The sequence below is a fragment of the Scyliorhinus torazame genome, chromosome 9 (assembly GCF_047496885.1).
Source record: "Scyliorhinus torazame isolate Kashiwa2021f chromosome 9, sScyTor2.1, whole genome shotgun sequence".
Lineage (NCBI taxonomy): Eukaryota > Metazoa > Chordata > Chondrichthyes > Carcharhiniformes > Scyliorhinidae > Scyliorhinus > Scyliorhinus torazame.
This window is the reverse complement of record NC_092715.1, coordinates 139,352,680-139,641,037: the sequence shown is the minus strand read 5'-3', so window position 1 is coordinate 139,641,037 and position 288,358 is coordinate 139,352,680. Positions and strand designations below refer to the sequence as shown.

The following is a 288,358-nucleotide window of genomic DNA, read 5'->3' as shown; positions in this document are numbered from 1 at the left end:
TGGTTAGCACTACTACCTCATGCCGCCGAGGACCCAGGTTCGATCCCAGCCCCAGGTCACTGTCAATGTGTAGTTTGCACATTCTCCCTGTGTCTGCATGGGTTCCACCCCCACAAACCCAAAGATGTGCAGGGTAGGTAGATTGGCCACGCTATGTTGCCCCCTAATTGGAAAAAAAATGGGTATTCCAAATTTATTTTTTTTAAATGGTTAGAGGGATATTGGGAACAGGTAGGAGGTTGATTTAAGACCAGGTTTAGCTGGTTTAGCTCAGTGGGCTAGACAACTGGTTTGTGATGCAGAACAAGGCCAGCAGCACGGGTTCAATTCCCGTACCAGCTGAGAATTCTGGGTTTTTTTAAATTTAGATTATCCAAATCATTTTTTCCAATTAAGGGGCAATTTAGCATGGCCAATTAACCTATGCACATCTTTTGGGTTGTGGGGGCGAAACCCACGCAAACACGGGGAGAATGTACAAACTGCACACGGACAGTGACCCAGAGCCGGGATCGAACCTGGGACCTCGGCGCCGTGAGGCAGAGCGCAAACCACTGCGCCACCGTGCTGCCTTCTCAAGCTGAGAATTCTGAATCCTCCCTCTGTGTACCTGAACAGACGCCGTAGTGTGACGACTAGGGGTTTTTCACAGTAACTTCATTACAGTGTTAATGTAAGCCTACTTGTGACAATAAAAAGATTATTATTATTAGGTTAAAGTCCAACAGGCTTATTTGAAATCACCAGCTTTCAGAGCAATGCTCCTTCATCAACAAAGAACAAAGAACAAAGAAATGTACAGCACAGGAACAGGCCCTTCGGCCCTCCAAGCCCGTGCCGACCATGCTGCCCGACTAAACTACAATCTTCTACACTTCCTGGGTCCGTATCCCTCTATTCCCATCCTATTCATGTACTTGTCAAGATGCCCCTTAAATGTCACTACCGTTCCTGCTTCCACCACCTCCTCCGGTAGCGAGTTCCAGGCACCCACTACCCTCTGCGTAAAAAACTTGCCTCGTACATCTACTCTAAACCTTGCCCCTCTCACCTTAAACCTATGCCCCCTAGTACTTGACCCCTCTACCCTGGGGAAAAGCCTCTGACTATCCACTCTGTCTATGCCCCTCATAATTTTGTATACCTCTATCAGGTCTCCCCACAACCTCCTTCGTTCCAGTGAGAACAAACCGAGTTTATTCAACCGCTCCTCATAGCTAATGCCCTCCATACCAGGCAACATTCTGGTAAATCTCTTCTGCACCCTCTCTAAAGCCTCCACATCCTTCTGGTAGTGTGGCGACCAGAATTGAACACTATACTTCAAGTGTGGCCTAACTAAGGTTCTATACAGCTGCAACATGACTTGCCAATTCTTATACTCAATGCCCCGGCCAATGAAGGCAAGCATGCCGTATGCCTTCTTGACTACCTTCTCCACCTGTGTTGCCCCTTTCAATGACCTGTGGACCTGTACTCCTAGATCGCTTTGACTTTCAATACTCTTGAGGGTTCTACCATTCACTGTATATTCCCTACCTGCATTAGACCTTCCAAAATGCATTACCTCACATTTGTCCGGATTAAACTCCATCTGCCATCTCTCCGCCCAAGTCTCCAAACAATCTAAATCCTGCTGTATCCTCCGACAGTCCTCATCGCTATCCGCAATTCCACCAACCTTTGTGTCGTCTGCAAACTTACTAATCAGACCAGTTACATTTTCCTCCAAATCATTTATATATACTATAAAGAGCAAAGGTCCCAGCACTGATCCCTGTGGAACACCACTGGTCACAGCCCTCCAATGAGAAAAGCATCCTTCCATTGCTACTCTCTGCCTTCTATGGCCTAGCCAGTTCTGTATCCACCTTGCCAGCTCACCCCTGATCCCGTGTGACTTCACCTTTTGTACTAGTCTACCATGAGGGACCTTGTCAAAGACCTTACTGAAGTCCATATAGACAACATCCACTGCTCTACCTGCATCAATCATCTTCGTGACCTCCTCGAAAAACTCTATCAAGTTAGTGAGACACGACCTCCCCTTCACAAAACCGTGCTGCCTCTCACTAATACGTCCATTTGCTTCCAAATGGGAGTAGATCCTGTCTCGAAGAATTCTCTCCAGTAATTTCCCTACCACTGAAGTAAGGCTCACCGGCCTGTAGTTCCCGGGATTATCCTTGCTACCCTTCTTAAACAAAGGAACAACATTGGCTATTCTCCAGTCCTCCGGGACATCCCCTGAAGACAGCGAGGATCCAAAGATTTCTCTCAAGGCCCCAGCAATTTCCTCTCCAGCCTCCTTCAGTATTCTGGGGTAGATCCCATCAGGCCCTGGGGACTTATCTACCTAAATATTTTTTAAGACACCCAACACCTCGTCTTTTTGGATCACAATGTGACCCAGGCTATCTACACCCCCTTCTCCAGACTCAACATCTACCAATTCCTTCTCTTTGGTGAATACTGATGCAAAGTATTCATTTAGTACCTCGCCCATTTCCTCTGGCTCCACACATAGATTCCCTTGCCTATCCTTCAGTGGGCCAACCCTTTCCCTGACTACCCTCTTGCTTTTTATGTACGTGTAAAAAGCCTTGGGATTTTCCTTAACCCTATTTGCCAATGACTTTTCGTGACCCCTTCTAGCCCTCCTGACTCCTTGCTTAAGTTCCTTCCTACTTTCCTTATATTCCACGCAGGCTTCGTCTGTTCCCAGCCTTTTAGCCCTGACAAATGCCTCCTTTTTCTTTTTGACGAGGCCTACAATATCACTCGTCATCCAAGGTTCCTGAAAATTGCCGTATTTATCCTTCTTCCTCACAGGAACATGCCAGTCCTGTATTCCTTTCAACTGCCACTTGAAAGCCTCCCACATGTCAGATGTTGATTTGCCCTCAAACATCCGCCCCCAATCTATGTTCTTCAGTTCCCGCCTAATATTGTTATAATTAGCCTTCCCCCAATTTAGCACATTCATCCTAGGACCACTCTTATCCTTGTCCACCAGTACTTTAAAACTTACTGAATTGTGGTCACTGTTACCGAAATGCTCCCCTACTGAAACATCTACCACCTGGCCGGGCTTATTCCCCAATACCAGGTCCAGTACCGCCCCTTCCCTAGTTGGACTGTCTACATATTGTTTTAAGAAGCCCTCCTGGATGCTCCTTACAAACTCCGCCCCATCTAAGCCCCTGGCACTAAGTGTGTCCCAGTCAATATTGGGGAAGTTGAAGTCTCCCATCACCACAACCCTGTTGTTTTTACTCTTTTCCAAAATCTGTCTACCTACCTGCTCCTCTATCTCCCGCTGGCTGTTGGGAGGCCTGTAGTAAACCCCCAACATTGTGACTGCACCCTTCTTATTCCTGATCTCTACCCATGTAGCCTCACTGCCCTCTGAGGTGTCCTCTCACAGTACAGCTGTGATATTCTCCCGAACCAGTAGCGCAACTCCGCCTCCCCTTTTACATCCCCCTCTATCCCGCCTGAAACATCTAAATCCTGGAACGTTTAGCTGCCAATCCTGCCCTTCCCTCAACCAGGTCTCTGTAATGGCAACAACATCATAGTTCCAAGTACTAATCCAAGCTCTAAGTTCATCTGCCTTACCCGTAACACTTCTTGCATTAAAACATATGCACTTCAGTCCACCAGACCCGCTGTGTTCAGCAACTTCTCCCTGTCTGCTCTGCCTCAGAGCCACACTGTCCCTATTCCCTAGTTCTCCCTCAATGCTCTCACCTTCTGACCTATTGCTCTCGTGCCCACCCCCCTGCCATACTAGTTTAAACCCTCCCGTGTGACACTAGCAAACCTCGCGGCCAGGATATTTATGCCTCTCCGGTTTAGATGCAACCCGTCCTTCTTATACAGGTCACACCTGCCCCGGAAGAGCTCCCAGTGGTCTAGGTAATGGAAACCCTCCCTCCTACACCAGCTGTTTAGCCACGTGTTTAGCTGCTCTATCTTCCTATTTCTAGCCTCACTGGCACGTGGCACAGGGAGTAATCCCGAGATTATAACCCTCGAGGTCCTGTCTTTTAACTTTCTGCCTAGCTCCCTGAACTCCTGCTGCAGGACCTCATGCCCCTTCCTGCCTATGTCGTTAGTACCAATATGTACAACGACCTCTGCCTGTTTGCCCTCCCCCTTCAGGATGCCCTCTACCCGTTCGGAGACATCCTGGACCCTGGCACCAGGGAGGCAACATACCATCCTGGAGTCTCTTTCACGTCCACAGAAGCGCCTATCTGTGCCCCTGACTATAGAGTCCCCTATTACTATTACTCTTCTGCGCTTTGACCCTCCCTTCTGAACATCAGAGCCAGCCGTGGTGCCACTGCTCTGGCTGCTGCTGTTTTCCCCTGATAGGCTATCCCCCCCGACAGTATCCAAAGGGGTATATCTGTTCGAGAGGGGGACAACCACAGGGGATTCCTGCACTGACTGCCTGCCCTTTCTGGTGGTCACCCATTTCTCTGCCTGCACCTTGGGTGTGACCACATTTACATAACTGCGATCTATGATGCTTTCCGCCACCTGCATGCTCCTAAGTGCATCCAATTGCTGCTCCAACCCAACCATGCGGTCTGTGAGGAGCTCCAGTTGGGTGCACTTTCTGCAGATGAAGCCATCCGGGACGCTGGAAGCCTCCCGGACCTGCCACATCTCACAGTCAGAGCACAGCACCCCTCTAACTGACATTGCGTCAATTAATTAAAATTAAAATTAAAAACATTTTTTTTTTTTTTTGAATTTTTTTTTTAAATTTCAAAGTTACTGTTAACTATCTGTTTCCTAGCACTAGATTTCTAATAGAAATGCGAAAGCTAAATATAGTACTCTCCGATCTCTGGCTTAGATATCCCTCTAAATTATAATTAAGTAATTATGTTTAATTAGTTACCAATGCTCAATTTTTTTTAATTTAGTGTAGAATCCCAACCAGCCACTCAGGCCACAGCTTTTCTGTGATGTCACTTCAGTTTCCCCCCGACACACACAATTTGAAAAAGGTATAAAAGTAAAAATGAGTAAAAATCACTTACTTACCTTCTTAGTGTTAATAATAAAATATGGTACTTACCTCACACCAATGGGTTTTATTATTAGGTTAGAGGAGGAGGGTGGGTGGGAGACACTACACGTGTAGTGTCTCGGGTTTCCTCTCCACCAGAATTTATTGGTTGGGGGGGGGGGGGGGGGGGGCCTTCCCAGAAGTCCGCGGGTCGAACTTCCGGTTCCCGCCTTATATAAAAAAAATAAAACAGAAAAGAAGAACAGACACGGGACCAGGTAAGGGTTTTTTAAAATCACTACTCACCTCCCAGAAGGCCCCTGCGCACCGCTCCCACCGAAATTCAAAGGGCTGCTCCTGCAAAGGTAAGGGTTTTTAAAGTCACTACTCACCTCCCAGAAGGCCCATGCGCACCGCTCCCGTCGAAATTCAAAAAGATGAAGTCAAGGCAGGTTCACAAACACAGCATACATAGGCAGAGGCACAATTGCAAGATAATTGCAGATTGGAATGAGAAGAATGTTTGGAATGTGAGTATTTCCAGGTAATCACGTGTTGTTTACATTCTTCACTTTCCAATTTGCAATTATCTTTCAATTGCATCTCTGCCTATATATTCTCCGATTGTGAACCTGCCTCTGCTTTACCTGATGAAGGAGCAGTGCTCTGAAAGTTTGTGATTTCAAATAAACCTGTGGGACTTTAACCTGGTGTTGTGAGACTTCTTTTTAAAAAAATTTATAATACCCAATTATTTTTTCCAGTTAAGGGGCAATTTAGCATGGCCAATCCACCTAACCTGCACATCTTTGGGCTGTGGAGGTGAAACCCACGCAGACACTGGGGGCATGTGCAAACTCCACACGGACAGTGACCCAGGGCCGGTATTCAAATCCGGGTCCTCAGCGCCATAGTCCCAGTGCTAACCACTGTACCACGTGTCGCCCATGTTGTGAGACTTCTTACTGTGCCCATCCCAGTCCAGCGCCGGCATCTCCTCATCATGATTTGAGACGAGAAAGAAATCAGCCATGATCTGATAGAGCGGAGCAGCAGGCTCAAGGGGCTGAATAGTCTACTTCTGTTCCTAATTCTATGAAAGTGCATTTGGGTCAATAAGGACTGAATCAGACAAAGATAACATGATGCCCCCACTGCTGAAAAGCCTCATCTGTGAAGCCTCACTTGATGAGGTACCAGAAGGCTGTCGGTATCCTTAGAATTATACTTCTGCAGGAGTCACCACTTTCTGAAATAGGAGGAAGAAAAGGAAAGATCACTGAGGAAAGATTAGCACCAACTATTGATATCCAACTGATTTTACATTTGTCAAGGACTATCAGAACCCTTAGGCACAGGTTGATTGTATGGAGGACAAAAGTATCATATTTGCAATGGTCCAGTGACCATACTGATTGGAGGCTTTTTATTAAGGGTGAGACTGAAGCACAGAATTTCCACAGATTGCTTCCAGCAAATTTTGAAATGAATGTAAATGATTTGTTGTGGGTTGCTCAAATCTACCGGCTTATTTCACAATTCTAGTGAAACCATCTTCACTTCAGCTGGTTAACTACAGACAGTAAACTGTGTGACTCGTAAATTTGCTTCACCATTGGAAGAGACCAAAACAACCAAATGTTGCTCTTATGAAGGCCAATTCTGTAACGGCACCATTCACTGAAGTTATTATGTATTCACTGAAGAGGCTAACAATGAGAAAGTTGTAGAAAAAGTCATGACGGATATTGCATCAGTTTTTTTTCTTCTTTTTTAAATTTTAGAGTACCCAATTCATTTTTTCCAATTAAGGGGCAATTTAGCGTGGCCAATTGATCTACCCTGCACATTTTTGGGTTGTGGGGGCGAAACCCACACAAACACAGGGAGAATGGGCAAACTCCACCACAGACAGTGACCCAGAGCCGGGATCGAACCTGGGACCTCGGCGCCTTGAGGCAGCAATGCTAACCACTGTGCCACCGTGCTGCCCCCAATATTGTATTAGTTAAGATTGAAAGAAAGGAGATACCAACAAAATAGTTATCCAGGGGTAGTCAAAAAGTCTGGGGAGGAGATAGCAGAGGCGCTTATATCGATACATAAAAATTCAATTTAAGAAGGAATAATGCCAGGGACCTGGCAGACAGCAACTGTAGTTCCTATCTCCAGAAAGGGCTAACACAGGGAATAATAAACCAGTCAGCTTAATGACAGTGGTAGGAAAGATATTAGAAATTTTGATAAAAGGTGAAATAACTGAACATCGAGAAATGCAGAATATAATTTTAAAAACATATTCAGCATGGATTTCTAAAAGGAGGGTAATGCTTAACTAACTTTATTAAACAAAGTAACAACAAAGCCAATTGGACTTTCAAAGGGCCTTTGATAAGGTGTAAGGTGAAGAGACCCATGTTAATAGTCAGCAAGTTTGAGGCCAGTGTTCAGGTGGCAGAATGAATTGGAAGATGGCTACAAGACAGAAAACAAAGGATACGAGTTAGGTTTCTCAGACGGGCAGAAATACAAAGTGGTGTCCCATGGGGGAGCATTCTGGGACTACTATGGTTTACCTCATACATAAATGATTGAAAGACAAGGGGCGGGATTCTGCGACCCCCCGCCGGGTCAGAGAATCCCTGGGGGGGCGGCGTGCATCCCGCCCCGCCACTCCGCGCCGGCAGCCGTATTCTCCGGCGCCGATTTTCAGGTGGGGCGGGAATTACGCCGGGCCGGTCGGGGGCCGTCAGCAGCGGCCCCCCCGGCAATTCTCTGGGCTCCGATGGGCCGAGCGGCCGCCCGTTTTCACCCAGTCCCGCTGGCGTGAAATGGACATGGTCCTTCACAGTAGGACCTGGCTTGTAGGCCGGCTAGGTGAGTCCTCAGTGGGGCGGGGGTGATCCGGGCCTGGCCCGCGATTGGGATCCACCGATCTGCGGGCGGGCCTGTGCCATGGGGGCACTCTTTCCTTCCACGCCGGCCTCTGCAGAGCTTCACCATGGCCGGCACAGTGAGGATACCCCCTGCGCATGCGCAGGGAGCCGCCGGCCGGTCTGCGCATGTGCGGAACCACGCCGTCGGTTCTGCGCATGCGTCAACTCACGCCGGCCCGTCGGGATTCCACACCTTCTGGTCGGCCCGATGCCGGAGTGGTTCGCGCCGCTCTTGGCACTGGTGTCGGGCCATCCGGCCAGTTGCGGGAGAATCCCACCCATGAATTTGAGTATGATGATGAAATTTTCAGAGGCACGTTGGCACAGTGGTTAGCACTACGGCCTCACAGCTCTAGGGTCCCATGTTCAACTCCGGCCTCAGGTGACTGCCTGTGTGGAATTTGCACTTTCTCCCTGTGTCTGCGTGGGTTTCCTCCGGGTGCTCCGGTTTCCTCCCACAGTCCAAAGATGTGCAGGTTAGGTGGATTGGCCGTGATAAACTGCCCCTTAGGGTCCAAAGGGTTAGGTGGGGCTACTGGGTTACAGGGATAGGTGGAGGCATGGGCTTAAGTAGGGTGCTGTTTCCAAGGGCCAGTGCAGACCTGATGGGCTGAATGGCCTCCTTCTGCACTGGAAATTCTATGATTCAATGACTCCAATTTGAGGAGGATGGGGACGTTGTGTGGAGGGTTAGAGTAAATTAGATGAAGATATAGAATATAGAAAACCATTAAGAGGCTTGCAGACTGGGAAGATAAATGGCAAAAGAAATTCATGTGAAATCATTCATTTTGCATTTTCTTATTCCTTAATCAGTAAGAAACCAAATGGGGCAGAGAAACGAAGAGAAGCGGGAACACAGATAGATAAAACTTTAAAAGTAGCAAATATAAAGCTGATAAGGCCATATGAATGCAAACAAAGTACTGGGATTAATTTCTCGGAGAATAAAACACTGAAGCAGAGAAGTAATAATCTAGAACTTTAGTCATGCCGCAGAAGGGAATACTGTCGAAGGATATGAGGGCAGGGTGAGAAGAAGCAATGAGAGTTTGAAGAGGCTTGTATGGTGTATCAACACCAGAATAGGCCAGTTGAGCTAAATGGCCTGTTTCTGAGCTGTAGATTTTATGCAAACAAAATCACCCAAATCAGAAGCGAGCAGATGCAGTGTCTGCACTGGCTGAGTTGGCTGAGTCCAGCCAAAACAATGATTGGGGCACTACAGATCACCTGAGTGGTGTTAAGTTAGGGAGGGAAAAGTTCAGGCAGGGTTCCCACTCCTTACCACAAATCAATAACTCTGGATCTAAATCAGGTGGGTAAGGGAATCTTGTTAGCCAATGATGCTTCTCACAGTCAAATAGCCCAGGCTATCTAGACTCATAAATAACATTTGACCAATAATGTCGGGTGGATTTTCCCCCTTCCTCCAGAGCAATGTGCAGTTGGGAATGAATAACAAACTGTATGCAATAATAGAGAAAAGAAGAACTTGATTTACATATGGCTGTTCACAACCACATCACATACCAAAGTGCTTCGTAGCCAACATTTAAAGTTTAGTGACTGTTGTTATAGGCAAATGTGGCAATCAATTTTCAAACAGCAGTGTCCCACAAACAGTAAATGATATGTGATAATCTGATTTGCTGATGTTGAGAAGGAGAACTCTTCTATGTTTCTCAGAAGAGTGCTACATTGGCACTTTTCACAAGATAGCACTCTGTCAGTACTGCCAACGTCAGCCTAGATTATGTGCTCAACTACTTCAGTGGGACAGAACTGATGGCCTTCTAACTACAAAGTATGAGTACTTTACTGAGCATGTAAAGTGAAATTGGGGTAAAGTTTAAAAAAGTCTAAAATGTATAGATAGAATCCATATCGATATATAGTTTCTTGCATATAAATTTGGATCTTAAAGAGCTAAGCAGCAATATATATATGCAGCAAACAGAAGTATATTGACATAGTTTGTGATTATTTTTCACGAAATGCTTTATCTCGTATCAGTACAATATGTTATCAGTAATAATATTTATCTATCATAACTGGAATCCCATTGCTTTATGGTTTGAACTAAATTTTGAATGAACCATACACATGGAACAAAAATGAAAGCATTCACGCAGCCTTTTTTTAAATGCAAAAGCAACCCTTGGCAATTCTGGAAAACTGCCTAAATCTGTTTTACAGATTTGCCTATGCTGTTGCTGGACAAAATCTACCAGTGATACTTAAACACACTCTATAGTCAAATGTCAAAGGGGACTGAGGCACAACTCTATAAGTTATGTTTAGCAGAGTACCAAATGAGCCTAGTGACAGATCACAACATCTGCTTTAGAAGGCAGCTTTTTTTGTGTTTCTGGGCTAACCTGTCAAGATAACCGTTTCCCTATTTTCCTGAGCAAACACTGACTTCCTTGTCCAAACATCAGAACACTCTTTGCAAACTCCACTGAGTACAGTAATTATAAACCGAGTATTGTGCTCTGAGTCTGGAGAAAAAGAGGAGAAATTGCTTTACATCATTGAACATTACTGGCTGTTGTCATGTAATGCTGGAACTCTCAGGCAATTTGTGGGTAATGGCAGACAAATAGGGAAACACATCATACCTTATAAAGCTTACAGGAAAACAAACGGTGAAGCAAATCCTTGCAATGCATTATTCACATTTGACTATTGTGGTCTATTCTTACTGTTCCCTGTTCTTTTGGTCAAAACACTTTGTTGTCATGACATCTTTTCCCAATAGGAATGATAGGTAAATTTATATTGTTCTATTTCCAGCATGTGTGAAGTTTGCTCCTTAGCTTCCCAACTAAGCAATGTAACTGTGTTCTCAGGTCCATTTTTTTTTTCTAAATTTAGAGTACCCAATTTTTTTTCCCCAATTAAGGGACAATTTAGTGTGGCCAATTCACCTACCCTGCGCATCTTTTTGGGTAGTTGGGGTGAGACCCACGCAGACATGGGGAGAATGTTAGTTCCATTATTTGTCCCAAATTCTTAACAAGCAGAAGATGCAACAGAAACCTGGGGCTGGATTCTCCGGTCACTGACAGCAAAATCGCATTTGGCTAACGGCCGAAGAATCCGAGTTCCGGACCAAATCGGGGGCGGCGCCGCGTTCGCGATGCACCGCCCCTTCCAAAGCTGCATACTTGGAGAGTACGTCCCGCCACGTATCGACAGCCTCAGGACATTGCCTGAGGCCCGCCCCCGATGCTCCGCCCCCGACTGGCCGAGTTCCCGACGGCATGGGTCTCTCTTGGTCTCACCCATCGGGAACTCGGCGTGGTGGCTGCAGACTCAGTCCAGCGCCGCGACAGTCGGGGGAGGGCCGATCCGCGGGCAAGGGGGACATTATTCGGGGCTGGGGGCACTGTGAGGGGGTGGTCCGGGGCACGCGTGTCGGCCGAAGGGAGGCACTATTTCGCGGGCCGGGTCAGCGAATGGCCAGCACCATGCAGCACGGCGTGGCCGATGCAGACTGCGGACGCATGTACGGCCACGGGCCCCGGCAATTCTCCGGGGCATATCGGCAGCTAGATCCAAGTGCTCTACGCTGCCTTCCTGCTAGCCCCCAGTAAAATAGAGAATCAGTAGCCATTTTGCGCCATTTTTTCTGGTGTAAAATGCCACCGTTCCCCATGCCGGCATGGGGACATGGCCGCAGAATAGTAGAATCCAGCCCCTGTGTTGTCCTGATTAAGTGAGTGACAGGGAATAGGAAGAGTTGTAGGATCTCCATTAGTCTCCAGCATAATTCTGATTGGGGGCTGCCATGCTCCCAGTAAAACACAAGACCATAACCATAAGATCATAAGGTGCAAGAGCAGAAGTAGGCCATTCAGCCCATCAAGTCTTCTCTGCCATTCAATGAGAGCATGGCTGATCTGATATAATACTCAACTCCGCTTTCCCACCTTATCCCCATTACCCCTGATTCCCTGACTGATTAAAAATGTGTCCATCTCAGCCTGGAACATACTTTTTTTTAAATTTATAAATTTAGCGTACCCAATTCATTTTTCCAATTAAGGGTCAATTTAGCATGGCCAATCCACCTACCCTGCACATCTTTTGGGTTGTGAGGGCCAAACCCACACAAACATGGGGCGAATGTGCAAACTCCACACAGACAGTGACCCAGAGCCGGGATCAAACCTGGGACTTCAGCGCCGTGAGGCAGCAATGCTAACCACTGCGCCACCGTGCTGCCCTCAGCCTGGAACATACTTAACGATCCAGCCTCTACAGCTCTCTGCAGTAAAGAATTCAACAGATTCGCTACATTCTGAGAGAAGAAATTCTTCCTCATCTGTGTCTGAAATGGGTGACCACTTACTCTGAAATTCTACCTTCTGGTCCTAGACTCTCCCACAAGAGGAAACAGCCTCTCAGTATCTACCCTATCAGCGCCCTAAGATTCCGGTATGTCTCAATAAGGTCGCCTCTCATTCTTCTAAATTCGAATGGGTAGAGGCCCAAGCTACTCAGCCTCTCCTCATAAGAAAATCCTTCCATTCCTGGGATCAACCTAGTGAACCTTCTCTGGACTGCAGCCAATGCCAGTATATATTTTCTTAAATAAGGTGAACAAACTGTTCACAGTATTCCAGGTGTGGTCTAAACAATGCCTTGTATAGTTTTAACAGGACTTCCCTATTTTTATAATCCATTCTCTTTGAAATGAAGGCCAACATTTCATTTGCATCCCCAATTACCTGCTGAACTTGCATGGTAGCTTTTTGTGATTTATGAATGAGGGCCCCAAATCCCTCTGTGCCGCAGTTTTCTACAGTCTTTCTCCATTTATTCCTTCTACCAAAGTGCATAACTCCACATTTTCCTACATTATATTCCATCTTCCAAGTTTATGCCCACTCGCTTAACCTCTCTATATCCCTCTGTTGATTCTTTGTGTCATCTTCACCACTTGTCTTCCCATTCATTTGTGTCATCCAAAAACTTGGCAATAGTGCATTCACTTCCCTCGCCCAAGTCATTAATATATATTGAAAATAATTGTGGCCCCAACACGGATCCCTCTGGTACTCCACTAATTACAGGTTGCCATCCTGAAAATGCCCCTCTTATCCTAACTCTCTGTCTTCTATCAGTTAGCCAATCTTCTACCTATGCTAATATACTACCCCTAACACCATTGGCTCTTATCCTATTAAGTAGCCTTTTGTGTGGAACCTTATCAATGCTTTTTGGAAATCCAAGTATATTGCTTTTATTGGTCCCCTGCTCGTTGTCACCTCAAATAATTCTGAAATATTTGTCAGGCATGATTTCTCCTTCATGAAGCCATGTTGGCTCTGCTTGGTTATATTATGTATTTCTAAATGCTGCTATTGCATACTTTATAATGGCCTCTAACATTTTCCCAATGACAGAAGTTAAGCTAACTGGCCCATAGTTACTTACTTTTTGTCTCCCTCTTTTTCTGAATAAAGGTGTGACATTGGCAGTTTTCCAATCCTCTGGGAATTTTCCAGAATTTAAGGATCCTTGGAAGATTACTACCAGTGCATCCAATATCTCTGTAGCTGCTTTCTGGTAGCAAGTGGTTAGCGCTGTTGCTTCACAGCTCCAGGGCCCCAGGTTCGATTCCCACTTGGATCACTGTATGTGTGGAGACTGCACGTTCTCCCCGTGTCTGCATGGGTTTCCTCCGGGTGCTCCGGTTTCCTCCCACAAGTCCTGAAAGACGGGCTTGTTAGGTAATCTGGACATTCTGAATTCTCCCTCTGTGTACCCAGACAGGCACCATAGTGTGGCGACGAGGGGCTTTTCACAGTAACTTCATTGCAGTGTTAATGTAAGCCTACTTGTGATAATAAAGATTATTATTATAATATCCTGGGGTGCCACCCATTAGGTCCAGAGGACGTATTGCCCATTAGCCCAGTTAGTTTCCCAAGTACTTTTTCCCTCGTGATTGTTATTGTATTTATTTCCTCCCCCATTTCTGCCCATTGATTATTTGCTTTCGCAGCTAGGGGCTTTTACGTAGGGCACAGACTGCTGACACTGGAGACAACGGAGAAATGGGAACTACTGACAGGACAGGAAATGAGACACCTGCAAATAAAGCACTTCCTCCGCAAAGAGACAATAGGATAAACCCGGGGCCCCGGAGACTACATTATTAGAGGACCTGATAAATATAGACAGTACGAAGGGGGACTCTGTGGGAAAATATACGGACAGCTACTGGACAGAGCCTGAACACCACTGGACAAGACCAGATGGAAATGGGAGGACGAACTGGGGACAGAAATGGGGTGGAGACTCTGGAGGGAATCACTGAGCAGGGCCAACTCCACCTCCTCCTGCGCAAGGCTCAGCCTCATGCAGCTCAAAGTGGTGCACAGAGTACACCTGACCAGAACCCGAATGAGTAGATTTTTCCCGAAGGTGGAGGATAAATGTTAACGGTGCCAGAGGGGCCCGGCCAACCACACCCACATGTTCTGTGCTTGTCCCAAACTTGTTGGGTTCTGGACAGCCTTCTCCGAGGCAATGTCCAACCTTGTGAGGGTGAGGGTGAAGCCATGCCCAAATGTGCCACTCTTCGGGGTATCGGAACAGTCAGAGCTACACATGGGGAAGGGGGCCGATGCCCTAGCTTTCGCTTCCCTAGTCGCACGCCGAAGAATCCTGCTCGGCTTGCAATTGGCAGCACCACCCACAGCTGCAAACTGGCTTGCTGACCTTTTAGAATTTCTCCACCTGGAGAAGATTAAGTATGCCATCCGAGGGTCGGAGGAAGATCTTCCTAGATACATGGGGGCAGTTCGACGGCCTGTTTCAGAACCTGTCCGAGGCCAGCAACAATGAATAGATAGGGAAACGGGAAAGTTAGAAAGAAAAGGGAGAGGAAAAAGAAAAAGAAAGATGGGGGGGATTATTTGCTTTTGGAATGTTATTAGTGTCTTCCACAGTGGAGTGTTGTTTAACTCATCTGCCATTTCCTGGTTCCATTATTATTTCCCTAGTTTCATTCATTAAAGGGCCCATGTTCAATAAAATTCTAATGGGATTAGCAGGGTAGATTCAGAAAGAATGTTCTCGATGATGATAGAGTCCAGAACTAGGGGTCAAAGTTTGAGGATAATGGGTAAACCTTTTAGGACCGAGGTGAGGAGACATTTCTTCACCCAGAGAGTGGTGAATCTGTGGAATTCGCTACCACAGAAAGTATTGAGGCCAAAACATTGTGTAATTTCAAGAAGGAATTAGATATAGCTCTTGGGACTAAAGGGAACAAGGGATATGGGGGGAGGCAGGATCAGGGTATTGAACTTGATGATCAGCCATGATCATAATAAATGACGGAGCAGGCTCGAAGGGCCGAATGGCTTCGTCCTGCTTCTATTTTCTGTGTTTCTATTTATGTTTCACTTTAGCTTCTCTCTTCCTTTTTGTATGTTTACAGAAGCTTTTGCTGTCCATTTTTATATTATTTGGTAATTTACCCTCATAGTTTATCTTCTCCCTCTTTATTTATTTTTTCGCCATCTTTCGTTGGCTTTTAAAACTTTCCCAATCGTCTGCCTTACCACTAATCTTTGCCACATTATGGCCTGGATTCTTCATAACGGTGGCTAAGTGTTGACGCTGGTGAAAACACCAGATTGTTTCACGCCAGCGTCAACGGGCATCTTGGCCCAGCGATTCCGTAGCCCACAGGGGGCCAGCACAGCGCCGGACTGCTCAACGCAGCTCCGGCTGCCGATACGCCCGCCCCCCCCAGACCGCGCGCGCCCGCAGATCGGTGGCCCCTGATTGCGATCCTCACTGTCCTGGAAGCCCCCCCCCAGTGACGGATTCCCCTGCCCCTCACCAGGGCGGCCACCGCAGCCGCGACTCGGCCAGCTGCCAGCGCAGAATCGCCGCGGGGGCCTCTTTCAACGGCCCCTGGCCGGCACCGCGTCGACCACGCGTGACTGGCGGCAATTGTCCGGTCGCCGGAGGTTTATGACCCGGCATTGGACCGGCATCGCAGGACGTCTCGGCGTGAACGCCGATTCTGCGAGCCCGCGCCGGCTCGGAAAATCCCGGCCTATATGTTTTTTCTTTCAGTTTAATACTATCCTTCAGTTCCTTGGTTAACCATGATTGATTTAGATCTTTCCTCGAACCCTTCTTCCTCACTCGGATATATCTTTGTTGTGAGTCATGAACGATTTTCACCCCATGTCAGTGTGGGTCTCACACCAAAACCCAGAAAGATGCGCAGGGTTGGTGGAGTGGCCACACTAAATTGCCCCTTAATTGGAGAAAAATAATTGGGTACTCTAAATTTGTTTTTTAAATTATAAAATAAAATGGACGTTTTTCACAGCGATTTTCATGACGATTTTCATTCACCTTTTGGCTAAGATCAAACATCAGATCAAGCCCAAGATGAGATGCAATGCTTTTAGTTGTCAGCTTGTAACTTGTATGTCTCTTTTGTGGAGACCATGGACGGGATTCTCCGAGCCCGCGCGGGGTCGGAGAATCGGCGGGGAAGCGGGAAATTCCCGCCACGCCGCTCCGACGCCGGGACATGATTCTCCGGCGACCAGAGGATTGGCGGCAATCATGCCCGCACGGTGGCAGGCGCGGCGGTCGAGGGCCGCTGAAAGTGGCCCTCGCGGCGATTCTCCGCGGTCGACCAGCCGAACTCACGCCAAGTTTCGCCGAGTCCTGTCGGCGTGGTTCCCACCTGGTACCACTGAGCGGGAGATCGGACCTGCGGCCGCGGTGGAGGTCATGGTGGGAGGGCAGGGGGATCTGACTCCAATTCATGGGCCGGGATTTCGGAGAATCCCGGCCCATGAATTGGTTTCAATGTGAATTTGAATTGGTTTTTGGAAGAAGCAATGTGATGGATTAAGAGTTTGCCCTGTCCATCCCGCACATTGGCTTTGTAACTTTAAGGAAGGGATGAAAAATGTTGTTAAAAATGAGCGATTTTCATGAGAGCACGGTGGCGCAGTGAGCAGCATTGCTGCCTCACGGCGCCGAGGTCCCAGGTTCGATCCTGGCTCTGGGTCACTGTCCCTGTGGAGTTTGCACATTCTCCCCATGTTTGCGTGGGTTTCGCCCCCACAACCCAAAGATTTTGGGTTTTTTTAATTTAGAGTACCGAATTCATTTTTTCTCTAATTAAAGGGCAATTTAGTGTGTTCATTCCACCTACTTTGCACATCTTTGGGGGCGAAACCCACACAAACACGGGGAGACTGTGCAAACTCCACGCGGACGGTGACCCAGAGCTGGGATCGAACCTGGGACCTCGGCGCCGTGGGACTGCAGTGCTACCACTGCGCCACCGTGCTGCCTTCCACAACCCAAAGATGTGCAGGGTAGGTGGATTGGCCACGCTAAATTGCCCCATAATTGGAAAAAATGTATTGGGTACTCTAAATTTTTTTTTTTTTTAATAATGAACGATTTTCAGAAACATCTGCCATTGCTGATCAACCATCTTTGCTGCAAAACTCCTTTCCCAGTCCAACTCCAGCCAACTCTCCATTCATTCCTTTACAATTACCCTTATTTAAGTGCAGCAGAGTTGTTTCTGACCCAAGTTTCTCACTCTCAAATGGAATGCTAACTTCCGCCATGTTATGGTCACTGCTTCCTTGGGGATCTTTTACTCTGAGATAGAGGGCAGCATGGTGGCGCAGTGGGTTAGCCCTGCTGCCTCACGGCGCCGAGGTCCCAGGTTCGATCCCGGCTCTGGGTCACTGTCCGTGTGGAGTTTGCACATTCTCCCCGTGTTTGCGTGGGTTTCACCCCCACGACCCAAAGATGTGCAGGCTCGGTGGATTGGCCACGCTAAATTGGCCCTTAATTGGAAAAAAATGAATTGGGGAGACTAAATATTTTTTAAAAATACTCTGACATAGTTTCTTAAACCTGCCCCATTACACATTACCAGATCCAAGATAGCCAGATCCCTGGTTGGATTCCACAACATATTGTTCGAGAAAACTGTCCTGAATACAGTCCATGAATTCTTCCGCATGGTTACCTCTGTCAATTTGATTTAGCCAAACTACATGAACATTGGGTGGCACAGTAGCACAGTGGTTAGCACAGTTGTTTCACAGCTCCAGGGTCCCAGGTTCGATTCCCGGCTTGGCTCACTGTCTGTGCGGAGTCTGCACGTTCTCCCCGTGTCTGCGTGGGTTTCCTCTGGGTGCTCCAGTTTCCTCCCACAGTCCAAAGATGTGTAGGTTAGGTGAATTGGCCATGCTAAATTGCCCTTAGTGTCCAAAGAAGGTTAGATAGGGTGACTGGGATTGGGTGTAGTTGTGTGTTTGGGTGGGGTGCTCTTACCAAGAGTCGGTGCAGACTCGATGGACTGATTGGCCCCCTTCTGCACTGTAAATTATATGATTCTATGACATGTTAGTGGACAGGCTTCTGGGGCACAAGCTGGTGAGCAGCACACTGCTGATGATGCACATCAGGTGGAGGCAGGAACTCCCAGGTGAGACAGCAGTCAGAGGGCTGCTGGAACCCAGGACACAGCTGGGTCTCAGCCTGATGCTGAGCCTGTGGTACAGAGGTACCCAGAGCTGATGGAGATGATAGGGAGCAGCCGGGACATTCAGAGGGAGATGTCAGCGACACTCCAGCAGATTCATAGTAGCTTGGAGGAGTCCCAGAGGCTACAAACCCAGGAGATGGCACCGGCAATGAATGGCACCGAGGCCAACACTGAGAGGATGATGATCACAGTGGAGAGTCTGGTGCACGACGTCGGCACCATGAGTGAAGGTGTCCAAGGCGTTGTGCAGTCGGTGACGGCCATGGCCGAAGTCTCGGCAGAATGTCCGCCTCGCTGAGGGATGTGACACAATACCAGGCCGACCTTGATGAGGTTCTGCGAGACATGTCCCGCTCTCAGATGGGAATGGCTGAGGCGCTGACAATCTTGTCCCAGACATAGGTGGGCATTGCCGAGACACTACAAAGCATGTCCCAGTCACTGAGGAGCATCGCTGAGGGCGTCAATGCGATGGTGCAGACATAAGGGAACCTCCAGGGCTGGCAGAGCCAGGTGGTGCAGGGGTGGTGTTGCCTCCCGCAGTTTTCAGGCACAGTGTCCAGGCATCAAGGTGTGATTGGGATGCTGGACAATGACTCCCACATTCTACTGGGCACCCCCCACCCCCCCACCACAGGAATCCACGTGGATTGTGTGAAGTGCTCACTTAACCACGATTGCCAATTCCCGATTAGCAATGGCCTTCAGCCGCACAGCCAGAGGCCTCAGCAGTCGGTGGGGGTTATGGGTGGTTGGTGGGGCAGACAGGTTAGCTATCCAGCGGTTGGAATGACGGTGCCTCGAGAGGTTGCCCCCTCCCAGTTGCCCCCACTCAGACACCAATGGTGGCCGCCCCTGCGGAGGGTCCCCCACCCCCAGCCAAGGGTCCCCCACCCCACAAAAAGCACTGGGGTGGCAAGCTCAGCACCCCGAGCTCTTTGCCTGTGAGCAAAGATGGCTACTAACCACCTCGGCTCCCACGGAGGCCCTTCTGCCAGGTTCACGTTTTCCGAAAGGAGTACTAATAGGTGCCAGAGTGAGCACTTGCTGGGGAGGCCGCTGAATGACAGGAAGCCATTGGATAGGAGATGGCTACCATTAATTGTATGGGAATAGGGCTTATATAGTGATAATTAGTTTCTCACCATGGTACGGCGAGCGGGCGTTGCATCCAATCCGTTTGGTGCCTGGAGCAGTTCTCGTTTTTGGTGTCTCCCGCTATTCACAGGCCTCGTTCCGCTTGAGCAAGAGCGTAATGAGGCTTGATGTTCGCGCCCCCTTTTACTACAGCCCAAAAGGTGTTCACCATCCTGACCTACTTGAAATATCAATAACAGAAATTGCAAACACTTGAAACCTCTTTATATTGCGTAAATAAACATTGTGCAATTGACTACAGGGATCAGAGAGCCAGGGCTGTCAATCAAGCAATGTTTCCGCTGGGTTCAAGCGTTTCAGTACTTTAATAGTCTTCTGGGTTCTCAGAGTCTGCATAATTGACACTTTTACTGGGCTGCAGTAAAAATGAGATTTTTTGAGGAAGTGGAAAGTTAAAATATAAATTACTTTTTTTTAAATTTAAAGTACCCAATTATTCTTTTCCAATTAAGGGGCAATTTAGCATGGCCAATCTATTTTCGCTGCACAACTTTGGTTTGTGGGGATGAGACCCACGCAGACATGGAGAGGATGTTCAAACCCCACAAAGACAATGACCCGGTGCTGGGATCGAACCTGGATCCTCAGCGCCGTGAGGCAGCAGTGCTTATCACTGCGCCACAGTGCCACCCTGTAAGTTACTTTTTTTAAAGTTTGTTATTAAACATTCTACTGTCAAGCTATGCTTCATTGCTTCTGAACAATATATAGTGGGTAAATAGACATGCAACTGCCTAATTGGGCATGAGAGACATAGAATCATGGAATTTCATAGAACGAGGCCATTTGGTCCATCAAGTCTGCACCGGCCCTTGGAAAGAGCACCCTACTCAAGCCCACACCTCCACCCTATCCCCGTAAACCAGTAACCCCACTTAACCTTTTTGGACAGTAAGGGCAATTTAACATGGCCAATCCACCTAACCCGCACATCTTTGGACTGTGGGAGGAAACCAGAGCACCCGGCAGAAACCCACGCAGACACAGGGAGAACGTGCAGACTCCGCACAGACAGTCACCCAAGCCGGGAATCGAACCGGGGACCTTGGAGCTGTGAAGCAACTGTGCTATCCACTGTGCTATCGTGCTGCCCAAAGGGGTGGGGGCATACCATGGGCATGGTTGGAATGAGGGGCCATAGAGGTTGTTTGGGGACACATACCTTTGCATCGGTAGCATGGAACTTACCTTTCAAAAGGTAAGACAACTGTGAATCAGGATTCTTTGAAAATCTGGCTAAACTCCACTAAACTTACGGTGGCACAGTGGTTAGCACTGTTGCCTCATGGCGCAGAGGACTCGGTTTTGATCCCAGCCCCAGGTCACTATCCGTGTGGAGTTTGCACATTCTCCCCGTGTCTGTATGGGTCTCACCCCCCCAACCCAAAAAAAAAGATGTGCAGGCTAGGTGAATTGGCCACACTAAATTGCCCCCTAATTGGAAAAAAAGAATTGGGTACTCTAAATTTATTTAAAAACCTTGCAGTGTCATCCTAATCAGCGACAGTCCTGCCTATGATCGCCCTTAACTGGATCTTCTCAGTCCTTCGGCTCCTATAACTCAGTTTGGCTATGCGGTCAGTTTGCTGGCTGAATTGATACATACCAGCCTCCAAATACATGCATGGCGTTTTCACTAATAGTTTCTGGGACAGGCAAATGTTCTGGAACCCCAATTACTGTGTGGGAGTGTGGGAGGAGGGTGGAGGCCACATGGCGCACATGGGCCCCAAAGGCATGTGAGAAGTGGCATGTATACTCACCTTCCCAATGCTAATGATGTGTCGTCCCACTGAACTGGCGAGCTCCAGCAGTGGTGAACTTTGTGCGGTGATGTGATGGGAATGGGGAGTGCCACCATCAGGATCGCAGCCTCAGAACTTCAGGGTTACATTGTTTAGGTAGACAGCAGAATAAATAATTTGAAGGATTGCCTTCATCATTGGCATCGGGCTTGAGGGAGGAAAACAATAGAGCAGTTTGATAATATCACTGACCATCAATGTTACCATTCAACTTCCTCACATGCCAATCGTTCATTTGTGATTTGGGTGATGTACTTTGCATGAGAGCTCGTACAGTTTGTCAGGCAAATATTGAGAACAACTGAAAAAACATCATGGCATGTAAAAATAATTGTTATTTAGTTGTAGTGTACCAACACTGCAAGGGCGACACGGTAGCACAATGGTTAGCACGGTTGCTTTAATGCGCCTGGGACCCGGGTTTGATTCCCGGCTTGGGTCACTGTCTGTGCGGAGTCTGCGTGGGTTTCTTTCTGGTGCTCCGGTTTCCTCCTACAAAAGTCCTGAAAGATGTTCTTGTTAGGTGAATTGGAGATTCTGAATTCTCCCTCTGTGTACCCGAACAGGCGCTGGAGTCTGGCCACTAAGGCTTTTCACAGTAACTTCATTGCAGTGTTAATGTAAGCCTACTTGTGACACTAATAAAGATTATTATTATTCTAGAATTATTCTTTCCGATTGATAAAAGCTTCCTTCCTGAGCCATTTACTACCCTTAAGCAAACCATAAGCTGTGACAGAAAAAGAAAATTTATCTTAAGAACATAGAACATAGAACATTACAGCGCAGTACAGGCCCTTCGGCCCGCGATGTTGCGCCGACCTGTGAAACCACTCTAAAGCCCATCTACACTATTTCCTTATTGTCCATATGTCTATCCAATGACCATTTGAATGTCCTTAGTGTTGGCGAGTCCACTACTGTTGCAGGCAGGGCATTCCACGCCCTTACTACTCTCTGAGTAAAGAACCGACCTCTGACATCTGTCTTATATCTATCTCCCCTCAATTTAAAGGTATGTCCCCTCGTGCTAGACATCACCATCCGAGGAAAAAGGCTCTCACTGTCCACCCTATCCAATCCTCTGATCATCTTGTATGCCTCAATTTAAGTCACCTCTTAACCTTCTTCTCTCTAACGAAAACAGCCTCAAGTCCATCAGCCTTTCCTCATAAGATCTTCCCTCCGTACCAGGCAACATTCTGGTAAATCTCCTCTGCACTCTTTCCAATGCTTCCACATCCTTCCTATAATGCGGCGACCAGAATTGCACGCAATACTCCAAATGCGGCCGCACCAGAGTGTTGTATAGCTGCAACATGACCTCATGGCTCCTAAACTCAATCCCTCTACCAATAAAAGCTAACACACCGTACGCCTTCTTAACAACCCTCTCAACCTGGGTGGCAACTTTCAGGGATCTATGTACATGGACACCGAGATCTCGCTGCTCATCCACACTGCCAAGAATCTTACCATTAGCCCAGTACTCAGTCTTCCTGTTATTCCTTCCAAAATGAATCACCTCACACTTTTCTGCATTAAACTCCATTTGCCACCTCTCAGCCCAGCGCTGCAGCTTATCTATGTCCCTCTGTAACTTGTAACATCCTTCCGCACTGTCCACAACTCCACCGACTTTAGTGTCATCTACAAATTTACTCACCCATCCTTCTACGCCCTCCTCCAGGTCATTTATAAAAATGACAAACAGCAGTGGCCCCAAAACAGATCCTTGTGGTACACCACTAGTAACTGGACTCCAGTCTGAACATTTCCCATCAACCACCACCCTTTGTCTTCTTCCAGCTAGCCAATTTCTGATCCAAATCACCCTGAATCCCATGCCTCCGTATTTTCTGCAGTAGCCTACCATGGGGAACCTTATCAAACGCTTTACTGAAATCCATATACACCACACCAACTGCTTTACCCTCATCCACCTGTTTGGTCACCTTCTCAAAGAACTCTATTAGGTTTGTGAGGCACGACCTACCCTTCACAAAACCGTGTTGACTATCTCTAATCAAATTATTCCTTTCCAGATGATTATACATCCTATCTCTTATAAACCTTTCCAAGATTTTTCCCACAACAGAAGTAAGGCTCACTGGTCTATAGTTACCGGGGTTATCTCTACTTCCCTTCTTGAACAAGGGGACAACATTTGCTATCCTCCAGTCTTCTGGCACTATTCCTGTAGACAAAGATGACTTAAAGATCAAGGCCAAAGGCTCAGCAATCTCCTCCCTAGCTTCCCAGAGAATCCTAGGATAAATCCCATCCGGCCCAGCTCACACTGATAAAATTGGGCAAGATTTGGTGAAGCCATTTCTCTCTGGTCCTTAAATCCCACCACTTTGACCAAGCTTTTGGTCATCTGTCCTGACTATCCCCTCATGTGGCTCTGTGTCAAACGTTCTTTAATAACACTCTGGTTCCCTCCCAAAAGTCCCGAAAGACGTGCTATTAGGTAATTTGGACATTCTGAATTCTCCCTCTGTATACCCAAACAGGCGCCAGAGGGTGGTGACTAGGGGATTTTCACAGTAACTTCACTGCAGTGTTAATGTAAGCATACTTGTGACACTAATAAAGATTATTATTATTAAAAGTAAAATACTGCAGATACTCAAAATTGAAAATAAAAACAGAAAATGGAAAAAGCCGGAGAGATTATGTCATCAGCAATTTGCATTCAGAGCTCAGATTTATGCCTGCATCAATCTAGCCCTGTCAATACTTGATATAAAAATATTAAAGGTGGTAGCAAAGGCATAGGTCAATATGTGAAGTAGGTGAGTCATTAACGGAAAACCGCAAGGCTTTTTGTGTCACAGGATACAGTGTAAATTCAACTTTAAGCTGGTGCACTTAAACAAATTTTATCAGTTTCCAACCTCGATGGAAGATCTACCATGCAGAAACAAGCTGTTCTGTTTTGCACTAGGGTGAACAAGACATTGAACACGACAATTATCTCCTGAAGCCATCTCGAATACTACTTGCTGGCTGAAGATAATGACACATATTCATGGCGGTGTTGCAATCATTGGCATTCCACACTGCTTTCCTCTTATTAACAACAGGAAAATGCCTAACACCAAACAGTCTGCAAAATGAGAAAACTTGAACTCTCAATGATTCATCACATCTAAAACATTAGCCTAAAATGTTCTCTGGGACCTTGCCATTTCATGGAATTGCCAATTGGCCTCAAAGGAGGTGGACATGCTATTTGAACCGTCCAATGATGTAACTGGGGTAGCCTTAGGGGCCGAGCCAGGGAATAAGACTCCCCATATTCGGAATTCCTACATTCCCAGCTTTGTTGAAAGCCTGGGTAGGACACAAGGTGTGGTAGATAATTATGAAATTCGTTATTAGTGTCACAAGTAGGCTTACATTAACACTGCAATGAAGTTACTGTGAAAATCTCCTATTCGCCACACTCCGGCGCTCTTTGTGTACACCAAGGGAGAATTCAGAATGTCCAATTCACCTAACAGCACGTCTTTTGGGACTTTGTGGGAGGAAACTGGAGCACCCGAAGAAAACCCACGCAAACAAGGGTAGAACGTTAAGACTCCGCACAGACAGTGACCCAAGCCAGGACCAAAGTGGACCTGGATCTGCCAGAACGAGTTAAGGCAACTCCCATTGAAAATCAACCACCATTATGGCAAATAGGAAGAAAGAAGACAAGTCTTCAACTTAAGCTGATGACATAGATAATTTTTTACAGTCCTATTTGGGCAGCACGGTAGCACAGTGGTTAGCACTGTGGCTTCACAGCTCCAAGGTCCCAGGTTCGATTCACTGCTGGGTCACTGTCTGTGCGGTGTCTGCACGTTCTCCGCATGTCTGCGTGGGTTTTCTCTGGGTGCTCCTGTTTCCTCCCACATCCAAAGACGTGCAAGGTTTCATAGATTATCATAGAATTTACAGTGCAGAAGGAGGCCATTCAGCCCATCGAGTCTGCACCGGCTCTTGGAAAGAGCACCCTACCCAAGGTCAACATCTCCACCCTATCCCCATAACCCAGTAACCCCACCCAACACTAAGGGCAATTTTGGACACTAAGGGCAATTTATCATAGCTAATCCACCTAATCTGCACATCTTTGGACTGTGGGAGGAAACCGGAGCACCCGGAGGAAACCCACACACACACGGGGAGGATGTGCAGACTCCGCACAGACAGTGACCCAAGCCGGAATCGAACCTGGGACCCTGGAGCTGTGAAGCAATTGTGCTATCCACAATGCTACCGTGCTGCCCGACGGTTAGGTGGATTGGACATGTTAAATTGCCCTTAGTGTCCAAAAAGGTTAGGAGGGGTTATTGGGTTACGGGGATAGGGTGGAAGTGAGAGCTTAAGTGGTCGGTGCAGACGCGATGGGCCAAATGGCCTCCTTCTGCACTGTATGTTCTATTTGTGAAAACATTTGTCGTCAAATTCATGCTGGTGACATACTTATCTGTATGAAAATCCTGGGCGGAATTCTCCCCCCCACGCCGGGTGGGAGAATCGCCGGGGCGCCCCGACACCCGCACGTGATTCTCCCACCGCCCCCCCAAACCAGCAGGGCGAGAATCATGTCTGGCCGCTGGGAGAATCGCCGCTTGCCGTTTGCAAAAGGCGACCGGCGATTCTCTGGCCCGGATGGGCCGAGCGGTCGCCCCAACACGACAGGTTCCTGCCGGCGCCGTCCATACCTGCCCACCGATCGGCGGGCCGGCCTCGCTAAAGGAGGATCTCCTTTCCTCCGCTGCCCCGCAAGATCCATCCGCCATCTTCTTGCGGGGCGGCCTCGGGGAGGACGGCAACTACGCATGTGCGGGTGATGTAATTTACGCGGCGCCGCTTTTTACGCGGCGCCAAGGCCCAGCGCGCATAAATTACACGACGCCACTCCTAGCCACCCGGGGGCGGGAGAATAGGAGGCTGGGAGCGGGCTCCGACGCCGGAGTGAAACACTCCGGTCTTCACTCCGGCGTCGGCACTTAGACACCCATTGCGGGAATCGCGCCACAATGTCTATTCCATTAATAAGGGCATTACTCCTACAGTTTAATTGCTGAATTTGCAGAATGTGATTTCAGCTATTCTCGTGAAAGCTATCAAGACAGAACAGTGCTTGCTTGTTATATAATCATCATTCCAAACACAAGCAGATCAAAGCCAAGCTATTTTAGAGATTTTGCGTAATTTTTCAATCATCCTGAATTTGGGCTGGATTCTCCGCAACCCAACGATGAAATCACGTCCGGCGCCGGGGCGGATAATCCACTTTCGCGCATGGAATCGGGACCGGCCCCGGCTCCTCGATTCTCCGTCCCCCGAAAAGTGGTGTACATGGGACGTACGCCGCGCCGCGTATCCCCTACCTGCGGCCATTGCAGGAGGCCCACCCCGCCATTCTCCGTCCCCGACTGGCTAAAGTCCCGACGGCATATTTCTAATCTGGGGCGAAATTCTCCGGTATCGGCGCGATGTCCGCCGACTGGCGCCCAAAATGGCGCAAATCAGTCGGGCATCGCGCCGCCCCAAAAATGCGGAATGCTCCGCATCTTGGGGGGCCGAGCCCCAACCTTAAAGGGCTAGGCCCGCTCTGGATGAATTTCCGCCCCGCCAACTGGCGGAAAAGGGCTTTGTTGCCCCGCCAGCTGGCGTGGAAATGACATTTCCGGGTGGCGCATGCGCGGGAGCGGTAGCGGCCGCTGACGGCATTCCCGCACATGCGCAGTGGAGGGAGTCTCTTCTGCCTCTGCCATGGTGGAGACCGTGGCGAAGGCGGAAGGAAAAGAGTGCCCCCACGGCACAGGCCCGCCCGTGGATCGGTGGGCCCCGATCGCGGGCCAGGCCACCGTGGGGGCACCCCCCGGGGCCAGATCACCCCGCGCCCCCCCCCAGGACCCCGGAGCCCGCCCGCGCCGCCTTGTCCCGCCGGTAAGGTAGGTGGTTTAATCTACGCCGACGCGACATTTTAGCAGCGGGACTTCGGCCCATCCGGGCCGGAGAATCGCGGGGGGGGGGCCCGCCAACCGGCGCGGCGCGATTCCCACCCCCGCCGAATATCCGGTGCCGGAGAATTTGGCAACCGGCGGGGACGGGATTCACGCCAGCCCCTGCCGATTCTCCGACCCGGCGGGGGGTCGGAGAATCTCGCCCATGGTCCCAGCCGTTCGGGATACTCATGTGGTTGGGGCAGGCTGATCGGAGGGCAGGGGGGGCCTCATGCATGACCGAGCTATTTTTGGGCCGGAGGTCCAGGTCGGGCACACGGCCGACCTGGGGCACTATTTATGAGGTCCAGCTCCACAGTCTGAGTCCGCCATGGAGCATGGCGTGGCCGCTGGAGGTGGTCGCTCTGCGCATGCACGGCCTTTGACCTGGAAGTGCATGGGCCCACACCTGCAGCTAAAGCTGTGAGCTTCATGACGGGTCCCTGCTAGCCCCCGGCAGGGCTATGGATATGTGGCCCTTTCACGCCAGGTTTTCTGGCGTGAAAGGCCACAGTTTTTACGACAGCGGGGGACATAGTCCCTGAAACGGAGAATCCAGCCCCAGATATTTGAATTCCTTAGGACAGCAGTCTGGCTGTACAGCACAATATAAACAGGCAGTCATTAAATTTGGGTACTTTCCTCAATAGATTCAAGTTCACTGTTAATCCGTGGTTACTACAAACCAGGCAAAGGTGACTTGAATTGATCATTGCATTCTATTGCATGACTAAGTTTAAAATGAAGCATCCTGAAATCTACAGCGAAACCTTGGAAGAGAAAATCAAATTGTGTGAAATTCTAGATTGTGTGGGCTGAAATAAGGAATGGCATCTCTTTATGTGCATCCTGCTGTTTTTGTTAAAAGTTAAATGCTGGCCGACCCGATGCTATGTGTGGCTTTTGTATCTATGGAAATGAAAGAAGAATGCCCCATTTTGGCATTATCACTCTTTGCAACTTTTTAAGGTTCAAGGTTAAGAATGCAATGAATTAGATGAACATCCCTATGGTTCTCTTTCTGGGTAAGTGGTATACCTCAACACAAAAGAAAGGACCTTTTAGAAAAATGTAAGAAAAAGGCTGAGAATCATCACACAATAGCCACCTCCCAAATAGTAGCAAGCACCATTTCCCGTTTGGAATTTACATGGCCTCAAAGAGTTCACTAAAACTAAAGTGCGAATACTGTGAAAAACAAATTATTCAAACATAAGAATTGTGTCATTCACCCAGAAGAATGCATTGCCTCATTGCAAATGTGCGCAAGGACAAAAGCAGGGGCACAGCCTGGCTGAGCAGGAGGGGGAGGGGTGAAATAGGGCAAGGTATCCGAACCAAGACAAACATGCTTCCTCCCAAATCCTATACATGACATTAATTTCTTAGCCTGCTTTACCTCAGTCCTGTTCTTGTCCGAACCCATGTTGATTTAATATACCACACTGACTGATCGAGAAAGGGCACTTGTACATAGGGCGGCGGGAAGGAAAATACTGAGATGTTTGGCTTGCAAAAGGGAAAAATGCCTCTTATTGTTAGATTATAGTAACCTCCGAGTCACTCAGCACTTCAGTGTGGTTCAGATTTGTTTCTTTTTTATGTGAAACCTGAAATCAGATACATCACTGCCTGAGTGCTGCCAGCCGTGTTCCTTTAGAAGAATGAATCACACAGTTAAGAGACTTAATTCACAAAAGAATACTCGAGGTTTCATATTATTATTAGATATATAGTAGTTCATAGGAAATGATAGGTACAGATGAAATTTGTTATTTCTTTTCTTTCATAGCAGAGGGAAGCAGATGGAGATTTCCTTTGGGAATTGGAAGGATAAAAAGAGGAAAGATCTGAGGCTCCATATAACCACAACTGTACATCTCTTGTTTCCTGGAGTTTCTTGGCAAAGTCTTTCACTGTAGCAATAAGCTCCATATGGTAGTACTCAACACAAGAAAAACAATCAGTCCTATCAAATACATTACAAAATTCCACACACAATAAACTGGTGATGGCTGTAGTCCGGAAAATACTTTCACCATAGACTTTAAGTTCCTGAAGCAATAACCTGGCACAGTACTTACAATTATTTTAATTGTTCCCAGTGTTCTGTGAACTACGAACAGGGGGATAAAATTGGTCTCCACCAAGAGCAGAAATAGGCAGCCCTTTTGTACCATGCACAATTTTATTTTGCATTGAAGTCAATGGTAAAGGAAAAAAATAGAAACACTTGCATTTATATAACACCTTTTATGACCACAGGATATCCCAAGGCACTTTACATCCAATGGAATACTTTTGCAGTGTAGTCACTGTTGCAAAGTAGGAAATAATGCAGCCAGTTTGAACACAGCAAGCTCCTACACACAACAATATGCTAATTATTACAACACCCTGGGCAAGTGCGTTGTCAATTCTAGCCCCACTTGTCCCGGAGTCACAACACAAATTAATTAACCAGTAATTCTTATTAAAATGCCTCAAGTCTTTGGCCCTTTGCTGCCCAATAATTATAGTCACAAGATTTGTAAGTTTAAACAGAATTACTGTTTATTTATAACAAGAACTATAATAAACTGGACCATGGTGGGCCGGATCTTGAATAACGACGAGTCAGAATACAGGAGGGAGATAGAGAACCTAGTGGAGTGGTGCAGCGACTACAGTCTATCCCTCAATGCCAGCAAAACTAAAGAGCTGGTCATTGACTTCAGGAAGCAAAGTACTGTACTCACCCCTGTCAGCATCAACGGGGCCGAGGTGGAGATGGTTAGCAGCTTCAAATTCCAAGGGGTACACATCTCCAAAAATAATCAAAGGCTCCTCCTACCGGCTTACTCACTGTTCTAACTTCTTCCATTGGGCAGGAGATACAAAAGTCTGAAACTTTCGAAACGACCCCCTTATGGACTGACCTAATTAACACTACACCTCTGTATGCTTCACCCGATGCCTGTGTTTATGTAGTTACATTGTGTACTTTGTGTTGCCCTTTTATGCATTTATTTTATTTTATTTTATTTTCATGTACTTAATGAGCTGTTGAGCTGCTCGCAGAAAAATACTTTTCACTGTACCTCGGTACACGTGACAATAAATAAAATCCAATCCAATCCAACTATGCAGCCAATGCAACTGGTTAACTATTAACTAATTCCTAACTCCCCCACCCTAACTTTCTCCTCACCCTCTACACACACAAACACAACAGACAAACACAGACAAACACAGAGGGGTGGAAAGGGATAAAATAATAAGCAAAAGGAAAAATAGGCTTTGTTTCAAATTTTGGTTTTCAGCATATCTTCCTTCACAGCAAGCTTGCAAGTTAAAGTGTTTATCCGCAACCTGTAATGGTCTTCTCTGTAGATTCTTTCATCCAAGTTCTCTGCAAGTCCAGAAGTACAGCAATCACAGCATTTCTGGAGAGAGAGAGTAGCATGTTCTGGTCTTCGTTGCAGCCTGTACTGGTTTTCCTGAAAATAGATTCATTCAGGTACTCTATGGGTTCAGAAATACAGCACTCACAGGCTTTTTAGAGAGAAACACAGAGGAAAGAACAAAAGAACAAAGAACAAAGAAATGTACAGCACAGGAACAGGCCCTTCGGCCCTCCAAGCCCGTGCCGACCATACTGCCCGACTAAACTACAATCTTCTACACTTCCTGGGTCCGTATCCTTCTATTCCCATCCTATTCATATATTTGTCAAGATGCCCCTTAAATGTCCCTATCGTCCCTGCCTCCACTACCTCCTCCGGTAGTGAGTTCCAGGCACCCACTACCCTCTGCGTAAAAAACTTGCCTCGTACATCTACTCTAAACTTTGCCCCTCTCACCTTAAACCTATGCCCCCTAGTAATTGACCCCTCTACCCTGGGGAAAAGCCTCTGACTATCCACTCTGTCTATGCCCCTCATAATTTTGTATACCTCTATCAGGTCGCCCCTCAACCTCCTTCGTTCCAGTGAGAACAAACCGAGTTTATTCAATCGCTCCTCATAGCTTATGCCCTCCATACCAGGCAACATTCTGGTAAATCTCTTCTGCACCCTCTCTAAAGCCTCCACATCCTTCTGGTAGTGTGGCGACCAGAATTGAACACTATACTCCAAGTGTGGCCTAACTAAGGTTCTATACAGCTGCAACATGACTTGCCAATTCTTATACTCAATGCCCCGGCCAATGAAGGCAAGCATGCCGTATGCCTTCTTGACTACCTTCTCCACCTGTGTAGCCCCTTTCAGTGATCTGTGGACCTGTACTCCTAGATCTCTTTGACTTTCAATACTCTTGAGGGTTCTACCATTCACTGTATATTCCCTACCTGCATTAGCCCTTCCAAAATGCATTACCTCACATTTGTCCAGGTTAAACTCCATCTGCCATCTCTCCGCCCAAGTCTCCAGACAATCTAAATCTTGCTGTATCCTCAGACAGTCCTCATCGCTATCCGCAATTCCACCAACCTTTGTGTCGTCTGCAAACTTACTAATCAGACCAGTTACATTTTCCTCCAAATCATTTATATATACTACAAAGAGCAAAGGTCCCAGCACTGATCCCTGTGGAACACCACTGGTCACAGCCCTCCAATTAGAAAAGCATCCCTCCATTGCTACCCTCTGCCTTCTATGGCCTAGCCAGTTCTGTATCCACCTTGCCAGTTCACCCCTGATCCCGTGTGACTTCACCTTTTGTACCAGTCTACCATGAGGGACCTTGTCAAAGGCCTTACTGAAGTCCATATAGACAACATCTACTGCCCTACCTGCATCAATCATCTTAGTGACCTCCTCGAAAAACTCTATCAAGTTAGTGAGACACGACCTCCCCTTCACAAAACCGTGCTGCCTCTCACTAATACGTCCATTTGCTTCCAAATGGGAGTAGATCCTGTCTCGAAGAATTCTCTCCAGTAATTTCCCTACCACTGAAGTAAGGCTCACCGGCCTGTAGTTCCCGGGATTATCCCTGCCACCCTTCTTAAACAGAGGAACAACATTGGCTATTCTCCAGTCCTCCGGGACATCCCCTGAAGACAGCGAGGATCCAAAGATTTCTGTCAAGGCCTCAGCAATTTCCTCTCCAGCCTCCTTCAGTATTCTGGGGTAGATCCCATCCGGCCCTGGGGACTTATCTACCTTAATATTTTTTAAGACACCCAACACCTCGTCTTTTTGGATCACAATGTGACCCAGGCTATCTACACCCCCTTCTCCAGACTCAACATCTACCAATTCCTTCTCTTTGGTGAATACTGATGCAAAGTATTCATTTAGTACCTCGCCCATTTCCTCTGGCTCCACACATAGATTCCCTTGCCTATCCTTCAGTGGGCCAACCCTTTCCCTGGCTACCCTCTTACTTTTTATGTAAGTGTAAAAAGCCTTGGGATTTTCCTTAACCCTATTTGCCAATGCCTTTTCATGACCCCTTCTAGCCCTCCTGACTCCTTGCTTAAGTTCCTTCCTACTTTCCTTATATGCCACACAGGCTTCGTCTGTTCCCAGCCTTTTAGCCCTGACAAATGCCTCCTTTTTCTTTTTGACGAGGCCTACAATATCACTCGTCATCCAAGGAAAGAGAGCAGGACCTTCGCTCTAAGCTGCCATAAGCCAAACTGAAACACCTTGGGACTCTGAAAGTATTCCATCGGGATAGGATCCAATCACCACCTGTTACTGGGCAGAGTGTGGCCTTTTGGGCCAATTCATTCACCACCAGCCAATCAATCAAACCGAGTTCAAGCCCAACTTTTTTCCTAGTGCTCACCAGATTGGAGCCTCCTGTCAAACCAGCATAAATTAGTATTTTCTCTCCTGTACCTTCTGAATTCTGCTCATTGCCTTAAAGATACATGTCCATTAATCCTGCTTGACCTAAAGATCCATGTCCATTAATCATCCAGGAGTCAAAAATCATAACTGCAAATTAAAAGAAAGGGGAAATAAGTGAATAAACAGGAAGGGCCCTTACAATAATGACCAGGTAATTTGTTTTTGTGATGTTGCTTGAGGGAAAATGTTGGCCAGGATATTGGGGACATCTCTATTTGCTTTGAAATAGTACCATGGGATCGTCAATTGGATTAGGAAAGGTAAAAAAAGCAAGTTTCCTGCTGTAAGGTGGAATTCAGTGAATATATTCACATATGGTTGACGGTCTTGTTGTGCATTGAGTGGTGTCCCTGCCTCTGAGCATGAAGCTTTGGATTCAAGTTCCATCCTAGAACTTCATGGTCTAGGAAGGTGCATTCATAACATGTGTCAAACAGGTTGATCATCAACCTCTAAATCCTTCCAATGCATGCTAATAGCAGATAGTGGCAGGGTGGCACAGTGGTTAACACTGCTGCCTTGCAGCAACAGGGGCCAAGGTTCAATTCCAACCTCAGGTGACTGCCTGTGTGGAGGTTTGCGTGGGTTTACTCTGGGTGCTCAGGTTTCCTCCCACAGACCGAAGACGTGCAAGTTAGGTGGATTGGCCATGCAACATTGTCCCTTAGCGTCCAACGGTTAGGTGGGGTTACGAGGATACGGGGACAAGGTGGGGGAGTGGTCCTAGGTAGACTGCTCTATTGGAGGGTCGGTGCAGACTTGATGGGCTGAATGGTCTTCTTCTGCACTGTAGGAATTCTATGGTTCTATGATGCTATGATTCAATGAAAAGAGCAGGAGAGAATCCTGGTCATCCATGTGATGGTAATAGGCATGGTGGCACAGTGGTTAGCACTGCTTCCTCACGGTGCTGAGGACCCACGTTTAATCCCAGCCCCAGGTCACTGTCCGTGTGGAGTTTGCACATTCTCCCCGTGTCTGCGTCGGTCTCACCCCCATAACCCAAAGATGTGCAGGGTAGGTGGATTGGCCACGTTAAATTGCTCCTTAATTGGAAAAGAAATTAAGTGGGTACTTTAAATTTTTGTATAAATCCATGTGATGGAAAGCACGTTGGACCCTCTACCATCACTAAATAGCTCCAGGCTACAAATTGCATGTAAAAGTGCATGTTGCCACAGAGAATTAGACCCGCTGAGTGATCTGAACACACGATCACCTCTCACATATAAAAACTGGGCGATTGAGGAATGAGGCTGGGCTGTGATGCATTCATAGTTGAACCCAGCATGCATTGTCTATGTCCACATATGGTGGGTGAATTAATTATTGCATGTGTTCTTTGCTGACTGGCTAACTGTACCTTAGTTCTTTCGTGATTGGAAGGATAGAAAGACAAAAATCAGATAATTAATTAGATGGAGAAGGAAACAAATGAAGAAATTAATTTTACTGTGCTTTTAACACAAAGTAAATTCACCATGATGTGACATTAATATGATAATAATCACCTGGAACAGGACTCTGCAACCTACAGCTTTGGAGCCGCATGCTTCTTTTTAACATTCCATTTGTGGGGCGGAATTCTCCGAGCCTCCGCGCCGAAATCGCGATCAAGGCGGGGGCGTTGACGCCGAAATGCGGCGCGACGCCGCTTCCATGATTCTCCGGTCTCGGTAGGGGGCCATTGACAGAGGCCCCCGCGGCGATTCTCCTATGAAAACTGTCCGAGTTCCTGACGGTGTGGTTCTAATCACGTTTTGCCTGTCGGAAACGGCCAGTGGTGGCTGCGGAGTCAGTCCGCGCCTGCCCTGGTGGGGGGCGTGGGGATCTTTCACGGAGGGTGCCTCATGGACGTCCAGCTTAGCGATCGGGAGCCACCGATCCGCGGGTGCGTGCAATCCGGGGGTGGGGGGGGGGGCCTATATTTTCGGGGCCGGTCCGCGGTGTGAATCTGCCATGTCGCACGGGGCGCCCTCTGAAGGCCGCCACCGTGCGCATGCGCAGACTCCCGGCTGGAAGTGCAGGGGCCCCATGTCGGCAGCCAGCGGCTGTGAGGAGCACTCCGGGGCCCTGCTAGCCCCCTTCAGGTAGGACAATCACTCTGGACATTCTTCAGGAAAGCCCAGAATTAAATGCCCGCTTTTTGACGCTGGAGTGGGGACATAGCCCCATTATTGAAGGATCCCGCCCGTGGTTCCCATCCTCTTGAAGTTAGATCACATTAACATGAAAAAAGCCTAAAAAAAGATTAATTCAAGAGAAAAAGGAGTTGTGTTTTTATTGTGGGAATAAAATGGCAATTGTTATGCTGCACATTCTGGTTCCAAATGATTATTTTAACAAAAAAGATTGTCGTGCTGCAAATAAATCTGTTTGACTGGTATAGCTACACCATGGTTATAGACAATGCCTTCAAGAAACGGTTTTATGGTTTAGGAACATTATTGTTTCTAATATAACTGAAATGATAGCGCATTCTACCAAATATGCTATCAGAAGCTTTTTTATCACAAGAATCAATAACTGAAAAAATTGTCTCAACTCTACACATCTTAAATTGAAGTTTGTTTTAAAGGTGACGTTATTGGCAAAAGTATAATTTAAATAGTCATTCAGAGCCAGGTCGATTTTAATTTTATTTTCACTATTGATACATAAACAAAATGCATGTATTTTATTTATTATTTATATACATTTTTCATTCTAACACAGACACATGGCAATTTGGTCTGCATTTGTTTTTTTTAAATTTAGAGTACCCAATTATATTCTCTTGCAATTAAGGGGCAATTTAGCGTGGCCAATCCACCTAACCTGTACATCTTTGGGTTGTGGGGGTGAAACCCACGCAAACACAGGGAGAATGTGCAGACTCCACACGGACAGTGACCCAGGGCTGGGATTCGAAACCGGGTCCACAGCGCCATAGGCACCAGTTCTAACCACTGTGTCACGGCAGCCTCTTGCCTGTATTTGGTTTTGAGATTCCAAACATGTCTTCCTGGGTTGGCAGTAACAGCGGGTCTGGTCCATGAGATGGAGAATGATGACAACCTACCCTGTGATGAGCTCTGTGCTCCACAACGTTTCACAATGTCTGACTCCTGCCCAAGGTAGAATTACCCATCGCCACCTGGGTGATCCCTGCATGCGAGCTGGCCATTGCACCACACGGTCCCACTGAGCCCTTGGGGTGGCGGAGGTGGGGATGGGGTGCGGGCAGATGGTGGGGCGGTTAGGGAGGAGGTGGGCGAGGCAGTGAGCAGCGACTGACATGGAGGCCCTATCTCAGGCTCCCTCCAAAGGTCGCCCTCCTCAAGACCCTCCCCCAGCTCCCCCTATGCATCCAGCCCAGCCCAGCCCATCCCTCACACCCTTCTGACAGAGCACTGAGGCAGGTTGAAACTTTTGTGAACAAGTGTTTATTGTGAACAGGTGAACATGCTTCGACAGGCTTGTGTCCTAGCCCCTATCGCTTTCCTGTGTGCCGCACCTTTGCCAACTTAACTGGTGTCAACCTTTCTGGCCTTACGAGACCTAACGCTCTGCCTAGGCGGATCCCCAGCCAGTACATCAGGGGTGGAGACAGGCTGTTGCAATTCCCACCCTGTGACCTGGGTCCCCTTTGGCCACCAACCCCTGGGCCTGGACAGGCTCAACTGTCTATGGGGTGTCCCAGGTGGCGTGGTGCCACCCTGTTTTTCCTGCAGCCCATCAGATGCGCCGGGGTGGGGGGTTGTCCGAGGCACTGCAGTGTTCAGGCACCTCCCCTGCGGGGGTCACTGGTGTGGGCCCCATCACCTCATCCTCCTTCAGGGGTGTGGCCAGAGCATGCTCCGGGGGCTCTCTCTCGCCTCGCACTTCCATTCCTGGAAGCCCATCTCTCATCTCGACCAGGGTCTCAATGAGCACAGCCATGGAGCACACGGACTTGGCCACCTCCCACCGGGATTATGCCACGTCTCTCTGAGACTGGTTCAGGTCAGCCAGCACCCGGGCAATGCCATCAACAATCACAGCCATGACCCGTTGTGAAAGGGCCAAGCTCTTAAGGATAGCTGCAATGTCCACGTGACTCTGATACACAAGCTGCCTGTGATAGGGCAGCCCTGCCCTGTGCCTGCCACCGCCTGCACAGGCCTTGCACATCTAGACACATGGCCGATACCTTCGCCCTCAAAGCCTCCACTGTGGACGACACCCGTGCGGTGTTGGCCTGGGTGGCAGGCATGGTCGGCACCGGCTCCTGCTCCTGCAGGCAGTTGAACTCCTCCAATTGCACCTACAGGCGCTGGATGGTTGCTGACAACCCCTCATGCAGTCCCTGGCTCTGTGTCTGCATCTCCAGCATCAACAGGGCCACCCTTTCCAGAGGCCCGAGATCTATTGGACCGCAGCTTCTCCCTGGGGAGGGGCCGCCCTCCAACAGTCCGCCCTCTCGGGGGTTACTACCTCCACCTGATGTACTGCTGCCCATATGAGGTGCGCACCAGATACTACCACAGGAACCTCTACACTAACATGCCCAACCGAGGTGACTGTCTCTGGTATGGTGAAAAGTGCTGGAGACAGTGTGATGGAAGGTCAGTGCCAACCCCAGCCTGGTGCTCCATGGTATCGCAGGCTTACCTTTAGGGGCTCGTGTCGCTGTCCGTTGCCGCCTCCTCGCTGGACATGCCCTGGTGTTGCGTTTTCTTCTTTTACTCTTTTAGTCTTGGCTTGTCCATTTTACCCGCGAGGCTTTGCGAGTTTCTCTGTACCTAGTTGTAAGTGGCCATCCCAGGTGGCTACACTGGGGTTCTGGCTGGGGCGGTGGACACCAGAAGGGCCTGCCTCATCGCCAGGTGATCCTGCAATACACAAGATATGACTCTCAGGTTAGGGTGGTAGTGTGATGGAGGTGGGGGACTGTGGGTAAGGGAGGGTGCTGACGTTGGGGTGGGGTGGGAGAGGTGGTGGGTTTGGGTGGTGGGGTGGTGTGGGGGTGGGACATAGGGACAGTGCAACTCAGCGGGGGCTCACTTGATTCCCCGATGGCAACTTCCGTCTCGGCGACTGCCCTCTTCCCTGGCCCACTGACCAGGTCCATTGCCCACTGCTCCGTAAAGGTGAGGAGCCATAGGTCCGCCGGTCCCCCTCCTGTCCTCTCCCTCTACCTGCGCTTATGCGCCAACTTCTCTTGGGGTGGGGGGACAAAAATGCAGTCGCCCGCGGGCAGTATGGGTACTGGCATGTGGCACAGGTTGGGGTGCAAGCAGACTGTCGGCGGGTGTGTTCGGTCCCCTCTGGGTGGGAGGGGTGCGGGAGGGGTGGTTACCGGTGTGTGGGGTGGGGGTTGGTGCCAGGGGCATGGTGCTGGCTACTCATCTGGCCCTACACTCATCCCTGGAGCATCTCGACAACAAGGACTCCCACATCAGACTCCTATTTATTGACTACAGCTCTGCCTTCAACACCATAATCCCAGCCAAACTCATATTAAAGCTCCAAAAGCTAGGACTTGGCTCCTCACTCTGCAACTGGATCTTCGACTCTCTGACCCAAAGACCACAATCAGTAAGAATAAACAACACCTCCTCCACGATAGTCCTCAATACTGGGGCCCCATAAGGCTGCGGACTTAGCCCCCTACTATACTCTATATACATACACAACTGCATGGCAAAATTTGGTTCCAACTCCATTTGCACGTTTGCTGACGACACGACCATAGTAGGTCGGATCTTGAATAACGATGAGTCAGAATACAGGAGGGAGATAGTGAACCTAGTGGAGTGGTGCAGCGACAACAATCTCTCCCTCAATGACAGCAAAACTAAAGAGCTGGTCATTGACTTCAGAAAGCAAAGTACTGTGCACACCCCTGTCTGCATCAACGGGGCCGAAGTGGAGATGGTTAGCAGTTTCAAATTCCTAGGGGTACACATCCCCAAACCTCTGTCCTGGTCCACCCACCTCGACGCTACCACCAAGAAAGCACAACAGCGCCTATACTTCCTCAGGAAACTAAGGAAATTTGGCATGTCCACACTGACTCTTACCAACTTTTGCAGATGCACCATAGAAAGCATCCTATCAGGCTGCATCAGAGCCTGGTGTGGCAATTGTTCAGCCCAAGACCACAAGAAACTTCAGAGAGTCGTGAACACCACCCAGTCCATCACACGAACCTGCCTCCCATCCATTGACTCTGTCTGCACCTCCTGCTGCCTGGGGAAAGCGGGCAGCATAATCAAAGGCCCCTCCCACCCGGTTTACTCACTCTTCCAACTTCTCCATCGGGCAGGAGATACAAAAGTCTGAGAACTAACACGAACAGACTCAAAAACAGCTTCTTCCCGCTGTTACCAGACTCCTAAACGACCCTCATATGGACTGCCTGATTAGTACTACACTCCTGTATGCTTCACCCGATGCCGGTGTCTGTGTATTTACATTGTGTACCTTGTATTGCCCTATTATGTATTTTCTTTTCATTTTCTTTTCTTTTCAAATGCTAAATCATCTGTCTGAGCTGCTCGCAGAAAAATACTTTTCACTGTACCTCGGTACAGGTGACAATAAACAAATCCAATCCAACCACCCTGGCCGCCCTGAGGAATTCATGCAGCTTCTTTTGACACTGCTGGCCGTACCTGGTGTCCATGGCGCTCACGGGTTCTGCCCCTGTGCTCAGGCCCGGTGAATGGGCTGGATGGCAGCCTCCTTCCCACTCTGGGGAACAGGGTGCGCTGCTTTTCCTCCACGGTGTCCAGTAGGGCCTCGAGTTGCGCATCTTCAAACTGCGGTGCTGCTCTCCAGGCTGCCAACCTGTTGGCTGGAATGAGTGTGTGTGGGGAGTGGAGTGCTTATGTGCAGCTGCAGTAGTTAGCCTCTCAAGTGGCAATCCTGATCCCAGCAAATCGGACACTGTTTTTCATTGGAATTGGTCTAGTTGCGTGTGGTGCCGGGGCTAGTCCATTAATGGATCCTGAATTGCATGGGGCTGGCGCTAATTCCGTGGACGTAGAACACCTCCAATTCAGTCCCGGTGTCAACGCTTAGTCCCTGAAACAGAGGATCCGGCTCATTGTGTAGCTTGGCGAAAATCAGTCAGTTTTGATCCAAATCCAGGAGTGCTTTCACTGCTAACCCCAGTATACAGATTGAGGCATCACAGGGGATAATAATAGTGAATACATTTGACATCTCTGATACTCCAGAATCCCAGTGGGGTGCATGTGAGGATATCTCAAATCTATGTGCTACAGAGTTTCCATCTCTTCACAGACACTCCAGGAATCATTGGAGAACGATATGTTTATGAAATCTGTATGGAACATAACATGTCCTGTGCAACGTTTTAAATTGTTCCTCTCTCTTTTGACTGCAAACTATGATCATGTGAAGAGACATCTGAGCAGCTCCTTATGCTTCTTAAAGCTCCTTTGAGCACCTACTTTCCCTGCTACAGTGAGAGTTTTGGTACAGTGTTCCAAAGGATAATGGGCTGGATTTTCCACTTGGCGACGCTGGAAGCAAGAATCGCGATGGCACGAAGAATCTCGCGAAATGGAAAAAAATACGTTTTGGCCCGAGGCCGATTCCGAAGCCATGAGTCAGTCCCCTGCTGGCAGCGATATCGAAGTTTGCGCCCCATGGCGGCAGATACTTTCAAAGCCGTCATTTGTTTTTGTTTATAAATTTAAAATATCCAATTCATTTGTTTTCCAATTAAGGGGCAATTTAGCATGGACAATTCACCTACCCTGCACAACTTTTTGGGTTTGTGGGGGTGAGAACCACGCAGACATGGGGAGAATGTACAAACTCCACATGGACAGTCATTTGTATGGCTTTTAATATAATTAGCGGATTGGACACTTTATACATCACCCCCTGCAATGCTCCGCCCCTCTTAGACAGAGGTCTTACGGGAGAGAATTTCTGCAAGTGTTTACAAATGGGGCCTGAGCATGATGGCTGCGGAAGGGGAGCGGAAGGCTGGAAAAGATCTGTAAAAGCCTCAAAGATTGTTGGGCTTGCTGGGGGGGGTTGGCTGCCCGGACCTGGGGCAGTAGTGGAGAACAACTTGATGCCAGGTCCGTGAACTCAGGGTGTCCCCCTCGGGATTGGATAGTCTGGCTCAGACTGCAGTACGTGTTTTATTTTTTTTGTAAATTTAGAGTGCCAAGTTCTTTTTTTCCCAATTAAGGGGCAATTTAGCGTGGCCAATCCACCTACCCTGCACATCTTTTTGGGTTGTGGGGGTGAGACCCAGGCAGACACGGGGAGAATGCGCAAACTCCACAAGGGCAGTGACCATGGACGGGATCGAACCCGGGTCCTCGGCGCTGTGAGGCAGCAGTGCTAACCACTGCGTCGCCATGCCGCCCTCTCATTTTGTGTTTTAAATGATGCTACTGACAGGCACCTGGCTGCTCACACTGCTGAGTGCTGCCTGTGTTCTGTGAATGTTCAGAGAGCCTCTAGTCATCTGGGAGCCCACTCAGGCCACCCACTGGACACCCTCATACCCCAGCTGTTTCATCAAGAGGATGGGCGTGGCAAAGCTCAATCAGGACCTACCAGGTGTTGGCAATCCTCAGAAGCATTGCCCCAGTACAGAGGAAGCAGGGGATCAGCAACACTCACCCCAACCAGAGGACACCTGCACTGTGACCTCAAGATCGCCAGCTGTCTTCTGGTGAGGCTGGCAGTGCTAATGACATCTGTCACCACCTCCCAGGCACTGTTCAGGAGGGCAGGGTTGAGTCTACGGCGCACCCTAAGAAGAGGGTGTCCCTCCTCTCCTCACTGGAAACGAGCTGTGAATTCACCTCAGACTCCCGAATTTGCGGCAGGTCTTCTCTGAACCATTTTCGTGACTGAAATGAGTGTGTGGTAAGTGGAACAGATAAATACAGCTCTAGCTGTCATGACGGTAAATCTGGCCTCAACGGTTTCAGCATCCGCTGGGCTGCGAATTGATCTCATTCTCGCCAGCAGAGTGTTGGCCGCTTTGCATGTCCTGACTCATTTACCGAAAAACGGCGCAACTGAAACGTGAATTGCTTGCTTGTGAGTCCCGATGGGAACACTTACATCGGAATTCTCTATCGGCGGGATCCTCCGCTCCGTCAGTAGCGCTCCCACACCCATGGGTTTCCCAACCGTGTGAGGTGGTCACAATGGAAAATCCCATTGGCTGGCTGCCAGAATGGAGGATCCCGCTCCAGCGAGGGCACACCAGATAGGAAAACACAGCTTGCAGACCGGAAAATCCCACCTTTTCCCTCCCAAAACCGGAATTCTGGCAAATATCAAGATTGGTCTCATTTGGTTGACTTTGCACCAGTGAGATTGAAAACCTTGAAACTGATTCAGTCATTGTGCTGCAAACCAGGAGAAGTGTGAAGCAGACCAGGGTCACAGAGAAACAGGTGAGGATCACTGTGCAACAGACCACGGTTACTGTGAAGCAGACCAGGATAACCGTGAAGCAGACAAGGTTCATTGTGAAACAGACCAGGATCACAGTGAAGCAGACCAAAATCCTGGTGAAGCAGACTGGGATCATTGTGAAGGAGACTGTGATCACTGTGAAACAGACCAGGATCACTGTGAAACAGACCAGGATCACTGTGAAACAGACCAGGATCACTGTGGAACTAAGCAGGATCATTGTGAAGCAGAATTGAATCACTGTGATGCAGATTGGGATGACTATGAAACAGACGAGGATCACTGTGGAACAGACCAGGATCATTGTGAAGCAGAATGGGATCACTGTGAAACAGACCAGGATCATTGTGAAGCAGAATGGGATCAATGTGAAGCAGAATGGGATCACTGTGAAACAGACCAGGATCACTATGAAATAGACCAGGATCACTATGAAATAGACCAGGATCACTGTGAAGCAGACCAGGATCACTGTGAAACAGACCAGGATCACTGTGAAACAGACAAGGATCACTGTGGAACAGAGCAGGATCATTTGAAGCAGAATGGGATCACTGTGATGCAGATTCGGATCACTATGAAACAGACCAGGATCACTGTGAAACAGACCAGGATCACTGCGAAACAGACCAGGATCATTGTGAAGGAGACTGTGATCATGGTGAAACAGACCAGAATCACTGTGGAACTGAGCAGGATCATTGTGAAGCAGAATGGGATCACTGTGATGCAGATTGGGATCACTATGAAACAGACGAGGATCACTGTGAAACAGACCAGGATCGTTGTGAAGCAGAATGGGATCACTGTGAAACAGACCACGTGAAACAGGCCAGATTCACAGTGAAATAGATCATGATCCCTGTGAAGCAGACGGGGATCATTATGAAGGAGACTGTGATCACTGTGAAACAGACCAGGATCACTGTGAAACAGACCAGGATCATTGTGATACAGACCAGGATCACTGTGAAGCAGACCAAGATCACTGTGAAACAGACCAGGATCACTGTGAAACAGACCAGGATCATTGTGAAGGAGACTGTGATCACTGTGAAACAGACCAGGATCACTGTGAAACAGACCAGGATCATTGTGATACAGACCAGGATCACTGTGAAGCAGACCAAGATCACTGTGAAACAGACCAGGATCACTGTGAAACAGACCAGGATCACTGTGAAACAGACCAGGATCACTGTGAAATAGACCAGGATCACTGTGGAACTGAGCAGGTTCATTGTGAAGCAGAATGGGATCACTGTGATGCAGATTGGGATCACTATGAAACAGACGAGGATCACTGTGAAGCAGACCAGGATCGTTGTGAAACAGACGAGGATCACTGTGAAACAGACCAGGATCATTGTGAAGCAGAATGGGATCACTGTGAAGCAGACCACGTGAAACAGGCCAGGATCACAGTGAAATAGATCATGATCCCTATGAAGCAGACTGGGATCATTGTGAAGGAGACTGTGATCACTGTGAAACAGACCAGGATCACTGTGAAACAGACCAGGATCACTGTGGAACAGATCAGGATCACTGTGAAGCAGACCAGGATAACTGTAAAACAGACCAGGATCACTATGAAATAGACCAGGATCACTGTGAAGCAGACCAGGATCACTGTGAAACAGACCAGGATCACTGTGAAACAGACCAGGATCACTGTGAAACAGACCAGGATCACTGTGAAACAGACCAGGATCATTGTGAAGCAGAATGGGATCACTGTAATGCAGATTGGGATCACTATGAAACACACGAGGATCACTGTGAAACAGACCAGGATCGTTGTGAAGCAGAATGGGATCACTGTGAAACAGACCACGTGAAACAGGCCAGGATCACAGTGAAATAGATCATGATCCCTGTGAATCAGACTGGGATCATTGTGAAGGAGACTGTGATCACTGTGAAGTAGACTGCGATTAGTGTGAAACAGGCCAGGAACACTATCAAACAGACCAGGATCACTGTGGAACTGACCAGGATCATTGTGAAGCAGACCAGGATCACTGTGAAACAGACCAGGATCACTTTGAAACAGACCAGGATCACTGTGAAGCAGAATGGGATCACTGTGAAGCAGAATGGGATCACTATGAAACAGACCAGGATCACTGTGAAACAGACCAGGATCACTATGAAGCAGACCAGGATCATTGTGAAACAGACCAGGATCACTGAGCAGCAGAATGGGATCACTGTGAAGCAGACCAGGATCATTGTGAAGCAGACCAGGATCACAGTGAAACAGACCAGGATCGCTGTGAAACAGACCAGGATCATTGTGAAGCAGACCAGGATCATTGTGAAGCAGAATGGGATCACTGTGAAGCAGAATGGGATCACTGTGAAGCAGACCAGGATCACTGTGAAGCAGACCAGGATCACTGTGAAACAGACCAGGATCACTGTGAAGCAGACCAGGATCACTGTGAAGCAGACCAGGATCATTGTGAAGCAGACCAGGATCATTGTGAAACGGACCGGGATCATTGTGAAACAGACCAGGATCACTGTGAAGCAGAATGGGATCACTGTGAAACAGACCAGGATCATTGTGAAACAGACCAGGATCATTGTGAAACAGACCAGGATCACTGTGAAACAGACCAGGATCATTGTGAAGCAGACCAGGATCATTGTGAAGCAGACCAGGATCATTGTGAAACAGACCAGGATCACTGTGAAGCAGAATGGGATCGCTGTGAAACAGACCATGATCACTGTGAAACAGACCAGGATCACGGTGAAACAGACCAGGATCACTGTGAAGCAGAATGAGATCGCTGTGAAACAGACCAGGATCATTGTGAAACCGACCAGGATCACTGTGAAGCAGACCAGGATCATTGTGAAACAGACCAGGATCACTGTGAAGCAGAATGGGATCGCTGTGAAACAGACCAGGATCATTGTGAAACAGACCAGGATCACTGTGAAGCAGACCAAGATCATTGTGAAACAGACCAGGATCACTGTGAAGCAGAATGGGATCACTATGAAACAGACCAGGATCATTGTGAAACAGACCAGGATCACTGTGAAGCAGAATGGGATCACTGTGAAACAGACCAGGATCACTGTTAAGCAGACCAGGATCATTGTGAAACAGACTAGGATCACTGTGAAGCAGAATGGGATCACTATGAAACAGAACAGGATCACTGTGAAGCAGACCAGGATCATTGTGAAACAGACCAGGATCACTGTGAAGCAGAATGGGATCACTATGAAACAGACCAGGATCACTGTGAAACAGACCAGGATCACTGTGAAGCAGAATGGGATCGCTGTGAAACAGACCAGGATCATTGTGAAACAGACCAGGATCACTGTGAAGCAGAATGGGATCACTGTGAAACAGACCAGGATCACTGTTAAGCAGAATGGGATCACTATGAAACAGACCAGGATCATTGTGAAACAGACTAGGATCACTGTGAAGCAGAATGGGATCACTATGAAACAGACCAGGATCACTGTGAAACAGACCAGGATCACTGTGAAGCAGAATGGGATCGCTGTGAAACAGACCAGGATCATTGTGAAACAGACCAGGATCACTGTGAAGCAGACCAGGATCATTGTGAAACAGACCAGGATCACTGTGAAGCAGACCAGGATCATTGTGAAACAGACCAGGATCACTGTGAAGCAGAATGGGATCACAATGAAACAGACCAGGATCACTGTGAAACAGACCAGGATCATTGTGAAACAGACCAGGATCACTGTGAAGCAGACCAGGATCATTGTGAAACAGACCAGGATCACTGTGAAGCAGACCAGGATCATTGTGAAACAGACCAGGATCACTGTGAAGCAGAATGGGATCACTGTGAAACAGACCAGGATCATTGTGAAGGAGACTTTGGTCACTGTGAAACAGACCAGGATCATTGTGAAGCAGAATGGGATCACTGTGATGCAGAATGGGATCACTGTGAAACAGACCACGTGAAACAGGCCAGGATCACAGTGAAATAGATCATGATCCCTATGAAGCAGACTGGGATCATTGTGAAGGAGACTGTGATCACTGTGAAACAGACCAGGATCACTGTGAAACAGACCAGGATCACTGTGGAACAGATCAGGATCACTGTGAAGCAGAGCAGGATCACTGTGAAACAGATCGCGTGAAACAGGCCAGGATCACAGTGAAATAGATCATGATCCCTGTGAAGCAGACTGGGAACATTGTGAAGGAGACTGTGATCACTGTGAAGTAGACTGCGATTAGTGTGAAACAGGCCAGGAACACTGTCAAACAGACCAGGATCACTGTGGAACTGACCAGGATCATTGTGAAGCAGAACAGGATCACTGTGAAACAGACCAGGATCACTTTGAAACAGACCAGGATCACTGTGAAGCAGAATGGGATCACTGTGAAGCAGAATGGGATCACTATGAAACAGACCAGGATCACTGTGAAACAGACCAGGATCACTGTGAAACAGACCAGAATCACTATGAAACAGACCAGGATCATTGTGAAGCAGAATGGGATCACTGTGAAGCAGACCAGGATCATTGTGAAGCAGACCAGGATCACAGTGAAACAGACCAGGATCGCTGTGAAGCAGACCAGGATCGCTGTGAAGCAGACCAGGATCACTGTGAAGCAGACCAGGATCACTGTGAAACAGACCAGGATCACTGTGAAGCAGACCAAGATCATTGTGAAACAGACCAGGATCACTGTGAAGCAGAATGGGATCACTATGAAACAGACCAGGATCATTGTGAAACAGACCAGGATCACTGTGAAGCAGAATGGGATCACTGTGAAACAGACCAGGATCACTGTTAAGCAGACCAGGATCATTGTGAAACAGACTAGGATCACTGTGAAGCAGAATGGGATCACTATGAAACAGAACAGGATCACTGTGAAGCAGACCAGGATCATTGTGAAACAGACCAGGATCACTGTGAAGCAGAATGGGATCACTATGAAACAGACCAGGATCACTGTGAAACAGACCAGGATCACTGTGAAGCAGAATGGGATCGCTGTGAAACAGACCAGGATCATTGTGAAACAGACCAGGATCACTGTGAAGCAGAATGGGATCACTGTGAAACAGACCAGGATCACTGTTAAGCAGAATGGGATCACTATGAAACAGACCAGGATCATTGTGAAACAGACTAGGATCACTGTGAAGCAGAATGGGATCACTATGAAACAGACCAGGATCACTGTGAAACAGACCAGGATCACTGTGAAGCAGAATGGGATCGCTGTGAAGCAGAATGGGATCACAATGAAACAGACCAGGATCACTGTGAAACAGACCAGGATCATTGTGAAACAGACCAGGATCACTGTGAAGCAGACCAGGATCATTGTGAAACAGACCAGGATCACTGTGAAGCAGACCAGGATCATTGTGAAACAGACCAGGATCACTGTGAAGCAGAATGGGATCACTGTGAAACAGACCAGGATCATTGTGAAGGAGACTTTGGTCACTGTGAAACAGACCAGGATCATTGTGAAGCAGAATGGGATCACTGTGATGCAGAATGGGATCACTGTGAAACAGACCACGTGAAACAGGCCAGGATCACAGTGAAATAGATCATGATCCCTATGAAGCAGACTGGGATCATTGTGAAGGAGACTGTGATCACTGTGAAACAGACCAGGATCACTGTGAAACAGACCAGGATCACTGTGGAACAGATCAGGATCACTGTGAAGCAGAGCAGGATCACTGTGAAACAGATCGCGTGAAACAGGCCAGGATCACAGTGAAATAGATCATGATCCCTGTGAAGCAGACTGGGAACATTGTGAAGGAGACTGTGATCACTGTGAAGTAGACTGCGATTAGTGTGAAACAGGCCAGGAACACTGTCAAACAGACCAGGATCACTGTGGAACTGACCAGGATCATTGTGAAGCAGAACAGGATCACTGTGAAACAGACCAGGATCACTTTGAAACAGACCAGGATCACTGTGAAGCAGAATGGGATCACTGTGAAGCAGAATGGGATCACTATGAAACAGACCAGGATCACTGTGAAACAGACCAGGATCACTGTGAAACAGACCAGAATCACTATGAAACAGACCAGGATCATTGTGAAGCAGAATGGGATCACTGTGAAGCAGACCAGGATCATTGTGAAGCAGACCAGGATCACAGTGAAACAGACCAGGATCGCTGTGAAGCAGACCAGGATCGCTGTGAAGCAGACCAGGATCACTGTGAAGCAGACCAGGATCACTGTGAAGCAGACCAGGATCACTGTGAAACAGACCAGGATCACTGTGAAACAGACCAGGATCGTTGTGAAGCAGAATGGGATAACTGTGATAAAGACCACGTGAAACAGGCCAGGATCACAGTGAAATAGATCATGATCCCTATGAAGCAGACTGGGATCATTGTGAAGGAGACTGTAATCACTGTGAAATAGACCAATATCACTGTGAAACAGACCAGTATCACGGTGGAACAGATCAGGATCACTGTGAAGCAGACCAGGATCACTGTGAAGCAGACCAGGATCACTGTGAAGCAGACCTGATCACTGTGAAGCAGACCAGGATCAGTGTGAAACAGACCAGGATCACTGTGGAACTGAGCAGGATCATTGTGAAGCAGAATGGGATCACTGTGATGCAGATTGGGATCACTATGAAACAGACGAGGATCACTGTGGAACAGACCAGGATCATTGTGAAGCAGAATGGGATCACTGTGAAACAGACCACGTGAAACAGGCCAGGATCACAGTGAAATAGATCATGATCCCTGTGAAGCAGACTGTGATCACTGTGAAGTAGACTGCGATTAGTGTGAAACAGGCCAGGAACACTGTCAAACAGACCAGGATCACTGTGGAACTGACCAGGATCATTGTGAAGCAGACCAGGATCACTGTGAAACAGACCAGGATCACATTGAAACAGACCAGATCACTGTGAAGCAGAATGGGATCACTGTGAAGCAGAATGGGATCACTATGAAACAGACCAGGATCACTGTGAAACAGACCAGGATCACTGTGAAACAGACCAGGATCACTATGAAACAGACCAGGATCATTTTGAAGCAGAATGGGATCACTGTGAAGCAGACCAGGAACGTTGTGAAGCAGACCAGGATCATTGTGAAACAGACCAGGATCACTGTGAAGCAGAATGGGATCATTGTGAAGCAGACCAGGATCACTGTGCAGCAGAATGGGATCGCTGTGAAACAGACCAGGATCACAGTGAAGCAGACCAGGATCACTGTGAAGCAGACAAGGATCATTGTGAAGCAGACCAGGATTACTGTGAAGCAGACCAGGATCATTGTGAAACAGACCAGGATCATTGTGAAGCAGACCAGGATCTTTGTGAAGCAGAACGGGATCACTGTGAAGCAGAATGGGATCACTGTGAAGCAGACCAGGATCATTGTGAAGCAGACCAGGATCATTGTGAAGCAGAACAGGATCACTGTGAAACAGACCAGGATCACTGTGAAACAGACTGGGATCACTGTGAAACAGACCAGGATCATTGTGAAGCAGACCAGGATCACTGTGAAACAGACCAGGATCTTTGTGAAACAGACCAGTATCACTGTGAATCAGAATGGGATCGCTGTGAAGCAGACCAGGATCACTGTGAAGCAGACCAGGATCGCTGTGAAACAGACCAGGATCATTGTGAAACAGACCAGGATCACTGTAAAACAGACCAGGATCACTGTAAAACAGACCAGGATCATTGTGAAGCAGAACAGGATCATTGTGAAGCAGACCAGGATCATTGGGAAACAGACCAGGATCACTGTGAAACAGACCAGGATCATTGTGAAGCAGACCAGGATCATTGTGAAGCAGACCAGGATCATTGGGAAACAGACCAGGATCACTGTGAAACAGACCAGGATCATTGTGAAGCAGACCAGGATCATTGTGAAGCAGACCAGGATCATTGTGAAACAGACCAGGATCACTGTGAATCAGAATGGGATCGCTGTGAAGCAGACCAGGATCACTGTGAAGCAGACCAGGATCGCTGTGAAACAGACCAGGATCATTGTGAAACAGACCAGGATCACTGTGAAACAGACCAGGATCACTGTAAAACAGACCAGGATCACTGTTGAACAGACCAGGATCATTGTGAAGCAGAACAGGATCATTGTGAAGCAGACCAGGATCATTGGGAAACAGACCAGGATCACTGTGAAACAGACCAGGATCATTGTGAAGCAGACCAGGATCATTGTGAAGCAGACCAGGATCATTGTGAAACAGACCAGGATCACTGTGAATCAGAATGGGATCGCTGTGAAGCAGACCAGGATCACTGTGAAGCAGACCAGGATCATTGTGAAGCAGACCAGTATCATTGTGAAACAGACCAGGATCACGGTGAAACAGAATGGGATCGCTGTGAAGCAGACCAGGATCACTGTGAAGCAGACCAGGGTCATTGTGAAATGGACTAGGATCGTTGTGAAACAGACCAGGATCACTGTGAAGCAGAATGGGATCGCTGTGAAACAGACCAGGATCATTGTGAAACAGACCAGGATCACTGTGAAGCAGACCAGGATCATTGTGAAACAGACCCTGATCACTGTGAAGCAGACCAGGATCACTGTGAAGCAGAATGGGTTCGCTGTGAAACAGACCAGGATCATTGTGAAACAGGCCAGGATCACTGTGAAGCAGACCAGAATCATTGTGAAACAGACCAGGATCACTGTGAAGCAGAATGGGATCACTATGAAACAGACCAGGATCATTGTGAAACAGACCAGGATCACTGTGAAGCAGAATGGGATCGCTGTGAAACAGACCAGGATCACTGTGAAGCAGACCAGGATCATTGTGAAACAGACCAGGATCACTGTGAAGCACAATGGGATCACTATGAAACAGACCAGGATCATTGTGAAACAGACCAGAATCACTGTGAAGCAGAATGGGATAACTGTGAAACAGACCAGGATCACTGTGAAGCAGAACAGGATCACTGTGAAGCAGACCAGGATCACTGTGAAGCAGACCTGATCACTGTGAAACAGACCAGGATCATTGTGAAACAGACCAGGATCACTGTAAAACAGACCAGGATCACTGTTGAACAGACCAGGATCATTGTGAAGCAGACCAGGATCATTGTGAAACAGACCAGAATCACTGTGAAGCAGAATGGGATAACTGTGAAACAGACCAGGATCACTGTGAAGCAGAATGGGATCGCTGTGAAACAGACCAGGATCATTGTGAAGCAGACCAGGATCATTGTGAAGCAGACCAGTATCATTGTGAAACAGACCAGGATCACGGTGAAACAGAATGGGATCGCTGTGAAGCAGACCAGGATCACTGTGAAGCAGACCAGGGTCATTGTGAAATGGACCAGGATCACTGTGAAGCAGAATGGGATCGCTGTGAAACAGACCAGGATCATTGTGAAACAGACCAGGATCACTGTGAAGCAGACCAGGATCATTGTGAAACAGACCCTGATCACTGTGAAACAGACCAGGATCACTGTGAAGCAGAATGGGTTCGCTGTGAAACAGACCAGGATCATTGTGAAACAGGCCAGGATCACTGTGAAGCAGACCAGAATCATTGTGAAACAGACCAGGATCACTGTGAAGCAGAATGGGATCACTATGAAACAGACCAGGATCATTGTGAAACAGACCAGGATCACTGTGAAGCAGAATGGGATCGCTGTGAAACAGACCAGGATCACTGTGAAGCAGACCAGGATCATTGTGAAACAGACCAGGATCACTGTGAAGCACAATGGGATCACTATGAAACAGACCAGGATCATTGTGAAACAGACCAGAATCACTGTGAAGCAGAATGGGATAACTGTGAAACAGACCAGGATCACTGTGAAGCAGAACAGGATCACTGTGAAGCAGACCAGGATCACTGTGAAGCAGACCTGATCACTGTGAAACAGACCAGGATCATTGTGAAACAGACCAGGATCACTGTAAAACAGACCAGGATCACTGTTGAACAGACCAGGATCATTGTGAAGCAGACCAGGATCACTGTGAAGCAGAATGGGATCACTGTGAAACAGACCAGGATCTTTGGGAAATAGACCAGGATCACTGTGAAGCAGAATGGGATCACTGTGAAACAGACCAGGATCATTGTGATGCGGACCAGTATCATTGTGAAGCAGACCAGGATCACTGTGAAGCAGAATGGGATCATTGTGAAATAGACCAGGATCACTGTGAAGCAGAATGGGATCGCTGTGAAACAGACCAGGATCATTGTGAAGCAGACCAGGATCATTGTGAAGCAGACCCGGATCATTGTGAAACAGACCAGGATCACTGTGAAGCAGAATGGGATCGCTGTGAAACAGACCATGATCACTGTGAAACAGACCAGGATCACTGTGAAACAGACCAGGATCACGGTGAAACAGAATGGGATCGCTGTGAAGCAGACCAGGATCACTGTGAAGCAGACCAGGGTCATTGTGAAATGGACTAGGATCATTGTGAAACAGACCAGGATCACTGTGAAGCAGAATGGGATCGCTGTGAAACAGACCAGGATCATTGTGAAACAGACCAGGATCACTGTGAAGCAGACCAGGATCATTGTGAAACAGACCCTGATCACTGTGAAGCAGACCAGGATCATTGTGAAACAGACCAGGATCACTGTGAAGCAGAATGGGATCGCTGTGAAACAGACCAGGATCACTGTGAAGCAGAATGGGATAACTGTGAAACAGACCAGGATCACTGTGAAGCAGACCAGGATCACTGTGAAGCAGACCAGGATCACTGTGAAGCAGACCTGATCACTGTGAAGCAGACCAGGATCAGTGTGAAACAGACCAGGATCACTGTGGAACTGAGCAGGATCATTGTGAAGCAGAATGGGATCACTGTGATGCAGATTGGGATCACTATGAAACAGACGAGGATCACTGTGGAACAGACCAGGATCACTGTGAAGCAGAATGGGATCACTGTGAAGCAGACCACGTGAAACAGGCCAGGATCACAGTGAAATAGATCATGATCCCTATGAAGCAGACTGGGATCATTGTGAAGGAGACTCTGATCACTGTGAAACAGACCAGGATCACTGTGAAACAGACCAGGATCACTGTGGAACAGATCAGGATCACTGTGAAGCAGACCAGGATAACTGTGAAACAGACCAGGATCACTATGAAATAGACCAGGATCACTGTGAAGCAGACCAGGATCACTGTGAAACAGACCAGGATCACTGTGAAACAGACCAGGATCACTGTGAAACAGACCAGGATCACTGTGAAACAGACCAGGATCACTGTGGAACTGAGCAGGATCATTGTGAAGCAGAATGGGATCACTGTAATGCAGATTGGGATCACTATGAAACAGACGAGGATCACTGTGAAACAGACCAGGATCGTTGTGAAGCAGAATGGGATCACTGTGAAACAGACCACGTGAAACAGGCCAGGATCACAGTGAAATAGATCATGATCCCTGTGAATCAGACTGGGATCATTGTGAAGGAGACTGTGATCACTGTGAAGTAGACTGCGATTAGTGTGAAACAGGCCAGGAACACTATCAAACAGACCAGGATCACTGTGGAACTGACCAGGATCATTGTGAAGCAGACCAGGATCACTGTGAAACAGACCAGGATCACTTTGAAACAGACCAGGATCACTGTGAAGCAGAATGGGATCACTGTGAAGCAGAATGGGATCACTGTGAAGCAGAATGGGATCACTATGAAACAGACCAGGATCACTGTGAAACAGACCAGGATCACTATGAAGCAGACCAGGATCATTGTGAAACAGACCAGGATCACTGAGCAGCAGAATGGGATCACTGTGAAGCAGACCAGGATCATTGTGAAGCAGACCAGGATCACAGTGAAACAGACCAGGATCGCTGTGAAACAGACCAGGATCATTGTGAAGCAGACCAGGATCATTGTGAAGCAGAATGGGATCACTGTGAAGCAGAATGGGATCACTGTGAAGCAGACCAGGATCACTGTGAAGCAGACCAGGATCACTGTGAAACAGACCAGGATCACTGTGAAGCAGACCAGGATCACTGTGAAGCAGACCAGGATCATTGTGAAGCAGACCAGGATCATTGTGAAACGGACCGGGATCATTGTGAAACAGACCAGGATCACTGTGAAGCAGAATGGGATCACTGTGAAACAGACCAGGATCATTGTGAAACAGACCAGGATCATTGTGAAACAGACCAGGATCACTGTGAAACAGACCAGGATCATTGTGAAGCAGACCAGGATCATTGTGAAGCAGACCAGGATCATTGTGAAACAGACCAGGATCACTGTGAAGCAGAATGGGATCGCTGTGAAACAGACCATGATCACTGTGAAACAGACCAGGATCACGGTGAAACAGACCAGGATCACTGTGAAGCAGAATGAGATCGCTGTGAAACAGACCAGGATCATTGTGAAACCGACCAGGATCACTGTGAAGCAGACCAGGATCATTGTGAAACAGACCAGGATCACTGTGAAGCAGAATGGGATCGCTGTGAAACAGACCAGGATCATTGTGAAACAGACCAGGATCACTGTGAAGCAGACCAAGATCATTGTGAAACAGACCAGGATCACTGTGAAGCGGAATGGGATCACTATGAAACAGACCAGGATCATTGTGAAACAGACCAGGATCACTGTGAAGCAGAATGGGATCACTGTGAAACAGACCAGGATCACTGTTAAGCAGACCAGGATCATTGTGAAACAGACTAGGATCACTGTGAAGCAGAATGGGATCACTATGAAACAGAACAGGATCACTGTGAAGCAGACCAGGATCATTGTGAAACAGACCAGGATCACTGTGAAGCAGAATGGGATCACTATGAAACAGACCAGGATCACTGTGAAACAGACCAGGATCACTGTGAAGCAGAATGGGATCGCTGTGAAACAGACCAGGATCATTGTGAAACAGACCAGGATCACTGTGAAGCAGAATGGGATCACTGTGAAACAGACCAGGATCACTGTTAAGCAGAATGGGATCACTATGAAACAGACCAGGATCATTGTGAAACAGACTAGGATCACTGTGAAGCAGAATGGGATCACTATGAAACAGACCAGGATCACTGTGAAACAGACCAGGATCACTGTGAAGCAGAATGGGATCGCTGTGAAACAGACCAGGATCATTGTGAAACAGACCAGGATCACTGTGAAGCAGACCAGGATCATTGTGAAACAGACCAGGATCACTGTGATGCAGACCAGGATCATTGTGAAACAGACCAGGATCACTGTGAAGCAGAATGGGATCACAATGAAACAGACCAGGATCACTGTGAAACAGACCAGGGTCATTGTGAAACAGACCAGGATCACTGTGAAGCAGACCAGGATCATTGTGAAACAGACCAGGATCACTGTGAAGCAGACCAGGATCATTGTGAAACAGACCAGGATCACTGTGAAGCAGAATGGGATCACTGTGAAACAGACCAGGATCATTGTGAAGGAGACTTTGGTCACTGTGAAACAGACCAGGATCATTGTGAAGCAGAATGGGATCACTGTGATGCAGAATGGGATCACTGTGAAACAGACCACGTGAAACAGGCCAGGATCACAGTGAAATAGATCATGATCCCTATGAAGCAGACTGGGATCATTGTGAAGGAGACTGTGATCACTGTGAAACAGACCAGGATCACTGTGAAACAGACCAGGATCACTGTGGAACAGATCAGGATCACTGTGAAGCAGAGCAGGATCACTGTGAAACAGATCGCGTGAAACAGGCCAGGATCACAGTGAAATAGATCATGATCCCTGTGAAGCAGACTGGGAACATTGTGAAGGAGACTGTGATCACTGTGAAGTAGACTGCGATTAGTGTGAAACAGGCCAGGAACACTGTCAAACAGACCAGGATCACTGTGGAACTGACCAGGATCATTGTGAAGCAGAACAGGATCACTGTGAAACAGACCAGGATCACTTTGAAACAGACCAGGATCACTGTGAAGCAGAATGGGATCACTGTGAAGCAGAATGGGATCACTATGAAACAGACCAGGATCACTGTGAAACAGACCAGGATCACTGTGAAACAGACCAGAATCACTATGAAACAGACCAGGATCATTGTGAAGCAGAATGGGATCACTGTGAAGCAGACCAGGATCATTGTGAAGCAGACCAGGATCACAGTGAAACAGACCAGGATCGCTGTGAAGCAGACCAGGATCGCTGTGAAGCAGACCAGGATCACTGTGAAGCAGACCAGGATCACTGTGAAGCAGACCAGGATCACTGTGAAACAGACCAGGATCACTGTGAAACAGACCAGGATCGTTGTGAAGCAGAATGTGATAACTGTGATAAAGACCACGTGAAACAGGCCAGGATCACAGTGAAATAGATCATGATCCCTATGAAGCAGACTGGGATCATTGTGAAGGAGACTGTAATCACTGTGAAATAGACCAATATCACTGTGAAACAGACCAGTATCACGGTGGAACAGATCAGGATCACTGTGAAGCAGACCAGGATCACTGTGAAGCAGACCAGGATCACTGTGAAGCAGACCTGATCACTGTGAAGCAGACCAGGATCAGTGTGAAACAGACCAGGATCACTGTGGAACTGAGCAGGATCATTGTGAAGCAGAATGGGATCACTGTGATGCAGATTGGGATCACTATGAAACAGACGAGGATCACTGTGGAACAGACCAGGATCATTGTGAAGCAGAATGGGATCACTGTGAAACAGACCACGTGAAACAGGCCAGGATCACAGTGAAATAGATCATGATCCCTGTGAAGCAGACTGTGATCACTGTGAAGTAGACTGCGATTAGTGTGAAACAGGCCAGGAACACTGTCAAACAGACCAGGATCACTGTGGAACTGACCAGGATCATTGTGAAGCAGACCAGGATCACTGTGAAACAGACCAGGATCACGTTGAAACAGACCAGATCACTGTGAAGCAGAATGGGATCACTGTGAAGCAGAATGGGATCACTATGAAACAGACCAGGATCACAGTGAAACAGACCAGGATCACTGTGAAACAGACCAGGATCACTATGAAACAGACCAGGATCATTTTGAAGCAGAATGGGATCACTGTGAAGCAGACCAGGAACGTTGTGAAGCAGAATGGGATCATTGTGAAACAGACCAGGATCACTGTGAAGCAGAATGGGATCATTGTGAAGCAGACCAGGATCACTGTGCAGCAGAATGGGATCGCTGTGAAACAGACCAGGATCACAGTGAAGCAGACCAGGATCACTGTGAAGCAGACAAGGATCATTGTGAAGCAGACCAGGATTACTGTGAAGCAGACCAGGATCATTGTGAAGCAGACCAGGATCATTGTGAAGCAGACCAGGATCATTGTGAAGCAGAACGGGATCACTGTGAAGCAGAATGGGATCACTGTGAAGCAGACCAGGATCATTGTGAAGCAGACCAGGATCATTGTGAAGCAGAACAGGATCACTGTGAAACAGACCAGGATCACTGTGAAACAGACTGGGATCACTGTGAAACAGACCAGGATCATTGTGAAGCAGACCAGGATCACTGTGAAACAGACCAGGATCTTTGTGAAACAGACCAGTATCACTGTGAATCAGAATGGGATCGCTGTGAAGCAGACCAGGATCACTGTGAAGCAGACCAGGATCGCTGTGAAACAGACCAGGATCATTGTGAAACAGACCAGGATCACTGTAAAACAGACCAGGATCACTGTAAAACAGACCAGGATCATTGTGAAGCAGAACAGGATCATTGTGAAGCAGACCAGGATCATTGGGAAACAGACCAGGATCACTGTGAAACAGACCAGGATCATTGTGAAGCAGACCAGGATCATTGTGAAGCAGACCAGGATCATTGGGAAACAGACCAGGATCACTGTGAAACAGACCAGGATCATTGTGAAGCAGACCAGGATCATTGTGAAGCAGACCAGGATCATTGTGAAACAGACCAGGATCACTGTGAATCAGAATGGGATCGCTGTGAAGCAGACCAGGATCACTGTGAAGCAGACCAGGATCGCTGTGAAACAGACCAGGATCATTGTGAAACAGACCAGGATCACTGTAAAACAGACCAGGATCACTGTAAAACAGACCAGGATCACTGTTGAACAGACCAGGATCATTGTGAAGCAGAACAGGATCATTGTGAAGCAGAACAGGATCATTGGGAAACAGACCAGGATCACTGTGAAACAGACCAGGATCATTGTGAAGCAGACCAGGATCATTGTGAAGCAGACCAGGATCATTGTGAAACAGACCAGGATCACTGTGAATCAGAATGGGATCGCTGTGAAGCAGACCAGGATCACTGTGAAGCAGACCAGGATCATTGTGAAACAGACCAGGATCATTGTGAAACGGCCCGGGATCACTGTGAAGCAGAATGGGATCGCTGTGAAACAGACCAGGATCATTGTGAAGCAGACCAGGATCATTGTGAAGCAGACCAGTATCATTGTGAAACAGACCAGGATCACGGTGAAACAGAATGGGATCGCTGTGAAGCAGACCAGGATCACTGTGAAGCAGACCAGGGTCATTGTGAAATGGACTAGGATCGTTGTGAAACAGACCAGGATCACTGTGAAGCAGAATGGGATCGCTGTGAAACAGACCAGGATCATTGTGAAACAGACCAGGATCACTGTGAAGCAGACCAGGATCATTGTGAAACAGACCCTGATCACTGTGAAGCAGACCAGGATCACTGTGAAGCAGAATGGGTTCGCTGTGAAACAGACCAGGATCATTGTGAAACAGGCCAGGATCACTGTGAAGCAGACCAGAATCATTGTGAAACAGACCAGGATCACTGTGAAGCAGAATGGGATCACTATGAAACAGACCAGGATCATTGTGAAACAGACCAGGATCACTGTGAAGCAGAATGGGATCGCTGTGAAACAGACCAGGATCACTGTGAAGCAGACCAGGATCATTGTGAAACAGACCAGGATCACTGTGAAGCACAATGGGATCACTATGAAACAGACCAGGATCATTGTGAAACAGACCAGAATCACTGTGAAGCAGAATGGGATAACTGTGAAACAGACCAGGATCACTGTGAAGCAGAACAGGATCACTGTGAAGCAGACCAGGATCACTGTGAAGCAGACCTGATCACTGTGAAACAGACCAGGATCATTGTGAAACAGACCAGGATCACTGTAAAACAGACCAGGATCACTGTTGAACAGACCAGGATCATTGTGAAGCAGACCAGGATCATTGTGAAACAGACCAGAATCACTGTGAAGCAGAATGTGATAACTGTGAAACAGACCAGGATCACTGTGAAGCAGAATGGGATCGCTGTGAAACAGACCAGGATCATTGTGAAGCAGACCAGGATCATTGTGAAGCAGACCAGTATCATTGTGAAACAGACCAGGATCACGTTGAAACAGAATGGGATCGCTGTGAAGCAGACCAGGATCACTGTGAAGCAGACCAGGGTCATTGTGAAATGGACCAGGATCACTGTGAAGCAGAATGGGATCGCTGTGAAACAGACCAGGATCATTGTGAAACAGACCAGGATCACTGTGAAGCAGACCAGGATCATTGTGAAACAGACCCTGATCACTGTGAAACAGACCAGGATCACTGTGAAGCAGAATGGGTTCGCTGTGAAACAGACCAGGGTCATTGTGAAACAGGCCAGGATCACTGTGAAGCAGACCAGAATCATTGTGAAACAGACCAGGATCACTGTGAAGCAGAATGGGATCACTATGAAACAGACCAGGATCATTGTGAAACAGACCAGGATCACTGTGAAGCAGAATGGGATCGCTGTGAAACAGACCAGGATCACTGTGAAGCAGACCAGGATCATTGTGAAACAGACCAGGATCACTGTGAAGCACAATGGGATCACTATGAAACAGACCAGGATCATTGTGAAACAGACCAGAATCACTGTGAAGCAGAATGGGATAACTGTGAAACAGACCAGGATCACTGTGAAGCAGAACAGGATCACTGTGAAGCAGACCAGGATCACTGTGAAGCAGACCTGATCACTGTGAAACAGACCAGGATCATTGTGAAACAGACCAGGATCACTGTAAAACAGACCAGGATCACTGTTGAACAGACCAGGATCATTGTGAAGCAGACCAGGATCACTGTGAAGCAGAATGGGATCACTGTGAAACAGACCAGGATCTTTGGGAAACAGACCAGGATCACTGTGAAGCAGAATGGGATCACTGTGAAACAGACCAGGATCATTGTGATGCGGACCAGTATCATTGTGAAGCAGACCAGGATCACTGTGAAGCAGAATGGGATCATTGTGAAACAGACCAGGATCACTGTGAAGCAGAATGGGATCGCTGTGAAACAGACCAGGATCATTGTGAAGCAGACCAGGATCATTGTGAAGCAGACCCGGATCATTGTGAAACAGACCAGGATCACTGTGAAGCAGAATGGGATCGCTGTGAAACAGACCATGATCACTGTGAAACAGACCAGGATCACTGTGAAACAGACCAGGATCACGGTGAAACAGAATGGGATCGCTGTGAAGCAGACCAGGATCACTGTGAAGCAGACCAGGGTCATTGTGAAATGGACTAGGATCATTGTGAAACAGACCAGGATCACTGTGAAGCAGAATGGGATCGCTGTGAAACAGACCAGGATCATTGTGAAACAGACCAGGATCACTGTGAAGCAGACCAGGATCATTGTGAAACAGACCCTGATCACTGTGAAGCAGACCAGGATCATTGTGAAACAGACCAGGATCACTGTGAAGCAGAATGGGATCGCTGTGAAACAGACCAGGATCACTGTGAAGCAGAATGGGATAACTGTGAAACAGACCAGGATCACTGTGAAGCAGACCAGGATCACTGTGAAGCAGACCAGGATCACTGTGAAGCAGACCTGATCACTGTGAAGCAGACCAAGATCAGTGTTAAACAGACCAGGATCACTGTGGAACTGAGCAGGATCATTGTGAAGCAGAATGGGATCACTGTGATGCAGATTGGGATCACTATGAAACAGACGAGGATCACTGTGGAACAGACCAGGATCACTGTGAAGCAGAATGGGATCACTGTGAAACAGACCACGTGAAACAGGCCAGGATCACAGTGAAATAGATCATGATCCCTGTGAAGCAGACTGGGATCATTGTGAAGGAGACTGTGATCACTGTGAAGTAGACTGCGATTAGTGTGAAACAGGCCAGGAACACTGTCAAACAGACCAGGATCACTGTGGAACTGACCAGGATCATTGTGAAGCAGAACAGGATCACTGTGAAACAGACCAGGATCACGTTGAAACAGGCCAGGAACACTGTCAAACAGACCAGGATCACTGTGGAACTGACCAGGAACATTGTGAAGCAGACCAGGATCACGTTGAAACAGACCAGATCACTGTGAAGCAGAATGGGATCACTGTGAAGCAGAATGGGATCACTATGAAACAGACCAGGATCACTGTGAAACAGACCAGGATCACTGTGAAACAGACCAGGATCACTATGAAGCAGACCAGGATCACTATGAAACAGACCAGGATCATTGTGAAGCAGAATGGGATCACTGTGAAGCAGACCAGGATCGTTGTGAAGCAGACCAGGATCACAGTGAAACAGACCAGGATCACTGTGAAGCAGAATGGGATCATTGTGAAGCAGACCAGGATCACTGTGCAGCAGAATGGGATTGCTGTGAAACAGACCAGGATCACAGTGAAGCAGACCAGGATCACAGTGAAGCAGACCAGGATCACAGTGAAGCAGACCAGGATCACTGTGAAGCAGACCAGGATCACTGTGAAGCAGACCAGGATCACTGTGAAGCAGACCAGGATCACTGTGAAGCAGACCGGGATCATTGTGAAGCAGAACGGGATCACTGTGAAGCAGACCAGGATCATTGTGAAGCAGACCAGGATCATTGTGAAGCAGACCAGGATCATTGTGAAACAGAACAGGATCACTGTGAAACAGACTGGGATCACTGTGAAACAGACCAGGATCATTGTGCAGCAGACCAGGATCACTGTGAAACAGACCAGGATCTCTGTGAAACAGACCAGGAACATTGTTAAGCACAATGGGATCACTGTGAAGCAGACCAGGATCACTGTGAAGCAGACCAGGATCATTGTGAAACGGACCAGGATCATTGTGAAACAGACCAGGATCACTATGAAGCAGAATGGGATCGCTGTGAAACAGACCAGGATCATTGTGAAACAGACCAGGATCACTGTAAAACAGACCAGGATCACTGTTAAACAGACCAGGATCATTGTGAAACAGACCAGGATCACTGTGAATCAGAATGGGATCGCTGTGAAGCAGACCAGGATCACTGTGAAGCAGACCAGGATCATTGTGAAACGGCCCGGGATCATTGTGAAACAGACCTGGATCACTGTGAAGCAGAATGGGATCGCTGTGAAACAGACCAGGATCATTGTGAAGCAGACCAGGATTATTGTGAAGCAGACCAGGACCATTGTGAAACAGACCAGGATCACTGTGAAGCAGAATGGGATCGCTGTGAAACAGACCAGGATCACGGTGAAACAGAATGGGATCGCTGTGAAGCAGACCAGGATCACTGTGAAGCAGACCAGGGTCATTGTGAAACGGACCAGGATCATTGTCAAACAGACCAGGATCATTGTGAAACAGACTAGGATCACTGTGAAGCTGAATGGGATCGCTGTGAAACAGACCAGAATCACTGTGAAGCAGACCAGGATCATTGTGAAACAGACCCTGATCACTGTGAAGCAGACCAGGATCATTGTGAAACAGACCAGGATCACTGTGAAGCAGAATGGGTTCATTGTGAAACAGGCCAGGATCACTGTGAAGCAGACCAGAATCATTGTGAAACAGACCAGGATCACTGTGAAGCAGAATGGGATCACTGTGAAGCAGACCAGGATCATTGTGAAACAGACCAGGATCACTGTGAAGCAGAATGGGATCACTATGAAACAGACCAGGATCATTGTGAAACAGACCAGGATCACTGTGAAGCAGAATGGGATAACTGTGAAACAGACCAGGATCACTGTGAAGCAGACCAGGATCATTGTGAAACAGACCAGGATCACTGTGAAGCAGAATGGGATCACTATGAAACAGACCAGGATCACTGTGAAACAGACCAGGATCACTGTGAAGCAGAATGTGATCGCTGTGAAACAGACCAGGATCATTGTGAAACAGACCAGGATCACTGTGAAGCAGAATGGGATCACTGTGAAACAGACCAGGATCACTGTGAAGCAGAATGGGATCACTATGAAACAGACCAGGATCACTGTGAAGCAGAATGGGATCACTGTGAAACAGACCAGGATCACTGTGAAGCAGAATGGGATCACTGTGAAACAGACCAGGATCACTGTGAAGCAGAATGGGATCACTGTGAAACAGACCAGAATCACTGTGAAGCAGACCAGGATCATTGTGAAGCAGACCAGGATCATTGTGAAACAGACCAGGATCATTGTGAAACAGACCAGGATCACTGTGAAGCAGAATGGGATCACTGTGAAACAGACCAGGATCACTGTGAAGCAGAATGGGATCACTGTGAAACAGACCAGGATCACTGTGAAGCAGAATGGGATCACTGTGAAACAGACCAGGATCACTGTGAAGCAGACCAGGATCATTGTGAAACAGACTAGGATCACTGTGAAGCAGAATGGGATCACTATGAAACAGACCAGGATCACTGTGCAACAGACCAGGATCACTGTGGAGCAGAATGGGATCGCTGTGAAACAGACCAGGACCATTGTGAAACAGACCAGGACCATTGTGAAACAGACCAGGATCACTGTGAAGCAGACCAGGATCATTGTGAAACAGACCAGGATAACTGTGAAGCAGAATGGGATCACAATGAAACAGACCAGGATCACTGTGAAGCAGAATGGGATCACTGTGAAACAGACCAGGATCACTGTGAAACAGACCAGGATCACTGTGAAACAGACCAAGATCACTGTGAAACAGACCAGGACCATTGTGAAGCAGAATGGGATCACTGTGAAACAGACCAGGATCACTGTGAAACAGACCAGGATCACTGTGAAACAGACCAAGATCACTGTGAAACAGACCAGGTTCATTTTGAAAGAGACCAGGATCACTGTGAAGCAGACCAGGATCACTATGAAGCAGACCAGGATCACTGTGAAACAGACCAGGATCACTGTGAAGCAGACCAGGATCACTGTGAAACAGACCAGGATCATTGTGAAGCAGACCAGGATCATTGTGAAGCAGAACAGGATAACTGTGAAACAGACCAGGATCACTGTGAAGCAGAATGGGATCACTGTGAAACAGACCAGGATCACTGTGAAGCAGAATGGGATCACTGTGAAACAGACCAGGATCACTGTGAAGCAGACCAGGATCATTGTGAAACAGACTAGGATCACTGTGAAGCAGAATGGGATCACTATGAAACAGACCAGGATCACTGTGCAACAGACCAGGATCACTGTGGAGCAGAATGGGATCGCTGTGAAACAGACCAGGACCATTGTGAAACAGACCAGGACCATTGTGAAACAGACCAGGATCACTGTGAAGCAGACCAGGATCGTTGTGAAACAGACCAGGATCACTGTGAAGCAGAATGGGATCACAATGAAACAGACCAGGATCACTGTGAAGCAGAATGGGATCACTGTGAAACAGACCAGGATCACTGTGAAACAGACCAGGATCACTGTGAAACAGACCAAGATCACTGTGAAACAGACCAGGACCATTGTGAAGCAGAATGGGATCACTGTGAAACAGACCAGGATCACTGTGAAACAGACCAAGATCACTGTGAAACAGACCAGGTTCATTTTGAAAGAGACCAGGATCACTGTGAAGCAGACCAGGATCACTATGAAGCAGACCAGGATCACTGTGAAACAGACCAGGATCACTGTGAAGCAGACCAGGATCACTGTGAAACAGACCAGGATCATTGTGAAGCAGACCAGGATCATTGTGAAGCAGAACAGGATAACTGTGAAACAGACCAGGATCATTGTGAAACAGACCAGGATCACTGTGAAACAGACCAGGATCACTGTGAAGCAGACCAGGATCACTGTGAAACAGACCAGGATCACTGTGAATCAGAATGGGATCGCTGTGAAGCAGACCAGGAACATTGTGAAACGGCCCGGGATCATTGTGAAACAGACCAGGATCACTGTGAAGCAGAATGGGATCGCTGTGAAACAGACCAGGATCATTGTGAAGCAGACCAGGATCATTGTGAAACAGACCAGGATCACTGTGAAGCAGAATGGGATCGCTGTGAAACAGACCATGATCACTGGAAACAGACCAGGATCATTGTGAAACGGCCCGGGATCATTGTGAAACAGACCAGGATCATTGTGAAGCAGACCAGGGTCATTGTGAAACGGACTAGGATCATTGTGAAACAGACCAGGATCACGGTGAAACAGAATGGGATCGCTGTGAAGCAGACCAGGATCACTGTGAAGCAGACCAGGGTGATTGTGAAACGGACTAGGATCATTGTGAAACAGACCAGGATCATTGTGAAACAGACTAGGATCACTGTGAAGCAGAATGGGATCGCTGTGAAACAGACCAGGATCACTGTGAAGCAGACCAGGATCATTGTGAAACAGACCAGGATCACTGTGGAGCAGAATGGGTTCACTGTGAAACAGACCAGGATCATTGTGAAACAGGCCAGGATCACTGTGAAGCAGACCAGAATCATTGTGAAACAGACCAGGATCACTGTGAAGCAGAATGGGATCACTATGAAACAGACCAGGATCACTGTGAAGCAGACCAGGATCATTGTGAAACAGACCAGGATCACTGTGAAGCAGAATGGGATCACTATGAAACAGACCAGGATCACTGTGAAACAGACCAGGATCACTGTGAAGCAGAATGTGATCGCTGTGAAACAGACCAGGATCATTGTGAAACAGACCAGGATCACTGTGAAGCAGAATGGGATCACTGTGAAACAGACCAGGATCACTATGAAGCAGACCAGGATCATTGTGAAACAGACTAGGATCACTGTGAAGCAGAATGGGATCACTATGAAACAGACCAGGATCACTGTGAAACAGACCAGGATCACTGTGAAGCAGAATGGGATCGCTGTGAAACACACCAGGACCATTGTGAAACAGACCAGGACCATTGTGAAACAGACCAGGATCACTGTGAAGCAGACCAGGTTCATTGTGAAACAGACCAGGATCACTGTGAAGCAGAATGGGATCACAATGAAACAGACCAGGATCACTGTGAAACAGACCATGATCACTGTGAAGCAGAATGGGATCACTGTGAAACAGACCAGGATCACTGTGAAACAGACCAGGATCACTGTGAAACAGACCAAGATCACTGTGAAACAGACCAGGTTCATTTTGAAAGAGACCAGGATCACTGTGAAGCAGACCAGGATCACTATGAAGCAGACCAGGATCACTGTGAAACAGACCAGGATCACTGTGAAGCAGACCAGGATCACTGTGAAGCAGAATGGAATCACTGTGAAGCAGACCAGGATCATTGTGAAGCAGACCAGGATCATTGTGAAGCAGACCAGGATAACTGTGAAACAGACCAGGATCACTGTGAAACAGGCCAGGCTCACTGTGAAACAGACCAGGATCACTGTGAAACAGGCCAGGATCACTGTGAAACAGGCCAGGATCACTGTGAAACAGGCCAGGATCACTGTGAAACAGACCAGGATCACTGTGAAACAGACTAGCATCATTGTGAAGCAGACCAGGATCATTGTGAAGCAGACCAGGGTCATTGTGAACCAGACCAGGATCACTGTGAAACAGACCAGGATCACTGTGAAGCAGAATGGGATCATTGTGAAGCAGACCAGAATCATTGTGAAACAGGCCAGGATCACTGTGAAGCAGAATGGAATCACTGTGAAGCAGACCAGGATCATTGTGAAGCAGACCAGGATCATTGTGAAGCAGACCAGGATAACTGTGAAACAGACCAGGATCACTGTGAAACAGGCCAGGCTCACTGTGAAACAGACCAAGATCACTGTGAAACAGGCCAGGATCACTGTGAAACAGGCCAGGATCACTGTGAAACAGGCCAGGATCACTGTGAAACAGACCAGGATCACTGTGAAACAGACTAGCATCATTGTGAAGCAGACCAGGATCATTGTGAAGCAGACCAGGATCATTGTGAACCAGACCAGGATCACTGTGAAACAGACCAGGATCACTGTGAAGCAGAATGGGATCATTGTGAAGCAGACCAGAATCATTGTGAAACAGACCAGGATCACTGTGAAGCACACCAAGATCACTGTGAAACAGACCAGGATCATTGTGAAACAGACCAGGATAACTGTGAAACAGACCAGGATCACTGTGAAGCAGAATGGGATCACTGTGAAACAGACCAGGATCACTGTGAAGCAGAATGGGATCACTGTGAAACAGACCAGGATCACTGTGAAGCAGAATGGGATCACTGTGAAACAGACCAGGATCACTGTGAAGCAGACCAGGATCATTGTGAAACAGACTAGGATCACTGAGAAGCAGAATGGGATCGCTGTGAAACAGACCAGGACCATTGTGAAACAGACCAGGACCATTGTGAAACAGACCAGGATCACTGTGAAGCAGACCAGGATCATTGTGAAACAGACCAGGATCACTGTGAAGCAGAATGGGATCACAATGAAACAGACCAGGATCACTGTGAAGCAGAATGGGATCACTGTGAAACAGACCAGGATCACTGTGAAACAGACCAGGATCACTGTGAAACAGACCAAGATCACTGTGAAACAGACCAGGACCATTGTGAAGCAGAATGGGATCACTGTGAAACAGACCAGGATCACTGTGAAACAGACCAGGATCACTGTGAAACAGACCAAGATCTCTGTGAAACAGACCAGGTTCATTTTGAAAGAGACCAGGATCACTGTGAAGCAGACCAGGATCACTATGAAGCAGACTAGGATCACTGTGAAACAGACCAGGATCACTGTGAAGCAGACCAGGATCACTGTGAAACAGACCAGGATCATTGTGAAGCAGACCAGGATCATTGTGAAGCAGAACAGGATAACTGTGAAACAGACCAGGATCGTTGTGAAACAGACCAGGATCACTGTGAAGCAGACCAGGATCACTGTGAATCAGAATGGGATCGCTGTGAAGCAGACCAGGAACATTGTGAAACGGCCCGGGATCATTGTGAAACAGACCAGGATCACTGTGAAGCAGAATGGGATCGCTGTGAAACAGACCAGGATCATTGTGAAGCAGACCAGGATCATTGTGAAACAGACCAGGATCACTGTGAAGCAGAATGGGATCGCTGTGAAACAGACCATGATCACTGTGAAACAGACCAGGATCATTGTGAAACGGCCCGGGATCATTGTGAAACAGACCAGGATCATTGTGAAGCAGACCAGGGTCATTGTGAAACGGACTAGGATCATTGTGAAACAGACCAGGATCACGGTGAAACAGAATGGGATCGCTGTGAAGCAGACCAGGATCACTGTGAAGCAGACCAGGGTCATTGTGAAACGGACTAGGATCATTGTGAAACAGACCAGGATCATTGTGAAACAGACTAGGATCACTGTGAAGCAGAATGGGATCGCTGTGAAACAGACCAGGATCACTGTGAAGCAGACCAGGATCATTGTGAAACAGACCAGGATCACTGTGAAGCAGAATGGGTTCACTGTGAAACAGACCAGGATCATTGTGAAACAGTCCAGGATCACTGTGAAGCAGACCAGAATCATTGTGAAACAGACCAGGATCACTGTGAAGCAGAATGGGATCACTGTGAAGCAGACCAGGATCATTGTGAAACAGACCAGGATCACTGTGAAGCAGAATGGGATCACTATGAAACAGACCAGGATCATTGTGAAATAGACCAGGATCACTGTGAAGCAGAATGGGATAACTGTGAAACAGACCAGGATCACTGTGAAGCAGACCAGGATCATTGTGAAACAGACCAGGATCACTGTGAAGCAGAATGGGATCACTATGAAACAGACCAGGATCACTGTGAAACAGACCAGGATCACTGTGAAGCAGAATGTGATCGCTGTGAAACAGACCAGGATCATTGTGAAACAGACCGGGATCACTGTGAAGCAGAATGGGATCACTGTGAAACAGACCAGGATCACTATGAAGCAGACCAGGATCATTGTGAAACAGACTAGGATCACTGTGAAGCAGAATGGGATCACTATGAAACAGACCAGGATCACTGTGAAACAGACCAGGATCACTGTGAAGCAGAATGGGATCGCTGTGAAACACACCAGGACCATTGTGAAACAGACCAGGACCATTGTGAAACAGACCAGGATCACTGTGAAGCAGACCAGGATCATTGTGAAACAGACCAGGATCACTGTGAAGCAGAATGGGATCACAATGAAACAGACCAGGATCACTGTGAAACAGACCATGATCACTGTGAAGCAGAATGGGATCACTGTGAAACAGACCACGATCACTGTGAAACAGACCAGGATCACTGTGAAGCAGAATGGGATCACTGTGAAACAGACCAGAATCACTGTGAAGCAGACCAGGATCATTGTGAAGCAGACCAGGATCATTGTGAAACAGACCAGGATCATTGTGAAACAGACCAGGATCACTGTGAAGCAGAATGGGATCACTGTGAAACAGACCAGGATCACTGTGAAGCAGAATGGGATCACTGTGAAACAGACCAGGATCACTGTGAAGCAGAATGGGATCACTGTGAAACAGACCAGGATCACTGTGAAGCAGACCAGGATCATTGTGAAACAGACTAGGATCACTGTGAAGCAGAATGGGATCACTATGAAACAGACCAGGATCACTGTGCAACAGACCAGGATCACTGTGGAGCAGAATGGGATCGCTGTGAAACAGACCAGGACCATTGTGAAACAGACCAGGACCATTGTGAAACAGACCAGGATCACTGTGAAGCAGACCAGGATCATTGTGAAACAGACCAGGATAACTGTGAAGCAGAATGGGATCACAATGAAACAGACCAGGATCACTGTGAAGCAGAATGGGATCACTGTGAAACAGACCAGGATCACTGTGAAACAGACCAGGATCACTGTGAAACAGACCAAGATCACTGTGAAACAGACCAGGACCATTGTGAAGCAGAATGGGATCACTGTGAAACAGACCAGGATCACTGTGAAACAGACCAGGATCACTGTGAAACAGACCAAGATCACTGTGAAACAGACCAGGTTCATTTTGAAAGAGACCAGGATCACTGTGAAGCAGACCAGGATCACTATGAAGCAGACCAGGATCACTGTGAAACAGACCAGGATCACTGTGAAGCAGACCAGGATCACTGTGAAACAGACCAGGATCATTGTGAAGCAGACCAGGATCATTGTGAAGCAGAACAGGATAACTGTGAAACAGACCAGGATCACTGTGAAGCAGAATGGGATCACTGTGAAACAGACCAGGATCACTGTGAAGCAGACCAGGATCATTGTGAAACAGACTAGGATCACTGTGAAGCAGAATGGGATCACTATGAAACAGACCAGGATCACTGTGCAACAGACCAGGATCACTGTGGAGCAGAATGGGATCGCTGTGAAACAGACCAGGACCATTGTGAAACAGACCAGGACCATTGTGAAACAGACCAGGATCACTGTGAAGCAGACCAGGATCGTTGTGAAACAGACCAGGATCACTGTGAAGCAGAATGGGATCACAATGAAACAGACCAGGATCACTGTGAAGCAGAATGGGATCACTGTGAAACAGACCAGGATCACTGTGAAACAGACCAGGATCACTGTGAAACAGACCAAGATCACTGTGAAACAGACCAGGACCATTGTGAAGCAGAATGGGATCACTGTGAAACAGACCAGGATCACTGTGAAACAGACCAGGATCACTGTGAAACAGACCAAGATCACTGTGAAACAGACCAGGTTCATTTTGAAAGAGACCAGGATCACTGTGAAGCAGACCAGGATCACTATGAAGCAGACCAGGATCACTGTGAAACAGACCAGGATCACTGTGAAGCAGACCAGGATCACTGTGAAACAGACCAGGATCATTGTGAAGCAGACCAGGATCATTGTGAAGCAGAACAGGATAACTGTGAAACAGACCAGGATCATTGTGAAACAGACCAGGATCACTGTGAAACAGACCAGGATCACTGTGAAGCAGACCAGGATCACTGTGAAACAGACCAGGATCACTGTGAATCAGAATGGGATCGCTGTGAAGCAGACCAGGAACATTGTGAAACGGCCCGGGATCATTGTGAAACAGACCAGGATCACTGTGAAGCAGAATGGGATCGCTGTGAAACAGACCAGGATCATTGTGAAGCAGACCAGGATCATTGTGAAACAGACCAGGATCACTGTGAAGCAGAATGGGATCGCTGTGAAACAGACCATGATCACTGGAAACAGACCAGGATCATTGTGAAACGGCCCGGGATCATTGTGAAACAGACCAGGATCATTGTGAAGCAGACCAGGGTCATTGTGAAACGGACTAGGATCATTGTGAAACAGACCAGGATCACGGTGAAACAGAATGGGATCGCTGTGAAGCAGACCAGGATCACTGTGAAGCAGACCAGGGTGATTGTGAAACGGACTAGGATCATTGTGAAACAGACCAGGATCATTGTGAAACAGACTAGGATCACTGTGAAGCAGAATGGGATCGCTGTGAAACAGACCAGGATCACTGTGAAGCAGACCAGGATCATTGTGAAACAGACCAGGATCACTGTGGAGCAGAATGGGTTCACTGTGAAACAGACCAGGATCATTGTGAAACAGGCCAGGATCACTGTGAAGCAGACCAGAATCATTGTGAAACAGACCAGGATCACTGTGAAGCAGAATGGGATCACTATGAAACAGACCAGGATCACTGTGAAGCAGACCAGGATCATTGTGAAACAGACCAGGATCACTGTGAAGCAGAATGGGATCACTATGAAACAGACCAGGATCACTGTGAAACAGACCAGGATCACTGTGAAGCAGAATGTGATCGCTGTGAAACAGACCAGGATCATTGTGAAACAGACCAGGATCACTGTGAAGCAGAATGGGATCACTGTGAAACAGACCAGGATCACTATGAAGCAGACCAGGATCATTGTGAAACAGACTAGGATCACTGTGAAGCAGAATGGGATCACTATGAAACAGACCAGGATCACTGTGAAACAGACCAGGATCACTGTGAAGCAGAATGGGATCGCTGTGAAACACACCAGGACCATTGTGAAACAGACCAGGACCATTGTGAAACAGACCAGGATCACTGTGAAGCAGACCAGGTTCATTGTGAAACAGACCAGGATCACTGTGAAGCAGAATGGGATCACAATGAAACAGACCAGGATCACTGTGAAACAGACCATGATCACTGTGAAGCAGAATGGGATCACTGTGAAACAGACCAGGATCACTGTGAAACAGACCAGGATCACTGTGAAACAGACCAAGATCACTGTGAAACAGACCAGGTTCATTTTGAAAGAGACCAGGATCACTGTGAAGCAGACCAGGATCACTATGAAGCAGACCAGGATCACTGTGAAACAGACCAGGATCACTGTGAAGCAGACCAGGATCACTGTGAAGCAGAATGGAATCACTGTGAAGCAGACCAGGATCATTGTGAAGCAGACCAGGATCATTGTGAAGCAGACCAGGATAACTGTGAAACAGACCAGGATCACTGTGAAACAGGCCAGGCTCACTGTGAAACAGACCAGGATCACTGTGAAACAGGCCAGGATCACTGTGAAACAGGCCAGGATCACTGTGAAACAGGCCAGGATCACTGTGAAACAGACCAGGATCACTGTGAAACAGACTAGCATCATTGTGAAGCAGACCAGGATCATTGTGAAGCAGACCAGGGTCATTGTGAACCAGACCAGGATCACTGTGAAACAGACCAGGATCACTGTGAAGCAGAATGGGATCATTGTGAAGCAGACCAGAATCATTGTGAAACAGGCCAGGATCACTGTGAAGCAGAATGGAATCACTGTGAAGCAGACCAGGATCATTGTGAAGCAGACCAGGATCATTGTGAAGCAGACCAGGATAACTGTGAAACAGACCAGGATCACTGTGAAACAGGCCAGGCTCACTGTGAAACAGACCAGGATCACTGTGAAACAGGCCAGGATCACTGTGAAACAGGCCAGGATCACTGTGAAACAGGCCAGGATCACTGTGAAACAGACCAGGATCACTGTGAAACAGACTAGCATCATTGTGAAGCAGACCAGGATCATTGTGAAGCAGACCAGGATCATTGTGAACCAGACCAGGATCACTGTGAAACAGACCAGGATCACTGTGAAGCAGAATGGGATCATTGTGAAGCAGACCAGAATCATTGTGAAACAGACCAGGATCACTGTGAAGCACACCAAGATCACTGTGAAACAGACCAGGATCATTGTGAAACAGACCAGGATAACTGTGAAACAGACCAGGATCACTGTGAAGCAGAATGGGATCACTGTGAAACAGACCAGGATCACTGTGAAGCAGAATGGGATCACTGTGAAACAGACCAGGATCACTGTGAAGCAGAATGGGATCACTGTGAAACAGACCAGGATCACTGTGAAGCAGACCAGGATCATTGTGAAACAGACTAGGATCACTGAGAAGCAGAATGGGATCGCTGTGAAACAGACCAGGACCATTGTGAAACAGACCAGGACCATTGTGAAACAGACCAGGATCACTGTGAAGCAGACCAGGATCATTGTGAAACAGACCAGGATCACTGTGAAGCAGAATGGGATCACAATGAAACAGACCAGGATCACTGTGAAGCAGAATGGGATCACTGTGAAACAGACCAGGATCACTGTGAAACAGACCAGGATCACTGTGAAACAGACCAAGATCACTGTGAAACAGACCAGGACCATTGTGAAGCAGAATGGGATCACTGTGAAACAGACCAGGATCACTGTGAAACAGACCAGGATCACTGTGAAACAGACCAAGATCTCTGTGAAACAGACCAGGTTCATTTTGAAAGAGACCAGGATCACTGTGAAGCAGACCAGGATCACTATGAAGCAGACTAGGATCACTGTGAAACAGACCAGGATCACTGTGAAGCAGACCAGGATCACTGTGAAACAGACCAGGATCATTGTGAAGCAGACCAGGATCATTGTGAAGCAGAACAGGATAACTGTGAAACAGACCAGGATCGTTGTGAAACAGACCAGGATCACTGTGAAGCAGACCAGGATCACTGTGAATCAGAATGGGATCGCTGTGAAGCAGACCAGGAACATTGTGAAACGGCCCGGGATCATTGTGAAACAGACCAGGATCACTGTGAAGCAGAATGGGATCGCTGTGAAACAGACCAGGATCATTGTGAAGCAGACCAGGATCATTGTGAAACAGACCAGGATCACTGTGAAGCAGAATGGGATCGCTGTGAAACAGACCATGATCACTGTGAAACAGACCAGGATCATTGTGAAACGGCCCGGGATCATTGTGAAACAGACCAGGATCATTGTGAAGCAGACCAGGGTCATTGTGAAACGGACTAGGATCATTGTGAAACAGACCAGGATCACGGTGAAACAGAATGGGATCGCTGTGAAGCAGACCAGGATCACTGTGAAGCAGACCAGGGTCATTGTGAAACGGACTAGGATCATTGTGAAACAGACCAGGATCATTGTGAAACAGACTAGGATCACTGTGAAGCAGAATGGGATCGCTGTGAAACAGACCAGGATCACTGTGAAGCAGACCAGGATCATTGTGAAACAGACCAGGATCACTGTGAAGCAGAATGGGTTCACTGTGAAACAGACCAGGATCATTGTGAAACAGTCCAGGATCACTGTGAAGCAGACCAGAATCATTGTGAAACAGACCAGGATCACTGTGAAGCAGAATGGGATCACTGTGAAGCAGACCAGGATCATTGTGAAACAGACCAGGATCACTGTGAAGCAGAATGGGATCACTATGAAACAGACCAGGATCATTGTGAAACAGACCAGGATCACTGTGAAGCAGAATGGGATAACTGTGAAACAGACCAGGATCACTGTGAAGCAGACCAGGATCATTGTGAAACAGACCAGGATCACTGTGAAGCAGAATGGGATCACTATGAAACAGACCAGGATCACTGTGAAACAGACCAGGATCACTGTGAAGCAGAATGTGATCGCTGTGAAACAGACCAGGATCATTGTGAAACAGACCGGGATCACTGTGAAGCAGAATGGGATCACTGTGAAACAGACCAGGATCACTATGAAGCAGACCAGGATCATTGTGAAACAGACTAGGATCACTGTGAAGCAGAATGGGATCACTATGAAACAGACCAGGATCACTGTGAAACAGACCAGGATCACTGTGAAGCAGAATGGGATCGCTGTGAAACACACCAGGACCATTGTGAAACAGACCAGGACCATTGTGAAACAGACCAGGATCACTGTGAAGCAGACCAGGATCATTGTGAAACAGACCAGGATCACTGTGAAGCAGAATGGGATCACAATGAAACAGACCAGGATCACTGTGAAACAGACCATGATCACTGTGAAGCAGAATGGGATCACTGTGAAACAGACCACGATCACTGTGAAACAGACCAGGATCACTGTGAAACAGACCAAGATCACTGTGAAACAGACCAGGTTCATTTTCAAAGAGACCAGGATCACTGTGAAGCAGACCAGGATCACTATGAAGCAGACCAGGATCACTGTGAAACAGACCAGGATCACTGTGAAGCAGAATGGAATCACTGTGAAGCAGACCAGGATCATTGTGAAGCAGACCAGGATCATTGTGAAGCAGACCAGGATAACTGTGAAACAGACCAGGATCACTGTGAAACAGGCCAGGCTCACTGTGAAACAGACCAGGATCACTGTGAAACAGGCCAGGATCACTGTGAAACAGGCCAGGATCACTGTGAAACAGACCAGGATCACTGTGAAACAGACTAGCATCATTGTGAAGCAGACCAGGATCATTGTGAAGCAGACCAGGGTCATTGTGAACCAGACCAGGATCACTGTGAAACAGACCAGGATCACTGTGAAGCAGAATGGGATCATTGTGAAGCAGACCAGAATCATTGTGAAACAGGCCAGGATCACTGTGAAGCAGAATGGAATCACTGTGAAGCAGACCAGGATCATTGTGAAGCAGACCAGGATCATTGTGAAGCAGACCAGGATAACTGTGAAACAGACCAGGATCACTGTGAAACAGGCCAGGCTCACTGTGAAACAGACCAGGATCACTGTGAAACAGGCCAGGATCACTGTGAAACAGGCCAGGATCACTGTGAAACAGACCAGGATCACTGTGAAACAGACTAGCATCATTGTGAAGCAGACCAGGATCATTGTGAAGCAGACCAGGATCATTGTGAACCAGACCAGGATCACTGTGAAACAGACCAGGATCACTGTGAAGCAGAATGGGATCATTGTGAAGCAGACCAGAATCATTGTGAAGCACACCAAGATCACTGTGAAACAGACCAGGATCATTGTGAAACAGACCAGGATCACTGTGAAACAGACCAGGATCACTGTGAAGCAGACCAGGATCATTGTGAAACAGACCAGGATCACTGTGAAACAGACCAGGATCACTGTGAAGCAGAATGGGATCATTGTGAAGCAGACCAGGATCATTGTGAAGCAGACCAGGGTCATTGTGAACCAGACCAGGATCACTGTGAAACAGACCAGGATCACTGTGAAACAGACCAGGGTCACTGTGAAACAGACCAGGCTCACTGTGAAACAGACCAGGATCACTGTGAAACAGGCCAGGATCACTGTGAAACAGGCCAGGATCACTGTGAAACAGGCCAGGCTCACTGTGAAACAGACCAGGATCACTGTGAAACAGACTAGCATCATTGTGAAGCAGACCAGGATCATTGTGAAGCAGACCAGGATCATTGTGAACCAGACCAGGATCACTGTCAAACAGACCAGGATCACTGTGAAGCAGAATGGGATCATTGTGAAACAGACCAGGATCATTGTGAAGCAGACCAGGATCACTGTGAAACAGACCAGGGTCACTGTGAAACAGACCAGGATCACTGTGAAGCAGAATGGGATCACTATGAAACAGACCAAGATCATTGTGAAACAGACCTGGATCATTGTGAAGCAGAATGGTATCACTGTTGTTGCTTATGTTTGGTTGGCCCTTAATTTGACTCTCTTTAATCACGTTTGCTCAAGAGTTGCCAGGTGTCTTTCGACACCGCCACAAGGATCCGAACCGAATACTGATCAATGCCTCGATACACCAGTTAGTAAGTTCAAAAGCAATGCTCATTTATTTACACACAGTCAAATCTACTCATGCATAAACTCTACAAACTAAACTACCACTATTACTAAAGCCTATACTTAGCTTTGGGTGCCCACTCCGTCAGAGGAACAATGGCTGTTGCTCGGTTCTGAGGCTGCTGGGTTGAGCAGTTTGCAGGGTAGCAACTAGGAGTGTCTATCTCGTAGCGTGCGTTGACTTGGGACTTACTTGGTCTGATGCAGCTGCTAGGCAGGTCTCTCTCTTCGGTGAGAGCCAAAGCCAAAGGAGGAAGATTCTCCCTTGGGGAATATCTTTTATGCTAAAAAGGGCTTTGCGTGCTTTTGGGCGGGCCTTGAACTTGGCCTCAACTAATTGGGTCTTTCCCAATCATCTGTATCGATTTTCCTCCAATAGAGAGGTGGTTCCCTGATCGCTGGGCGTGTCCTGGTGATTGTTAGTCTGCTTTGTCTTAGCTTCTTCTGGTGCCAGGGAGTCTCTCCTAACATTGTGTATCTAAACGTTTCCCTTTTGTCCCATGAGATGACTCATTAGTATGTAGATTGCTTGGTTGTTTCTGTCCTGTCTGAGAGTTTAAGGTTCTAATCAACAGACAGAGGTTGCACCTGCTTGTTTCTTAGCATTGTCCAACTCTCCCTGCATTCTTTGCAATTGTCCGTTTTGTAATCGGGACGTGGCCATCCCAGATGGCTGCACTGTGAAACAGAATGGGATCACTGTGAAACAGACCAGGATCACTGTGAAGCAGACCAGGATCATTGTGAAGCAGACCAGGATCACTGTGAAACAGACCAGGATAATTGTGAAGCAGAATGGGATCACTATGAAACAGACCAGGATCACTGTGAAGCAGACCAGGATCATTGTGAAGCAGACCAGGATCATTGTGAAGCAGACCAGGATCACTGTGAAACAGACCAGGACAATTGTGAAGCAGAATGGGATCACTGTGAAGCAGACCAGGATCACTGTGAAGCAGACCAGGATCACTGTGAAGCAGACCAGGATCATTGTGAAGCAGACCAGGATCACTGTGAAGCAGACCAGGATCATTGTGAAGCAGACCAGGATCACTGTGAAACAGACCAGGATAATTGTGAAGCGGGCCAGGATCACTGTGGAACAGACGTTGTCTACATCAACTTTAGCAAGGCCTTTGACAAGGTACCGCATGGTAGGTTGTTGCAAAAGGTTAAATCTCACAGAATCCAGGGTGAGTTCGCCAATTGGATACAAAATTGTGTGGCAACCGAAGCTAAAGGTTGGTTGTGGAAGGTTGTTTTTCAAACTGGAGGCCTGTGACCAGCGGTGACCGCCTCAGGCATCGGTGCTGGGTCCACTGTTATTAGTTGTATATATTAATGACTTGGATGGGAATGTAGGAGGCATGATTAGTAAGTTTGCAGATGACACCAAGATTGGTGGCATAGTGGATAGTGAAGAAGGTTATATAAGATTGCAACAGGATCTTTAGAAATTGGGCCAGTGGGCTGATGAATGCAAAAGGAGTTTAATTTAGGTAAATGTGAGTGATGCATTTTGGTAGATCATATCAGGGCAGGACCTATTCAGTTAATGGTAGGGAGTTGAGGAGAGTTACAGAACAAAGAGATCTCGGCGTACAGGTTCATAGCTCCTTGAAGGTGGAGTCGCAGGTGGAGAGGGTGGTGAAGAAGGAATTAAGCATGCTAGATTTTATTGGTCAGAATAATGAATACAGGAGTTGGGACGTCTTGTTGAAGTTGTACAAGACATTGGTAAGACATCACATGGAATACTGTGTTCAGTCCTGGTCACCCCATTATAGGAAGGATATTGTTAATCTAGAAAGATTGCAGAAGAGACTTACCAGGATGCTACCAGGACTTGATGGTCTGAGTTATAAGGAGACACTTGATAGGCTGGGACCTTTTTCCCTGCAGCGTAGGAGGCTTAGGGGAGATCTCGTAAAGGTCTATAAAATAATGTTCAATCTGGTTCCGTTCAACCGGGACCTTGGATTCATGTCGCATTACATTCAACCCCCCCTCCCCACCCATCTGGCCTGGGCTAGTCCCTCTCTCCAGTTGCTCTGTCTGGACCTGTAAAGGCTTAATTACCTGCAAAGGCTCACATTCAAAGAATCGACTTGCATCTTTGACTTTGTCTATATATATGTTTCTGGAACCCACCTCTTCATTCACCTGAGGAAGGACCTGTGCTCCGAAAGCTAGTGATTCAAAACAGGCCTATTGGATTTTAACCTGGTATTGTAAGACTTCTTACTGTGCTCACCCCAGTCCAACGCCGGCATCTCCACATCATGACAAAGAAATATGTTAGTAATACGGACACCAGACGCTTTCTGCTTGTGCAGAACAACAATATAAGAGCAAAGACATTTTCACCATATGTTTTAGGCATAGGCTCAAGTTACATTTCCACAAATCTGTCAGATAACCCCTTGATAAATGTCAGGGATTCTTTCTCCCTTTCTGTAAAAGTGTCTGCCTACAGCAAGGAGAAATTGAAACATTCTTTATTGGCCTCTGGATGATCAAGCAACAAAATTGATTCCATTGCTAAAGCCTATGATTTTTCATCTGCTGATCTGATCGTTGAAGAAGCTTGGAAGCAATTAGTCTTCAGGTATACTTCTTGATACTGTCAGCCAGGGCTCAATGGTAACACTGAGTAATCTCTGAGTCAATGCATTGTGGGTTCAAGCAAAACAGATCAGTGCAAGTTGTTCAAAAAAAAACTGAATGTGTTACTGAACCAATTTATGTAAGAGGAATTAGAGCTCTACTTGCCAAAAAAAGACAACTAAGGAGTTAGGAGATAACATAACAAGTCGAAGAAAAAGCAGACAGAAATGCAACAAATAGCAGAGATCTTGGTGAATGTTAAAGATACAAAGGCCAGCAAAGAGCAACGAAGCTGTGAAGAAGAACTACAAAAAGGGGGTCTGGACAGAAACTTGCAAGCAAGGGGCAGCACGGTGGTGCAGTGGTTAACACTATTGCCTCATGGCGCGGAGGACCCGGGTTCGATCCCGGTCCTGGGTCATTGTCCGTGTGGAGTTTGCACTTTCTCCCCGTGTCTGCGTGGGTTTCACCCCCACAAACCAAAGATGTGCAGGATAGGAAGATTAGCCATGCTAAATTGCCCCTTAATTGAAAAAAAAGAATTGGGTACTCTAAATATATATTAAAAAGGAAACTCGCAAGCAATATCAAAATCAGCGCAAATATATTAGAGGGAGAAAAGGATGGTCATGATCAACATGAGCCCCTTGACAACAAACAGTGGTGATGTTGTCAGTGAAAATAAGACATGGCAGATGCGTTGAGTAATTACTTTGCATCAGTTTTTATAGTAGAGGAAAAGATGAACACACCAGACAGCCCAAGGAAGCTAATATTGAAGCAGGGACAGTGTCATACCCAGTAAAGATGACCTATCCATAACTTTAAACATGAACTGTATTCACTATAGAATTTTCTGGAAATGTCTTTTCTTTAAAAACAGTCACTAAAAGGCCACTAAGATGGCTGTCAAGGGTCTTTTGCAATTTCTGCTCAAACTCGTAACTATCTCAAGTCTCCAGAAAGCTCTTACTTAATGAGCTCCATGGAGTGGACATACCATAGGTGGAACTCACACTATTGTTTGGAAACTTACCCAAAACACAAAATCTATGAAAACCTTGATTCATTGTCTCCAAGTTCAAGACTTGATAGAGAAAGCTCTGTTGAAACCAATTTATCATAAGTAGGGATGAATGGTCAACATAATTTCCCCATTGCAGGGCAATGGATTCTAACTTTGAAACATTCTGGGTACCGCACAACCCGAAGATGTGCAGGGTAGGTGGATTGGCCACTTTAAATTGCCCCTTAATTGGTAAAAATAATTGCGTACTCTAAATCTATAAAAAATAAACAAACAAAAAAAACATTCTGGGTCGACAATAGAAGTATTTATCCTGTGGTCACCTAATCAAAACTGTCTTCAATTAACTGATATTACTTAGTCTGAGCACCAGGTTGAAACCAATCAGTCTGAAAACAACACTGCATCAAACAGCAACAGAAGCAATGGCAGTAACATCTATGTGTTAAGACTGGTGACTGCAGGTTTTGTCCCCACAACCCAAAGATATGCAGGGTAGGTGGATTTGCCATGCTAAATTGCCCCTCAATTGGAAAAAGTAAATTGAGTACTCTAAATTTATATTTAAAAAAAGACTGGTGATGCAACATTGCAAGGTCTCCAAGCCTGTTCCTTTTTAAGTCTACCACTTGCGAACAAGGACAGACGATTTCGGCCATGGGGCGGGATTCTCCCTCCCAGCAGCCAGCCAATGGGGTTTCCCATGGTGGGCACCTTCATACTGTCGGGAAATCTGCGGCCGTGAGTGCGCTGCCGGCGAAGCGGAGGATCCCGCCAATGGAGGATCCGGCCCATGGTCTTTTTCTTTTGAATTTAGAGTATCCAATTCTTTTGTTTTCCAATTAAGGGGCAATTTTAGTGTAGCCAATCCACCTAGCCTGCACATCTTTGGATTGTGGGGGTGAGACCCACGCAAACCCGGGGAGAATGTGCAAACTCCACACGGACAGTGACCCAGAGCCGGGATCGAACACGGGTTCTTAGCGCCGTGAGGCAGTATTGCTAAGCATTTTGCCACCGTGTTGCCCCGGCCAGCCCATGATCTTTTTTAACATAAGATAGGAACATAGGAATTAGGAGCAGAAGTCGGCAATTCAGCTCTTTGAGCCTGCTCTGCTATTCAATCAGATCATGGCCATATTTGTTGATGCATTGAAACACTTGCTTTAGTCACTCAATATGCTTTTCTTGTGTCGTTGACCAGATTATGATGTCATCAACATATACCCTAACACCTTCTATTCCTTCCGTCATTTGTTACATGATCCTGTGGAATATCTCAGATGCAGATATGATAACGAAAGGCATACAATTGAAACAAAATCTTCCAACGGGTGTGCTAAATGTGCAGAGTTGTGTGCTCGAGTTGTCAAGTTGCATTTGCCAAAATCCTTGCGTTGCATTTAACTTTGTGAATATGCTTACATTTGCCATCTCGCTGATGATCTCTCGTTTCAGAATGGGATAGTGTTCCCTCCTGATGTTTTTAATGAGATCTTTGGGATCAATACAGATGCATAGATCTTTCTTCACACAAACCATCGAACTGACCCAGTTTAGTGACTCGTGAGATTATCCCTTGGCTCTGAAGTCGCTCTAATTCTTGCTTCAACTTTCTCGTAAAGGAGCAGTAATTCTCCGAGGCGGAAGTACCACTGGCTTGGCATCCTTCCTTAATAGGATTTTATATTGCAATGGCAGTGTACCCATGCCTTTTTAAAACATCTGTATATTGATTCAAAATGCTCTGGATATCATCATCCAATATTGATTGAGACGAAGTTGCAGTATAAATTTCTTGTATTAGGTGTAACTCCTTACAGGCTTGTGCACCGAAGAGTGACGATTTGTCTGCCTTGACAATCTCAAATCTTAGAGTTTTTTCAATTGTCTTATTGGAGACTGTTAAGTGGCATGACCCTATTGAAGAAATTAAATTTCCGTTGTAGTCCTTCAGTCTGCAGGCTGCTGGAAGTATCTCAAGTGCATGTTGAAGCTTGTTGAGATCCAGCTTTGAGAGCAGGTTAGCTGGAGCACCAATATCCAATTTAAATTGAATTGGACAGTCATTAACTTTTACAACTGTGTTCCATTCATTATCAGAATTTACAGAATTAATTTGTTGAGGATTTTTTGTGACTTCATTGGATTCTTCACATTTCTCTATTATCCCAACAAAGAACGTGTTTTCCAGTGAGTAGGTATCTGTATCGGATGAAAAGTTCTCTTCTTCTTCTTTTTCTTTTGATTCCACATTGCGAACATTAATCTGTCTATGATTATGTTTGGCAGATTTAAATGCAAATGAAGATCTGCACTGAGCAGCAAAATGGTTTAATTTGCCACATTATTTTCCATTCGCAAGGCATTTTTTTTTCAAGTGGGAGGTTCCACACCTTGAACATGTCATGACATTGACGTTGTTACGCATGATGCTTCTTTGTGCATGCGCAGATCTGCTTTCGTCCGTCTTGCATTTTTTCACGATGTGCGTATGTGCAGGGTTTGAGTGCATGCGCATAACATGGCTGCCGTCCGAAATGTGCATCTTCTCAATTGCGACACCGCTTTTACACACTCAACCTTGTGGTGGATCTTCACACCTTTTTCATGGATATAATACTCTTGGTACTGATTCTTATATTGCTGATGTGCAAGGCATTTTTTGTTCGCTATTTCTAACGTTAAATCCTTTTGTCTCAGTAACCTATCTCTGAAGTGCTCATCATTGAAACCAAACACTATTTGGTCCTGAATTAACGAAGCATGCAGTGCTGACAAATTACAGGATTGTGCTAGAAGTCTTAAGTCATTTACAAAGCAGTTGAACGATTCCTCTGTTTTTTGCAATCTTTTATGAAAGATGAAACGTTCAAATGTCTCATTTGTATGGATCTTACTGTGGTCGTCAAATTTGTTTAGAATAACATCAAACCTAGCTTTGTCATGACCAGCAGAATATTGAAAAGAGTTATATATTTCTATCGCATGTTGACCAGCCATAGTTAAATGCAATGAAATTTTTCGAGCATCGTTTGCTTTAGTTAAATCTGTTGCTTCCAGATAAATTTGAAATTGCTGTTTAAGCAGCTTTCAGTTTGCATTCAAATTACCGGTTATCCTTGGGTGTCGAGGAGCTTGAGCGTGGTCCATCAAGGCATTTGTCTTCAAAGGTTTTGTTTGCTGTCATGCTTCTCGAGTTGAATAGCTGCTAAGGTTTTCTTCTTTTTCTGATCAGTCTATATTACTCTAGCTAGTTTACTGAAGCCAAATCCTGGTACCATGTTATATTACTTGTTTGTTAATATGCCGTTACTCTTTGCTTTACTTCCAGAATGATTTGAGGGTTAGATTTCAGGGAAACTACCAATCTTCAATTCAAAGCAAAATAGGTTGAATGAATAACAAATTAAATTTTAATGAGTTTGTTCGCTCTTGGACCTGTTGGGCCCGCTGTTAGGTAGGACCTTTAATGAGGCAGGGGGGGGGGGGGGGGGCTTTACCCCCGACGATGTCCCGGGCACTGATCTCCTTGATCCTGAAGCGGGACAAGGATCCCCTGACCGATTTCCTTGCTAAATGTAGATGCCAAGGTGCTGGCGAAGGTCTTAGCTACGAGGATTGAGGATTGTGTGCCGCAGATCATCCATGAAGACCAGACGGGGTTTGTGAAGGGAAGACAGTTGAACGCGAATGTGCGGAGGCTTTTGAATGTTATCATGATGCCGGCGAGGGAGGGGGAGGCGGAGATAGTGGTGGCGATGGATGCTGAGAAAGCCTTCGATAGGGTAGAGTGGGGGTACCTGTGGGAGGTGGTGAAGAGGTTCGGGTTTGGGGAGGGGTTTGTCAGGTGGGTTAAGCTGTTGTATGAGATCCCGATGGCGAGTGTGGCCACAAATAGGAGGAGGTCCGAGTACTTTCGGTTGCAGTGGTGTCCCCTGTCGTAGTTCAGCTAGGGGATACCACGAGCCCGGTGGTGGTGGCGGCCCTCAAAATTTGGGGGCAGTGGAGGCGGCATAGGGGGGAAGTTGGGGCCTCAGCATGGACCCCATTACGGGGGAACCACCGGTTCGCCCCAGGAAGAACAGGTGGAGGGTTTTCGGGGTGGCACAGGGCAGGCATACGAAAGTTGGGGGACCTGTTTGTGGACGGGAAGTTCGCGAGCTTGGGTGAGCTGGAGGAGAAGTACGGGCTCCCCCCCGGGGAACACCTTCAGGTACTTACAGGTAAGGGCGTTTGCCAGATGGCAGATGGTGGAATTCCCACGGCTACTGCCACACACAGTACAGGACAGGATGCTCTCGGGGGGGGTGGGTGGGAGTGGGGAAGATCTCGGAAACTTACCAGGTGATGCAGGATGAGGAGGAGGCCTCGATGGTGGAGTTGAAAGGTACGTGGGAGGAAAAGTTGGGAGAGGAGATCGAAGAGGGGACGTGGGCAGATGCCCTAGGTAAGGTGAATTCTTCCTCTTTGTGCGCGAGGCTCAGCCTCATACAGTTTAAGGTGCTGCACATGGCACACATGACCGGGACAAGGATGAGCTGGTTCTTTGGGGGTGAGGACAGGTGTGTTAGGTGCTCAGGGAGCCCAGCAAATCATATGTTCTGGGCATGCCCAGCGCTGGAGGAATTTTGGAAGGGCGTAGCGAGGACGGTGTCGAGGGTGGTAGGATCCAGGGTCAGACCGGGCTGGGGGCTCGCAATATTTGGGGTGGCAGAGGAGCCGGGAGTGCAGGAGGCGAAAGAGGCCGGAATTCTGGCCTTTGCGTCCCTGGTAGCCCGGCGAAGGCTTCTCCTTCAGTGGAAAGATGCGAGGCCCCCAAGCGTGGAATCCTGGATCAGCGATATGGCAGGGTTCATTAAATTGGAGAGGGTGAAATTCGCCTTGAGAGGGTCGGTACAAGGGTTCTTTAGGCAATGGCAACCGTTCTTAGACTTTCTGGCAGAACGATAGACATTGGTCAATGGCAGCAGCAGCTCGGGGGGGGGGTTTACTTTATTTTTGTTTATGTTATTTACACTGGAGGGTCTGAGGGGGTGTATACACCTGTTGTGTTAAGTCGGGGTGTTAATGCTAATTTATTATTTATGTACTGGGGGGGGGGTTTGAGGGGTTGCTTTTTTAGATTGTGTTTTGTACTTAACCCTGTTGGGTTCTTTTTTCTTTCTCATTTTGTTATTGATATTTTATGAAAACCTTTAATAAAAAAATTATTTAAATAGAGATTGTTCGCTCTTACAGAACTATCACTGGTGATAAAGTAAATCAGAATAAGTATTAACTGTATTTAACTATAAGTATTAACTAAGCTATATCTCTCTCTAACTGCTGACTAGTCACTCCTGGTCCGAAGGGACCCAAGATCCTTTGAGTTCACTTTTTTTACATGAATCTAGTGCTGCCATCTAGTGATTGTCTTATACTATAATGTAATTGTTAACTCTTTAAATACCAACACATATACGTATCACTTCATCCCTCTCACCCCACCTCTTATGGACAAAACCATCCCCTGGCCCAATGCCTGGCACGGACAAGCTGGTACATGGGCACCCTTGCACTGCCAGACTAGCATCCTGACGGTGCCCCTGCACCCTGGCAGTGCCACCTGAACACCCTGGGCACCATTACGAGGGTGCCTAGGTGGCACTGCCAAGGTGCCAGGCTGACAGTGCAAAGTGCCCGGGTGTCGGGGGAGTGTAAGTTTGCCAACCTGCCCCGTGTCCAACCACCCGGGGGCCTCAACTCCCCAGCGACCCCAAATATTGCGAGCCCCCAGCCCGGTCTGACCCTGGATCCTACCACCCTCGACACCGTCACGACTGGTTCACGACTTTGTGAACCAATACCAAACAACGCCCGGTTGAGGCCTCACTGGCAAGACCAATGAATCCTGGGCCCCAGGCGAATTTGGGGAGCATATATTTTAATGAGCCTAATGGATCATCTAAATATGCGTGCCTGGATCTCGCCCAGCGAGATCCAAATCACAACGTGCTGAGGGATTCCATTGAATCTCACCAGACATTCAATTATTATCGTGAATCTCGCTGAAGGCCTCCCGTGAGATCCAACGACTTCGGCTCGACGCCAAGTTGGACACGACAAGGCTGCTGAATCGCGCCCAACATCCTCACAATGTAGGTGGGAGGGGAATTTAGACCAATTTCCAATCCAGAGTACAATTCAGTTATTCCATCAGTGAGTGCAGATCGAAGGAAAATAGAGGAAAGATAAGAAAAAAGAACAGATTGCAATGTCTTGGCAATGTGTGTCAGCTTGAAACAATGGTCAGGGAAGGGGATGGAAGAAGAGGAAAGAGACCAAATTATAATTGGATAATGGCACAATTGGGCATGGCTGTGATATACCCACATCCTACCCAAAGCTGAAGCTACTTGGGTGAAGTGCTGCGGAATACTGATGCTGCTGCAAACCTACATGCGCCGCAGCGGCCTTTAGAAAATGAGGACAGAAAATGTTTTAAACCTATGAATTTTAAAGCTGGGTAATTGGAACTCTTTCAAATTACAAGTGGCAATAAAGTACAATATATTTTTTCTGATGCTTCAGGACTTTACAGAGGGCACATGTTTTAATTAACAGAGCCAAAAAGGTTAATGCTTTGAGTCACTCGCATCATTATAAAAACTGGAAAGTAACTGCCTTATCTACTGAATGTAGCCCTGCTGTGAAATTACATGCGATAGTGTTTTCAGAGAAAGGTGCAGACTGTTTACTCTGGTGATTAGCATTATCCCTACTTGGCTTACCTCCTGGCAGCTAGTTAAGAGGATCACTAGCTGAGCCTTAGTGCAATCAGTGAGTTGTAGCAGGGCAGCAGTTTGGTACCTGCAGCTCACCAGCAAGGACAGAGAGGTCAAGTACTGTTTTTTCTTGGTGGAAAAGGATGGCAACGCATGTTTGAAGGAGGTGAGGACTACCTGAGGGGAGAGAACTGTTAACAATATCAACTAACATAAGAATGGGCAGCATGGTGGCACAGTTGTTAGCATTGCTGCCTACGGCGCTGAGGACCTGGGTTCGAATCCCGGCCTTGGGTCACTGTCCGTGTGGAGTTTGTACATTCTCCCCATGTCTGTGTGAGTTCCACCCCCACAGCCCAAAGATGTGCATGTTAGGTGGATTGGCCATGCTAAATTGCCCCTTAATTGGAAAAAATAATTGGGTACTCTAAATTTATTTAAAAAACAAAACAAACTACATAAGAATCTGAAGGGAAGATGATGTGTCAACAGTTTGGGAACAAGAATCATAGAATCTCTACAGTTCAGAAGGAGGCCATTCGGCCCATCGAGTCTGCACCGATCACCTGAAAGAGCACCCTACCAGACCCATATCTCCATAACCCAGTAACCCCACCTTCCTTTTGGACACTAAGGGGTAATTTAGAATGGCCAATCCACCTAACCTGCATATCTTTGGACTGTGGGAGGAAACTCACGCTGACACAGGGAGAAATTGCAAACTCCACACAGACAGTCACCCAAGGCTGGAATTGAACCCGGGTCCCTGGCACTGTGAGGTAGCAGTGCCAATCACTGTGCCACCATGCCACCCATAAGAAGTTGTCCTCATTGACAGGATGAACACTGAGCGAATATAAGGTGGGAGACAAGCTAACGAAAGATATAAATTCCAGATTAGGGTAAGGAAGATGGTGGAAGGATGAGGAAAAAAGGAGAAGAACAGATTGCCAAGGTTGCAATATCCTGGTATTGTGGTTCAGCTTGTGATAGTGGCCAGGGAAGAGGATGGAATAAGAGGGAAGGGAACACATTTTGAGACAGATATCAGTAACAACAGCTTTGATCTTCATTCTGATGAACTGGATGAAGCTACGAATCATCCACGATTGGATATTGGACAAGCAATCACAACACAGAGTGCTGTCAAGGTTGAACTCTGGCCTTAATTTTTTTTTTTAAATTTCCAATAAAGAGGCAGTTTAGTGTGGCTGAGCCACATAGCTTGCACATCTTTGGGTTGTGGGGGGAGGCCCACACAGACATGGGGAGAATGTGCAAACCCCACATGGACAGTGACCAGGGGCTGGGATCGAACCCGAGTCCTCGGCGCCGTGAGGCAGCGTGCTAACCACTGTGCCACCGTGATGCCCTCTGGCCTTAATTTTAACCTGCACTTGGCAAGGGAAGGTTGGTGAGGGTTGTGAAAATTGGTGGATCATGCAACCTGATCTCAACTTGACTTTCTTCCCACACGTTTTAATCTTCAAGTGCGGAAATCTGGTCACCAATGAGGCAAGCGGAAGCCTGGTTAACAGCAGAGTCATGGACTGAAAACGTAATTGGCACCGCAACGTAAATTTAATAGTAACCGAGGGGAGGCCTGCACATGCCTGTGGCAGATGCTACTAATGCTACTGAGGGGCAGCATGTAAAGCATATAAATAATTAAGGGGAGAGGCCAAGGAAAGTTCCTTAAGCGAGTGTGGAAGTGACTGTGCAGGAGGGAAGTGAGAAATTAATGTTAGAGATATATTGCTAGATTTGAATAGTTGGAATGGTATCATGCAAGGACAATCCCACAAAACTTGCAAATTAGGAAAGGTGTTGGAGAAGAATAGTATGGTCATTGTGTTGAATGCCACGACGAAGTCGAAGAGGATGAGGAGACTTCATATGCCACTGTTGCAGTCATAGAGGGTGTAATTCATGACTTTAATTAGAGTTGTTTCCAGGCTGTGAACAAAGACAGGAGTTGGACTGGAGGATTTTGGACATCAGCCAACATGATTACCTGGAGGAAAGCTGTGTGGTCAGGAGTTGACTATGAAGGGGATTGAGCAAACGGAGGGGATTATTGCCATAGATGAGATGAGCATGGAGAGACCAAGAAGGAATTGGGAGTGAAATTGTACAGAAAGTGGAGATGAGGGCTAAAACTACACAGGCGGATATCAACACTACTCAATTATTTCCCCTCACACCAACCCGAAGCTAATAATTTGGAAGATAACAGGCTTCACCTCCTGGGTAAAGCTCCTATACAACGCTCCCATGGCGAGCGTACGGACCAACAACACCAACTCCCGATACTTCCAGCTGCACAGGGGCATCAGACAAGGATGCCCACTGTCCTCGCTGCTGTTCGCTCTCGAGATCGAGCCATTAGCAATTGCTTTCAGAGCAGCAAAAAGCTGGAGGGGGATCCGAAGGGGAGGCAGAGAGAACAGAGTCTCACTCTATGCAGATGACCTGCTCCTCCACATTTCGGATCCACAGAGCAGCATGGACGGAATCATCGCGCTCCTGAAAGAGTTTGGCGTCTTCTCGGGATACAAACTCAACATGAGCAAAAGCGAGATGTTCCCTGTACACCCACAAGTAGGTGGGGCAGCACTAACAGGACTGCCGTTTAAACAAGCCCGACACAAATTCCGCTACCTGGGGATCCAAATAGCCCCGACTGGAAAGGGATCCACAAATGGAACCTCCCCAGTCTGATGGAGGAAGTAAAAAAGGACCTGCAAAGATGGAACACACTCCCACAACCCCTCGCGGGGAGAGTCCAGATGATCAAAATGAACGTGCTGCCCAGGTACCTCTTCCTACTTAGATCCATTCCGATCTACATCCTCAAAGCCTTTTTCAAAGCACTAATCATGGCGTTCATATGCGGGGGGGGGGGGGGGGGGGGGGGAGGGGGGCGCACTCCCAACCCCACCCAAAATACACTCCAGCAGCACGGTGGTGATAGCCACCCTCCAGTCCTGGAACCAATTACAGCAGCAATTTGGCCTGACCAAAATGTTGGACAAAGCTCCCATCTGCAACAACCATAGGTTCACACCAGTGTTGACTGACGCCACTTTTAAAAAGTGGGGACAGGGGCAGCATGGTGGCACAGTGGTTAGTGCTGCTGCCTCACGGTGCCGAGGTCCCAGGTTCGATCCCGGCTCTGGGACACTGTCCGTGTGGAATTTGCACATTCTCCCTGTGTTTGCGTGGGTTTCGCCCCCACAACCCAAAGATGTGCAGGGTAGGTGGATTGGCCACGCTAAATTGCCCCTTAATTGGAAAAAGTGAATTGGTACTCTAAATTTATAAAAAAGAAGAAACAAAAGTGGGAACAGGGCGGAGGGACACTGACAGTTAGGGACCTGTATACGGACGGCAGGATCGCAACACTGGACGAACTGATGGAGAAATTCCAGCTAGCCAGGGGGAACAAGCTAAGGTACCTGCAACTCACAAACTTCCTACGAAAGGAGACAAGGACGTACCCACAACTGCCATGCCAGACATTACTGGAAGAGTTACTGGACGCAAGCATCCTAGATAAAGGGAACAGTAGCGACATTTATGAGCGAATGGTAAAAAGGGCCGACACCGCACTGGACGCATCAAGAAAGAAATGGGAGGAAGACCTGGGGATTGAAATAGGGTGAGGACTCTGGAGCGAAGCACTGCATAGGGTCAACTCCACCTCCATGTGCGCAAGGCTCAGCCTGACGCAACTAAAAGTGGTACATAGAGTCCACTTAACAAGAACCCGAATGAATAGGTTCTTCCCGGAGGTGGAGGATAGAACATATAGAACATAGAACATTACAGCGCAGTACAGGTCCTTCGGCCCTCGATGTTGCGCCGACCTGTGAAACCAATCTAAAGCCCATCTACACTATTTCCTTATCATCTATTTGTTTATCCAATGGCCATTTAAATGCCCTTAATGTTGGCAAGTCCACTACTGTTGCAGGCAGGGCATTCCATGCCCTTACTACTCTCTGAGTAAAGAACCTACCTCCGACATCTGTCCTATATCTATCTCCCCTCAATTTAAAGCTATGTCCCCTCGTTCTAGCCATCACCGTCCGAGGAAAAAGGCTCTCACTGTCCACCCTATCTAATCCTCTGATCATCTTGTATGCCTCAATTAAGTCACCTCTTAACCTTCTTCTCTCTAACGAAAACAGCCTTAAGTCCCTCAGCCTTTCCTCATAAGATCTTCCCTCCATATCAGGCAACATCCTGGTAAATCTCCTCTGCACTCTTTCCAATGCTTCTACATACTTCCTATAATGCGGCGACCAGAACTGCTAGATGTGAACAGTGCCAAGTAGGCGTGGCCAACTATGCCCACATGTTCTGGTCTTTCCCCAGACTTGCGGGGTACTTGACAGCCTTCTTTGAGGCAGTGTCCAAAATGGTGGGGAAGAGAGTGGACCCATGTCCGAAAATGGCGGTCTTTGGGGTATCAGACCAGCCAGATCTATTCGGAGGAGGGTGGACACCCTTGCCTTTGCCTCCCTGATCGCCCGGCATAGAATCCTGTTCGGCTGGCGGTCAGCAGCACCACCCAAAGCTGCAGACTGGCTGTCCGACCTCTCAGAATCTCTCCAAATGGAGAAAATCTAATTCGCCATCCGAGGGCCAGAGGACGGCTTCCACATAACGTGGGAGCCATTCACCCAATTGTTCCGGGACCTGTTTGTAGCCAATGAACAAGCAGAAGAATAGCCAGGTAGTCAAGAATCAGGGGAAAGTAGCCAAGGCATGAGAGGGAGGGATAGACCAGGGGGAAGGGGGATAGAACAGCTAAACCCAAGAGAAAAGAAAGGCGAACCACAGGAGAAGGGGAGGGGGGAAGAGGGGCAGAAGGGGGGTGGAGGGGAAGAGGGAATAGGGAAGAGACAGGGAACAATAGAGGGGAATCAGAGAGGGGTGGGGGGGGGGGAGGCAAGGGAATGATAGCCGGAAGGAGAGCACGGGAAACAACAACAAACTTGGCAAATACAGTAACAGAGAGCAAGGAAAAAACGGGCGAAGCGGAGGTGAACGCGCGACGAACATGGCAGCGAAAACCGTCCGGGAGAAGCAAGTAACAACACCAACACCAGATCCATTCTCGTGTTGCCCTCTCTGTATTGGACATAACTAATGTAATGTAATGTAATTGTTTCTCCGGCACAAATGTATATGTACCCCCCAGTTTCCCCCCCCCACAAACACTTATGTGTTAAAAATAATATTGCTAACTGTACGGAGTTGCTGTTGTTGAGCTAGTACACAATGTCCTACCATTTGTTTTTGTATTTTTTTCTTCTCTTCTATATATATATATTTTTTATTCTGTGTACATAACTGTAAATATACTTTGTTCAAAACCCAATAAAAACATAATAATTTGGAAGATCAAAATTCTTTGTTACGGTGAAGGTGGAATGTTCTCACCTTTTAATAGTTTTGTAACATTATGAATTCCCACCACTAGTATGCAGCCGAGCTGATTCTCTCTGGACAGGAGGAATCAGAGGTTCACAGTACCAGTACGAAAGAGCATGAATCAGAGAAGATTGCTTCCGCGAATAGAAGAGAAGAAGAGTGCTTGTTGGGAGAAGTTGAAACGCGATACAATGAATTAGCGGGTGAGGAGAGAATGCTTCTTTGTCACTGTGACTATTTAAAAATAATTAAATATTAGTCCTGGTAACAAAGGTCACCAAGGGATACCGACAATAGGCAACATTTTTCCACAAGGTCATCATGTTGAACACCACTTGGAAGAAGCATTGAGGGTATCAAGGGCATAGAATGTATATTGGGTTTGGGTTTCAGTGTTTATCACCAAGAATGTCTCAGTAGCACCAGTACTGACCAAGCTGGCCATGTTCTGAACAGCATAGCTACTAGACTGGGCTTGTGGCAGGTGGTGAAATAGCCAACATATAGGAAAACCTTTCTTGATCCCATCACCACCGATCTATCTGCAAAAGATGCATCCATTATTACAGTATTGATAGGAGTGACCACCACATAGCCCTTGTGAAGATGATGTCCTATCTTCACACTGAGGATACCCTCAAACATGTTGCATGTCACTACCACTGTGCTCAATCAGTAAATTCAGAACAAGTCTAGGAGCTCAAAATTGTGCACCCATGAGGTGCTGTGGGCCATTAGTAGTGGTAGAATTGTATTCCACCATAAACTGTAAGCTCATCACCCAGCATATCCTTCACTAGAACTATCAAGCCAGGAGACCATCCCTTAGTCAATGAAGAATATAAAAGAGCATGTCAGGTGCAATACTAGACATACCAAAAATAAGATGCAAACTACATGTTTGCCAGCCAGAGATAAGTGATCTCACAAACGGTGGATCAAATAAAAACTCTACAATCCTATTGCATCCATTTGTGATTGGTTATGGATGATTAAACACTGAATAGGAGCAGAGGGTTCCATAAAGATCCCCAAAGCTATTAATGGCAGAGCCCAACACATGAGTGCAAAAGACAAGACTGAGGTGTTTTCAACTATCTTCAGCCAGAAGTGCTGAATGGATGATCCATCTTGACATTTCTCCTCCTGACATTTCTGCCATCACAGATGCCAGTCTTCAGATAACTTAATTCACTCCACATAATATCAAAACATGCTACGGACCTTGAAAGCATCACAGTTGTAATGTTGAAGACATGTACTCCATAATGATAAGTGCCCCTAGTCAAACAGCTCCTATCCAACTACAGCACCAACATATACCCAACAACATGGAAAATTGCCCAGGTATGTCATGTCCACAAAAAGTAGGACAAATCCAATCTGACCAATTACCAATCAGTCTATACTCTCAACCATCAACAAAGTGATGGAGGGTGTTGTCAATACTGCTACCAAGTAGCACTCACCCTGCAATAATCAGCTCACCAATGCTCAGTTTGAATTCTCAAAGGTAATTAGGGATGGGCAATAATTGCTGGCCGAGCCAGCGACGTCCATATCCCGGAATATAATAAATAAAAATTGCATGAGGATCTTGGCATGGACAAAAGAGCTGAAGTCCAGTCCTGAGGTAAATGTGACATAAAGAAGCCCAAATATAATTGAAGTCAATAGTACACATTCCACTTGTCAGAGTCATACCTAGCACAAAGCAGGACACTATTGGTTATTGGAGGCCAATAACACAGTCCAAGCCATTTCTGCAAGATTTCCTCAGAGAAGTGGTGTAGGTCGAACCATCTTCAACTGCCTCATCAATTACCTTCCCTCAAAGTTTAGTTCCATTTGCAATCATCAGATAATGCAGTCCATGCCCACAAACAGCAAGAGCTGGACAATATTAAACCTTGGGCTGATAAGCGGCAAAAAACATTTGCACCATACATGTGCCACACAATGACCATCTCCAACAAGAGGGTTTACCCATCTTCCCTTGCTATCCAATGGAATTGCCATGACTGTATCCTCCACCATCAACAGCCTGAGGATTACCATTGACCATAAACTTAACTGGAGCAGCCATCTAAAGATTGTGGCTACAGCAACAGATCAAAAGCTGGGAATTCTGAGGTGAGTTACTTGCCTCTTGTCTCCCCAAAGCCTTTCATCCATCTACAAGGCACACACTAGAAGTGTGAAGGAACACTTCACACTTGCCTGGATAAAGGCATCTCCAACAACATTCAAGAAACACAACACCATCCAGGTTTTGCCACCCGATCCACCACCTTCAACATACACTTTTCCACCACCGGTGCAAAGAAGCTGCAGAGTATACTATCTAGAAGGTGAATTGCAGTAATTCACCAAGGTTTCTTCACCAGCACCTCCAAAACCCATGATCTCTGTAGAAGAACAAGTTGAGCAGGCACAAGGGAACACTGCATCTACAAGTTCCCCTCCAAGTCACACGCCACCCTGACTGTGGATTTAAGTTCACCACACGGACTGCAGCAGCTCAAAAAGATGGCTCACTACCTTCTCAAGGGTAATTAGGGATATGCAATATATCTTGGCCTTGCCAGTGATCACTGTCAATGTCCACATCCCATGAACTGATATTGAAAAATGACAAAACATCTCAAAAATGTTTGCTGTAATTGATGGAATGTTGAGCTTTGGTTCTTAGTGGTGCTTTATTCACTCGGTTTTAAATAAGGACATTCTTTTCCTGAGTTTGCTCTGCTCCTGTTCTGTGTTCACGTGATGGGGTACAGTTCTATCGGCACACAATGTAACTTGCACCTCGAATCATCAAGGCCTGTATTTGATCTGTTCTTTTTTAAAATTTCGAGTACCCAATTATTTATTTCCAATTAAGGAGCAATTTAGCACGGCCAATCCATCTAACCTGCACATCTTAGGGTTGTGGGTGTGAGACTCATGCAGACACGGGGAGAATTCGCAAACCTGGGATCGAACCTGGGTCCTCAGCGCCATGACACAGCAGTACTAACCACCGTGCCACCGCGCAATTTGATCTGACACAGGACAGAATATTTAGTGACTGAGCCATCAGTAAGGCACAGATTTTGAGTATATGTTTTATGATTTCCTCAAAGGATTTATGGAACATAACGGCTTTTTAAGACCCGAGAGTCCCATTTACATTGCAGCAATCTTAGTCCAGTAAAATATTTGCAAAATTGATATCTGTAAACCCTTAAGTGACTAAGCCTGACACTGGACTGTTTACATTGACAAATTTTGATGTCAGACAAATGTCAAGAGAATGGTAAATGCTTTCAGACATATTTTAACGTGCTGATTGTATGGATTTTTTCTACTCAAACATCTGGTATTCAAGTTACAGATTTCTGTTGTGGATAAAGTTATACTGACGTTTTCCAACAGGACCTGACCTCTGTAAAATTTAAAGAATTTTTTGCCTGACCTCTCCAGTTAAAATCCCACTTTCATTGGAAACTGCTTTCCTGATGATTTAGGGTCAAACTGCCTTGTGAGCTGAAGGACATTGCATACTTAAGTGTAATGTGAACAGGGCAGATTTCACAACCCCCACTTCTTACTCATGAAGCAGGTATTAGTTTCAAATCGCTTCAACACTGGAAGATAAAAGTTGTATTCATGAGTAGACTATGACTGCAAAGTCTGTTTAATGCTGTTACTTCAGAATGCTTGGTTTTATTATACTTATTTTCCTGGCTGAAGAGTATATTTTGGTTTGCTTATGTATCTCTAATATTTGTTAGTCGCCCTAATAACCTTTGTTTTTATTTATTAATTCATGTCAATACTTTTTGTCTCTCCTGAAGGCTTTGGCTAATTGCAGGGGTATAATTCCACAGACGTTTGCGCGCCTATGGGGACTTCATCCACGTTATCCTCATTCATGTGTGAATTTAGTCTAGACAGGAAGTACAGTTAACTTTGGAAAAAAGGCTGAGGCATCTTTGGAGAAAAGGCATTTACACCTTTTTCCAGAATTTCCACAGCCCTTTCATCATCCAAGTGCAAGATCCCTCTGGAGGGGTTCATCCCCTCTAACTGTCGGGGCACTTGAGGGGGAGGCAGGATGGTGGCACCAGCTAACTTCCAATTCTGTTCCACAGCACGCACTGAGTGAGTGATTGTTGCTTAGTGATAAGGAATAAGAAGCTTAAGGAATTTTCCTTCCCTAACCCCCAGGTCAAGAGGCCAAATAACAGCACTAATGTAATAGACATATTCGGCCAGAGTGGGGATAGAACCTGGGACCTTTCTGATTTGTGCAACACTGTCTAGCTCTCTGAGTCACTGAGAAAGCTCATAAGAAGCTTTATGTCCCTTAACTTCCAGTAGGATCCCCGACTTAGTCACTGGACCTCTGCACCCCATGCGTGGAACGACAATGTGGAAGTGCGGACGCACAGGCATGTGCGCTAGAAGCGCGCAGCGTTCAAACTCCCGGATGTTTTTTTTGATAGACTGAACTCATGCACCGCACTGGACCTGCTCAATGAAAAATCCAGGGACAGCGCTAACTTGGTCGACTTGCCCTGATGTTCGGTAAGATTTTACGCCTTTTTATTTGCCCTTTTATTTCTCAGTCCAGGATCATCGAGCAGAGGCAGGAGACATCAGGACCCATTTGTTTGGTAGGCTCATGTTTTATATTATTAGTGTTTAGCATTCAAAAATATGTTTAAAAGGCTAATAAAGTGAAAGGAAGATGTATTGTTTTTTTAAAACTTTGGTTTGTCATGAGGCTGTTAATTCCATTAAAAAGGTTCTTTACAGGGCAGCACGGTGGCACCGTAGGTAGCACTGCCGCCTCACGGCGCCGAGGTCCCAGGTTCGGTCCCGGCTCTGTCACTGTCTATGTGGAGTTTGCACATTCTCCCTGTGTTTACGTGGGTTTCGCCCCCAAAACCCAAAAGATGTGCAGGGTAGGTGGATTGGCCACATTAAATTACCCCTTAATTGGTAAAATGAATTGGGTACTCTAAATTTATAGGAAAAAAAGGTACTTTACTGTATAAAGTGAGCTTGGAATCACAGAAAGTGAAAGAAAGATTTTTTTGAACTTCGGTTTGTCATGAGGATGTTATTCCATTCAAGGAACTATGATGGCAGCACGGTGGCACAGTGGGTTAGTCCTGTTGCCTCACGGCGCCAAAGTCACAGATTCGATCCCAGCTCTGGGTCACTGTCCGTGTGGAGTTTGCACATTCTCCCCGTGTTAGTGTGGGTTTCGCCCCCACAACCCAAAGATGTGCAGGGTAGGTGGATTGGCCATGCTAAATTGCCCTTTAATTGGAAAAATGAATTGGATACACTAAATTCTTTTTTAAAAAGGAACTATAATGGATAAAATGGTTTTGGAGTGGATGAATAGCTAACGAGAATGAATGTCAATCTAAGATACTCCGCGTTACTGGCCACTGTGGGTCCTAGCTTGGCTGATGAGCTTGATCCTACAGCCGCATCTTCAATCACTCACTTGGCAGGAGTTCCCAAAAGGTGGGATCGGCCCTTGGATGCGAGGTCACAGCATTCCTTTCTCAGGCTCCTTTTCCAGGTCTCCTCTTGCTGTTGGGTGTCCTTGAAGATTTGGGTCCTTTCAATTAGAAGGTTCCTCCAAGTATGTCTCTTCTGAGCAAAGGTCTCCCAGGCATTGATGTCTAAGTTCCATTTCTTGAGGTAAGCCTTCAAGGTGTCTTTGAAGAACTTCCTTTGTCCTCCTCTTGTTTGGGATCCTTCCTTGAGCTGGGTGAAGAAGATTTGCTTTGGCAGCCGGGACTCTGACATCCTAAGCGTGTGGTAGCCCAGCGGATTTAGTTTCAGATGATCATGGCCTCGATACTGCTGCTATTGACCTCTTCAAGGACACCAATGGTAGCAAGCCTGCCCTCCCAGCTGATTCAGAGCTAAAGTACATTGGATTTTACAATGTATTTTGAGCTGTGTTGTTTAAGAGTCTCCCTGATGTAATGTTCATTCTTACAAGCTTCAGTGATTACTTCAAATGCTTTAACAAAGTTTAATGACTTAGTTGATGTACACAAGCCTCCTATGAGCTAATGTGAACTACCTCTCTGACAGGTATTGCAGTGAATCCAGTGCAGATTCAAAATCTGTAATCATGCTTCACCTCCACTGGGGAATCACACTTAAAATCCTTGAACTGCTTTTGAGGCTTTGACATAGGTGCAGGGATCTTGAGAGGCAGAGTCAGGCTACATATCCACCTGGTGAGGAAGTGTACAGACAAAAGACATCCCAAAATGATGTCAGAGGAGATGTGTGCCAGGATACTGTGCTTCAGCAGCTGCTGCTGTCGAACTTTGAGCTTGTAAAATTAACAACTGATTGGTCTGAACCCTCTCTCCCTCCTCATCTCACTCCCTCCTTCTCTCCCCTTCCCCTCCCCATTACAAATAGATAGAACCTTTGTGTTTAAGTGAGAAAATATATTTTATTGCAAGAAATTTGTAAAAGTTGAGGTTATTACACAAAATATAATTGTTCAGCTGATAAAGTTAACTGTTAAGTTAAACGTAAACTGGTTTCAAAGTTTGGTATTTAGAAAATAACTTTTGTTAATTAATAGAAACATAGAAAATAGAAGCAGGAGGAGGCCATCCGACCCTTCGAGCCTGGTCTGCCATTCATTATGATCATGGCTGATCATCCAACTCAATTGCTTAATGCCACCTTCCTCTCATACCGTTTGATCCTCTTTACCGCAAGTGCTATATCTAACTACATCTTGAAAACATATAATGTTTTGGCCTCAATTACTTCCAATAGTAACGAATTCCACAGGCTCAACACTCTCTGGGTGAAGAAATTTCTCCTCATCTCTTTCCTAAATGGTCTACCCCGTATCCTCAGATTGCGATCCCTGGTTCTGGACACATCCACCATTGGGAACATCCTTCCTGCATCTACCCTGTCCAGTCCTGTAAGAATTGTATAGGTTTCAATGAGATCCCTCCTCATTCTTCTGAACTCCAGCGAATACAATCCTAACCATCTCAACGTCTCCTCATACGTCAGTCCCGCCATCCCAGGAATCAGTCTAGTAAACCTTCACTGCACTCCCTCGGTAGCAAAAATATCCTTCCTCAGTTAAGGAGACCAAAACTGGATACAATGTGTGGCCTCACCAGGCCCTGTATAATTGCAGCAAGGCATCCCTGCTCCTGTACTCGAATCCTCTCGCAATGAAGGCCAGCGTGCCATTTGCCTTCATTACCTGCATGCTTACCTTCAGTGACTGGTGTACAAGGACACCCAGGTCTCATTGTACATTCCCCTCTCCTAATTTATGGCCATTCACATAATAGGCTGCCTTCTCGATTTTGCTACCAGAGTGAAAATTCTTGCCTTTATCTAAATTATACTGCATCTGCCATTCATTTACCCACTCACTCAACTTGTCCAAATCATACTGATGGATTTCTGTATCCCCCTCGCAGCTCATCCTGTCTCCCAACTTGGTGTCATCTGCAAACTTGGAGATATTACATTTTATTCCCTCATCTAAATCATTAATATATATTGTGAATAGTTGGGATCCTAACACTGATCCTTGTAGTACCCCAATAGTCACTGCCTGCCAATTTAAAAAGACCTGTTAATTCCTGATCTTTGTTCCCTGTCTGCCAACGTGTTTTCTATCCATCTCAAAACACCATCCCTAATCCCATGCGGTTTAATCTTACACACTAATCTCTTAGGCAGGAATCTGTTGAAAGTCTTCCGAAAATCTAAATAAATCACATCCACTGGCTCCCCCTCCAACTCTACTAGTTACGATGTGGAGATGCCGGCGTTGGACTGGGGTGAGCACAGTACGAAGTCTTACAACACAAGTTTAATGTCTAACAGGTTTGTTTCGATGTCACTAGCTTTCGGAGCGCTGATCCTTCCTCAGGTGAATGAAGAGGTATGTTCCAGAAACAAATATATAGACAAATTCAAAGCTGCCAGACAATGCTTGGAATGCGAGCATTAGCAGGTGATTAAATCTTTACAGATCCAGAGATGGGGTAACCCCAGGTTAAAGAGGTGTGAATTGTGTCAAGCCAGGGCAGTTGGTAGGATTTTGCAGGCCAGATGGTGGGGGATGAATGTAATGCGACATGAATCCCAGGTCCCGGTTGAGACCGCACTCATGTGTGCGGAACTTGGCTATAAGTTTCTACTCGGCGATTCTGCGTTGTCGCGCGTCCTGAAGGTTGCCTTGGAGAACGCTTACCCGTAGATCAGAGGCTGAATGCCCTTGATTGCTGAAGTGTTCCCCGACTGGAAGGGAACATTCCTGCCTGGTGATTGTCGCGCGATGTCCGTTCATTCGTTGTCGCAGCGTCTGCATGGTCTCGCCAATGTACCATGCTTCGGGACATCCTTTCCTGCAGCGTATGAGGTAGACAACATTGGCCGAGTCGCACGAGTATGTACCACTCGGCCAATGAGTATGTATGCGACTCGGCCGACGTTGTCTACCTCATACGCTGCAGGAAAGGATGTCCCGAAGCATGGTACATTGGCGAGACCATGCAGACGCTGCGACAACGAATGAACGGACATCGCGCGACAATCACCAGGCAGGAATGTTCCCTTCCAGTCGGGGAACACTTCAGCAATCAAGGGCATTCAGCCTCTGATCTCCGGGTAAGCGTTCTCCAAGGCAACCTTCAGGACGCGCGACAACGCAGAATCGCCGAGCAGAAACTTATAGCCAAGTTCCGCACACATGAGTGCGGCCTCAACCGGGACCTGGGATTCATGTCGCATTACATTCATCCCCCACCATCTGGCCTGCGAAATCCTACCAACTGTCCTGGCTTGATACAATTCACACCTCTTTAACCTGAGGTTACCCCATCTCTGGATCTGTAAAGATTTAATCACCTGCTAATGCTCGCATTCCAAGCATTGTCTGGCAGCTTTGAATTTGTCTATATATTTGTTTCTGGAACAGACCTCTTCATTCACCTGAGGAAGGAGCAGCGCTCCGAAAGCTAGTGACATCGAAACAAACCTGTTGGACTTTAACCTGGTGTTGTAAGACTTCGTACTCTACTAGTTACAACCTCAAAGAATTCTATTAAACTTTGCAAGCTTCTACAAATGTCTTACTGAAACATCAAAACACAACATTTAATTTTGAGATAATTATAAACGGATAATTGAAGAAAACAAGGCAGAAACATAATAACACGGGTAACACGGTGGCACACTGATTAGCACTTCTACCTCACAACGCCGGGTTCAATTTGGACCTTGGGTGACTATGTGGTGTCTGCACATTCTCCCCTTGTCTGCATGGGTTACTTGGAACCATAGAAGAGAACCATAGAATTCCTACAGTGCAGAAGAAGGCCATTTGGCCCATCGAGTCTGCACCAACCCTCTGAAAGAGCACCCTGCCTAGGCCCACTCTACCTTGCCCTATCCTCAGAACCTAATCTGTACGCCCCTGGACACTAAGGGGCAATTTCCCAAGACAAATCCACCTAACCTGCACATCTTTGGTCTGTGAGAGGAAACCGGAGCACCCGGAGGAAACCGACACAGACACGGGGAAATCGTATAAACTCCACACAGTCACCCAAAGCCTGAATTGAACCTGGGTCCCTGGCGCTGTGAGGTAGCAATGCTAACCACAGTGCCACCATGGCTGTTTCCTCTCGGTGTTTCGGTTTCCTCCTACAGTCAAAAGGTGTGCAGTTTAGATGGATTGGCCATGCTAAATTGCCCATTTATATCCAAATGTTCGGTGGGATTACAAAGATAGGGCAGGAGTGCGTGGGCCTGGATATGATGCTCTTTTGGTGCGTCAGTGCAGATTCAATGGGCCAAATGGCTTTCTTCTGCACTGCAGTGATTCTATGACTCTATAAACACATATCACATGGGCAGCACTGCGGCGCAGTCGTTAGCACTGCTGCCTCACGATGCTGGGGACCTCGGTTCGGTCCCAGCCCTGGGTCATTGTCTGTGTGGAGTTTGTGCAATCTCCCCGTGTCTGCGTGGGTTTCCCCCCACAACCCAAAGATGAGCAGGGTAGGTGTATTGGCCACGCTAAATTGCCCCTCAATTGGAAAGAAAAATAATTGGGTACCCTAAATTTATATTTAAAAAACACAACTAACTTTAACCTGCTATCCACCAGGAAGGCAGTGTACCAACTCCGCCAGACACGGGGGACCTTCTACGAACACGGAGACAGGGCTGGCCGCCTATTGGCTCACCAGCTGAGAAAGCAGGCAGCCACGATGGAAATAGCGCAGGTGAAGGATAGCAGAGGCAGACTGGTAACAGAGCCAAAGGAGGTCAATCGGCCATTCGAGACCTTCTACCGGGGACAGTACACCTCCGAGCCCCCCAACGGGGATGCGGGAATGAAACAGTCCTTAGAATGACTGGAACCACCAGTGGTGGGGAAAGACAGACAAGGGGAGCTGGAAGCACCAATAGACCTGGGAGACCCCCCCCCCCCGCCGGGGAAAGAATACCACAGGTGATATCAAAGGCCTTTGACAGAGTCGAATGGAGCTACCTCCTCGAGGTGCTGGAACTGTTTGGGCTAGGAGCGGGATTCACCGCCTGGGCGAGGCTCCTGTACAACACTCCCAAAGCAAGTGTCCGAACTAACACCACCAGCTCTGAATACTTCCAGCTGCAGAGAGGAACAAGACAGGGCTGTCCCCTGTCCCCACTCTTGTTCGTGCTAGCGATCGAACCCCTGGCGATAGCCCTCCGGGACACAAAAAGCTGGAAGGGAATCCGGAGAGGAGGCAAGAGAGCACAGAGTCTCACTCTATGCAGATGCCCTGCTCCTATATGTATCGAAGCCACAGGAGGGACTGAAGGCAATACTGCAAATACTGAAAGAGTTTGGAACCTTCTCGGGCTACAAACTTAACATGTTCATAAGTGAGGCATTCCCAGTGAACCCAAAAGGGGGAGGGACAGGGCTTCGGGGCTCCCGTTCAAAACAGCCCAGAACAGATTCCGTTACCTGGGGATCAAATAGCCAGAGACTGGACATAGATCCACAAGTGGAACCTGACCAGCCTGATGGAGGAAATAAGAAAAGACCTTCAATGGTGGGGCTCATTCCCACTCTCCCTGGTGGGAAGAGTGCAGACGATCAAGATGAACGTACTGCCAAGGTTCCTCTTCCTGTTTAGATCCATCCCGATCTTCATCCCCAAGGCCTTTTTCCAAAACGTAGACAATCTAATCATGGCGTTTGTGTTGGGGTAAGAATCCGAGAATTCCCAAACCGACACTGCAAAGAGGGAAAGTCAGAGGGGGCCTGTCTCTACCGAACCTATATTACTACCACTGGGCAGCCACGGCAGAAAAAGTGAGGGGATGGGTACAAGAACCCGACACAGATTGGGTACAAATGGAGGAGGCATCCTGTAAAGGAACAACCCTCCGGGCCCTGGCCACAGCAGCACTCCCATCCCCCTCAACAAGGTACACAACAAGCCCAGTGGTAGCGGCCACGCTGAGAACGTGGACCCAGTTGAGACAACACTTCGGGATTGTCATAATATCCACACATGTATATAATGAAGTGCAGACAGGCAGTGATTGACACACAGGATGACCAGTAAGCGCACAGCACAGTGCAGCCAATCACCAGACAGGACACTACCACTATAAAGCCAGAAGGCACTAGGTTTCCCGCTCTCTCGGGACCCAGCCACTGAGACAGTCAGAGTCCACGAGCTAGCACAGTGCAAACACCATGCGGTAGGTAGCAAGTCTGGTCAGGCTAGTACAAGGTCTCCAGTCAGTTCAGTATAATGTCGACCCACAGTTAACTATGTATGTCAGTTCTATCGTTCAATAAAACTGTGTTGGATCTTCTACAGTGTTAGAGGCATGTTTCTCGCATCGCTGAATCAAGTGCAGTCCACACCGAACCAACCTGCCCAATGCATCATGGTACCACGGAGTGATACTGAAAATTGACAGACCTACCTCGAGTGAATCAGCATTGACCAGCAAACAGCCATTCGGTGACATGGAAAACATCCAGCCTCCTCCGCAACTCCGCATCTCTGGCAACCTCGGCACAAATTGGAAGCTCTTCAAGCAAAAGTTCCTCTTGTACATCAAGGCCTCCGACCTCGAAGCAGCATCGGATGCCAGGAAGATCGCGCTATTTCTCTCCACCGCGGGGACCACGCCATCCACATCTACAACTCCCTTACGTTCGCTGACGGCGAAGACAAAACAAAATTCAAAACAGTCCTGCTGAAGTTTAACAGCCACTGCGACATTGAGGAGAATGAGAGCTTTGACCGGTACGTTTTCCAGCAGAGGCTTCAGGGTAAGGATGAACCTTTTCAGTCCTTCGCCACCCATCTCCGCATCCTAGCGCAGTCATTTAACTATGACTCGACGGCTGATTCCATGATCCGGGATCAGATCGTTTTCAGGGTCCACTCCGACTCCCTTCGGAAGCAGCTCCTGAAAGTCAAACAGTTAACCCTCTCTGTCGCTATCGAGATGTGCGTTGTCCGTGAGCATGCTAAGAATCATTACTCCCACATCAGGGTGGCAGAAACTGCGAAGCTGGCCTCCCTCGAGGCGGAACGGGTGCAGGCCATTGCAGAAATGCAGGGCCTGAGCATCGAGGAGAGTGGCCGTTTCGCACACTTTTCCCGGGTCCCTGCGCATGCGCGCCACGACCGAGTGAACGACGAGCCCGACAACCCGACTGCGCAGGTGCGTACATCAACCGACCGCACTGCGCATGCGCGATGGCGCATGGAACCCGCTGACGTCGGCGTCATGACGTGTCCGAATTGTGGCTCTGCCCACTTAAAGTGCCAATGTCCGGCAAAAGGACGCCGGTGCCTGCAGTGTGACAAGCTTGGCCCTACGCAGCCCTTTGCAGGTCTGCTCCACCGCTCAGCAGCCAGCGATCCCAGCTGCGGCGCAGAAGTGTCTGCTCAATACAACAAGGCATGCCAGATTCCGATCCCGACAGCCCAACAGACCCTGATGCTGAGTGCCTCAAGTCCCCATACCGGGTGGGCATCATAACTACACATGCGTTGCCTTCCACCACACCTACGCAACGCCTCTCGATCCTCAGTGTGGACCCCGACGACGAGTGGTCTGCTGTCCTCACAGTGAACAAGGCCCGCATCCGGTTCAAACTGGATACCGGCGCATCGGCGAACCTCAACTCGAAATCCGACCTCGACACCATCCGCGCCAGACCAAGCATTCTTCCACCGGCCCGCCAGCTCCTTGACTACAATGGCAACGCCATAGCTGCCAGTGGCTCGTGTCAACTGGGGATATCCAATAAGGCGATCAAGGCGACGCTGCGGTTTGAAATCGTTGGGCCTGACAGAGCATCTCTGCTCGGTGCTCGAGCCTGCAAACTCCTGAACCTTGTTCAACGTGTCCACACCATGTCATCATCACCGGCGACGGCCTCGCCCGATGGAAACTTGCAAGCCGACATAGATGGCATCATTAGGCAGTACCACAGCGTGTTCGACAGAATGGGCACGCTCCCATACCGATACAATATCCTGCTCAAGCCGAACGGCACCCCTGTAATTCATGCCGGGTGACGGCGCCCCTCAAGGATCGTCTGAAGAAGCAATTACAGGACCTCCAAGACCAGGGCATCATATCAAAGGTTACAGAGCCCACAGACTGGGTCAGCTCCATGGTCTGCATCAGGAAGCCGTCAGGGGAGCTTCGCATTTGCATTGACCCTAGGATCTAAACTGCAACATCATGAGGGAGCATTACCCGATACCAAAACGAGAAGAGTTGACCAGTGAGATGGCTCATGCCAAATTCTTTACTAAGCTCGACGCCTCCAAGGGTTTTTGGCAAATACAACTGGACGTGTCCAGTCACAGGTTGTGCACATTCAACACCCCGTTTGGTCGTTACTGCTACAACCGGATGCCTTTTGGCATCATATCTGCCTCCGAAGTATTTCATTGCATTATGGAACAGATGATGGAGGGCATCGAGGGGGTGCGAGTGTACGTTGACAATGTCATTATCTGGTCCATAACGCCCCAGGAACACATCGCTAACCTCAGGCAGATATTCCAAAGAATCCATGAACATGGTCTTCAGCTCAACAGGGCCAAATGCTCATTTGGTCAATCGGAGATCAAATTCCTAGGTGATCACATCTCGCAGCACGGCGTACGGCCAGACGCCGACAAGGTCTCGCTGATCAACGCCATGAAGCCCCCGGAGGACAAAAAGGCGGTCCTCCACTTCCTCGGGAAATTCATTCCCAATATGGCATCCCACACCACGGCCCTTCGCCATCTCGTCAAAAAGTCGACGGAATTCCAGTGGTTGCCCACGCATGAAGAGGAATGGCACGAGCTGAATGCAAAATTCACGACAGCCCCGGTCCTAGCGTTCTTCGAGCCAACCAAGGAAACCAAGATATCAACTGATGCAAGACAGGACGGCATTGGGGCGGTGCTCCTTCAGCGGGATGACTCCGCGTCCTGGACTCAGTGGCGTCTGTCTCCAGGGCCATGATGCCCACTGAGCAACGGTACGCTCAGATTGAGATGCAGTGTCTGGACCTTCTAACATGGATAGTCAAGTTCCACAAATATGTTTATGGCCTGCCGAAATTCACGGTAGAGACAGAGCACAGGCCTCTAGTCCATATAATTCAGAAGGATTTAAAGGACATGACACCTCGGTTACGCGTATTGTTCTAAAGCTACGCCGCTATGACTTTGAACTGGTCTACACGCCAGGTAAAGAGCTCATCGTTGCAGATGCCCTGTCCAGGTTCATTACCACACCGCATGAACAAAGTGACTTCATCTGCCACATAGAAGTCCAAGTGCAGTTGTGTGCCTTGAACCAGTCGGCCTCTGACGAACGGGTGGTCCAAATTCGTGAGGAGACAGCCAAGGATCCTCTGCTGCAGCGTGTGTGCAGCACCTCGGCAATGGCTGGCAGAAGGGACAATGTCCCCAGTTTTAAAACGTAAAAGACGACCTGACGGTGGTGGAGGGAATGCTTCGGAAACTCGACAGGTTTGTAATTCCTCAGAGTATGCGTGCTATGGAGATGGGCCAACTCCATGAGGGTCACCTTGGGGTCGAGAAATGCTGACGCAGAGCTCGGGAGGTGGTCTATTGGCCGGGCATCAGCCAGGACATTGCCGACACAGTCCTCAACTGCCCTACCTGTCAGAAGTTTCAGCCAGCTCAACCCAAAGAAACGTTGCAGCAGCACGAGATTGTGACCTCTCCGTGGTCCAAAGTAGGTGTAGACCTTTTCCACGCCAAGGGGCGTGGCTACGTACTCCTGGTCGGCTACTTCTCCAGTTACCCAGAAGTAGTGAAACTGTCCGACCTCACATCGAAGGCGGTAATCAAAGCCTGCAAAGAAACGTTCGCCAGGCATGGGATACCGCTCACGGTAATGAGCGACAACGGTCCTTGCTTTTACAGCCAGGATTGGTCTGACTTCGCACAGTCCTACAACTTCCGTCACGTTACCTCCAGTCCCCACTACCCGCAGTCAAACGGGAAGGCCGAAAAAGGGGTCCACATTGTAAAGCGGCTGTTGTGCAAAGCTGCAGATTCAGGCTCCGATTTTAACCTGGCGATGCTGGCATACAGGGCCACCCCACTGTCCACTGGGTTGTCTCCAGCGCAGATGCTCATGAATCGCACTCTGAGGACCACAGTTCCAGCCATCCATGTTCCAGACCTTGACCACCTCACGGTCTTACAGAAAATGCAGCAGTCACGGGCCCAACAGAAAGCCACGTACGATGCCCATGCCACGGATCTGCCCAAGCTGGCCCCAACTGATCATGTTCGTGTCCAGTTGCCTGAGGGTGGCTGGTCAGCCACAGCTGTTGTGCTCAAACAAGTGGCCCCAAGATCGTTCCTTGTCCGCATGGCTGATGGTTCCCTGCTACGGCGCAACAGATGGGAACTGCGAAGAGTTCCACGCCATCTACCTGACCGAAGTGCCCCGCCCGCCTACGATGCCTCCTCCGGACGTACCCTACCACGAGGCTACCGATCTACCAGCAATCCGGTCCACGCGCCCACCGCGATGCCAGCGATCCCACCTCTCCAAGCGCAGGCAGCTCCTGATCCGCCTCTGCGGCGATCAACAAGAATTTGTCGCCCACCACAAAGTCTAAATCTATAGACTGAGCTTTTGTACATTTTTGTGATTTCACCAATCGGACCTCTGTAAACATCGTTTTGTTTGCCATGTATCTGCACTATCACAACCTCCCTATGTATATACATTCGTTTAGACACCTTTCTGTATATAGTCAGGTACATATATATATATATATTTATAAGCATCCACACCTTAGTATTTAATTTTTTTAAAAAGGGGGGGGGGTAGATGTCATAATATCCACGCATGTATATAATGAAGTGCAGACAGGCAGTGATTGACACACAGGATGACCAGTAAGCGCACAGCACAGTGCAGCCAATCACCAGACAGGACACCACCACTATAAAGCCAGAGGGCACTAGGTTTCCCGCTCTCTCGGGACCCAGCCACTGAGACAGTCAGAGTCCACGAGCTAGCACAGTGCAAACACCATGCGGTAGCTCGTAAGTCTGGTCAGGCGAGTACAAGATCTCCAGTCAGTTCAGTATAGTGTCGACCCACAGTTAAATATGTAGGTTAGTTCTATCGTTCAATAAAACCGTGTTGGATCTTGTACAGTGTTGGAGGTCTGTTTCTCGCATCGCTGCATCAAGTGCAGTCCACACAGAACCAACCTGCCTAACACATCAGGGATAACCAAAATGTCCCCTAAGGCCCCCATCTGCGGCAATCACAGATTCCCCCCAGCCATGCTAGACACCACCTTCAAAAGATGGAGGCGTGACGGGGGCACACTGACGGTCGGGGACTTCTATGTAGGGCACAGACTGGTGACACTGGACGAACTAACGAGGAAGTGGAAACAAGCAAAAGGACAGGAATTGAGACACCTCCATATAAAGCACTTCCTCCGCAAAGAGACAGTAGGGTACCCTGGGGCCCCAGAAAACACACAACTAGAGGACCTGATAGGCACAAGCAACGAGAAGGGGGGGGCTATGTGGGAAAATATACAGACAGCTACTGGACAGAGCCCGGACTCCACTGGACGGGACCAGACAAAAATGAGAGGATGAACTGGAGACAGAAGTAGGATGGGGACTCTGGAGCGAAGCACTGAGCAGGGTGAACTCCACCTCCTCCTGCGCAAGGCTCAGCCTAATGCAGCTCAAAGTGGTGCACAGAGTGCACCTGACCAGAACCCGAATAAGCAGATTCTTCCCGGAGGTGGAGGACAAATGTGAACGGTGCCAGAGGGGCCCGGCCAACCACACCCACATGTTTTGGGCTTGTCCCAAACTTGCTGGGTTCTGGACAGCCTTCTCCGAGGCAATGTCCAAGGTTGTGGGGGTGAGGGTGAAGCCATGCCCAATAGTGGCAATCTTCAGGGTATTCGAGCAGCCAGAGTTACACATGGGGAAGGGGGCCAGTGCCCTTGCTTTCACGACAACGACATAGGTAGGAAAAGGGATGGGGATGTAAGGCAGGAATTCAGGGAGCTAGGGTGGAAACTTAGATCTAGGACAGAGTTATTATCTCAGGGTTGTTACCTGTGCCACGTGCGAGCGAGACGAGGAATAGGGAGAGAGCGGAGTTGAACACGTGGCTACAGGGATGGTGCAGGAGGGAGGGTTTCAGATTTCTGGATAATTGGGGCTCATTCTGGGTTCGGTGGGACCTCTACAAACAGGATGGTCTACACCTGGACCAGAGGGGTACCAATATCTTGGGGGGGGGAATTTGCTAATGCTCTTCGGGGGGGGTTTAAACTAGTTCAGCCGGGGCTTGGGAACCTGAATTGTAGCTCCAGTATACAGGACGTTGAGAGTAGTGAGGTCATGAATAGGGTTTCAAAGTTGCAGGAGTGTACCGGCAGGCAGGAAGGTGGTTTAAAGTGTGTCTTCTTCAATGCCAGGAGCATCCGGAATAAGGTGGGTGAACTTGCAGCATGGGTTGGTACCTGGGACTTCAATGTTGTGGCCATTTCGGAGACATGGATAGAGCAGGGACAGGAATGGTTGTAGCAGGTGCCAGGGTTTAGATGTTTCCGTAAGCTCACGAAAGATGGTAAAAGAGAGGGACGGGTGACATTGTTAGTCAAGGACAGTATTACGGTGGCAGAAAGGGCATTTGATGAGGACTCGTCTACTCAGGTAGTATGGGCTGAGGCTAGAAACAGGAAGGGAGAGGTCATCCTGTTAGGAGTTTTCTATAGGCCTCCGAAAAACTCCAGAGATGTAGAGGAAAGGATTGCAAAGATGATTCTGGATAGGAGCGAAAGCAACAGGGTAGTTGTTATGGGGGACTTTAACTTTCCAAATATTGACTGGAGACGCTATAGTTCGAGTACTTTAGATGGGTCCGTTTTTGTCCAATGTGTGCAGGAGGGTTTCCTGACACAGTATGTAGATAGGCCAACGAGAGGCGAGGCCATATTGGATTTGGTACTGGGTAATGAACCAGGACAGGTGTTAGATTTGGAGGTAGGTGAGCACTTTGGTGATAGTGACCACAATTCGATTACGTTTACTTTAGTGATGGAAAGGGATAGGTATATACCGCAGGGCAAGAGTTATATCTGGGGGAAAGGCAATTATGATGCGATGAGGCAAGACTTAGGATACATCAGATGGAGAGGAAAACTGCAGGGGTGGGCACAATGGAAATGTGGAGCTTGTTCAAGGAACAGCTATTGCGTGTCCTTGATAAGTATGTATCTGTCAGGCAGGGAGGAAGTGGTCGAGCGAGGGAACCGTGGTTTACTAAAGTAGTCGAAACACTTGTCAAGAGGAAGAAGGAGGCTTATGTAAAGATGAGACATGAAGGTTCAGTTAGGGCGCTCGAGAGTTACAAGTTAGCTAGGAAGGACCTAAAGAGAGAGCTAAGAAGAGCCAGTAGGGGACATGAGAAGTCTTTGGCAGGTAGGATTAAGGATAACCCTAAAGCTTTCTCTAGATATGTCAGGAATAAAAGAATGACTAGGGTAAGAGTAGGGCCAGTCAAGGACAGTAGTGGGAAGTTGTGCGGGGAGTCCGAGGAGATAGGAGAGGTGCTAAATGAATATTTTTCGTCAGTGTTCACACAGGAAAAAGACAATGTTATCGAGGAGAATACTGAGATTCAGGCTACTAGACTAGAAGGGCTTGAGGTTCATAAGGAGGAGGTGTTAGCAATTCTGGAAAGTGTCAAAATAGATAAGTCCCCTGGGACGGATGGGATTTATCCTAGGATTCTCTGGGAAGCTAGGGAGGAGATTGCTGAGCCTTTGGCTTTGATCTTTAAGTCATCTTTGTCTACAGGAATAGTGCCAGAAGACTGGAGGATAGCAAATGTTGTCCCCTTGTTCAAGAAGGGAAGTAGAGACAACCCCGGTAACTATAGACCAGTGAGCCTTACTTCTGTTGTGGGCAAAGTCTTGGAAAGGTTTATAAGAGATAGGATGTATAATCATCTAGAAAGGAATAATTTGATTAGAGATAGTCAACACGGTTTTGTGAAGGGTAGGTCGTGCCTCGCAAACCTTATTGAGTTCTTTGAGAAGGTGACCAAACAGGTGGATAAGGGTAAAGCAGTTGATGTGGTGTATATGGATTTCAGTAAAGCATTTGATAAGGTTCCCCATGGTAGGCTACTGCAGAAAATACGGAGGCATGGGATTCAGGGTGATTTAGCAGTTTGGATCAGAAATTGGCTAGCTGGAAGAAGACAAAGGGTGGTGGTTGATGGGAAATGTTCAGACTGTAGTCCAGTTACTAGTGGTGTATCACAAGGATCTGTTTTGGGGCCACTGCTGTTTGTCATTTTTATAAATGACCTGGAGGAGGGCGTAGAAGGATGGGTGAGTAAATTTGCAGATGACACTAAAGTCGGTGGAGTTGTGGACTATGCGGAAGGATGTTACAAGTTACAGAGGGACATAGATAAGCTGCAGTGCTGAGCTGAGAGGTGGCAAATGGAGTTTAATGCAGAAAAGTGTGAGGTGATTCATTTTGGAAGAAATAACAGGAAGACAGAGTGCTGGGCTAATGATAAGATTCTTGGTAGTGTGGATGAGCAGAGAGATCTCGGTGTCCATGTACATAGATCCCTGAAAGTTGCCACCCAGGTTGAGAGGGTTGTTAAGAAGGCGTATGGTGTGTTAGCTTTTATTGGGAGAGGGATTGAGTTTCGGAGCCATGAGGTCATGTTGCAGCTGTATTGCGTGCAATTCTGGTCGCCGCATTATAGGAAGGATGTGGAAGCATTGGAAAGGGTGCAGAGGAGATTTACTAGAATGTTGCCTGGTATGGAGGGAAGATCGTACGAGGGAAGGCTGAGGGACTTGAGGCTGTTTTCGTTAGAGAGAAGAAGGTTAAGAGGTGTCTTAATTGAGGCATCAGAAGATTAGATAGGGTGGACAGTGAGAGCCTTTTTCCTCAGATGGTGACGTCTAGCACGAGGGGACATAGCTTTAAATTGAGGGGAGATAGATATAGGACAGATGTCAGAGGTAGGTTCTTTACTCAGAGAGTAGTAAGGGTGTGGAATGCCCTGCCTGCAACAGTAGTGGACTTGCCAACACTCAGGACATTCAAATGGTCATTGGATAGACATATGGACGATAAGGGAATAGTGTAGATGGGCTTTAGAGTGGTTTCACAGGTCGGCGCAACATCGAGGGCCGAAGGGCCTGTACTGCGCTGTAATGTTCTATGTTTTGTTTTTTTTAAATCTTTTTGTTGGCTTTTCTCATATTTATCAACAGTTGTTGCTTATATGCATTACATTTTTCTTGCCCGCGCTAGTTTGCTTTATTTTACAAAACTAAAAGAAATCAGATATTACAAGGACAGTGACAGCAAAGTGAGGTGCTTTTAAAATCTTATGACCATAATCTAAGTTAAAACATATGAACATTTTTAAGCATGCTACATACAAAGTTACAGAATAATACAGTGCAGATTTAAATAGTTTCACAGATTTAAAACGATAACCAAACCTATCTTCACTTATAAATAATCACCTTTGACCATTAAAAATAAGATTAAAAATTACTTTAAAAGAACCAATAACAACAGCAATACCTATATAAAAGAAAGATCAAAAAACTGTTTAAAATCTTCTACATACCTTTTAAAAACTTATTAAACATGTTGCCTGTGTCTTGAATATAAATCTGCAGTTTAAACTCCTGCCCTTATTGGGAGTTCCCAACCTGGCCCCGACATAAGACGGCAGGGCTGCACTCCTCCTGTGCCGCGCTGGAGCTTGCACAGACTGGAGGCCCGAGGCTGCATTACAAAGAGGAAGATTTGCCGTGATATCCGAGCGCAGGTAGGTGGGCATTTTTCTATCTTAGAATCGGCGGCCCTGTGGCTTTCCGCCACTAGCCACAAGTTGAGGTCTATATGAGCTTGTCAAATGGCTCAGTGCACAAAAATAAAAGCAAAGTGGATCATTGAGGAAAAGTAAAGATTCAGATTGAACTCTAATTCACACAAGAAACCAACTTTTAATGCAGCTTAGAGAATTCCGACTAGCTATCCAATCACGTAATCGTTTAGAATTGGAGGTATTTCCTAAATCTGCACCATCACTCAATTCTACTATGAAAACATATTTTGCTCTGCATTGTATTCTAGCTACTGGGGAATTCTTTGCAGTCCGAATGTAGAAAAACAAGTATTTCCAATTTCCTGGCAAATTCCCAAAACAGCACGTTCTGCAGCCAGCTGTGCACAGTATAACTGGGACAACTATATGAAATACGCATTATAACCTTTTTTGTGATGGATTATTTCTTCAGCTTCATCTTATAGTGGTATATGTCCGTTTCAAATTGTTTATCAGCTGAATATAGCAATATGTAAAACAAAATTATGGTATTACCATGTGTGCATTTAAATTCTCATACAATGACTTCAGCTGTCCAATTAAGCACTGCAAAATTCTGGAAAAACCAACTGTGTAATATGGTTTCAGTCAGAATAAGGGAGGCAAGGCGACGGACAGCTGAGGAGCCATGGCGAACGACTCCAACAACCTGCTGTTGTGCTCGGCACTAATGGACCATGTTTACCCTAACCCCCAGCTCAAGAGGCCAAGAGGTGGCTTGGGGAATCGCTGTATCTTCAGGCCACCAAATCATGACATTGGTGGTGACCGATTTTAAGTGAGATTTTTCTTCAGACGGGGGGAGGTTGCAAAGCATGGTAGAATATCAGGCCGGGGTTTGTGATTGGCTAGAAGCCACAGGTAGTGAGCAGTTGCAATGGCCCTGGGATCCATTCTCGAAGGTCTGGGAAGGGGGCCCTTCCCTCCAGCACTCCAGCAACACCGAGAGCTGCTCCCCGGTCACCAAGAGTCCAACTGGCTGCCCTACGGGCCTCATGTGGCTGGGTGAGGCCTCACAAGGCCGAATACGTTCTGACATGGTTTTAGTGCTGAGTGAGGGGCTAATTGAGAGCACCTAGTGTCATAATGAGCGGGGACGGGATTTATTTTGGGATGATTTTTCTGTGGGGAGGAATTGTTCTAGGGAGATATAGGGATGAGGGATTTTGTTGGGGATTGATTCCTGTGGTGAGGGGTTTATTTGGTGGGGCTTAATGCTGTGGTGAGCTTTATGCCAGGGGATTTAATGCTGTGTTATGGTGGGGGACTTTTGGGGTATTTAGAGAGGCTTATTGGGGTATTTAGTACTGTGGTAAGAAGCTTCTGGGAGAGTTTGAGCTGCGTTGGGGCCTCTTGAGAGGTTTTAGTGCTGTGATAAGGTGGTTTGACAGACTGAGGTGATTTCCTATTGAAGTGTGGATTTTACTGAAATTACTGAGGTGGTGGGCTACTGAGGGTATCTAATTTAACTTGATTTAATTTAATTTGCTGAAGTGGAGACTCTATCTGGGGTGGTCAGTGGTGGAGCTAGTTTTCACTGGCAAGTACCAGAGATGGGGGACTGACCACCATGAGAGTGGCCAGGGAACCTGACATGATGTAAACCCTCGGTGCCTGGCAACAGCGAGACCATGCAGACGCTGCGACAACGGATGAACGGACATTGCGCAACAATCGGCAGGCAGGAATGTTCCTTTCCAGTCGGGGAACACTTCAGCAGTCAAGGACATTCAGCCTCTGATCTCCGAAAGTGTTCTCCAAGGCTGCCTTCAGGACGCGCGACAACGCAGAATCACCAAGCAGAAACTTATACCCAAGTTCCGCACACGTGAGTTTGGCCTCAACCGGGACCTGGGATTCATGTCGCATTACATTCATCCCCCACCATCTGGCCTGGGCTTGCGAAATCCTACCAACTGTCCTGGTTTTAGACAATTCACACCTCTTTAACCTGGGATCCACCTCTCTCTGGGTCTGTAAAGACTTAATTACCTGCAAATGCTCGCAGGGTTAATGGCTAGGGGTGAACCCAACATGAAGGGCGTGATTCAGTGGACCAATGTTAAAGTTCGCCCTCAGCGTGTTAGGGGGGTGTTTCTCAGCAGCTGCAGACGTTTATTTTGGCCATGGGAAGTTTCTCCCTGCCGAGGTCACACTGTAGTTGATTTCTTGCTGGCGAGCCCCGACATTCCCCCCCACCCCACTTTTCAGGCCCTCCACCTCGTTATATCAACCGCACCCCCCCCCCCCCCCCCCCCTTGCTGAGTCCACTGGGAACCCCCTCCTGGTGGCAAGGCCACCCTGGGCCTGACTCCTGGCAGTGCTAACCTGGCACCAGGGCACCCTGGCACTCTCAGAATGACACCCTGATAGTATCAGGGTGCCCAGGTGACACTGCCAGGGTGCCAGGTTGGCAGTGCCAAGATACCCAGGTGCCAGGGGGAGTGCCAGGGTACCACACTACCCTGTCCCTGACCACACAGGTGTTTCCAATTACTGGAGACCCCCCCGGGGTGCCGTTACGGCTGGTCCATGTTTGTGTGAACCAGTGCTTAACGCTCATTAAGCGATTGGTATTTCCCTCAATTCCTGCAACTGACTGGGACTCAGACATATGTGAGGTTGAGTGGTGGGGTAGAGTAGAGATCCTCGGCATGTCTGCATCTCCAAAAAACATGCCTAGGCTGCACAGCAAACAAAGAAAGGCGACCTTTCAGCTTGGAAGCTGGAATGTGAGGAATATACATCCTGGCATGAACAACCCACATACCACAGCAAGTGCACACAAGACAACACTGATTGATCTTGAGCTACACAGCCTTGGTGTCAGCATTGCTGCTCTACAAGAAACCAGATTAGTCGATACAGGCTCTATTTGTGAGGCTAATTATATGTTATACTGCCATGAAAAGACTGCTGAAGCACTGTGAGCGTGGTGTCGGCTTCACAATGAGCAACCAGCTGACACAGTCAATAGGTTGCCTGTGGCAAACCCAGAGTGTCTCATCTCCCTGCAGCTACCACATGATCAAGGAGCTGCGCTCCGAAAGCTAGTGACTCCAAGCAAACCTGTTGGTCTTTAACCTGGTGTAATATGATTCCTTACTGTGACCAGTTAAGCTGCCATGGGTGCAGGGCACAGTTTAGTTATAGGGGTCAGGGCACAAATCTGTATATACATTGTCACATTAAACACCTGTTCACGCCGTTACAACCTGTTTTGATGCTCTGTCAGATGGCTGTGAGGGATGGGCGGGTCTGCGCTGGCCAGAGAGTGTGGAGACGGGGGTGGATGGCCTGGGCTCCCCACCCACCCACCCTGACCGTCCCCACCACCACTCCCTCAGGGATTCGATGGGACCCTCGTATTGCAAAGGCCAGCTCACTTGCAGGGATCACCCAGGTGGATGGTGGAAAGTGTTACCGTGGGCAGGAGTCAGACGTTGTCAAATGATGCGGAGCACCAGAGCTCATCCCAGAGTGGGTTGTCATCATCCATTAGGCTCATTTAGCACTGTTTTAGAACTGGCACGATCAGGCGTAATGGCACCTCGATGGATCGGGGACAGGGCGGGGGTACTCTGGTGCTCCTCGTGGAAAATAGATAACTTGGCACTGCCAGCCTGGCACTGTCAGGGTGACTGTGTTTCACTGCCAGTTTCCAGGGACTCTGCCAGACTGAAATGTCTAGAGATCGGGGCAGCCAGTGCGAGGAGCCAGTCCTGCTGGCGAGATCAGCTCGCCAGTGCAAGTCTTTGGCCTCAGCGGGGATAAACTCCCTCAGGCACAAAATACCAGCAAAGTGCCAGTGAATAGCGGGTTGAATCTCAGTGAGGAAGCCACTGAGAAACGCCCTGCCAAACGTGCTCAAAGCAGACTTTAACCCTTTTCCGCTGAATTGCGCCTTAAGTATCATTTTGGGTGAGTTTGGGGGGTGATTCCCGGCAGCTGTTTGGGTGAGATCCAGACTTGGATTCTCTTACACTTACGGCTGGATTTCCTTATCAACTCGCCGTGTGTTTTTTAGCAGTAGAGGCGGCCCGCCAGAGGGATCTACCGGTCCCATCATTGTCAACGGGATTTCCTGTTGACAGCACCCTTCATCACTGAGAAACCTGTGTTCTGGTGTGGGATTGAAATTTTACGCCAGCGTGAGCGGCCGGGAAATCCCACCCTTATTCATTTTTTTGGGCCTTGCGGAGTTTCTTACCGGCCTAGCCCACACTAAACTTGCTGGTGCAATCGGCTCCTGAGAGACTGAGACGCCATTTTGAAATGGTGCCCCGATCTCGAAGTGAACTTGAGGGCCTCCCACCCAAGGACCATGCAACTCCCTGCAGACATGGACCCCTCCACCCCTCCACCCTCAAGTGAGCATCCCCCCCCCCCCACCATGGGGTCGCTGAGGGCTCCCACCTTTTGTGCATTCCCTCTCAGAACCCCCCCTTCACCCCAACCCTTCATCCCCTCTTTCAATGGGCATGGCCCCCCTCAAACCCTAACCCTTGGCAGTACCAACTTGGCACCCTGGCACTGCCAGAGCCAGTCAACCAGTAAGGTCCTCAAAACTCAGCTTTAAGGATTCCTGCAAGTGTGACATGAAGGTCTTCAACATTGATTATTTAATCTGGGAGACACCGACTGATGACAGAGGAAGGTTATGACACCTACTGTGGGCTGGCATGCACCACCACGATGACCATCGACTACAGTGGATTGGCAACAGACACCAATGCCAAAAACAACAAACCACGACAATACCTGGCTGATTCATGTGCGGCACCTGTGACAGAATCGGTCTCTGATGGATTGGCCTCTTCAGCCGTCAGCAAAGCTGCACATGTGAAGACACCCCAACTGAAATGGATTGTTTGCTGTGTGTCCATCAACTTTTGTCGATGGAAGGATACTGTGAAAGCAAATGACAGATTGATAAAAGAAAAACAAAAAAAATTATTCAACCATGGATAAGGGTGGAATAAAGGGAATATTAGAATAAATAAATGATTGTTTTCCAGCTCTACTTCAACATGAACATACATGGATTATATCTAATTGATAGAGGCAACGGGGTGAGAATAAAGTCGACATTACCAACCAACTGCTGACTGAAAAAACAATTGACTGCTTCACAGTATCTGCTAATAATAGTTAATTATTTTCGTAATTACATTTTTGTCACGTTTATTATTTGTTTTAGTTAATCTGTTTAGTTATTAGTTATTACTTTGTTCCAACAGGACTATTTCTTGCTGTGCAGTTCATGGTAATTAAAACAGAGCAGCTACCATCTGATAATCAACATTGCAAAGGGGGCATCCACAAATTTTCCTCTTAGCTCTCCTGAAGGCACTGATTCCTTACCGGATTAGTGGTTCACAACTGCCAGCTGCATGTTACTGACCTTAAGGCACAGCTCGCCAGCAATTGAGAATGGAGAGTGTGGGGGCAGGAAGGGTGGTATCTCAACCACCCCATTCATTCCAAATGGAATGAGGCAATTTTAAAGAAGATCACTAGATTGTGAATTGCCCATCCACCTGGAAAAGGTGGAGGGCTGCTTAACTGAAATGGCTGTCGGTCCCTAGCTGTAATTTTCCCATATAAATCGATGGAGTACATGCGATGCAGGATCCACCCACTTGCAGCAGGAATTGAGCAGTTTAACTGTTGAACCTTGGGGGCCTAATGGATGCTATTCATAAAACGACCCAAGTTTGAGGAGGAATAAAGGTATGAATGAGGGTTTCAACAGCAAAGAGCTGAGACAGGGGTAAAGTTGGACAATGTTACGAAGGCAAAAATAGGCCGTCTTAGTGAAAGCGTGAATGCGTAGTTGGAAGGTCATCTCAGGTTCAAATATGACACAAAGGTTACAAACAGATTGGTTCAGTCTCAGAGTGTTGTCAGGGACAAGGATGGAGTCAGCAGCTAGGAAACCGAGTTTGAAGCAGAATTAGAGGATATGCTTGCTTCTTCAGTACTGGTTATCGGATAAGTAATCTGAACATTTAGTAACAGCAGAGGAGTTGAGAGACGTGATGGTGAAAATGAGCTGGGTATTGTTAGCATATATGTGACAATTAACACTAATATTTTCAGAGAATGTCACTGACCGGCAGGAGGAATGAGAGGGGCAAAGGATAGATCCTTGAGGGGTACAGTGGTTAGCACTGGGACTGCATCGCTGAGGACCCGGGTTCGATCTTGGCCATGACTCACTGTCCATGTGGGGTTTGCACATTCTCCCCGTGTCTGTGTGGATCTTACCCCCACAACCCAAAGGTGTGCAAGGTAGGTGGATCGGCCACACTAAATTGCCCCTTCATTGGAAAAAAAGAATTGGGTATTTTAAATTTATTTTTAAATATATATTTTGTTTACAATTAGGTAGACAAGAATAGAACCAGGTGACTGCTGTACCACCCAGTTGGATGACAGTGGTGAGGCGTTGGAGGGGGACGGTGTGGTCAACTGTGTCCAAGGCTGTATACTATAATTAATAATTGTGTAGTGCATTAGTGAAAGTCATTATGAAATAATGAATGACATTTATGTGAAAAGTTTGCTATTACTCTATTATGTGTACACATATAACCCATTTGCCAAATATGATCCTCTATCGTACAGTAATCCTGTATCTGGTACTTTATTCAGTGGTTCAGGCAAGAAACATACTTTCTTAGAACTTGACATCTGTATTTTTTCATTTTGCTTTTCGATTTAATGATTTTCCCTGTATACTGTATTACAGTACACTTTTAAAAAATTAATCAATGAACAAAAAATATACGAAAAGTCAGTGTTAAACATTAGGCTGGTCATCATGGTCTCCGACAGCAACTTAATGAGAGTAACAGTGACTACAGAGTATATACTGTGGATGAAAATATATTGAACGTCTGTTATTTATTGCTGTTCACACAAAAACACAGAGCGCTTACTCAGACTCTGCTCAACTGCTTAAAAAATTGGCGTTTTTAAGGCAGGTAAATGAACAGAAAAATTAAACAATCACACATAAACAACGTTTTTTTTTTTAAAAAGCAAAAGCTCAGCTAACTACACGCAACCTGATCTCAGAACTCATCTAATTCTGATAATTGGCTAACTAGCAACTTCATTCCAGAAGTTGATTAGGCAAGTGTGAACATTAAATTATTCACTTTTCAAAGTAATCAATATTGGAATAATTAAAATTGATAGTTGCAAATAACATGGCTTGAATCTACTGTTGGAATACCGATTGCAAAGTAGCTTCAGAAATCTAGGCAGTGGCATGGAACACTTATTCGCCAATTTGCTTTTAGCTGTGCACAAATTGCTTTAGCTGTATCCAGCTGATTTAGACCTTTGCCTGGAGGTACACTAGATTAATTGGTAGCTACACATTCATTGCTTACAGAATGGACTCTGTAATTGGGGAAATTTGTTAACGCCAGTTATAAAATAGCAATACAGTACAGCTTTCCTGATAGCATTTCATTAGTGAAACCATGAAATCTCACAGCCAAACAACAGTCTTCAAGTTTTAAAATCCATTATTTAGATTTTCTGTCTTTACGTTTCATACATATTTTTATCGACACTCATTTTTTGGAGTGTTTATAAAGTATGTTATGGGCATGAAAATTAAACAATGACAGTTCAACATTGAGGGCTTCATAGATAAGCACTTGTTACTAAACTGTTAAGCCCAGGAAGGTTTCAGATTTGACATTCTATCTTATGTGGAGTGAACAACTGATCTCAGCCAATTACTTTAGCTGATGGTGCAATGTTACACCATCCGTGTATTTATCCTTGGAGCTAGTAGTAGATACTCACGAGTCAGATTGCTTTTATCATGACAAAACATTCTGTGCAGATGACCAATATTAACTTTTTCACATCTGTTATATCTTCATAAATGAGATAATTTATTATACATATGTTCGTGTCTTAAGGCATGTCCTTTGAACATGAAAATGTGCAACTTTAGTTCCTGCAGCACGTTTCAAAATCTCAGAACTGATTCTACATTTGAAAATTCTCCTAATAATGAGCAGGATGCCTCTTTCCTCCACCTAATTACTGACCCTGTAAGGAAATTATGGGAGCGTGTGATTTGTGAGAATGTGATTTAGTTAGTGGGCCATTAATTACAAGGGAGAAGAGACATTCATTTGGCATGATTTCACTCCCCTCTAGTGATTGCCAAAAATAGCTCCATGAGGATAAAAAAAAAATCAACATCTGTAGAACTGGACACCAGGGAAAGCTCTAGTTCAACACTATGAGTGCACAATTTATAGATATTGTGTCATGAACACCAGAGAGTTCAAAGTATCTTTAGCAGTGAACCAGACCGGATAATTTGTGAGTGAGTCATGGCCAACCTCACAAGTGAAGATATTTATCACCATGCATTGGCCACTACAAATTCTATATATACGACCAGTTTAAGAGATCATAGGCGCGATTTCATGGAAAGAACAGAGTCCTGTTTTGGGTGCGTTTAGTGGGTTGTTTCCCGACACTTGCAGTGCTGAAAACCACCCCGCTATTAAATGGGACTCTTCTTTTTCTGGCTTCGGTGAGGAGCGCCCCGCAGAGGCCGCACTTAGACTCATTTTTTGCACTAATGAGCTCAGCTCGCCAGTGGAGGAAGAGATGGGATGCCATTTTTAAATAGCGCCCAATCTCTCGACCCCCCACCACCGCAGTCTCCAGATCCCACCCAACGGCGCCCAGGGCCGAGGTCTCCGAGGCGAGGCTGTTTGATCCAGTGCATTGGATAACTCCGGCACAGACTTATTCAAATGAGACTGACTACCCACTTGAATATGCTAATCTGGTTCATGCCCATTGAGGGTGAGGTGCAGACCACGACGCCTCTCATGGCCCCGTTAGATCTCACGAAGCGTAACAAGCTTCATAGGTCTCGCGAGAGGCCTCTTGCAAGATTTACCGGCCTCGTTGCGCCCCGGGTCAGGTGCACGGGCCCGTTAGACCGCACCGCATGTCAAAAAAGATTATAAGTACAGAACTGGAAAAAAACTCTCCACATTTTCCAGATTGGATTTGATATAAAAAGCTGCAAGGTTTGGACAGCCAGCAGCATGGTTTGGAGGTACATATTTGCAGGTAGTAATGCAGGAGTCATGGCATCAGAGGAACATAAACTCCCCTCCTCCTTTTTTGTGCGGACTGACTCATCTCCGTCATACTTTTGTGGGAGGTGTTGAGGGAGGCAAGTGCAAAGAAAGACTCTCTCTGCACAGTTAAAGGAAAATTAGAGGGAGAATTACCAGCAGAAGGTTTCCATGCATTTTGTAGTACTCGTTAAGAGTAACTGAAGGAAGCCGATGGGTTTGGTTAATGAAAACTGACAAATGAAAGAAATCCATGTTCCTGAAGAATGCATCAAAATGGGATATATTTTATATGTCAACCAAAACGACAAAACATATAGTCTTGGGAAAATAAAACAATCACAGCATATTAAACCTTTTGTTTATTAATTACTAATGGCAGTTGTAGGGTATAGCTAATTGTAACAACTGTCACTCACCCCCATACTTAAATTACTCAGTGGAACAGCTTTTGTTTATACCAGCATGCAATATAATCAGGCCAGAAAGGCCTTTGTATAAAACTCTTGTCATTCAAGTTACCAGAAGGTTCGTGAATTCATATTGATGGAAAGGTTATTTCAGCCATTTTTACAATGTTCCATGCAGTTACAACAGGCCATTGGGGAAACTGCCATGGAGATTACCGACATCCTCTTTTGCCCAGTTTAAGTATTCAACTCAGCTGGATGGTGACTTAGAAAACATGGGTTATCTGATTTTCCCCATTTGTCCTGAAGCTGGGGACCCACATTGGGATACAATCTAACAATTAGTAGAAGACTTCCCTGCTTCATTTTTCATATCAAGGCCTAATGAGTGAGAACTAGCTGAATTCGCAGCCCAACCAGTCCTTTCTTCATTCAATGTCAAAAAACATACACTTTTCAAGTGTAGTGATTTTCCACACAGAATTATTGAGGCCAGTTGTTACATTCTTATTATTCCTGGATTAGGTCAATTAATTTAGCACAGACTTGGGATCAACCTGGGATTTTCCTCACCCTGTCGTGACAAATCAAGCATGCAACAGAATCTTAAGGGAACCATTCTTCTTTAATTTCCCCTTTTTTCTGCCTTACAGAGGTATAATTGCATAGACAGCTGCTCACTTGCTATTGACCAAAGTGGGCATTCTTTATATTGTAACAGCAAGTATTGCCCAGCTATTCACCTGGAGGAGAGGGATAATCTTATCCCAACATCCACACACCCGTGCACTTTAGCAGCAGTCGTTGGATAACAATCAGGAGCACTGAGGCCATCAGTAGCCATACAGTGTCAGTGCCTGCTGTAGCTCAGGTGGTAGCATTTCTGTTTTAGTCAGAAAATGGTGGGTTCAAATCCCAGTACACGGACTTGAGCATAAAGTCTAGGCTAGCGCTTTAGTGCAATACTGTGGTAATGTTGAACTGCTACAGGTGCTCTTCCTAGAATGGGTAAAATGTTAAACCAAGACCCTGGGCGCGATTCTCCCAGCCCCGCGCCGGGGAATCGCCGCAACTGCGCCACACCGTCCTGGACGCCGGCGCGCGATTCTCCGAGGGGGTGGAGAATCGGCGGCATTTGCGCCGGCGCGGCGCCGGTCGCTGGCCGCTGTTCGCGGCCGGGCCGCCAATTCTCAGGCCCGGATGGGCCGAGCGGAAACGGCAGAGACCCGCCGGCGCTGTTCACCCCTGGTTGCTGCCGGCGGGAACTCTGCACAAAGGGTTGGGGGGCGGCCTGTGGGGCGGGGAAAAGCGCTCCTTCACCGGAGGGGGGGGGGGCCTTGATAGGGTCTGGCCCACGATCGGCGGGCCGGCCTCTCCCCCCGGGCCGACTTTGTTCCGCTTCCGGCCCCAGAACGCCCGCGCCATGTTACGTCGGGGCTGGAGCGTTCCGTGAGTCTACCGCACACGCGTCAGTTGACGCTTCGCCACTGTGTAGGCGCGGGTTGGCGTCGCCCCCAGTGAACCACTCCAGCGCCGTGCTGGCCCCCTGTGGGGGCCAGAATCCCTACTGCCCACGCCTGTTTTGCGCCGTTGTGAAACGCGACGACGTTCACGACGGCGCGGACACTTAGTCCCGCGATCGGTGAATCGCGTCCCCTGTCTCAGGTGAAACTAAACAATTCCATGGCATTATTTTGAAGAGGAGCAGGGATGTCCTGGTCAATTACTAAAGAAAAGCAGATGATCTGGTCATTATCACATGGCTGTTTTGGGGTAGTTTTGAGTGCAAATTGGCTGCAGCAATTTCTACTTTACAATTGTGACTACACTTCAGAAGTGCTTAATTGGTCAAAAGATGTCTTGATGTCATGAAAGTTGTGATATAAATGCCAAGTCTTTTTCTGACTGTCTCAACCACTAACGGCTTTATTAGCTTCCGGCTAAGCTGCTTTGACAAAGAGTCATTGGACTCGAAACGTTAGCTCTTTTCTCTCCCTACAGATGCTGCCAGACCTGCTAAGATTTTCCAGCATTTTCTCTTTCGTTTCAGTCTACATCAATGGTGCACAGTGTGGGCAGCACGATGGCGCAGTGGGTTAGCAATGCTGCCTCATAGGGCAGCACGATGGCGCAGTGGGTTAGCCCTGCTGCCTCACGGCACCGAGGTCCCAGGTTCGATGCCGGCTCTGGGTCACTGTCCGTGTGGAGTTTGCACATTCTCCCCGTGTTTGTATGGGTTTCACCCCACAACCCAAAGATATGCAAGGTAGGTGGATTGAACATGCTAAATTGCCCCTTAATTGGAAAAAAATTGAGTACACTAAATTTTTTAAAATGGTGCAGTGTTCAAATCTACTGCAACAATAAGCAATTTGTTGGTTCTTTAAATATTCAGAAATATCAGGTTATAAAGAAAATTAGATGGCTTTAATGGTACATGGGCATCAATGGGGTTGTGGCCATTGTTCAGTTAATTTAATCTGTCAGTACGTCTTACATGAAGAATTAGGTGTCGACTTGATGGAATGCTGAAAGCTTCACCAAAGTCTTAATTTAAAATGAACAGTACTGTTATTGTCAGCAGTTCCAGGCAAGGATAACTGATGATGTATTTAACTGTGCCTTCAGCTCTGCATATATAAGCAGCACAACAACTCAAGATTTAACTCAGCAAAGATAATTAACAAAAATCAATACTGAGGGCTCTTGTCACAGTTTTTTTCCAATCTACATGATACATCAGAAGGAATAGCACTGCACATTTGAACGCATGTCGGCTTGACAAAATAATATTGCATTGATTGCTGTAAATGCAATTTGTTCAAAATTCTTTGAGACCACAGATTAAACGAAAACTACAACTAATTTTGTACAGTAATACACGGAGATGGGACTGGCTTGGTCTACAGTGCCTGTTTCCATGCTATCAAGTTGGCAAATCCCTCTTGCTTTGATACAACTCGCATCATCTTTACTTGTGCGTATGGTATTAACATCACTGTTGTGCAAACATGACCCAGGATTCCATCTTTGATGCCTCAATCAATTTACCTCTAGGCAACAAGGAGACAGTGATGTGACAAGGCGAAATCATGGCGCTGCTGACCAACCTGGTTGACACATTGGCTGCAGTGTCAACAGTGTGTTAGCTTACAATAGTGTTAAAAGAAACGCTGCAAATTGTGGATATGAAACTGATCACCAAGTAGCAGGGTTACTCCAGCTGCAAGTGCAAAGTAAGAACAGGCTGCAATTTGCTGCTGTACACGGCAGCAGCAAAAGCCAACAAATAAACAATTCCTATTGAGCGGGGAAAAGCATGAAATAAGATCAAAATATAGGATAATAAAAGACTCAACGCCAAATACAAAAACATTTTTTTTTATTCTGATTGCCGAATTATTTAAGGCAAGTATAAAAAATGAAAGCATTCAATATACACTTTACATAAAATAAACTAGATTACAGCATAAAACAAGTAACCAGGCAACTGAGCAATTTCTTCCTAAATCTGAATAATTGTAAACATTTAAAACTGCTGAACTAGTTCAAGTAATAACAATCACAGATGTCTTTTTGTATGGGTGGGTGGAGGGGGTTATGTCGGCTATGGGGTAATCAGCCATTCAATATCATAAAGACATTTTATATTCACAGATGCTCATTATTTTCCATTTCAAACCTGTACATTATATACACACACACAATCACAATGGGCGTTCTTACAACCCTCAGAAGTCCTCTGCATGTATAATCTTCACAATAAACAACAATGCAGTGGACATGTGAATACAGTTAGCACACAGATGCATTTAAATAGTGTCTAAGTGTTTTCAAGGAGCCACCAAGTACACGTAAACACTGTACCAAAGTGTCACTGTCACAGTTAGCCTCTCCGAGGGTCTAAATGCAACACTCAATTCAAGGGAACACCTACCCAGAACAGTATGCTCTACAAAACCAAGCAATTGTCTTCTTTTGTTGCTAACACTTTCAGGAAATGGCAAAGTACTGTGACAACTGCCAACAATAATTGACCCTGCTTGTGTGAGCCTGGTTACTGATACAAAAAAAAACAATAAACAAAAAGAATATATTTCAACAAAAGTTTAATTACAGCAACATTTGTAACTCAGTTATAAAATTTGCAATTTACAAATATGAAATGACTGGTTTTGCCTGACATCAAGGCATTTGAAATCAACACCATGGAACTGATGTCTGTATAAACCTCTTCTTCATGTGATCCAGTCACATGACTATGATTCAATATACACTCATGATGCCATCATTCCCTGCAATAAAACAAAACAAGATGTTAGAAAAGTTTACATGTCTTCTGGGGATGTGTCAGCATGTTTATCCAGTAACTAAAAAAGCGAGACAAATCCCAGGTTTGATTTTGAGTCTGTGCCAATTGCTGTTCTTGTCAAAAGTATTCCCAGAGGTACTACAGTCAGCCTCACCACCCCTGGGTTAAGGAGAGAAGAGTCAGTTAGGATTGCTGGTCCTTATCATTTTCTAGTAAACCCTGCCAAATTTTTTAAAAAGAGTTTTTTTTCCAATTAAGGAGTAATTTAGCATGGCCAGTCCACCTACCTTGCACATTTTGGGTTGTGTAGGTGAGACCAACGCAGACATGGCTGGGATCGAACTCGGGTCCTCGGCGCCGTGAGGCAACAGTGCTAACCACTGCACCATCGTGCCGCCCGAACCTTCCCAAAATAACACACGTGTAGACATTGCACGAGGGCAGACTGAGCTTCAGCTGTGGCCAAATAGCTATTCACGTCTGTACGTGAATAATGGCCACTTGCCCAAGGCAAAGGAGAATTCTTGATGGTCAAGGAACTGTAGGCCATCGGGAGTTGATGTCATCACAAAAAAAGGGTTATGGGGGGAGTGAAAATTGGCAAAAGAATCATTTGCTTCTTGAAAAGATTGGAAAAACTATTTTATAGAGTATTTTTTGTATCAATTTCCAATTTGGCACAGCAACCTTTCATAAACAGAAATGAAATAAATAACCTGATCACAAGAACTGGCTCCTCTCAGGCTTCCTATCTAACCTACTTGACCTGGAAGTCTTTTACTTTAGGTTCCTCGCTGCCACATGTGTGCGCTTGAGGAAGATTGAAATAATATTTATCATATTTTCAGTTTTCCATTGAACTCTAACTGAATTATGGCGAAATTAAATAGGGCCGGCCCACCAGCACGAACTGGGTGCAAGGAACTGTGCTGGAACGCAAATGCCTGAGGCACACTCGACCTTGGGTCTTACTTAAATTTGTGTTAAGATTGGTGAGTCTGATGTAAAATGTGGACCGCTTCTGCAGGTGAGAGGCGATTGATGGTGGGGGTGGGATTGGGATGAGATGCAGCAAACATGAGGGCAAGGACAATGAAGAAGAAACTAAATTAGAGCCTGCGACAGTTTCTGGGACTGCAGACCTTCCCAGCACCACATCCATAGAACTTTGGAAACTTTACATCCAGATGAGCGTTTAAAAAAACGGATCTTCTCGCTGGCTGCCTCCAGCACTCCCTTTAAGGAATGCCGACTAGGGCACAGGTAGGTAGATTTGGTTATCCTGATGTCTGGGAAGGAGGCCTGAAATAGGTGTTAGGTCACCTATTTGAATGTGCAAACGGTCTCATGTGTGCTTCAAGCGCAGGCCCCAGAAACATGAACTTCAGCAGATAGCAATATGACAGGGGATGCAGAATGTGGACACTACCACAAATATTCGTAGCATCACCACATTTCCAAACCAGTACTTCTAATAGTTTCACATGCAAAGATTTTTTTAAAAATGTACCTCACCTTCTCTGTGCAGGGAAAATGGCAGATGCAGAAGCCTGCGCAGCCACCTGCTGACCGGCAACGATGGCAGCGGATGCCAGCCCTAAAATAATTCAATACAAGTAGAAGCCATGATTTATAATTAGTAGAACGTATAGCTCACATGCAACAAATACTATAGCTAGAAATGACAAGAACTGTAACACAGAAAGCATAAAAACAGAGACCGATTGAGGATTTGCTGATTAAACCACTGTGTGTAATTGCACCTTCTGAATAAGACTAAGTGTGATAGCACTGAGCTTGTATTATTTGCTCAGCTTCTCGTTCACGTTCAGGTGGCGCCTCTTCAGCAGGCTACAGTTGAAAAAAATTGCACCATTTCAGAAAAGGTGTAGTTCTGCAGAATTAAACTAATTACAATATAAATTACCACCTCTGGCTCATTGAACCAAATATTTAGCACCAAATATTTCGCTCATTCGCTGAGGTAAAAGATACATTCTCCATTTTGGTGCTTCCATCCTGGGTCCATCATGAGGAGATATCCATGGACGGAAAATGACAGTTTGTGCTTAAGATTTCATGGTCGGGGCGGGTGGCATGTGGCACAGTGGTTAGCACTGGGACTGCGGCGCTAAGGACCCGGGTTCGAATCCTGGCCCTGACTCACTGTCCGTGCGGAGTTCGCACATTCTCCCAGTGTCTGCGTGGGTTTCACCCCCACAACCCAAAGATGTGCAGGTTAGGTGGATTGATCACGCTAAATTGCCCCTTATTGGAAGAAAGAAAAATTGGGTACTCACTTGAAGTTTAAACTATCAAAAACCTAAGATGTAAAATATTTAAAAAGCAATTTGGATGTATTCGAAGTGCCTGAGAGTAAGATTGCCTTCCCCCACCATGGCACCTCAGAAACTACAACAATTAAGATCAGAAACTCTGTGCAGTTAGAGATCAAAACCCACATCTTTCCCCTCTGTCCCAAAAGTACAACATGCACCAAATTTAAAAATTGTTGGAGGAATAGATAATAATATTTTTTTATTATCAACGTAACAGGAAAAACTGACAGGACAATGGCAGCATGGTAGCACAGTGGCTAGCACTGCTGCCTCACAGCATCAGGGACCGGTTCAATATTGGTTTTGGGTGACTGTCGGTGTAGAGTTTGTACATTCTCCCGTGTCTGCGTGGGCTTCCTCCGGGTGCTCTGGTTTCCTCCCACAGTCCAAAGGGATAGGTGGATCGGCCATGCTAAATTGTCCCTTATTGTCCAGGGATGTGAAGGTTAGGTTATGGGGTTGCAGGGATAGGGTGGGACATGGATCGGTGCAGACTCGATGGGCCGAATGGCCTCCTTCTGCATTGTGGGGATTCTATGATCAGTACAAAATGGAGATTGAACTGAAAGAGAACATTTGTTAGCAGCATATTTCAACCTTTATTATCCAATACACATCTCTAACAAAATGGAAAATCAATCAGATGAGTACCTTGATATGGGTCATATTGGCCTGGTATTAGTGGATAGCCCATTCCAACATGCGTGTGGTGATGGGTGTGTACATGCCGCTGTGCAAAAGGTGAATGGCGTTCTCTTTCTCGCTCTCGCTCAGCTTCTCTTTCACGTTCAGGTGGCGCTTTTTCGGCAGGCTACAGTTGAAAAAAATGGCAACGTTTCAGAAAAAAGTGTAGTTCTGCAGAATTAAACTAATTACAATATAAATTACCATCTCTGGCTCATTGCACTAAATATTTAGCTCATATGCATTAATTAAGATGCACAACTTAATATTCTGCACATGTGCCAAAACAGCAGGAACAAGCTTGAAAAGGAACCAGAAATCCATGTATTTTTTCTCTTAACAAAATCATAACAGGATAAAAAGGAGGCATCTATTTGTGGAGCATGTGGCTGTGATTTACTGTGCAAAGGTTGGTGTTCCCACTCGAGGACCCGATATTTTGAAATCCCTTAACAATACTAAAACCTGAAGCAGCCAAAAAAAACAGTCAATTTGCAGCTCGGTTATATGTCTTTATGGATGTTTCTTCAACATTTGGAAAAATGTTCATCAATAACCACTGTCCAAAAGTGTGGGAAAACATTCGAAACACAAATTAGGAACAAAAAGGAAAGCCACATGTTGATAATTTATAGTGGCCAGTTCAGATTTTATTTCACGTGCTCACTATGGACATCTTTGCCTGTAAGTTTTTACAAATGTGGTACATCACATAGAACACATTGTCAAAGCAAATCATAAATTACTAGATTTATATCCAGGTTTATTGCACTGCTGATTTTTTATGATGCAGCAAGCCTTTGGTCTGTTCTGTTTCCCAAGCTTGAACAATCTTGGTAGAGCTCTGGTCACCCTACTCACCCCAGGAGACTTGCTGCGGTACTGGTTGGCATGCTGCTGAAGAAGGTCGAGTGCCTTTGATTCAGCTGCTGGTTTAGTGTTTACACTGGGACTTGTGCTTGATTTCTCAGTCTCCTCTCGGCTGGACATCTTCCCATAGACAGGGTAATGAAACCCTGGAGATAGATATGCCCCTGTGGATTGATAAAAAGAAACATTATTGCAGCCCTTCTTAAATTTCGAAGAACCACCTGTTTTGGATGCGACCAGCATCGAGATTTTGTGTCACAGGCCACGCATATAAATCAATGTATTTTTTTAAAAAATTGAGATACCCAATTCATTTTTTCCAATTAAGGGGCAATTTAGCGTGGCCAATCCACCTAACCTGCACATTTTTGGGTTGTGGGGGCAAAACCCACGCAAACACGTGGAGAATGTGCAAACTCCACACGGACAGTGACCCAGAGCCGGGATCGAACCTGGGACCTCGGCGCCTTGAGGCCGCAGTGCTAACCCGCTGCGCCACCGTGCTGCCCATATATCAATGTATATCGACGATACGAAGATTGGTGGAGTTGTGGATAGTAAGGAGGGCTGTTGTCGGCTGCAAAGAGACATAGATAGGATGCAGAGCTGGGCTGAGAAGTGGCAGATGGAGTTTAACCCTGAAAAGTGTGAGGTTGTCCATTTTGGAAGGACAAATATGAATGCGGAATACAGGGTTAACGGTAGAGTTCTTGGCATTGTGGAGGAGCAGAGAGACCTTGGGGTCTATGTTCATACATCTTTGAAAGTTGCCACTCAAGTGGATAGAGCTGTGAAGAAGGCCTATGGTGTGCTCACGTTCATTAACAGAGGGATTGAATTTAAGAGCTGTGAGGTGATGATGCAGCTGTACAAAACTTTGGTAAGGCCACATTTGGAGTACTGTGTACAGTTCTGGTCGCCTCATTTTAGGAAGGATGTGGAAGCTTTGGAAAAGGTGCAAAGAAGATTTACCAGGATGTTGCCTGGAATGGAGAGTAGGTCTTACGAGGAAAGGTTGAGGGTGCTAGGCCTTTTCTCATTAGAACGGAGAAGGATGAGGGGCGACTTGATAGAGGTTTATAAGATGATCAGGGGAATAGATAGAGTAGACAGTCAGAGACTTTTTCCCCGGGTGGAACAAACCATTACAAGGGGACATAAATTTAAGGTGAAAGGTGGAAGATATAGGAGGGATATCAGAGGTAGGTTCTTTACCCAGAGAGTAGTGGGGGCATGGAATGCACTGCCTGTGGAAGTAGTTGAGTCGGAAACATTAGGGACCTTCAAGCAGCTATTGGATAGGTATATGGATTACAGTAAAATGATAGTGTAGATTTATTTGTTCTCAAGGGCAGCACGGTAGCATTGTGGATAGCACAATTGCTTCACAGCTCCAGGGTCCCAGGTTCGATTCCGGCTTGGGTCACTGTCTGTGCGGAGTCTGCACGTCCTCCCCGTGTCTGCGTGGGTTTCCTCCGGGTGCTCCGGTTTCCTCCCACAGTCCAAAGATGTGCGGGTTAGGTGAATTGGCCAATGATAAATTGCCCTTAATGTCCAAATTGCCCTTGGTGTTGGGTGGAAGTGTTGAGTTTGGGTAGGGTGCTCTTTCCAAGAGCCGGTGCAGACTCAAAGGGCCGAATGGCCTCCTTCTGCACTGTAAATTCAATGTTAATCTATGATTAATCTAGGACAAAGGTTTGGCACAACATCGTGGGCCGAAGGGCCTGTTCTGTGCTGTATTTTTCTATGTTCTATGTATTACTGGGTCTGTCTTCATGAAATCCAGGACTCTATCTTGCATGCACAACTCTCTCATTTCCATATTGTTTCCTTTTCACCTGATCCCTGCTGAAGCCACTGGCTCATATTGGATATACATGACCCCAGGATCTGGCATCCTACCAGTGCCTAGGCCCATAGCCATCAAATTAGCCTCGACATCAAGCATCAGCTGGCTGTTAAAAGTGAGGGCATCAAAGCACCGTGCAATCCTGTCTCTACTCAAAATCCAATGGATAGAGCCCAGTAGTATTAATCATCACCAGTCCAGGAAAAGTAAGGCTAGTTGCAGCGTCTTTACTTTTACCTGGCCGAGATCTGCCTAGCTCAGCACTGACTGGGAGCCGACACAGGATCTGCCTGGTTTGTAATTCTCAGTTACATACTGCACAGTAAATTTATCATCTGTCAAGATTGTTTTGGGTTTTTCTTTATAATCAGACAGACAGACAACAATCAGACAATTTCAGTCATCCATATTTCTCTATTTAATATCTAGAGACAGAGTAGCGGAGAGTGAAAGAGCTACTGACTTTTCCTTTCTCTTCTATCCTCTATACCTGTCTTTCCACATGCAAAATGAACATGTCTCATGACGTCAACTATTATCACTCAAAACTTATTTTTGTTCTCTTTGATTCCTCTCCTATGGACCTATACACACACACATACATCAGGATGACCTACCTGGGTAGCTATGCATCAACACTGGAGACACTGCTCGGTAGGCTGGGTCATACATTTGTGAATAAGGGTTATAAGCGTGCAGGTACTGAATATAAGATTGATGCTGATTCATTGGTGATGAGACGGCAACACGAGCTGCTCGAGATTCCTTCGCAATGACAGGAGTCTTACGATCATCAGTTTTACTTTTATGCTCCTCCACTGTCAGAGACTGGGATTCAGCCCGTTTGGCATCTTTGGGCTCCTCTTTAATATTAGTTACTGCCATGGGAATATTAGATACATTTCCCTCTTTGCTGGATGCCTTAATTGGACTGTCTTCTTTCTGTTTTCTCTCTCGTTCAAAATCATCTATTTTTTGCTGCTCCATATACTTGGGCTGATAAACATAATGGTGCCATGCCCGGTTATCTGACTCCTGTGGACAATCAGAGAACAGGTTACTTAGATTTCACATTCCAGGATCTCATAAAATCTGTGCAGTAAAATTCTATGGCGTTAATTCACACAAATGTATACTTTAAACAGGCTTGACACAATTGACTTGCAATTGGGTGTTGCTCATATTAATTTCTAAATAAGTTGCAATCACACTATGCTTAAAAGGGATGGAATCTCCTGCTCTCTCTGGTGGTGAGTTTGGAGGTCGGAAGGGTATTCAGTGAATCAGTGGGGTACCTGAACCCTTTCCCATCTCTGTCAGAATTAAGTTGTGGGCAGGAAGGTCATTGGTTAATTTACTTACCCCACAGCTAATTGAGGCCCTTAAGTAGCCAATTAATTATCACTTTTGGGCCTCATCCTACCACTGCTGGTTTAAACCCAGCTACAGGTAGGACTATTGCCATGTGGCAGGCATGACGACTAAAACTGTATGGTCAACTTATTCTCTCCGAGGGATTATCCTTCAATCAAAAGCACTCAGTGCTGATCGAGGGACTGGGCATACTGTGGCTTGGTCACTCCCAAGATCTTGGGATTCCAGTGCCTGTCCTCCCGGCAGCAGCCATGGCCTCCCCAGTGAGCACGAAACTGCCAGCCTCTGATTTATCTGCAGCTCTCAGTAGGCGAGATTCTGCCTCCAGAGCCTTGGTCCCAGGTGAAGTCCCATAGCTGGCCTCACGCCTGCCTGATTGGCATGTGGTTTGGTGGGACCTGCTGAAATGAGGCAGCGGAGGTCTCTCATCAGTTCTCCAGTCAGTAGGCAAGACCCCAATGCCTTAACAAAATTCCAATGAAGGACTTTGGACCACAAAGGAATTATCAGGAGATGCACTTGAAACAATCTCTCGAAGATGTCAATGAAAAATTCAATCTGAGATGATTTTTTCCCATTATAATTTTTTTCTTCCATGCAGAATAGAATCAATGAGTAGCTGCTTTGTTCAACATATACCTTAAAGGTTCCATGGGCAAAATTTTACATGAAGAACCATAAACATTCTGAATATACCTTGAAACTGCAAACTACAGAAGAGTACAACCATGAGACTTGAGTTTACATGTTCTTTTACAGCTAAAGGGTGATCCAATTATTATCAACTCAAAGCTAGGGTCTGCTTTCACGAGAAAGTTAGCTGACCTATTGTTTAAAATTATCATTTCAACAAAGTTTTCATATCGCTCGTTTACAAAATTTTCAATTATTACAAAAAATATCACCAAAGAATATCCCCATCCTGGACTTTCTGATTCATTCTAGAGTACAGCTGGTGCTCATGATCTTCCAGAAATAGAGCAAAGTCGGCCATTTATTCCATTGAGTCTGTACCGCCATTCAGTGAGATCATGGCTCATCTAACTCCATACACCCTGCTTTACCCATGTCCCTTAACACCCTTTGTTAACAAAAATCTATCAATCTCATTTTCTAAAAAGGCAAGCGATCTAGAATAATTGTTATTTGCAGAAGGGTTTTCCGAAGTTTATCGCCTTTTGTATATCGATGCGTTAATTTCCACACCATGGGCCAATTCGACCAAGAAAATTCTAAGTCCAGTTTCGGGCACATTTAGCGGCGCCAAGAAAGACCCTTCTATTCAGCGGCAATTGCCATTTTCTTTTGGATTCGCCGAGGAACTCTGTCAAGAGACTTTACATTTACACTTCCGTCATTTCCTGCACTGGGGACTACTCAGGGATCGGGGCAACATTTGTAAAGGCACCCGATCTTTCAATCCCCGTCTCTGCTTCTGGACCCCCGCCGCAATTCACCCAACTTGCCTCCTCTGGGTCTTCAAACCCCTCCCCCCCAACCCCCAAGGCCTGGCCCCTGGCATGGGCAACCTGGCACCTTGGCACTGTTAGCCTGGCACCTTGGCAATGCCCCTTCTAGTCTGGCATGCCACCTGGGCATCCTGGCAATGCCACCCATGTCCAGATGGCAGTGCCAAGGTGCCACTCTGCCCAATGCTTGACCACCCGGAGTTCTCCAATGACCTGGGAAATCCCTTCAAGACACTATGTCAGGCGCGGCGAGGCCGCTGAATTGCGCCCCATGTCCCCTGGGCCTGGACTCCCTAACCAGCAGAAATCGATTCTCTCAAACTGTCCTATAATATCTTGAAAACAACGATCAAATCACAACTCAGGGGATGCAGCCTTAGTTTGAGTCATCACTCTGTGTAATTAGATCCATTCTGATAAATCTACACCATATTCCCACAAAGGCCAATATATCCTAGGGGAGAATTTAATTGCATGGAAGTGTGGTGGGTGGGGGCCTCGCCGATTTCCCACCTCAGCCCTGATTAAGTCCATGCTAGGAAGACTCATGAATGGCCTTTCGCTTCGCCGCCAATTGAGGCCCTTAAGCCTCATCCATCGGCACTTGTGGGGGAGCTCGCCAAACAGAAAATCCAAAAACTAAATTCTGTTAGGGTTGCTGGCGGGTTACCTGGGGTACCCCATTTAAAGGCAGCCAGTCCCCGGTCGGGGGACTGGGTAACCTTGGCCTTGAGTGGGCACATAACCGACAACAGCAGCAACCACTGCCTGCCTGGTGGCATTGCCGAACAATGAAGAGCTGCTGGTCGATCAGAGGGCGGAACTTCCACCCGAGATCCTTGATCGCAAGGTAGGTCTGCGTCTAGCCTTATTGCGATGGGCACCGGCCTTCCCAAAAAGAGGTGGGGATCGGTGAGACCCCTGTAACCAACATTAAACTCTAGCCCAAAGGTGTGGGCCAGAAATGATCTCAGTCCTCCAGGTTTGGTTCAACCCGGTTATTGTATAGATGTGGCATGACTTTCACCCTCTGGCTTTCTAGTCTCTCTGGCTATAAAGGTCAGTTTTTCATTTGCCATTCTGATTATTTTCTGTTTCTGCTCCTGATATTTTAATGATCTATGTACATGGACCTCTAAGTTTCTTTGTATCTCACTGTTTCTAGTTTTTCACCATTTGGAAAGTGCTCTGTTCCACCCTTTGTACGTACAAAGCGAATGACCTCCACATTTGTTTATATTGAGATCCATTTGCCACAGTTTTGCCCATTCATTTAATCTATTAATATCTCTTTATTGTTTGATGCTTCTATCAACACTGGTTAGAATGTTGCCTATCTTTCTGTCATTGGCAAATTTGAATATCTCACCCAGTAGTTTAGGCGGCAGGAGACTAACCAACCTTCATTTGCAAGCGCTCTACATTGACATCACTGACAAGTTCCCTTAATTAGCTAGAATCATAGAATCCCTACAGTGCAGAAGGAGGTCAGTTGGCCAATCGAGGCTGCACCGACCCTCTGATATAACTGGTGGAATTGTGAGCCCAGAACAGTATGAAATGTTAGAGGACTGTTGGTAGTTGACTCCACAGTGGGGAGGTGTTGAAGACAAGCCTGAACTTCTCTTCAACCATCAGTCACACGCATGCTTTCCTGTAAAAGTTGAGCAATTGAGACAGGAGAGAATGATTCTCCTTGTCCTCCTCCTCGAAGTGTCGTTATTTTTGTAGGAGCTCGATCAATGGTAAATTCAGTTAACAGCACAGAATTTGGTTTAAAACTGTAACCTTCTGTCCTTTCTGAAATCCCATCCGCCCTTTGTCCCTCCATTAGAGTCAAAGGTTTAAGGGCTGCACGGTGGCACAGTGATTAGCGCTGCTGCCTCACAGCGCCAGGACCCAGGTTCAATTCCGACCTCGGGTGACTGTCTGTGTGGAGTTTGCACATTCTTCCTCGTGTCTGTGTGGGTTTCCTCAAAGATGTGGAGGTTAGGTGGATTGGCTATGCTAAATTGCCCCTTAATGTCCAGGGATGTGCAGGTTAGGTTCTGGGTTATGCGGATAGGGCGGGGGTGTAAATGGGTAGTGTGCTCATTCGAAAGGATGGAGCAGACCCGATGGGCTGAATGGCCTCCTTCTACACTGTAGGGATTCTATGATTCCTTGATCCCATGTTGCAGAATTTCCTCAATAAACTCCGGTTTTCCCACTTAACTATCTCCCTTTAAAAAGAGCTTTAACAAATGTTCTGCCACCTCTTCTAACCCTCACGTCGTGGCTTGGCAACTTCATCTGTTTTCTCTTATCATATTGTAAAGTGTCATGAGGGCATTTTCGATGTAAACATTAAAAATCTAATACAAATGTTGTTACTGGGCTCAGAACCTCATACCTAAGGTGCATTTACTAATCACGGGGAGGGCAATATATATTTTCTTTTAATAAAAATATGAAAATATAGAATTGACGACATTAGCATTGATTATTCACGCTATTAGCCCCAATATCATTAACCACCCACAGGCAACAAACATCTAGCTACCTGTTTAAAGCGTATGGTGGGATCTACTCCTGTCTGTTTCATAGAGTCCATAACAGACTTCATTTCCACTGCCTCCTTGATGAGCTGATGATTTTCCATTTGCTTTGCTTTGAACCCATCAATGGTCAGTTGTTGTTGCAACACAGGTTGAATGTGTGATTTCACAAGCTCATCTGATTTGTTCACAATCCCGGGCTTTGAGGATTCTGATAGCAAGAACGAATCCTTCGCTTTTGAGCTACTTTTGCTTGGCTCGGGGGTAGAAGGGGCTTTTGAAATTGTAGCAGTTGGAACATTTTTCTGTTTTAATTCATCTTTTCCCAGTTCCTTTTGCTGCCCTTCGCTTTTTCTTTCACTATCTCGCCCTATCTGCTGTAGTTTCTGTTCTGCAAATCGCTGCTCCTCGTAAAACTTTTCATACTGTTGCCTGTAAGAAGGATTTGTCATTATTGACTTCTGGTCAACGTAACATAGGCCATATGCATATTGTCCATAATAGAGCGATTGGGCAAGTGCCGGATGTCTCTGTGTAATAACAGACTGGTGCTGAGCTTGAGCATTTACTGTATTTGTGTCACTTTTTTTAACTTCCAAAACCTCCACCTTGTCCTTTTTCTCATTCCCTTCTTCTATCTCTTTTTTCACTTTGATGTTCTGCGATGAAGAAGTGTTCCCGGTTGTGGCGCTACTAACCTGACTAGGATGCATGTAATTGGGCGAATAGTAAGGCTCGTAACCATGGTAAAAAGGTGAATGAGTTTCTTTGCTTTGTGTTGGCTGAGAAGAGGCTGAGGAGTGAGATTTTACAATAGTCTCCTTGGAGGAAATTGTATCCGCAGGAGAATCAGTCTTTGACCTTGTGCCCTCTGACTTGCTGTCAGAACCTCCATCGTCAGCGGCATCAGAAATGTCCGAGTAAGCTGGGCTGTTTGTTTTGGTAGCAGTCCCATCGCCACCATTTTGTGTTAAAACGTGCAATGGTGTCATGGGAGATTGTCCATTAACCAGACTGCCGCACTCCAACCTACAGGCACTCCCGATAGAAGGGCTGGGTGCATTGTCTGTGAACGTGTAAACCTTATCAGCCTCGGCTTTTATGCTGGCCATTCTGCTCTCCTGAGAGTCACATAAACCATTTGCAAGCACTTCATTCTTATTGAGATGCTCTTTTAAAAAATGTGAAGTCAGCTCTTTTGCAGAAGCTTTTAAATCCTCAGGTTTCCCTAGTTTAGAGTCCATCTTTGGGCTGACTGTCTCTTTGCCCTCTTTGTCTTTCAGCTTTCGCTTCTCTTTCTTCTTTTTATCTTTGAGTGAGGACAGGGCTGGGTTTACCACACTAGGCTCTCCCATAATGGTAGGCTTTGGTTGAATAGGTTTCAGTGGTGGACTCTTTGGTGTTGCCTGGACAACTGTTGTAGTAAGAGATGGTAGCCCTGGTATTGTTCCTGCAGAAGTGGTTGTAAATGTTGCTGTGGGAATAGCAATCAACTGTGGTGGGGGAGGGGCAGGGGCAATTGGTCTCGTTGTCTTAGGCTTTGATAACGTTTTATCCACTTTTCCATTGCTGTTCTTCTTCCCCTTTTCTTTGTCACCCATGTTTTTCTTATCTATGACCCCTTCTACTTCAAGTTTGGGCATTTCTGAAGCAGAGCTACCATCGGGAACTGAACAACTTTCCAAAGCAGTAGTCATATTGGAAATCACAGGAAGGTTATTCAAGTCATTATTAAGACCTTTCCTTCTACTAGCATTCTTCCCGGATTTAGAGTTGACTAGTGTGCTTTGAGCGCTGTTAACCAAGTCTTTGCGGCCCTTTGGTGTCCCTGGGGTGCTAGAAATAGGTGATGGCGGTGCCTTTATCTGATCATAACTCAATCCACCACCTGACACCAATGTGCCATTTCCTGGTTCAGCGGGTTCAACACCAATTGCCACATTACTCAAAGCCTCTTCACAGTCTGACATTTTATCTTCAATGTCCGGTTCAAATTCCAATTTATTCTCGGGGTCTAAGTGCGCATGAGCTTGGTGGTAACGCAAACCATTGATGTGCTTGTATTTCTTACTACAGTTTGGATGAGGACAGTCAATTAACACTGGGGAAGAGCAGCCTTGTTCCACAAAAGTAGCCTCAGATTTCCCCTGCGGCGTGGTTGGAGTGCTTCTCGAATTTGTGCGGACCCTCTTCCCAGACTTGGTGTCCTCAGAACTGGAATTTAGGTCCAAATCCATAGGGGGTTTGTTTTTCCTTTTGTTGATGGGCGAGGGACTTGTTTTCACATCCTCCATGGTACAGTTCGGGGGTGTCCTACGTCCACTCGAGTTAAGACTTCCCCGGCGTCCTTTTCCATTGGCACCGCCTCTGTTCTTACTTTGCATGCCCCTGGACTCCGTAAAACTGACTTCATTCATTGGAGCATTAGCAACAGACCGTGCCCTTTTGCCCCGGCCTCGGCTTGCTCTCATTTCAACGTCACTTGTGGGCGATTCACAAAATCTGAGGAACATGAAACAACATTTCAATTAGTATTAGCCTGAACTGTACGTGTTGTGCATGTTGAAACTCAGTCAGCAGTAAATGAAGACTATTAAGAAATAGATAAGTTACTTTTGATAGAATTTTAAATCCAGGAGCTCAGCAGTACCATGGGAAATGTTGGCAAAATGCCACATATTTTTGAGATAAACTTGCATAATAGATTATAAAATACTTCCTGTGGGCTGCCAGTCTGCAATAATACAATGATTTTTTAAAATGTGATGGCTCCATCAAAAGAGTTACCAATTTCTGTCAGATCCAGGTAGGGTTACTTTCCAGCTCTTTAAATCTGGGTTTAGAGCCAGGTCATGCTGAAGCGATGAATGATCCCTCGTTTGTTGAGTTCTTATCCAATGAGCCCGGTTAATTTCAACATTGGGACTGCCTTACAACATCAAATTGTTATACACTTTGGTAGCTGCTGTGAAACTGGCAGCTATGCATGCTTAATTATGGTGCAGAACTAGCCAACGGAGAGACTGAAAACAATCTTGGACTGGGCCATAGACAAACAATACAAGTAGAATGTTCAGTTATATCGCCCTAATTTGTAGAGTATAAATGTGAGACAAAGGGAATTTAATGGAAGTGAAACAGAGTCCTGTTTTGGGCCGTGTTTAGTGAGGTGTACTCGGCGCTTGCAGGGCAGAGAATGACCCCGTTATCAAACAGGGCTCTTCTTCTTTTCCGGGCCTCAGCTTGGAAAGCCCCGCCGAAGCCGCACTTCGACCCATTTCCTGCACTAACGCGCTCAGCTCGCCAGTGAGATGGGGGCACCATTCCGTGGTCTCCAGACCCTCCCCTCAACTTACTAATTAGGGAGTCCTCGAGCCCCCCGCACCCCATCTCATATGGGCAGGGCACCCCATGGGCCCGATCCCCAACACGGGCAAGATGTCAGCTGGGCACCCCCTCTGGGATTGCTAGGGTGGCACCTGGGTGTCACTGCCAGGATACACAGAGGACATCAGGAGTGACAGGGTACGGGCAGCACGGTGGCGCAGTGGGTTAGCCCTGCTGCCTCACGGCACCGAGGTCCCAGGTTCGATCCCGGTTCTGGGTCACTGTCCGTGTGGAGTTTGCACATTCTCCCCGTGTTTGCGTGGGTTTCGCCCTCACAACCCAAAGGTGTGCAGGGTAGGTGGATTGGCCATGCCAAATTGTCCCTTAATTGGAAAAACTGAATTAGATACACTAAAAAAAAGGAGTGTCAGGGTACACCCTGCCCAGAGCCCAAGCACCCAGGTGCCTCCGATCGCCTTGGAGAACCCCCCCACTCCATTCCCCACCTCCGCCCCCATGTGCTGTAATGCCTAGTCCACATTTGTGGAAACCAGTGCTAAACGTGCCATGACAAAGTCTCCAAGGCAAAGTCGTTTGATCCCGGGCTTAAGTAACTCCGGTGCAGACATATTCAAGTGAGACTAATTACTCACTTGAATATGCACATCTGGATCACGCCCAATGAGGGCAAAATCCTGATCACGACGCCTCATGCGATCTCAATAGATCGCATGAGGAGTCCCTAGCAGCTGAAATCTCACGAGAAGCTTCTCACGAGATTTACTCCAGAGTTGGGTGTGACAAGGCCAGTATATCATGCCCAAAGGCTGTCAAACTTAATTGTATTGTCCTCTAGTCAGGCTACACCCTGAGTGTTGCACCTTATTTTGGTCATTGTGCTTCAAATGGAAGAGTCACAAAGTTAAACTACAGTGCCAGAGGGATAAGCTGTGTGCCAACCTACAACAGCTTGAATTCATCAACCTTCAATGGAAACAAAATGGGAGAAGACCATTTAGAGGGACTTATATATCTTTTTTCAAAATGGATTAGAAAAGGTGAACCCCGAGTACAATTTGATTGAAGGATTGCAGAGCAGGGAGACAAAGGTACAAACAAGGAAAAGACCATTTCAAGACTGATGTCAAGGAGCACTTCTCAGTAAAATATCTCCTAGGTGGGAAAGTGAAGTCAGAACTCTTGGCATTGCTTAAAAAGCAGTTAAGACCGCGTGTTAATTGAACATCAATTAGATAAACTGCATTCAGGTGGGGGGGCATTAATTGGCGACTCATCAGTGCTTTTACAGATGAAAGTGATTTTTGGAGGCACTCAGTATGCAATGTGTGTCACTGTATTTCCCAATAAGGTCTTATTTAAAGACCAGCATTCTATTGTTCACCACCTGGCGATCCAGGTACAGTAGCACAGTGATTAGCACTGTTGCTTCACAGCGCCAAGGTCCCAGGTTCGATTCCCGTTTGCGTCACTGTCTGTGCGGAGTCTGCACGTTCTCCTCGTGTCTGCGTGGGTTTCCTCTGGGTGCTCAGGTTTTCTCCCACGAGTCCCGAAAGACGTGCTTGTTAGGTGAATTGGGCATTCTGAATTCTCCCTCTGTACCCGAACAGGCGCTGGAGTGTGGCGACTAGGGGCTTTTCACAGTAACTTCATTGCAGTGTTAATGTAAGCCTACTTGTGACAATAATAAAGATGATTGATTGTTATTGATTATTAATAATAAATATTCCTATGGAAGAATGAGCTAGATGGGCTGAATGGCCTATCTGATCTGCATTTATCTTTGCGACACCAGGAACGCAAGCTTGGTATCATGCTCCATTGAAGCCATAGAAACTAATACCAAGAAACACATTTTTCCATTTAGTGTATTTACTGCAATATAACGCTTCTAAGTTGGTGCAATTTCAGGTCCTGCATGTAGAATTCCAAAGTTATTTTGCAATTATTCTGGTCTACAGGAGGATTTCAAGTGCGCCCAAAGTTGGCTTACCTTGGAGGTGCCCAGTCATGTTTTGTGCAGTCCAAAAGTGTCCCAACGTATGTTTTATTTCGCCAGGTCACATTTACCACCAGAACACCTGCAGGAGATAAAGGAAAAAAAATTTTTTTTTAAATGATCTTTACATTTGGGTCTGAATTTTTCAGATTAAAGGCTTGTGAGTGCTGGTAAAGAACACATCCCCACCCACTCTGACAAACCAATTGTCACTTCACGCTCTAACAAACGTTGATTGGCAGAAGGCAGAATTTCCATTCTCACTTGGGTGGAAGTATCACCTTGATAGCTGCCAGCCAATCAGATTAGCTGGCAGCTCTCCAGCACCTCCAGGCACAATGCTGCAATGATAGGAAGATGCTGGAACCAAGAGCAGAGGACATCTGGGGAGGTCTTGGCCTCTGGGGTGCGAGAGGGAGTTCTGGGGATCTCTGGGCCTTGCGAGAGTTGGGTGCTCCCAGTCAGGGGGGGTTCTGATGGAGGCACTCAGCACCCCCTCCCCATAAAAGTGCCATTACCCCGCCAGCATAAAAAATTAGTCTGGTTAGGAAAAGGTCCTTACGTGGCGATTAAATGGCCACTTAAGGGCCTTAACTGGGGCAAGGGCAGGCTTCTCCAATCCCCCAGGCCCTGCCCCACCTAGATGAGGATATTGCAGGAATGTTGTGACCTGCTGCCAACATTGTGTTGTTGCTGCCTGTTTACTGTTCCAACACCTATTTGGTTTTATTTGTGTAACTAAACTGCTGTGATTTAATGCTTGTACCGTTTGGTTTTGTCCAATTGTAATTTTAAAAAATAAATTTAGAATACCCAATTATTATTTTTTCCCCAATTTAGCGTGGCCAATCCACCTAACCTGCACATCTTTGGGTTGTGGGGGTGAAACCCACGCAGACATGGGGAGAATGTGCAAATTCCACACGGACGGCGACCCAGGGCCGGAATTGGAACGCCATAGCCACTGCGCCACATGCCACCCTCCAATTGTAATGTTTACTGTTTAATAGACAAAATATTCCCAGGCCCTGCGCCCCCTCTCCCCCCAAAAAATATTCCCAGGCCCCCTCTCCCCCCCAAAAAATATTCCCAGGCCCCCTCTCCCCCCCAAAAAAAATATTCCCAGGCCCCCTCTCCCCCCCAAAAAAAATATTCCCAGGCCCTGCGCCCCCCCCACCGTAAAATTGCTTCCAGTGGCGGACGGGCGGGGTCTATGCAATGTCACGCTTCCCCGCTGGGGGTGGAATGTGTAAAACTGGCCCTGGGAGTCCTCTGTACTTTTCTGCAATGCACTTAATACACATTTGTTTTCTAGGACTGTGGTTTTGCCTTCTTCCTCTTTCTGGCTTCACTGACCTCAAGTCAAGACCGACAGGAAATTGTTTTTTCTCGTGTGTAATCGAGATACGGCTGACAGAAGGAAATGGTTCTTGCGACGTCCTGCTGTAAAACGGCAACACTCACCTCTTAATTTTTGCTATTATTACACGTAATTGCTTTTGCTTGGCAAGCTGCCAGCACACACTGAGCTCGTCTGCAGAACTAAAAAGCTCTTTCTGCGCTGACCATGAGCAATCTGTGAACTTCTCCTTTCTGATGTTTAGTGAAGGTGGATGGGGGAGGGGAGAGATCAACCCCCTAGCCTTTCCACAGCAGATTCACACCAATCAAACTCCATCTCTCAGCTCTCATTCACATCTCATTGCTTCCTCGCCTGAATTCTTGTCGAAGTTTTTTCCCCCTTCCGCAAGCAAAATCAATGCAACCATCTGAATTGTGAAATGATTTGATATGGTCTTCCGCACAAATTACTACTGTCCATTACTCAACACAAAATAACTTCCTTTTCAAACTAATGGATTTAAATTGAATGCGTGAGCGCCATTATGCCCAATTCTGGGAGTGTGATTAAATGGCATCCAATGCAAGCTGCATCACTGGACCTCTTTCTCTATGCCTTCAGTCTGCATGCAATGCTGCTCTGCTGCTGGTTCCCACATCCTCCTCCCGGCGTTTTGCTTTGTACAATTGTCATCAAGTAGCTACCGTGCATGTGTCCTTTTCGCCTACTAAATTAGAATTACGTATCATTTCATATGGTTTATTTCTCATTTCATTCATCTTTCTCTTAGCAACATAGGCGGGGCGACAGCGGACAGATGGACCTCTTTTAAAGAAGAAAAATATTCATTTCAAGGACCTGCTGAATTCTCATCAGTGTTTTCCTATCTTCACGCTTGCAGGGTACAGATACTCGCAACCCAATGTACTGCGCTCCTCATGAGGAATTTATATTTTACAACGGTTTTCCTTTTTTTCTCTCCCCCTTATTCAGTCTGAAAGCAGAGATATTTAGAAGTTGATCTGCTGCGGAAAGTCTGCATCTTATCAGAGCTGAACTTCAGAGCTGTTCACCTGCGCAGCCTTCAGTCCTAGAGTTTCATCCAGAACTGAACAAAGGCCACAAAACGCCTCGCCTCCGCTGCAGTCCCGGGGAAAGCGGCCAACACCTTCCCCAGCTCGCCCAGGTCCCCAAAGGCCTGTGAACAGAACCATCCCGCAATGTAAATCCCCAAAGAGCTGCCAGAATGCTGCTGTGGGGGAGAGCCCGTGCACACACCCGCGTCTTGCTCTCGGGGTCACACTGCTGCGTGTGGTGAGGTGAGGAAGCAGCACAGGGCGAGCACAGGCCATGCCACAAGGACCTGGAACAAGGTGTCTGCAATCAACTCCCCCCCCCAAACTCCCTCCCACAGAGAGAAACTCCCCCCCAATCTGGAAAATGTCTGAACTGATGGGCAGCTCAAACTCCTCTCACAACACTACGGCACCGCGGACCTCTCGGCTGCGTTAAATTCTTCAACATGTCAACAATATTTACAGCACTAATGCATCTGTATGGCCAGAGGGTTTGTTTTTGTTGGTCTCTCTCTCCCATCCCAGAGATTGCGAGTTCCAGTCACAAGTGACTGCAGCAGCTGTGGCCGGGGGAGGGGAGACAGACAAACCTGTCATTAAAAATGCCTAAACAACAAAAAAAAAAGCTTCAGGATTTGTAAAGAGAAGGGGACAAGCGAGCCCTTTTCAGAGCTGCCGCTGCAATAAAATAGCGGAAGACGAAAGAGCAGTGGAGACGCTTCACATTTGTCTGCAGTGAAAGCCTTTGTTTAAAGTATTTCCCTCCAGGGCTTTGCGCGGCCGGCCGGGCCCAAGCAGCCGCTTTATTGGCCGAGTCCCGCTGCGAGCACGGCGAGTGGATTGGCTTTCCCTCAGCTCTGCAGCACAAAGAGATCGGGGCGCCTGAGGAAGACAACACTGCAGCACCACAAAGCGAGAGAGACAACACTGCAGCACCACAAAGCGAGAGAGACAACACTGCAGCACCACAAAGCGAGAGAGACAACACTGCAGCACCACAAAGCGAGAGAGACAACACTGCAGCACCACAAAGCGAGAGAGACAACACTGCAGCACCACAAAGCGAGAGAGACAACACTGCAGCACCACAAAGCGAGAGAGACAACACTGCAGCACCACAAAGCGAGAGAGACAACACTGCAGCACCACAAAGCGAGAGAGACAACACTGCAGCACCACAAAGCGAGAGAGACAACACTGCAGCACCACAAAGCGAGAGAGACAACACTGCAGCACCACAAAGCGAGAGAGACAACACTGCAGCACCACAAAGCGAGAGAGACAACACTGCAGCACCACAAAGCGAGAGAGACAACACTGCAGCACCACAAAGCGAGAGAGACAACACTGCAGCACCACAAAGCGAGAGAGACAACACTGCAGCACCACAAAGCGAGAGAGACAACACTGCAGCACCACAAAGCGAGAGAGACAACACTGCAGCACCACAAAGCGAGAGAGACAACACTGCAGCACCACAAAGCGAGAGAGACAACACTGCAGCACCACAAAGCGAGAGAGACAACACTGCAGCACCACAAAGCGAGAGAGACAACACTGCAGCACCACAAAGCGAGAGAGACAACACTGCAGCACCACAAAGCGAGAGAGACAACACTGCAGCACCACAAAGCGAGAGAGACAACACTGTAGCACCACAAAGCGAGAGAGACAACACTGCAGCACCACAAAGCGAGAGAGACAACACTGCAGCACCACAAAGCGAGAGAGACAACACTGCAGCACCACAAAGCGAGAGAGACAACACTGCAGCACCACAAAGCGAGAGAGACAACACTGCAGCACTACAAAGCGAGATATATACATATACATGGGGGCAGCACGGTAGCATTGTGGATAGCACAATTGCTTCACAGCTCCAGGGTCCCAAGTTCGATTCCGGCTTGGGTCGCTGTCTGTGCGGAGTCTGCATGTTCTCCCCGTGTCTGCGTGGGTTTCCTCCGGGTGCTCCGGTTTCCTCCCACAGTCCAAAGATGTGCAGGTTAGGTGGATTGGCCATGATAAATTGCCCTTAGTGTCCAAAATTGCCCTTAGTGTTGGGTGGGGTTACTGGGTTATGGGGATAGGGTGGAGGTGTTCTTGGGTAGGGTGCTCTTTCCAAGAGCCGGTGCAGACTCGATGGGCCGAATGGCCTCCTTCTGCACTGTAAATTCTCTGATAAATTCTATGTTTCCAGTGACTCGAAAGAATCCAAATCAGAGCCTGCAAAGAAATCAATTTTTTTAAAACTGTCAGTGTTCATCCCTGACTGAAAGGCAGCCCTGGTCCCTTTCGGAATCAAATCAAGCACCAGTCCCCTGGCTGATTATAGTTCAATTTAGGAGCTTGCTGCCCCCCCCCAAAAAAAACACCGCGCATCAAATTAACATCTCTCCCCCCTCGCAGCTAACGGTGAACGGGCACCCACCATGGCTGCACCTTATGCAAATGGTACATTTTCCACAAGAAGGCCGCAGACCTGCTGCCGCTTATTGTTGAAGGAGCCGTGCCAGCTCTGGAATTCCAAACATCTTCACGTAAACAGCCTCTGACCTTTTTTTTCTGCTGGGGGTTTACTGAAGCATGCCGCATGCCGCCATGCCCTTTTAACCACAGGACTCATAAAAAATTACACTGTTAAATTACAGCCACTAACACCATACACTGGAGGCCCTGTCAGAGCTCCTCCACTCAACACTTCCCAGTCTGTTCACCCCCTGACAAATTTAGCAGTGGAGTGCAGTAAGGAATCATTCCGTAGCTCGCAGACCAAACAACCCTAAATGCTTCTCAGTATTTAGATAATGTCAAGACAAATAAAGCTTTATGAAAAAAATGCAGACTGGCAAGTCTGTTCAGCTTTCAAACAGGCAAATAAAGACTGACTACAAAAACATGTTTTTCTTCAGTGACAGACTGCACAAGGCGGTGAAAATTTACGATCGTTTTGCATACGTGGAAAAAACACCAATTTCACTTGCATTAGTTATTTATAGATAAAAGTGTTTTGGGCTGAGGGGTCTTTGTCCTGGATGAACAATGGTGCTCCGTGTCCAATTGCACAGTACTAAATTTCTACATGTAAACCGGTAGTGGGTGGGCATGCCAAACACTCCCAGTTAAATGCTGTATAAAAGGAAGGGAATTAAGAGCATGCAAGATCCTTCACTATTTTATCTTATTAATTGAATAACAGATATTTAGTTAAGTGATATAACGAAGTGCAGCTAGAGGCAACTAACAAGGAGCAATGCCGTACATATTTAGCCTGGTAGCCAAAAGAACTACAGCAAGGTTTGCAAAAATTGTACTGGAGGACAAATGAACAACACATTTCCTACTGCTTAGTGCATATTAAAGTAAACCTGCTTCAGGAGATTCAAGTTAATCAGGCATTTCAATTTGTGCCGACAACAGACTGAATTCCAGGGTCCACTGAACTACCCTCTCATTGTATTGTATTTTGATATTGACATGGGTGCCAAGTGATTGGCGTCCTCATTGTATTGTCCTTGTATTTTGATACTGTCAATAAACTAGAATATTCCAGAGAAATACCCTATCTGGGAGAAGAAACAGGTGGCTGAAGTTTCACACACATTAATTTGATCACTGTAATTCCCGCCATCAGCAAGAACACGGTGCACATACCGTTTGCCGGCGTGTGCTGGGTTTCTCCCGCCATTCTGTGTCCACCCCCTGCTCGCTCCCGTTTCTCATGTCCTTCAGGGAGAGGGGAGGAGCAGTGAGGAGTGGGAAGAAACAGTGAGTGGGTGGGAGTTGGGGGAAGTAGAAAATCAATGGCAAAGCCCTCTCCTCCGCCATTAGGGTTCCTGACCCACAAATGGTCACACCATTTCGGCTGGGCCTAAGCCCACAGAATTCTACCCTTTGTGCCTAAAAAGACAAGGGCGCGAATGCTCCACCCACTGGGATTCTCTTTTCCTGCTGGCAGCACACCCACCTTTGGGTTTCCCAATGCCGTGGGGTGGCTTCAATGGGAAATCCCGTTGACAAGCAGTGGGAAGAGAGAATCCTGCCGCCAGCAAACGGCACGCTGCTGGCAAACACACAGCTGGGGGACCTGAGAATCCCGCCCAAGGTGATAGCCTCCACTTTGTTGGCACAGGAGATGAAAAGAAAGATCTGCTCCTCAATAAAGGAAAATAGAAGTTTCTGTAAATCAACCTGTTCATGCAAATCCTGCTCCAAATCTGGAGTAAGGAACTAACCTGACTCCAAAGAGGCAAAAAATGACACTTGCTGTAACATGCCGTGGCAAACTTTATGAGCGGGGATTTTATGGAGCTTCGGGATCTTCGAGCCAGCAGATGCCCAGCATTGCTTCCTCTGCGAAGACCCGCTGGTATTCAGTGGTCAGAGGTAGGCTTTCCCCGGGATCCAGGATCCCAGAGCTGAAATCCCACCCCCAAATGGTGTTGGCCAATCAGAGGAAACAACTCTTTTGTTCATCAGCCCGGTCAACAGCCACCCAACGTCCAAGATTGAGGAGCAGCCCAGGCCAGAGGTAAGATTTGGTGGGAGAGGTTTCCCAAGATAAGCGTCGCAGGGGAGGGGATTGGCAGCAAGGACAGGCTGGCAGTCAGCATACCCCCCATTCTCTCCCCTCTTCACTGGAGACCACAAGCAGCCTGCATGGCTGCTTGTCATGTTCCCCAAATGGTGACAGGCCTGCGGCGGTGGGATGAGGCCCTTAAGCGGTTATTAATTGGCCACTGCGCGGGAAGTCCGTCTACAGGCCTTCCTACTCCAGGTTGATTAAATGCTCTCTCTGCCTCTAACACCCCACAATAGAGAGCATAAGGTTCCCCCTGAGTTTTCACACTTGAATGGAGTGTAAATCCAGTGCAATGTCAACCACCATCACAGACAGATTTATGTTTTCTTCCAGCCTGTTTTGTATGTGAAGGGTTTATGTTTTTGAACCCTCACAGCGAGTATACCAATTTAAGTCATTCCAACAGCAAGCATTTTTGTGACTTTAAAAATAAAATGGTTATTTATTGTCACACGCTTGGCCTAGAAGATTAAAAATGCAACAGGAGCGATTCAGTGATCCAGTTGCGTCAGACACGAATCCGGGCGCAACGGGTGAATTGCGCAAAAGCCTCAAATTGGGTTCGCTGGGCGTGATCCAGATCTGAATATTAAAATGAATCTATCCGCGATGCCAGTGAGGATGGCAGTGAGGGGGGGGCACAAAAACCCCAATGCCGGTGATGTTGGGAGGTGGGTGACCTTTACGGTCACTTTGAGATAGAGGTGCCCCGACCTCTGTGAAGCTGGGCTTGCCGGCGTGTTATGCACCACCATTCTCACAGCTGGTGCAAAAAAATGAATACACGCCAGGCGATTGCGATGGGTATCGCGCCTTTGCACCAATTTACGTGTTTTATGCCTTCACCATTTTTTGACAGAATTCTGTCCTTGGTGGGTGTAATCTTCCAGCCTCGTTCTGCCCTACTCGGCACTTGACAAGGCCATTAAATTTCACGAGAGACCTCTCACCTACGGCGCTGAGGACCCAGGTTCAAATCCCGGCCCTGGGTCACTGTCCGTGTGAAGTTTGCACATTCTCCCCGTGTCTGCGTGGGTTTCGCCCACACAACCCAAAAGATGTGCAGGATAGGTGGATTGGCCACGCTAAATTGCCCCTTAATTGGAAAAAATAATTGGGTACTCCAAATTTATTTTAAAAAAGAATCAGGCCCGGGGGTGCCATGCCCTTTTGAGGTGGGGTGCAGGACGATCTGAGGACCCCCTAATTGGTAAATTAGGGTGTGGGGAGGCGGGGATGGTGTGGAGTGGGGCCGAGAGCTCATCAGTGCAGAAAATGAGTCTAAGTGTTGGGCGTTCCTCGCTGGGGTCCAAAAAAGGAGCAGAGTCACGTTTAATAGTGGGGCTGTTCTCAGCATTGCAAACAACTGGAACATGACACAGGTGTAAAGTGTGACCATCACTGGAACATGACACAGGTGTACAGTGTGACCATCTGGAAACTCTTTAAACTTACCGGCAATCAACATAAGTATTTCGATAATGTGGTGCCCAGGCTGGGAGGAATCTCTGTAGAAACGAGGTATTGCATGTTTACCACCTTCTCCCCACAGCATAGCCCGTTTGATATGGAGATCCCATTTATGGAATTTTAAAAACAAATTTCTTTGAGGTCCATACCACAATCACAGCCTAGATCCCCCGGTGACTGGGCGTACTCCACCCACCAAACACTAGGTCCCACTGAAGGCCTGGGCATGGGAATCTCTAACGTGGGGACTCTCCATCCTGCCCAATCTACTCCTAACAGAACATTAAGAACAACTTTATTGCAAGGCCAGGACCCAGTGTATTCAGGTGCCAGACTAGCTAGTCTTTGGCTGTTCTGTTACAGCAATATGGTATAATTGCTGTGGATTTCTGGGGCCTGCATTTTGTACTATACCTGACTAAAGGTACTTTATTGGTGATTACGGGTCTGTCATGGTCATGGAAGTAATAGAGTCGTTTGAAATGACAAATTGAGAATATCACACAAGAAGCACCTTAGATTAGATGAGATTTAGATTTATTGTCACGGGTACGAGGTATAGTGAAAAGTATTGTTCTGTGTACAGTCCAGGCAGGTCGCTCCATACATGAATACATAGACCATAGGATACATAATGAAAATACATAAATGTAGATAAAGGGTGAAGTACATGAATATTGTGCTACAACTGCAGAGAAGATGCGTAGAAAGATCAGTTCAGTCCATAAGATCAGTTCAGACCCTAAAAGGGCCATTCAGGAGTCTGGTAACAGAAGGGAAGAAGCTGTTTTTGAATCTATTGGTGCGTGTTCTCAAACTTTTGTACCTTCTGCCTGATGGAAGAGGTTGGAATTGAGAATAATCCGGGTGGGGGTGGGGGGTCTTTGATTATGCTGCCCGCTTTCCCAAGGCAGTGGGAGGTATAGACAGAGTCAATGGATGGGAGGCCGTTTAGCGTGATGGACTGGTCTGTGTTCACGATTCTGTAGTTTCTTACGGTCTTGGGCCAAGCAGTTGCCATATCAAGCTGTGATGTAGCCAGATAGCGTTGATGTGGATGGATGAGGACAGATTGTTGGTGATGTTTACACCTGGGAATGTGAAGCTGTCCACCAACTCCACCTCGGCACTACTGATACAGATAGGGGCATGGACAACACTTCACTTTTTGAAGTCGATGACCAGCCCCTTCGTTTTTCTGACATTGAGGGAGAGATTGTTGTCATTGCACCATGCCACTAGGTTCTTTATCTCCCTCCTGTACTCTGACTTGCCGATGTTTAAGATCCGTCCCGCGAGGGGCGGCTTGTGGCACAGTGGTTAGCACTGGGACTATGGCGCTGAGGACCCGGGCTCGAATCCCGGCCCTGGGTCACTGTCCGTGTGGAGTTTGCACATTCTCCCCGTGTCTGCGTGTTTAAAAATAAATAAATTTAAGAGTACCCAATTCATTTTTTCCAATTAGGGGGCAATTTAGCGTGTTCAATCCACCTACCTTGCACATCTTTGGGTTGTGGGGGCGAAAACCACGCAAACACGGGGAAAATGTGCAAACTCCACACGGACAGTGACCCAGAGCCGGGATCGAACCTGGGACCTCGGCGCCGTGAGACTGCAGTGCTACCACTGCGCCACCGTGCTGCCCGTCTGCGTGGATTTCATCCCCACAACCCAAAGATGTGCAGGATTGGTCACGCTAAATTGCCCTTTAATTGGAAAAAAAATAATTGGACACTCTAAATTTTTTTTAAAAGGTCCGCCCCACTACAATCGCGTCATCAGCAAACCTGTAGATGGAATTGGAGCTGAATTTTGCCACACAGTCATTTGTGTACAGGGAGTATAGTAGGGAGCTAAGTACCCAGACTTGCGGGGCCCTTGTATTGAGGACGATCGTGGAGGAGATGTTGTTTATCCTTGCAGATTGTGGTCTGTGGGCAGGAAGTTGAGGATCCAGTTGCAGACGGAGGAGCCAAGTCCTAGGTTTTGGAGCTTTGATGTGAGCTTGGCTGGGGTTATGGTGTTGAAGGCGGAGCTGTAGTCAATGGAAAGCTGTGTGGTGTGCACCAGTGAGTGTCCCAGAAGCCTCTCCACTAAATTGCCCAACCGAGGTGAAAAGAAGTCTGACATAGATGTCCTTGTTGTTGAGATGCTCCAGGGATGAGTCTCGGGCCAGGAAGATAACATCTGCTATGGCCCGGTTGTGGCCGTATGCAAATTGAATACGGATCAAGGCATTCTGGAAGGTTGGAGTTGATGTGTCTCATGACCAACCTCTCGAAGCACTTCATAATAATAGATGTCAGGGCTTATGTGATTGTCTAACACATTACCTCAAGTGATATTTTCTATTATTTCATATTGCTGCCAATATACAAAGTAGCTCACTGACAACACTGCTGATATTGCTTTTTTGCACTTTGGTGTTAAATAATTGTCTGGGTAGAGCACATAAAGAAACACCGACTGGGAATATTGTCAGTCTGGAATGAAGCACGCACGTCCATGTCCAAAAGGAAAATCTGTCCCCTTACAGCTAGTTAAGATGGTAAAAGGCTACAGCACTGGTACATGTGGCTGCCTTATGCCCTGTACAACTAATTGTTCTGTGAGAACTGCAGGAGTTCCTTATACAAGTACAACATTCCTAGATATAATTGTGCTTCACAGTTTTGATCATTTAGGCCAGAGAAATGTCAATTATTGCTTAGCGTCAAACTATCTTGAGTACAAAGTGGTGATTAGTAACCCCTTGTATTGCTAAGGTCCAAGCTTATCTGAACAAATAATGTGTTGCAGTACAGTGGAGGGTAACAGCACGAGGAGGAATAGAATGAAACACTTTATGCTGTGGAGCACATTATGCCATAAATTGTAGGGCTGACTGTCATTTGTCTTTTGTGAAAGAACAGATGAACGCCACTAGATTATTACTGATTGTCTCATGACTACAATTGCTCATTTACCAAAAATGGAAAAGGAATGTTTGAGAATAATCTAATGCAGTGCAGTAAATATTTTTGTTATAATTGGAACACATACCAATGTTTAGCAAACAGAAATATATACGTTACATTTGCTGTCACCGCTTTTCAGGCTAAGAAAACCGTAAAGCATGAGTGTATGTTTTAAAATAAACTTGGCTGGGCAATAGAAGTTTCTCAGATTTATTGCTTCAGAAATGGTTCGCACATTGACATTTAGGGGAACAGTGCACTCTTGTTGGAAAACTACTGTGGTTATTACAGAACCAACAATGAGAGGCATACAACAGCCATATATACATCTTAAGGTCAGGGTTTCACTGTATTAACAAGACAGCTTCCCCAATTGCCCAGCAAAGGTATTTAGCTGAGCCCTACAATGGGTGAAATCTCAGGTGAAATCCTTGGGCTATGTACAGCTGGCCTTGGCACATTTGCGTTAGAGAGGGGGAAAAATTAATTGGCCAGATTTTCCAATCCTCATGGATATCCACTGGTCTTGCCTAAAAGTACCGAAATATGAACATGGTGTGTGACGTCAGCTGCTGTCAAATAGTGCAGCACGGTAGCACAAGTGGATAGCACTGTGGCTTCACAGCGCCAGGGTCCCAGGTTTGATTCCCCACTGGGTCACTGTCTGTGCAGAGTCTGCACGTTCTCCCCGTGTCTGCGTGGGTTTCCTCCGGGTGCTCCGGTTTCCTCCCACCGTCCAAAGACGTGCAGGTTAGGTGGATTGGTCATGATAAATTGCCCTTAGTGACCAAAAAGGTTAGGAGGGGTTATTGGGTTCCGGGGATAGGGTGGAAGTGAGGGCTTAAGTGGGTCGGTGCAGACTCGATGTGCCGAATGGCCTCCTTCTGCACTGTATGTTCTATGTTCTAAAAGTGCGCCGCATAGTTGAATAGTGTTAACATGGGCTCAATACTAGAGGCTAATTGTATCCCTGGAAAGAGTCAACATCAAGGAAAAGCAGCAAGGAAAAAGGGTCAAATCAGGGTGGCACGGTGGCGCAGTGGTTAGCACTGCTGCCTCACGGCACCGCGGACCCGGGTTCGATCCCAAAACTCCCGTGTGGAGTTTGCACATTCTCCCCGTGTTTGCGTGGGTCTCACCCCCACAACACAAAGATGTGCAGGGTAGGTGGAGCAGCCACGCTAAATTGCCCCTTAATTGGAAAAAATAGAATTGGGTACTCTAAATTTATTATTAAATTAACCTCATATCTGGTTGGCTAGTGCTTCTTTCACCAATGTTTCCTGTTATCCTTAAATTCTGAAACTATACAGCTCTCCAGGACACTTAGGCAATGTGTTTGAAAAAGGCTGCATTCACACACCTCTGCTTGCATAATTACATAGGGCTTGATTCAACAAAAGGGGAACAAAGTCCCATAGCGAGTGGATTTAGCCGTGTGTTTCCTGGCGCACGCAACGCTGGGAAACACATGGCTGTTCAACACAACTCGCGTTGTATAAGGGGCCTCAGTTGGGAACGCGCGGCCGAGGCGGCACAAAACCCTGTTTTGTACACTGGGGAGCTCCGCTCGCTGGAACTCCCCGGTGTTGCGAGAGATCGGGATGCCATCCGAGACCCCCGAAGCGATCCCGGCTCCCTCTAGCCCAAACACACCCCAGGCCCGATTGCACAGGCATAAAAAATACCAGCATAGCATCTTGGCAGTGCCAACCTGGTACCACCCATGCCAGCTGGCAGTCACCTGGACATCTTGGCAGTGCGAGGTTGGCATGCAGGTGGATACCAGAGTGCCAGGCTGGCACTGCTAAGGTGCCCAGGTGGCACCAGCAGTACCAGGGCACCACCCTGCCTTAAGGGCATGCAGCTGGGGCCTCCAATCCCCTGGAGGACCCCCATGAATGACATTCTGTCTGGTCCCCGTTTGTGGAGTCCAGTGCTTAACAGCGCTCACCTAAGGTCTCCGAGGCGAAGGGGGTGAATCCCAAAGCCTCAGGTACCGTGAGAATCTGCACATTCGGCTGATTCTAATATGCTCTAATATACAGATTTGCCAAAATGTGATCCCGCACATTGTGGGCGAGATTTACATCGCAATGGCTCATGAGATTACGTTGAATCTCACCAGGCGTTGCGAGTCGGGGCGATGCCGGGAGCAGGGTCTCCCTGCTTTTATTGGCCACCCTGCACTTCTGGTAGAGCGTGCCAATTGTGCGAACAACTGAAAAGTATCACCAGCCACCAAAGCAACGTTTGTTAAATGTCAACTCTCCCCCATCTTTATCTGTAATTTTCAAGTAAAACTTGTTCTCAATTGCAGAGAACAGAGTAACCACTGAAGTAAAACTCCAACACAAAAAGGAAGAATGCTTGCCATTGGGGACTGTGTGTTCCAATGCAATGAGATTTTCATCACTGTCATATCTCTGCAGCCTTTGTTCTGCTGCCTGATGTGTAATATTGATCCCCGAAAAAATCATTGCAGTTCTGAGAAAATGACATTCAAGCTTATTCACTGCTTAAGCACAGGCACATTTCTGAGTGGTTAGCCTTTATGGTTCAAAATTACCTCAGAAACAGGCATCCCCCCACCACTCTCCCAAAACATGGCCAGTTGCAACCACCTCTTTTGTGGGAAGGGATTGAGGACTCTAAACAAGATGTGGAAATTAACTGCAGGTTGAGATAAGCCTCAAATTAAATTATTCCTTTCAGCTACAAGATCAGCATCCCCTAATCACTTGGTTGACGTACGTAGAGAAACCCACAATCACAGCTCCAATTTACCTAAAGTAAAAAATAAGGCTTGTGTCTCATCACTCGAATTAAATCCCGATCACTGACAAGTGTAATACAAGAGTCTTTGGGAGATGCCCAACAAAAATCGGCTACCAAGCCCCATGGTTAAAAAATCATCACCATATCATACATATGGATTTGTATTAATAAACATAAAAACTTACATTAATAGAGTGTTTTTCTTGTCTTCAAGACGTTCTGAAAGCACTGGACGACCAAAGGATTACATTTTTTGTCGTGCAATCACAGTTATTTTGTTGGCTAGCATGGCCATCCCACAAAATGATACTAATGACCAGTTAAGCTGGTAAAAATGCCCAAATCAAGTATTGCTGGTGCCAGAAATGTGAGATATATGCAAGTTAATAGGTGGATTTGAGCTTCATATCTGACCACTGAAGTTCCATGCTGCACAATTATAAAACCCATTGAGACATACATCTGGCCACTCCTGTCATAGATTGCAAATATATTTGATTCTGAACTTGGCAAATGTGATCAATTTTAATATGGCGTTAAAGGCCAAATGAGTAACAAAGATGCAAATTAAGAATGGTTTCACTTCTATTTGAATGACAATAACTGAATTTTATTTTGCATATTGACTCCTCTTTTGGACAACCAGAAAATGTTGTCCAAATTACACACTGTCCAGAAATGGGTACGTCCTTGAAAAGGACACAAACATAGACACCCGAACCACGGAGTTCTGGAACAAGACTGCTTTAGTAAATAAATAATAAATTAAGGGAGTCTTGTAAATTGAAAGATAAGGTAAAATGCAGAAGTGGTTCTTTAAAAATAATTACACTGCAACAGCAAAACACAATGGTATTTTTGTATTTCTCAAAAACCTTTGCTAAATGTCACTGAAATGATACTTCTGCCTGATGAGAGTTTTGGTCCATCCTCTATACAGTTCAAGGCCTTTTACCCACAGCCATTTTCTTTCATTTCAAACTCAAAAAGCCTTTTGATTAATCCCATGAGCTGACCTTTAAACTTTTCTTCAAGGACTTCCACTCTCTGTAAATCACACACACAATTAAATATCAATATCCTATCCATATTAATAAGCCTCATTGTACTCCATGGATGAGTGGGAACTGGTAGCATAGCTGGAGCTTCCCTCCTCCATTCCCACCGCATTATGAAAGCCACAACTGCCCTTTCTTACAGCTTTCCCTTACTGCTATCCTTCTACACGGCTGCACATCAATTATCATGAACACTCACATGCAAGGCTTTCATCTCTTCTGTCACGGTTGCTTCCTGCAGCTTCATTAATTATAGGATCACTGCAACTGTTTACTGTAAAAGATTTTATGCCATTATCCACCAAACCAAGGCTCCTAAGAGCTGAATCCTTCCCTTCACAAAATATTCAGATTTGGTGTTACCCTAACGCCTTCTTTTTCCTTTATAAATTTAGAGTACCCAATTCATTTTTCCAATTAAGGGGCAATTTAGTGTGGCCAATCCACCTACCTTGCACATCTTTTGGGTTGTGGGGGCGAAACCCACGCAAACACTGGGAGAATGTGCAAACTCCACAAGGAGTGACCTAGGGCTGGGATTGAACCTGGGACCTTTGTGCCGTGAGGCAGCAATGCTAACCACTGTGCTACCGCGCTTTTAATGCCTTCTAAACATACAAATGCACACATGCACAAACACATATCACGCCGTATAAGGCCATTTACAATGTGGGGCATGGAGATTTAAGTAATTTTTATAAAGTGTTATTTTTAACCTTGTGATTGAAGTAGTATAGTTCCAAATGACAGAAACCAGTCATATTTACTAATAGTTTGCCTTAACTATTTTGTAACTTGTCAATCTGACTTTTTTTATTTTATTGCAGAGCTTTAATACATTGACATTTGTGACACTGTGTACAGAATTTTTTTTTTCTCTGTGATGTTAAGTCATTTATCAAAACATAACAAGATATCTGACTCTTCAACTGCTTGAATAAATGCCTTCCCATTATGCATCTTCACAAGAACATTACAAAAAACAAGTCAGACAAATTGCTTCAACAATCTTAATATTTTGACACTTGTTTTTTAAAAAATAAAACTTCTTTTGAAAGCTTTATTTAACAAAAATAAATTCTAGAATACTAAACTGTTTATAGTTCTATAGCTGCAGGGTTCATAACTTCCAACATGCCTGAAAGCACATTAATGTCTTTTTAAAAATGCTGTACAATTTGTGCCAGCCCCAGGCTCATTCTCAATCAGTTCCAAGTAAAACAAAAAGCATTCATAAGCCCTCCTGGCACCCAGCTGCTGTCTTCCTAAATCAGCACTCTCTTAACCAGCTCTTTATTAACACGGCCAAAGGAATAGCTTCTTTCAAAATGCAATGCCTCACTGACCACAGGCTTCAAATCATATTTACCTTTAATGCTGCAAAACCAAACAGAAAAAAAATAATAAAAGCCTTTTTCATATTTCAGAAGACTTTACACATGCTATTTATACTGTGAAGCGGTATTGAGATGTTTAAACCAAGCCCGTCTGGCTGTTCAGGTGTATAAAAGATCCCAGCAGGGGAATTCTCCTATTGCCCAGGCCAACCTTTATCCTTCACCAACACAACCAGGGGAGAAAATTGCAGATTAACTGCATTTAAGGTCATTTATCTCATCATTGTTTGTGGAACCTGGTGTACAATTTGTTTGCCGCCCTTGTCCACGTAACAGAGATTGCACTTCAAAAGTAGGTTGTTTGTCATGAAGTGTTTTGAGACATGATGAGGATGTGAACAGCTGTATTCAACTTCTTTCTATCACCTCCACACTTCAGTATATTTTCTTTTTTTAGAAATTTAGAGTACCCAATTATTTTTTTCCCAATTAAGGGGCAATTTAGCGTGGCCAAGCCACCTAACCTGCACATCTTTGGTTTGTGGGGGTGAAACCCACGCAGACACGTGGAGAATGTGCAAACTCCACACGGACAGTGACCCAGGCTGGGATTCGAACCCGGGTCCTCAGTGCCGCAGTCCCAATGCTAACCACTGAGCCACGTGCTGTCCTTCAGTATATTTTCTTAAAAATAGTCTCTGCTTTGCCGTCTATTAATTAGCCTAATCTTTTGGACAATTTATGTAAAATGTTCAGAACACACATGTTTTTGACCAGCGCAACCGAATAGGCCGAAGGGTCTTTTTTGCACTGTAGACATTTATGACTCTATACACACACCCACATACACACACACACACATACACACACATAAACACAGTAGGCTTATATTGAAAGTTTATTGACATTTTAAAAATTGTATGGAGAGGAGACTGCCATGTACATTGTGTTCATTAATCTCCCCTTAATCCCCAGTTTTAAATCATAATTATACGATTAGATGAAAGCCACTAACAGCTGTGTTTACTAATTCAGCAAGTGTTTAAAGTGAAAATGGCTACTGTACATGCCTTATTTTGTTCACAATGCACTGGGTTGCACAGTAATGTCAAGGAGAAATTACTTCAAAAGGTGCTTTTCCCTGCATGTGTTTCTTTAAATATAAATATAAATTATGTATATAGTAAGCACTGCTTTTCCATCCTTCAATCTCTCCTGCCTCACATTCCAAAGTTCCTTATCCTCAGCATAAAATTAAACTACAAGTGCTTCAATCATGTGCTTAGAGACCCAGAGCTTTTCTGTAAACAAGACTAATGGAGTGCAACTAATAGACTTCTCCAGGAGCATGGCTAGTTAACAGGATCTTTGTCAGCAGTCATTGAAGCAAAGTTGCCTTTTGCTTGGATAGTAGAAAGAGCACCATTCCCAGAAAAGCCTTCATTTTGCTGGTTACAGATTGACTTGCCTGAATATGTGTCAGCATTATACAATCAACACCTTATCTTCCTCATAGAGCACATGTACAATTCAAAAGCCCAGCTCTATTTACCACAGCCTCCCTCGAGTTCACAGGCAGTACAATACAATTCTGTAGTACTAATTGACCCTTTATCTCTCTACAATGCAATTGGGTAAAATTATTTTTTGCAAAGGAACAATAGCCAGCCACTTAAACCTGGTCCTAGCAGTAACAAAGCAGTGAATCAAACAAGAGTTGGAGACTCTTGGAAAAAGTAAAATTGATCAAATGCATCGGGATGCTACCAATCTTTCCCATTTCTTCCTGTGTGCTAACTATATTAGCGCACGTCCTGCCACAGAGACAAATCTTGGTCAATCAGGTCTATCCGTTGCTGGGAAGGTCACCTTCTGGTTTATCTTATAGTCCACTTCAGCAATTTCTTAAAAAAAGCTTTACTCATCAGTTCACATCTTTAGGTAATGCTGATCTCTGGTTGAATCCTCCAGATGCAGTCAGGAAAAATTACTTTGCTTTCGATTTGAATTTACCACCATATTATTGAAACATCACAGGGACAACGGAAGGTCTTTGGACCTTGTTATAAACTAAAGATTCTCTGCCTTATTTGGTGCCATGGTGGAAGAACATGGATTTCTGCAAAATGTGTAGTTCAAGTATTAAATCCATATTCTCTTTGATTTCATAGCCTCTGCTTTTCTTGGCAAGGTATGTTTACTATTGTTCCCTATTGTCTAGAATTACTCCAAAAGTTAATTGGTACCAAATAAATTCCCATTAAGAACAAAGAACAAAGAAATGTACAGCACAGCAACAGGCCCTTCGGCCCTCCAAGCCCGTGCCGACCATGCTGCCCGACTAAACTACAATCTTCTACACTTCCTGGGTCCGTATCCTTCTATTCCCATCCTATTCATGTATTTGTCAAGATGCCCCTTAAATGTCCCTATCGTCCCTGCTTCCACTACCTCCTCCGGTAGCGAGTTCCAGGCACCCACTACCCTCTGCGTAAAAAACTTGCCTCGTACATCTACTCTAAACCTTGCCCCTCTCACCTTAAACCTATGCCCCCTAGTAATTGACCCCTCTTCCCTGGGGAAAAGCCTCTGACTATCCACTCTGTCTATGCCCCTCATAATTTTGTATACCTCTATCAGGTCTCCCCTCAACCTCCTTCGTTCCAGTGAGAACAAACCGAGTTTATTCAATCGCTCCTCATAGCTAATGCCCTCCATACCAGGCAACATTCTGGTAAATCTCTTCTGCACCCTCTCTAAAGCCTCCACATCCTTCTGGTAGTGTGGCGACCAGAATTGAACACTATACTCCAAGTGTGGCCTAACTAAGGTTCTATACAGCTGCAACATGACTTGCCAATTCTTATACTCAATGCCCCGGCCAATGAAGGCAAGCATGCCGTATGCCTTCTTGACTACCTTCTCCACCTGTGTTGCCCCTTTCAATGACCTGTGGACCTGTACTCCTAGATCTCTTTGACTTTCAATACTTTTGAGGGTTCTACCATTCACTGTATATTCCCTACCTGCATTAGACCTTCCAAAATGCATTACCTCACATTTGTCCGGATTAAACTCCATCTGCCATCTCTCCGCCCAAGTCTCCAGACAATCTAAATCCTGCTGTATCCTCCGACAGTCCTCATCGCTATCCGCAATTCCACCAACCTTTGTGTCGTCTGCAAACTTACTAATCAGACCAGTTACATTTTCCTCCAAATCATTTATATATACTACAAAGAGCAAAGGTCCCAGCACTGATCCCTGTGGAACACCACTGGTCACAGCCCTCCAATTAGAAAAGCATCCCTCCATTGCTACTCTCTGCCTTCTATGGCCTAGCCAGTTCTGTATCCACCTTGCCAGCTCACCCCTGATCCCGTGTGACTTCACCTTTTGTACTAGTCTACCATGAGGGACCTTGTCAAAGGCCTTACTGAAGTCCATATAGACAACATCTACTGCCCTACCTGCATCAATCATCTTAGTGACCTCCTCGAAAAACTCTATCAAGTTAGTGAGACACGACCTCCCCTTCACAAAACCGTGCTGCCTCTCACTGATACGTCCATTTGCTTCCAAATGGGAGTAGATCCTGTCTCGAAGAATTTTCTCCAGTAATTTCCCTACCACTGAAGTAAGGCTCACCGGCCTGTAGTTCCCGGGATTATCCTTGCTACCCTTCTTAAACAGAGGAACAACATTGGCTATTCTCCAGTCCTCCGGGACATCCCCTGAAGACAGCGAGGATCCAAAGATTTCTGTCAAGCAATGCAACATTTTCTACCTCTCCAAGAGTATTGTTACTACCTCTAAAAGCAGTTGGACCTTATGGTTCCTCATTGCCACCACTCAGTTTAGTATAAAGATCAACTTGAACAGATAGTTTATTGACCTCTGTTGGTCATTTTGACTCTTCAAGTCATCTGCCAAAATCCCGCCCAGAGAAATTCCAATCTCTACAAATTCAACTTATGCCATAGGTCAAATAATGATCATATGTGCAGTCAATTAAAAATAAAAAGGAGAAGTTGTGGAAGTATTGTTGCTAGTCATTGCAAGGTTATCAAGTAAATAGTGTCCAACCATTGGGCAAGTGTTCCCATTTTGGATACAATTGGCAGTCCAGGTGCAAATTACAATCGATGCTGCGCTGGCTTTCGGAAGTGATCCTTCAAAAAAAAAAAAATTTAGAGTACCCAATTCATTTTTTCCAATTAAGGGTCAATTTAGCGTGCCAAATCCAACCCTGCACATCTTCGGGATGTGGGGGTGAGACCCACGCAAACACGGGGAGAATTGCAAACTCCACATGGACATTGATCCTGAGCTGGGGTCAAACCCGGGACCTCGGTGCCATGAAGCAGCAGTGCTAACCATTGCGCCACCAACAAAATGTTTACAACATTTTTTTAAAAGGTTCCCATTTAGGTGCTTGCTCCTTTTAAAAAAGCTTGAAGACTCTCCATGACGGTCTGGAAATGGGCACCATTAGTGGAAACTGACCATGATGAAACTGAGGAGTTGGGTGGCATTGAACAAGATGGCCATGACATAGGGCAGCACGGTGGCGCAGTGTGTTAGCCCTTCTGCCTCACGGCGCCCAGGTTGACCCCGGCTCTGGGTCAGTGTCCGTGTGGAGTTTGCACATTCTCCCTGTGTTTGCGTAGGTTTCGCCCCCCCCCCCCCCCCCCCCAACCCAAAGATGTGCAAGGTAGGTGGATTGGCCATGCTAAATTGCCCCTTAATTGGGAAAAGAAATTAATTGAGTACACTAAATTAAAAAAAAAAGATGGCCATGACAATGAATAAACTGCCAAAAGAATCACTCCCTGTGCAGATTGTGTACTACAGGACCATAGAAGTTTATGTATTTTCTATTCCTCTGGTGTTCCCCAATGCTAGTAAATGCAAGAATCATGGCAGAAGGAGGCCATTCGACCCATCGAGTCTGCACCAGCCCATTTAAGCCCTCACTTCCACCCTATCCCCGTAAGCCAATAACCCCATCTAACCTTTTTGGTCACTAAGGGCAATTTATCATGGCCAATCCACCTAACCTGCACATCTTTGGACTGTGGGAGGAAACCGGAGCACCCTGAGGAAACCCACGCAGACACGGGGAGAATGTGCAGACTCGACACAGACAGTGAACCAGCGGGGAGTCGAACCTGGGACCCTGGCGCTGTGAAGCCTCAGTGCTAGCCACTTGTGCTACCGTGCTGCCCATTATCGGGGTTTCACAGAATTCTAATTTTTGTCGAAATAAACACCTAGCAATATAGGTAATTCCATTCTCTAATAAACAACATCTGCATAAAGACACTTTACTGCTAGACAGGTTGCTTTCCTAACTGGTAATTTATATATCAAGCTCAACCATGTGAAGTGCATCCAAGAGTAAAGCAAGATTTCTGTATAAACTATTGATTACACTTTGCCCTCATCTCAAATACTGGCCCTACAGTTGATAAGCTAAACCCTGATGGCACATCAAGCCCTTACAGAAGAAGCAAGAACATTATTGCCTTGCACTAGGGACTGCGGTGTGAGAGCCGATCAATCAGGCTTGTGACAGCTTTTACAGCCTCCTTACGCAGGCCAATTTGGCCAGCAAGCTTCTTTTGTTCCATTTTTTTCCATTTCTATTCTTCCTCACACTCATTAACTTTAGATTTTCAGAGACACAGCATCATTGAAAATGGAAGAAATCTTTACATAATATTGGTATCTGCATAAAGACCAGGTCTAAAATGGCATTTAATGCAAGTACCACAAACTGTATAATTACACAACATTGTGATAAAATTTATATAATCTTGAAATAGTAAACATCACTGTGAAACATTTTGATTCTTCTCTCCAGTTCCTATTGCATCAACAAAGAAGCAAGACCAGACTGAACCAGTAGTTCAAAAAGAACTATGCAATATGTTCACTTCAACATCTAAACCAGGTGGATTAGTGGTTTGAGAGTTAGAAGAACATTTGGACAAGAGTGATGAGAGATAAACAAGCATTAATCCTCAACAATGCTAATTAACAAGGAAATCTAAAAAACTCAACAATAAATTGTTTTCAAAAGCAACAGGGAATTTAATCCAGTTTACACCCTCATGGACACAAAATGTTACCAAATGGGACCGTGATAAAGTAGAGAAAGGAGATTGAGAGGTCAATTGATGGGATTTGGTTCTGACAATAAAACATATTTGTTTGTAGAGGGGCAGAACAAAAGTACTACTGGATGTGGCTGTCACAATAGATCAGAGCAAAATATTAGGAACGTTTTGTGTTCAATCTCAGGCCTGTGTTGAATTAGCTGACTTGAGGCAGTACAATTGGTCACAGCGCCGAGGCATTTGAAGGAAACATTGACCAGTGCTCCTGCTCCTGATTGCTACACTATCCAGCGAGCATACAAGGACAGGATCATGCTCAATTGTTAGACAGCCTCCCAGCTTCACTCTCAAGGCTCATACATGAATATTGGTTGTGTTGACCAGACAGCACATGTCCCATGTCCCAATGAAGGTGTTTTTGGAAAAGTAAGAAAGAGCAGAAAATTGTGTGTGTGTGTGGGGGGGGGGGGGGGGGGGGGGGGAGAGAACCAATAACCAATTTGATATTGTATAAAAATATCAAATATTTATTTTGCTTATTTTACTCCAGCCTTATTAAAACAAAGATCAATTTTTGAAACTATATACAAAAGCAAAAGTAAACGTAAAATATTCAAACATCCAATTTTTAAGCAGTAATCAGTATTTGAAGAGAGCACAGATGCTGCCTGCAATACACTGAAGGCAGCTGATGATTCGCATCCAGCCTTGTTTCAGTGCCTGTCACACCTGCTCCATTTGTTGTGACCGAGTCCTCCGAAAAGACATGACAGCTCATTTCAGCAAACCTGTCAGCCACTGAATCCTTGCAATCACTAGGAGGCAAAAGAGGGAATCTGCATGCCAATTTTATCCCAGCTTTCAGGCTGTCTGTTAAACATTAACTGACTGGGCTACAGCCACTCATAAAAGAAAGTGCACCAATTCCTGCTTTACGGAAGAAAACTTTTGTTTATCTTGGCACACATGTCAAGCTGTACCCTGTGGCGAGTGCTCTAGCATGCATACAATGTCTCAAATATCAGGACAAAACAATAAACCGCCATTACATTCAGTGCTGTATGATCTCTGGTGCCATTTACAACATCATTTCCAAGACTTTGCAAACACCATGATCTCTACCACCTAGAAGGACAAGGGCACACATGCATGGGAACACTATTTATTATCTGCAGGTTCCCTTCCAAATCACACCACCATCCTGACTTGGAACTATATTGCCTTTCCTTCACTGTTGTTCGGTTAAAATCCTGGAACGCCCTTCCTAACAGCAGTATGGGTTTATCTACACCACATGGAACAGTTCAAGAAGGCAGCTCACTGCCTTCTCAAGGGCAATTAGGGATGGGCAATAAATGCTGGGCGAGCCGTCCCATGTACGATTAAAAATCTGAGTGGACATAATTTCAAAGTTGCCATCAAGTACCTAAGTTGAAACTAATCCAAAGTCTTTCTGCTTCAGCGGAAAGGTAGGATTTCTCTATTCCTGTCTGTCATCAGAAAGGCTGAATGGTTTCAGCAATTCACATTTTTTGTTTCAGTTCATTTTCAAGCATTTCCTGGAGTATGTATTTTGGTATTAAAAATACAATTTGATTTGTGGTTTTTGCAATACCCTGTATTATCCTTCTTGAAGAATGGATAGGGCTGATGGGGTATTTAAACAGGAATTCAGCTGGATCACAGAACGAGAGCTTCCATCTGTTAAATTCCCTCGACAGAGCAGCCTGTCTTTTGAACCGTCACTCACATTCAAGCCAATCCTTCCGAAGGGAGGGTCGGTGGGTACAGGGAAGTAGGATGAGCTACCACAGAACATGCTCCAATTGCACTGAGTGTCAATGAGGCTGAGGGAATGTTGAGGCACTGTGCTGCAATCAGTAGTCACAAGAAAAAGTAAAATTGATCCACATTGAGTGAATCTTAGCAAATGTCACACCAGCAAGTTTCAGACACTTGATCTTGTCTGCGGATGCTGTGAATTTAATGAACAGCTAGGTTCAATGCTGTTAGTCAGAGGAGGCTGACATCAGTAGCACATGAGTTCCACTCAGATGCTCCACTTTGGTACAGGAGTTGTCACTTTTCCTGAAACAAATTTGCAGATGTTCTCCAGGAACAGCTATAAGAAGGATCTTCTTAAAACAAAGCCAACAGAGCAGAAAGCGATGCCATAATGGGTGTAAAACTGTAGCAGCCCTGAGGCAATTTCATTTGAAAATGATTGTACATTTCCATACCATGTCTTCAATGCCAAAATAAACAGAACACATTTCAGTTCAATAATACACAAGGTACCTCCAATTAGGAACAAGAGTGAGTTGTGCCAACCCTTTGAATCTGAACGTTCTTTATTTGGACAATATCAGGCATTGACTGGCCAGTTTAACCTATTACTGAGTCCTGAGCTCATCAACATGATTCAGACACACTGGACCTACCCGACTCGCTGCGCAATCACCCTCCAACACACCACCCTCCCATAGTGTGTTAGAGTTGGGGGAAAGTCGGGGATTGTTTCGGGGGGCCTCATGCTACACTGTACAAAACGGGGCTATGTGCGGCCTCAGACGCGCGTTCCCTGTTCAGGCCCCTCATTCAACGCGAGTCACGTTGAATAGCCATGTATTTCTCGGCACTGCGAGCGCCATAAACACGCGACTATACGCGCACTCGGGGACTTTGTTCCCTTTTGGGAGAAGCGAGCCCAACGCATTGCAAAATCTTATGGAGCAATCGGGGGTCGTCTGCCAGCTGGACAGCCAGTGAAACCACCCCCGGCCACTCAGGCACTTAAAAGACTAGCAATGGGCCTTTACTCTGGATCATGAGTCCTGGGATCAGGGGCGGATTTACAACAAAACAAACTGTGCCGTGGCATGTGGCCCCAGAATTATGGTGTTGGGGGGGGGGGGGGGGGAGTAATGATTAGTGAGTGCTCAAGGGGAGAGTTGCTGCAACGATGCCACAAGGCCTGGTCTATTGAGTTTCTCCAGAGACATTCAGCACCAAAAGCACAGGCGCTGGATAGGGAGGGCGTGATTTAATGGGGAAAGTTATAAGTGTCATTGGGTGCAACTTTCCGGGTGCTTCCGGGCTGGGTCTGCGACACCGTGCCCAGTATTTAATGGCACTTAGAGCTTCACGGTGGATCTGGCTGTCCCATCCGCTGATTCGGCAGAACTGCGCCCAGGAGCTCGCCGCTAACAAGGGGGAGCTGCTCATAAACGCTCCCTCTGAAGTCACTCCCAGACAGCACACAACGACGTCACCACGTAGACCGGCTCCCACGCTTCGGGAATGCCGACCTGGCCAGGCTGCTGGACGCCATGGCGACTAGTCTGGACATCCCGTTCCCCCAAGGGGGTCGGATGATCAGCAGTAGGGCTGCCAATGCCGCCTGGGAAGCAGTGGCTGTCAGTTCGGGCAGCGTGACCAGGAGGACAATGCCGGAAGAAGACCAAAAACCTCCACCAGGCCGCAAGGGTAAGTTAACAATAGCCTCGGCATCAGTCGTGCCTGCCACCCGCAACCCCCCCCCCCCCCCCCCCCCCAAACCTCTACCTCCACAGCCCTCCCACCCCCCAACAAGTCAGCGGCTGGCACCTTGCACCCCTCCCCCACAGCATATTTCCGCCGTTGTGCCCCAGAACATCCTGGCACCCACCAGCACAGCCCCTCCATGCCCAGGAACGGTGTCCACACACACCACCTGCCTTAGACTCCCCCTAATGCATCAAGCATCTGGTCCACAATGACCTTTCTTTGTCCGCGCTGGAAAGGTTGGCCGATAATATGTGGGAAAGGGCCCAGATGGGCAACGGGGTTCCGGACATTAGTGTGCTCACCGACTACGAGGATTGGGCCCTGGTGATCGCGAGGTTGGCCGAGGAGAGAGCGATCACCAACAGGGAGGTTAGCCTGCGTCGCAGAGGTGAGGATCCACTGTCCTTTCACCCAGATAACCTCTCTCAAGTGAGTTGATCATAAAAGACATCCTTTCCTCTTTCCTCTCACTGACATGTCCATTCTCTCACAGGATCGCCACCTATTGGGGCCGGGCCATCCCAGGGTGTGACTCAGTCACTGAGGCGCACCGCCCAGGGCGTCAACTCCATGGTGCAGACAATGGGAAGGTGCCAGATGGTGCAGAGGCCTCTGCAGCTCACTCCAGATGCCCCTCCATCCCATGGAAGCTCCAGGGCCCTATGGACACCATCCAGGAGGCGGGAGTGCTGATGACCGATCCCGTGCCTGCCACCAGAGAAATGGCGGTGGTATCCACCACACCCAAAGACTCCCTGTAGGCGGTGGGTGTGAGCGCGCTGTCAGCAGAAAGACTGCAGTCAGACTGTAGCATGAACTGAGGAACACCAGCGCTTATCTCACAGCGGGTTATCATCACTCTCTTGTATTGTGACTCGCTGACAGTGCCAACACAGACCCTTTACCCTGGAATGAAATGATGTTACAGACCATGGGAGGGTGGAACAGGGTAGTCTGGGAAGGATGGTTGTGTGGGAGGGCCGGGGAATTGGGGGGGGGGGGGAGGAGAGGAAGAAATGGGTGGGAATGAGAGAGATGGGGGTTGTCAGTGGGTGGGAGTGGAGTTGTGGGGGGGGGAAAGGTGTGAGCTGACGGACTAAGTCTCGTCCTATGCGAAGCGGGTGAGAATGAGGGCCTCTTTGGCCCAATGCGCCTGCTAGACCCTTGCCGCCGCCTGTCCTCCTTCATTCGGCTGCTCCCGTATGTTCTCCCTGGGCTTGTCCTCCTGCCCCTCCTGGTCCGGCTCCTTCTCATCCTCCTCAGATGAGGCCCCATGTCCCTACTCAGATGATGCCTCATGTCTCTCCTCCTCCTCCCACCCAATGCCCCGCTGCTGTGCCAGGTTGTGTTGGGCACAGCAGACCATCACAAAGCGGGGGGAGTACTGCAGTGCACCACCAGAGCGGTCCAGGCATTAGAACCTCATTTCCAGCAGTCCGATGCACCGCTTGTAGACAGCACGGGTGGCAGCATGAGCTTCATTACATTCGGCCTCCGCCTCGGTTTCTGTCCTCCTCAATGGTGTGATCAGCTAGGACCTCGTATCTGCCAAGAGTGACCCTGTCATCCTGGGGTGGTCCTCGAAGACTCCAGGGATCTCAGAGAGTCCTATAATGTTGTTGGCATGCACGCTCCCTGGGAAGTGTGCAAATATGTGCATGATCCAGAGGCAGTGGTCACACACTAATTGAACATTCAGGAAGTGGAAGTGCGCTGGAGAGAAGATGGCTGCTGCCAGTATGCGCCCCACATCCCCTTCCGAGGCCTAGGATCGAGGAGGAATGTAGACACTGGTGAGTGATGGTGGGAATGGGGTCACAGGGTGCTGTTGTGAGGAAGGAGATTTAATTGGGTTGGCAGCAAGGCGATCGCTCTCAGCAAACCCATCCTCTCTTCTTATTGCTGGGTCCCTCAAACAGGCACTCACAGACTTTGAAGGAGGGACACCTCCCTGGGAGCCAACAAGCACATTTTAATAAGGGCACGGAGAGACCACACCAAGTAAAATAAAGAAATGTAGTTTAACACAATCTATACACTCCCCGGTAGATCCCTACTGGGTTCCTATTCTGGTCGGTGCCTTCCTAGCCAACCTTTTATACAAAGGTCAATAGAGATCACATGCCCCTAGCGGGGGAGCTTGTACTCCGCAAGGACAACGGGGAATGTAATCAATCCTACCCTGTAGGCCCTGTGCTGGATATTACAGAAATGTTTCATGGCAAGACATTCTCTCCCCCCACCTACTAGCGATGGTGGGACGAGACCTGTAAGTGGGGATTAATTGTCCAACTAAACACCTCAATTGGCAGATGGGCAGGAAAGTTGTCTACAGGCCTTCTTGCCAGATTTAATTGAGGGAGAGACGGGAGGGTGGTGCGGTCCGCAGCCATCACCTCCCACCAGATTAAATGCCCCCTACCACCAAAGGTGCTGCAAGGAAAGCACAAGTTTCCCCCTTATATAAAAGTAACAGCTTTCAATGCATCTCAATAAAATTAAGACATATCCAGGACAGAGCTCTTTTCATATGAATGTTTGCAACACTACGTTTGCTGGAAGGGACAGTTTTTTTGAGCAAGAACCATTCCATGTTTGCTGACAAAATACAGTTCCTATCAAATCAAGTGAGAAAAAAGGGCGGGCAAAGTGGCGCAGCAATTAGCACTGCTGCCTCACAGCATTGATCACCCGGGTTCGATCCCGGCCCTGGGTCACAGTCCGTGTGGACTTTGCATTCTCCTGGTGCCTGCTTGGGTCTCATTCCCACAACCTAAAGATGTGCAGGGTATGTGGATTGGCCACGCTAACTGTCCTTTAATTGGAATTTTTGTTTCAAAAATCAAGTGAGGAAAAAAACAAAAAGTTCCTGTGTCGATCATCTAATCTGAATCAATTGCAGTGGTCGGGAGAAGTATCTCAGCATATGTCCACCCCCCCCCCCCAGTCTGTCTGTCGCTTCTTACTTGCCTGCACACCCGGGTACCATAATATCTAATTTGTTGTGCATATTTGGACATGAATTGAGCCAATAGAACAAATTTGTTTATAAATTACAAGCACTACAGTAGAAAGAAGCTATGAATAAAAATGGAATAAATTAAAGCAAATCCAGCAGACGTGCAAGGCCACATTAACTTATGGATCTACTCGGTTTCTCAGCAGTCACTGATAGGCCACCCGTAATATTTAACAGTGCGCCAACCACACTAATTCCACTAAGAATGTGGCTCACCAGCCTGGAAGTTTTTATAACATCCCAAAATGTTTTACAGCCAATAAATTACTTTTCAAGAGTAGTTACGGTTACCTAGGCAAATATAGCAGCCAATTTACACACAGCAAGGTACCATAAATAGCAATGAAATAACTGATTAAGTAATTTGTTTTGATGGGGTTGATTGAAAGGTAAATGGTGGCCTAGAGAACTGCCCTGTAATTCTTTGAATGTCATGGGAGCTTTTATGTACACTGAAAGACACTAAAATTAAAGCAAAACGCTGGAATCTGCTAACCACTGCACCACCGTGCTGCCTTCATTGGGCCCGATTTAACCAAATGGGAATTGTGTCCCAGAGTGAGTGTGTTTAGCCTCAAGTTTCCCAGCGTTGAGAAACACAATGCTATCTAACATGATTCCGGTTAGATACGGTGGCTGCACTTAGTCCCATTTCCTGCACTCAGGAGCCCCACTCGCCGAAACTCCTCAGTGCAGGGGGAGATCGGGACGCCATTTTTAAATGGCGTCTCAATCTCTCGAGCCCCTAACGTGACCCCCGAATCTCCCTCAAGACCCAACTCACTATAAGGAGGTCCCCAAAGTCTCCCCTCACCCCTCTTCTTTTCTTTTAAAAAAAATAAATTTAGAGTAGCCAATTTTTTTTTTCCAATTGAGTGTGGTCAATCCACCTCACCTGCACATCTTTGGGTTGTGGGGGTGAAACGCACGCAGACATGGGGAGAATGTGCAAACTCCACACGGACAGTGACCCAGGGCCGGGATTCGCACCCAGGTCCTCAGCACCGTAGGCAGCAATGCTACCCTCACCCCTCTTCACCCACGCAGGGCAACCCCTGCCCGATCACTGCCATGTGAAAAATGGCAGCTTGGCACCTTGGCAGTGCCAATATGGCACCCTGGCAGTGCCCCTTCCAGCTGGCAGTTCCACCTGGGCACTTTGGTAGAGCCAGGCTGGCACCCAGGTGGCACTGCCAGGGTGCCAGGCTGGCACTGTCAGCAGAGCCAGGGTACCACCATGCCCAAAGGACATGCAACTGGGGGCCTCCAATCCCATGGGAGATCCCACGAGTGCGTTCCATCTGGTCCCTGTTGTTGGAGATCATTACTGAACGGCGCTCGCCCAAGGTCTCAAAGGTGAAGGGGATAGATCCCAATGCCTTGGTTACCTCAGGGAACTGCATATTAAAATGAGACTAGATCTTGCGAATCATGGCGAGCTGGGCAAATCCGGGGAGCGGAGTCTCCCATCATTTACCGGAATCATTGTGCTACTTTTCGGGCGTAGCATGGCAGGGAAATCCCATTCATTAACTCTATTTTCTCTATCTACAGGTACTGCCCTATCTGCTGAGTGTGATTTTATGACCACCCCCTCCTCGCGTGTTTTGGCAAGATCATCCGGTCCCACCGATGACTATGCCATTTGACTTGGCTCACCTGTCCTGTTTCCTGGGAAACCTAAAATCTAGGGCATTAATAATAATAATGTTTATTAGTGTCACAAGTAGGCTTATATTAACACTGCAATGAAGTTACTGTGTAAATCACCTCGTCGCCACACTCCAGCGCCTGTTCAGGTAAACTGGGATAATTCACCTAACAGCACGTCTTTCTGGACTTGGGGGAGGAAAACAGAGCACCCGGAGGAAACCCACATAGACACGGGAGAAGGTGCAGACTCCGCACAGACAGTGACCCAAGCCGGGAATCGGACCAGGTCCCTGGCGGTGTGAAGCAACAGTGCGAACCACTGTGCTACCGTGCCACCCACAAATAGAGTGCATTAAAAGGGAAGTTATGAGTGGAGTTAAATGCCCTCCCCTTTGGCAAGCTTGGTGGTGGGGAAATTTAATCAGGTGGGAAGGTAGCTGATGGGGGTCCCACCCCCTTACTGCCACTGCCCCAATTAAGTGTGAAGCAGGAAGGCCATGGATGGCCTTCTTGCACCGTTGCCAATTGAGGCCCTTAAATGGACAATTAATGCCCGCATGAGGGACTCTTCCACTGGCATTCATCTGTTGGCAGATGGGGTTTTGCCATGTCAGATGCCCAAAAGTACGCTGTGCCGTGTTTGCTTGCAGTCTTCTGGTTGGGGGGGGGGAAATACCTCATTCAAAGGCACTCCGTATCTGATCGAGGGACATGGCACCATTAAGTGGGGATCCAGCTGAGAGCCACTAAGCCATTGCTGCTGACCCTCCCTCCCCTGCCATCTCTCACCTGCAACTGGGGTCTTTTTGGCATTCTGAGTCTTCGGGATGAGTGGAGTACCAGCAGCAGCCACCACCTCACCAGTGGCACTGTCAAGCAATGAGAAGTTTCCAGCCTCTGGTTGGTCGGCAGTTCTTGGTGGACGGGCTTTCCGCCCCGGGTTCTTGATCCCACGAAAGGCTGCCCAGTTAAGTGGCACTTAATAAGGAGGGGCCTTCCCAAAAATAGGTGACGCAGGGCTCTCACCAAGACCTTTGTCGTCTCCATTAAATACCACCCTTTATCTGTGCTTTTGTTAAATATGAACCAATTTGATGTTCTAAACTATGAATGATGAACTGCAATCTATCAGTCTCACCCACTATTAACAACCAATTCTATTCACAAAATCAATGTGCAAAATTAAGCGCATGTCCCTTTCTAGTGAAAGCAACAGATGTAGCAGCATCATTTGTTACAATAAAAGGTCACAAATAACAGAACGTACTGAACAATAAAATTGCTCTCAAGCAGCTAAAATTAACACAATACACCTTTCCTTTGCCATCTGCACTGACCTGGGAATGTTGCTCTGAATTCATTCCCACCTCAGCAATATAAAAAAAGGGTAAATCTGAAAAAACAAACTTGCATCAGAAATTCTTGAGGCAAATGAATAGTTAATAAAGTATTATATAGTGTGTCTTTGTTCACGTGTTCTAGTCTCTGCAGATTAATGAAGTGCTAAGCGTTTATTTGACGCCATCAGCAAGTGGTGTGTGGGTACAGTCAGCTCCCGCACAAGCTGTTTAGAGGCAAGTGAGTCTCATGGACATTTTACTGTACTAATTAAAATCACTTCAGCTGAGCCGGAAAAACTTAATTTGCATTGTTCTATTTATTAGTGAGCGATTCAGGCTGCAGGATGCTGTTTTTAAAAAAACAATGAGTTACTAACCCGATTAGTTGCCAGTCTGCTTTCGCCCAGCAAGGAAATGGAGGGGGCAAAGTAATCGTAATAGTACAGCAACCCAAGGCAACCATAGCAACAAATCTTGATGTGTCCCTGAAACTGGCATTCGGCCAAATTATTCTTTGTGTTTCAGTTTGAAACAAACTAAAATTATGGATAATTAGACTTTACAAATTTGCAGTAAAAAGCATTGTTCCTATTTGTAATGTGAAAATGCAGTACTTGCCGTCAATGTTTGTGTGAGCGTGTGCTGTGTGAACAGCAGCAGTCTTTGTACAGAAGTGATTCACAGCATTTGCCTCTGCATCTGTACATTGGCCAAAGTGTAACTTATTGTTATTTCTACAAAGTCGGCACTAATTACCCAACAGACATTCACCAAGTTTCTACTTACACAAGACAGGACATACGAATTAGGAGCAAGAGTGGGCTATTTGGCCCCTCGAGGTTGCACTGCCATTGATAAAGATCATGGTTGATCTGATTGTGGCCTCTACTTTCCTGTCTACTCACTATACCATTTGACTCCCTTGTTAATCAAGAATTTATCCAACTCAGGCCTTAAAAGTATTCAATCATTCTGCATCCATAGCTCTCTAGGGAAGAGAATTCCAGACTAATCTCCTCTCCATCCTAAATGGGAGACCCCTTATTTTTAAACTGTGTCCCTTACTTCTAGTTTCTCCCTCAAGGGGAAACATCCTCTCAGCATCTACCCTGTAAAGTCCCCTCATGGTCCTTTGAGTTTCAATAAAATAAAAGGACTATCTCCATGTTTATGTAGCAAAGTGGTTTTGAATACTGTTATAGATAAAAAGAAAGGGGCATTCTTCTGTCACTGAATGTAAGATTGAGTGTGTTCAGCATGTTGCACTAATCACCACACTGTCATTTACATCATTCCACTGTTCATTCTCTCTTTTCTGATTGTGCCAAAAAGCCTGTCCACTTCTCATTTTTTATTTCCAAAGAAGCTTGTTCAGTCTCCCACAGCTGCTGACATGCTGTATTTGTTTCCAATATTTTACGTTTATGTTTCAATTTTCAACATCTGCAGTACTTTTCTTTTTACACAGTATCCACCACTCTTACATATATTGTAGAGAATGCCTCCAAGGGAGCAATACTCAAATGTCTCTCCCATTACTTCACTTCCTGGGTTGTTCCCAAGGACGTCCAGGAGCCCAAGATTCTCATTGCCAAAAGGGAATGAATCTCACTTCCCACTTTTAGCTTTAACTGGTGATCTAATAAGAGCTCTAAGTCAGAAAATATCTATAACTGGCTTTCCTGCTGATTTAACACAAAAGCAATGAATAGTGACTATATCTGCAGTGTTGTGTTGTTATGTCCCTCATTGCCGGCTCAGTTATTCAATGTTATTGCCCTCTATCAATGGAAAAGCAGTATTTGAATATGCAAGTAAATACTGTATGACAATTTGACAATATTGTTCGTGGTGCTGCCATGGCAACACCAGCAACAGCAACACGAGAAGCAGCAATTGTAACGGACACAAATATCAATAGAACAGAACATTATTGTTACACGAGGTGCTCAGCAGTAAAATAGCCACTTTATTATTCAACTTGTTTCTTTCTGTATATAGTCCACCAGACTCACACTTGAAGTCATTTTCCGCAGTAGTCAGTCTGTGTGCCAAACCCCAAATATCCACGCCTACCCTTTACTGCTATTGACACAAATCCACATCAAAGCAGAGCCTGCTCAAGATCAAAACTAGTTAAAGATCAACCAATGCATTATGATTAATGCACACTGCTTCCATGAAGAAGCCTTGCCAAGACTACAATTGTTTTTAAATTCTCCATTCCTTGCCCACGCAGGCATGATTCACACCTGAACCCCAAGAGCAAATATTGGCGAGCTATTTCACTTTGAAAGTTGGGGTAAAATTTATCTTCATGGACTAAGCAGTGATCTGGCAGAGCAGATTTCCCACTCATCAAATCTGTTTGATTTTCACCCCACTGAAATAAAATGAATGAAAACCAAGCAGGTGATCCATACAGTGAAATAATCAGCCAAACTGTCAGAATTTACCCCTTGATCTTGTGCTTACCAATATCCTTGCAGCCTCATTGTCAGCATTTGTTGTTGCATAATTATCAAGAGCAGGAAATCTCGATGCCTTTCAAAATCAAGGGCAATGAGATTTCTTGTACAGTGTTTCCACTGGCCACCCTGGCAGTTCAAAGCATAGGGCTTCCTATTCTGCATGGACTGCTATGGTTCAGTTATGGACTGGATAAACTTGCCTAAACATCAGGAAAGCTCACACTTCATGTTAATCTAATCAGGGTCCTACTGCATTCTTTATAATGGGTCGCTTTCCCAGCTTGAAGTTTCCTGTTAAGGGACCTTTTTAACCACTGGACCACCCACTCCACGATGTTTGTTCTTGTTCAGCTTTCTTTGAGTAAACACAGTGAAATGTATGTGTTACAAATCCTCCTGCCATTTACAACAGTCTGCAGCTAGGGAAAAAGTCATTTTTACGATTGACTTTTAAGTGACAAACTCATAAATTCCGGCAAAAATGCTGTCAACGCCACACTACAAAACTCCTAGAATACAAAGCCATCTACTAAAGCAAGCCTGTTGGCAAGAATGATTTCAAATACTTTGAATATTTTTGTCTATATAAGCAAGAGCAACTGCTGAATGCAATGTAAACAGTACAAAAAAACTTGGTTCCTCAAAATGTCACTTATTTTCATTTGGAATATAAGGGGCTGTATTCTCCAATAATGGGGCTATGTCCCCACGCCAGCGTAAAAACACTGCCGTTTCACTCTGGACTTTCCTTAAGAAAGTCCTGAGTGATTCTCCTACCTGCAGGGGGCTGGCAGGGTCCCCGGAGTGCTCCTCGCAGCTCTGGCTGCGGATACGGGGCCCCGCACTTCCGGTCGGGAGTCCGCGCATACGCACGGCGGCGGCCGCGCCATGGCGGACTCGCACAGCGGACGGTCATCAAAAATGTAGGCCGCCCCGAGATTGCGCGCGCCCGTGGGTCCGTACCGCCCGATCGCTCCCCTGGCCATCCATGAGGCCCCGGGTGATCGATCCCATGTCCCTCACCATGGCGGCCGCGAACTGAGGCCACAGCCGCAACCCGAGGTTCATGATGGCTGATATTTGGTTAGAACCACGCTGTCGGGAACTCAGCCACTTGTGCGTGTGGAATCGCAGGGGGAGGGGCCTCTGTCAATGGCCCCCACCTGTGCCGCGTAGATCGCACGACTCCCGAGCGATTCTCCAGGGACCGGAGGATCACTTCAGTGGCGCCAGTCCCGATTTCCGGGAAAACGGCCATTCTCCGCCCCACGCTGAGCGCGATTTCAGCGCAGAGGCTCGGAGAATCCAGCCCAAGGATTTTTTTAAATCTTATTCAGGTAGCCAATATGATCCAAACAAGCAAACTCTTCCAAAAAAGGTCTCTGTTTCACTAAATTGTCAGCGGCATCATTGTCTGTCAGGAAACCTGGGGCTGGATTTTATGGGACGCCGTGGTCCCATGTCCCCAGAGTACAATGGTGGTAGGGAGCCCTCCCAGAGGAAGAATAGCTGCCTCACTGTCACTTAATGATCAATTGGTTGTTAATAGGTTGGAGTTGGGATTTTCACCCCGAGGATCAGACGGTCCTGCTCCATGGGGTGATCGGCCGCTCTGTGGTCCCAGCAGCGCCAGGTGGGTGCAGTGACCACTTCTGGGACCACCAGTAGCCACCAATGGGGGTTATTGCTTGAGCGACCACCTAGGTAAGTGGGGGAGGGGGGATGGGCGGCACCGTCCCAGGATCGATCCCAGCTCTGGGTCACTGTCCGTGTGGAGTTTGCACTTTCTCCCCCTATTTGCGTGGGTTTCACCCCCACAACCCAAAGATGTGCAGGATAGATGGATTGGCCACGCTAAATTGCCTCTTAATTGGAAAAATAATTGGGAATTCTAAATTTAAACAAAAAATGTAAAAATAAAGTGTGGGGGGGTCTTTGGCAGGATCAGGATAGCGGGCCACAGCAAGGGAGGTGAGGGAGTGCTGTGGTGGGATGGTAGGGAAGTGTGTTTGAGAGGTCAGGGAAGGGTGAAGGGTAAGTGTGATCTAGGGGGTGACTTTGATGGGCATAGAGGACCTGCAAATGAATAACCTCCATTCCCGACCTCTCCTCTTGCCCGACACCAGCCCATTCAGCGAAAGCTGCCAGACTTCCCACGTAGCGTGGGCCTCCCCCTACCGGTGGCAGAATGGAAAGGGAAACAAATTCGTTAGAGTTCAGAAGAATGAGGGAGCGATCTCATAGAAACCTAGAAACTTCGAACAGGACCAAACAGGGTAGATGCAAGAAGGATATTCCTGATGGTGGGGATGACCTGGCTTTACCAAGGACCAACCTTTCCGCATCAAACAACCCTTAGCATGGGTTCCTCAAGTCTGTTGAACAGAAGTCTTGTAGTTGTATTTGAAAAGGAGTTATTTACCATGAAATATTTGAATATCAACAAGAAACAGGGTATTCAGAAAAGTTCTTTGAATTGAGGGTATGTTTAAAAAATGGATGTGCAGGCTCCCAGTGCAGTTTATTTTTAACTACACATGTATAATAAAAATTATTTCTCAAATGTCCTTTTTAAACAGGGAAGTGAAGATACTGAACATCCTGTTCTTAAAAGTCCTTACAAACCATGTGTGTCTGCACAGCTTTTCACATTATTATTCCTGCCAAGATCAGTAGACATTGGCTTAAATAATGAAGAGCTGAAATTCACTGAGCCATGAACAATTAAAATGTTTATTTTCATAATTGACCTCAGGCCTATAGCAGCATATTAGATTTTTTTTAAAAATAAAGGATAATCATTCATTGTCAGGAAAGTGGAATCTAAATTATTTTACAAGAATAGTGCACCCTTGAGAAGAAAAGGTTACTAACAATAATATTTGAAGCAACTTTGGGCGGATTTCCCCCCCAAAATGGTGAAGTGTCCGCTCCCGACTGAAAGCCGGCATGTTGAGGGTTTACCATCCAAATCTGCCCACACTTTGCCATTTTATGGAAGGGGCACATGTTTTGTGCCGTCGTTGTGACGGGCGGGGCCTAAAGATATTGGCAGGCCCAGAGGGCGCCCGATCTCAAAATGAAGTTAAAGACACGTCCGTCCCCCACTCCCCCTCAGTGATCGCCGCCATTTACAACTCCCAAAGGATCTCTGGTATCGGGGCCCTCCCATGGGTCTCCCTATAAGCCACACGCCTGGTCCATCCCGTTCAGACCCCACTCTTGGCAGTGCCGACCTGGCAGTGCCAGGGTGCCGGCCATGTCCTTGACCACCAAAGGCCTACACTGGCTTCCGAGCCTCTGGCATGGTCACCATATCTGGCCTGTGTGGGAACATCTGGTAGAATCGCACAGTGCAGAAGAGGGCCTTTGGCCCATCGAGTCTGCACCGACATGTGAAAATCACATGACCTGCCTACCTAATCCCATTTACCAGCAATTGGCCGAGAATGTTATGATGTACCAAGTGCTCATTCAGGTACTTTCTAAAGGACATGAGGGAACCTGCCTCTATCACCCTCCTAGGCAATACCTAACGTGAGTTGTTGCTTGAGTGGCCACCAAGGTAAGTTGGGGGGGGGGGGGGGGAAGAGATTCTGTGCTAAGCCGATTTTAGATATTTAAATATATAAAAAAGTCTGGCATGAGCCTGATTACAGCACCTGTGTGTGCGTGTGGCGGGGGCGAGGAGATCTCAGAAATCCGGTCATTAGAGTTTTTGGCCTTAACAGGATTTGCGCTAGGATGTAACAGGGCCCAAAAATCGCCTCTATATCGTTAGATATTTTTGGCCTGAACTTACCCCCCCCGCCCAGACGGTTCTGAGGCAGAGGGAGCGCGTGAAATTGCATGGACAGAATTCCCTCAGGTATCCCTGCCCGCAAGCCATATTACGATGGGGTGGGCCTCCCTCCCCCCTGGCCTATACCCCAATTCCCCTCATGGCCTCTCAAGACATCCCCTACCCTCCCTAGGACCCCTGCACTTAAACCAGCTCCTATCACTTAGTCCCAGGCATGGCACTGCAGTGCCTTTACCAGCCACGGCAGTGCTGCGCCTGGATGGGCTGGAGCGATGACGATTAATTTGATTGGGCGGCGGCTCTCCAAGGAGGGGCTTCCGTCCAAGTTTGCTGCCAATCGATGCTCATTTTAGCATAAAATGGCACGGGCCTGTCGAAGTCAGCAGGGATGCATTCCCGCCAACTCTCCTTGGCATCCAAGAAATTCAGGCACTTGTACATAAAAATAGAAATGCGGAGGGAAACTGCACATTAATTTGTTAATTTGAATACAAAGACCAATAAAGTCACACTCAATTAAATTGAATAGCACAGAGTCAATACTTGCCCTTAAATATCTGTAAATTATTAAAATACATTCATATTAAAATATACTCAAGTGAAATGTATTTCCTGTCCATAAATGTTACTTCTTGTAACATTTTTCGTAGCAACATTTATGACGGAAACTTCCTATGTGTCCATTTATAATAGGGATTCTGTACAAAAAATGTTTATAATATTAACCTATTATTATCCTTTTTTCCCCCTATGCCCACATTTTATGAAGGAAAAATCCTATGCAAACATTTCAAAATCACTGAAAATGCTTCTGGAAAATTTAAGAAATTTAACATACATATTTCACAATCTGATTAAATCTATCCATCTTGAGCTTTCTAATAACCTCATAAAATCATTTAATTGTAGATGTCACCCTCTTCCAAAACCCTGGATTTGACGTGTTTTTCTCAGAACGGTGACTCTCTGTCCGTGTGGAGTTTACACATTCTCCCCGTGTCTGCCTGGGTCTTAGTCCCACAGACCAAAGATGCGCAGGGTGGGTGGATTGGCCACGCTAAACTGCCCATTAATAAGGAAAAAAAAGAATTGGGTACTCTGAATTTACTTTTAAAAAGATGTAAAATGACACTGGTCCTGTGAGCAATATTTTATCAGCCGGTCGCGAGGGAGATTTTCATCTGCCTGCCACCCCGTTCACACTGAAAAGACGGGATAACAGGTGGACAAAGATTTATTTTTTAAAGAACCTGCCACTCCGCCCAAGGTCTGGCCGACTTGTTTTTCAAGCAATGGCCTTGCTGGAATATTTAAATTGGGGTCCTACACCAATTGTAGGACCTCAGTTCCAAAAGCCCCTCCTGACTTCAGAAAAATCTCCAGTCACTCACCCCCTGTCAGGGCCCATTTCCTTTGCAGTATCCAGTGCCTTCAGCCGTTTCTTGATATCAGGCGGGGTGAATCGAATTGGCTACAGACTGACATCTGTGATGCTGGGGACTCCTGGAGATGACCAAGATGAATCGTCCACTCGGCATTTCTGGCTGAAGATTATTGCGAATGCTTCAGCCTGGATTTTTGCACATATGTGCTGAGCTCCTCCATCACTGAGGATGGGGATATTTGTGGAGCCTCCTCTCCAGTGAGCTTTTTACCACCATTCACGACTGGATGTGGCAGGACATCAGAGCTTATATCTAATCTATTGGTTGTGGGATTGCTTAGTCTGTCTATCACTTGCTGCTTATATTGTTTGGCACACAATGCAGCACGGTAGCATTGTGGATAGCACAATTGCTTCACAGCTGTGGGGAACAGGTTCGATTCCGGCTTGGGTCACTGTCTGTGCGGAGTCTGCACATCCTCCCCGTGTGTGCGTGGGTTTCCTCCGGGTGCTCCGGTTTCCTCCCACAGTCCAAAGATGTGCAGGTTAGGTGCATTGGCCATGATAAATTGCCCTTAGTGACCAAAATTGCCCTTAGTGTTGGGTGGAGGTGTTGACCTTGGGTAGGGTGCTCTTTCCAAGAGCCGGTGCAGACTCGATGGGCTGAATGGCCTCCTTCTGTACTGTAAATTCTATGATCTATGACAAGTAGTTGTAGCTTCACCAGGTTGACACCTCATTTTTCGGTGTGTCTCGTGCTGTTCCTGGCATGCCCCCCTACACATTTTGTTGAACCAGGGCTGATCCATTGGCTAGGTGCTAATGGTAGAGTGGGGGATATGCCAGACCATGAGGTTACAGTTTGTGGTTGAATACAATTGTGCTGCTGCTGATGACCCACAGCACCTCATGGATGCCCAGTCTTGACTTACTAGATCTGTCTGAATCTATCCCATTTAGCACAGTGGTAGTGCCACACAACACGATGGAGGGTATCCTCAATGTGAAGACAGGACTTTGTCTCCACAAGGACTGTGTGATGGTCACTCCTACCGATACCATCATGGATAGATGCATCTGCAGCAGGCAGGTTGATGAGGATCAGGTCAAGTATGTTTTTCCCTCTTGCTGGTTCCCTCACCACCTGCTGCAGTCCCAGTCTAGCAGCTATGTCCTTTAGGACCGGCCAGCTCGGTCTGTGGTGGTACTACTGAGCCACTCTTGGTGATGGACATTGAAGTCCCCCACCCAAAGTGTATTCTGCGCCCTTGCCGCCCTCAGTGCTTCCTCCAAGTGGTGTTCAACATGGAGGAGTACAGGGCAGCACAGTGGCGCAGAGGTTAGCACTGCTGCCTCACGGCGCAGTTTCACCCCCTCAACCCAAAGATGTGCAGGCTAGGTGGATTGGCCATGCTAAGTTGCCCCTTAATTTGAAAAAAATGAATTGGGTACTCTAAAATTAAAAAACAAAATGAGGAGTACTGATTCACCAGCTGATGGTGGGCGGTACGTGGTAATCAGCAGGCGGTTTGCTTGCCCATGTTTGATCTGAAGCCATGAAACTCCATGGGGTCCAGAGACTCCCAGGGCAACTCCTTCCCGACTGCATTATACAGTGCCTCCACCTCTGCTGGGTCTGACCTGCCAGTGGGACAGGACATACCCAGGAATGTTGATAGTGGTGTCTGGGACGTTATCAGTATGGTATGGTTCTGTGAGTATGACGATGTTAGGCTGTTGCTTGATTAGTCTGTGACACAGCTTTCCTAATTTGGGCACAAGCACTGTTGCTTCATAGCGCCAGGGACCTGGGCTCAATTCCCGGCTTGGGTCACGGTCTGTGCAGTGTCTGAACATTCTCCCTGTGTCCGGTGCTCCGGTTTTCTCCCACAAGTCCCTAAAGACATGCTTGTGGGGGGCGGCATTGTGGCGCAGTGGTTAGCCTCATGGCGCCAAGGACCTAGGTTTGATCCCGGTCCCGGGGTCACTATCCTTGTGGAATTTGCACATTCTCCCCATGTCTGCATGGGCCTCACCCTCATAACCCAAAAGGATGTAATTGCCCCTTGATTGGAAAGAAAAATTTATTTTAAAAAATTTAAATGAAAAAAAGACGTGCTTGTTCGGTGGATTGGACATTCTGAATTTGCCCTCAGTGTACCCGAGCAGACGCCGGAGTGTGTCGACGAGGAGATTTCACAGTAACTTCATGCAGTGTTAATGTCAGCCTACTTGTGACCCTAATGAAGATTATTATTATTAGGAGGGGTTTGCAGGGTCAACAGGACTGGGTTTGCCGTTGTCGTTGCCAGTGCCTAGGTCGATGCCGGGTCGTCTTTCCTTTTTATTGAATTTGTACCCAGTTTTATACAACTGAGTAGGTTGATAGGCCATTTCAGAGGGCATTTAAGAATCAATCAGTCATGCAGACCAGGTAGAGATGGCAGATTTCCTTCCCTAAAGGGCATTAGTGAACCAGCTGGGTTTTTTACGACAATCATCTCATGGTCTTCATTAGACTTTAATTCCAGGTATTTATTGGATTCAATTTCCACCACCTGCTGTGGTGGGATTTGAACCCGGGTCCCCAGCCTATTACCCTGGGTCTGTGGATCACCAGTCCATTGACAATACCACTACTCCACTGCCCCGAAACAGAAGCATGCCGTTTTGTTTGCTCCTGTGAACAAAGCTTTGCCAACACAGCAATTGCAAAAACCAAACCAGGAATGAAATATCTCATACTGAACTAAATATCAAGGTGGACAGTGAGAAACAGCATGCAACTCCCCAGAACAGATTATTCACACACATCTGTGGCAGTAAAAATTGACAAAGGCACAATCAGGAGTCACTGTCACTCAGGGAAACCAGCCACAACAGCAAGAACTCAAGTTGTTCAAAAGGGCTGCTCTTTCTTTGTACAAGCTCATTTCATTAATAGTCAAATAATTGCCCCTTTTATCCATGGAAGAAATAAACCAATCTCAAGTCTTCAGTGAATTATTCTTCACAACAGCCCTGCTGTGAACACAGATTTTGTTTTTTATATTAACAAATGTCTGCACTTTTCACCATATTTATCCATAGACCACTCACCCACATTTTACCAGCTGGCATAAGCTGAAAGGATAAGTGAGCTGGATTTTACAGGACACCACGCTCCCTCCGTCCTGGCCCCTGTCGACCAAAAGGTCAGGAGTAGCCTGGCCCCTCCCCCCTCAGGACGGCTGCTCCTTAATAATTTAACACTGGGAGCACCGCTAATTGCTTTAAGACAAGACTTCACCCCTATCTCTGGAGAAAGTCCCCTTAAGAGAGCTGTTGGCATATCAACCGGCCAATCAGCTGGCCTATCGGCAGGGGGGGGAAAGAGGGGGCATACAACTTAGTCTTTGCTTTCAGCATAAACTTCAAAGATTGCAATACTCCTTTTACTTCAATCAAACGGCCCTTTTTCTCCAACCAGGGTGAAATCCCTACGACTGTAAAAGAACTGCTAACACTCATCCGGATGATAAGTCTGACTAAAAGGAGCGTACATGAATCCGCATTCCATGCAGTTGGAAATATTCCACACCTGAACCAAGATCAAGGGGTTCCAAAATGGTCACTAGGATAGCCAAGCCCAATCATGCAAAGCCTTTTAAAGCCCTCTGTAAAACTGAAAACAAATTATCAGCTTTGCTGGCTTCAAACTGTTCGTGCAGATGGAGCCTGCTTTCACAAAAGACTTCACTCGCACTGCAAGAAGACAGCAGTTCTCAAAGAATCTGCCTCAGGGATACCAAAACATTTTCTGTAGCTCATTTCCTGTCACTTTCTTGTCTAGACTGGTACAGCAGCCTCAAAATCTTATTGTTATCCTTCCCCACAGCAACAAAATGCTCATATGCTCTCCTGCGCCTCTGAGATCATTTAATACAGGATAAAGTCCAATAAGCTCAGCCACGCATACAACGTTCTCTTTTAATAGACGCATTTGTGCCCAGCAAACCTAGATGACCCAGAAGGCAAAGGATCATGCACTATCTTCTCAATGTCCCTCAGGATACATCCTTTCCTCGGCATTCAGGAGTCTTTTTTATCCTCACTGCCGAACAGGCTTTGAAGTCGGCCCTGGCTACCAGAATATTTATTGAATATTGAAGTGTTTCATGTATTTAATAGCTGTTTACAGCCTACAATATTTCCGTTAGCCTGAAGTAGTATCATTAGAAAGGATATTGTAAAATATGCCACATAGGAAGACCCAGGGTTCAACTCCTCTATTATGAGCTTGCCAATCTCAGCTGGAAACAGTATTGCTGGGCTGCATAGGGAAAGAGCCACGCTTTCTTTTCCTGATCTTTATCGAGTGACTCTTGCTGGAAACTTGCATATATGTAGATAGGATCCGGTTGTTTTTCCCCCCATTGATGAGTCGGCTGTTGTCATTTCAATGGCTTATCTCAAATGAAGATGGATACCTGGCTGAGTTATACCTTTTAGCCCATGTGCAATCATACCCCTGTGTAAGTCACTGTTTTCAGGACAGCACGAGAGAAAGGGTGCGTGTTTCCGTGGGCAGGGAAGTTCATGTCATTCCTCAAACCATTTCAGGTCATAGCCGTAACAGCTCAAGTCAGGCTTGCACTGGTTTATCAGTGTTTATCCATAAGAAAAGGAAAATGTTCCACATACGAAGTTACAAAACAAAGGTGATACAGCAAGTGGTTTTTAGCCCCTTTGCAGAGGCATTAGAAAAACATGATGCTGGATCATGTGAAGAGATAATAGGGCTGATGCTCAAATCATAGAATCACAGAATTGTTATGGAGGAGGCCATTTTGCCCATCATGTCTGCATCATCTCTCTGGACGAACATTATGACTTAGTGCCATTCTCCAGCCTTATCCAGACCCTTGTGCATTGTTTTTTTTCAATTAATTATCTAATGCCCTCTTGAATGCCTCGATTGAACACTTCCAACCCAAAACATTCACTGTGTTAAAAAGTTTTTTCTTGCATCACATTTACTTCTTTTGAATATCACCTTAAATCTGTGCCCTTTCGTTCTTGATCCTTTATTAACGGTAACAGTTTCTCCTCATTTACTCTGTCCAACTCTTTCATGATTCCCTCTTAGCCTTCTCCTCTCCAAGGAGAACAGTCCCAACTTCTCCAATCCCTGGAACCAGTGTTGTAAATCTTTTCTGTACTCTCTCCAATGCATTCAGATCTTTCCTATAATGTGGCACCCAGAACTGTCCACAATATTCCAGATAAGGTCTAACTAGGGTCTGATATGATTTCCTTCTTCTTGTACTCTTATGTCCCCATTAAGAAAGCCTAGGATACTGTATGCTTTATTTCCTGCTCTCTCCATCTAACCTGCCACCTTCAAAGATCTATGCACAAAGACACCCAGGTCCCTCTGCTCCTCCAACCCCTTTAGAATTGTACCTTTAGTTTACATTGTCTCTCCATGTTCTTCCAACCAAAATGCATCACCTCACACTTCATCGCATTGAACTTCATCTGCCACCTGTCAGCCCACTCCACCAACTTGTCTATGTCCTTTTGAAGTTCTACACTATCCTCAACAGTTTATAATGCTTCCAAGTTTTGTATCATCTGCAAACTTGAAATTAATCCTGCACACCAAGATCTAGACCATTAATATATATCAGTAAAAGCAAGGATCCCTATAGAGGCCCCTGAGGAACTCCATTACAAACCTTCCTCCAACCTGAAAATTATCTATTGACCGTTCCTCTCTGCCTCCTATTATTCAGCCAATTCTGTGTCCACATTGCTACTGTCCCTTGTATTCCTTGAGCTATAACTTTTCTCACAGGTCTGTTGCGTGGCATTGTATCAAATGCCTTTTGGAAGTCTTTGTACACCACATCAACAGCATTACCCTCATCAGCCCTTTATGTTACCTCTTCAAAAAACTTCAGCAGGTTAGTTAAACATGATTTTCCCGTAAGAAATCCATACTGGCTATTCCTAAACAACCCACATTTTTCTATGTGATTATTAATTCTGTTTATTTTATAAATTTAGATTACTCAATTATTTTACTTTTCCAATTCAGGGGCAATTTAGTGTGGCCAATCCGCCTAGCCTGCACATCTTTTGGGTTGTGGGGGTGAGACCCACGCAGGCACGAAATGAATGTGCAAACTCCACACAGAAAGTAACCCGGGGCCAGGATCGAACCTGGGACCTCAGCGTCGTGAGGCAGCAGTGCTAACCACTGCACCACCATGCTGCCCTTAAAAAAAAGAGCTAGTATTAAAGACACTATAGCAAGGCAATTAAACAAATTCAGGGTGATCAGGCAGAGTCAACACGGTTTTGTGAAAGGGAAATGGTGTTTAACAAATGTATTACAGTTCTTTGAAGGAGTAACATATCCTGTGGATAAAGGGGAATTTGTGGATGTACTGAATTTCAATTTTCAGCAGGCATTTGGTGTAGGTGGTAACATTAGTGTGGATAGAAACTTGTTTCCTGCTAGCTGGCCAGAGGGTAGGCATAAATGGATCTTTTTCTGGCTAACAATATCTAATGAGTGTTGTGTCACTGGGATCAGTGCTGTGGTCTCAATCTTTTACAATTTATACAAATGACTTGGATGAAGGGACCGAAGGTATGGTTGCTAAATATGCTGATGACACAAAGAGAGGTAGGAAAGTAAGTTGTGAAGAGGACACAGGGAGGCTACAACGGGATATAAATAGGTGAAGTGAGTGGGCAAAGACCTTTGCTCTTAGTTCAATCATAATCAAATGGTGGCACTGCTGCCTCACGGCGCCTAGGACCCAGGTTCGATCCCGGTCCCGGGTCACTGTCCGTGTGGAGTTTGCACATTCTCCCGGTGTCTGTGTGGGTCTCACCCCCACAACCCAAAGATGTGCAAGATAGGTCGATTGGCCACGCTAAATTGCCCCTTAATTGGATAAAGAAAAAAAATTGTTTGAATTTTTTACAAATTGGCAGCTACCCTGCTTTACAACATCACTAATGCTGCACCCCTGGGATTACCTTGACTTGGCCCAAGATTTAAATTAATATCAGGAAAGATGAAGTCCACACTGGGGAGAATATCTTCGTCGATACGTTCAGTGACAAATGCCAATCTGTCTGAGATTTCAATATTTTGGCAAGAATTTCATTTCCATCAAGCTACAGTGATACCGTAACTGATTGTTTAGTTCTTTACAGGGCAGTACCAACATACAGTCGGTGTGCTGTCATCAGGCTGTCCAGGCAGCCAATAACATTAAAGGACTTTCATAAGTGCAAACAGAAAATAAAGCAATAATATGAAATCACCTTTAAGAATCTATTAATTAATTATTTAAACAGCACTTTATGAATACTGTATAAATTTACTCTTTCAGGGCAAGTTCTGTTGTTCATCATATTTTATTAATCACATTGCTGTTAAAAGCCCATTTACATCTGATTGAACAAAGTGTAACCTTTTTTTTTGAGATTGTTAAATTCTGAGTGATTTCAGCGGTTGCCGGCTCAGGAGGTAGCTCACAGCACAGCCTATGTTCAAACCCTGTGGGACCGACTGCAAGCGAGCCCGATATGCTGAAATGAAGGTCAACTTCAGAGGGATAATAATGGTGAAGGCTGCCAATTCGCTGTCATTGCCCTACCCCATCCCACACTCCTTTAAAATCAGGGCCATTGTTTCAATCTCCGCAGATGCTGTATGTATCTGCTGAGGATTTGCTGCATTTTCAGCTTCTAATTTGAGAGGTTTAAAAGATGCCCACAGTTCACATAAATTGTTCTACAAACAAGCTTCAGTGATTTGTACGTCAACATAATGAGGCAGTTGACAGGAAATGCAACTTTACAATTAGTCTAACCATAAGAAAGCTTATTTAATAAGAGAAAATTCCATCCTCCATATTCTAACGCAGCAAAGCAAGATAGAATGGAGCCCCACTTGGAGATTCCCAAATCAACAAATAAAAAGTCTTGACATGAAAATAAATACAGCACAAAGGAAAGGTTTGTCAGAAATGTTAAGTGATTCCTTGCTGCAGGATTTATTTTATGAAATGTAACTTAGCTCAACGGATGAATTACATTTAAACATCCTGCCACCTCTTAAAATCCAAAGCCCTTTGTAAACTTTAGTTAGTGATCAACGCAGGGCAACAAATGAATTGTTTCTTTGGCTTTCACTATATAACAGGGTCAACTGAATGGTACACAAGGTATTAGTTTGTGTATGTACAGAACCTAAATTTTTAATATATATTTCATCTATAATTCACAATACCTGCAGACCGACTGAACAAGTTGTGAAAAACTGCTTGCTCCCCTCCAAAGTTTAGACATTTTGTCTCATCCAAACAACCCTGCTCAGTTATTTTTCTAAGTAAACTGGTTCGTGGAAGGCACGAGTCAAAGCAAGTAGTGTCTCACATTTCAGTAAGACCCATTTACTTCCACTTTTCACACAAACGCTGTCAAACATAGAGCTATGATTTGTAATCTGGACAGCATACCAGCTACATTCCAGTAGCACAACTTTCAAGAGTATGTATTTAAAAATTCAGCGATCTCAACAGGAAAATAAAATCAGCCTCTAATTCTTGTATCTCAGGGCAGCACGGTGGCGCAGTGGGTTAGCACTGCGGCCTCACGGCGCCGAGGTCCCAGGTTCGATCCCGGCTCTGGGTCACTGTCCGTGTGGAGTTTGCACATTCTTCCCGTGTTTGCGTGGGTTTCGCCCCCACAACCCAAAGATGTGCAAGGTAGGTGGATTGGCCACGCTAAATTGCCCCTTAATTGGAAAAAATGAATTGGGTACTCTAAGTTTAAAAAAAAAAGTCTTGTATCCCATGGATTTGCTATGACCAGCTGCCAGGAAGACCAGTTTTTTTTTTACATTAGATCTTTCTGCTGGCTTGTGTTACAAATTCAGTGCATTTACTTTGGGGTTATCAGATGCACGTCTGCCAGACCTGCACGTTGCGAGACACAGCCCGAGCTTCCCACTAAACCTCATATCAAATAGCTAAGGACCAGACTGAACCCAGGAATACAGAGCTCACTAGCCCACCACTCAAGGAATCCCATTTGGCAGGAATTACTACTTCAATCAGCAAGGACACAAAACGTACTCTGGGTGGGGGACTGCAAAACTCATTATTAAAAGTGGCACTGTAGCACTACAATTTACTGAGCTGGCCGTGCCTTGGGGGACAATGGGCTTGCAGCCGGTGGGAGAGAACCAAGAGGGAAAAACCTGCTTGACCACATCCTCACCAATCTACCTATTGCTTCTGTTCGTGGCAGTATGGAGAGGAGTGGCCACCGCACAGTCCTTGTGCAGATAAAGTTTCATCTTCACATTGTGGATGTCCTCCATTGCGCTGTGTGACACTACCACTGTGCTAAATTCAGAACAGATCTAGCAGATATAACAACGCAAAACAGGCATGCATTGGGCAGCATGGTGGCACAGTGGTTAGCACTGTTGCCTCACGAGGACCCAAGTTCGATCCCGGCTCTGGGTCACTGCCCATATGGAGTTTGCACATTCTCCCCATGTTTGCGTGTGTTTGGCTCCCACAACCCAAAGATGTGCAGGATAGGTAGATTGGTCATGCTAAATTGCCCCTTAATTGGATAAAATGAATTGGGGACTCTAAATTTATATTTTAAAAAACAGGCATGCATGAGGTGTGGTGGGCCATCTTCAGCAGCAAAATTATATTCCATTATAATATGTAACCAAATGGCGAGGTATACCCTTCTCTTTATCATTCCCACCAAGATAGAGGACAAATCCTGGTTGAATGAAGAGTGCATGCCAGGAGCAACACCAGGCATATCTAAAAATGTGGGGCTGGACTCTCCGATTCTGGTGCTATGTCCCCACGCCGGCATGGGAACGGTGGCATTTTACGCCAGAAAAAATGGTGCAAAACAGCCACCGATTCGCCATTTTGCTGGGGGCTAGCATTTTTTTAAATATAAATTTCGAGTACCCAATTTTTATTTTTATCCCCAATTAAGGGGCAATTTAGTGTGGCAAATCCACCTACCCTGCACATCTTTGGATTGTGGGGGCGAAACCCACGCAGACACGGGGAGAATGTGCAAACTCCACACGGACAGTGCCCCAGGGCCGGGATCGAACCCGGGTCCTCAGCGCTGCAGGCAGCAATGCTAACCATTGTGCCACGTGCCGCCCTGCTGGCGGCTAGCATGCCGGTAGAGCACCCGGCTCTAGCTGCCGATATGGCCCGGAGAATACCTGGGTCCGTGGCCACGCATGCGCACGGCGGCAGCCTGCAGCGGCCACGCCGTGCAAATTGGTGGCGGTCGCTTGCATTCTCGGCCCGCGAAATAGTCCCCCACCTTCAGTCGGCTCGCACGCCCCAGACCACCCCCCCCATAGTAACCCCAGCCCCTGATGAAGTCCCCCCCCCCCCGCCCCCCCATGCCCACGGATCGGCCCTCACCCGACTGTTGCCCGCTGGATTGAGTCGCAGCCGCCTCGCCGAGTTCCCGACGGGTGAGACCATGAGAGACCCGGGCCTTCAGGAACTCGGCCGGTCAGGGGCGTTGCATCGTAGGACGGGCCTCAGGCAATGTCCTGAGGCCGTCAATACGTCGCATGGTGTATCCGCAGAGTACGCCGCTTTGGAGGGTGCGGAGCATCGCAACAGCGTCGCCGCCCCCAATTTGGTCGGGAACTTTGATTCACCGGCTGATCATCGAACACGATTTTGGTGTCGCCGACCGGAGAATCCAACCCGTGGTGTCCACCTGGTGAAGTTACAACAGTGGACTAGGTGCATGCTAAACAGTGAAAATGATATGCTATAGACAGAGCATTTAAAAAAAACATTTAGAGTGCCCAATTCATTTTTTCCAATTAAGGGGCAATTTAGCGTGGCCAATCCACCTAGCCTGCACATCTTTGTGTTGTGGGGGCAAAACCCACACAAACACGGGGAGAATGTGCAAACTCCACATGGACAGTGACTCAGAGCCGGGATCGAACCTGGGACCTCGGCGCCGTGAGGCAGCAATGCTAATCACTGCGCCACCATGCTGCCCTAGACAGAGCTATGCAATCCCACAACCAACTGAACAGATCTAAAATAAAAACAAAAGCACTCTGGATGCTGGAAATCTGAAATAAAAAGAAAATAAGCGCTGGATAAACTCAGCAGGTCTGGTGGTCAGAGAAATAGAGTTAACGTTGTCTGACACTACTTCTGTAGCGGGGTCATATAGACTCGAAAGGTTAACTCTGTTTCTCTCTCCAGAGTACAGATGCTGCCAGAACTGCTGATCTTATCCATCATTTTCTATTTTTAGAACAGATCTAATCACTGCAGTCCTGTCACATCCAGTCTTGAATGGTGACAGTGGAGGCTCCATGAACATCCCATCCTCAATGTTGAGAAGCCCAAAACATCAGTGCAAAAGATAAGGCTGACCATTTGCAACCATCTTCAGCTAGAAGAATGGATGATTCATCTCAGCCACCTCCTGAGATCTTCACCATCATGGAAACTAGTTGGGAGCCAACTTAATTCCTTACACATGGTAACAAGCACCGTTTGAGCATACTGGATACAGTGAAGGCGATGGGCCCTGATAAAATCCCGGCTGTAGTGCTGAAGGCTCGTGCTCCAGAATAGACTGTGTTCTTCGTCAAGTTGCCCCAATACAGCTACAACACTGACATCAACCCAACAAAATGGAAAATTGTTCCGGTCTGACCATCTAGTTCCTACCATATCAGCCTCAATCATCAGTCAAATGATGGAAGTGGGTCAACAGAGCTACCAATCAGTGCTTGCTGATTGATGCTCAGTTTGGATCCTACAAGGGCCACTCGGCACGAGAAGCTGCTCTAAACATGGGCAAAAAGAACTGAATTCCACAGGTGAGCTGAGAGACTGTCCTTGTCAATGAGGCAACATTTGACCGAATGTGACGACATGGAACCCTGGTAAAATTGAAGTCAATGGGAATCGCAGACAAAACTCTCTACTGGCTGGAGTCATAGCTATTCAAAGGAAAGTGGTTGTGGTTGTTGGAGGCCAAACATCTCAGTTCGAGGACATCACTGCAGATGTTTCTCTTGGCAATGTCCTGGGTGAAAAGATCTTCAACTATTTCATCAATGACCTTCCCTCCATCATAAGGGCAGAAGTGGAAATGTGCACTGATGATTGCACAATGATCAGAACCATTCACAATTACTTAGATAATGGAGCTGTGTCTGGCCATATGCAACAAAACCCAAGACATCATTCAGGTTTAGGCTACTAAGTGGGGAGTAACATTCATGCCACAAGTGCCACACAATGACCATCTCCAACAAGAGAGAATCTAACCATATCCCCATGACATTCAAAAGCATTACCTCATTGACTCTCCTCATACCATCAGCGTCCCGGGGGTGATTATTGACCAGAAACTGAACTGGACTAGCCATATAAATACTGTGACTCAAAGAGCGGGTCAGAAGCTGGAACTCGCTCCCCAAAGCCTGTCGACCATCTACAAAGCACAAATCAGGAGCATGATGGAATAACCTCCGCTTTTGGATCAGAGCAGCTCCAAAAACCTTCAAGAAATTCCACACCATTCAGGACAAAGCAGCCTGCATGACTGGCACCCCATTCACCACTTCAAACATTCACTTCCTCCATCACTGGCATACAGTGTGTATCATTGACAAAGATGTACTACAGCAACTTGCCACGGTTCCATCAACCATACCTTCCAAACACAAATTTCTCCCAACTAGAAGGGCAAAGGCAGCAGACTCATGGGAACACCCAATAAGTCCAAGTTTCCAAGTTCCTTCCAAATCACACAGCATCATGACTTGGGAATACATCACCATTCCTTCATTCACTGACACTGGATCAAATTCTTCAAAGCAAGCCTGTGGGAGAATCTCCAGCAGTTTAAGACAGTGGCAGGCAATTTAGGATGGGCAGAAAATACTGCCTTTGCTAGCGACACCCACATCTTGTGAATGAATAGAAAAAGTGGCTCAGTTAAAAGCTCTCCAAGTATTTTCATATGGAGTGGAGACATCTTAAAATAACATTGGGCGCGGCGTGATCTACCCGAATGGGATCAGCCGGGTGTTTTCCAGCACTCGGGGCGCCGGCAAACACCACGTTATCGATCGGTTATTTGGGTAGATTGGGGGCCTTAGTGGGGAACACACGGCTGAGGCCTCACTTCGTCCCGTTTTCTGCACCGAGACTCCCCGCTCGCCAGAATTCCTCAGTGCAGAATGAGATTGGGACACCATTTCCGGGGGGGAAATCTAACCCAATGACCATGGCGCATTCACCATTATACATTAAAAAACAGCAGCTGGTTTGTGGTCTCGCTGCCATTGGAAAAAATAGGAACATCAGTGATCAAGGAACAAAGAACAAAGAAAAGTACAGCACAGGAACAGGCCCTTCGGCCCTCCAAGCCTGTGCCGACCATACTGCCCGTCTAAACTAAAACCTTCTACACTTCCTGGGTCCGTATCCCTCTATTCCCATCCTATTCTTCTATTTGTCAAGATGCCCCTAAAATGTCACTATCGTCCCTGCTTCCACCACCTCCTCCGGCAGCGTGTTCCAGGCACCCACTATCCTCTGTGTAAAAACCTTGCCTCGTGCATCTCCTCTAAACCTTGCCCCTCGCACCTTAAACCTATGCCCCCTAGTAATTGACCCCTCCACCCTGAGAAAAAGCCTCTGACTATCCACTCTGCCTATGCCCCTCATAATTTTGTAGACCTCTATCAGGTCGCCCCTCAACCTCTGTCATTCCAGTGAGAACAAACCGAGTTTATTCAACCGCTCCTCATAGCTAATGCCCTCCATACCAGGCAACATCCTGGGAAATCTCTTCTGCACCCTCTCTAAAGCCTCCACATCCTTCTGGTCGTGTGGCGACCAGAATTGAACACTATACTCCAAGTGTGGCCTAACTAAGGTTCTATACAGCTGCAACATGACTTGCCAATTCTTATACTCAATGACCCGGCCAATGCAGGCAAGCATGCCGTATGCCTTCTTGACTACCTTCTCCACCTGTGTTGCCCCTTTCAGTGACCTGTGGACCTGTACACCTAGATCTCTCTGACTTTCAATACTCTTGAGGGTTCTACCATTCACTGTATATTCCCTACCTGTATTGGACCCTCCAAAATGCATTACCTCACATTTGTCCAGATTAAACTCCATCTGCCATCTCTCTGCCCAAGTCTCCAAACAATCTAAATCCTGCTGTATCCTCTGACAGTCCTCATCGCTCTCCGCAATTCCACCAACCTTTGTGTCGTCTGCAAACTTACTAATCAGACCAGTTACATTTTCCTCCAAATCATTTATATATACTACGAACAACAAAGGTCCCAGCACTGATCCCTGCAGAACACCACTAGTCACTGCCCTCCAATCAGAAAAGCACCCTTCCATTGCTACTCTCTGCCTTCTATGACCTAGCCAGTTCTGTATCCATCTTGCCAGCTCACCCCTGATCCCGTATGACTTCACCTTTTGTACAAGTCTACCATGAGGGACCTTGTCAAAGGCCTTACTGAAGTCCATATAGACAACATCTACTGCCCTACCTGCATCAATCATCTTTGTGACATCTTCGAAAAACTCTATCAAGTTACTGAGACACGACCTCCCCTTCACAAAACCATGCTGCCTCTCGCTAATACGTCCATTTGCTTCCAAATGGGAGTAGATCCTGTCTCGAAGAATTTTCTCCAGTAATTTCTCTACCACTGACGTAAGGCTCACCGGCCTGTAGTTCCCTGGATTATCCTTGCTACCCTTCTTAAACAAAGGAACAACATTGGCTATTCTCCAGTCCTCCGGGACATCATCTGAAGACAGTGAGGATCCAAAGATTTCTGTCAAGGCCTCAGCAATTTCCTCTCTAGCCTCCTTCAGTATTCTGGGGTAGATCCCATCAGGCGCTGGGGATTTGTCTACCGTAATATTTTTCAAGACGCCCAACATCTCGTCTTTTTGGATCTCAATGTGACCCAGGCTATCTACACACCCTTCTCCAGACTCAACATCCACCAATTCCTTCTCTTTGGTGAATACTGATGCAAAGTATTCATTTAGTACCTCGCCCATTTCCTCTGGCTCCACACATAGATTCCCTTGCCTATCCTTCAGTGGGCCAACCCTTTCCCTAGCTACCCTCTTGCTTTTTATGTACATGTAGAAAGCCTTGGGATTTTCCTTAACCCTATTTGCCAGTTACTTTTCGGGACCCCTTCTAGCCCTCCTGACTCCTTGCTTAAGTTCCTTCCTACTTTCGTAATATTCCACACAGGCTTTGTCTGTTCCCAGCCTTCTAGCCCTGTCAAATGCCTCCTTTTTCTTTTTGACGAGGCCGACAATATCTCTCGTTATCCAAGGTTCCCAAAATTTGCCGTATTTATCCTTCTTCCGCAGAGAACAAGCGCCTAGCACTAAGTGAGTCCCAGTCAATATTGGGGAAGTTGAAGTCTCCCATAACAACAACCCTGTTGTTTTTACTTGTTTCCAAAATCTGTCTCCCTATCTGCTCCTCTATCTCCTGCTGGCTGTTGGGAGGCCTGGAGTAAACCCCCAACATTGTGACTGCACCCTTCTTATTCCTGATCTCTACCCATATAGCCTTGCTGCCCTCTGAGGTGTCCTCCCGTAGTACAGCTGTGATATTCTCCCTAACCAGTAGCGCAACTCCGCCACCCGTTTTACATCCTCCTCTATCCCGCCTGAAACATCTAAACCCTGGAATGTTTAGCTGCCAATCCTGTCCTTCCCTCAACCAGGTCTCTGTAATGGCAACAACATCATCGTTCTAAGTACTAATCCAAGCTCTAAGTTCATCTGCCTTACCCGTAATACTTCTTGCATTAAAACATATGCACTTCAGGCCACCAGACCCGCTGTTTTCAGCAACATCTCCCTGTCTGTTCTTCCTCAGAGCCATATTGGCCCTATTCCCTAGTTCTCCCTCAATGCTTTTACCTTCTGACCTATTGCTCCGGTACCCACCCCCCTGCCATACTAGTTTAAATCCTCCCGTGTGACACTAGCAAACCTTGCGGCCAGGATATTTATGCCTCTCCAGTTTAGATGCAACCCGTCCTTCTTATACAGGTCACACCTGCCCCGGAAGAGCTCCCAGTGGTCCAGATAACGGAAACCCTCCCACCTACACCAGCTGTTTAGCCACGTGTTTAGTTGCTCTATCTTCCTATTTCTAGCCTCACTGGCACGTGGCACAGGGAGTAATCCCGAGATTACAACCTTAGAGGTCCTGTCTTTTAACTTTCTGCCTAGCTCCCTGAACTCCTGCTGCAGGACCTCATGCCCCTTCCTGCCTGTACATACCAATATGTACAACGACCTCTGTCTATTTGCCCTCCCCCTTCAGGATGCCCGCTACGTGTACTGAGACATCCTGGACCATGGCACCAGGGAGGCAACATACCATCCGGGAGTCTCTTTCACGTCCACAGAAGCGCCTATCTGTGCCCCTGACTATAGAGCCCCCTATGACTATTGCTCTTCTGCGCTTTCACCCTCCCTGCTGAACATCAGAGCCAGCCGTGGTACCACTGCTCTGGCTGCTGCTGTTTTCCCGACAGGCTATCCCCCCCCGACAGTCTCCAAAGGGGTATACCTGTTCGAGAGGGGGACAACCACAGCGAATTCCTGAACTGACTGCCTGCCCCTTCTGGTGGTCACCCATTTCTCTGCCTGCACCTTGGGTGTGACCACATTTATATAACTGCTATCTATGACGCTTTCCACCACCTGCATGCTCCTAAGTGCATCCAACTACTGCTCCAACCGAACCATGCGGTCTGTGAGGAGTTCCAGTTGGGTGCACTTTCTGCAGATGAAGCCATCCTAGGGAGGAGATTGCTGAGCCTTTGGCTTTGATCTTTAAGTCATCTTTGTCTACAGGAATAGTGCCAGAAGACTGGAGGATAGCAAATGTTGTCCCCTTGTTCAAAAAGGGGAGTAGAGACAACCCCAGTAACTATAGACCAGTGAGCCTTACTTCTGTTGTGGGCAAAATCTTGGAAAGGTTTATAAGAGATAGGATGTATAATCATCTGGAAAGGAATAATTTGATTAAAGATAGTCAACACGGTTTTGTGAAGGGTAGGTCGTGCCTCACAAACCTTATTGAGTTCTTTGAGAAGGTGACCAAACAGGTGGATGAGGGTAAAGCAGTTGATGTGGTGTATATGGATTTCAGTAAAGCGTTTGATAAGGTTCCCGACGGTAGGCTACTGCAGAAAATACGGAAGCATGGGATTCAGGGTGATTTAGCTGTTTGGATCAGAAATTGGCTAGCTGGAAGAAGTAAAGGGTGGTGGTTGATGAGAAATGTTCAGACTGGAGTCCAGTTTCTAGTGGTGTACCACAAGGATCTGTTTTGGGGCCACTGCTGTTTGTCATTTTTATAAATGACCTGGAGGAGGGCGTAGAAGGATGGGTGAGTAAATTTGCAGATGACACTGAAGTCGGTGGAGTTGTGGACAGTGCGGAAGGATGTTACAAGTTACAGAGGGACATAGATAAGCTGCAGTGCTGGGCTGAGAGGTGGCAAATGGAGTTTAATGCAGAAAAGTGTGAGGTGATTCATTTTGGAAGGAATAACAGGAAGACAGAGTACTGGGCTGATGGTAGGATTCTTGGCAGTGTGGATGAGCAGAGAGATCTCGGTGTCCATGTACATAGACCCCTGAAAGTTGCCACCCAGGTTGAGAGGGTTGTTAAGAAGGCGTACGGTGTGTTAGCTTTTATTGGTAGAGGGATTGAGTTTCGGAGCCATGAGGTCATGTTGCAGCTGTACACAACTCTGTTGCGTCCGCATTTGGAGTATTGCGTGCAATTCTGGTCGCCGCATTATAGGAAGGATGTGGCAGCATTGGAAAGGGTGCAGAGGAGATTTAACAGGATGTTGCCTGGTATGGAGGGAAGATCTTATGAGGAAAGACTGAGGGACTTGAGGCTGTTTTCGTTAGAGAGAAGAAGGTTAAGAGGTGACTTAATTGAGGCATACAAGATGATCAGAGGATTGGATAGGGTGGACAGTGAGAGCCTTTTTCCTCGGATGGTGATGTCTAGCACGAGGGGGACATAGCTTTAAATTGAGGGGAGATAGGTATAGGACAAATGTCAGAGGTAGGTTCTTTACTCACAGAGAAGTAAGGGTGTGGAATGCCCTGCCTGCAACAGTAGTGGACTCGCCAACACTAAGGGCATTCAAATGGTCATTGGATAGACATATGGACGATAAGGGAATAGTGTAGATGGGCTTTAGAGTGGTTTCACAAGTCGGCGCAACATCGAGGGCCAAAGGGCCTGTACTGCGCTGTAATGTTCTATGTTCTATCCGGGATGCTGGAAGCCTCCCGGACCTGCCACATCTCACAGTCAGAGCACTGCACCCCTCTAATTGGCATTGCGTTAATTAATTAGTAAATTAAATTTTAAAAATTATTTTTAAAAAGTTAATGTTAATAGCACAAATTCAGTTTCCAAACTTGTTAATAAATCTAGAGTATCCAATTTTTAAAATCCCAATTAAGGGTGAATTCTGTGTGGGCAATCCAGCTACGCTGCACATCTTTGGGTTTGGGGGTGAGACCCACCCGGACACCGGAAGAATGTGCAAACTCCACACGGACAGTGGTCTGATCAGTTTCCAAACTGAGGGTCAGAATTTATATTTCAAAAATGTTAAATATAATTAGAAAGCGACACTCAAAAACATCACACTGTGACATTGGAGAGTTCTGTTCTTTACCTGGAGTAGAAATACCAACTTGCCTTGTGGCAAAACAGCCAGTCAACATTTTCCTTCTGAAAGAAAGCTGGTAAATGGCTCTGGAGTCTTTCAGTGACTATGTTGTCATTTTCTAACTGGCCTTCCCCAGGCAGAGGCCATTAACTGCCTGTTATTTTATCTACATTTCAAAGCAAATTTAGCCAGTCTTCCCAGGAGGGTTTCTCGCATCTGTAAAGACGCAGGCTCCAAGTGAGTTTTTTTTTTGTTGCTACGTTATAAAGTCACCAGCTTTTCAGCTTTTGACCCCCCACCTTTTGACACCTTCACTTCCTGTGCCATCAGCACAACCAAAGATTTTCCTACACTGCTGCTGTTTGAGGCTAGAATAATATCATGGTATTTGTAAAGCAATTCAGATATCTGTCATAAATTATTCAAGACAGTTTCTGTTTATTCACCTTAGCATGGAGAAACCCTGAGCTGTAATTTCAGTAGCACAATTCCCCCTCTATCTACTAACCTATTCTGTACCCACACACCATTCTTCACAACAGACTAACAGTTTCATCTTTCATCATTTAACACCTTCAATTTGGCAATTTAATTTTTCAGCTTTGTGATTCTGAATCTTTTTTTACTGGCTAACCTACTCAAGCCTGCCATCAGATCCCCTCCCCCCAACTAGTCGGCCTCATTATCCCACTCTGCAGCACACCCAGGGGCTTGCAGCTTGAGATGGTCACACTGCGCCATCTCTCTCTATTTCACCCCCCCCCCCCCACCCCACCCCGCCCCTCCTCCTTTGTTCGTTTAATGTTTGTTTAAAGATGAAATAATTTTGTGTATGTACAAGAAGCACAAGGGACCGACCTTGCGTCAAGGTTCTGTGTCTGGTAGGAGGCAACTAGTGTGGGCTGGTTACATATTTCATACAAATCCAGATGATGCTGTTCGCAATCCACCCAACCAGTCATGTCTGGGCGTCAGCACCAAGCTGCAGGAACTCTTGTTTGTAGGCTACATTTAAACCTTGTAGAGTATTCCGGGCCCCGCTGAACACGAAAGCATTTTTAGTCTATTGAATTTTGTGTTAGGAAAATTGAATATGTTAATTCAGTGCAAGAGACTGTGACATCCCTGACACTGCAGGGGAAATTCAACCTTCTCCCTTCCTGAATTAACAATTCAAATCTTTTTCTAATGTTTTACATTTGTCTTTAGCAAACAGCTTAAATGTCATTAACAAAATGATATATATTAAAAAGCACTATTATTTTATTACAGTTTAAAATAGCTGTACAGACAGTAACGCATACATTAGCTTCTAGTTTCACGAATACATTGAAGCTCCCTGCTTCAGCTGAATTAAATCCATTAATGTCGATTGCAAATCTTAGCTGAGTATGGAAGATTCTTTGCTGTGTTTCGGGCTGCAGATATCTACACAAATATTCACATCACTTCTACAGTATACAAAGCCTGTAGCCTGACCTTTCTTCTTTATTTAAGAAAGATGCTTTTGAAAATCTTGCCTCTCCTCTCCATTCACACTAGATAATCACAACCAGAAGACGGTCTGACAGTTTATGTAATGGTCTCTCCTGGGGCAATTTGTCAGGCCAGGTATTAGCCATCTTCTGGAGCTTAGTAGCCCATTTGTTTCCTTTTTGCTATGTGCAAATGGTTTAACAGAGAGCTGGAAAAAGAATTGCCATTCATTCAGTTTGACAGTCGTGCTGTTTCTACATGTCCATTGTACTGGTTCTCTTAGCAATTCAAGCCTTAGGCAATAACCCCATCCAACCTTCTAATTATTACTCCTGATGATTGGAACTTTCACATAATAATAAGCTCTGCTTCACTAGTATTAGTAAAGAACTGGTCATCTTTTCACTAAGAATGTAAGACTTATTTGTTTTCTACTGCTAACAGGCTAAGACTTGGCACCCTTCCCTCCCTATACTAAACTTTTTCATTTGTAAGCAAAATACCCAAGATCTATGTTCCTATGTTCCCAACACAAAAGAGACAGAATGGCCATTGGCAAACAATCAAGATGGTTAGCAGTATCTCGACCAATCACACCGAAGCACTCCATTCTATTTCAAAAGATAGAAAGAGAAAAATCACAACAGTACTACAGAAATTTGCACCAATTTCTTAACAACAGTCTTACATATGATTTCTTTTTACCATTACCCCCTGACCCATTTTCCACAATAAAAACAAAGCTTGTTTTGCATCTGAATCCAAAGTATTTCTTTTTATACATTTCCTCCACTATTTCTAATTGAAGGACAGCAGAAAAGACCTTGCAACGCTTAATTAGCCCAGTATGTAATTTAATCCTTTGATGAACATGGTGAGCATATTCTTGATTATTACTGTTCGTCCACTAAGCTACTAATTTACATGATTCAATTATATCTTCTGTTTGTTACCATTTGGTCAGCAAGGGAGGGGACTCATCTTTTATATGTAATTTTACAGATTTGGACAAAGGATTATTACTTCACCGATATTTGAAGGAAAAAATCTTCAGAAACAGGCGAAAAATGTAAAAGAACAAATGTCTACAGTAGTAAACAGGAATCTCTTTCTCAACTGTTAATTCTGATCAAACATAAAATATTCAGTGGGTCAAAAGGGTATTTGATTCACCATGAATAACTCTATTAAGGTCACCACAGGCTCTCTTATTGCACCACAAACAGCCACACATTCTGGTGCTGGAAGGCAATCGTTTCAAGGAATCTAGTTATTCTGAGCACACTACACCACATTTTGTATTGAATTTAGAAAATCCCCCAGCTATTTTTAGCATTCGTCATTGACCATTTAAAAAGACAGTTTCTTTTTTTTAGTTAACCCGAAGAATGAATGCTGTAAACAATCAAAACTAAACCAGAGCTATTAACCACAAATATGTTTCAACTTTAAATTTTTACTGTTCAGGCACTAAGTCCCAACTTCCTTACTCATTATGAAAACACGACACACATGCCGTTGCACATCTGTAGTACTGATGGCTCCTTTCCCCCCAGCATTACATCGCATTGACATTCACTGATGATGAAAACCTTGACCATTCACTTCTCCAATTTTGCATGGCATATATTGAAAAAATTAAGAGTATTTTAGGTAAAACTCATATACATAACGCTGCCCTCCATCGAATACAATGCCACAATGGAAGCAGAAAAACACTGATCAATCATGAACCCACAACCATAAATACAGAAAGGGGTGTGTGTGCAAGATTCTTCAAACAAATTGAACTTTTAACTTTCTGTGTGACCCCAGATGGTCAAATCCGCGGGGTGGGATTCTCCGTTAGCCGACGCTGAAATCGGGAAATGCGATTGGGCGGATAATCGGTTCCGACGGCGAAATCGCGGCAGCCGCCGATTTGACGCCAAATCGCAATGCTCCAGCGGCGTCAATGCGTTCCGGAACACAGGTACAGTAGACACCGTTTGCAGATCCAGGCCCAACCTGGTATTCGTCGGGGCCTCCTCAATTCTCCGGCTCCGTTGGGCCGAGCTCCTGACGGCGAGGTTCACTTGTGCTTTTCAAACTCGTGAAACCGGCGTGGCGACACTGAGGGAGAGGGAGGAGGTACGTAAAGTGTCCAACATCACCATAGTTTGCTGACAGTTCTGCCGCTGGTCGGGGGCTTCTGCCAGAGCCGAAGAGAGTAGTGGGGGGCGGCACGGAGGTGAGCTGTGGGGTCGGGGTGGACGGGGGGCCTGGAACACCATTGCCGCAGCCGGCAAGGCAGCCATGCAGCTGTGCACACAGCTAATAGCCCACTTTGAACCTAGTGCCACGGGTCATATAGGTGACCTCTGGCTCCAGTCGACCCAGCAGCTGTATGTGCGCGCTCCAGCACAACGAGTGCCATCTTTTTGGCTGGGATAAGTGTGTGTAGGGAGTGTAATGTGTATGTGCGGCTGCAGCTTGTCAGACTCCCAAGTGTCGATCACGGACCCGGCAACTCCCACAGCATTTTTCATTGGAATCGATTGTGTTCCATGCAGCACCGGTGCTAGCCCCTCAACGGTAGCGGAATCAGTTCAAGTGTGGCGCCGTTTTTTCTGTCGTAAAAGTCCACAGATTCTGTGTTGACATCAACACTTATGGCTGGATTTGACGGTCGCCGACGCCGAAATTGCGTTCAGCGATCGGCCGGAGAATCCCCGTCCACGACCGAATCGGGGGCGGTGTCGCTTTCGCAATGCTCCACCCCCTCCAAAGCTGCATATTGACGGCCTCAGGACATTTCCTGAGGCCCGCCCCCCATGCTCCGCCCCTGACCGGCCGAGTTGCCGAAGGCATCGGTCGCGTGCGGTCTCATCCGTCGGGAACTCGCGTGGCGGCTGCGGACTCAGTCCAGCACCGCCACAGTCGGGGGAGGGCTGATCCGCAGGCAGCGGGGGACTTTATCAGGGGTTGGGGGTACTGTGGGAGGGTGGTGTGGAGCGCGCAAGCCGGCCAAAGGGGGGGCACTATTTCGCGGGTTGGGTTCTCGAGCGGCCTCCGCCGTGCGCAGGCGCGGCCACAGACCCAGCAATTCTCTGGGCCTGTTTCGGCAGCTAGAGCCGGGTGCTCTACGCTGCCTTGATGCTAGCCCCCAGCATGGGGACATAGCCTCAGAATCGGAGAATCCACCCCTTAGTCTCAGAAACAGAGAATCCCTCCCAAGGTGACTCAAAACTACCAAAAATACAAGTTGAATTATAAACTTCAAGAGTTGACAGCTTTGTCTAGTTACTGCTCTTGAACAGGTTCGGGTGTTCACTTACTGCAAGCTTTGAGTGCAAAATCCGCATTTATATTGGGCCTTTGTATGGAAGTGACAGAGCCGCAAACTGAATGTAAACTAACTAAGGGGCAACAGTCAGGAAGACATTTGTGGTGCCGCTGCCACTCATATCTCTTACACAATGTAAAAACAGCTTGAGAAGGCAGCACGGTGGCACAGTGGGTTAGCCCTGCTCCCTCACAGCGCCGAGGTCCCAGATTCGATCCCGGCTCTGGGTCACTGTCCGTGTGGAGTTTGCACATTCTCCCCGTGTTTGCGTGAGTTTCGCCCCCACAACCCAAAGATATGCAGGGTAGGTGAATTTGCCATGCTAAATTGCCCCTTAATTTGAAAAAAATCAATTGGGTACTCTAAATTTAAAAAAACAGCTTGAGAAATGCACTGAGATAGATTTGGATTTGTCATATCTTTGCTCACAGCCTGCATTGGGTTAGTTGCTCTCAGCTGGGGTAGTAGATGCAGCAATTGACATCAGAACCTTAGGTTAGTGAAGAGAAATAATAATATACAGGTTTCAGAACCCAATTAATATCCAGTCAGAAAGTACACTTATAGATGTCAGGCAAAGAATTGGGCTTGGATATGATGTCCTCTAAGGTCAAAGAGCTTTCCAATACTCACAATCCTCAGATATAAGCAGCTTACTTACACACATAGAATGTGTGGGCCTGCTCCTCCTTCTAATTCATATGTTGATATGAGTTGTACCCCAGTAAAATTTAATGACTTTAAATGTTGCGAGGAAGTAAGGAAGAAAACTGGCAAGATAATTTATATTCCTGGTTATCCAATTATCACATTTTACCTCAAAGTAATTCCTTGAACTATTACATAGCATTCACTGTTCTGAAACAGTCCATTTGGACCAACTGATTCATGTTTTATACTAGCATCCTCCCAACCCTCTTCAACAACTACAAGCATTTACATAGCGCCTATACCATGGTAAAACACCCCAAAGCACCTCACAGGCGCATTATCGAACAAAATTGGACATCAAGGAAAATAAGGATATATGTCAGCTTTGAAACATACATAGAAAATAGAAGCAGGAGGAGGCCATTCGGCCCTTTGAGCCTGCTCCGCCATTCATTATGATCGTGCCTGATCATCAAGTTCAATACCCTGATTCCGCCTTCCCCCCATATCCCTTGATCCCTTTAGCCCCAAGAGCTATATCTAATTCGTTCTTGAAATTATGCAACATTTTGGCCTCAACTACTTTCTGTGGTAGTGAATTCCATAGATTCACCACTCTCTGGGTGAAGAAATTTTTCCTCACCTCAGGTTTACTCCTTATCCTCAAACTCTGACCCCTAGCTCTGGACTCCCCCACCATCAGGAACATTCTTTCTGAAACTACCCTGTCTAATCCTGTTAGAATTTTGTAAGTTTCTATGAGATCCCCTCTCACTCTTCTAACTCCAATGAATATAATTCTAACCGACTTAGTCTCTCCACATATGACAGTCCCGCTATCCCAGGAATCAGCCTGGTAAACCTTTGCTGCACTCCCTTCATAGTAAGAACATCCTTCCTCAGATAAGGTCAGCACAGTGGCACAGTGGTTCGCACTGTTGCCTCACCGCGCCAGGGACCCGAGTTCGATTCCGACTGTCTGTGTGGAGTTTGCACATTCTTCCCTGTCTGCGCGGGTTTCCTTCGGCTACGCTAGTCCAAAGATGTGCAGGTTAGGTGGATTGGATATGATAAATTGTCCCTAGGTGGTGTTACAAGCATAGAGTGGGGGATTGGGCCTAGGTTAGGGTGCTGTTTCAGGGGGTCGATGCAGACTCGATGGACCGATTGGCTTTCTTCTGCAGTGTAGGGATTCTATGGATTCTAAGGTTAAATATGGAGCGTCTCAAAAAATGTTTAGGGATGAAATTGAAGGCATGTTGCAGCAATTAAAATCAGGGATGTTGAAGAGGCTAGAATTGGAGGAGCACGGATATCTCAAAGGATGTTAGGGCGAGAGAAAGTTACAGAGGTAGGGAGGGATGAGATTGTGAAGGGATTTGAAAGCATGGATGAGAATTTTAAAATCAAGATGTTAACTGGAAACCATTGTAGGTCAACGAGCACAGCAATGGCAGTTAAACGGGATTTGCTCAGAATTAGGAAATAATTAACCATCTTTACTGTCACAAGTAGGCTTACATTAACACTGCAAGGAAGTTACTGTGAAAAACCCCTAGTCGCCACATTCCATCGCCTGTTCGGGTATATGGAGGAAGAATTCAGAATGTCCAAATTACCTAACAGCACGTCTTTCGGGACTTGTGGGCGGAAACCGGAGCACCCGGAGGAAACCCATGCAGACACGGGGCGAACATGCAGACACCGCACAGACAGTGACAAATAGGCAGCAGAGTTTTAGATGACCTTAAGTTTATGGAGGGTGGAAGATGAGTGACCAGAACAAAATGCACTAGAATAATCAGGTGGAGGGGGAACAACTAAATAGTTAGGGGTCAGCTGAGGCAGAGGTGCAATGGGTTGATGTAATTGAGTTGGAAACAGGTGGCTTTAGTGATGTGGTTCATCTCAGGGTCAAATACAACACAAAGGTGATGAACAGTCTGGTTCAGCCTCAGAGAGTTAACAGGGAGAGTGATGGAATCAATGGCTCGGGAATGTTTTTTTGCAGTGGGGACCAATGGCTTCATTTAGTCTTCCCGATATTTAGCTGGGAGGGACTTTCCACTCATCCAGTCCTGGATATTGGACAAGCTCTAACTCTATGTGTATAACCTATTCTTATCTATGTTTACCTAGCTTTCTCTTAAGTCGAAACCTTATATATGATCACAAACCGAACCTTGTTAATCAAACACTAACTCAGATTTTATTACAAGCAGAACAAATAAATGATTTAAAACCGCTTACCTTCCTCAGTTTCATGCCAGACAATCCCTTCCAGGTTTACACTAGTTCCTGGTTCACAAGGTCCAAGGCATTCCGGCTCAGTCACTACTCCAATCTCGCATGTGTTTATACCCATTGAACGAGTCCTTACTAAAAGCTGCTCAACTGGTGCAGCAATGCTAGATGAAGAGGGAAAGTAGGAAGGCAGAATCTGAGGCGGCATGCTCACAGAGATTGGTGGTGGAGGTGCAGGCACAGTGAACAAGGGATCAACCTGAAAAAAATAGAAAAATATTACCATTTGTACCTCTAAAATGACAATCTAATATGCCTAGAGTAGGTCTGCAGCATCAGCATTTTCTTTGCAGGAGGTAGGCTATATCTCAACATCTTTGCCACAGTCAAGTCATTTCCAGTACACATACAAAACAGAAAGTGTCACTCAGCCTTTATTGCCAATGAATACTCCTGTACAAACATTGGGCGGGTTTCTGCGGGAATGGGCGGGACGGGCAACTCCGACGCGAAGGAGTGGCGTGAACCACACCAGCATCGGGCCGCCCCAAAGGTGCAGAATCCTCCACACCTTCAGGGGCTAGGCCGGCGCCGGAGTGGTTTGCGCCGCGCCGGGCGGCGGGGAAGGGGCTTGGCGCCACGCCAACTGGCGCCGAAAGGCCTCCGACGGCGCGAGTTGGCGCATGCCCGGGAACGCCAGCGTGTGCTGCCGTCAATCCAGCGCATGCGCAGTGGAGTTTCATCTCCGCATCGCCCATCGCGGAGGACCACAGCGGCCGACGCGGAAGAATAGAGTGCCCCCACGGCACAGGCCCGCCCGCGGACCGGTGGGCCCCGATTGCGGGCCAGGCCACCGTGGGGGCACCTCCGGGGACAGATCCCCCCGCGCCCCCCCCCCCCCCCCCCCCCCCCCCCCCGAGGACCCCGGAGGCCGCCCACCCAGCAAGGTCCCACCGGCAAATACCTGGTGTAATATACACCGGCGGGACTGGCCGTAAACGGACAGTCACTCGGGCCATCGCGGGCCAGAGAATCGCGGGGGGGCCCTGCTAGCGGCCGCCGCCCGGAGCACGCGATTCCCTCCCCCGCCAAATCCCCAGCGCCGTAGAATTCGGCAGCCAGCGGTGGCGGGGATTCACGCCGCCCCCAGGCAATTCTCCGACCCGGCGGTGGGTCGGAGAATCCCGCCCATTTGTGTGATTTTAAACCCTCATTAATGTCATCACAAATAAACAGAGCAAATGTCAGTTAAAGATGCCTTTGGAAAGTATTGTACAATATTTAAGAATGATAGGAAACATCAGTTATGCCGAGCAGAAAGGAAGATGGTTGTGGTTGTTGGAGGGCAATTATCTCAGTCCTACCACATCATTGCAGGAATTCCTCAGACTAGTGTCCGAGGTACAACCATCCTCAGATGCTTCATCAATGACTTTCTCTCCATTATAAATGGGGATGTTCACTGATGATTGCACAACACTGAGTACCATTCAAGACTCCTCAGATACTGAAGCAGTCCATGCAAGGACATTCAGCAAAGTTTGGGCTTATCAATGGCAAGTCGGGGCAGCACAGTGGCACATTGGTTAGCACTGCTGTCTCACGGCACTGAGGTCCCAGGTTCGGTCCCGGCTTTGGGTCACTGTCCATCTGGAGTTTGCACATTCTTCCTGTGTTTGCGTGGGTTTCATCCCCACAACCCAAAAGATGTGCAGGGCAGGTAGATTGGCCAAGCTAAATTGTCCCTTAATTGGAAAAATGAATTGGGTAGTCTAAATTTATTTTTTAAAATAAAAAAATAAAAATAATAAATAAATGGCAAGTCACATTCATGCCACACAAGTGCCAGGCAATGACCATCTTTAACAAGAAAGAACCTAACCATCTCGCTTGACATTCAATGGCAACACATCGCTGAATGAAATGAAATGAAAATCGCTTATTGTCACAAGTAGGCTTCAAATGAAGTTACTGTGAAAAGCCCCTAGTCGCCACATTCCGGCGCCTGTTCGGGAATCCCCCATTATCAACATCCTGGGTGTTACCATTGACCAGAAACTGACCAAACGACCCATATAAATACTGTGGCGACAAGAGCTGGTCAGGGCCTGGGAATCCTGCAGCAAGTAACTCACCTCCTGACTCCCAAAGCCTACCCATCATCTCCAGGGCTAAAGGCCTGTGTGATGCAATACTCTCCACTTGTATGGATGGGTGCAGCTCCAACAATACTCAAGAAGCTCAACACCATGCAGGACAAAGCACCTCGCTTGATTTAACACCCCATTCACCAACTCAAAAATTCATTTTGGCGAGGGGAACACTGTGGTGGGGGGTTTCTGGTGAACTTGTGAGAGTGGGCTATCGAGAGGAGAGTTCAGCGTAAACTGCACATGTGCAAAAACCAAACATCAGAAATACTGGACAAATAGCATCTCCTAAGCAAAAACCCTGGGTGGGATTCTCCGCTATCCGGCAGGGCAGGCCGTACCGGCGCCGAGGAGAGGCGTGAACCACTCCGGCATCGGTCCGCTCGGAGGGTGCGGAATCCTCCGCACCTTCAGGGGCTAGGGCGGCGGCGGCGGGGTTGGCGCCGCGCCAACCGACACCGAAGGGCCTCTGCCGGCCGGAGTGAGTTGGCGCATGCGCGGGAGCGCCAGCGTGTACTCCCGTCATCCCAGTGCATGCGCAGTGGAGTTCTTCTCCGCGCCGGCCATGGCGGACCGTTATAGCGGCCGGCGCGGAGGGAAAGAGTGCCCCCACGGCACAGGCCCACCCACTGATCGGTGGACCCCGATCGCGGGCCAGGCCACGGTGGCTCCCTCCCGGGGGCCAGATCCCACCGTGACCCCCTGAGGACTCCGCAGGCCGCCCGCAGAGCCAGGTCCCGCCGGTACGGACCTGGTGTAATATACGCCGGCGGGACTGGCCGAAAACGGGCAGCTACTCGGCCCATTGCGGGGCGGAGAATCGCCGGGCGGGGGGGGGGCGCTGCCAACAGCCCCCGACCGGCGCAACGCGATTCCCGCCCTCACCGAAAAGCCGGCACCGGAGAATCCAGCAGCCAGCGGCGGAGCGGGATTCACGTCCCCCCACACCCCCCGCCCCTTACCGGCGATTCTCTGGCCCGGCGAGGGGTCGGAGAATCTCGCCCCCTGTGTCAGGGGCTGACTGCTTCAAATGCACACTGGGAGCAGTGTACATCCATGAATTCTATGAATAAAAGGTACACTGCAGCAAATCACCAAGGCTCCTTCAACAGCATTGTCCAAATCCACAACGTCTACCACATAGAAGGCCAAGTGCAGCAGATGCTTGGGAACACCACCAGCTGGAAGTTCCCCTCCAAGCCACACTCCTGACTTGGAACTACATCACCATTCCTTCACTGTCACATGGTCATAATCCTGGAACTCCCTGCCTAACAGCACTGTGGATGGACCAGCATCACATGGATTGCAGCGGTTCAAAAAGGGAGCTTATCAACACGTTCTCAAAGGATGAGCAATAAATGCTGGCCTAGCCATTGACGCCCACATCCCGTGAACCAATTTAAAAAAGGACCCTTCTGAGAGTCAGGTCTGCAGTAGGTAACCGCTCAGTGAAAGCACGGGCATGCCCTTACAATGCAATTCATGTGGATCACAGTAATAAAACTGCTGACTGGCAAAAGGAACCACATTCTCACTATACCAACCCTGTACTTTGTAATATAAGACCGTTAAAAAGCTGTCTCTCCTTCCCAACAAAGCAAGATTTGCTGGAACACAAAAAGCTGCAGGGAAAGACAGTGATCATTTTAATACTGAAAGAAACATTCTTTGATGAAACCTTCCTTGTGTTTATTGAGAATCCATCTCAAATTTTAGCACAAGCAAAAGACTGTAATCAAATGTAGCCCCGCGCAGAATATTACAGGATATCCCCCCCCCCCCCCCCCACCCCCACACACACACATGGGCAAAATCTAAACTAAATGAGAATAAAAACAAGAGACACAAAACCTATTCAGTGTAAAAAGACGAACAATGTGCTGCTGATGAGGCAATTTCCATGAGGCAACACTCTGATACCATCTGTTTCACTGAGCAACTCAGTCCTTAAAATTTCCCACACAAATGTCAGAGTACACTAGATGCAAGAAAATCCCAATTTTATTTCCAAATGAATTTTTGAGGATCGATTTACATTGTTTCCTCCCCCCAGTCTCATATACTGCTCTCATATCCATCCTATTGTGAAGGCAATTAAAGGCACAAGGCAGCCTTTTCTTGTGGCAGGGGGGCACATTGAAAGCAGGGATCAGCCATCTACAAAACACAACGTGCACAAATCATAACAGCTGGACCTAGCAGTCTGTTAAAGCGAAGGAAAGAATGTGAGAATCAGACTTTCTGCGCTTTTCCCTGTGTTACTCAAAAGTGATTATTCCCACGTGTTACTGTGTACTGATCAAAATTCTGGCAATTCATTACGGAAACCAGAGCAAAGAGAGAGAAAAAGAGGGAGCCAACATATCAAGTTATCCACTCCGCAGAGATTCACACACTTAACTAAAATCACACCCAAATGTTAGAATGAGTCCACGTCTTTTCAAAGGGTCTTAGCCATCGCTTATTAATGCTTGTAATGCAAAATGTTTGATTTTTCACTTCATGTTGCACTGTTATAAAATAATTTGATGATCACCAATCTGTGTCGCAAAAGTTTCAAAAGATGCAAGGCTTTTGAAACTAACTGCAGAAACATTCCAAAAATAACTGTGCCACCTATTTACTTTTTTCAAATTTAGAGTACCCAATTATTTTTTTCCAATTAAGGGGCAATTTAGCGTGGCCAATCCACCTACCCTGCACATCTTTGGGTTATGGCGGTGAAACCCATGCAGACACGGGGAGAACATGCAAACTCGTACTACCTATTTACAACCAAATCCTTTTGTATACTTTAGTGATCCTGCAAAGCAAAAATTTACATCCTCTAATATCTTTCTTGATTGTGTAATTTGCATTCTTTCTTTTGTTCCAAGTGTTAGAAAAGTGTATGGGCATTTTGTCTACGAGCCAAAAATATATATTTTTAAAAGCCAATGCTAATTTAACTAAAAGATATTACAGTCCCGCCACCAATCTAATCATTAGTACTCCAACAGCAGTCATGTGAACACATCAATTATGGGCTAGTGCCAAAAACTCCAGAGATCCAGCAGATTAACAGGCAATCCTCTGTTTTACAAGCGCACATCAAAAGGAATATTAATAAGAGGAGGGGGCGGTGTGAGAGCTTGTCAGGCTGATTCAGCCATGGATGTAAAGCATTTCCTCCAGCTTTTTCCATGAAACTATTCCGTGAAATAAATTGGCTCCAACTACAAAGTCTATAGCCTCCACCTTTTCAAAAGCACTGTTGCGATCACTGTAACATTTAGAAAAGTAAGAACTCTGGAGTTAATTTTATCCTGTCATTCTGACAAGCATTTAGGGGCTGGGTAATTCAGTCCTCCTTCTTCCAGTTTTCACACGTCCTTCATGAGAGCAGTTTTATCAAAATTTAAAATCATTTATGGTATTAATTTCAGTCCATAATGGTTAAGGGTGTTGACCCAAAACATTACAAAACAATTGAAGCCATATCAAGGTGCCTTCTTTCATATACTAAGAGAGTAGGATTTGCAATGAGTATTCCAAAATTCAGATGCCTTACAGCTCCAGAGTTTTATTATTTAATACACTTGGGATAATTTTATCTCAGGTGTGTATTCATATCTTATACATGAGTATTATTAGTCTCAAGAATACAACAAACGGATATAAAGACAAGGTTGCTTGTTACATGCTTGCCTCATCTTCGTGCTGTGAACAATCATTTCAAATGCAGATGGAATTTCATTTACAGCCTCCAAATCTACCAATGCTCTTCCAGACCACTCAAGTGGCCCACTGTAAACTACTGAATACAATATTACCAAAACCTCTGGAAATCTATTACTGTCAGTGAGTATACCAGCAGTAATTCCCAGCAGGACACACACCATTCTGAGTTTTTCTCCCTCCCCTAAATCCTTGTGCTAATACAGCTCTAATGACCTGTACTGCAACACTTGCTCTGCACAGTTACCTCCTGATTTGAATTCATTGCAGGAGATTTACAAGGTCAATAGCATCAGTCAGCATTAGGCATGCAGAGATTTTAAGAGGCATGGAATGTTGCACGTAGAAAGGCACAAACTGTAACCAACGGGTGAGGATTAAAGGAAAGGACAATTTTTAAAAATGGAACGCATTATTTTCCATGACATATCGTTAAAGAAGCATTTTCAAAATGAAACCATGACATTTTGCATATAAGGGTGTTTTTTTTTCAACAGATAAACACAATTTTTTCTGTAATTAACAATCGCATTTGCAAAATTACATGTCTCAAAGTAGTGAAGCCCCAATTTTCTTTCACAGGTCACCAATTGTAGAAAAAATTGGCAATCTGCCATTTTTCATTGAACGCCTCCCCAGGCCCTCCAAAGAGGCAGTTGATGATCTACAGATCCAGTCTGCTCAATGTGAACAAGCATTAAATTAGACTCGCAGGAAACAAATATTCAAATAGGGGTAGAAATGTGGCCGACAGTGTTGTTTAGTCCTCGTCTAGTAGATGGTTCTGGTATCTGTAATTAACATATGGATGCAATCTTCACATTCACTCAATTAGTCACAGACGTTGTGGGTAAGCTGAGAAAGCAAATGCTGCTCATCACAAGGATTTACAACCACAAGCACCACACAATAAGCTAAATTCTTCCTATTATGCATGCACAGCCAGTAAGTGCAAACCAATTTTTTTCTTCCTCCGTTTCCTAAATAAGCGCAGGTTCTGCAGAAAACCTTTGAGCAATTCTCACTGTCATAGAAAGGAATGAATCCAGAACAGCAATGCCTTTCATGGCAACTGTATTCAGCACAATTAGACTAACCAGTTTTATGTTTCCTTCAAGCTGTGGAGATGCAGCAAAGCGAATGATTCACTCTTGCCACAAAAGGAACTAATATAAATGTCACCCAACACTGAGTATGAAATGAAAGTGCACGTTTAAAAACCAACACCCACTGTAAACGTAGCTTATTCCAAATGAAAAACAAAGGGCTGGATTCTCCCGTCCCGCCTGCCGCAAGAACGCCACGGGCGAGCCGCGTACAATGTAAAACTCCATTGACCTAGGGCGGGATTCTCCCGTCCCGCCTGCCGTAAGAACGCCACGGGCGAGCCGCGTACAATGTAAAACTCCATTGACCTAGGGCGGGATTCTCCGGTCGGCAGGCGAATGTGGCCGGAGAATCCCGCCCAAGGTGATTGTTCTGAAAGATGGTTCACAGAGAATGGGAATTCCTCTACCCCATACTAATTTTCTCCCTTCCTCCACGGAACCTACTAACACACAGTATTACAGTTCTACGCTTCTCAAGTACTCATTCTTCATTTGCAACTCCAGATAGTTAGCAACAGCAGGCTATTTCTTATTTTAAAATAAATTTAGAGTACCCAATTCATTTTTTCCAATTAAGGGCAATTTAGCGCGGCCAATCCACCTACCCTGCACATCTTCGGGTTGGGGGGGTGAAACCCACGCAAGCACGGGGAGAATGTGTAAACTCCACACGGACAGTGGCCCAGAGCCGGGATCGAACCTGGGACCTTGGCGCCGTGAGGCAGCAATGCTAACCACTGCGCCACCGTGCTCACAGCAGGCTATTTCAACAAGAGGGAACCACTGTTTGAACTGGTCCACACATGATGTATACAAATGTACACTCACTCATTGGTGGGCTGAGAGAGTGGGAGTGGGGTTGCATGACATCAATTTTGCTGTCAGAAACAGAAGCCTTTGGTGATTTCCCTGCTCCTTAGCCGAGGAACGTTGAGGGAAACTGTGACAATACCCTTGCCCTTTGATCCACCATCCCAGCTTAAATCAGTTAATTCAGCGGAGGCCAGAGATGGAACCTGAGACTTCCTTGATTTGTACAGCTGAGTAGAACAAGGCTCCGATTAACCCATTAAGGTTAAAAGAAGTTCCTCTTATTCAGATCTGCAATTTTTCCTGGTTCCACAAGAATGTTTGCACTTAATCAGTCAAAGCTTCTTCAATATTATCACTTCTTTAAACACAAAGAGAAAGTTCAAGAAATCCGGAGCTCAATAACGTAACTAAACTAAAACTCTTGCCTGTTGTATTACAATCTAATCACTGATTACAAAGCCTCTTCTGACACCATTGCCTTTTGAACAAATAATGTCTTATTTTTTGACTAAATATTCCTTAACAGCAATCATTGGTGAAGCTTGAGGAAAGTTTAAGTGCAATGTAATGTCCAATATTTGATCATGGCAGTGTGCCAGAATAGGTCTTGCAACATATCACACATCCCATTTTGTGACTAATCGTGTTTAGTACTGTTCTTAATGGTTGTTGCTGAGTCAATACGGTATTTGACAGGATGGGGGTTGGAGAGTTGGCATTGTTCAGATTGAATCATATTCCCACAATGGAATTTTAGTTACAAAAAATGCTACTATCCTGTTCAGCTTCAAAGATTGGGAAAACAATCATACCGCTCCTTTCTGATCTTATAAGAATTTTCCAGCTCTTTTGCTGCAGGCAGCAGTGAAGATCTATATTCACCAAAAATACAAAATATAAGTGACTTTTCATATAATTGTTAACTTCACCTTCATCCTGTGTAACTCCAGTTTACTGGGCATTTGTGGTGTGGGTGTGGCTGCAGCCTAAGAGTTTATAAAAAGTGTAAGATTCATGCATTTTGTTTTGCAAATGTAAAAATATGCAGCATTCAGTTAGTGTTTAATAGATGCTATCACAATAGTAATTTAACTCATTTGACAATGTCCGAAATGAAGGTTTGCAGATACAAATGACAGGATCCACAAAGCAATAGTTCTGTTCTTTAAGATCCAATTATGTATTTCTAGTTTAGTATAGATTATATAACCAAGAAAACTAACAAAAAAAAATCATTACAGAACGTAGCCTCAACTGAGCTGCTTCAGTGAATGATTTTATCACACCCTGAATTAGTGCACGGTCAATTCTAGCCCCACTGACCCAGAGATGCAACACAGGTAAAATGAGACGTTTTTAAAAATAAATTTAGAGTACCTAATTTGTTTTTTCCAATTAAGGGGCAATTTAGCATGGCCAATCCACCTACCCCAATTCATTTTTTCCAATTAAGGGGCAATTTAGCATGGCCAATCCACCTACCCTGCACATCTTTGGGGTGTGTGGGTGAACCCACTCAAACACAGGGAGAATGTGCAAACTCCACACGAACAGTGACCCAGAGCCGGGATCGAACCTGGGACCTCCGCGTCGTGAGGCATCAGTGCTAATCACTACTCCACTGTGCTGCCCGTAAAATGAGAGTTTATTTAAAATACCCAAGGTCCTTGATTGAGCCAAATAAACTACAGTCAGCAGATTTGTAACTTTACAACACAAGTAACCTTTGATTATGTACAGTATTATAATTAAACAGGCAGAAAATGTAACTGACAATCTATCTACTATCCGTTTCCCAATGTCCCCTTTCTAACTCGCCCCACTACCGACACACACACACACAGACAAACAACACAGAGGGGAAGGGGGATGGAAAGGGAAAGGAAATATTAATAAAAATAAAAGAATAAAGATCTTTGATGCACTGGGATAACTTCCAGTCAATGTCTTTCTGAGGTTCAGGCTTTTGTTTTAGTACTTCTTCGTTCTAGGCTTGTGATGGTTTTCTCTGGCAACTTTGTCTACTTTCTCTGCAGTTTCAGCACCATTTCAGGTTTACAGCAAAGGATGTGCTAGGCACTCACTCACTGCTTACAGAACAATTGAACAATTCTTTCACTTCAGCAAGCAGGAGGTCTAAACACTTCTGCACAGTTCTCTCAGAAAGCATTACGCAGGATCCAATCACTGATTATTGTCAGGCAGAAGTGTCCCTGCCCAACCCACCGGTTGCCAGTTAACCAATCAAACCGAGTCCCTCCAAAGCTGGTTCCTAAGATCCACTCAGTGCCGAAGAGTCTGGTGTCTCCTCTCCAAAATACAAAACCTGGGAACACACTGTCCTGGTAAGCAGGCTGTTTTAACTTAGTCTTCTGCTTAAATGCACATCCCGATTATGGGTTCACAGATTAAAAATAATAAAAATAAAATAAATGGGAACAAAGGAAATACTTAGGAATGTCTTATAATGACAGTTGTCAACTTCTTTACCTGGGCCAGGACACAAAATGCACAATCCTCTTGGTCATCAACTTAGCGTGAACAGATTTATTTTTCTGAAGTGGAGACTGAGGGTGACACCATAGGTGGAATTCTGGTAGCGAAAACCCTATTTCCCCCTATACCCAAAACTGGAGGCTCCATCCACCTCTCTAGGATGAGGTTATTTTCAGAACTAAAATGGCTGTCTTGTCCTGATACTTCTGCCAAAAGGTGATCTGCCCTGCAGATGCACCACACGAAATGACTCCCAGACCCAAATAAAATAAAACATCTGAAAAAAGAAATATTTTTTTTCCCAGTGGGATCTTTGTCTCTTCAGAATAAGTTAATCAATTGTCTCTGGGATCAATCACCTATTTCAGCAAAGATATGGGGCCAATTTAAAGACTTCATTGGGACACACGTCAGTTCTCAGCTGTAGCATACCAAGGGTGCAAAAAACAGAGGAGGTTTGAGAACTCCCCCGTCGAGACCCTGAACATGTGGTTGGGAAATGTGCCATATCCCCTTTACTAAAATTCAATGAGCCAGGCCAGATGAGGCAGAATCTCATCATCGTCAGGTTCTATATTCTTGGGCCCCTCCCCAAAAGAAAATCAGGTCTTGTGTCCTCTCTGTGGCAGAATTCATTTCATTTCTCCTATCTGGGCCTAGGTCCCATGGCAGGGGTGCGAACGGGGAGTGTTCCTCACTGCGGATGCTGTGGTGTTCTGGGGTCCAGGATTTCTGGCAGTTTCCATCTCGAACTCCGGAGGCAGCCCCAGGCATTGTTTGAGTGAGCCCCGGCTTCTGCACGCTACGTTGCTCCAGATGTGTTCTGCACATGCATGTTTTCCTGCTGGCAGAGAATAGGATGTGGATGGAAGATTCCGGTCAGGACATTATCTGCATCCTGTTCGTGGGAGGCGAATTAGTTTCACTCCGGCCTCCAGCGGGTTTCATATCCGCAATGACCGGCACCAGCGGAAGATCCTGCGGGAAATTCACTCTTGCCGAATTCTATCCACCTCCTCCCCCCACCCCCCACCCCCCCATCCACTCCCCTATTGAACGCACCAGGAGCCATAGGAGAATTCCACCAAGAGCTTGCACTTTCTGAGCACAGGTCTTTTGATGAGCACTTGGGAGTCAGATTGTAGATGGATAAACTTGGGGTTTCTCAATGCAAAATGCAAAGTTTCATTATATATTCACCTCCTCCTTTCTATCTTAATGGTAGAAAGGGGACTGATATCGGCACAGCTTAACTCAGTGTCATTCTGCTGAATTGACAACAGTCTTGGTGCAAATATAAAACGGAACCACAAATAAAATTCCACCCAATATTTAAGGGTGTGTCAAAAGAAATCATTCAAATTGTATAATACAGTTTAGATAGACACTACATTGATTTGCAATATCAACAGTGTAATATTGATGAGGCTTTACCTCTGGAAAAAAAACATTTCATTCCAATTTACTCAATTAAGGGAGAGCAATGTAGCAGTAGTTCTGAGTATTGCAAAATGCTCAGCAGTGATTCACAATACAAATTAATGCTTGCATATGGTAATTAAGCCACTGATTTATGGATGTGTATGCTCAGTGCAACCAATTACAAAAAGGAAAGCATCAGAGGCACTAATAATACAGGAGAAAGCTTACAGCAAGGAATGATGTTAGCAACCCCTAACAGGAAATGCATTACTGCATTTCAGCTTCTGAAGTGTCTTTATATTCCATCCCCCCCACCCCCTGCCCCCGCCTGAATCAGTAAATAAAAAAGAATTATGTAGATGTAAGGCTCAAGTATTCAACGTGACTGCACATTTAAGATTTTGATGCACATTTATACGGTTTCAAAATTTACAGTTCATTTTTAATGACCTCGCATATCATTCCCAATCTCAGGAACTGTCCACCTGACGAAACAAAATGATCACATGGCATACATCATAGCCAGGTCCAACAGCTATTCACAAAACGTCAAGCACGGCAAATTAATCGCCTCGAATCCTAGCTACTTATTAACACGGGTCACTAATTAATTAGGGTGCTGAAACAATGGCAGATTTACAGCATATAATGTTTTTCCCACTCAAAAATGTTCAAATCACAACTCAAGGATTTACTTTGATATCCTTTCTTTAAAATAAATTTAGAGTAACCAATTATTTTTTTTCCAATTAAGGGGCAATTTAGCGTGGCCAATCCACCTACCCTGCACATCTGTGGGTTGTAGGGGTGAGACCCATGCAGACACGGGGAGAATGTGCAAACTCCACACAGACAGTGACCCGGGGCCGGGATCGAACCTGGGTCCTCAGCGCCGTGAGGCAGCAGTGCTAACCACTGTGACACCATGCTGCCCCTTACTGTGATTTCCTGAAGCGTTTTCCTAGCCCCCTCCTTCCCTTAATTCTGTCCACAGTGGATGTAAACCTATCCTGCCAACAACTGGTGCCCAATAGCTAGAAGCAGCTTGCCATGTCAAGTTTCTGTCAACCTACCAAAGTACACTGCCATAGCCCATCCCCCACCCTTTGTTCTCCTGAAAGCACTTACTGTGTTCAGCAGCAAACTGCCTTCGCCCGTTAAGAATGTATTTTGCCTCCTGTTTTGACTAGGGTGCAGGGGGGTGGGTGGGGGGGGAAGAGGCACAGACTAGAGGCAACCGAACAGAAATAAGAAACTACCATTGCGTTTCCAGCCCGATCACATCAAATTCTTTCTGCTTCTCACCCCCATTTTGAACAACATTTGGCTAGCAAATTGAACCTTCTCGCTATAAACAAATGATTTGCTCTACAATTAAGCCATTCATATGCTTTCCTTCTGTTGGCCATCAGCCAACAGCAAGCTCCTAGGCTCTATTATAATTTAGTGTGGTTAAAAAGGCAATAAAACACGTTCCAGCTTCATATGACTGCAATGTGATAAGAACAGCATCATCAGAATCAAGCTGACAGGGTAATGACCGCAATCGTGTTCATTACTTAACCCTTTGCCCTCCGACCACCTTTTTGATCAAGACTACCATTTCTTAAAAAATATCAATTCAAGAGAGAGATAGACAGACGAAAGAAATAAAATTCTAAGTCACCCACCTTTATAAATATCCAAATGGTTATCAGTACAATGTAATAGCCCTTCAGTTACTGAATGTGCACGAGTAATGTACATTATCTACGGCAGGTTTTATAAGGTTGCTCTTGAATATCTGTTAGTAAATTAACAACCTGTATATTTAAAACCAAAATTTACGCTTTAAATATATGCATGTATCTAAAATGCCGGGATAATATTGGCAGCAATATATTTTGCTATGTTTCAGTCCTAATTATTGTGCACTTCAAATTTCTAAATTAATCTTGGGCTGACACAACCCAGGGATTACATCAAGAATCTATCCCTGAATACCACACCCTCTCCCTTGATGACATCTGCTGCAGGCATGGGATCAACTTGGCAACCTATCTGAACTTGATCCGAGCTTCCAACCTTTCATCTCCCCATCACCAAGAATGCTTTAGTCCATCCGCAGATGACGTCCACCTCTGTCCCAATCTCAGCCTATCCGCCAGTGGAACCTTCATTTACATCTTTGCGACCTCCAAACTCAATTATTCCAATATTCTTATGGTTGATCTCTGAGCTTCCCGTACCCTCCATAGATGGAAGCTAATCCAAAACTTTGCTGCTTTTGTATCTTCAGTCCTATTCACCCAAAGGTCTCTGATCTTGCCATTCCACATTAGCTCTAATGTCTCAAATCAAAAGTTGGCATCCATTGTGTTTGAACCCTGCCGCAGTCTTGTTTCCACACACACACACACCACGGTATCCACCTTCAGCACAACTTCCTCCAAAATCTCTCTTCATTTATAATCTCCCCGCACAGCCCCCACCACCGCCTATTCCCATGCACCCCTCTATTGGAAGCCATGCCTTCAATTGTTGTAGTTCAATGCTCGGGAATTCCCTCCCATAACTATTACACAGTACAATGCATTGATGTGGTCAATGTCTTCTTGCTGCAAGCATTATATTAAGCCCAAAAAGAGAAATAAACTGCAGTAGCGTGGTAATCTTGAACAAAACATTTCTCAATCTGGGGCAACACCCTGAGGTACATTGTGCATTCTGCTATCCTGGAACCTTGAATGGTTTATACTACTCATATTTTATGAATGCATTCTGCAGGAGCTGTAAACAGCAAAGCCAATGACAGTAAAGGAGACGGCATTGGGAAGCAAAAACTGACAGCCTTGAAGAGCCAGAGGCAATTTAAGTGCCCTGGGATTGGAATTAAAAATGTTACACTAATCACACATGACTTCTCCCATTACGGAATAATAATAACCCCGTTTCTTTTGCTTTGGGTATTTTTAGTAAAATGAAATATGTCGTCTATTTATCTCCTGATGAATCCAAGTGAGCTTTCACTATCCAACCAACCTCCATCGCATTTTTGGAACGCTACTAGCTTTAATCTTCCCAAAATCGGTCTCCCCTGGCTTTTGAACAGCAAACATTGTACTTGAAATTGTATCACTGCAACGTTCATCTGTGCACAAACTGCCAAAGTCAATATTTTATGCTGCGCACCAACTGCACAATTAATTTTTGACAAGATTTTATTCAATGTTTAGGATTCTGCTCTTTAAAGTTTAATTTCTATAAAATGAGGCGTGAAGCCGAATTGTTGCAGAGTCCAATACGCATGTTAGAACTCGGCTACATGGGTAGAACTGCTACATAGATACTCATCTGCTGGTTTTCATGTAGCAAGCAACAACACCAACTTCAAAAAAGTTTGTCCAACAGTATTAACATTGGAATAGCCCTCCCCAGTTTCCCAGTCAATCAAGCATCTGAACACCACTGTTTCATAACAGTCTGGGATACAAGACACCAATATTTATGTTATTGTGTTTGCCACATTCACTTTGTAGAACTGTGCTTTTATTTAAAACAAAACTGGATACAGCCCTTTTGAATAAAGCAGAATATTATCCTGAACAATTAATTTCCTCAATAAATTGCTTCCATGCTAACATTAAAATTCTCTGCTGGTTCTCGCTATCTTTGTGCAAATCTTGTGCAACAATGGTGCGCCGATACTTTATTCACTGGGAAATAGAACAGGTCTCTTTGTGCATTAGTTATATATTATTTTAAAACAGGAATTGGTGAGTGAAAGATCAAGGCTGTGAGGATATAAATGGGAGAGAGGGATGGGTCTTTCTAAGCACTTCTGACATTGCCTTACAAAGGCAAGATTGTCCAAAACCAATGAGTGCAGGACAAAGAAGGAATCTACTTTCCAAGTCAGGAGGGGAGACCGGATTTGTTTATTTAAAATGAATGTATGAAGACGATTAATCTAATAAGAGTGGCCGTCAGGATTAAAAGTGCATAGGCATTCCCCAAGATACAAAGACCGAAAGAGCCAGCAGAGAATGCAAGGAGAGTTCTTACAGAGGAAACAGATTGTGTAGGATAATATAGTGATGCTGTAATGGAAACAGCTGCTTGCTTTATACTCCAGTGTCTGGCATCTGCGACAGCATCATGGGAAAGGTTGGTTTAGGATTTCGACAGCAAATGTAAATTCAGACAACTAGCCAAACAGCAGGATGCAGAATGTGCACAAAGAGTAGATGAACTCTTTAGAAACACGGTGGAAGAATGAGAAAACAAATTCCAGCAGTGCTCGAGTTCTGATGTAATACTGGGAAATACAACTTGAAGGCAGTGGATTTAAATAAAATATCCCGTCCGGTTTGGGTTTGTATCTGGGCATTAACGGGCAATAATTATCACAATTAAATATACAGCATAGCGCAGAGAGAATTAACTACTTTATCTGTGGTGCATTGCTTCTCTGCCTTCTCTGACGGTACAGGCCTGAATAAGGATTTGATTAAATGCTTCACCTGTCAATGCAAATCTACTTAATCAACATTCAGTGCTAAATGCACCATATGTGAAAACTTCAGGAGAAAGTTGAAAAAAATAAATATACTCCTTGATAAAGCTAAACCAGTACAAGGCCATCTGCTTCAATTAGAGGACTCAGATTAGAAAAAAATACATGTTTACAAGGCAAACCTGTTCTCTTTGAGGAAAGACCTCCTTGCACAATCACAGGATTTTGCAACCTTTTACTCACTGAAAATATACACTTATTGTTCAAAATGAGCTTATCCCACCATTTAACAAGTTTTTGATTTGATTTATTGTCGCATGTACCGAAGTACAGTGAAAAGTATTTTTCTGCGGCCGAGGGAACGTACACAGTACGTACATAGTAGACAAAAGAATAATCAACAGAGAACATTGACAAATGTTACATCAACAAACAGTGATTGGTTACAGTGCGAAACAAGGGCCAAACAAAGCAAATACATGAGCAAGAGCAGCATAGGGTGTCGTGAATAGTGTTCTTACAGGGAACAGATCAGTCCGAGGGGGAGTCGTTGAGGAGTCTTGTAGCTGTGGGGAAGAAGCATTTCCTATGTCTGGATGTGCGAGTCTTCAGACTTCTGCACCTTCTGCCTGATGGAAGGGTCTGGAAGAAGGCAATGCCTAGGTGGGAGGGGTCTCTGATAATGCTGTCTGCCTTCCTGAGGCAGCAAGAGGTGTATACAAAATCAATGTCAGGGTGGCAAGTTTGTTTGATGCGTTGGGCTGAGTTCACCACACTCTGCAGTTTCTTGCGATCTTGGACGGAGCAGTTGCCTTACCAGGCTGTACCAGGCCTTACCAGGAAATAGAGATGTTATTGGGCTTTCTTGACTGTTGCATCAACGTGAGTGACCAGGACAGACTGTTGGTGATGGTGACCCCCAGGAACTTAAAGCTATCGACCATTAGGGGCAGCACGGTAGCACAGTGGTTAGCACAATTGCTTCACAGCTCCAGGGTCCCAGGTTCGATTCCCAGCTTGGGTCACTGTCTGTGCGGAGTCTGCACATCCTCCCCGTGTGTGCGTGGGTTTCCTCTGGGTGCTGTTTCCTCCCACAGTCCAAAGATGAGCAGGTTAGGTGGATTGGCCATGCTAAATTGCCCTTAGTGTCCAAAATTGCCCTTAGTGTTGGGTGGGGTGACTGGGTTATGGGGATAGGGTGGAGATGTGGGCCTGTGTGGGGTGCTCTTTCCAAGAGCTGGTGCAGACTCAATGGGCCAAATGGCCTCCTTCTGTACTGTAAATTCTATGATCTCCACTTCGGAGCCATTGATGCAGACTGGAGTGTGTGTCGTGCTACGCTTCCTGAAGTTGATGAAGTTGTTATTTCCAACATTTAGAGAGAGGTTGTTTTCGGAACACCATGCAACCAAATGATTTATCTCCCTCCTGTAGTTTTTTTTTTCACTAAAGGGCTTAATTATCTCTAGTTTATTTTATAAATATATATTTTTAAAATAAATTTAGAGTACCCAATTATTTTTTTTTCCAATTAAGGGGCAATTTAGCGTGGCCAATCCACCTAACCTGCAGATCTTTGGGTTGTGGGGGAGAAACCCACGTAGACGTGAAGAGAATGTGCAAACTCCACACAGTCAGTGACCCGGGGCCGGTACCGTTCCCGGGTCCTCAGCGCTGTAGGCAGGAGTGCTAACCACTGTACCACCATGTCGCCTAACTATGAAATAGAAATGTGAGAAATTTCTGGCGGCACGATGGCGCAGTGGTTAGCACTGCTGCCTCACGGCACCAAGGACGCGGGTTCGATTCCGGCCCCGAATCACTCACCCCTCCAACCCAAAGATGTGCAGGGTAGGTGGACTGGTCATGCTAAATTGCCCCTCAATTGGAAAAATAAAAATATATGAGAAATTGAATTGAGGCATCTGGATTTGTTCTTTTACTTGAAACATCTTTTGGAAGGTAACATAAACAATTGCTGAGTTCTTAACTGTACTTCTATATGTAACAAGGTTCATCAAACTCACATAAGAAAACATGAAATAGATTGAAATGGCAGCAAGACGGGGAATAATACAGTTCCAATCTACCCAGTTACCAAGGGGCCAGTAAACATTCTGTTCCTTACTGAACAATGCAACTTAAAAATGTAGACAACAGTACAACAATGACAAAATATCTCTCCAGAGTGCATTCTACATCCTGTTTTCCAGTGACTAAACTATTGTTTTTATTATTGGTTTTGCACAATGAAATAAAGGTTTCATTTCTAAATCAGCATTTAAAAATTGTCCAGTGCCAGAAAAATTGAACCATTTAGTCAAAACCCTAGAACAGATACAATTCACATCCTCAGCTAAACCTACTAATGGAACAGCAATCCTGACATGTGACCCCAGAGAAATGCATCACCCCTCCCTTCACGAATTTGCTTTCAGCTCTCAAAAAAATGATACAAACAGCCCTATTGTCAGCCAATCCACATTTAATCCATGCATTAATGTCTGAATAGTTTTACAACCTTTCATTCAAATGCAAAGGCTTTGTTCAACTTGCCAAGACCATTTAGTTTGGATTAAAGGGAAAAAAGCAACAGACACACTGTACTAAAAACCATCATGGACACAAAGCAGCCTTTGGTATTACTGCTGTCCTTCTCCTTTAATACCCTTTAGTGGCAAATTATCGCTTGGCCTGATCTTCTGTTCTTCACTAACAAAGGTTATCCAATTTGAAGATCTCGCTCCAGTTAATGTTCCAAGCTGCTGAATTAAAATGCTGGTTCAAGCATCTATTTAACCTGCTGAATACGCGGTTTGGGCACATTTTTCACAATGCTTAAATTGAGTTTCCTTTAAAAATGGGATTTGTGAGTTTCAGCTGGTCAAAAGCACACACGCACAGTGCTTCATTCTAGTGTTTTCATTCCCCACACAAAGTCTCAGTGTGGAAGAAAAGAACAGAAAAAAAATATGCAACCTACCACAGTACACATTTCTAAAGACCTCGAGCAATTCCATCATGTTTTTGGGAAACACAGAACTTGCCCATGTGACAAACTGAAATACCGTAAATCACGGAAAATGTTAACTTAAGTGATGGTAGGGCAGCAGGGTGGCACAGTGGGTTAGCCCTGCTGCCTCACGGCGCTAAGGTCCCAGGTTCAATCCTGGCTCTGGGTCACTGTCCGTGTGGAGTTTGCACATTCTCCCCGTGTTTGCGTGGGTTTCACCCCCACAACCCAAAGATGTGCAGAGTAGGTGGATTGGCCAGGCTAAATTACCCCTTAATTGGAAAAAAATTAATTGAGTATTCTAAATTTATTTTTAAAAAACTTAAGTGATGGTGTAAATTGGCTTAGACATTTTAATAGATTACTCTCTGTGCTTGAAAACTTGACAGCTTTTATTTTACTTATGGAGGCCAGCTCTGTCTATACAGATACTCTCAGCCTTTGGCTTTCTATAGGGATTGGAGAGCTTGTGTTTGACAGGGTTTATCTGAGCTCAAGGACGGGCTTTATGCTTAGTTAGCTGCAAGATTTGATTACACAGATGGATTTCCTATCTCACTTCCATGCTGCTTCATTTTGGATCCTGTGTTGAACAAAAACTTTGCAATCAGGGTCATCCTCTGCTACTGACAAGTAACAGATTCTATTGAGAGTGAAAAAAATTTTAAATGTGAAACTCCAATCGTTTCCCATTGTTCACCCAAATATGTCTACAAATGTTAGTTTGTCTGAAAAACCATTACACAAAAGAACACAGGAAACTTCCAATCTTCCCAGATCAAATATTTCTAACGGGCGTAGACTGTAACCATTGTCCTGACAAGTAGGTGTCAGCTTAACAGAATTATTTTTGCTTTTTGAAAAACACACAAGGGTGTGGAAGACAAAATGACTTGCAATCTCTTTTTCAAAGCGATGCAGCCTACCACAGGAACATCTTTCCTAAAATGATCTACGATAAATTGAAATTAAGAATGTCATTGCTGTGGTTTGACATCCATATGAAAACACACCATTATGCTTCTAATTCCCTTGACCCACATGGGAAAAGTAGGAATGCATTATGCGCTAATGATCACAACTAGAGGTCCTGCCTTTTCTTTTGCAAGGAACAGGGAAGATCCTCCCTGCAGCTTCACTATTAACATGTCTGTTTCCTGTCAGCCCACTCAGAGATAATGTCATTTATCTTGGAGCGGCACAAGACCAGTCATTAGCCTCAATAAAAAGACCTCGAACAAAGAACAGTGATTGTTATCCATTGCTCAAGAGTCTGCAGCCAAAAAACTAATTTATTTGGGGGAAGGGGGACATTGCATTGAAGTACTATTTGCGCACACCAACCAGAAGCAAGTCGCTCTGGACTATTGTCGACGATTTAGGTAACCACATGAAGCATCAGCTTTAACAGAAATAGTAGGAAACAGCTAGCAGGTCAGTTAAACAGACCAGTCAGCTTTCTATGAAAGGTCCAGGTTTGAACTATTAATTGATCTGTTCTCTCCACAGATGCTAAGCTTTTCCAGCGTTGTTCCTGTTTTTTAAGATTTCCTGCATCTGCCATTTAGTTGCTTTTTGCTCAGAGTTTAACTTTAGTGCTTTTTGATGGAGGATAATAGCATTTTTTAGGTATGGGGATGAGGGGTGTGGAACAAGATATGTACATGGAAATGAAGTTATGAAACTGCATTACGAATTTGGCACGATGTAATTGAATGCCGGAACAGTCTGGCGTGGTTCAAAGGTCTCCTCCATCTCCTATATTTAACAAATCTAGTGATATGTTTTGCAATGACTGAACAGCACTTCCAGGTCTTTCTAATATAAATGGGTGCTTATCGCAGTAAAAAAAAATAGGCTTGCGCTGTGTAAAATCCCCTTCCACAATGCTCTGTGTGAAACTCAATGGCTTCTGCAACTTTAATTGCGGTCATGTGTTTTTGGTACCTAGAAATCAGTGAGGAGGCCCGATCAGAACACACACATCAAAGCAATCTGCTAAGTGCTGGCTAGCTTTCTGACTAATCCTCCCTTTCCTCGTTTCAACTTTCTACAAGGAACCCCTCTTTTCAATACCTGATGCACATTTCAGATTCCATATTCATGCTATTTGAACAGTTGTGTTGTAATACTTCAGAAAGTCTACAGCAGCTAAAGGATACACATAATAATTTATCTCCTAGGAGACTCGTGTAATTTGCTTTCTTCTAACAGTCCTCTTAAATTTATTACTAAAAATTTGTAGCTCCAATTTTGGTGAGTGAGAGTCTGCGTTTGTACAGGGCCTTTCATGACCTCAAGAGATCCAAAATAATTTCACGGCCAATTAAGTACATTTGAGGGGCAGCACGGTGGCACAGTGGCTAGCACTCTGCCTCACGGCGCCGAGGTCCAGATTTGATCCCGGCTCTGGGTCATTGTCCATGTGGAGTTTGTACATTCTCCCCATATCTGCTTGGGTTTCACCCCCACAAACCAAAGATGTGCAGGGTAGGTGATTGGCCACGCTAAATTGCCCCTTAATTGGAAAAAATGAATTGGGTACTCTAAATTTAAAAGAAAAAAAAGGACATTTGAGTTGTAAATTGTAGGAAAATAAATATTATTGGACAAATATTAAACTCATAAAATTGAACTTAACAATAAAATTTGATTAAATGTTCTAGTCTGAATTCTTTTAAAGTCATGTCTGCTAATATGACTTTATAAAAAGAATTTGAGTGGCCTTTACAAACATACCATTTTGCAAATGGAATTAGAAATGCACCTCATTAGCAGGAAAAAATTCAATAGCAACTCTGGTCTCACAGATCTTGGGAGGTCACTATAAGTTCGTCCAGAAAGTTCTCAGCAGTCAAAGGCCACCAGCTCATTCACCCTTTCTGAAAGAGCTCTGGTCACACTATTCAAAGTTACAAAGCATTAAGTAGACTGAAGAGTTTTTTGTTCTACAGGGACTCGTGCTAGTTTGTGGTACCATTCACCAGCCAAATCTCATCTTGCAGAGTTTTGAGTCAGCTTTTTAAACCTCTCACATTCAAACAAATCTGTCCTTTGTTTTCTTCATTAATGACTGCTTACCACTTACAATCCTTTGCTGCAGACTGCAACAGACAAGTAATAGCAGCATACAAAGGACTGGAAGGTATATGTATATTTCCATTCAATTAATCAGCAGGAACAAAAATAAGCACAAAAGACCCAATGGAAAATGTGTTTCTGGCCTCAACTTATTTTCAGTACCATTTCTTTCTATTTATTGGTCTAATGTGACAGAAAAATAGTTGCTAGTGTTATGGGCCAGGGTTTAGAGAACCCCAAAGTGTATCATGGAGTTCACCTGACTCACAACTTTTACTAGATTGTGGTATGGGGAGCACACGTACCACTCTACAGGTGTGGTACAGCAGAAATGGAAAAGTATTTTTAAAAGCAAAACAGTGTTTATTCTATGAATTCAAGCTAACCTTTTTAAAACATAGTGAATACCTTAGCAACCATTAATTCAAATATAACCCCCAAAGAATACAACACTAAGTAATCCTTTAAGCTTTCCTTTTAACATCCATAAGACTTAAAACACCTTTCACCAGAAGCACATCAGGTTAGTCACTACTGTTATTAGTTTTAAATCACCCAGGATCGAGTTACAGTCTTTAGATAACAGAGATTCACACACCTTCTGGCTGTTACTGCAGCTGTCCAGCTCTGAAAATGAAACTAAAACACACCCTGCAGCAAACAGCCTAAAACAAAAATAAAAAGCTGAGACAGCCCAACTCCACCCACTCTGACATCACTGCAGTAATAAACACCCATTTCTTAAAGGTACTCTCACTACAGATATTTATATACTCACCCATTTATAAACCCATTTCTTAAAGGTACTCTCACATGACACCTCCCCCCAAGAAGAAAAAAATAAACCATCAACTTCAAGGTGGTTTAATTTTTCACCTTTTCACCATCCTTTAAGAAATGCACACAGTAAATATACTTTATCGTTTCAAAAAAACACCACACGCAAACAGGTATAATAATATAGTCCATTTTTCTTTCTTCCTCCAACTGAAATCCTTCCTGATTGACAGTCTCTTTGAACAAGAAGGTCTCTGCACGATCTGTCCATTTCTCTACGCCTCGGCATTTCTCTTTAAAGTCAGATACTTTAGTTCACTCTGATCACAGAGTCGCTTGTAATTCTCCAACACAGGAGCATTGGTTATCAAAGCTTTCAGGCTGTCAAATGCCTGTTGAAAGTCCGCTGTCCACAGGAATTTTCGACGTTTCTTCAGCATGTCCATCAGTGCAGCAATCACGCTACAAAACTTTTGCACAAATGTTCGATCAAATCCACTCATGACAAGAAATCACATTATTTCCCTTTGTCTCAAGGGTATTGAAAACTCCTCAATAACCATTGGTTTCACATCCTGTGTGACCATTCGACCCTGTCCAATTGTATGGCCAAGGAAAGTGACTTGGGCTTTTCCAAATTCATTTTTGGCTAGGTTTATCACCAAACCCGCCTCCCTAAGTCGATCGAATAACTCCATCAGATGTTTCAAATGTTCTGTCCATGTCTGGCTGAAAATTACCAGATCGTCGATGTACACCGCACAATTGGGTAATTCCAAAACGACTTTGTTAGTTGACCATTGAAATGTGGCTGGGGCATTTTTCATGCCAAATGGCATAACTTTGAATTGGTATATACCATCTGGAGTCACAAAAGCTGAAATCTCCTTCGCCCATTCGGATAAGGTTACTTGCCAGTAACCTTTAAGTAAATCCAGTTTGGAAATAAAAGCCGATTGTCCCACTTTCTCAATGCAATCCTCCAAACGTGAGATAGGATAAGAGTCCGTTCTTGTAACTGCATTAACCTTTCTATAGTCCACACACAACTATTGGGTGCCGTCTGGTTTAGGTACCATCACTATGGGTGAGCTCCATTGGCTGCAACCCATTTCAATTATGCCATTTTTAAGCATACTCTCAATCTATTTGTTTACCTCTGCGAATTTTAAAGGGTTAAGTCTGTATGGATGTTGTTTGATTGGAACAGCATTTCCCACATCTACATCATTTATAGCCATTTTAGTACTTCCCAACTTATCTCCACAAACTTGCCCCTGTGATATCAATAACTCTTTCAGGTCAGTCCGTTTTTCCTCTGGAAGGTAACTCAACAATTTATCCCAATTTTTAAGAACATCCTCGTTTTCCAATTTAATTTGAGGTATGTCAAATTCACAGTCATCTGGATTTGGTTTGTCACTTTGAGTTAGAATCATTAAAACTTCCTTTTTCTCTCCTTCCCTTTCAAAGCACCTTTTAAGCATATTCACATGACACACTCGGCGAGTCTTCCTTCTCTCTGGTGTTTGTACCACATAATTCACCTCACTTAATTTCCTTTCAATCTGATAAGGTCCACAAAACATTGCTTTTAAAGGTTTACCTACCACTGGTAACAATACTGAAACTTTATCTCCACTGGCAAAACTACGAACTTTGGATTTTTTGTCCGCTATCCATTTCATCACATTTTGTGCAACTTTTAAATGTTGTCTAGCCAATTCACCTGCTCTCTTTAATCGTTTCCTGAAATTTGACACGTAATCCAATAATATAAGCTCTGATTTCTCACTCACCAATTTTTCCTTAATCAATTTAAGTGGTCCTCTTACCTCATGACCAAAACTTAGTTCAAAAGGACTGAATTTGGTTGACTCATTAGGTGCATCCCTAATTGCAAACAGTACGAATGGAATTCCTTTATCCCAATCCTCTGGATAATCGTGACAATAAGCCCTCAACATTGTCTTTTTTTTAAATAACAATTTCAATGAGGTATTTTTGGCATTAACAACAGCAACAATATAAAAACAACGTACAAAGAACAATAGAGTTAGTGCAATCACCGACTCCCATCCCGCCAAGACCCGCCTAATTGACCCCCTATTCTACGCTACCCTAACGCCCCCTCCCACCCCCTACCCCTACTGACGATTAATTCTCCGCGAAGAAGTCGATGAATGGTTGCCACCTCCGGGCAAGCCCTAACAGTGACCCTCTCAAGGCGAACTTAATCTTCTCTAGTCCGAGAAAGCTCGCCATGTCAGTTAGCCATGTCTCCGACTTCGGGGGCTTTGAATCCCTCCAAGCTAGCAGTATCCGTCTCCGGGCTACCAGGGAAGCAAAGGCCAGAACATCTGCCTCGTTCTCCTCCTGGATTCCCGGGTCATCCGACACCACGAAAATCGCCACCCCTGGACTCATTGCCACCCTTGTTTCCAAAACTCTGGACATGACGTCCGCAAACCCCTGCCAATATCCCCGAAGTTTTGGACACGCCCAGAACATGTGAACATGGTTTGCTGGTCCTCCTGCACATTTTACACACCTGTCCTCCACCCCAAACAATCTACTCATCCGGGCCACTGTCTTGTGGGCCCGGTGGACCACCTTGAATTGGATCAAGCTGAGCCTGGCGCATGTTGCAGTCACGTTTACTCTGCTCAACGTGTCCGCCCATAAGCCATCCTCCATCTCACCACCAAGCTCCTCCTCCCACTTACGCTTCAGCCCCTCGGTCTGCGTCTCCTCCGCTCCCATGAGTTCTTTGTAGATGTCCAAAACGCTCCCCTCTCCCACCCATCCCCTAGACACTACCCTATCCTGGATCCCCCTTAGTGGCAGGAGTGGGAAGGATGATACCTGCCTACGCAGAAAGTCCCGCACCTGTAAATATCTAAATTTGTTCCCCCTTCCCAACCCAAACTTCTCCTCCAGCACCCTCAAGCTAGGGAAGCTCCCCTCTAAAAACAAGTCCCCATCTTCTCAATTCCCGCCCTCAGCCGGGAATACCCGGAATCCCCATCCAAGCTCCCCAGGGCAAACCGGTGATTGGGGACCAGACCGATGCTCCCACTGCTCCAGCATACCTCCTCCACTGACCCCAGATTCTCAGGGCCGCCACCACTACGGGGCTGGTGGAGTACCTCGCCGGCGGGAACGGCAGAGTCGCCGTTATCAACGCCCCCAAACTGGTGCCCCTACATGCAGCTGCGTCCATCCGCTCCCAAACCGGCCCCACCAACCACTTCCTTAGCATGGCTATGTTAGCCGCCCAGTAATAATTGCTAAAATTCAGCAGCGCAAGCCCCCCCTCCCCCCGATTCCGCTCGAGCTTCACCTTCTTCATTCGCGGGGACTTACCCGCCCATACAAAGTCCAGGATGATTTTATTAACCCTCTTAAAAAAGGGCCGCGGGATTAAAATTGGGAGACACTGATATACGAACAGAAATCTCGGTAGGACCGTCATTTTGACCGTCTGCACTCTCCCAGCTAACGACAGCGGGAGCGCATCCCATCTCCGGAACTCGCCCCTCATCTGTTCAACCAACCGGGACAAGTTCAACTTGTGTAACCGGCCCCAATCGCACGCCACTTGTATGCCTAAGTACCTGAAACGGTCCCCGACTAACCTAAACGGCAGCTCCCTCAGCCGACCCTCCTGACCCCTCGCCTGGACTACACACATCTCACTCTTTGTCATATTCAGTTTATACCCCGAAAACCGGCCAAATTCCCCCAAAATCGCCATAATTTCGCCCATCTCTGCCCCTGGATCCGAAAAGGAAAGAGCAGATCATCCACATACAGCGAGACTCTATGTTCCACCCCGCCCCCCCCCCCCCCCCCCCCCCACCCCCCCACCCCGAACCAACCCCTTGAAGCTCTCAGAGCAATTGCCAGCGGTTCTATAGCTATCGCAACAGCAGTGGGGAGAGGGGGCACCCCTGCCTTGTTCCCCGGTACAGTCTAAAATAGTCTGAGGTTGTCCTATTCGTCCTTACACTAGCTTCCAGGGCCTGGTACAACAGCCTGACCCAGTCGATAATGCCCTTACCGAATCCAAATCATGCCAGCACCTCCCATATATCATCCCACTCCACCCGGATCAAACGCCTTTTCCACATCCATGGCCCCCACCACCTCAACCTCCCTACTCTCCGGGGGCATCATGATCACATTGAGCAGCCTTCTTATATTGGCCACCAACTACCTGCCCGTGACAAACCCCGTTTGATCCTCCATAATCACATCCGGCACACAATCTTCAATCCTGGAGGCCAAAACTTTGGCCAGTAACTTGGCGCCCACATTAAGCAGGGAGATCGGCCTATATGTCCCGCATAGCTCTGGGTTCTTGTCCCGCTTCAATATTAACAAAATAGTGGCCTGCGACATCATCGGGGGCAGCACCCCTCTGTTCCTTGCCTCATTGAAAACCTTAACCACCAACGGCCCTAAAAGCCCCAAGAACTTTTAATAGAACTCCACCAGGTATCCGTCCGGCCCCGGGGCCTTACCCGGCTGCATTGCCTTCAAGCCCTCAACTATTTCTTTGGCCCTAATCGGGGCCCCCAGCCCATCTACCAGCTCCCTACCCACCCTTCGGAAGGTCAGTCTGTCCAAAAAGCGTCTCATTCCCGCCGGCCGCGTGGCGGGTTCCGAGCAATAGAGCCTACTGTAAAAGTCCCTGAACACCCTGTTTAGCCCTGCTGACTCCCCTACCAAATTCCCATCCCCATCAACCACTCTCTCTATTTCCCTGGCCGCCTCCCTCTTCCTAAGCTGCTGTGCAAGCATTCTGCTGGCCTTCTCCCCATGTTCGTAAAACGCACCCCTCGCCTTTCTAAGCTGCTCCACTGCCTTACCTGTGGACAACACCCCGAACTCAGCCTGCAGCCTCTGACGTTCCCTTAAGAGCTCCACCCCCGGGGTCACCGCATACCTCCTGTCTATCTCCTTAATCAGTCGGTCCGTTTCTGCCCTGTCCATTCTGTCCCTATGAGCCTGGATCAAAATCAGCTCCCCAACATTGTCTTTAATGCCTGATGCCACCTTTGTAATGCTCTCTGCGATTCTGGGTGGTATGCAGTTGATTTAAATTGTTTTATTCCTAAGCTATCCATAATATCTTTGAATAACCTTGAGGTAAAATTTGACCCTTGATCCGATTGTATTTCTGTGGGTAGTCCATATCTAATAAAGAATTTAAGTAGCTCCTCCACCATCTTTTTAGCTATATTACGTACTGGAATGGCCTCTGGAAACCTAGTAGACACATCCATTGTAGTCAAAACATATTGATTCCAACTTCTCGTTTTAGGAAGCAGTCCTACACAATCAATTAGGACCCTTGTAAAAGGTTCCTCAAATGCTGGAATGGGTATTAAGGGTGCTGGTTTTATCACTGTTTGAGGTTTCCCTATCACTTGACATGTGTGACAGGATTGACAAAATGTAACTACATCTTTATGTAGTCCAGGCCAATAAAAATGTTTCTGGATTTTAGCTTGAGTTTTCCTTATTCCCAAATGACCTCCCACTGGTACCTCATGTGCAACTCGCAACATCTCCTTTCTATACCCTACCAGCAATACTACTTGATGAACTTCTGCCCACTTTTCATCCACCTGCATATGTAAAGGTGTCCATTTTCTCACCAAGACATTACTTTTACGGTAATAACACTCTGGTTTACACGCAGATTCCTCTTCTGTGTATGCTTTCTGATACATCCGGCTTATTTCTACATCTTTTTGTTGTAACTCCGCCAATTTTCCAGAACTAAAAATATCCGCCTCATCCTCCACCTGTTCTTGTTCAACCACCTGATCAAAAATCGTTTCTGATAATTGCACTTCAACTTCATCTTCACTCTTTGATTTCTCCTCTTGTCTTAACCTGTGACTTTGCGACCTTGTTACTACACAATCCGGAAAAATCCCAGGATATTTGTCCTTCAACACTTCAGTTGTCTGATTTTCCACTGGCTTATCAACCACAGTAGGCATCACTCCCACCTGCGATCCAGCTATATCATTCTCCAAGATAAACTGTATTCCTGGACAAGATAGTTTCTTTAATACTCCTACTACCACTTCACCACTCTTCACTGGACCTTCCAACCTTACCTTATATAACTGAACACTACTCCTCTCACCCTGAATTCCACATATTACCACCTTTTCTGGCAACATTCTTCCCAAACTACATAACTCCTCATCTCTTACCATTAAAGATTGACTAGCTCCCGTATCTCTTAAAATTGTGAGTTCTTTACCTGCTCCTCCTGATACACATGAATAAACTTTACCCGCACAAGTAAATTCTTTAAAGACATCTGGCACCTTCTTATCAATCACCTCTTGATCAGGCTGTACAATCTTTTGCACCTCCTTCGCTTCACTTGGGCTTTCCTCTACCACTTTAACAGGCCCCACTGCCTTATCCTGTTTTACCAGATCCGCCTTCCCAGTGCTTTTCTTCAACCACCAACACTGTGACTTTACATGGTCTAGTTTATTAGTGAAAACATTTGAAATTTTTCATTTCTTTTCCACCCTCCTGGATTTCTTTTTTAATCTGAGGTACACTCTCCTTATTATCTCCCATCAGATCACCTTTGCCTCCACCACTTGAGTATTTTTCATGTCCCCAATTTCTATCCCTCACAGGCTGAAACTGATGTCGGAAACCAAGCTTTGATTTATGAACTAATTCATAATCATCTGCCATTTCTGCTGCTAATCTCGCAGTTTTAACCCTCTGCTCTTCCACATGAATTCTCACTACATCAGGAATTGAATTTTTAAACTCCTCCGAAAGTATAATTTCTCTGAAAGCTTCATACGTTTGGTCTATTTTCAAAGCTCTTATCCACCTATCAAAATTACTCTGTTTGATCCTTTCAAACTCCATATATGTTTGACCAAATTCTTTCCTTAAATTTCTAAACCTTTGTCTGTAGGCTTCAGGCACTAGTTCATATGCACCTAAGATGGATTTTTTCACCTCCTCATACGTCTCAGCTATCTCCTCCAGTAGTGACGCAAACACTTCACTAACCCTACCTACCAGCTTCGTTTGAATCAGTAATACCCACATGTCCTGTGGCCATTTCATTTGTTTAGCTACCTTCTCTAATGAAATGAAAAAGGCTTCTACCTCCTTCTCGCCAAACCTTGGCAATGCTTGGACATATTTAAATAGATTCCCACCAAGCTTTCAACTCTGACGCTCTTTCTCACTATCCTCATCACTATCCCTTCAATTTGCCAATTTTAACTGACTGTCATGTTTCATGGCCATTTTCAGAAGTTCAAACTCTCTCTCTTTATCTTTTTCCCTGATCTGTATCTCCCTTTCTCTTTCTTTTTGTTCTGCTTGGGCTATTCTTTCTGTTTTCCTTTCTTCTCTCTCTTTTTCCTCTCTCTCTGTTTCTCTTTCTTTTCCCTCTCTCTTTCGTATTCAAGCTGCTTTAATTCTTCCTCATTTTCCATTTGTTTAATTTGTAACTGAATTTTTGCCATTTCCAATGAGTCAAACTGTATCTTTAAATGCTTCGCCACTGCCATAATTACCTCAGCTTTTTGCATTTTGTCAGGTAATGTTAACTGTAATGTTTTTGCCAAATCTAACAGTCTGTTTTTAGTCTCTGTTCGTAAGGTACTGTATGTGCCCGTCTCCACCCCCAAAAACCTCTGAGTCTCTGAAAGAGACATTGTCCACAACACACTCCCTACTTAAACTAAAACACCACACCTGATAAGCAACCACAATATGCTCACCCCTCACTGTCTTTAAGTTCGCAAAGCCAATCCAATAGATAGACTTTTATCCCCCTCGAGCCCCCAATTTGTTATGGGCGAGGGTTTAGAGAACCCCAAATTGTATCATGGAGTCCACCTGACCCACAACTTTTACGAGATTGTGGTATGGGGAGCACACGGCCCACTCTACAGGTGTGGTACAGCAGAAATGGAAAAGTATTTTTTAAAGCAAAACAATGTTTATTCTATGAACTCAAGTTAACCTTTTTAAATCATACAGTGAACATCTTAGCAACCATTAATTCAAATACAACCCCCAAAGAATACAACACTAAGTAATCCTTTAAGCATTCCTTTTAACATCCATAAGACTTAAAACACCTTTTACCAGAAGCACATCAGGTTGAAGTCACTACTGTTATTAGTTTTAAATCACCAGGATCGATTTACAGTCTTTAGATTACAGAGATTCATACACCTTCTGGCTGTGACTGCAGCTATCCAGCTCTGCAAACGAAACTAAAACACACCCTGCAGCAAACAGCCTAAAACGAAAGTAAAAAGCTGACAGACAGCCCAGCTCCACCCACTCTCTGACATCACTGCAGTAATAAACACCCATTTCTTAAAGGTACTCTCACTACAGATATTTATATACACACCCATTTATAAACACACATTTCTTAAAGGTACTCTCACATGACACTAGCATTAATGGTACGTCAAGTCATTTGTGAACACAATTCTCAGCTGTGAAATGTATCACTACATCACTTTCAAAAGGTGACAAATTCCTTCCTGAGATATTGACAGACCTTGTGAGGACTCTCAAGCCTGCACTTGCAGCATGTTTTCTACAATCAACTATCAGTGCTACTTAGAAACCGACAGCATGGTGTATTAAACTGGATTGGCTTTCCAGTTGTACTCTATATTCCAGTACTGTACTTTATCAATTAAATCAGTTAATCCTGTTGATGATTGCTCACATCATTAATGTCCTACCTCGAGCCAATGAAATGCATAATTCTATTCCATTGACTGAATACACGAAATTGGTGAAGGACTGGGTGCTGAGAAGCCTTTATTAGGTAATCCTATATTGGAAGGATTTTGCAAACTCCTAGGAGTAGTTATTGGTCTTGCCAAGTCTACTTAAATCAGACATGTTAGCAACAGCTAAACCACAAAAATGGGCTACAAGAAATAGCTCAAACAACTCAAATTATAGGCTGTTTTTTTACTTGAGCAATACGTGTAGGGAGTGGCAGGTTTTACAACATACTTGTGTTTGTTAGCATAAAAGGCAGGCAGAAACAGTCACAAAAATAATTAGTTTTAATAGGCTCCAATTTATCATGTTTTACATGACTAACTGCAGCAAACAAATAGAATAAACAGGCTAAGAATAGACCTGCAAACACGCTGCAGAGATTAAACAATGACTACAACTCCTAAAGGATTTACCTTGTACCTTTAGCAACCTGCTACTCAAACAAGTTTAGTTGGACATATTTGTCTTCAAACTCATTTAAACCAGACAACTGTATAAATATTTCACAGCTTGTTACAACATGGTTTAACAAAACGTGCCTTCACCTTTCAAATAAATAACAAGTACAAGATACAAGTGTATACATTAAGACCATGGGTTCCATATCAATACCATGTCATTTTCTTCAAGCTATATGCCGTGAATGCTGCAGGTTTAAATCTGAATGATCTCTGGAGCAGTCAAAAGGAAAACAGGCTGTGCTAGAATGAATAGAATGTGCTTGTCAATTATATCTGGGAAGAATCAAGACAAGCAAGCAGTACGACACTGGACATTTTTCTGTGTGACTCACTGACTGAATATCAGCAAGCACTGGTTTTGTACATACAGTCTTGATTGTTTTGAGGAATAGACACACTAAAACATTTTCCCCAGGAGATTATTTGAGGTATAAATAAGGAAGAAATAGGAGTAGTGAAACCACACCACTCTAATCTCTGTTGCCATGACACCTGCCTCTAGGATTTGAAAATGTACAGATTGCCTGCTAAACAAAACTGTTAAATCTGAACATTTGGCTGAAAGATTTAAAAAGCTCGGGGGTGCAGGGAGCAATGCTTTCTGCAATCTGCACAGCCAGCAAATTCAATCAAATGGTCTTGAAACTTTAACCACAGCCATTGTGAAGAACTGATTAGAGCAAGTTATCTTGATATTTAAAGCAGATTAAAACAGCTCCCAATTTGCAGTCTGCTGAAGACCAAAGTAAAATGATTTGATTGGGGAGCTGTCAAGCATGTCAAACAGTTTGCCAATCTCCTCTTCATCCCAAATCTGTTTAGATACCCTTCTCATGACTAATAGACTATAGAACACTAGCCTCTGAACCTTACTGTTTAAATCTTTATTAACATCTCAATGTCTCCTTGAAACTGTTTCTCCAGCAATAAAATTAATCAAATAAGATACCGTTTTCCAAGCCAACCAATCTTGCTGCTGTCTAAAGTTTCCAACAGTAGTATCAGCAGAAATGCAAAGGTCACCACCTCAACAAGCTGGGAATTCACTTTATTGTGCACTGGAACAAAATCCTCTCTGACTCGACTGACCAATTCCATTGCAGGGAATCAATTTATTGAGTTGAATAGGAAGGGAAAGGTTGAAAAGTGAATCACAAGGTGCCCGACAAACTATTATTAAAAGGATGTAATTACTCTGAAATGACTAATTTTATTTAAGTTTTCTTCACTTCAAATCACATATATCACAAAAATGGCACCATACATCACAAGCAGTTTTAAACACTGAGCACTGATCTAAACATTCTTATCTGAAATAAGGAACCTGCAGGAGTTTTTCAGAATGGTAAGGGCATAGATTGTGAAACTATCACCCATAGTTATCAGCAAGCTTCAAAAAATGGCACAATTCCACTGACCCCCAGAATTACGCAACGAACAATGGATCAGAGCCCCATGAGAAACTCCAGTCTATGGACAATTACCAACATACCAAAAGCCTGGTTGCACACTAACAATGGAAGGCAAGGGCAAACTTCCCTTTCACATTGGATCTACAAAACAGACATCATCGTACCCATACTGATGTTAATAAAATGCCAGGCACCATATCAACCATCTCTGCATTCCAAGGAGGCAATGCCAGTGCAGCTTTTATGAAGGCGTTTAGTGTTGTATTTGATTACAAAGCACCTCCCCCCACCCTTCAGGCAAACAGTAGTGATTACAATAACCTAATTTCTCTCCAGCTGTGGGGTTGGTTCCATTGTTTGTGTGTATAACCATAACACCAGCCTGTTACTTAACAGAAATAAGTGAAAATAGTGACTTTTCTCACCGACTCAAGCCCTCTAAAGAGCCATATCTATTATTGCACAAACGAACGACTATAATTTTGGGGTTAGTGACAGTTGTCAACAGTTAAGAAATATAACCACAAATTATTTTATTATTCTCAACCAGATTATAACTGACGACTGCTCAAATTAAAGCAACAAAAATATTGCCCTGGTGGGTCAAAAAAAGTCACTCTCAGCAAGGCATCGTCATTCCAGTCAATACTCAGCCAAGTGCACCATTCACATCACAAGTCTTTGTGGAATAAACGTTCAAGGAAAATACAAAGAAAGCACAGCAATACACACAAAAAAACACAAAATCGTGTGTTACCTTTTCAGTTTTCAATTTCTTGATAGGTCGGGCACTCTCCTCGTCACGCTCTTCATCATCTTTTTTCAGCACAATAGGGTGGGTTAATATTCCTGACTCCAGAGTGGTTTTAATGTCCTGGATGCGGGCTGTGGGCTCCCCGCAGCACTGCAAGGAGCTGCTGCCGCCTTTGGGACCGAAATTAAAGAGATGAGAGGCGGCTATTACGGGCACCGACATCGGGGGCTGGCCAGGGTGCTGCCCCCCCACCTCCTGCTTATTGCCATCCTTGCGGGACCTGCCAGCCTCCTTATCCCGTTTCGAGCCTCCCCTGCCCGAGCCCTTGCCCGCTTTCTCGTCCTTGCCTTTAGTGCAATTGCCAATGGCGGGGTTATTAATAATATTATTATTGCAACCACTGCTGCTGCTGTTGCTGCTGCTGCTAACTGTTTGACCCAGGGCTGAATTCATGCCAGAAACCTCTCCAGGGCGCCCTTGAACTTCCTGCCTCTTGCCAGCACTGCTAATTTCAGGAATCCCATACAGTGAGGCAGAGGAGAGAGATTTATTAGCATCCTTGGAAGTTTTGCTTCTTTTCACTTTGGATTTGCCAGTCTCCTTGTGGGAATTGCCTGAGGGAGGCTGGGCGGAAGAGGAGGTAAATTTGAGGCTATCAGAGAGGGCTGAAGCTGCTGCTGCTGCTACATTGGCCCCGCAGTCCTTGCTGCTGCTGCTGTTGTTGCTGCTGCTGCTGCCACTGGCTGCAATGCTGGTCCTACTGCTGCTGGCACTCGAGTTATTCATTTCCAATTTCTGCCTGTCTTTCTCCAAATCCGCGTCTAAATCGATGATCAGATTTCCCACTCCAATTTCCCAGTCATCGCCACTGTCGTAAGTATCAACCGCGTTTGAATCAACACCTTTACTAGTAGCAATGGAACTGTTCACTGACATCCTGAAGATAGGAGCGCTTGGATAAAAATTGGATGAACTTCACAGCTTTGGATCTGGGAGGACATTCGCTTCACCGCCACGTGTTTCAATCCTCTCATATGTTTATTTTATTTAGATAGAGATAGAGAGAGATATTGCCCTTATTTTCGAATCACACGATCCACACACACGAATAAATTACTTCCTGCAAAAAGATAAAACTTAATAAATCGGTTGTTGGGTAAGACCAACATTTTTCTTCCTTTCCTCCCCGTTTAATTCTTTGGGGGTGTAGATCTGGTTTGAAAACTTCCCAATATTAAAATACAATCGATTACATGGTTTTGTAAAAATAAGTCTTTAGAGTCGCCCTTTCCATTGATGGCCTTTGTAATTTCACACCGAATGAGAGACGATGACTAAACAGCCAGAGCAGAAATGGAAAAATAAACTCGGACTTGATGTTTCTCTCTCTCTCTTTTTGTTTGCGGAACGCTAACATCTGAAAAAGTTCTCATAGTGCGAGAGCGTTTAGGGGGGAAAAACACACAGACATTTGCTGGAAATGTATCAGCACTCGTTCGCGCTCCATGAGCTCTGCACCAAGGTGGCCTCGGTGACCGCAAATGAGGTTGTTTGACAAAGATCAGTGTAACCATTCAAAGTCTGAAAAACATGCATCATGGGTAGCTGCAACTCTTACCTTGAAATCAAACATCTCCTCCCCGCATCACTCCACCACCCCCCAAAATAAGCATCTTTGAAATCTGCAACACTTGCCCATACATCATACATCCTGCACAACTTGTGCTAATATCCATGTTATACATAATGAAAGAGACATCCTCAACCCCAAGTCAATGTTTCACTTCTATCCTCCTCCTGGCACACACACACAGACCGGATTATTTCCCTTTTCCCAGCAAACGAAAAAATAATTTCAGTCCACACTCGCCTCCGAGCAACAACAAAAATGCATGGGAATATATAGAATTTTTTAAAAATCTGTTACACGGGTCCAATTTTTTTTTACAAATTAAAGTTTCCAAACTTCACATTCCGTCTTAACCGCACACTTTTGGAAACATCCTGATCAGTAAATGATTATGCCAGGAGAGTGAGAGAGCGAGCGAATGGGCGGGAGGTTGGTGGGGGGGGGGGGGGGACAGAAAAAAACTACAAGCGTCCGGTTGAAAGACGACAGAATGTGCTAACCCTGGGATAAATTAGTGAAGGGAAAAATAGCAGCAGAAACCTGGACTGGATTACACATTCTGTCCGGACGTGGCACCATCGTCTCTCAAAACAGTGTCAAACATACAAATTAAGCGAGGAAGCGACGCCAGTCAATCATGTGGTAATTTTATAATCGACAGTTTCAAATACAAGACAAGGACGGGGGGGGGGGGGGGGGGGGGGGTGAGGTTGGAGGGAAGGGAGAAATAAAGATATCTTATACAACCAGGACCGATTTGTTGCAAACGTTGACGATTGTCTGCTTACCATTTTCTGTCATCTTGTACTCGGATTAGGAGCTACACAGTTTAATTAGCTGGCGTTTAGAGCTAAAAGCTGTAATGAATTGTTGATGGATTTGAAGGGGGAGGTTGCAACAACCAACCACCTAAAAGCAGCTATTTTGTTACAGTTCGAGCTTCAATCACGTGAATCCAAGATTCCCTGTAGCTTGACGTGAGAACAAAAATCGGTGACAAGCGTATCAGAAAACTGATCTTGCCTGTGGGGGGGAAAAATAGGGGGAAACTTGAAATCTGCGATTTTAATGTGGGTAAATCTCTCAGGGAGCAGCTATCGCCTGGGTGAGATTGAGCACAAATCTTTGGAGCACGCTGAATGTTCTTTTCATATCAGCAATAAAAGCAGGGGAGGGGAAGCATTCGTGATCGACAGTTGTAAATGCTTATTAAAGTCAACTTCAGCAAAAACTTGTAGCTATTTACAAGCTCAAGTCAGCACGGTAAGTGTCACGAGGGACTAATAGCCAAATGTGTTTCCTCTTTTTTTAAAAATCGTGGCAGTAAAATAAATAAGGAAACGGCACCGGATACAATTTTCAAATCGACAAGATGCATCTAAATTATATTATTTTCAATAATAGTCCGATTTCATCCCAAACTCGGGACGGGGAGTAAAGTTTAAAAAAAGGAACTCTGCAAAGCGCTCACTTCTCATGTCAAAAGTTACGATCTCTGGTGTGATTGATAAAACTTTACACTTATTATTGCACAATATACTTACGATCAGTACTGGCTCGGTTTTGCCCTGGTCTTCGTGTGATATGAAATGCATTTTTTTTTGCTTTGTTTTAGATCAAATGTGCAAGCGGCACTACCTGTCCTTTACCTCTCTGCCTATGTGTCGGTGTGTTTTGCTGGGTGCATTAGCTTGTTCACAGTGTCGATGTGTTTTGCTGGTTGGATTGGCTTGTCTTCAGTGTGTGTGTTTTGCTGGGTGCACATTTCTCTCTCTCTGTTTCTCTGTGCTCCAGACCCGGCTCCTCTCCTTTGTTTCACAGCCATTCGCCCTGCAGCCACTCAGAGCGCAGCTTTTATGAAACTCAGCCCAACCATTGGCTGTGCGTTTTCCCATATGTGTGTGTTGTGTGTGTGTGTGTGTGAGAGAGGAGCTGAGCTTCCAGCCCAAGAGTCAAGTCAGTCCCTGTGTACAGTCAAAGGAGCTTCCAGCAGAGCCAGCACTGGAGCGTTCAACTCCCAGCAGTGGAGCGGTTAGCGAGCCGAGCCAGCAAAATCAGCCACTTTCACCCCTTGTCTCGTCACAGCCTGATCCAAGCACCCAACTAAACCGAACCAGTTCCAAATATTTCGCTCGCAGCACCCAATGCTTAAAACAAATGGTTACACTGGTTTTTTATTCATCCAGGATATTTTACGACGTGAAGCATTCACTTAGATTTTCTTCAGCCCTCATCAAGAACGTTCAGGTCATGGGACTTGGATTTGTAATAAAGTGTATCCACCGTCCACATAATTTATATCGCGCCTACTTACAGTTGAGGCAACCTGTCCCTGACCCATAAATTACTTTCTTGTTCATCCAGAAAATGCAGATTGCAGACTATTTAGATTAACAGCCCTTTTGTTTAGCACCGCAACCAAAACCACGTCGTACACAATTTTACTGAAGATGATTATAATTTTAAACAATCAACATTAAAATGAAAAAGGGGCCACTATTCCATGTAAATAACAAGACACACTTCGAAAATGTGTCGTTATCCAGAACATTTTTGAATGACAGCCGGAAAGGTTCACTTTACTCTGTAATGGTATAATTCCCCCCTATATGCATGTGTTGTCCTTAAACTAAATACACGACAATTTTTACTCTTTCAATGTATTTTAATTGTTCCATTAGTTGGAAGGCAAGAGGGCAGTATCTTTGATCTGTGTCCTTTTAGCCAACCCTTGAAGATCGGGGTGACATTGAATTAAAATTAAGGTTAAAAGCATTGCCATGTTTAAGGTACACAGACTCTCTTGTTTTATCACCTCGGGTCAAGTGAGATGGAGATTCTACAGTGCCGAGAAAAAAAAGTTATGAATTTATAGCACTTCTTAAAATGAAGTTTCCCTCGTCTCTTCGTGATATCTAATCTGTTCTTGTGTGCCAGTATCGATCATGTGTCCAAGGTATGCAGACAGTATACCTGTTTAGATCGGCGATGTGTCTGCACGTGCCCCTTGCGCAGTTGTATATGTCCAACGAATGACTGTTATATCTGTGAATATGAGCTGCGAGTTGTTTATGCAGCGTTTGTATCTGCCTGTTGTGTATATGCATTTTATTATTGAGTATATTGACTTGGCGCATGTCTGTATGTGGCTTGAGTGTAAATTCTGGTGTCTTGTATCTCTGTGGTGGGTAATGTGCTAAGTTTATGTGCGTTTGTCTCTGCAATGTGACCTGGATACGTTTGCTCTGTGTTCTACATGCGTGTCTGTTGTGAATACGCTCATTGATGCATGTGAAGCTCTCGTTTTAAAATCCCCCCCCCCCCCTTTGTTTCTGCCATTGGACACATCCATGTTAACCGCCGTCCCCTTTCAATACCACGCCTAGGTGCTTTTGCTTCAACGGCACAAAGGCCAATCTGGCTGAATTCAGCCAAAGTGGGAATCAAATCTGGTATCCTGGTTTGTAAACCATTCGAGGTGCTCCTGTCCTGTACAGTCTGTGCTGTGCGCGACTCTGCAGTGTAACAATCGGTGTGCTCGGTGCATGTACGTGTGCCAAGTGAAGCATATGGCTAATGGTGTTTCTCTGACGACGGCTTGTGTATTTATTCCTCTTTGCTATTTGCCCTTGCCCTGAGTGCGCCCTCCCCCACTCGTAACACATCAGACAATATTTGCAGAGCAAACGTTAGCTTGAGTACAGGACATGCAATAAGAAAGCTGCTCAATCCGAATGCCGGACAATCAATGTTCCCCTCTCTCTCTCTATGGGGGCAGCATGTTAAATTATGTCGTATTCGAAGCGATCACCCCGCAATATTTGCAGCCGAACGCTAGTTTAGCTGAAGTGCAACCTTCATGCTTCACTCACATTGTACTATAAACACATTCTGCAGAGGTCGTAGTCGCCGTTTCGCAATAGCTTCTTTTCGTTGTGTGTGTGCTTGATAACAATGTTTCTGTTTGGACATGTTGAGCGCGTTTTATTTTGAGCCCGTGGCAATGCATTAAGCAGCGATCATTTCCTCATCCTTCCACTGAGTGTTTCTACAAAGGCGACTATGTGGGGGATGGGAAGCACCAAAGCTCTCACAATAATCTCACTGGCGCCTGGGAAGCCACATCCAAAACATGTTTTAACACTGGGCCATTGCAGTCTTTTATTAATGAATCATTTATGTTTGCACTGATTCATTTGTGTATCGTGCTTGCTACGACAAAATCCTTTTGAAAATAATTTTAAAAATGAAAGTTTAATACTTCCCTCGCCAATGAATAGCGAATATTGATGTACATCGTGAGGATGCTGAGGAGGCACGTTGTAACACGTAGTAAGTCTTGCTTTTCTAGCAGATTCTAAACAGCCAAAAACAATGGGGAGGGAAAGGTTGAATTAGACATAAATCCCTTTCGGTGACCTGCCTTGTAATACAAAAATAAACAAACCAGAATTTGTAACATTCTTATCAACAGTTTAATTTTCTTCCTAAAATAAAAACAGATGCAGTTTATGTGATATCATATTAACATAGAAAATAGAAGCAGGAGGAGGCCATTCGGCCCATTGAACCTGCTCCGCCATTCATTATGGCTGATCTTCAGGTTCAATACCCAACATTTGCCTACCAGCCATTACAACAATTTTCAAATATTATATCTATATGTTTAATTTTTTTAAAATTTAGAACACCCAATTATTTTTTTCCAATTACGGGGCAATTTAGCGTGACCAATCCACCTAACTTGTCCATCTTTGGGTTGTGGGGGTGAAACTCACGCAGACACAAGGAGAATGTGCAAACTCCATACAGACAGTGACCCAGGGCCGGGATCGAACCCGGGTCCTCAGCACCGTGAGGCAGCAGTGCTAACCACCGTGCCACACTAGAAATGTTTGATTTTCTACAACAGAGTACAGTACTAGAAACATAACTGATTTTTAAAATTTCTAACAGTCTTAATTGTGTTAATTCTTGAAAGATAGTCATTTCCCCTTTGACCTTCATGGCTTCGCAGGATAATTTATGCATCACAAATGTTTCTTAATAATAATAAACTTTATTATTGTCACAAGTAGGGTTATATTAACACTGTAATGAAGTTACTGTGACAATCCCATAGTCGCCACACTCCAGCACCTGTGCGGGTACACTGGGGGAGAATTCAGAATGTCCAAATTACCTAATTTCTTTCGGGACTGTGGGAGGAAACCGGAATGCCCAGAGGAAACCCACGCAGACACGGGAAGAACGTGCAGACAGTGACCCAAGTCGGGAATCGAATCTCGGACCCTGTCGCTGTGAAGCAACAGTGCTAACCACTGTGCTACGGTGCCACCATTGAGGTTTTACTTCCGTAGCTGTATGTACACATATGAAAAATGATATAAAAGTATATTTCAATATTGTGAAATGATAGAATCATAGAGCCATTCCATTCATCAGAACCACACCAGTATTTTACTCTAATCTCAATTCTGATTTGTTCATTCCCCACTTCATTTAATATTACTTCTTTTTTCAAGCAGCTTAATTTGTGAATATTATTTCCACAATAGTATGTGCCAGACAATTCCACATTCGAACCACCCACTGTGCAAAGAATTTGGTTTCTAATCTTCCCTGTTGTACATCACATTATCAGCTCCCATTTGACTGTCTTATGGATTTGAGTGCGACCACAACACCTACAGAAACAAACTTTGAGATCCTGGCCCCCTCCTATGAGGTTGAATTCATTGTACTAGCAAAGTTACTCTGGGGTTTAGCCTATGAACCAAAGTGTCCAAACTAACATAAACTGGATTCAGGCCCAAATGTTTTCTGATTCATTCCCAAATATTGAATTGCACATCTGTCCTTTTCTTCTTACTATGGTTGAATTTCTAAGTTAATGTACTGGATCAAGTTCAACAACCAGATTTATGCACCAGAGGGGTGAGTCAGTTATCTAATGTCCCCAGCAACATTCAATTGAACGCACCTTGGGAAACAATTAATTTCTTGCCAGCTTTGTCAATTGGTTCAATGTAATTCAATCAAAAATGCCACTCAGTGCTCATAAACTACTGTTGACTAACATTACCAGAGGTATTTTAATTACACCCAAACCTCTGAATAAAAAGATAATGTGTCTATTTTCAAGAATGCTATTTTTCATATCAGCTTTAAATGCATCATTCCAGAATAATGTAATAATTTAGAAAATATAAGGGAAATATTACTTCCCTTTGAGGTTTTTGATGCATTTTCAGTTCTTTTAATTGATGAGTGTGTTTTTTAAGTTCATTAAAAAATGTTTTATTTTATATTTGTTCCTTTTTTGGCTTACAATGGATACTGGAATACGTGGTAATAGGCTTATTGAAAATTCAGTTTTGACGAAGATCTTGCACATCTTAAGGCTTCTATTACAGGCTCTGGTGCAGTTTGATTTGAAGCAATGCACTAAATCCGATTTGAATCCTGCACCTGTACAACTCCAACCACATATTAAATTGAAAATGCATTTGTCCCACATGTGCTGTCTGAACTCAATGACATGCCACCTGGCTCAATAAAGCAGATATTATTTTCCTACCTAAACTTTCGATTTCAAATTTGTTTTTAAAAACGCATTTTATTCAAACTTGTATCAAAATAGGTTACAGCAAATAAACACCCTGGGAAACATTCTTCCCAACAATCAACTATACAGTTTGTACAGATTTTCCTCTTTTTCCACCCCCCCTCCCCTCCCCCCAGCGACGAACAGCTCCTCAAACACGGACACAAACATTTTCTCAAATTCCTCTGCTGAGCCCCTTAACACATACTTTATCTTCTCTAACCGCAGGAAGTCATACAGGTCACCCAACCTGCTGCTACCCCCGGTGGTGATGCCGACCATCACTCCAGCAAAATTTGTCGCTGTGCAATCAGAGAGGCGAAGGCCATGACATCGGCCTTCCTCCTCTCCATGAGCTCCGGTTTCTCTGAAACCCCAAATATCACCACCAAAGGGTCCGGGTCGACCTCCTCCGCCACTGTCCTGGCTAAACACTCCCGCCCAGAAACTTCCCAATTTTTCACAACCCCAAAACATGTGCACATGATTCGCTGGCCCCCGCCCACACCTCTCACACTCATCTGCTATCCGCTGAAAGAAACCACTCATTCTCGTCCGAGTCATATGCACCCTGTGCACCACCTGAAACTGCATCAGGCTCATCCTTGCACAAGAGGAGGTCCTGTTTACCCTTCGCAGTGCCTCACTCCATACTCTCCAATTGATCTCCATTCCCAACTCCGCTTCCCATTTCTTCTTGATCTTCCCCACCCGCTCGCCTCCCTGCTCCCACAGCCACTCATATATCCCCAATTCTTCCCTCCCCTTCCACATCCGGAAGCAGCAGTCAATCCAGCAGGGTGTATCCTGGCAATCTAGGGAACCCCTTCCAGACCTTTCGTGTAAAGTCCCTAACCTGTAGATACCTGAACTCACTACCCATCGGCAGCTCTACCCTCCCCCTTAGCTCCTCCAGACTGGCAAACCCTTCCTCCAAATACAAATCCCTCATCTTGACCAGCCCCACTTCCCTCCACCTCCTGTATACACTATCCATCCCCCCCGGCTCAAACCCATGATTCTCGCACAGCGGCGTTAGCACCGACATCCCTTCCACCCTAAAATGCCTCCTCAGCTGATTCCATATCTTCACCGTGGACTGCACCATTGGGCTCCCTGAATACCTACTCGGAGCCATTGGCAATGCTGCTGTCACCATAGCCCTCAAACTAGACCCCTCACAAGATTCCTCCTCCATCCTAACCCACTCTCTGCCCCTTCTCCTTCCCACCACCGCCGCACCTTGTCCACATTCGCCGCCCAATAATAATGAAGCAGGTTTGGCGACCCCAACCGCCCCCCTGCTGCCTCTGCCTCTGTAGCAGGGTCCTCCCCACCCTCGGCACCTTCCCCGCCCACACAAAGTCAGAGATGATTGTGTCCACTTTCCGAAGAAAGGCCTTTGGTATAAAGATCGGGAGAGCCTGAAAGATAAACAAGAACCTCGGCAGAATATTCATTTTCATCACTTGGACCCTCCCCGCCAACTTTCAGTGCAGTGTATTCCACCTCTTAAGATCCTCCCTGGCCTCCTTCACCAGCTTTGGTAAGTTCCACTTATGAGCCCCATCCATTCCCTCGCTACCTGAATCCCCAAGTACCTAAACCTATCCCTCGCTACCGTAAATGGCATCCCCCCTAAATTAGCGCGCTGTGCCAGCTCATTCACCGGGAATACATCGCTTTTCCCTACATTCAGCTTGTATCCCAAGAACCCTCCAAACCTCCCAACAGGCCCATAATCCTTCCCATACTCGGCAACGGATCCGAAACATACAACAAGAGGTCATCGGCATAGAGCGCCACCCGATGCTCCCTCTATCCCCTCATTATCCTCTGCCGACCCCCTGAGAGCCATCGCCAATGGCTCCATAACCAGCGCAAACAGGAACGGCGACAGTGGGCATCCCAACCTCGTACCCCCGTGTAAGTCAAAGCTTTGTGAGCTCATATCATTCTTCCTCACCCTTGCCCTTGGCGCCACATACAGCAACCGTACCCATGCCACAAATCACGGCCCAAACCCAAACCTTCCCAAAACTTCGAACAAGTACCGCCACTCCACCCGGTCAAATGCTTTCTCCGCGTCCATGGACACCACCACCTCCGGTACCAGAGCTCTTGACGGATTCATCACCACATTCAACAGCCGTCTTATATTCCTCGTGAGCTGACTGCCCTTCACGAAGCCTGTTTGATCTTCTGCAACCACCCCTGGGACACAATCCTCCATCCTCCCCGCCAACAACTGAGCCAATACTTTCACATCCGTGTTCAATGGTGATATAGGTCTATACGACCCACATTCCACCGGATCCTTCCCTTTTTTGGGGATTAGTGTTACCGCCTGCTTCATCGTCTCCGGCAACACCCCCATCTCTAGTGCTTCATTAAACACCCCCAACAGATGTGGTGCCACGTCTGCTGCTAATTCCTTATAAAATTCTGCTGGGTACCCATCCTGCCCAGGGGCCTACCCCGACTTCATACCCCTGATACTTTCCAGCACCTCCCTCAGCCCCAGGGGCTCCTCCAACACCTGCCTCTTTGCTTCCTCCGCCTGGGGAAATTCCAGCTCGTCCAGAAACCGCCCCATGTCCCCCTCCTCTCCTCCTGGGTCTGCCTCATAAAGTCCCTGGTAATACTCTCTAAATGCCTCATTTATTTTCCCTGGTTCTGACACCACATCCCCAGCCCCAGTCCGGATCTTCAATATTTCCCTGGACGTGCCCTGCCTCCGCAACTGGTGCGCCAGCATGCGGCTCGCCTTCTCCCCATACTCCTACTGCACCCCTCTTGCCCTACGCAGTTGCCCTACCGCCCTCTCCTTTGTCAGCCTATCAAATTGCCCCTGCAACTTTTTCCTCCTCGCCAATCCCTCCACATTGGGCACCCTCGAATATTTCCTGTCCATCTCCACTATCTCGCTCACTAGATGGTCATTTTGCGCCCTCCTTTCCTTATTCGCATGAACTGTAAATGAGATAATTTCTCCCCGGACCACTGCCTTCAGTGCTTCCCATAAAATGCCCGCCGACACCTCCCCATTCTGACTGAACGCCACATAATCCCTAATCGCTAACCGCACCTTATCACAAAAACCTCCATCCGCCAACAACCCCGAGTCAAACCTCCACCCGGCCTCTGCACACATCCCGTACTGAACCGAATATCCAGCCAGTGGGGTGCATGGTCCGAGATAACTATCCCCGCATACTCTGCCCCCTCCACCCCAACCAACAAAATCTGCCGACGCACTACAAAGTAATCAATCCTAGAATACACCTTGTAGACATGTGAAAGGAAGGAATACACCCCCCTGGGTTCTGAAAGCGCCATGGATCCACCATACCCATCCTCTCCATAAGCTCCCCCAGCTCCCTCGCCATTCGTACCCCACCAATCGACCTGGGGCTCGATCTATCCACCCTCGACTCCAGGACACAGTTAAAATCTCCTCCGATGATCAACTGTTGTGTGGCCAAATCCGGGATCGCTGCCAGCAACCCCCTCATAAAACCCACATCATCCCAATTTGGGGCATACACATTTACCAACACTACCGGTGCCCCTTCCAATACCCCACTCACAATCACATATCTCACACCTGGATCCCTCACCTCCTTCGCACTCACAAATCCCATTTTTTTGCTCATTAAAATCGCCACACCCCTCGATTTCGAATCAAACCCCGAGTGAAAAACGTGCCCAACCCACCCCTTCCTTAACCAAACCTGGTCCTTCACACGGAGGTGTGTCTCCTGCAGAAAGACAACCCCGCTTTCAAGCTCCTGAGGTGCGTGAACACCCGCGACCTTTTAACCGGCCCATTCAGTCCCCGGATGTTCCACGTTACCAACCTTACCGGAGGCTTGCGCCTCCAATCCCCTCTACCGTCCGTCATCTTCGCCACTTAACTCCTGCCCCTTTAATTCCATTCTGTACCTATCCCATCCCAGATGGCCCCTTTCTTCGCCCTTGACCATGTCATCCCTCACTCCCTGCCGCGTCGCAGAAACACCCCCCCCCCCCGCGCTTTTCCCTTTCCCCTTCTTCCCCCCCCCACTTCCCCTTTCCCCCCTCCCCCTGGTCACCCCTCTTGGCCTTCTCCCCCACCACCTCACGTCCGCTCACCAGCATAACCTGCTAGCGCGGCTGCCCCTGCCCAAAGGCACATCCTAATGACCTCCCCTCACTCTCCCCCCCCCACTCCTCAGCTCCAAGAAGAAGGCCTCCTGCTGGCCTTACCCTCCCCCACCCAAACAAAGACATCTCCTGAACTCCAGGTAGCCTTCTCCAAAAGCAAACAAACAGATGTTAAACACAAACAGTCCCATAAAACAGGAGGGGGGATGGGGACATCCATCCCCACATAAACTTTTCACCCCTACAACTCCTTACAATTTCAACATTGAACAGAATCCCGCCCCCCCCCCCCCCCCCCCTCCCGCACATTAAAAGGCGAAAATCCCCCAATCCCTATACCCACTTCAAACATGCTCCTGACCATTACATAGTGCCAGCACCCCGGTTCCCAAGCATTGTCCACTCAGTTCTCCCCCGGTTTATGCTCCTTAATGAAGTCTTCGGCCGCTTCTGAGGTCTCAAAGTAATACTCCCGGCCTCCGAACGTCACCCATAATTTCGCCGGGTAGAGCACCCAAACCTGATCTGCCACCGTTACAGCACTGCCTTGACCTTGTTGAAGCCTGCCCGCCGTTTTGCCAACTCGGCTCCGATGTACTGATAAATCCGGACATTATTTCTCGCCCAGTCGCAGCTACGCTTCTCCCTGGACCACCGTGGAATTTTCTCTTTCTCCACAAATTTATGGAGTCCCCGATCACCGCCCGCAGCAGCTCCCCAGCTCTAGGCTTCTGCCTCAGAGACCTATCGCTCGGTCCACTTCAGGTGCCTTATCCAGCACTCCTTCTGCCACCAGTCCCGCCAGCATCCTCGAGACGTACCTCGTGGCACTCACACCTTCCATTCCTTCAGGCAGGCCCACTATTCGCAGGTTCTGTCTTTTCAAGGTATTGTCCTGCTCCTCAACCTTTTCCCTCAACGTTTTACAAAGGTCACCTAGGAGCCCCACCTCCACCTCCAGAGCTACCACATGATCGCTGTGGTCCGAGATCACTCCTTCAATCTCCCGAATCTACGACCCCTGCACCTCCAAACACCCCTCCATCCGCTCCAAAGTACTCTTCAGGGGTGCCACAGCTTCTGCAATGGCCTTTGCATGATCCTCACGCATTTCTTTCCTCTGTTTATGGAATTCCTCCTTGATAAAAGTAATCAGTTCCTGTATCTGGGGCCTTACAGCTTGATCCTCCCCCGCCTGCATGCTGGAAGAGGCTGTTGCTGCAGCACCAGACTGTTTCAACTTTCCAGCCAAATCTCTCACTGCTTTCTGTCGGGTCTGGCGATCAGAAGACATACCATTCCAGGGGTAAACTACTAACATTCACCTACACCTTTTCATCAAAATTCCCCCCGGATCTGCGCGAAAAGAACCCTTTTCTGTGACTTTAAGCAGGAACAGCCCTTTATGTGGCCACTCACTCCATGGTCACAACCGGAAGTGATTTCAATTTTTTTTGTTCCCAGTATCAGCATTGAACAAACCCAGTTATACTCTAATGCAAGTGATTGCAGAATAAAGCTGACTTTACTTTTTCCCAATAATGCTTCGACCCAATTATTGAAAATCATCTTCTACTTTATCCTTGCATATTTCTTGATTTTCCCAGTCGCTCATACTTTATGATTTTGCTGGGTAAGATTTCCATTTCAATGTCAATTTGTCTTGAGTTGTGGCCAGCTTGTATTATAGAGTTGTACCCACAAGAAATCAACATAAGAGTAACCAAGCTCTTTTCCCATAGGACCTTAATCCCACAAATCTGGGGCGGGATTCTCCGTCAAGCGACACCGGAATTGTGAAACATGATTGGGTGGAGAATCGCACCCGAGCCAAAAATCGTGGCAGGCACCAGGTGCCCAACAGAATGCCAGGTTCCACTGCCTCGCCAGCGGTGTGAATGCATTGTACTCCACACATACAGTAAACGCCATTGGCATGTCATTGACGGGCCTGGTCCAGTATTCTTCGAGGTTCTCGCGATGCTTCTCCGCTTGGAGGAATTATCCAGGGTGAGGTTCACTTGTGATTTAAAAAATGGGGAAACAGGCGCCGTGGCTGCTGCGGAAGAGAGAGGAGGTAAGGCATGTTCCCAGAGGCGTGAGCGTAGGCAGCCGGTCCTGCCGCTGACATGGCTGCCTGGGTGAGGATCTGCCAAGACTGGCGGAGAGTAGCGGGGGTGACGGGGGCTAACCAGGAGATGGGCCGTAGAATTGGGGTGACCCCACGGGACCGAGGTGTCCAGGCACGGACTGCCACTGCCTTAGCTTTGGAAGACAGCCACCTTGCTGCACATCCCACTGACCGCCCACGATGGCTGTGGTTGTGCACAGTGACACTGGCCATATATGTTTGCCCCTCCACTCCACCAATCCTCCCCCCCCACAACTAGGCGCCAGCGGGGCATCAGGCGGCCCACCCAAATGGGATGCTTGCAGTCGCCCTTACAAGAGGGGACCGTGGAGGGAACTCCAGCATGGGGAGGGCAGCCACCGGTACACGGATGGGTACCTGCCAGCAGGGATGGGTGCCGGGGCCAGGGGCGCGGTGCGGAGGGTAGAGTGCCAGGAGAATGGCAGGGGGTGGGTGTGAGGCTGGGATGGGGACATGCGTGGGCAGAGGTTGCAGTGCAGGCCAGGGCCACCATGGAGCCCATTGGCCCTTGTTGGGCAAGGAGGTACGCACCATGCTAACATGCCTTTCACCTCCTGCAGGCAATGGACCTTGGAATCCAACCAGGAATGGCGGCCTTCATCCTGGCTGCTGCAGCCCTGGGAGATTTACTGAGGCTATATGAATAGGAGCTGCTCAGGGCAGACCCTGCGGCAGCAGGGCCTGCCCCAAAGGAACAGGAGGCAGCCAGTGAGGATGGAGAGCCGGCTGCCCAGCAGGTTGATGAGGAGGTGGGAAGGAGACGCCGCATGTGTACTGGCAGCGCCTGTCATACGAGGACCTGCTGTACCGGGCATGCCATCACAGACTCCGGCTAGGCAGACGGACAGTGCAACATATCTGCCAGATCGTGGCGCACCTGGAACTGCGTGCGTATGGAGAAGTACATCCGCTCCCGGTGGCCGTCGAGGTGATGGTCGCCTTGAACCTTTACGCCACAGGGTCCTTCCAGGCGGGGACCTGTCTGGGATCTCGCAGAGCTCGGTGCACAGGTCATCTGTGCCATCTTTGTGGCCATATATGCCCACTCGGCACAATATTTCAAATTCAATGTGGACCGAGACCACCAGGATGACCAGGCAGCGGGGTTCACCACCTTCGCCGGGATGCCCCAGGTCCAGGAGGTGATAAAAGGGATGCATTTTGCCCTACAAGTACCGGCTCATGACGGGACGGTCTTCACAAACCGAAAGGCGTTCCACTCGATGAATGTGCGACTGGTGTGTGACCATGAGCTACACATCATGCACGCCCGCGTCCAATACTCAGGCAGCGTGCACGACACCTTCATCCTGGCACACTCAATCGTTCCTGATATCTTCGAGGTGCACTCCTAGGTGAGGGGTTGGCTCTTGAGTGACAGGCGCTATCCACTGCGGTGGTGGCTGATGGCACCTATATGGAGGGCACAGACTGACTCTGAGACCTGCTACAACGATGCCCATGCAGCGACCAGGGGCATGATCAAGCGGTGTCTCAGCATCTTGAAGATGTGGTTCAGTTGCATAGACGGCTCTGAGAGTTGCTAGAGAGTCTCCCACAACATGCTGGCTTGCTGCATCATCCACAACATCATGCAGCAGATGGGCTATGTGCTGGAGGAGTGAGGTGGGGGGACGGATAAGCACCAGGTCTCGTCTGACGAGGAGGATGCGGGGAAGTACTAAGATGGGCAAGGGCATGGGGACCAGGCAGGTACAGGAGGCCGCACAATATCTGCGCCAGGGCACTAATCGCCTCCTTGTTCACCAACTAGGGGGCCTGGTCAATGGCACGAACATCCCACACTCAACCCCCCGGCCGACCAACCCCTCCCATGACCACACTTCCTGAAGCTCCCTTCTGCAAATCCCTCTGTGATTCCTACCCGCCTCACTATGGAGTGCAGGTCCTAGGTTAGCAGTAACAGCGGTTATGGTCCATGGGATGTAGGATGATGACGACCCACTCTACAATGAGCTCTGGTGCTCCGCATCATTTGACACCGTCTAACTCCTGCCCAGGGTAGCACATTCCACCATCCACCTGGGTGACCCTACATGCAAGATGGCTAATATGCGGTGTCTGACCTCGGGGCCCTGGCCTGTGTCCATCTCCAATGGCCGCCCATCTCTTCTCTTCTCACCCCCCAACGCCTCCTCTGCAAGCAGCTCAGCCCAACCCATCCCTCACACCCTTCTGACAGAGCACTGAAGCAGATTGAAGCGTTCGTGCACAGGTATTTATTGTGAAAAGGTGAACATTTATGTACAAGTCTGTGCCCTAGCCTATAATGCTATCCTATGTGCTGCACCCATATCAACATAACTGATGTCTACCTTTCTGACTTTTTGGGCCCTAATGCTATGTCTAGGTGGATCCCCAGGCAGTACATCAGGGATGGAGGCCTCCTGCTATGAATTCTGCCCTGTGACATATGTCCCCTTTGGCGGCCGCCCTCTGGAGCGACCGGGCTCGATGGGCCCGGCAGTTGCTCGGGTGTCCCAAGTGGCGTGGTGCCACGCTGTTTCACCTGCTGCCCATTGGATGTGCTCGGGACAGGACAGGGGGAGTCCAAGGTGCTGTGATGTGCCGGCCTTCCTCTGTGGGATTCACCGGCATGATGAAAGGTCCATCACCTCCTCCTCCCTCATGATGCCTCCAGACTACTCCATGGGATGGGGATGTGACTGGAGCCTCATCACTAAAGTGCCCAACCGGGGTGAGTGTCTCTGGAATGGTGGAGGGTATTGGAGCCGGCTCTGATGGGAGGTCAGTATCGTCCCCGGACTCGGGCTCTGTGGTGTCCCGGACTGGCGTTGGGGGACTCCCATCACTCTCCGTTACTTCCTCGGCGCTGGAATCTCCTTGGGGTTGCGCTCAGGGACACCAGAAGGGCCCGCCTCATCGGCAGGTGATCCTGCAAAACACAAGACATGATGCATGATTTGATCGTGGGTTGGGGTGATGGGTGGTGGTGACAAGGGGGTGGTGGGGGGTTGGGGTGAGGGGGTAGTGTGGGGGTGGTGAGGGGTGCTGTGGGGGGGGGGTGGACGTCGTGCCACACATGCCATGAGAAACCGCAACGCAGGGGGGGTCTCACTAGGTTGCCCAATGCCAATCGCCGCCTCGGTGACTGCCCTACCTCCGGGTCCACTCACCAGTTCCAGTGCCCACTGCTCCACTGCAGTGAGGGACCGCAGTTCCGGTGGTTCCTCTTCTGGTCTTCTCTCTCTCCCTGCGGTTATGTGCCACCTTTTCCTGGGGGCGGAGGGGGAGGGAAGACAGAAAGCGCACAGTGTTAGGCAGTCGGACGCCGGCAGCACAGGCGGTGAGCAGCTTGTGGTGTTCGTGGCCCCGGTACCCAGCCATGGCGGCTGATATGGGTGCTGGCATGTGGTGCAGGGTGGAGTGCACGCACACTGCCGGCGGGTGGGGTTCGGTCAGCCTCCAGGTGGGGGGGGGGGGGGAGGCGGGGGATTATGGGTATGTGTGATGGGTGTTTGTTCCAGGGGCACAGTGCTGCCTATTTATCCTGGCTGCCCTGAGGAGGTGGTACAGCTTCTTTCGGCACTATTGGCTGGTCTTGGCGGTGGGGCCCATGGCGTCTGCCACCTGCGCCAAGGCCTGGTGTACAGTGGTGGGTGGCAGCCTCCTTCCCACCCCATGGAACAGGATGGCCCGCCTCTCCTCAGCGTCCATCAAGGTCTCCAGCTCGGTGTCCGCAAACCGGGGTGCCACTCTCCGTGCTGCCATCTTTTTGGATGAGTGTGTGTTTGGGGAGTGCTAATATGCGGCTGCAGCTTGTCAGCCTCTCAAGTGGCAATCCCGACTCCAGCAAATCGGACATCATTTTTCATTGGAATCGAACGTGTTCCACATGGCTGCTAGCCCATTAACGGATCCTGAATTAGACATGGAATTTACAGTGCAGATGGAGGCCATTCAGCCCATCGAGTCTGCACTGGCCTTTGGAAAGAGCACCCCACCTAAGCCCATACACCCGCCCCATACCCGTAACCCAGCAACCCCACCCAACACCTGGACACTAAGGGCAATTTAGCATGGCCGATCCACCTAACCTGCACATCTTTGGACTGTGGGAGGAAACCGGAGCACCCGGAGGAAACCCACGCACACACGGGGAGAACATGCAGACTCCGCACAGACAGTGACCCAAGCCGGGAATCGAACCTGGGACCCTAGAGCTGTGAAGCGACAGTGCTAAACATTGTGCTACCGTGCCGCCCAAGAATTGCTCTAGGATCGGTGCCAATTTAGTTGTTGTAGAAGTTGACCAATTCAATACCGGCGTCAACATTTAGTTTCTGACACGGAGAATGCCATCCAATATAAATGGGAGAGGAAATTCAAAGATAGGTAAGCTGGGTTTTGTGGATCACTAAATGGGCATCAGTGTTCTGGACGAATTGAAGGTTAACTACAGCGGATTTGGAAAGCCAGTGAGGGAAATCAAGACTTTGAATAATGAAGACATGGATGAGCGCTTAATTGGTGGTAAATATGCAAACAGGATGAAGACAGGTTATATTTTGCAGATATAATTAGACTGTCTATCAATGATAATAGACCAGAAATGCAGTTTTAAGCTCTGCTTATGGTCAAACTGAGGACATCAAGGGCGGCATGCGGCACAGTGGTTAGCACTGGGACTGCGCGCTGAGGACCCGGGTTCTCAGGTTGGCCATGCTAAATTGCCCCTTAATTGGAAGAATTTTAAAAAAACTGCAAAGGGGGTTCAATCCAAGGCTACCAGCCTCATTTACATAATTAAAATGTCACTTCCTGGGAGCAGGTTGATTGCCTGTCTCTTGCCCTGCCTGAATAAAAGCTGGAGATTGGCAGATTAGAGCCACTTTTTTGTCTGTTTAACCCCAATCAGCCCCATATTAAAATATTCCTTTGAGTTTCTATAAATCCACTTGCGGAGCCGAAAACTATGGAGTTTGGGCATTTCCATTCTTTCCATACTTTGCACATTTGCATTTTTATGTTTGCAACTTAATGCCATATTTGGGCCCAGAATGAGTTTCTGATCACATATTTGTAAAGTAAAGTAAAATTGCCATAGTCCCTGATGACCATTGGCTTTTTTCCAGTGCTTATGTTGATGTCCGGGGTATTGTGTTATGTAATTTGGAATAACACAAGCTGCCACTTGATGCAGTTTTGAGTAAAAGATGCTCCAGACTTTGAAGTGAGTTCAATGTGTTTTACTGAACTATTAGCGCAGTTCTCAATGAGTTTGACTCTCTGCTAATCTAAATGTAGTAACTCAGTCTAACTGAACCAGCCTTGCTCTAAGCCAAGTGCTGGGGTGTGATGCTGAGGATACACCCTGTCTCACTCTGCAGATGTTGGTCTATGAAAAGAGGCGGGGTGTGAATGCCTCATCCTTTTTATAGTGAGATACCACCCCTGAGTGTCCAGACTGCTCATTGGTCGTGTCCTATTCTATGTGTTCATTCGCTGCATGTTTGCATATCATGACATCTCCCCTTTTTTTTGTGTTTTGTTGGTGTACGTGAATGTATTTACATGTGAATGAGTCTGTCTAACGTGAATGATGGAGGACAACAGAACAGAGCAAACAAAACAAACGTTCACAAGTCCAGTCTCTGAGGCTTGCGTCTGATCCTGGTCGACCCCCGGAGAGGTGGCGGAGGGGACGACGGTGCCTTGACAGGCGGGATGGAAGCCTGATTGGTGGCCTCGTGGTGTGAGGTATCAGGAGGTGGCAATTCAACATATGGAAATGGAGGAGAACGTGGTTGCGGGCAGGCAACGCGCAGTGCCCATCGTTTCCTTCGCACGATGGAGCCATCAGCCATACGTGCAACATAAGAGCGCGGCGCGGCCTGTCGAACAACGACAGCCGGGGCAGACCACCCACCATCCGGTATCTTGATCCTGACAGTGTCTGCCGGGGATAGAACGGCCAGATCGGTGGCGTGGGCATCATAGCCCTGCTTTTGACGGTCTCTGAGCTGCTGCATCTTCTGCAGCACCGGGAGGTGATCCAGGTTGGGCAGGTGTATGGCTAGAAGCGTCGTCCGCCGATCCCTGTTCATCAGGAGTTGAGCCAGCGACATGCCAGTGGACAATGGAGTCGCCCTGTACGTGAGCAGTGCAAGGTGTATGTCGGAAGGGGGTTTTCACAGTAACTTCATTTGAAACCTACTTGTGACAATAAGCAATTTTCATTTTTCATTCGGAAGCAGAGTCCGCGGCCTTGCAAATGAGCTGTTTCACAATGTGCACCCCTTTCTCGACTTTTCCATTGGTCTGCGGATAGTGCGGACTGGAGGTGACATGCTGGAAATTGTATGACCTGGCAAACGTGGACCATTCTCGACTGGTAAAGCACGGGCCATTGTCGCTCATGACGGTGATTGGGATGCCATGCCTTAAGAACATCTCCTTACAGGCTTTGATGACGGTCCGAGAGGTGAGGTCCGGGAGCATCAGCACCTCGGGGTAATTCAAGAAATAGACATGTAGTCGCGACCATTCGCATGAAAAAGAGGTCGATGCCAACCTTGGACCACAGAGAGGTCACTATGTCATGCTGTTGGAGAGTCTCCTTGCTCTGCGCTGGCTGGAACCGCTGACAGGTAGCACAGTTCAGGACCATGTTTGTGATGTCCTGGCTGATACCGGGCCAGTAGACAGCTTGCCGGGTTCTGCGTCTGCACTTCTCGACGCCCAGGTGTCCCTCATGAATCTGGCGCAGCACCAAGCTCTGGAGACTGAGCGGAATGACAATCCTGTCCAGCTTGAGGAGGATACCATCAATCACCGTCAGGTCATCCTTCACATTGTAAAATTGTGGGCACTGCCTTTTCTGCCAGCCATTGGTGAGGTTGTGGATGACGTGCTGCAAGAGGGGTCTTTGGCTGTCTTATCACGGATGAGAACTATCTTCTCATCTGTCGCCGGGAGAGTGCTAGCACACAGCTGCACCTGCGATTCGATGTGCTGGATGATCTCCAGCCGCTCACTGGGCGAGGTGACGGAGCGGGACAATGCATCAGCGATGATGAGCTCCTTGCCAGGTGTGTACACCAAGTTGAAGTCATACCTCCTAAGTTTAAGCAGGATTCTCTGCAACTGAGGCGTCATGTCGTTCAGGTCTTTGTGAATGATGTGGACCAGAGGCCTATGATCCGTCTCGACAGTGAATGTCGGCAGGCCGTAGACATAATCATGAAATTTGAGGATGCCGGTGAGAAGATCCAAGTACTCCTTCTCAATCTGAGCATATCTGGTTTCAGTGGGCGTCATCGCTCTTGATGCGTAGGCTACTGGTGCCCAGGATGATGTGTCATCTCGATGAAGCAACACCACACCGATGCCATCCTGACTCGCATCTGTGGATATCTTTGTCTCCCGGTCCGGGTCGAAGAATGCCAGGACTGGTGCACTGGTGAGCTTGGCTTTCAGCTTCATCCACTCTGTCTGGTGGGCCACCTTCCACTCAAAGGCAGTTGACTTTTTCACCAGGTTGCGTAGGGCCGTGGTGTGTGTGGCCATGTTTGGAATGAACTTGCCCAGAATATTGACCATACCCAAGAAGCGCAGCACCGTCTTTTTGTCCTCAGGGACCTTTATCGCCTCGATGGCCTTGATTTTGTCTGTGTCCGGGCGCACACCATGCTGTGAGATCTGGTCACCTAGGAAGCACGGTAGCATAGTGATTAGCACAATTGCTTCACAGCTCTAGGGTTCCAGGTTCGATTCCCGGCTTTGGTCACTGTCTGTGCGGAGTCTGCACGTCCTCCCCGTGTGTGCGTGGGTTTCCTCCAGGTGCTCCGGTTTCCTCCCACAGTCCAAAGATGTGTAGGTTAGGTGGACTGGCCATGCTAAATTGCCCTTAGTGTCCAAAATTGCCCTTAGTGTTGGGTGGGGTAACTGGGTTATGGGGATAGGGTGGAGGTGTGCGGTTGGGAAAGGTGCTCTTTCCAAGAGCCGGTGCAGACTCGATGGGCCGAATGGCCTCTTTCTGCACTGTAAATTCTATAAGCTATAAGTTATAAGGAACTTGAGCATCGATGTGCCAAAACAACACTTGGACCTGTTTAACTTTAGGCCGTTGGCATGTACACGGTGAAATACCTGCTGGAGACGGGACACATGTTCTTCAGGGGTCGTGGACCATATGACCACGTACACACGAACCACTTCAATGCCTTTCATCATCTGCTCCATGATGCGATGGAATATCTCCGATGCCGAGATGATGCCAAATGGCATGCGATTGTAGCAGTATCTGCCAAAAGGCGTGTTGAAGGTGCAGAGCCTTCTGCTGGACTCTTCCAGCTGGATTTGCCAAAATCCCTGTGATGCATCCAATTTGGTGAAGAAGCGCGCGTGTGCCATCTCACTGGTGAGTTCCTCCCACTTCGGGATGGGGTAGTGGTCCCGCATGATATTCTTATTGAGATCCTTGGGATCAATGCAGATGCGCAGGTCCCCCGAAGGCTTCTTTACACACACCATCGAGCTGACCCAGTCAGTCGGTTCGGTAACCTTGGATATGATGCCTTTTTGCTGAAGATCCTTGAGCTGTGCATTCAGGCGCTCAGCGGAGCCGGGACTCGGCGTGGTGCGTGAACCACTGGCTTGGCATCAGGTCGTAGCAGAATCTTGTATCGATATGGCAGCGTGCCTATCCCATTGAACACATCTGGATACTGGGCAAGGATGTCATCGATGCCGGCCTAAAGATCCACATGGGAGGATGTCGTGGTGTAGAATTTACAGAGCAGAAGGAGGCCATTCAGCCCATCGAGTCTGCACCAGTTCTTGGAAAGAGCACCCTACCCAAGGTCAACACCGCCACCCTATCCCCATAACCCAGTAACCCCACCCAATACCAAGGGCAATTTTGGACACTAAGGGCAATTTATCATGGCCAATCCACCTAACCTGCACATCTTTGGACTGTGGGAGGAAACCGGAGCACCCGGAGGAAACCCACGCACACACGGGGAGGATGTGCAGACTCCGCACAGACAGTGACCCAAGCCAGAATCGAACCTGGGACCCTGGAGCTGTGAAGCAATTGTGCTATCCACAAGGCTACCGTACTGCCCCATTTACCGGTAAACCCTTTGAATGAGGTTCAGCTGCTTGCAGGCGTGCGCACCTAGTAGGGATGCCCTGTCCGGTTTAACAATTTCAAAGCGTAACCGTGCTTGTGTGTGTCGGTTGGATACATGCAGCTGGCAGGATCCCAGTGCCGTGATGGCATTCCCGTTGTAATCCAGGAGCTTGCAGGCAGCTGGAAGGACCGTGGGGGCTTCTTAATGCGTCTGAAGTCTGCCTGTGAGAGGAGGTTGGCAGAGGCACCTGTGTCCAGCTTGAACTGGATGGGGCAGTGGTTGACCTTCATCACTGCTCGCCATTCGTCCTCAGAATCCACAGCTAGGATTGGTTGGACTTGCGATGTGTCTGGTGTGGCATATTCACACGTTGTAATAATGCCCACATGGTAGGCATTCATCATCTGGATCCGTTGCACTACCGGGATCAGAATCCTGTAGGCGTTGTTGCACACTCCGGATGCGCCGTCGTCGGAATTGGGAGCACTGGCTCCTGACTGGGGGTGCAGATCTGCACAGGGCTGCATAATGGCCTGGCTTCCCGCAGTTTAAACAGCGTCTGCCTCGTGCAGGGCAGTGTTTCTTCAAATGGGCGGTGCCACAGTTCGAACACGTCATGACGTCGGCGTCCTGATGCTCCGTGCATCGTTGCACATGCGCAGTGCGGTTCTCAGGCGTCTGCACCTGCGCAGTGCGGGTTTCGGCCGCTTCGTTATCCCGTTCGCATCGCGCATGCATCGGCCCCGGGAAGAGCGCGCAAAATGGCCGCTTGCAGCAATGTTGAGGCACTGCATCCAGGAGATGGCCTGCACATGTGGGAGGCTAGTTTATAATTTTCTGCCGTTTTGTACTGGGAATAGCGATTTTCAGCGTGCTCAAGCACTGTGCATGTTTCAATCGCGACTGGCAGCGTCATATACTTGATTTTCAGTAACTGCTCTCTCAGAGGATCAGAGTGAACTCCAAAAATGATTTGGTCTCTGATCATGGAGTCAATGATATCACCAAAGTTGCAGGATTGCGCTCGCAGTCTAAGGTTAGTTAAATATGAATTGAAGAATTGGTCTTTACCTTGCAATCGCTGCTTGAATATGTAGCGCTCAAAGATTTTGATGGTGTCCACCTCACAGTGGCTGTCAAACTTGTCCAGGATGGTCTGAAACTTTGTCTTGTCCTGGTCCTCAGGAGTCAAAAGTCAAAGGAGTTGAATATTGCCAAGGCGTAATCACCCGCTGTGGTGAGGAAAAGAGCTATCTTCCGTGCATCAGACACACCATTGAGGTCTGATGCATCGACGTAAAGCTGAAATTTCTGCTTGAATGTCCGCCAGTTGGCACTGAGATTGCCGGAGGTCCTGAGCTGGTGAGGAGCCTGAATCTTTTCCATTGTGCCGGTATACATTCACTGGTCGTCACGGATCTTGCTGAGTTGAACGAACTAGATTGAACAGACTCCTGGTATCATGTTGTGTTATGTAATTTGGAATAACACAAGCTGCCACTTGATGCAGTTTTGAGTAAAAGATGCTCCAGACTTTGAAGTGAGTTGAATGTGTTTTATTGAACAATTAGCACAGTTCTCAATGAGTTCGACTCTCTGCTAATCTAAATGTAGTAACTCAATCTAACTGAATCAGCTTTGCTCTAAGCCACGTGTTGGGGTGTGATGCTGATGATACACCCTGTCTCACTCTGTAGATGTTGCTCTGTGGAAATAGGCGGAGTGTGAGTCATCCCTTTTATAGTGAGATACCACCCCTGAGTGCCCTGACTGCTCATTGGTTGTGTCCTATACTATGTGTTCATTAGCTGCATGTTTGCATATCATGACATGGGAAGGCAACGAGTGAATGAGTAGAAGGAGAAGCAAAATATGAGAAAGTGGAATTCACTCTCACATTATATCAAGCCATCAGTTTCACCTATCCCTACTCTATGCACTCTGAGACAATTAGGTCGAGTGTAGTATACCAAACACCACCTTGAGGTTGCAAGACCCTCCTACATACAAATCTGCTCTTTTCCTTTCTATGCCATTTTCAACGCCAAACAGAGAAGCAATACTGAAATACTAGAAGTATCAGGAGCACTAATGCCCTTTAGGGAGGGAAATCTGCCATAGTTACCTGGTCTGGCCTATATGTGACTCCAGATGCTCAGCAATATGATCGACTCTTAATATCCTCTGAAATGGCATAACAAGGCACTCAGTTCGAAGGCAACCAGGGCTGGGCAATAAATGCTGGCCCAGCCAGCGATGCCCACATCCAGAATCTTGAGTAAATTCTGGAAGATACCATCGTATCATTATCTCTGCAGCCACTGCTTTTAGACACTTTGTGCTATGTGGCAGAAAGGGCACGATTGAAAGCATCTGAACTGAGGTAAGACTTTGGGGGCGAACTACCGGCCATGTTGCGCCCGAAAGGGCAGCACGGTGGCGCAAGTGGTTAGCACAATTGCCTCACGGCGCCGAGGTCCCAGGTTCAATCCTGGCTCTGGGTCACTGTCCGTGTGGAGTATGCACATTCTCTCCGTGTTTGCGTGGGCTTCGCCCCCACAACCCAAAAGATGTGCAGGGTAGGTGGATTGGCCACGCTAAATTGCCCCTTAATTGGAAAAAATGAATTGGATACACTAAAAAAAAATTTTTTTATGTTGTGCCCGAAAGGTGGAGTCACCAGTAGATGCAAGGAAATCCCTCTTCCAGGATCTACCAGGCTCACCACGCCTTGTGAGGTCTAATCCGATCTTGCAAGACGTCACAATCTGAATCCCGCCCATTGTGGGTGGGATCACTATCTGGCAAATCTGCATATTGGAGCGAGACAGCTAGTGTCACCCTAATATGGACTCGTCTGATCTACCGAGGTGCTGGGATCTAACCCTTTCCCCTCAGAGACCTCAGGCGAGCGTTATTCAGTGCTGGTTCCCAAAAATGGGGGCCGAGACAGAACAGCACTTGGGGAGGGGGGGGGGGGCATCCTGGCACTGTGGCCTGGCACTGTGGTGCCATCTGGGAACCTTGGCCCTGGCACTACCACCTCAGTGCCAGCTGGCACTTCCAGGTGCCAGACTGGCATTTTGCCTGTGCCGGAGATTGGGCCTCGGGATGCCCTGACCATGTGTGACGGGGTGTGGGGAGGCGAGGACCTACTTCTAGGTGGTTTGGGGGTTGCATCAGAGGGGTCGAGAGATCCCAGCTGAGGCCCCGTGCCGGGAAACACCTGGCTAAACGCACTTGTCACAGGACTTTGTTGCAGCAGATTGCTTCCTTGGTGTCAAGAAAAATTTGACCATCTGCGCAGTTTGACCCCAAACATGTCTTATCTTGTTCAGTCTGCATGTTATTCCCCTATGGAGCCAGGCAATGGCATAGCATCGCCATGCCATGTTCTCCTCTTTTGGAATACATTCCCTGAGTGCTAAATCTTGTGCTTGATTTATTTCAGCAGTACCTTTAAGGCTGCAATGAGTGTCCTGATATGCCCTTGCTCCAAGTGAGCCAGAAACACACACCCTTTTGCAACAATTCAATGTTTCTTTTAAGTTAAGGAATGAATATCCTCTTCTTCTGGAGGTCAGTGACAGCTTCTCATACCTTGGATCAACAATTACCAGCAACCTGTCCCTTGATGCTGAAATCAGCACTAGAATTGCAAAGGCCGCAGCTGTCAGGTTTGTGTCATAGATTATCATAGAATTTACAGTGCAGAAGGAGGCCATTCGGCCCATCGAGTCGGCATCGGCTCTTGGAAAGAGCACCCTACCCAATCCCCATAACCCAGTAACCCCACCCAACACTAAGGGCAATTTTGGACACTAAGGGCAATTTATCATGGCCAATCCACCGAACCTGCACATCTTTGGGCTGTGGGAGGAAACCGGAGCACCCGGAGGAAACCCACGCACACACGGGGAAGATGTGCAGACTCCGCACAGGCAGTGACCCAAGCCGGAATCGAATCTGGGACCCTGGAGCTGTGAAGCAATTGTGCTATCCACAATGCTACCGTGCTGCCCTCAGCAACCTTTTTTGCCATAGCAAGGCATGGACTACTTATGCAACCCAAGAAAAGTGGCTGAACAGATTCAATCTCCTCTACCTCAGATGAATATTGGGCATCTCCTGGCATAATAGAATGCCAAATATGAGGTACACCAGCGTACGGAGAGGCCAAGTATGTTTGCCCTCTTGAGCCGGTAGAAATCCTGTTGACTGGGTTATGAACACTGAATGGATGATGGCTGTATCCACAAAGATGTGCACTTTGGCAAGCTTGCTATCAGCACAAGACCAACAGGTCACCCAAGTCTGTGATATTAGGATGTTACTTCAAGTTGACTGGGATTGGACTTGATGCATCGGAATTCTAAATCCTCACTGTTGACCATAGTACTTGCTGACAAGCAGTCAGGAAGGGCATGGAAAAAACAGAGAGCATAATAAGTGAGCACATGGCGGAAAGAGGGCTCACCAGAAGGGAAAAAATATCAGCCGACCTGTGCCCATTGCCATTCATCTGTGCCAGCTATGGAAGGGACAGCCAGTCACAAATTGGCCTCTACATCCACAACAGACAATTAATGGGAGGAGGAGCTGATTACGGGGGCGGATTACTATGTGGGGGGAAGGCGCTGATTAATGTGTGTGTGTGCGAGGGGTGGATTACAATGTGTGTGGGTGAGGGGTGGATAACTATGTGTGGGGAGGGCTGATTACAATGTGTGGACAGAGAGGGCCTGAGAACAGTGTGTGGGGAGAGGGACTGATTGCTGTGTGTGGGGGAGGGGCAGATTACAGTGCGTGGTGTAGCCACCTAAAATGGCTGATCCCCGATTAATTTGGCCAAACCCCGATGTAAAATGGCGAACTGAAAAGGCTGATGGGGAAATCAGCCAATAGGACCCAAACGGACAGCTGCAGACAGAACAGTGTATTCGGCTCTGGGGAAGTCGGCCCAGATCGATACCTGCGACCATTAGCAGCACATCAACCCAGCCATCTGCAATTTAATCGGCGATCCCCGGGAACAATTGCTACAAATTAGCAATTGAAAGCCGATCCAGACCTCTCGGCGCCAGCAGTGGCTGAGACAAAGAAAGGTGAACGACCACCCCCCGATCAAGGAATCGTCCCATTATTGGAGCATATCGAACCCAGTGATTGGGACCAAGTCCAATCACTTGGGACCAGGGTCAAGGTCCGCCCCGAGAGGCGGGAAGCCCCTGGGAACTATAAAGATAGGGGTCAAGTTCAGATCGACCCTTCTCCTCCTACTCGCAACCTTCGAGACCCTTCGACGAAAGAACAAGTAAGTCTTACTCCAGCGATCGCTACCAGATAGGTGTTCCAGACTATCGACCCGGACCAGCCTTTTTGAGTCCCGCAGGCCAGACCCAATTCGATAAGCCATTCGTTTCCCTGACCTGGGGGGCCATCACCAAAGTTAAGTATTGTCCTTTAGTGGTAGGTAATAGTCTAGAAGTAGGATTATTGTATAAGTATTTATTGCTGTATATAATAAATGAGCGTTGATTTAACATTTACTAAGCGGTGTGCTGCATTATTAATCATTACTCGAGCTTGAACCATGTGACGGTATCAGAAAGATACCTGGCGACTCGTGAGCAAAGGTGACAGAATTAGAGCTAATAAAACTAAGGCTAATAAGAGCAACAGTGGGGGAGGGGCAGATTACTGTGTGGGGGGTGAGGGGCTGATTACAGTGCGTGGGGGAGGGGCAGATTACTGTGTGTGGGGAGGATTTCTGTGTGTGGGTGAGAGGCTGATTACTGTGTGTTGGGGAGGGGCTGATTACTGTGTGTGGGGGAAGGGTGGATTACTGTGGGGGGGAGGCGCAGATTACTGTGTGGTGGAGGGGTGGATTACTGTGTGGGGGGAGAGGCTGATTACTGTGTGTGGGGGAGGGGTGGATTACTGTGTTGGGGGGAGGGGCTGATTACTGTGTGTGGTGGAGGCTGACTACAGTGTTTGGAGTGAGGGGTGGATTACTATGTATGGGAAAGTGGCTGATTACTGTGTGTGGAGAAGGGGTGGATTACAGTGTGTGTGGGTGAGGGGCTGAAATCTATGTATGGGAAAGTGGCTGATTACTGTGTGTGCAGGAGGTCCAGTTTACTGTGTGGGGGAAGGGGCTGATTACAAATGTGTTGGGAGCTGGGCTGATCTCAGTGTGTGGATAGAGAAGGACTGAGAACAGTGTGTAGGGATGTGGCTGATTGAAGTGTGTGTTGTTGAGGGACTGATTACTGTGTGTGGGTGGAGAGGGACTGAGAACAGTGTGTGGGAGAGGGGCTGATTACTGTGTGGGCAGAGAGGGACTGATGACAGTACGTGTGTGGGGAGGGACTGAGAACAGTGTGTGGGGGGAAAGGCTGATTGCAGTGTGTGGGGGAGGGGTGGGTTACTGCAGGGGGGAGAGGGGCTGATTACTGTGTGTGGGGAGAGGGGCTGAAAACAGTGTGCGGGGGAGAGGGCCTGATTACAGTGTGCGGGGGAGAAGCTGATTACTGCGTGGGGGAGGGGGGATTATTCTGTGTGGAGGAGGGAAGGATTACTGTGTATGGGGAGAAGTTGATTACTGTGTGTGACTAAGGGATTGGATTTGTTTCTTGTCACGTGTACCAAGGTACAGTGAAAAGTATTTTTCTGCGAGCAGCTCAACAGATCATTCAGTACATGAAAAGAAAAGGAAATAAAAAGAAAATACATAATAGGGCAACACAAGGTACACAATGTAACTACGTAAGCACCGGCATTGGATGAAGCATACAGGGTGTAGTGTTAATGAGGTCAGTCCATAAGAGGGTCATTTAGGAGTCTGGTAACAGCGGGGAGAAGCTATTTTTGAGTCTGTTTGTGCGTGTTCTCAGACTTCTGTATCTCCTGCCCGATGGAAGAAGTTGGAAGAGTGGGTAAACCGGGTGGGAGGGGTCTTTGATTATGCTGCCCGCTTTCCCCAGGCAGCGGGAGCTGTAGATGGAGTCAATGGATGGGAGGCAGGTTTGTGTGATGGACTGGGCGGTGTTCACGACTCTCTGATGTTTCTTGCGGTCCTGGGCCGAGCAGTGGCCATACCAGGCTGTGATGCAGCCCGATAGGATGCTTTCTATGGTGCATCTGTAAACATTGGTAAGAGTTAATGTGAACAGGCCGAATTTCCTTAATTTCCTGAGGTAGTATAGGCGCTGTTGTGCATTCTTGGTGGTAGCGTCGACGTGGGTGGACCAGGACAGCTTTTTGGAGATGTGCACCGCTGGGAATTTGAAACTGCTAACCATCTCCACTTCGGCCCAATTAATGCTGACAGGGGTGTGTACAGTACTTTGCTTTCTGAAGTCAATGACCAGCTCTTTAGTTTTGCTGTCATTGAGGGATAGATTGTTGTCACTGCACCACTCCACTAGGTTCTCTATCTCCCGCCTGTAATCTAACTCTTTGTTATTCGAGATCAGGCCCACTATGGTCGTATCGTCAGCAAACTTGTAAATGGACTTGTCGATGGGGCGGATTACTGTGTGTGGGGGAGGGGCAGATTACTGTTTGTGGGGGAGGGGCAGATTACTCTGTGTGGGGGAGGGGCTGATTACTGTGTGTGGGGGAGGGGCTGATTACTGTGTGTGGGGGAGGGGCTAATTAGTGTGTTTGGGGGAGGGGCTGATTACTGTGTGGGGGAGGGGCCGAGTACTCTGTGTGGGGGAGGGGCTGATTACTGTGTGTGGGGGAGGGGCTGATTACTGTGTGTGGGGGAGGGGCTAATTAGTGTGTTTGGGGGAGGGGCTGATTACTGTGTGGGGGAGGGGCCGATTACTGTGTGTGGGGGAGGCGCTGATTACTGTGTGTGGAGGAGGGGCTTATTACTGTGTGTGGGGAGGGGCTATTAGTGTGTTTGGGGGAGGAGCTGATTAGTGTGTTTGGGGGAGGGGAAGATTAGTGTGTGGGGGGGAGGGGCTGACTGGTGTGTTTGGGGGAGGGGCACATTAGTGTGTGTGGGAGGGGCTGTTTAGTGTGTTTGGGGGAGGGGCTGATTACTGTGTGTGGGGGAGGGGCTGATTACTGTGTGTGGGGAGGGGCTGATTACTATGTGTGGGGGAGGGGCTGATTAGTGTGTTTGGGGGAGGGGCTGATTACTGTGTGTGGGAGAGGGGCTGATTACTGTGTGTGGGGGAGGGGCTGATTACTGTGCATGGGGGAGGGGCTGGTTAGTGTGTGTGGGGGAGGGGCTAGTTTCTGTGTGTGGGGGAGGGGATGGTTACGGTGTGTGGGGGAGGGGCTGATTACTGTGTGTGAGGGAGGAGCGGATTACTGTGTGGGGGAGGGGCTGATTACTGTGTGTGAGGGAGGAGCGGATTACTGTGTGTGGGGGAGGAGCGGATTACTGTGTGTGGGGGAGGGGCTGGTTACAGTGTGTGGGGGAGGGGCTGGTTACTGTGTGTGGGGAGGGGCTGATTACTATGTGTGGGGGAGGGGCTGATTAGTGTGTTTGGGGGAGGGGCTGATTACTGTGTTTGGGGGAGGGGCTGATTACTGTGTGTGGGGGAGGGGCTGATTACTGTGTGTGGGGGAGGGGCTGATTAGTGTGTTTGGGGGAGGGGCAGATTGCTGTGTGTTGGCAGAGGGGCTGATTACTTTACATGGGGAATGGGCAGATTACAGTGTGCGAGGGAGGGGCTGATTACAGTGTGGGGGAAGGGGTGCACTACAGTGTGTTGGGAGCAGGGCTGATCACTCCGTGGATAGAGAAGGACTGATTATAGTGTATGGGGAAGGGGCTGATTACTGTGTGTGGGGGAGAGATTGACTGCAGTGTGTGGGGGAGGGGCGGATTACAGTGTGTGGGGGAGGGGCTGTTTACGGTGTGTGAGGGAGGAGTGGATTACTGTGCATGGGGAGGGGCTGGTTACTGTGTGTGGGGGAGGGGCTGGTTACTGTGTGTGGGGGAGGGGATGGTTAGGGTGTGTGGGGGAGGGGCTGATTACTGTGTGTGAGGGAGGAGCGGATTACTGTGTGGGGGAGGAGCGGATTACTGTGTGCGGGGGAGGGGCTGATTACTGTGTGTGAGGGAGGAGCGGATTCTGTGTGTGGGGGAGGAGCGGATTACTGTGTGTGGGGGAGGGGCTGGTTACAGTGTGTGGGGGAGGGGCTGGTTACGGTGTGTGGGGGAGGGGCTGATTACTGTGTGTGAGGAAGGGGCGGATTACTGTGTGTGGGGGAGGGGCTGATAAGTGTGTTTGGGGGAGGGGCTGATTACTGTGTGGGGGGAGGCGCTGATTACTGTGTGTGGAGGAGGGGCTTATTACTGTGTGTGGGGAGGGGTTATTAGTGTGTTTGGGGGAGGAGCTGATTTGTGTGTTTGGGGGAGGGGAAGATTAGTGTGTGGGGGGGAGGGGCTGACTGGTGTGTTTGGGGGAGGGGCACATTCGTGTGTGTGGGAGGGGCTGTTTAGTGTGTGTGGGGGATGGGCTGATTACTGTGTGTGGGGAGGGGCTGATTACTATGTGTGGGGGAGGGGCTGATTAGTGTGTTTGGGGGAGGGGCTGATTACTGTGTGTGAGGAAGGGGCGGATTACTGTGTGTGGGGGAGGGGCTGATTAGTGTGTTTGGGGGAGGGGCTGATTACTGTGTGGGGGGAGGCGCTGATTACTGTGTGTGGAGGAGGGGCTTATTACTGTGTGTGGGGAGGGGTTATTAGTGTGTTTGGGGGAGGAGCTGATTTGTGTGTTTGGGGGAGGGGAAGATTAGTGTGTGGGGGGGAGGGGCTGACTGGTGTGTTTGGGGGAGGGGCACATTCGTGTGTGTGGGAGGGGCTGTTTAGTGTGTGTGGGGGATGGGCTGATTACTGTGTGTGGGGAGGGGCTGATTACTATGTGTGGGGGAGGGGCTGATTAGTGTGTTTGGGGGAGGGGCTGATTACTGTGTGTGGGGGAGGGGCTGATTACTGTGTGTGGGGGAGGGGCTGATTACTGTGTTTGGGGGAGGGGCTGATTACTGTGTTTGGGGGAGGGGCAGATTGCTGTGTGTTGGCAGAGGGGCTGATTACTTTACATGGGGAATGGGCAGATTACAGTGTGCGAGGGAGGGGCTGATTACAGTGTGGGGGAAGGGGTGCACTACAGTGTGTTGGGAGCAGGGCTGATCACTCCGTGGATAGAGAAGGACTGATTATAGTGTATGGGGAAGGGGCTGATTACTGTGTGTGGGGGAGAGATTGACTGCAGTGTGTGGGGGAGGGGCGGATTACAGTGTGTGGGGGAGGGGCTGTTTACGGTGTGTGAGGGAGGAGTGGATTACTGTGCATGGGGAGGGGCTGGTTACTGTGTGTGGGGGAGGGGCTGGTTACGGTGTGTGGGGGAGGGGCTGATTACTGTGTGTGAGGGAGGAGCGGATTACTGTGTGTGGGGGAGGAGTGGATTACTGTGTGGGGGGGAGGAGCGGATTACTGTGTGTGGGGGAGGGGCTGGTTACGGTGTGTGGGGAGGGGCTGATTACTGTGTGTGAGGAAGGGGCGGATTACTGTGTGTGGGGGAGGGGCTGGTCACGGTGTGTGGGGGAGGGGCTGATTACTGTGTGGATTACTGAGTGGGGGGAGGAGCGGATTACTGTGTGTTGGGGAGGGGCTGGTTACTGTGTGTGGGGGAGGGGCTGGTTACTGTGTTTGGGGGAGGGGCTGATTAGTGTGTTTGGGGGAGGGGCTGATTAGTGTGTTTGTGGGAGGGGCTGATTAGTGTGTTTGGGGGAGGGGCTGATTAGTGTGTTTGGTGGAGGGGCAGATTGCTTTGTGTGGGGGAGGGGCTGATTACTGTGTGTGGGGGAGGGGCTGGTTACTGTGTGTGGGGGAGAGGCTGACTACAGTGTGTGGGCAGCGAGGGGCTGATGACACCGTGTTGGGGAGGGACTAATTACTGTGTGTGTATGAGAGGAGCGGATTACTGTGTGGGGGGGAGTGGCGGATTACAGTGAGTGTGGGTGAGGGGCGGCTACCTATATGTGGGTGATGGGCTGATTACTGTGTGTGGGTGGAGAGGGACTTATGACAGTGTGTGGGGAGGGGTAGAGGTGGCTGTTTAGCACTGGGCTAAATCGCTGGCTTTGAAAGCAGACCAAGGCAGGCCAGCAGCACGGTTCAATTCCCATACCAGCCTCCCTGAACAGGCACTGGAATGTGGCGACTAGAGGCTTTTCACAGTAACTTCATTTGAAGCCTACTTGTGACAATAAGCAATTTTCATTTAATTTCATTTCAATGTGTTGGGAGAGGGGCTAATTACTGTGTGTGGGGGAGAGACTGACTACAGTGTCTGGGCAGAGAGGGGCTAATTGCTGTGTGTGGGGAAGGGGCCATTTACAGTGTGTGGGGGGAAAGGCTGATTGCAGTGTGTGGTGGAGGGGTGGGTTACTGCAGGGGGGAGTGGGGCTGATTACGGTGTGTGGGGAGAGGGCCTGATTACAGTGTGTGGGGAGAGGGACTGATTACAGTGTGTGGTATAGCCACCTGGGTTGGCCAACTCCCGACGTAAAATGGAGAACAGCAAAGGCTGCAGGGAAATTCAGCCAACACAGGCAGAAACTAGCAGGTGCAAGTTTACTGTGTATTAAACTCTGCAAAAGCCCAGACAGCGTTGATTCAAGCAGCCATCTGCATAATAATGTAGCAGCCATCTACATACTAATGAGCAATCCCCAGGTACAATCGAGACATTTGGGATAAACAAAGCCAAGCCAGACTCCTCGGCGCCAGCAGGAGCCAACACAAAAGAGATTAACGGACACCTCAAGACCGCCCATCGATCAGGGAACCGCTCCAGTATTGGAGAAATCGAACCAAGCGATTGGAACGAAGTCCAATCACCTAGAACCAGGTACAGGGTCCGCCCCGAAAGGCGGGAAGCCCCTGGGGACTATAAAGTTAAGCCCCCAAGTTCAAATCGTTCTTCTTGACCGGGTCACTCAGCAACACGAACCAACCCTTGACAGTGACCGGTTCAGCTACCGCCAAGAGCCAGTAAGTCTTAAGTCAACGCTCGCTACGAGATAGGCACTCCTAGCTACCAATCCGTACCAACTTTGAATCCCGCAGACTCAGAACCCGAACAAAAGGTTCCCCTAACCTGGTGGGCCAGTCCGAAGCTAAGTATAGGCCTGTTAGTTGTAGAAGTAGCTTAGAAGTAGAATTTATGCATGAATAGCGATTACTGTGTATAATAAATGTGCTTTGATTTGAATCTTACTAATTGGTGTGTTGAGTTATTGATCATGACTTGACTCGAGAGCAAAGGTTATAAAACAGAGCCAATTGAACCAACCAAATGTTAGCAACATATTATTGGCGACATCTGACGGGACCCGAACTAGAAGTGGCTTCAACAAATCTGGGAGAACCCAAAAATTGAATTAGAGATCCAATTGGGAACAGAAAACCACAAGTGTTCAAGCAGTTCTGATCAAACCTCATACGGATCTGAACGGAACGGACTGACGGTGTTCAGGCTCCCCCAGTTGGGTCTGGGACACCCTTTGGGATAGGTCCGGCCGACTAGGAGTTGCAGCAAATGTACGGGGACAGTCCATCGAATTTCTCTGGGACACAGGAGGGTCCCGCACCACAATCAATTCCTCCACCATGTTTCAAAAGGACACGTGGCCCACTACAGCCACCATCACCCTCAGCAGCTTTACAGGCCACTCACAGCAGGGACACATCACAGCCCCTGTACCCATTCAAATCGGCAACATCACCACCAAGCACCCCATAGTTTTAGTCGATCTACCCCACACAGCAGAGCACATTTTGGGCATAGACTTTATGAATTCCCACAGCCTATCCTTTGATCCAGTCAACCAATGTGGCTGGAAAATGGCGAAATCTGCAAGAGCCCCCGCAACGCTCACCATAGGTGAGTACGCCAACAAAATTAGCGCAGTAGGCGAATTTTGGTTTAACCCGACGACAATTAGCACGGACAACCAGGTTAGGGCAGTGTTACAAAAGAACAGGACAGCATTCGCGACCCACAAACACGACTGTGGCCGGATGACTGGTTCAGTACAAATCACAGGATCTGACCCTAGACCCCAAAAGCAATATGAATTTCCCCAAGAGGCAGAGGGAGAAATCGCAAAAGAAATCAACAGCTTATTAGAGCAGGGCGTACTTAGATCAGTAACCTCCACTAATAATGCCCCGATTTGGCCAATGAGAAAGCCCGATGTATCATGGCGACTGACCATCGATTACCGGGAACTCAACAAAGTCACCCCCACAGCAGCCCCCACAGTAGCAACAAGGCCCGAGACCATGCTCAAGCAGGGACTCAATTCCCGATACTTTACGGTTTTGGATATCAGTAATGGATTCTGGTCCATTCCATTGGCAAAGGCGTGCCAGTACAAATTCGCCTTCACCTTTAAAAATCAACAGTACACGTGGACATGCCTTCCACAAGGATTCCACAACGCCCCCTCCATTTTCCACCGACAGCTGGCAAATGGTTTAGCCAAATTTTCTCGCCCCGAATGTCTGGTCCAGTACGTAGACGACCTACTACTGCAGACAGACACCAAGGAAGAGCAGATCGAGCTTCTGTCCGAACTCCTGGAACTCCTACAAGCAATTGGATGTAAAGTTAACCCCCAAAACGCCCAGATTTTGGAACACAAGGTGATATATTTGGGTACAATTATCACGCACGGTAAACACGAGATCGAGCACAAAAGGATTGACTCAATTGCTAAATTGCCCCTTCCCCAGAATGTTTCAGCTCTCTGGTCGTTTTTAGGACTGGTTGGCTACTGCCGAAACCACATTGACGGTTTCGCCAGCAAGGCAGCCCCCCTCTCAGACCTCCTAAAGAAAGGAGCCCCCTCGGAATGGCTTCCGCAGCACACGGATGCTGTGGACTCGTTGAAAAAGGCACTCATAGCCGCCCCCGCACTACATGTTCCAGATCCGCTTTCCCCCTATGCGATAGAGGTAGCAAGCACAGACCGCACCCTTTCGGTAGTGCTCCTTCAGGAACGGCACAAACAATTAAGGCCCATCGCTTACGCCTCCAGAGTTTTAGATGCTGTGGAGCAGGGATTTTCAGCCTGTGAAAGGCACCTGCTCGCAGTTTTTGGGGCAGTATAGTATTTTCCGCACATAACCGGACTGAACCCCATCACAATTTTCACGGAACACACCCCCACCCAACTTTTACTTGACGGACGGCTCAAGGACGATACAGTTAGCTTAGAGCAGCTAGATGGACCCTTCTTTCGCTGGGACGGGACATCACTGTTAAAAGGACAAAGACCCACACTTTTTAGCCGACAACCTACAGTACCCCGGAAGCCCCCATGAATGTGAAATTATATCTCCACACCACAACACAGGCCCCTTTATTGCTAAAACACCCCCCAGAAAGATAGGTAGTTCAACCCAGAGCCCCAAGCACACAGACACGTGCGAACCCATAAGGATATATGGATCTTCCACAATATTAGAAGGGAAGCGCATAACAGGATGCGACATTTTCGTCGAGGACGTGCAGGGACGCGCCCTAGAAGAAATAGCAATAAAACTTCCAGGACATTTAGGCGCGCAGGCAGCAGAGCTTGCGGCCATCGCATACATAGTGGAAAATTCCTTCCCCAGCCCAGCAGACATATATTCGGACAGACTCTATGCCTGCAACAGCCTTACAGAATTCCGACCCCTGTGAAAAGCAAGAGGATTTGTTTCCGCAGATGGAGCGAGCACAGAACAGGACTTTTGGGATAGTCAAAGTTCGAAGTCACCATCGTTCCTCCCCCCTGGAAATGTAAAAGCCGACGCACTGGCTAAAGCAGGTTCCAGGCATGGATATTTTTTGACACCCCCTGAAAGCGCACCAGTGAATGCAGTTCAGGTCTCGCAGACTAATATCGAGGATTTAGTGCAGGCCCAGAAGCAGGATAGCAATCTCAGGGAGATTTTGAAAGGAAACTATCCAGCACCCTACGAGAGATTTAAGAATACACTGACCACACATGACGGTGTGGTGTTAAAAGACACCCTTTATGAGGTTCCTGAACAGGACAGGAATCAGCTGATTTGTTTGTTACATGACGGTCATGGACATCAGGGAATCGATCCCACTACAGCCCACCTCAGGCAGCTCTGTTGGTGGCCGAGTTTAAAGGACGATGTAACTCACTACGTTGAGAATTGCCTTATCTGTGCCCAGAACAACCCGGACAGATACGCCAAAAAGGCTCAGCTCAGTCACACCCGACCCGTTAATAGCCCCTGGACTAACCTCCAGATTGATTATATTGGACCATTGCCCCCTTGCAGGAATGGTTATAAATATGTACTCGTGGTGATAAGATACGTTTACAAAATGGGTGGAAGCATTCCCATCCAGAACGAATACGAAATGGGGACTCCCCCGCAGCATTGAATCCGACCAGGGTTCCCATTTTACGGGACGTGTCATGAAGAACGTCCTCACGATATTTGGCATTACCCAAAAGTTCCACATTGCATACCACCCCCAGTCGAGTAGTATCGTGGAGCGCATGAATCGGACCCTAAAATCCAACCTCAGAAAAATGGTCCAGCAAAACAACACCACTTGGGACTCAGTCCTCCCTTTTGCGCTGATGTTTTTGCGAAATACAGTTTCCACATCCACAGGTTACACCCCACACACTCTCATGACCGGACGCCCCATGTAAGGCACGGAATTTTTATTAGGATTAGATTTAACCAGCCCCGAAGTGATGGCCCGCACACACGAAAAAGCAGTAGAACAGTTAGTGGCGAATGTTAAAACGGCTCAGCTAGCAGCTGCAGTGAAATTGGGCACAAGAAAGAAACAGAGCAAGGCCTGTTTCGATAAGAACATAAGAACTAGGAGCAGGAGTAGGCCATCTGGCCCCTCGAGCCTGCTCCACCATTCAATGAGATCATGGCTGATCTTTTGTGGACTCAGCTCCACTTTCCGGCCCGAACACCATAACCCTTAATCCCTTTATTCCTCAAAAAACTATCTATCTTTATCTTAAAAACATTTAATGAAGGAGCCTCTACTGCTTCACTGGAATTCCAGATATTCACAACCATTTGGGTGAAGAAGTTCCTCCTAAACTCAGTCCTAAATCTACTTCCCCTTATTTTGAGGCTATGCCCCCTAGTTCTGCTTTCACCCGCCAGTGGAAACAACCTGCCCGCATCTATCCTATCTATTCCCATGATAATCTTATATGTTTCTATAAGATCCCCCCTCATCTTTCTAAATTCCAACGAGTACAGTCCCAGTCTACTCAACCTCTCCTCGTAATCCAACCCCTTCAGCTCTGGGATTAACCTAGTGAATCTCCTCTGCACACCCTCCAGTGCCAGTACGTCCTTTCTCAAGTAAGGAGACCAAAACTGAACACAATACTCCAGGTGTGGCCTCACTAACACCTTATACAATTGCAGCAGAACCTCCCTAGTCTTAAACTCCATCCCTCTAGCAATGAAGGACAAAATTCCATTTGCCTTCTTAATCACCTGTTGAACCTGAAAACCAACTTTTTGCGACTCATGCACTAGCACATCCAGGTCTCTCTGCACAGCAGCATGTTTTAATATTTTATCATTTAAATAATAATCCCTTTTGCTGTTATTCCTACCAAAATGGATAACCTCACATTTGTCAACATTGTATTCCATCTGCCAGACCCTAGCCCATTCACCTAGCCTATCCAAATTCCTCTGCAGACTTCCAGTATCCTCTGCACTTTTTGCTTTACCACTTATCTTAGTGTCGTCTGCAAACTTGGACACATTGCCCTTGGTCCCCAACTCCAAATCATCGATGTAAATTGTGAACAGTTGTGGGCCCAACACTGATCCCTGAGGGACACCACTTGCTACTGATTGCCAACCAGAGAAACACCCATTAATCCCCACTCTTTGCTTTCTATTAATTAACCAATCCTCTATCCATGCTACTACTTTCCCCTTAATGCCATGCATCTTTATCTTATGCAACAACATTTTGTGTGGCACCTTGTCAAAGGCTTTCTGGAAATCCAGATATACCACATCCATTGGCTCCCCGTTATCTACCGCACTGTTAGTGTCCTCAAAAAATTCCACTAATTTAGTTAGGCACGACCTGCCCTTTATGAACCCATGCTGCGTCTACCCAATGGGACAATTTCCATCCAGATGCCTCGCTATTTCTTCCTTGATGATAGATTCCAGCATCTTCCCTACTACCGAAGTTAAGCTCATTGGCCTATAATTACCCACTTTCTGCCGACCTCCTTTTTTAAACAGTGGTGTCACGTTGGCTATTTTCCAATCCGCCGTGACCACCCCAGAGTCTAGTAAATTTTGGTAAATTATCACTAGTGCATTTGCAATTTCCCTAGCCATCTCTTTTAGCACTCTGGGATGCATTCCATCAGGTCCAGGAGACTTGTCTACCTTTAGCCCCATTAGCTTGCCCATCACTACCTCCTTGGTGATAACAATCCTCTCAAGGTCCTCACCTGTCATAGCCTCATTTCCATCAGTCACTGGCATGTTATTTGTGTCTTCCACTGTGAAGACCGACCCAAAAAACCTGTTCAGTTCCTCAGCCATTTCCTC

The 288,358-nt window shown here is 46.7% G+C and overlaps 1 protein-coding gene across 6 annotated transcripts; it reads right to left on the bottom strand.

The window, feature by feature from the left end:
* Nucleotides 1-128,654: 128,654 nt before the first annotated feature.
* znf608 (zinc finger protein 608) lies at nt 128,655-250,481 on the bottom strand. 6 transcript variants are annotated; one of them, XM_072516557.1, is made up of 10 exons: nt 250,247-250,481; nt 247,076-248,192; nt 212,547-212,799; nt 146,062-146,149; nt 140,729-143,225; nt 135,961-136,378; nt 133,486-133,658; nt 132,592-132,751; nt 131,117-131,198; nt 128,655-129,584 (listed from the first exon to the last, which is right to left on the bottom strand). In XM_072516557.1, exons 2-10 carry the CDS (start codon nt 248,006-248,008, stop codon nt 129,578-129,580), a joined length of 4,611 nt encoding a protein of 1,536 aa, XP_072372658.1. In that variant the 5' UTR covers nt 248,009-248,192; nt 250,247-250,481; the 3' UTR covers nt 128,655-129,577. The 6 variants fall into 6 exon arrangements, with proteins under 6 accessions (XP_072372658.1, XP_072372660.1, XP_072372657.1 ...); XM_072516559.1 differs by lacking the exon at nt 250,247-250,481 and adding an exon at nt 249,491-249,725; XM_072516556.1 differs by lacking the exon at nt 250,247-250,481 and adding an exon at nt 248,691-249,089.
* Nucleotides 250,482-288,358: the final 37,877 nt, after the last annotated feature.

Coding starts and splice junctions, on each gene's coding strand:
- znf608 (XM_072516557.1), bottom strand. CDS start 248,008: ATGTCAGTGAACAGTTCCATTGCTACTAGTAAAGGTGTTGATTCAAAC. Junction 146,150..212,546: donor CTGGCATGAAACTGAGGAAG/GTAAGCGGTTTT, acceptor TATCTCCTGCAG/GTGTTCTGGTGGTAAATGTG. Junction 132,752..133,485: donor ACCGCAGCAAGTCTCCTGGG/GTGAGTAGGGTG, acceptor TTTCAACTGTAG/CCTGCCGAAAAAGCGCCACC.